The 288,358-nt window shown below is 38.6% G+C and overlaps 2 protein-coding genes and 2 pseudogenes across 2 annotated transcripts in view; all 4 read left to right on the top strand.

Annotated features, from left to right (window-relative positions):
- Positions 1–39,002: 39,002 nt before the first annotated feature.
- On the top strand, positions 39,003–234,931 carry LOC111543248 (histone-arginine methyltransferase CARM1-like). Its single transcript, XM_023213107.1, is given in 14 exon segments — positions 39,003–39,042; positions 81,928–81,963; positions 84,914–85,039; positions 122,508–122,614; positions 123,636–123,740; positions 143,296–143,406; positions 193,245–193,285; positions 193,287–193,420; positions 197,810–197,900; positions 218,199–218,280; positions 219,625–219,710; positions 222,140–222,229; positions 224,978–225,115; positions 234,838–234,931. Coding segments are annotated over 14 exon segments (1,281 nt in total).
- A 6,254-nt stretch (positions 234,932–241,185) lies between these two features.
- LOC111543249 lies at positions 241,186–241,668 on the top strand (annotated as a pseudogene).
- Positions 241,669–255,472: 13,804 nt separating this feature from the next.
- LOC111543250 lies at positions 255,473–257,707 on the top strand (annotated as a pseudogene).
- A 30,471-nt stretch (positions 257,708–288,178) lies between these two features.
- The window catches only part of PUM3 (pumilio RNA binding family member 3), a 40,892-nt gene continuing 40,712 nt past the window's right edge, over positions 288,179–288,358 (top strand). Inside the window, exon 1 of the mRNA XM_026453831.1 lies at positions 288,179–288,268. The gene's annotated coding sequence lies outside the window, so the exon portion shown is untranslated. The remainder of the gene's footprint in view (positions 288,269–288,358) is intronic.

Consider the following 288,358-nt stretch of genomic DNA (forward strand, 5'->3'; position numbering starts at 1 on the left):
ACTCTTTCCAATAGAAGTTTTAATGTTTTAAACATAGTTATTTGAAATTGTTTGGCTGACAGTTCTAATACCAGGGCCATCTCTGGGCCTGGTTTTACTGATGCTTTTATGTCTTGACGTGGGTCTTTTTTCTTGCTGTTGTCTTTCTGTGCCTCAGTTTTCATCTTGCTTTGCATGGCTGTGTCACAGATAGTGTTTCTTTGCATGATTGTTGCTTGTTATTCATTGAGGTGCTGTTAGCATAGTGTGAGGAGGGACAATTTCCCAGTACTTCCTCTTCAGTCTCAGTCTTAGGCAGACCCTGTGGGCCTGAGTTTTTGGAGCAGGACTTCCTGAGCATCACTTCTCTTCCTCCAGTGGTAGATAGTCTCCCCTTTCTATTCAGTCTATGCTTACGTCAGAAGCAAATTCCGTCTCTACCTTCATAGCAGCCTAACTCTGCCCTGTATTGGTGAGTGGTCTTTTGTGTGTGTGGGTTCCCCTTCAGGATCGGCAGAATTTTGCTTTATATCATTACAAGATTTGGGTATGAACAGGCATTCTGATCCTTTTTTAGTAGCATATGTCAATGTAGGGTGGGGAACAGGTTTTCTATCCCTCTCCTGGGACAGATATTCAAATAAGGGTCAACTTCTGAGATTCTTACTCCTTCCCCAGGGGCAGATGTCTTTTGGTCTACATCAGGGTAAAATTTAGGGTACACATGAGGTTGTACTTGCCTTCCAGATGCAGTCAATCACGGACTTCTTCTCATGCAGGGGCCCAAACACAAATGGGCTTCCCGGGGTCATCCTGCTCCTCTCATAACTCGTCAGGCTCTGAGTCCTGCGCCATCAGGGGTGAGATGGCACTCCTGGGTTTCCTGCCCTGCCTTCAATGTTTCTTATAAGCACCCAGCAGAGACTCACAGAAAAGAGTTGCTGAGTGGGTGAGGACTCCACTTGTGCTGGGCTCCCTGGGATTCTAAACTGCTGTGCTAGTCCACGTTTAGTCTTCACAAGTGCATTTGTCTTTCAGTTGTTCTTTTTCTTCCTGCTTTTAAGACTGTCACCTCCTTCTTTCATAGTCTGCTGAGAGTGAAGCAATCTGTGTCTCTTACCTCTCCTCAGAGGGCCGTGTCACCTTTTGAATTCATTTCATTTGGTTGTCTTGTACCCTCCACTCTTCAACCCTATATTTAATATTAGGGTTAGAGTAATGTTCTGTTGTGGCTGTTTACACATTCTAAACTCAGGTACTGTGGCTTATTCATCAATATATCCTGACAGCTAAGCACATGCATTTCTCTTACTAACATAATAATATGTTCTGTTCATTATTGGCATAAAGTAGACATGTTAAGTTACTTTAATATTGGAAGATTTTCTATTTTGTTTCTTCTTTTACAAAGGATCTCAATATTTACTCTTGGTTACTCCCTAGTGGTAGCATTTTTAAAACAACTAACAGTATTAGTAAATTGTCTGACAGTATTTCAGGAATGAAAGAATAGCAATGATACAGAAACCAGTACACAGAAGGACAGAAACAATTGCTTTTAGAAATAAATAAATATTGCTGTATTACCGAAAGATGAGGAAATAATCACCAAGCTTTTTCTGAACAGGATGCATGTCTGAGAAAAGATACTAAGCTCAGGTTTTCACCCCAGAGACTCGGGCCTTTTTTTGTGTTGTCAGAGTTCTTGTCTCTATTGAATGTTGAGTTTATGGAAAAGGAGAACACAAAAACAAATCAAACAGATGCCAAAGGAAATGCCTAGCCATGAGAATGACAAGTCCAGTCCTCTAAAACTGCTCACAGCCAGCACCGGTGTTGAAAGTAGTTGATTATTTTCTTCCCCTTTCTCTGCTTCTGTTGTAACTTTGTTTCTCTTGGTTTCTTATTTTTTCTTTATTTATGTTCCTATATTTGGAAAGCTTTGATTCTGATTTTGGTTCCTTTTGGTTCCTGTCCCCGCGTTGTTCTGTGCCTGGTATTTGCCCTCAGCTTCATGACTTACGTCGGTTCTTGCTTCTCAGAGTGGATCTGATAGCCACAAGCCTTTTCAGGCAAATACCTCTGATACCATCAAGCCCCACTCCATGGCCAACGTCCTGAAATAGATGAGGACATCTGCCTGTCTACTCTTTCTTCTGACATTTCACATCTCTTTCTGTTGTTGTTGTTTTTTTTTTTTTCTAATGTCTAATTGCATAGTTTTTGGAATTAGTTAACCTTAATCCAGGTCAATCTATATCTCATACTTCCTCGTTCCCTCAAACTGATATGTGTGTTAAGGTGCCTAAATTATGTGTATGTATTTTCATTTTTTCCCTGTGTTAGTAGAATCCATGTGTGTCTCTGGTGACTCATTAGTGGATTATTTTGGTATCTTTCTCTGTCCATTCTGTTTTCCTCAGGAGATTTTAAAATCAGCATAGGCAAGATTGAAATTTAGCCCATCTCTAAACTTTAGAACAAAGTTCAAGTTCATGCTTCTTGGGAGGATGCAATAAAGCTTCTGATGATTCTGATGACCTCATTGTAAGCTATAATTAATGTATACCCTTTAGAATTTGTTTGGAAATGCCTGCATCTGGATGTGCTAGGGATGATAATGGGTTTTGGAAGATAATGCACATAGCAAGCATACTGAATTAACTATTCGTTTTGTTGTTGTTGTTGTCGTTGTTTTGTTTTTTTGAGACAGAGTCTTGCTCTGTCGCTTAGGGTGGAAGGCAGTGGTGTGATCTCGGCCCACTGCAACCTCTGCTTCCCAGTCTCCTGAGTAGCTGGGACTACAGGCACCTGCCACCACACGTGGCTTTTTTTTGTATTTTGTAGAGACAGAGTTTCACCCTCTTGCCCAGGGTAGTCTTGAACTCCTGAGTGCAAGTCAGCCTTGGCCTCCTAAAGTGCTGGGATTACAAGGGTGAGCCACTGTGCCCAGCCCCTCTATTAACTATTCTTATCCTTATTATCCTTTGCTCAGTTTTCTTTTGGACTGAAAAAGCATGTCCTTGTTTAACCACTGAGGACTCAGATCATCACATCTATCACTGATAATACAAGTGACCAGAATTTTTTTTTTAATTTTGAATAGAACAAATTGTTGATAGTTGACAGACTTTCCAATATGCTACCCAATCCCCTTTAGTTCAGACAGACTATCTTCTGAGTGGATAATATTTCATTGGAACATGTATGATACCTCTATTTTACTTCTTCCTCTTTTTCTTTCCAAGTTTGATTTTTGCAATTTTTCTCTTTCCCTCAAATTTCTTGAATGACGAGCTTTACTTGGCTTTGCAAATGGCAGATGTTAGAGTTTGTACCAGCTAGATCCCGGGTTATGTGACATCACTGGCTCTATATAACAACTAGACTTCAAATATCTTTGAAGAAAAATTGCCTTAAAAATAAGTTTTGGTCAGCTAACACTAGGTGCATTTGTGTTGCATAATCTAATTTTTAAAATCCTGGTGTTTTGTTTCTCTCAGTCATGTCATATCAATTTATACTTTTAAAAGTTTTCTGTGTGAATTAAGAACAGTGTTATTTAGCAAAGGCAATTATTTGATTACCTCCCCTGTGCTAGTCGCAGCCTGGCATTTAATCTGGCTGAGGCCCACAGACCGCAATTTGAACAATCAGGGTAGTTTTCTGTAATTGCAATAAATCATATCATTAACCATGACAGACTTTTCCTCCCACAGATTTTTTTTTTCAGTAGCAGTTAACTCTGAACTCCTCATGAAGGCCAGACTTCACTGTAGTCTAGTGAATTTCATAGTCAGCTGGCACAATATAAAGACGGAGTTTGTGTTGGAAAAACAGTGATGTCCCAAGAGCAGAGCCCAAACAGGTCTTTCTAACTTTAAGAGATGTAAGGCTCAAATGAATATGCCACACACAGAGACCATCTGAAAGAATAATTTGTGAAAGGATTATCTGCTCTAAGACTGTTTAATTTTCTAACAAGGAAACAGATGGAGATCAAGATGTGAGGCATACTTATATTGTTACATTTTGGTCATTTATGTAAAATACACCTGCTACTGTATTGAGGCTTCCTGTGATTAAAAAAAAAAAAGTATGAAAAGAGAAAATATTTTAAAAGGAACATTTATTGCCACCTTATGTAAGATAATTTTACAATATGTCCATTTTAAATAGGAATTTTTTAAGTGGACTATGTTTAAGGCTCTTCCATCTTAAAAACATCACTTTTGCCTTTGCTGAAATCCAATGCCTGATGTGGAGCTACCTTTAAAAGTTTACAACTTCAAATGATATACTTTTCTTTGTTATGCAGTTTGGGTTCAAAATATTGGCTCTAGCTATGGAAGAATGAGAAGTGAGAGCATTTTAACTTTCAGCTTATTTCTTGCATCTATTGATTTTCTTAAGCACGTATTTTGTTTATGTTTTTGATGTTTTGACCATTTATACCTTGCTCCATAGCTGTTAGTATCCTTTGTTTTGTCTCTAAGTTCGATAACATACCTTACTGTTATGATGATCTAACTTATACTGAAAACAGAACCAAATATTGCTTAGGATTTATTTTTTAAAATTTAAAAAAAGATGTAATTTCACATCTCTAAGCCCTCACTAATCAAGGGAGAATGTCTCAATGTCAAGGTCTCCTTGTTTCTCTTTAATTTCTTTTGATCCTTCTTTCCACTTCTAAATCATTCTTACTGTCATTGTGTCTTGTACTAGGGATGTGGGAGGTAAATTCTTTGAATCTTGCATGATCCATGCTGTCTTTATTTTGCCCTGAAATTAATTTCTATCTGTGCTGGCTATCTAATTCTGGCTTCGAGATAATTTTCCCTGAGACACTTGAATGTGTTTCTCTGTAGTCTCCTAGTGTTTAGTGTTGTGTTGAGAAGTTTGTCCCCAGTTTGATATCATTTTTAATAGGTAATCATTTTTTCTCTTTAGTGGTTTTACTTTGTTTCTATACTTGGTATTCTGAAACCTCATAATGAGTCTGAATCTTTTGTTATTATTGTTTCAAAATTTTATCTTCACAAGCATTTGCTGGCCCTTTCATTCATTTGGTTTTTAGACTTTTTCATTGTAATAATCACACCATTTGATTTCAGAGTTTTATTTGTTTGTTTTGCATCCTCAGTTATAATACCTTATCCTTGTCTTTGTTTTTATAGAAGTAGTATCCTTTTGTCTGTTAACTTTTTAGAAATAAGCTTTATTTGGCCAGGTGCAGTGGCTCGTGCCTACAATCCCAGCTCTTTGGGAGGCCGAGGCAAGCGAATCACTTGAGGTCAGAAGTTCAAGACCAGCCTAGCCAACATGGCAAAACTCCGTCTCTACTAAAAATACAAAAAAAAAAAAAAAAAAAAAAATAGCCAGGCATAATGGTGGGTGCCTGTAATCCCAGTTACTCTGGAGGCTGAGGCAGGAGAATTGCTTAAACTCAGGAGGCAGGGGTTGCAATGAGCCGAGATCGTGCTATTGCATTCCAGCCTGGGTGACAGAGCAAGACTCCATCTCAATAAACAAACAAACAAACTTTATTTTTTTAGATCAGTTTTAGGTTCACAGGAAAATTGAGTAGAAGGTATGGAGACTTCCCATATGTTCCCATGCCTACACACGCATAGCTCCTCCTTATCAGCATTGCCCACAAGAAGGGGTCATTTGTCACAATTGATGAATATACACTGACACATCACTATCATCCGAAGTCCATAGTTTAAGTTAGGATTCACTCTTGGTGTTGGACATTGTGTAGGTTTGGACAAATTTGTAATGACATGAATCCAACATTATAGTAATACAGAGTAGTTTCACTGCCCTAAAAATCCTCTGTGCCCTGCGTATTCATCCTTCCCCTTCCCCTAACCCCTAACAACCACTGAACTTTTTACTGTCTCCAAAGTTTTGCCTTTTCTAGATCATTATATAGTTACAATCATACAGCATGTAGCCTTTTCAGATCGGCTTCTTTTCACTTAGTAATAATGCATTCAAGTTCCCTCTATGTCATTTCATGACTTGACAGCTCACTTCTTTTTAGTGCTGAATAATGTTTTATTGTCTGATGTACCAGCGTCTATTTTATCCATTGACCTACTGAAGAACACTTTGGTTTACTTAATGTTTTAACAATTTTGAATAAAGCTGCTATAAACATGTATGCATGTTTTTGTGTGGACTTAAGCTTTCAATTTCATTGGATGAACACCAAGAAGTATGACTCCTGGATTATATGGTGAGAGTATGTTTGGTTTTTATAAAAATCTGCCAGACCACTTTCCAAAGTGGTTGGGCTAGTTAGCATTCCCACCAAAAATGGATGAGAGTACCTGTTGCTCCCCATCCTCATCAGCATTTGGTGTTGTCAGTGTTCTGGATTTTGGTCATTTTTTGGTAGGCTTGTAGTGGTTTATCTCATTGTTATTCTCAGTCATGTTTCTCTAATGAGATGATGTTGGACATCTTTTCATATGCTTTTTTATTACCTGTATACTTTGGTGAGGTGTCTGTTAAAGTCTTTTAGTCATTTTTAAATTGGGTTGTTTTCCTATTGTTGAGTTTTAAGAGTTCTTTGTATATTTTGGATAACAATCCTTTATCAGACAAGATTTTTTGGCAAATATTTTCTCTCAGTCTGATTTATTTTTTCATTATCTTAGCAGTGTCTCTTAAAGAGCAGAAATACTTAATTTTAATGAAGTCCAGCTTATGAATTGCTTCATGGGTTGTGCTTTTAGCATGGCATCTAAAAAGTCATCAGCCAATGCAGGATCATCTCAATTTTCTCTTATGTTGTCTTTGAGGGGTTGTAGTTTTAGATATAGATCTGCAATTCATTCTGAGTTAATTTTGCAAAGGGTGTAAAGTCTATGTCTAGATCCTTTTTTTTCATATGGCTGTCCTATGATTCTAGTGCTGTTTTATGAAAAGAGTATCTTTTTTCCACTGTATTGACTTTACTCCTTTTCAAAGCTTAGTTGACCAAGCTTTGCATTTCTGGGCTCTGTATTCTGTTCCATTGATCTTTTGGCCTGTTCTTTTGCAAATACTACCCTCTTTTGATTATAGTAGCATTACACCTAACTTTTAAAAAACATTTGAACATAGAAAAATGTTGAATGGTGGGCATAGTGAACCCTATACCCACAAACTAGATTCAAACATTTGATGCAGTATCCATTTAAATCTCTCTATGGATATCAAAACTTTTAAAATAATCTTTCTTGTTTAGTAAATTATTTCTATTTTTTCTGATGTCAATGTCTGATCATTTCTCTTGGTTATTCTCTTTCATGTCATTGGTTTTCCTTGAAGAAATGATCCTTAGCAGATTATTTTAAAGACTAGATTGATATTGTACAGGGTTGACAGAAGTTTCTTATGCAATTGCATGGTGATTAATTCTATAAACTGGCCTGAGTTTCCACTAGCATTGCATTTGTATCTGCTTCCCTAACACGTTTTACTCTTCAATGAGAAGAAGCCTGATTTTAAGCTCTGTGTAAGAGGGCAGGGTGTGTTGGTTGTCAAGCTTCACTTGGATGTGGATATGGAGCAGTCAATCAGCTGAGACCTCTGCTCCAATTGTGTAAGATACAGACAACTTCAGTTGTCTGAGTGGAATGATGTTTCCTCTTTCTCCTCCTGCATCTCTGCTGTGTGATTCCAGAGTTACCTTAAACTTTGTTTGCTTTGTTAGACTTCTAAATATAGGACTGTTATTATTGAGTTAGAAAAACATACTTCTCTCTGTACAGATACAAAAGATTTGATAAACAAGAGCATGGCTTGGGTTTCAGATCCTGGTAAACCCCTTGCTGGGAACCTATGTGTGTAGTCAAACCTACACAGCTGTATGTGGAAGCCTTACCCACATTCAGGACCTAAGGTCCTCTCTCCCAGAGTGTAGTTCCTTTTAAATATTTGGAGAGCTCTGTCAGGGTGAGGGGAGATACATGGAAGGCTTCAGTGGCCTTTCTAGTACCTACCCCAGTTCCCACCTAAATATAATTTCTACATTGCTACCAGCAAGGTTCCTCTAATATACATAAATATAACTTTTTCACTTGCCCAGCAAGAGAGGAAGTGTGAGTTTGAGGCCTCAATCATGAATGAAATTATATTAATACATACAGAGAAGTCACGATGGGGAGCTACTGAATGGTCGGGACAAAGGGAGCCAAAAGCCAAGTTAAAATGCCCAGATGAAAGTAAAAACTGTGGGAATAAAACTGAGAAAGTGTGCGGGGTTAAACATGGTGTCTGCAGAATCAGCTCAATGGAGGGGATCCCTGAAGCCATGGAAGCTAAAGAAACCCAGAGGGTCCCAATGTAGAGATAACAAAGAGCCTTGGCAAATATGGCCAGGATGGCGAAGGCATGAAGAATCTATAAAGTTCAGATAAGAAACATTTAGGCATAGAATAATAATCTGTGCCGTTTTATATTAAGTGTGTCATACATTTATAATTAACTATTCAAACTTTTCTCATTGATCATACACGGAGTCAGGACTATTGTGCATGGTATAAAATTACCCCCAGATGTGGCCAATGCTTAGGCACCTCCTCTCCCACTCATTCCCAACTTTACCATACACTATTGCATTTCCAAACCCTCTGTGGTCACTTGAACACTGAGTTCTCCCATGTATCTATAACTTTGAACATAAGATTGTATCTAATTCTTTTCAGCCAGCCTGAAAAATACATTTGCCTCCTCCTAGACCTAGCTAGAGATCTGTTTGCCACTGGAAACATTCCTAACTAGCCCATGTTGAGTTGATGCTCCATCTTCTTCCCTCTGTATGTTGCCCTTAAATTATATTGCAATTGTTTAACTACTCATCACAAATTATTCCCTTCTAGAACTGTCCTTATCAATCTCTGTTTCTTGATACTCAACAGGAAGGTGCTTAGTGATTGTTAGCTAAACAGATGAATGAGGCCCATGGTCTATCCTTCTCTAACCTCTATTCTTTGATATATACCCTCTCCTTTTACTTCTCTTTTATGCATGAGCAATTTTTATTTTTCAAACTCAGAAAAACACATCTGAAAGATACACCTGCTCAGAGGCTATGATAGCAGTCTATTTATTATTTCCCCTTACAGTCATTCAGTACATACTATGTATGGGGCACTGGCAGAAACACTGGGGATGAACAGAAGTGGACCCAGTTCCTGCCATCATAGAGCTGATTGTTTAGTGGGGGAAAGTGATGTCAATCACATGGTTATACAGACAGGTATAATCATATTCTTTGAGGGAGGACTGTATGGTGCTTGCTGATGGTGCTGCCGGAAGCTGTAATCATGGCAGCAGGTAATTAGGGAGGTCAGGGAAGGCTGCTTCTGGGAAAGTGACAAAGAAGCTGAAATTGAATAGGAGCAAACAGAGTGATCCAGATAGAGTGCACAGTATGTTCAACGGCCCTGCAGCTGGCATAGGGAATAGGATAGACTAAAAGAAGTCCATGTGAGTAGGAGTGAAGAGCAAAGATGAGCATATTGAAGAAGTTGGAGAGTAGCAGGTATTAGCACATGCAGTGTTGTCTGGGCTATGCTAAGCAGCTCTTGCCTTTAAGTGTGCAGACCCTGGGACCAGACTGCCTGTGTTTATATCCTAACTCCAGCACTTACGTCCTTGGGAAAGTCTCTTTGCCTCCATTTTCTCATTTGCAAAATGAGGATCGTATTAGTACCTACCTGATGAGGATCATATGAGTTAGCAGAAAAGCATTTAGAACAGTTTCTAGCACATAGCAATATGGTAATTGTTAGCCATCATTATTATTCTAGAAAAAGTATGTACATATATATATTTGTGTGTGTGTGTATACATATATATATATGTATCCATGACTTAATTTTCATGACTTAGTGTAAATACTTCCTTGTATCTAATCTTGCCCATATTTACTTTGGTAATATCCCAGGAAAAACATTCTATATTGGAAAGGAGAGAGAGATGGGAAATTGAGAATATTTTTTCTCTAATTTTCTCTTTGAAACTATGATTTTGAGACTTATGAAGATTCTGATACAGTTTTAAAACCTCTGTGTATAAAGGACTATATTCTTTTTTCCATTTGTTACCCCTATGTAAGAGCATGAGGACCCAATAGGTAGCATTTTTCTGTAGGCTAAGAAGCAGTGTGCTTTGAGCACCTAAATGCATTTATTCAGCACCTCTTCTTGACCCCTTAAGTTGAGGTGGACGTGCAGTAGCAGAAATCTCGCTGATAAAACCTCCCCTTTTCAAGTCATTAACTACTAAGACATACATGCATAAAAGGTATAAAGGGATTTCATTTCAAGCATCATTGAGTTGTGAAGGTAAAAATTATGCATAATTTGTTCCATTGGAACTGTTATTTGAGAGGCCATATTGATTTCATTGGTGACCACATGTAACTTGTAACATTTCCTTAAATGATCATTTTGATTCTAATTGTGTTGAAATAGCATCCAAAGCACAAATGGGGGAAAAGAGAGATTTCATCTAGCACTGCTTTTTTATTGAGTGCCTCCTTGATGCTATTTAGTAAAAGTGGAGCCTGATGTGTGTATGTGTTTCACGAGTATTGCTGAACGCAGTGCCTCTTAGAAGATCCTACCTTCTAAGTACATTTGGACCATGAAACAATATTTCCTTTTATCTTCCTTTGTCATTGTTAATTAGGAAAAATTGCCAGATTTCCCAGTGGTAGCATGTCTAATTTAATAACCTGAGAGTCTGATGCTTGAAAATATAATGAAGTGTACTAAATACCATGGCAGTTTTAGAATTACTTATACAAAACATATTGTCACTAATCTTTACTGATTAGAAAAGACTGTTATAAAGCACAAAATGCAGTCAGATGAGAACTACAGCTATATTTGCATAATTCAATATAATTATTAATCATGAAATTTTCCTGAGTATTGGCCAATGGACCAGAATTTGTTTGAAGATGAGGAATATTGGTCAAAAAAAACCCTTCGAAATTATTTCTTAATTCTGTAAAAAAGATAAATAAATAAAACTAAATTAAAAAATAAATAAATTAATTAATTTAGTGGAAATTTCCCTCTCTCTTTTTCTTTGGAAATATTTTTATCATTTGGTTTGATTACCAGCCTAAGTGATCGCCCTAACAGGATTAGCTATTTTAATTAAAGTTTTGGTATCTTGGAAATACTGCCTGAGCCAATATTTCTATACATTTTAGAAAAGTCAGTCTCTTCCAATTTTTTTTTATTTTAAAATATTATATAGGCAGCACAATGGAATAGTGGGTCTTAACTTTTGTAAAATCCCAGTTTGAGTCTTCCTTAGTTGTGTGACCTCAGAGAAAGATAATATTTGGTAGATGACTTAACCTTGGAATCTCAGTTTCTTTATCTGAAAACACAGGAATCTTTATTATAAGGATTAACTAAAATTTTACTGTAAACCATACCACCTGTACATTGTAGGTATCAAAAAACCCATAAACCTTTTCCCCTTAGGAAAACGGCCACAATATGGGAGCAGTAACACATGAAGACCAAGTAATGTGTGACTTTGTAGCAATAATAGTATATAGTAGCTTATGTTTAAGTGCCTTTAATTTAGCTGAAAGAGTCTAGCCCTCTATGTGTGGGTAAATGTTGAGCATGGTGTTTTAGAGTGTGGATGCGTCAGACAGATCCAAGCTTAAATCTTGATTCTGCCACTTATGTGTTTTGTGACTCTGGGGAGATTACTTAATCTCTGGGAACCTTACTTTCCTGATCTGTTAAATGGAAACAATAATAGTATCACTTCTTGGGGATTAAATAGTGAAAGTTTAACAAATTGAAGCATGTGGAGACTTCATACAATAAGGGATCCGTGGGTGCTTTTCTGGGTCTTTATGTTTTAGGTGTGTCTCTTGTAATTCACATACCCTGATGAAGCCTTCTAATGTACTGTTATACTCCTTTTATCTGGTGTTGGTACCTGAAATTCCCTTAAGGTAAAATATGGGTTTTTATTTCATTTTTTGCAACTAGTTTGACTATGCTAACCTACTGCATCCTCATGCTTTTACATAGGGGTAATAAAAAAAAAAAAATCCTTTACACACAGAGGTTTTAAAACTGTACCAAAATCTTCATAGGGTTAGTATAATTATTTGGAATGGATTTGTTATTGGTGGTAGAATCAGATTTTTTCTTATTAATGATGATAGTAAAGAGGTTCAATAGCAGTTAGAAACTAATCATATGAGTTCTCCCAGAAAAGAAAACTGCCTCCACAAAGTTTTTCCAAAATTACCAATTTGGGGATAGTTTCAGGGAGTTGAAATGATGGAAGCACCAAAATTTTGCACAATTCAAAAATATTCTCCCTTTTTTCTTTAGCATAGACTAGACTCTCTGGTATATATCTTTGTTTTATTCATTTTATTGCTGAACATTAATTGAGCATTTAATAGGATACAAAGGCTCATCAAAATATGATATTCAAAATATGATATGAAATATAAATATTCATAGATGGGGTGGAGAGCAATGGGAACAGATGCATAAATGGATATTGCTAATAACCTTTATTAAGGACAGTGCCAAAGAAATGCAAAGGTGTTATGGGAACAGGACAAGGGGTACTTGGCCTGGCCTAGGGAAAAGCACGAAAGGAATAATGAACTAGGTGATGATTAGGGATTGGTTTTCAATCAGGGATGGTTCTATACTCCTAGCAGGTGTTTAGAATATATAGGGGCATTTTTGTTTGCCACAAAATGATTGGAGAGTGGCATTATTGGCCTTTGGCGAGTGGAGGCAGTGATGCTGAATGTCTTTTAATGTACAGGATAATCTACACGTGGCAAAAACTGTTCTTTCCCAAATGCCAACAGGAAACATTGAGTGAAGAGGGGAAATAAGGTATTCTAGGGAATAGAAATTATTATCTATGTTGTGTAAATACTATAGTATGAAAAGAATTTCATTGAGCTTGTAGTATATGTAAAAATAAAGGCAATTAGAAATTGAGAATACTCTTTTTCTGTCTATTGCTTTCAGCTGGAATGCCCTGAACTGGCTTTTCAAGCCCATGATTTTCCTGAAGCCTAAAGTAATGATACATGTTGGTTTTGAGTATGCATACTGGTGACGCCGGGCTTCTCAAGCCCCTGGAGAGTAAGTTCACTCAGATCACTGTCAGAATGATGAAATCCCAGGAAAGAACATTTCCATTTTTTTTCTTTCCAACAGACTGCCAAGTTAAGAAGGGGCCAACTGTAAAACAGTATTGACATTTTGAACCAGAAAATCTGTTTTTCTTTGCTTTGATATATTTTAGAATAAAATATATTTGCTCAGACATCCAAAACAGTTAAGAAAGTTATCCATGGCTATAGCCTAAACGCAGAGGAAACAGCAGGAGAAATAATTAAGTCACATATATGCAGGAGCAGGAGCAGGTGGAAAGGAAGAGGAATGGGGGATAGGAATCTAAGAGCCTCTGGCTCTAGGGATGTATCCAGTGAGCACAGAGGATAATCCCCAATAGTGATATAACCCAATAGTGAAGATACAGACAACGAGCTCCAGTATTTTAGCAGAAATGGTGGAATGGCCATGATGATATGCACAAAGGTTTTCAGAGTTCGGTCCATCAGATCCCAAGGTTTTGCAGAGGAGTTATCTATGACAGAATTGGGAAAGGGTTTGGGAGGGACAATAAGTGAGAAGAGGGGCAAGGAGAAGCTAGGTTAGCCAGTTCCTACTCTGGCTTTTAGCAGGCATCTCTGATTATTATTAGGTTGGTGCAACAGTAATTTCAGTTTTCACCTTTACTTTCAATGACAAAAACTGCAATTGTTTTTGCACCAACCAATATATGTGTTGGAGTTCTGTATAGGATTTTATTTTAAAATGATACAAATTTCTGCTTTAAAAGTTATTTGAAAACCACTAATATTCAAAAAGCATCAAAATGCTCATTGCTAGTATCACTTATTCATTTAGAAATTAATCTGCTGTGCAAGTTTGACCAAGTGCCTTTACCAGTCTGTGCTACTATATTTTAAAAAATTTAGGTAATGAGGGTTTCAGACTGAAAATTTTAAGGACCTTTTTAGCTCTAACATTCTGTGAATTTTCAAATGTATTAGTCAACTTACTGCTTTATTGTGAAGAGCGATGATTGGATGAGTATAGATTGATTCACGGGAACTAACAGATGAACCACACAGAAGACCTAGGAGAGTCTAGGTCTTTGATCTGAAAGTTACAAGAAGTGGGAAATTAAAATGAGGTTATTTATGGAAATTCACAGTTTCCAGCACTCACAGTTGCTACTGGTTTCATCAAGGCATAACGTCTTGGCAAACAAAAAACAGGAGCTCTAATTCATCAATTTACCTGATGTTCTAGTTACAAGTCTTTCACTGGGACTATTAGTGGACCAGGCTTCCACTGGGTAGAAGTGCTGGTTTTATGAAGTTACCAGAACCTTTTCAAGAGGATTGTCAGAAAAGAGGCCTTTCAACTCTTTAGTACACATTTTCAGTTAGTCAGACACAGCTGCATGAGGTATGAATTTACTTTTCTAAGAATCATTTGATAAAGCAATACCCTTGATATGGCTGTACTTCCCAGCAAGGATTTGGAAACATTATGCAGCCTGTCAAGTCTGACAATTTCACACATTCACTTCCCATTTTCCTATTAGCATTTAAGAAATTGTGTTACTCACTTGACCTCCATTCATTTTAAGCACATTATCCTGGCTGAATGTTCAAGCTGGTTGTTAAGGAGCGGCACCTCTGGGTTCTGCTATCATCTCTATTTGCCTGGGTTGGTCCCTTGGCCATTTGCTAGTAATTTAAAATGGTTTCGTGGGATTGCTGGATTTAGGCTTGCTCTCTGCTTGTTATGAAATATACTGGCTGGCATTGTAGTAGTTTGTTTAGAACATTTTCTGCATTAAAGAGAGAAATGAAATGCTCCACTAGAGGGTCACAGACCAGCACAAGTTTATGCAGTGATTACAAAACCACATATTGGTATGATGCTAAGAACTACATGTAGGTCATTTTATTTCATTTGAGCTGTACAACAACCTTATGAGGAAAGTGTCGTCATCATCATCATCATCATCATCATCATCATCATCATCATCATCTCATGATTAGAGTTGAGCAAATTGACGCTCACGGAGGTAATAACCAAAATCTCACAAGCTAATCGCTGTTGCTTAGTAAACTTATTTGGCTCACTTCTCCTTGGTGGTTGTTTGTAGTAATTACAAAGATGTCTGGCAATATGTTATTTAGGCAGAAGTGCACTGTCACAGTCTAACATACCCAATTTTTGTGCTAATTTAAATTATAATGAGAATATAAGACTTTTATTAGATTAATTCACACTCAGATCCAATTATATGTCATGGACACCAGGTAAAGTTTGACTATTATCTTGTTGGAGCTTTTGGTTGAGAGCTGGCACTGCATGTTTTATTGCTAGTACATTCATCTCCACAAAGTGGAGAGTGGCTTGGTTCATAGCCCCTTAACTACCAAATGCATGGCCACTGCTGTCTTTCAATTACATTTTGTGATTCTGCAGTAGAGAATACTCCAGTTACTTTCTTTGTTACACCTGAAAGCGGCTCGGAAGCCTGAAGTCTTTATTTCTTTCAGTGAGCGCTTACAGACAAACAGTGAAAGAAAAGGATTCATTAGACATTGTTTTTCAGCTCTTCTAACAAGGAAGTAAAATGAATAGGTGGCTCAAGTGATGTCAAGTATCAGTGCTGGTTTGATTTTATGGCTTAGCACAGTTACTGCTTTCAGAATACTGTCAGTATGTATTTAACATTGCTTTGATTCAGAACTCTATGCAGTTGTAAGAGTGACTGGTATGCACAGGGATATACTAAAATAGCACAATATTAAAGCATCGTGACCGATGTATGCCGAGTTCACCTGTACTCTCCAAGGAGATTTGTCAGAAGTTTTCCCTTTTTTGACCTCATCAAATCTTGTAAACAACCTGAAATCTTTATCAGAACTATGTAGGGATGTAAATAATAAATGAATAATTTCTAGTACTGTGTATTCTGCTGCATGTCTATGCTTAGGTGTATACTGATTTATTGTACTTTTTTTCCCCACATGTTTCTCAGTAATTATTTTTATTTAATTTACATATACACAAATTGTGTCAACATTTTTGAGAGCACTGAATTACATTCATTTCTCATCATAAAGTCATTTGGTTTTTTCTTGGTATTAGAAGCACTGCAGACTCATTGTGTAAAGGAAAATTGAAACTACAAAAAGTTGGAAGGCAGACAAAGCCAAAACCTTCCCCTAAGACAATCATCACTAATACTTTGTGTTTCTAAGTCTCTTTGTTTTAAGCATTTAAAAAATATTTTTTCAAATGTACATAAAATCTGTGATTTTAAAAAATTTATCATGTCATAGCACTTCTGTATGCTAAAACATAACTTCTCTAAATGCCATTCTAAATAACTGTGCGGCATTGTATCAAAAAATATTCGACCTACTTTTTTTCTGCTATTAAACTAGGGAGGAAAAGAATTCTTTCTTAATGTTTACAGCTACATACCTTCACCTAACAGCCTGTTTCCTTACTATGAAATCTGAGAAGCTTTAACCACTGTTAAGCACAGTGCAGGCACCATCAATCAGGATGGCCAGGAGCCTTTGTGCTGAAGCAGAGTTCTTTAAAGTTCCCTGCTGTGCCAGGCATTGACATTTTTGGTGGGAGTCTGGGGGCTTCTTGGGGATGTCAGGACAGTAGTTCTTCATTTGCCTGTAGGCATGCCAATAAACTGGCTGAAAATTAGTCCTGGCTTTTTCTTTGAGTCAGGACCAGGACAAAGACACCTGCTATAGACAATTACTATTCTGGAAAATTCTAACCAATTTAGTAACAATCATCAAAAATAAGAAAGAAGGGAAGAAATAAAATATATAGCTGATATGATTGTCTAGCCAGAAAAACTAAAGAGAATCAATTGAAAAAAAATGGAATTATTGAGAGTTTAGCTAACTGACCAGATTTTCAAAACAAATATACAAAAATCAATAACATGATCACAGATGAGCAAAAACATAATAGAACATGTAATGGAATAAGTTCTGTTTAAGTTGTTGCTGTAAATTTAAAATCTCTAGGAATAGCCTTCATAAGTGTCTAGGGATCTACATGAAGAAACTTTACAACTTTACAAAAATCCATGAAAAACTTGGATAAATGTAGAAACATATTCTGTTGCACATTGGAAAGATTCACTGTTGTTAATGCTGATAGTAAAATTTCCTCCAAAATACAATTAACAGAATCATCAGTGGAAGAGAATTGGTATCGCAGAAACAGACCTAAGAATTCAACTTCACATACCATGGATGTTATCGTGAGATATTGTGGGATGGTACTGTGTAAGGGAGTATATATGGAGTTTAAGATAAAACACTGTGGAATGAAACAATCATGAATTGAAACCCCAAATCTGCTAAGTTTTATGGCTTGCTGTTGTTTTTACCACTGTTGTAATAGTTCCCATCTCATGGGAGTGGACCAAGGATTTAAATAGGACGTGATATGCAATCAATACATGGTAGAGTTCATTAATATTATTTCATCCTCAAATATTTGGAAAATTAGGCATCCTGATTTTTTCCTAACATATCATACTTCAAATGTTTAAATGTATTCTTAAATCTGCGTTTACATAATTATTAAAGATAAAGAAAATATAATAACATTGGACTCCTATGAAATAAAAGGAAATTAATATAATATTTTCCTGTCCCCACACATCTCATCATTAATTATCATGAACTCTATCATTTTCACCTGGGTTCTAGAAGCACCTTAGAAATAAGTTAGATATTTCTATGATTCAATTCTCTGCAACGTTGAATCTATGATTTACTATGCTATTATAGGTAAGCAATCCTTGATTATAATAGTAATAATTGTCTGTTGTAGAAGGTATGAAAAACACAAAAAGGTGTCAAGAAGAAATTTGGAATGACCCAAAATTCCATTACTTGAAAAAATCATCATTAATATTCTTGTGTCTTTTATTTTGGATTCTTTTTTCATTTATGTGTTTCAGAATTAATATTCATTCTTGAGTTTCAGAATTAATAAATTTGCTTAATACAATTTCAGTAAAAATGTCAACTGAATTTGTTGGAAGTTTAATTCAATGAAATGATTTCAAGAATAATTTTAAAATATGTTTTTAAAAGGAGAAAATTTAGGGGAGACTTGTCTTTACCAGTTTTACTGTGTATAAAACTCTCCAAATTAAAATGGTTTTGTACTGGTGCAAATTTGAACAGTAAGTTTGTGATTCCATAAATAGTCCAGGAAGAGAATTTAGTGTTTAAAATATGTAGTATATGATAAAATTGCTGTGATTATCAGCGGGAGAAAATATTATATAGCAAAATTTTCAGGGATAAAAAAGTGAGATATTACTTTTTACCATATAGCAAAATAAATTTCAAAGTAATTTAAAGTTATACCAATTATAGTTTTTAATTACCATATTTGTAATTTTCATAAAGGTTAGCTTTATCTTAGCCTGTACTCCTCTTGTAATATTTTACCTTAAAAGGACAGTGTCTCCTTTTATCTTACTGAGAACTTGAAGTATACAATTAAAATTTATGTCTTGCCTTAAATTTGTTTTAGAAAGGTGATTTTTATTTCAGATCCTTACTATTACTTCATATGTTTTTCTTATGCTGCTGAATAATTTTGTAGGCCTAGCACAGTTGTTCTCTTCTTATCCTCACAGAGAGAAAGTAATGATTATTTTGTTGTAGCAGAGTAAGTTTGTCATGCTTTCTAGAGGGCTTCTCAGACCTTTTCATGGCACACACTCAGGTGCCCGTCCTGATTTATGTCTGATTTATTTTGTTTTCATTTTTCTTTGCTTTTTATACTGTAGGTGCTAAGTTCCTCTTACTTCATAGTTCAATTTATTTTGTAGAGAATTCTACTAAATTGCATTTCTGTGGCTCCCTCAAGTAGGATTTTGATTTGTAAAATTCATATAACTGTTTTATCAAATAATAACTGGAAATACATAAAAAGTTGCTGACACCCCTAGCATATTAATTGTTGAAGGTAGAGGGATCATCTCAACATTACCCAAGAATTATGTGGTTGAATAATTGCTCCTTTGGAATGTGCTATACATTTTATTTAATCGCACCGTGTAACTTGCCCATGATGGAGCAAATCCATCATGAACTTTGATATTTTTCTGATCACCTAAGAATTCTCATTTCTGGTTTGTGACATGCTGAATATATTCGGTGATTTCAGCAGTGTTAAAAAATTCTAGAAACAATTCCCAAGGTAAAATTAATTGTGACTTACTATGAATAGTGACTTACTATGAATAAGAATGTCAGATGGCTGCACAGTATTCCATGGTGTATATGTGCCACATTTTCTTTATCCAGTCTAACATTAATGGGCATTTGGGTTGGTTCCAAGTCTTTGCTATTGTGAATAGTACTGCAATAAACATATATGTGCATGTGTCTTTATAGCAGAATGATATATAATCCTTTGAGTAGGTAGCCAGTAATGGGATTGCTGGGTCAAATGATATTTCTGTTTCTAGATCCTTGAGGAATTGCCACACTGTCTTCCACAGTAAAGGATGAGTTCATGTCCTTTTCAGGGATATGGATGAAGCCGGAAACCATCATTCTCAGCAAACTAACACAGGAACAGAAAACCAAACACTGCATGTTCTCACTCATAAGTAGGAGTTGAACAATGAGAACACATGGACACAGGGAGGGGAACATCACACACAGCGGGCTGTTGGGGGATCAGGGGCTAGGGGAGGGATAACATTAGGAGAAATACCTAATGTGGATGACAGGTTGATGGGTGCAGCAAACCACCATGGCACGTGTATACCTATGTAACAAACCTGCACATTCTGCACATGTATCCCAGAACTTAAAGAATAATAATAAAAAAAGAAGAATGTCAAATGGCTTTAGGAGGATGATAGAGGAGATTGATGCAATTATTGTTTAAAAAAATAATAATTAGTGATCAGATAATAATCACTGATAATGAAGCCCAATATACTAAAATCCCAAGCTTTCGCTATTGAGCAAAAATGGTGTTTGTACTCCCTACTTAAAAAAATGGTTGCAATAAAATCATTGTTTTCTTTTCCTTTTCCTGCAATTGCTGAGTGGGTTCAGTTGCTAGTAATGTCTTTGTCTATTTTTAAACTGTGTGAGAATGTGCTTTGGAGACATGAGCTTTTTTTTCTTTTTCAAATATTCTTGTAATAATCTATATTGATGTACTAATATTCTGTTTGTCTGATTTTCCGACATTATAAAAATGGTTATATAACCAGCAATGTGCCATAGCAATAAGAGATATGCCATATCCCTTAAGGTTTTTCTAATTAGCTACTTAATGAGAAAATTTGGCAATTGTTTTGAGTTAAAGGAATAGGTGTATTTATTTGGACAACATTTGATTTTGAGTGAAGATTTTTTTTTTTTTTTTTTCTTTAGACGGAGCCTCGCTCTGTCACCCAGGCTGGAGTGCAGTGGCGCTATCTCGGCTCACTGCAAACTCCGCCTCCCGGATTTATGCCATTCTCCTGCCTCAGCCTTCCGAGTAGCTCGGACTACAGATGCCCGCCACCTCGCCCGGCTAGTTTTTTGTATTTTTAAGTAGAGACGGGGTTTCACCGTGTTAGCCAGAATGGTCTCGATCTCCTGACCTCGTGAACCGCCAGTCTCGGCCTCCCAAAGAGCTGGGATTACAGGCTTGAGCCACTGCGCCTGGCCGAAGATTTTTTAAGAGAATAAAATGCAACTATAGTATTGTATAACTAATGTGCACAGCTCACTGTTTTTTAAGATAACAATTTTAATCTATTAACAAAGATCTGATTTCAGAGTTTCATAATATTGAGGATTTATTTAGCTTGTAAAACCTATAGCAACCTATTCATATGTTCTGAGATAGAATATACATCAAGGAAGTTTTTGTCATGTATCCAGTAAAGAAGAATTAATTAAAGTAGTCAGTTTGTTAATCTGTAAGAATGTGTGAATTTCCATGTTTCGTGTTTCCAATTCCAAATTAGGGTAAGTGGGACTAGAATAATTTTAGTAAATATTCTCTTGAAATGAGGAGTTTTCAATGTGGCTCTCCAACGTTAATAAGTTTGTTGTGGCTATCAATATCTGAAATGGTCCATAAATTTATATTTGAAAAGCCACCATCAGGCAAAGTTTTCTGAAGTCTTTGACTTTCATATAACAGTATTGCTTGAGTATCTGTATGATTTCCTCCTGTAGCAGGTTTATGCAAATCCTATGAGGGGAGAAAGCACAACCGATATCCCTGCTTTTCAGAGAGAAAACTAGTTTTATGGAGAAATATCTTTGCCAGAGTACTCAGTCAAGTGGCAGAGCTAAAAGGAGAGTCTGTTTATATGATTAAGTGATACAAGTCATGCTTTATTTCTTCCTATCACTAATTCTTATCCCAGTCAGTCAGCTAATCTATGCAGTCAGTCTAACGTGGATGACATGGCTACAAATCCTAGCCTAACCTAGGATTTGGTGTTCTGTTGTTGGTGGTGGTGGTGGTGGTGGTGGTTTTTTTTTGTTTTTGTTTTTGTTTTTTTGTTTTGTTTTGCCTATGAACAGGATCTGGGAAATAGCATGTGGTACAAACGTCACAAATTGTGTCAAACATCACCATCCCCATGCCAGTTGTAGCTGATGATTCACCTGTGAAATAGAGCCACCAATAATAAGAACTTTCCAAATATAACCTCAAAAATTTTTGAATCACAGATTTTTCATTAAAAAAAAAAAAAAAATCAGAGTCAGGCAAAGAGAATACGGACACACGCATTTGAGCTGGTCTCAGTCCATTGGAGATTCTTAAATTCAGAGAACAGGCCCAGGGGATTGTGCTTGCCTCGTTTATGGAGTCGTTATAAGAAAATCTCTGTCTGCCTTTACTTATGTCTTTATCAAATGTTTTAACCTACATTCAGGCCTGTTTTTTCTCCCCACCTTGAGATGCTAATTAATAGAACTAGTCATCTAAAATGACCAACTGGAGAAGTGACATGATTGAGTACCTTGGTACCTATGGTGGTTAATTCTATCTACCACACACACAAATATCCATAGGAGTGAAACAAAAGAAAAAGAAAAAGGAATAAAAGCTGATATATCAAGCAAAAAATCATCAAAACACAGAGGAAGACAGCAAGAGAGGAAATGATTTTTAAAACCTACATGACTAACAGAAAGCAGTTAACGAAATGGTATTAGTAAATCTTGCTCTGTCAATAATTATTTTAAATATGAATGGATTAAACTCCCCAATAAAAAGATATCAAGTGGTTGAAAGAAAATAAGACTCAACTACTGTCTATAAGAAATTAACTTTAGATTTAAGAACACATATAGACTGTAAGTGAAGGGACAGAAAAAGATATTTTATACAAATGGCAGCAAAAAGAGAGCTGAAGCATCTACACTATATTGGAGAGAATAGACTTTGTCAAAAAGTATCACAGAGACCAGGAATTTTATAATGACTAAAGGTCAATCCATCAGGAAAACACAATCACAAATGTATATGTACCCAACATCAAAGCACCTAAATATATACTTACAAATGGACAGATCTGAAGGGAAAAATAGAAAGCAACAAAATAATAGTAGGGGACATTAACACCCTATTTTCAACAGTGAACAGAACATCCAAATCAGTAGGGAAACAAAGAAGTTGAATAACACCGTAAGCCAAATGGACCTAACAGACATTTACAGAACATTTCACCCAACAGCAGCAGAATACACATTCTTCTCAAGTGCATACCAATCTTCCTCCATTGTAGATCACATGTTAGGTCACAAGAACAAATCTTAACAAGTTTAAGAAGAATGATGTCATACAAAGATTTTCTGGCCACAATGGAATGAAGCTGGAAATCAATAGCAGAAGGAATAGTGTAAAATTCACAATGATGTGGAAACTCAACAATACACTCTTAACCACTTGGTCCAAAGAATAAATAAAAAAGGAAATTAGAAGATATCTTTAGAGAAAAAAAATGAAAACGGAACATACCAAAATTTATGGGATTCAGTGAAAGAAGTACTTATAGGGCAATTCATTGAGATAAATACTTACATTAAAAAGGAGAAAGATTTCAAATACAGAACCTAATTTTATTCTTCAAGGATACAGAAAAAGGACAAATTAAACTCAAAGTTAGCAGATGGAAGAAAATAACAAAATATTAAAGCAGAAATAAAGAAAAACAATAGAACAATCAGTGAAACTGAGAGATGTGGTTTTTTTTGACAACATAAACAAAGTTGAAAACCCCCTTAGTTGGATAACCTAAAAAAATTAAGAGATTAAAATAAAGTCAGAAATGAAAGAAGATTAATTACAAGGGATGCCACAAAAATAAAAAAGGAAAAGGAAAACTAGAGACTACTATGAATAATTATATGCCAAGAAACTATAACCTGGAAGAAATGAATAAATTTCTAGAAACATACAACCTACCAAGACTAAATCATGAAGATATCAAAAATCTCCCAACAAAGAAAAGCTAAGGATAAGATAGTTTTGTGGTGAATTCTCTCAAACATTTAAAGAAGAATTAATACTACTTTTTAAACTCTTCCAAAACATTGAAAGGGAGGAAACACTGCCAAATGCATTTTAAAAGGACAGCATTGAACTCATACAAAAACTAGATAAGGACATGCAAGGAAAAGAATTTCAAGCCAATAACCCCGATGAACATAAATGCAAAAATTCTTAACAAAATACTAGCAAACCAAATTCAACAGCACATTGAAAGGATCATATGCTACGACTAAGGGGGATTTATCCCTGGGATGCAAGAACGGTTCAAACATATCCTTGTCAATTAATGTGACATGCCACAACTAACAGAATAAAGGATAAAAAAACACACGATCATCTTAATACATGCAGAAAAGGCATTTGACAAAACTCAGCACCGTTTTATAATACAAAATTCTCAACAAACTAGAAATAGAAGGAAATTACCTCAACATAATAAAGGCCATATAAGAAAAGCCCATTGTTAACATTATACTCAATAGTGAAAAACTGGAAGGTTATCTTCTAAAATATGAAACAAGGCAAATGTATCTACTCTTCCTATTTCTATTCAACATAGTACTGGAAGTCCTAACCAGAGCAATTAGGCAACAGGAAGAATAAAACGCATCCAAATTGGAAAGGAAGAAGTAAAATTGTCCCTGTTTGCAGACAACATGATCTTAATATAAGAAAACTCTGAAGACTCCATTTAAAAAATGTTAGGATTAATAAACAAATTCAGTAAAGTTGCATGATACAAAAACCAACATACAAAAATCAATTGTGTTTCTATACAATAGCAATGAACTACATGAAACAGACATTAGGAAATGAATAAAGGAAAATCTCATTTACAATGGCACCAAAAAGAATAACACACCTAGGAATAAACTTAACTAAGGAGGTGAAAGACTTGTATACTGAAAACTATAAAACATTGATGAAAGAAATTAAACAAGACATAGACAAATGGAGAGACATCCTATGTTCCTGAATTGGAAAAATTAATATTGTTAAAATGTACATACCACCCAAAGAAATCCACAGATTCAGTGCAATCCCTATCCAAATTCCAATGACATTTTCACAGAAATAGATAAAACAATTCTAAAATTCTTATGGCATCACAAAAGACCCAAAATAGCCAAATTCATTTTGAGAAAGAAAAACTAAGAGGCAAAAAACTTCCTTGATATCAGAATATATGACAAAGCTACAGTAATCAAAACAGAATGGCACTGGCACAAAGACAGACATATTGACCAATGGGACAGAAATAGAGAGCCCAGAAATAAATTCACTCATATATTTTCAGCTGATCTTTGACAAGGGTTCCAAGAATACATAATGGAGAAAGCATAGCCTCTTAACAAATGGTGTTGGAAAAACTGGATATACACATACAAAAAAGTGAATTTGGACCCATATCTTATGCCATAAACATAAATCAAGTCAAAATGGGTTACAGGCATTTATGTAAGACTCAAAACTGTAAAAGTTCTAGTAAAAATGTAAGAGAAAGATCTTGGTAATGAATCATGGATATAACACAAAATGCACAGGCAACAAAAACAAAAGTAAACAAATTGAACTACCTCAAACTAAAAAACTCCTACACAACAAAGACAACATTCAACAAAAGGAAAAAGCAAACTGTGGAATGGAAGAAAATATTTGCAAACCATGTATCTGATAAGGGGTTAATATTCAAAATATATGAGGAACTCCTGCAACTCAATAGTAAAAGAAACCCTAACAACCCAAATAAAAATGGGCTAAGGACTTTGATCTTGAATAAATATTTCTTCAAAGAAAACATGCAAATGGCCAACAAGAATATGAAAAATTGTTCAATTTCACTAATCAGAGAAATGCAAATCAAGACCACAAAGTGATATCACCCTACCACATATTGGAATGGATATTATAAAAAACCAACAGATAAGTGTTAGCAAGGTTGTGGAGAAAAGAGAAGATTTGCACACTGTTGGTAAGAAGGCAAATTTGTTCTGTCCTATGGAAAGCAGTGTGGATGTTCCTCAATGAATTAAAAATGGAACTATCATAGGATACAGCATTCCTACTTCTGGGAATTTCTTCAGAAGAGTTGAAATCAGGATCTCAAGGAGATATTAGCACTCCTATGTTCATTGCTATGGCTATATTCAACATAGCCAAGATGTGGAAACAACTAAATGTCCACCAATGGATGAATGAATAAAGGAAATGTGGTATACACATATGATGGAATACTATTCAGCCCTTAAAAAGAAGGAAATTCTAACATGTGCTATAATGTGGATGAAGCTTCAGGACATTATGCTAGGTGAAATAAGCCAGACATATTTGTCACTCAAGCAAGATGAATAATATCTACAGATCTGCTTAATAAAATTGTATCCATAGTTAACAGTAATATAATGTACACTTAAAACTTTTTAAAGCGAGTATAAATCATGCTAAGTGTTTTTACTGTGATTAAATAAAATAAAATAATTAAATAAAAATTTTTAAAAAGCAAGTGCGCTTTAGGTAGAGCTAGCATAAAACAGGTTACTAATATACACTATAATTTTATGGAGAAATATATCAGGAACTATGTAATATTTTCCATATTTTTAAAATTATTATTTCCTCTGTTTTTTTACTCTGTGCACAAATGCCAGCTAACCTGCTTAATCTCAATAAAAACTTTGTCTACAGACGTTTACGTAGAGCTTCAAACCTAATACTCTTAGAAAATCGGAATAATCAGGGAATCTACACAGAAAGAAAGAATTCTTCATGCTATAAAGCTGGGATAAGTTTGGTCAATTCTTCTCTTATCTTAATTTGATTTGAAAGATGTCAAACAATTTTGAGACCATATCCCTTTAAAATAGACAAGAAAAATATAAGGGAACTGGTTTTATTACCACAAGTTAGGATTGAACTCAACTGACAGCTGGTCCTGCTAGATAATCTAATTATTGACAGAATCTACTACAGCCCACAATAAACTGTTTCTTAACCAAAGAAATTATTTTTAACAGATGTTCTGTGGTGTTTAATTGTTTTATATCATGTAACTATGTAATAGGTCAACTCAAGGACTTGCCTTGGGGTTAACTTTGTAAATAATTCATCTCAGAGGGTTCAACAGAAAGTTATATTTCTCACAATTGATAATGCCTAGTTTTCCAGGAAAAAAAAAAAATCACAATCCTGCTATCTTTAAAAGAAGCATGGAGTACCATCCTTTCCACCTCATTTGGGTAAAAACAAATCCAGAGCTGTTCCTCAATAGATGTTGGCTCTATCCACTGGTCCTCCATCATAGAGTCCACCCCCTGTGAAAGTAGGGTGGCTTATTCTTTGGGGAAGTATCTTACTTGGCCCTCCCAGTTTTCAATATCAAAACATGTAGGTCTGTCTGTCTGTCGGTTTTTTTTTTTTTTTTTTTTTTTTGACAGATCATGGGCATTCAAATTTCTTAAGAGAGAATGTAACACAACCATGTGCTGCCCAGAGTTTACAAACTCAACCATATAAGATAATACTATAGAGGTAGGTGTCTTAAACAATTCAGGCAATCCCCTCCTGTAGATAGATTAAGCTTTATCTTAGATAAAACTAGGCTATTTATGACTGGAGAGTGTTCTTTTGAGCTCTAGGAGCATAGCTTCTTATTTAATTACAGTTTGTCCTGAAATTCTCAACTTCAGTAGAATGACGTTAAGTAGAAGCAGTATGAAACTTACCTTGGTGTTTCTTGTAGATGTGTGGAAACCATTGTCCACCATTCTGTGTTTTCCTCATGATAATTCAGAGAGCAAATTTCTTTATGTATCCCTGCTTTCCATGAGTAACTAATACATATTTATCGTCTAGACACTGTGGGCCAGTAACTGATTATGTTTATTTTTCTGCATAACCAGGCTATCAACCAGATAGGAAGGTCTCAGATAAATTGATAGCTCATTTCCGGCAAATGTATAGGACCGTGGGATGTATGTCTGCGTACTTGTTCCACCTTTAAGCAGAGAGGTAGAGTAGGCTATTGATTAACAGGGTGGTCTCTGAGGCTGAAAACCTTGGGCTCAATTGCCAGTGTCCTCATTTACTAACTTTGCGACCTTGGGTAAGTTAATTTCTCAATGTTTTGTGTTTCAATTTTCTTATCTGTCAAAGGAAGATGACAGCAGAATCTTTCTCATTGATTTCTTGTAAGAATTAAATGAGTACCATACACAAAACAATTAGAACAGTGCACGTAATTCTTCATACATGATAGATAATGTTTTTGCTCTTCCACCAGTGTTCTCAATTCCCTTTTATTTTATCAAGTTATGTATGTATTTTTATTAGAATAACAACGTACTTCTGGGGATTGTTACAGGTGTCAGAAACACAACTTAAATTGCAATAAGTAAGAAAGAGTAATGTAACAAATTTCAAAGAATGAACTGATTTCAGGCATTTACCCAGGAGTTCAAATAATGTCATTGTTTCTCATATTTGGTTAGTCCTGGCCTTTTAAAAATGAAGTCAAAACTTACCTCCTGTCCTTTTATCACGTTTACTTCATCCTGTGGGCTTATAATGAGACAAATTGAGTTAAAACATCTTCTCTCCACCATCTTTGACCAGAAGTTCCTCATTAAAAACCACATACACACAAAATAAACAAAGCCTCTCGTGATGAAGACTTCTTCAGGACATTTAAGTCCTTTTGGGAATGAGGTAGAATATGTTACTAAATAAAATATGATACAGGTATCTTCAAATTTTGACTCTCTTTGTGAATATTACTTTCAATTCTATACAAATTTGTTTTGCTAAAAGTACAAGCATTATTTTGCCTCTACTATCAGAAAACTTAAAATTTACAAATTTCTTAGCAGCCCAACTTGTGTTTTCTTTATTTTATTTTATTTTTTTATTATACTTTAAGTTCTAGGGTACATGTGCATAGCGTGCAGGTTTGTTACATATGTATACTTGTGCCATGTTGGTGTGCTGCACCCATCAACTCGTCAGCACCCATCAATTCATCATTTATATCAGGTATAACTCCCAATGCAATCCCTCTCCCCTCCCCCCTCCCCATGATAGGCCCCGGTGTGTGATGTTCCCCTTCCCGAGTCCAAGTGATCTCATTGTTCAGTTCCCATCTATGAGTGAGAACATGCGGTGTTTGGTTTTCTGCTCTTGTGATAGTTTGCTAAGAATGATGGTTTCCAGCTGCATCCATGTCCCTACAAAGGACGCAAACTCATCCTTTTTTCCAACTTGTGTTTTCAAAGAGTGTCCACATTCAACAGAATTCAACTATGTGACCATCAAGGCATATTTGTAGTCAGCAGTAGCACGACTACTATGTCTATGACCTATAGACATACAGACAAGGGTCAAGATCACTACATTTCTTCTTTTATGTTGACTTTGACCAACTAGTAATGCCTGCTTGGCACTGTATTGAGAAGGATTCTGAGACTGCATTGGACTAGGTGGGAAGGAGTGCCCTGATGGATTAATATAGTCTGTATTGAATAAATGAGTTGCCATATGTTTATCGTCTCTGGTTTATGTTAGCAGTTCTGAAGTGCTACAGGTATATCTCAAGGAGCCACCTGTCATAAAGCATAAACAATTCTAAGATGTTCATAATTTGTGTTACATTTAAAAACCTGAAGTAGCAGAAATTTTGTAATCCTTCTTGGTAAAATTATTAGTAATTATAATTGCCACTTAGAAATTCTACTTTAACACAAATGTTGCTACTTAAGTTTATTTTCTTTGCTTCCCTATGTAATAAAAATAGTTGAATAAAGAGGATTGTTTTATTCAAAACAATTCAAAATAGAAAGCCATTAAGTTTCTCGGGTAATTAGAACTTGATACATACTGATATAAAATGTTTGAGGTAAATAGTTATCTATTTTGAAGATAATTATTCAAAACCAATTCATAGCTGGCTTTCAAAATACATCTTTCAAAATCATATTCTAGTGGTGGATACAGATTGGATATTCTGATGCAGTTTTGATTAAAATGTTATATAACATAAACATAGTTGTTTAAAAATATACATTTTAAGTAATATTCCAGATTTGTATGCTTTGATGATATAAATGATACAAAATAGTTATGGTGGCCACAGTTTCTCCATTTTAAAGATAATACCACTTTAAAATATTGTCATCTAAATTTTCATAAGTACTATTTTCTCCATTTAACATGAAAATTTTATATTGTGAGTAAACATTCACATACCCAATACACAGCTTCTACCATTAACATTTTCTTATGTTTTCTTTATCATGTACCTATAAATGCATTTTTCTATCCATTCATAAATCCACCTTTTTGTTTCTTACTGCATTTCAAAATAAGTTTTCGAGTATAGCCATTATGGAAAACACTCTGAAGTTCTCAAAAAAATTGAAAATAGAACTACCATATGATCCAATAATTCTACTGAAGGTTATATATCCAAAGGAAATGAAATCAATTTGTCAAAGACATATCTACATTCCCATGTTTATTGCAGCATTATTCTCAATAGCCAAAAATATGGAATCAATGTAAGTGTTTATCAGTGGATGAATTGATAAATAAAATGAGGTATATATACACAATAGAATACTATTCAGTCCCCCCAAAAGAAGGAAATCCTGTCTTTGCAGCAACATAGATGAACCTGGAGGACATTATATTAAGTGAATAGGCCAGGCACAGAAAGACAAATACTGTACGACATAACTCATGGGTGAAATCTAAAAACCTGATCTCATAGAAGCAGAGTAAAATGGTGATTGCCAGAGGGCTGGGAGAATGGTGGGGATTGGGCATATGTTGGTCAAAGGATACAAAGCTTCAGTTAGAAGAAACTAGTTAAAATCTGGTGACTATAGTTAATAACAATTGTATACTTGAACATTGCTGACAGTGGATTTTAAATGCTCTCGCTACAAAAAAATTGATAAGCATGTAATGCATAGATTGATTAACTTGATATAGTCATTCCACAATGTGTATGTATTTTAAGACATATCTTTGTATCTCATAAATATATACAATATTTGTCTATTTAAAATAATAATAATGAAGCACTTAAATTAGTGGACTTTGAGTAAAACAGATAATCCATCATAATGTGGATGGGCCTCATCCAATCTGTCCAAGGCCCTTAATAAGACAAAAATTTACGTCTCCCAAACAAGAGGGAATTCTGTCATGAGACTGCATTTGGAGTGACACTGCATCATTTTCCTGGGTTTCCAAGCAGTCTGAACTATGCAGCACATGCTGGACATGGACCTCCACAATCATTTCAGTTTCATTCTCTCACAAGTGTACGGTGGAGTTTTGCAGAGGCTACATGACATGTGATACAGTGACAGATTTAATACAGAAGCAAATATGACAATCCAGCTGTCTTTGAATGAGCCAGATATAAAAGGGCTTTCAAAAATTTAAACAGTGGTACACTTCCAATTTTTTTTACTGTTTAAAAAAATATAATGATTATAAAATACGCTACTTATATTAACATGTATTGACTTATTATTCTTATGATTAAATGAATAAATATGTTACAAAAAAGCCACAATAAAGCCAAAGTAAGTTGTAAGCATCAATACATTTCTCCCGAGACACGTCAACATGTATACCATAAAGTTCAGTATTTGTTTACTTTTTTCTTTTAAAGATATGAAATGAAATGTATAAATCTTACAAGTACCAGTTGAGGAGTTGTACACATGCTTCCACCCATGTCACCCCAGACCCTATCATGCAGGAGAACATTACTGTTGCCTAGAAACCTTCTCTGTCCTGGACCTATCCATTGCCCCAGAGGCAATCACTATTCCAGTATCTTTTTCTTGAGTTAGTTTTGCCTGTCTTCTATGTGAAATCATACACTATGTACTCTTTTGTATAATTCTTCTTTTACGTAACATAATATTTTTTCAGATTCATCCGTGCTGTGTTGAGAATCAGTAGTTTGTTCAGCTTTTATTGCTGGGTTGTATACCATTGTACTAATATACTGCAATTTTTAAATATATTTTTATCAATAGTCACCTGGGCTCTGTCTAATTTCTGGGAATTCTGAATAAATCTCCTATAAATATTCTTGTGCAAGTCCTTTTTTGACGTATATTTTTATTTGTCTGGGGAAAATACCTAGGATTGAAAATATTGGGTCACAGAGTGGGGAGATGTTGAGTTTTGTAAGAAACTGCTAGACCTTTTCTTGTGATTATATCATTTTACAGTCCTACGAACAATGCATAAAAGTTTTGGATGCTTCACATTCTCACCACTAGTGTTATCATTCTTTCTAATTTCGGTATTCTGGCAAGTATTCAGTAGTATTTCCTGATAATTTTAATTTAATTTAGTTTTTCTGAGTAATGAGTAATAATGTTGAATACTGTTTCAGATGCTTATGCCATGTGTTTTTATTTTCTTTTGTTTTTTTTTTTGTTTTTTTTTTTTTTTTGACGGAGTCTCACTCTGTCTTACAGGCTGAAGTGCAGTGGTGTGATCTCGGCTCACTGCAACCTCCACCTCCCGGGTTCAAGCGATTCTCCTGCCTCAGTCTCCCGAGAAGCTGGGACTACAGGTGTGTGCCACCACTCCCAGCTAATTTTTGTATTTTTAGTAGGGATAGGGTTTCACCATATTGGCCAGGATCTCTTGACCTCGTGATCCGCCCACTTCAGCCTCCCAAAGTGCTGGGATTACAGGCGTGAGCCACTGCTCCTGGCCTTTTTTTTTTTTAAAAACAACAATAACAACAACAACAAAAAACAAACAAACAAACAAAAAAATGGTGTCATCTTTTGCTCGTTTTGGGGGAAGTTTGTATTTTCTCATGACTGAGTTATGGGAGTATTTCATAAATCCTCAGTACCATTATATCGTCAAATATATTTTGAGAATGTTTTCTAGTCTGTGGCTTGCCTATTAACATTTTTAGACCATTAAGTATGATGTTTGTTGTTGTATTTTTTTTGTAAATGCCTTTTATCAGACTGAGAAAATTCTCTCTATTCCTAGTTTTCTGAGAGTTTTTACTTTCAGTGATTGTCGAATTATGTCATTCTTTTGTCTGTTTTTTGTCTGTTTTGTCATTTTTTTTGTCTGTTGAACTGATCATTCTTTAGACTGTTAATGTGCTGAATTACAGTGATTGATTTTTGAATGTTAAAGCAACCTTAAATTCCTGAAAAACCCTAATTGATCATGATGTATTGTCCTTTTTAATGTACTACTGTATTCAATTTGCTTTATTTTGCTAAGAAATTTTATTTGTTCATGAGGAAAATTTGTAATTTTTAATTTTTGTTACAGAATAGATTCTGGTATTACAGTTTTGCTAGGGAAACTCAAAAGTGACTTGGGAAGTTGATCCTTCTCTATATTCTGAAAGAGTTTATATGAGATTGGTGTTACTTTTTCTTTAAATATTTGGCATTGAATTCACCAACAAAACCATCTGAGTCTGTGAGGGTAAAATATTCTTTGTGGACAGGTTTTTGACAACAAATAAAAGTTATTTATTATATAGGGCTATTCAGATTATTTGTTTCCTTTTGTGTCGGTTCAGTAAGTTATATTTTTCAAGAAACTTGTCCATTTCATCTAAATGTTGAATTTTGAGTTTTTAAAAATAGATATATTCCTGTTATTGATTCTTATTTTAATTCTATGTTGTCAGAGAACATACTTAATATGATTTTACACCTTTTAGAATTTTTGAGACTTCATATATGGCTTACAATATGGTCTGTCTTGGTGTCAGCACATTGTATGCTTGAAAAGAATATGTATTCAACAGCTTTGGGGAGAGTATTCTACAAATATTAATTACATCAGGCTAGCTGATAGCATTGTTCACATTATGTATGTTTTTACTTTTTATTGGTCTTATTTCTGTCAATTTTTACTTCATGTATTTTGAAACTTTGGTACTAGAAACATATACCTTTATGATTGTCTTCCTGGTGAATTGACCCTATTATCATTATGAAATGATTATTTTTGTTTCTGGTAATACCTTTCTCATGAGATATATTTTATCTACTATACATACAACCACTCCAAACTTTTCCTTTTTGGGCTTACTAATTGCGCATATATATACACACACACACACACACACACACACACGTGTGTGTGTGTGTGTGTATTTATTCAACATATCAGTATCTTTGTATTTAAGTTACTATAGACAGCATATAATTGGATTTTGTTTTTTAATCCTGATAATCTCTGCCTTTTAATTAAAGTGTTTAGTCCGATAATATGATATAATATAATTATTTATATGGTTGGATTTAGGTCTGTCATTTAATATTTGCTTGCCCCCTCTGTGGTTTGTTTCTCTTTTCCTTCTTTCTTGCCTTATTTTGGATTATTTGAATATTTTAAAGAAATTCACTTAAACTTATTCATTAACTTTATAGCTATGCCTCCTTTAGGGATTGATTAAGGGATTATAACATACATCTTAATTTTTCACAGCCAGTTAGTTACTATTGTACCATTTTACGTAAAATGCAGAAAATTTGCACCTATATAGTTCTACTACTTTTCTATTGTTTATGTTATTTTGTGTATGTATGACATCTCCACATACTACGATCCTCAGAAGACAATGTTATTGTTTTAAACTATAATGTATGTTTGTTTTAAACTATTATGTATACAGAAATTAAGAAAAATATAATATTATACATTTACACATATATTTGCCATTTCTGATTTAAACAAATTTTTTCCTGATGCTTCAAGTTTCCATCTGGTATAATTTCCCTTCAGCCTGTATAACTTTCTCCCGATTTTTTGAAATATTGCAAGTCTGCTAGCAACAAATTTGTTTTCCATTATTTAAAAATGCCTTACTTTCGCTTTTATTCTTGAAGAATATTTTCTCTGAATATATAGAATATAAATTCTATATTCTCTGAATATAGAATTTTTGGTATACTATACCAGTAACGATTTTTTTTCCCCTTTCAGGACCTTAAAGAATGTTTTTTCATCCTCTATTAAACTCCATTGCTACAGACAAGAGTAATTCAAATTGCTGTTCCCCTATATGTTATATTATTTTTCTTTGGCTACTTTAAGATTTTATTTTTATATGTACTTTTCTTAAGATTAAACAGGCATGTTTTTTGACATTTTTCTGTCTTAGGATTTGCTGAACTTCTTGTATCTAACATTTTATGTCTGTGGCCAAATTTGGGAAACATCCAGTCAATATTTATTTAAATATTTTCTCTACTGTGTTCTTCTCTCTCTCTTTCTAAAATACAAATTATATTTTCCCACAGGCCAATGAGACTTTTTTCACAACTTGTAAAATATTTTTTTCTTCATATTGGATCATTTTGACCCATTACAAGTTCACTATGTAATTCCTTTCATCTCATTCTGTTATTATGCCCATTCTATAAATTATTTCAGTTTTTTTTTTTTTTTATGTCTTAGAATTTCCCTTTCTTTTTTGGATAGTTTGTATTTCTCTAAATATTCCTATCTTTTAATTCATTACAATTATATTCTCCTTTACATCATTGGGCATATGTAAATAACTGCTTTAAAATTTTGGTCTGCTCTTTCCGCGTCTGGATCATCTTAGAAGCATTTTCTGCTGGTTGTCTTTTCTTTGAGAGTGGGTTACATTTTTCTGTTTACTTATAAGTCAATTTTTTGTTGTTGTATCCTGAACATTGTGAATTTTACATTATGGAGATTTTGAATTTCTGTTTAATGCAGGGAAGTAACTTGGTTGGATTCAAACTCCAAATTCTATCTCTTGGTCAGAAGCCTAAATCTAATTCAGTTTATTTCACTTCAACTAAAGTGTTTAATGCTTGTCTCATACATGAATGGGTTACCTATCAAAAGGTGTTTGCATGGAGTTTATCTACAGAATTGGCTCCAGTTCTCTAACTCTCTTCTTTCTGGGGTTATTCCTTCACTACCTGGCAGCTGTGGTTACCCCAAATTATGCCTTCTTGTTTTTCAAACTAGAATTATTGCACATTTTCTTTCAAAGCTTTGCCCACCCTGCATGGTACAGACTGAAGCCTGCCCCAAGCTAAAAGCTCTAAAAATGGCACAACATACTAATTCTAATAGGGCATAGTCAATCATTATCAGGAATGCAACCTCATTTTTTTTTTTAGATTATATTATTGATGGGAAAATATCACCATTATATACAAGTACTGTTTCTATTCATTTAATTATTTTTATGAATCTTTACAAATTCAATCTAATTTATTTCATGCTTCTTTAAACAAAACTTGGACACCCAAATGGAAGTATTCTACTAATGATGGAAAAGCATAATGCTTACTCCCTGGATCTTCCTTATCATTCTCCTTGTAGAAATATATTATTTCTAGTATATGTCTCATTTGATAGGTCTTATTCCTAGAATTTTTCTGTAATACACAAACTTATTTTTCACATCTTATTTACCCTTAATCACACAGAGCTCTTTGTGCACCATTATATACATTTACATGGCAGTCAGCAAGAATTAAGGCCTATGATAATGGAAAAGAATGAGATAACCATCAGCTCATTGAGGCTTCAAATATATGACCTGCTTCTCATTAATATCATGTTGTAGACAACTGAGCTTGTCTGCTGTGGAAATCCCATTCTTACAACAAGGATTTCATCTGTAGCATGGTACTCATAATTAGAATAATCTTAATGGCAGCTAACATTACTGAGTGCTTACAATCTACCAGGCCTGTGCAAGGTCTTTATATTTATTATTTAACTTAATCCTCATAACTGTTGTCATTCACAGAGAAGTTAAGTGATGTACCAAGTGGCACTCAGAAAGGGGTAGAGTTAGGTTTGAACCCAGAAATTTTGCCTTCAAAGTCTGTGATCTTAATTATTTACTAATTTTAGTCAATTTGTGTTTTGCTGTGACCCTCTTCTTCATCTCCAATGCATTGTGTGTCTGTATGGTTTCATCTCCAATGCATTATGTGTCTGTATGGTTCATTATTGTAGCCCCCTACCCAAGGGCAACATCTTTGTCTTTTCTATTTTTGTCTCCCATTTAGGGCAGATAACAGTGTCTTGCACATGGTGAGTATTCAATAAATGTGAGTTGCTTGTGTACTGTTATTGTACTCTATCACATCTGCTGTTCTATTCTCTCACTGCACGTCAACTTTTCCAACTTCCTTCTATCGTGATGGAATATTATTCTTTCTTTCTTTATATGATTGTTTATTTTTCCAACTCTTCCATGTGTATTTTGTAAAGCACTTTGTCGCCAGTACTTAGTCCCATACCCTAAATACAGGACACAATCAATAAATGTATGTTGAATGAATAATTGCAGAGGATATAATACTATAGCATAGGATGATGCAAGATTGTGTCCTTAATAGAATTTAAATTATGTTTAGTGTTTTGTATAAGAAGGTCATTTATTGATTTCTTCATGTTAGAGTCTAAACCTTGTCCACTAGCATACCTATTTTATCTAGTGATGAACTTTTTCCAGAAAAATTTCATTAAGAGTTATTAAACTGGCAGGGTGTGGTGGCTCACCCCTTTAGTCCCAGTACTTTGGGAGGCCTAGGTGTGTGGATCACTTGAGCCCAGGATTTTGAGACTAGCTTGGGCAACGTGGCAAAACCCCGTCTCTAGAAAAAAATACAAAAAGTTAGCTGGATGTGGTGGCACGTACCTGTAGTCCCAGCTACTTGGGAGGCTGAGGTTGGAGAGACACCTAAATTTGGGAAGTAGAGGTTGTTGCAGTGAGCTGAGATTGCATCACTACCCCCCAGGCTGGGTGACAGAATGAGACCTTGTCTCATAAAAAGAAAAAATGAGTTATTGAACCCCCCAAAAAGTTTCAGTTCTTAGAAGGATCATTTACTTTCATAAAATGTTGATTTATATGGATCATATTTTTAGATATAAAAGTTAACACATTCAACATGCTGCATTGTTTATATGTTTTTTCATTTATCAACTCATTGAAAAATATTTTTGAGTTCTAATATGTGCCAGGCTTGTGCTAAATTCTGAAGATACAAATATGAAAAAAAGCAGATTCACTAACTGAAAAAGCAAGTTGCCTCCTAATTCATAATAGTGCTTGTAGACCATTTCTCTAATTTTGACTTTCATCTTGAATTCGGTACCCTTTGTCTAAGTTATTTTCTATTTTCTAAAAATTAAATCTAAAAAAAAACCCTGTTATTCTATTATCTCAAGTCATATATAAAAATCACTATCAAATCACAGTGCTCTATCTTTAAGCACGGTTCTCAGTGAATTTTGGTGAAAACACTTGCAATGTCCAGCTGGTGGTCCTCGGCACAACTCACTGAGCATCAAGAAACATTCTATAACTTTTGATTTTATTCTCAGACATTATGTGCATCAGCCCTACTGAGTCTTTACATGACAATAAGTTGTCTATTAACAGAGTGGGCTCTACCAGGAAAGAGTGCTTTAGCTGGCTGGGTTTTACGTGCCATACACACTGAATAGACCGATAATTTCTGTTTGTAGTCTGTCGATGGAATTTTAAAGAAGGGAGAATAAAAGACCTTGCTTAGTGAACACTATGCTGACTGTAGCTGTGTTTGTTTGGCACACACATTTAACCCATCTATTCCAAATAGGCCAACCTACATTTCTGCTGGCAAATGTTGAGTTTCTTTTTTAGGGAAGTGCTGGTAGGTCATGAATAGAGAATGAGCACAGAATGCCAATAAGAAAGGCTCTTTGGAAGAAAAAAAAGGAGTTTTGATAACACTCAAGAAGTGAAGCAAATTTAGCTAGAAAACTGGTAACTAGAGTTTCTATGAAAAATTTTCCAACAGTTAAACTGCATAGAAATGTGTATTAAAAACTTTTACTCACCAAATGACTCCATGAAAATATTGAGAAGTCCTAAGTTTGAGTTTTTTCAAATGCAGACCATGAGATAAAGATTAGGTGAAAGTAGTTTATTTGGGAAGTGATCTTATGTAAACGCAAAAACTACAACAACAAAGTAGGGAAATGAGACAGAAAATGAAGGAAACCCAATAAAGTTCATGGGGTAATTGTGGCTCAGTTCCAAAAATCCCCTGAGAAATTGTATTGGACAGGCCTCAGAATTGTTTCACTGAGAACTGAGAAAACAAGGTTATTTATCCACCATCTCCTGCCTGCCCCACATTTATGGAGAATTGTTCCTGAGGACATTCACTCCCCAGCGCTTCTAGCCTGCCTTGAGTATGGGCTGAGCCCATTTCTGAACCAGAAGCTTCCATGCAAAGAGGCACAGAAAAATACGCTAAAATGTCAGTGGCACAAATGGGAAGCATCCACCAAGCTGCAGGTAATTGCTGGGCATAGTTTGGGGGAGTGACAGCATGTGATACACAAAGTGTTAGAGTATATCTCCAGTAAAGTTCTTTTATCTGGAATAGGTGAAGAACTCCTATGAATCAATAAGAAAAAGGCAGAAACCTCAATTTAAAAATGGACAAAACTTCAATAGGTTGTTCACAAAGGTGAGTATCCACATGATAATAAATATGAGAAAAAAGACCTTAATCTCACTAGTTATTAGGGGAATGAAAAGTAAAGACATAATAATATATTATTACACACATACCACAGTAGATAAAATTTAAAAGCTGACATAAAATGGTGAGAATTGGAAGCAACTGGACCTCTCATATACTCCTGATGTGAGTGTAAATGGATACAACCACTTTGGAAAACTGGCAATTTAAACATACACATACCCCAATGGATATATGTGTAATTTATGCAAATTTATTGAGCTGGACACTTATGATTTGTTCATGCTTCTTTTCTAAGTTATATTTTGAATTTACTTAGAATATGATATGGTATGAGGAAATGCATTTTTGGAACTTTAATAGTGAAATAGTGAGTTTTTAAAACATTTTGGCTATAGAAAAGTATTTTACTGTTTCCCAGAAAACGTGCATGCTTTAATCTAGAAAAATCAAAGAAAGAAACAAGTATATAATGAAATTCTGATTAAATTTATTTCATATCATGAAAATTAATAATCTTTTAAATAATTTTGACTTAATTTTAAATAACTAATTTCTTTAAAATACCAAATTTCTTTAAAATCTAATAGGCAGACACTTAATTTGATCCAGTCAATAAAATAAACATGACCTTCTAATCCAGTCTTTCTCTCTGTCTCTTTTTCTTTCAAGTATGTTCTTTTAGGTGATTTCTGATTTTTTTAATTGGGTAGGTGAGGTTTTATTTTATTCATAGATTTTTAATGGATCTGTTGAAAGAAATTTTATGAAAATATATAGGTTAGACTGTGGTTCTAAAGATGTCATGATCATTCTTGGATGGAACAATACTCTTAATGAGTCATGGGGCCACAGATAACATTTGTAGCCTCCAGTAGCTTTCTTGAAAATGCTGAGTATTGGCCCCAAGACATAAGGGCAAGGATGTATATGCATCAATATAAATCCAGCATGACCATATCACACTGAGAACTGTAATAATATAAATATTATGTGAAGAAGAGTTCATGTTATGTAGTTAACCATAAAATGTTCCCATAGCTACATTTCCTAACTTTTTGATCTTACAGTTTTGAGTAGTTTTCAAGGGACTAACATTATTCATATATGTAGATCTCATTTAATGTGTATAATCTATAGAGATGCAAATTCAGTTAACTTAGAAGCAGACACTTAGCCAAGATGGGCACTTCACTTATAATGGTATTGCCTTTGAAATAAAATGTGTATTGCTATCCATTTGGTCTTTATAAATCTCAGCGTATTTTTGCGAGGCTTGCTAAAACATAATCTGCTTTGTGATCCCCCAGATCATTAATCATTAATTCCTTTTATTACTTCTGTTCTTAAATCCCTTCTTTGGTTTACATTATTTATTCATAATATGGTACCATCATTCATTCATTCAGTTACCCATTCATTCATTCATTTATTCATAGCTCATCAAATATTGATAGTTTATTTTGCTGGAAATACAGTTGTAGTTAGGTTATAATCTTGGGCCTCCAAGAACTCCCAATTCAGTAAGAAAGGCCAATAGATAAATGCATATTTGAAATGACGTGAGCTAAGTGCTCAAATACAAGACTCCACAAAGTAAAGTATAGTAAGACAAAGAGTTGTTCTGTTCAACTTTGCAGGCCGGGAAGGTTGGGTGGGATGAAGGGAGTAGGAAGACTGTATTTACTTATTTGCAGATGCTAGACGCTTGGTCTGGGTCTGGTGAAAGAATAATTCACCTGCTGTAAAAAGTAGACAAGGTTGGGAACGTAACATGGACTGTTTTTTTTTTTTTTTTTTTGAGACGGAGTCTCGCTCTATCACCCAGGCTGAGGCTGGAGTGCAGTGGCCGGATCTCAGCTCACTGCAAGCTCTGCCTCCCGGGTTTACACCATTCTCCTGCCTCAGCCTCCCGAGTAGCTGGGACTACAGGTGCCCGCCACCTCGCCCTGCTAGTTTTTTGTATTTTTTAGTAGAGACGGGGTTTCACGGTGTTAGCCAAGATGGTCTGGATCTCCTGACCTCGTGATCCACCCATCTCGGCCTCCCAAAGTGCTGGGATTACAGGCTTGAGCCACCGTGCCTGGCCAACATGGACTGTTTTAGGAATTATTTAATATAGAGGAAGCTACAGGTCACTCCAAATAGTTTGTTATGAACAGATCACAATTAATAAAGAAGGGAGTAAAGATTAATAACAATAGCTACTTTTGAAGGTTCTCACAAACTGTTCTTAATGTTGTGTGTATAAAAACTCTTTCTATCTTCTCAATAGCCTGTACAGTAGTTACTGTTACTGTCTTTTCACAGATGAGGAAACTGAGGTCCAAAAGAGTTAATTATTTGTCAACTGGCCAGTATATGTTACTTGGTGAAGCCAGAATTTACACTCCTAACTCCTATGCTGCACTGTCTCCTAAATAAGATAGAAGATTTGGAGAAAGAGACATTGGAGGCCCCAGGCTAATGAATTTGGAATCAGTACCATGTATGATGGAGGCCCTTCAAAGAGTTTTAAGGAGGGCAGTGCCATGATAAATCATGTGTATTAGAAATTTCACTCAACATCTATGGAGAGGGTGAATATTAGGGAGGAATTTCAAAGGCAGAAAGATCAGCTGTTTATATGTTATCTTTATATGTTCCCTATCTTGTTCCAAAATTTATTTAAGGAGACAAAGTTTTAAGTAAGACATAGTAAGAAAAATAAATTATAAATAGAAAAAAGAGAAAGAGAAAAAAAGGTAAAGCTATGAAATGGCACTAGTGTTATGTCAAAGACAGCAAACCTATGGTGCTGTGCTATATACTTGCTAAGGGTATACCACAAGTTTCACTTTAAGTTTTTTAGCTACCAGCATGAAAATTGAAAAACAATCAATTCGTGGTCTCTATAAAATATATGGAAGGAATGGTAAGCCAAAGGGGAGAGGTATAAGAGGAAGGATGGACATTTGATGTACATCTTTGTGATGATTTGGCTTAATATAGAAGGAGACATTAGAATGCTAAGACTGGAAGCCAGTTTTTCATAAATATTACTCTTACTTAGCCCAGGTTTTGATAGCTACTGGGCAGCAGAGTTCCAAATTATGTTTCTGGATAAGTTCCTTTTACACAGCCATTGATGTAGACAGTTGAGTAAGGAGTCATATCGTTTAACTATCAACTGAGCTGGGTATGCAATTACCCTTCTCATATGAAAATGGTGGTGAAGAAGGTCGCATGCCTGAGTAGAGCTAGTCCCCATGCCTTACCACCTTTCATACACTCACACACACACATATTTTGGTTGGAAGTGAACTGCAGGGTAGAGGTTGAGGCTAGAGACTTAAGGTAAGATCAATATTATCATAAGAAAAAAAATTTCCATCTATGCTAACATAGAGTCAATATGTGCAGACCAAGAGTTCTACTCCATATAACATGAAGTAAATTTTAATCTGGAGAAGTTATTAAAGCTAGTGCAACCAAATGTCTACCATATCCATAACTCATCAGAAGCATTCAGAGGCTAGATTTAAGCAGCATAACCTCCTGGTGTGTTCTCCAAGATTAATTATTTGTAAAATGTAAACCAAGGAGAGTGAGTAGATTATGAACTACATGGGATTATTTGATAGAAACCAATGAATGGTTCCTCTGAAGCTCTTTGTGGTGGCACTGTTTAGACAGTAGGACCAGTTTATTAAAGCCTGTCTTAATCATATTTAGTTAAAAAAAAAAATGTGTGTGTGTACATGCACATGTGCATGGGTCTCACTACTTCAAAAGTAGCATGGTTTTCAAAATTTAAAAAGAAACAAGTTAAAATAAATCTTTTTATTTATGAGCTAGTATTGACAGAGTTGATTCCTCAGAACTCTGATCCTCTTGGTAGCTAAATAATGGGTCTACATTGAGAGTAAATAACTTTTAATCAATAACAAATCCCTCCTTCTAGACTCAAAGGACAAGGACAAGAAAATGGCAACAGTCAGATATTCTTGCATTGATCATTTTAGACTTCTCTAGAAGTGCTACAGTATCATATGGATTTGAAGTGCAATAACCCTGCAGTTACCTCCTTGCCCACTTTTCCACCTTTTTTCTTGTTTTTGCTAATGCACTGGCCTAAGAAACCTGGGTTTACAAGTATGCCAAGCAAGAAGCCAGCATATATTAATAGTTCAGAAAATATGTCCTCAAATATAAGAAAGCATATAATTCGGAGGAATTTTTTAACACCATTTTTTACTGGACTCAGATAGTTAATTGGGAGAATTTTATTAAATCTTTAAATATCCTTAGATATTTCCAATGTTGTTAAAACTGTTACACAGTTGGAACATTTTGGTCAACTTCCTAAGGCATTGTATTCATTTTCATGAGGTTAACATGCCACTGATTGCCAAAATACGTGAAAAAGAGCAAAGCCACAATAGGCTAATCTTCCACAGAAGTAAAAATGTAAAAATATACCAAATAATCTGTGCAAAAAGAATTCTTGGTCTTTGTCTGCACATATTGATTCTATGCTAGAACAATAAAGTACAGAAGTTTAGTAAAATAATAACTAACAATAGCCATCAGTTTATCAAAGAAATGCAGGGATAATTTAACATAGAATGCCTATTAATAAAATCTAGCACTTAGTATGCATAAATACTAAAATAAAAAAATGGCAAAAAGTAATAAATTTAATCTTCATTGTGTTAAAATATTAGTTAATATTTTAAAACTCACATAGCATGTTAAAGAATTTATATCATGAATGTATAGCAAACATCACACTAGATGTTCAAACGATTGAGATATTAATCTAGTATTTAAAATGTGACATAGAGGTACTCTGCCCATTATTATTTCATAGGTGGTGCCATTGAAGTGTTTTGGTTTCTGCCATACTTAAGAACTGCATTTCAGGAAGGAGATGAATACTTTTATTATTATTATTATTATTATACTTTAAGTTCTAGGGTACATGTGCATAACGTGCAGGCTTGTTACATATGTATACTTGTGCCATGTTGGTGTGCTGCACCCATCAACTCGTCAGCACCCATCAATTCGTCATTTATATCAGGTATAACTCCCAATGCAATCCCTCCCCACTCTCCACCCCCATGATAAGCCCCGATGTGTGATGTTCCCCTTCCCGAGTCCAAGTGATGTCATTGTTCAGTTCCCACCTATGAGTGAGAACATGCGGTGTTTGGTTTTCTGTTCTTGTGACAGTTTGCTAAGAATGATGGTTTCCAGCTGCATCCATGTCCCTACAAAGGACGCAAACTCATCCTTAATAGTTACTGTCATACCCATGTTCCATAACTCGTTAAGATTACAGGCTTTTTCAAAAAAGAACAGATGCTGGGGAGGTTGTGGAGAAAAAAGAATGCTTATTTACTGTTGGTGGGAGTATAAATTAGTTCAGCCATGTGGAAGACACTGTGGTGATTCCTCAAAGACCTAAAAACGGAAATACCATTTGACGCAGGAATCCCGTTACTGGCTATTTACCCAAAGGAATTGTTCTGTTATATAAATTGTTCTGTTACATACATACATACACATGTATTTTCATTGCAGCGTATTCACAATAGCAAAGACATGGAATCAATGTAAATGCCCATCAATGATAGACTGGGTAAAGAAAATGTGGTACATATGCACCATGGAATAGTATGTAGCCACAAAAAAGAATGAGATCATGTCCTTTGGATGATAGACTGGATAAAGAAAATGTGGTACATATACACCATGGAATACTATGCAGTCACAAAAGAAGAACAAGATCATGTCCTTTGCAGGGACATGGATAGAGCTGGAGGATATTATCCTTAACAAAACTAACACAGGAATAGAAAACCAAATGCTGTTTGTTCTCACCTACAAGTGGGAGCAATATGATGAAAACACATGGACACATAGAGGGGAACACCACACACTGGGGCCTATCAGAGGGTGGAGGGTGGGAGGAGGCAGAGGTTCAGGAAAATAACTAATGGGTACTAGGCTTAATACCTGGGTGATGAAATAATCTGTACAACGAACCCCCATGACGCAAGTTTACCTATATAACAAACCTGCACGGGTACCCCTGAACTTAAAATTTAAATTAAAAACTTATAGATGTCTGATTTTCCTTTAAAGACTTTTTATGAGTAGTTTTACATTAAAGACAAAATTGAGAGGAAGGTACAGAGATTTCCCATATGCCACCTGCCCCCAACACATGCATATCCTGCCCCATTATCAACATCCCCACCAGAGTGATACATTTATTACAATCGGTGAACTTACATTGACACATCATTATCACCCAAAGTCCATACTTTACATTAGGATTCATTCTTGATGTTATACAGTCTATGAGTTTGGACAAATGTCAAACGTATAGTGATAGGTAGCCACCATTATAGTTCATATAAAGTATTTCCATTGCCTTAGAAATCCTCTGTGCTTTGTCTGTTTATCCCTTTTTACTGCCTCCACAGTTTTGCCTTTTAATGTAATTGGAATCATATGGCATGCAGCTTTTTCAGACTGGCTTATTTCAGTTAGTAGTATTCATTTAAGTTTACTCTGTGTCATTTTATGGCTTGATAGCTGATTTCTTTTTGGCACTAAATAATATTCATGTCTGATATGCCACCGTTTATTTATCCATTCACCTATTAAAGGGCATCTCGGTTACTTACAAGTTTTGGCCATTATGAATAAAGCTGCTGTAAACAGCCATGGAAAGGTTTCTGTGCAGATATAACTTTCCAACTCCTTTGGATAAATATAAAGGACTATGATTGCTGGATCAAATAAGAATATGTTTTGTTTTTTAAGAAACTGCCAAATGCCTTCCAAAGTGGCTGTACCATTTTGCATTCCCACCAGCAATGAGTGATAGTTCCTGTTGCTTCCCATGTTCATCAGCATTTGGTGTTGTCAGTGTTCTGGAATTTGGCCATTCTAATAGATACGTAGTTGTAGCTCATTTTATTTTAATTTGCATTTCCCTAATGACATATGATATGGAGCATCTTTTCATATGCTTACTTTCATCTGTTTATCTTCTCTGGTGAGGTGTCTGTTAAAGTTTTTTGCCCATTTTTAAAATGAGGTTGTTTTCTTATGGTTGAGTTTTAAGAGTTATTTGTAAATTGTGGGTAAGAGTCCTTTATCACATATGTCTTTTGCAAATATTTTCTGCTGTGGCTTGTCTTTACACTGTCTTCCCCCCTACCCCCTCGCATGAGTACAACCTAAGGACCTTTCCAAACATCACACTGTGATCGGCAGACAAGGCTCTGTGACTTCCAGGGAGAGGAGGAGCTCTGTGATACTCCTCAGAAAGGAGAAATGGATCTTGAGTTAGTCAAGGTCAAAAAGACTGTTTGAAATTTGTGCAAATAATGTACATTTTAAAATAATATAACCATATGCTTAGGCTCAATCATTTTCTTGGGATAGCTTCTTTCTACTGACGTTGTATTAGGGAGGAGCTGACTTTTTTCATTAATGGTCTGATAGTTGTTTTTCAAATCTGAATCTTCCCATGCAAAGAAGCATTTTTCTTCTAAGTCTGACCATTTACTCAACTATTACTTTACTAGAGCAATTCTGCAATAACAGGAAAGATTCTTTAGGAATTTAGACTTGATTAATTTCTGATTGGTAAATGACCGAATTCATCTATTAAAATGTCAGCCTGACTTTGTTGTAGTCATTAAAATTTTAGGCAATAAAATAATTTAAAAAATGAGTAGAAAGGAAAACACAAAGTTATTACCTTACAATGTTAGACTGTTTACTTAGAAAAGTTAAGAGAATCAACTGAAAAAAATAACAGGCATAATAATAAAGTTTAGTAAAGTGAGCACATAAAGGAAAAAGGGGCCCCAAATAAGTATGTTAATGGAGAGTTTCCAATATACGAACACATAAAAATGTCAGATAGTGATAAAGCTATGAGGAGACATAAAATAGTATTATGTGATAAGGAGTCACTGAGATGATTTAAGACAAAATGGTCAGGGAGGGCCTTTATTTGGGGGTGATGTTTAAACTGAAGTCTATGAATATATACTCCTAGATATATTCAAGAGAATTGAAAACATATGTTCAAGCAAAAACTTACACAAGAAAGTCCATAGCAGTGAAGTGGCATCATTGTCTGTAGTAAATACCCAAGGTTCATTATCTCACGTCAAGGAAATCAAGGATGCGACACACAAGAAGTGAGTTTAAGAGCAGGGGTTTGATAAGTGAGAGGAAACAGAAAAAGCAAAAAGCTCTCTCTCCTGCAGAGACAGAGGGGCTCCCGAGGGGGTCTTCCAGCTTGTGGTGAAGTGCAGGAGTTTTTATAGATGAGCTTGAGGAGGCTGTGTCTGATTTACATAGGGCACGAGAGGTTGGTCAGACCAGGTATGCCATTTGCATAGTGTGTGAAGAAACTGGCGGCCCCACCCTAATCTTTTATTATGCAGATGGATTATCTACCTGGCTGGCGCCATGATGCCTGTTCCTTTACCGTACACGTGGTTGACAAGGAAAAGGGAAGATGGAGCCTTCATGTTGAACCTCCCTGGCCCTTAGGTAGCCTTTTCCTGTTGGCACAGCTGGCGGCATTCACCCATGATCCTGCTTCGATCCTGCTTATCTATGTCTGCAGCTCGATTTTACAGACTGCTTTCTGTTGAAAAGAAATGATTTGGGGGCGGCTTTTTGTTAAAGAGAAGCCTTGCCGAGGACTCCTTTACCCTCACTAACTGCCTACATAATTTCTTTTTAGCTCCTGCATCTTTTCCCCTCTCAGGAGTGGTAACCCTATAACTGCTGTTAGTGGGTGTTAGACAATGACTCTTCCTGGCTACTTCCTGCTGAAAAGAGGTTTATTGTGGGAAACAGTAGCTAAGGCTCCTCCTGAGGTTGATTGATCAAAGTAAGGGTCCTTGAAAGAAAGATGTGTCCATGTATGGTTCAGCCTGCAGCACCGTTTGGAGTTTGATTTCTTCTAGGCGAGAGGAAATAATTCGAGTTAATAGTAGTGAGTATACAAGATTCAAATATTAATATAAGACATGTGATCAAGAGGGGGCTTAATAAAGTAGCTAACCAATTCCATAAGGAAGACTGGAGTTAATTAAAGAGAGATTGTAGCCACCTGGGGCTGGAGCCAGCATTTTTCTCTTAACCTGTCAATGATTCTAATTTGATTTTTAAGCACCTGTAGGTTTTCTTCTGCTTGACTGGAGGTGTTGATCCAGAAGCAGCATGTGTCATTTAAAATTGCACAGGTAGCCCCCATCTCGGCCATAAGGGCTTCTCCAAGGCCTGTCTATTTTGTGCTACTACATAGGCTAAAGAGTTTATGTATTGTTGTACTTCTGTGGCCCCTACTGTCGCCTTCCATCCTCATTACATCATAGTGGAAATATTAAGTACTGATCTGTCAAGGAGAGGAATACCAGCAAACCAGAATAGGCCTCTGACTATAGAATTCCCTATCCATGGTTTTTCTAAGATGGGAGTCATGTGCATGCCCCCACCCCAGTCTTCTCTTTCAGTTACATCTCCATATAAGGGCATGAAAATGATAGATCTCTTTGTCCAGCATATCCGAGATAGTGCACTCTTTATAAAAGAGCCTAGGTTAGGCCGGGCCCAGTGGCTCACACCTGTAATCCCAGCACTTTGGGAGGCCAAGGAAGGTAGATCACAAGGTCAGGAGTTCAAGACCAATCTGGCCAATATGGCGAAACCTTGTCTTTACTAAAAATACAAAAGTCAGCCAGGCATGGTCGTGGGTGCCTGTAGTCCCAGTTACTCAGGAGGCTGAGGAAGGAGAATTGCTTGAACCTGGGAGGCAGAGGTTGCAGTGAGCCAAGATTCTGCCACTGCACTCCAGCCTGGGTGACAGAGCGAAACTCCATCTCGAATAAATATATAAATAAATAAATAAATAGCCTAGGTTAGGTGTATCCTCAGATGATGCCGCCATGTCAGTGGATTTAAAAATAATAGGTTGAGGACCACTGCTACTATAGTGCAGGTTCCCTTCCAGTGCCTAGGGTGGATTAAGTGTAGCCAGGAGCCACAAAGGAAATACAGCCCTGTCCCTTGAAGGGATGGTTCTAAGTTTTGGCTTGTGAGGGACACAGGCAGATCTTTCTCATATCTTAGAAGCTTCCCCCCTTACAGATAATAGGAGCATCTTTGGGATAGGGATATCCATACTCAGGATAGTCATTCACAATGGCGCTTGGAACTTTACATGCTAAATGAGAAGGGTACACCTGACAAAGGGAGTTTTGAAAAATTAGGAACATAATATGTCCTGGCCAATATCTCAGATAATCCTTGCAGCAAGAGCTGTCGGTCCAGACATCTCCTGTTCACCCACAGATTTGTAGGTCACTACTATTAGCAAACATCATACAGGGGTCTGGAATTTCATGAGGGGGCATGTTAGAAGAAGCCCATGTGTTATTCTTTACATTATAGTACCATGTGTCAAGGTGGTTACTTAGGGCATGCCATTCCCATCAGGACTTCCAACCAGGAGGAGACACTAGATTTTGAAAGCCCCCCTGTAGAGCTTCCAATCCCTTTACTATACCTCTATTGCATTTTCCTTCCTCGATCTCTGAGTTATCAGCAATTACAAGTGTGATGTTATGATATATGAGATATCCCAGGTATGGTCCTTCCCCGCTGCTTTTAAAGCAGAGAGAGGCATTTGCTATGATTCGGTCTACTTTTCCCAGCCTGAGGGTATGAAGCGTATCATTGGGGAGAGTGTTTCCTGGTACAGAGGTCTGCGGGGAATGTTTTCCTGAGAGGAGTTAGTTATCCGATTGAATGTGCTCCCATACCATGTCCCAGTTATGCCTGATAAGCCTTTAAGGGTTAAAAGTAAAGCTAAAAAAGGGAACTTTAGGACAGTAAGTTCTGGGTCATTGAGAGGTTCCTTATGGTTATTGAACTGAGCAAACTGCTCAAGACAGACCCAGGAATTACTCTTGTTGTACAGAAGGGCCATGGCTTATATCATCATAGGAGCTAAAGGGTGTGACATATCACTAAATCCAATAAAAAATCCCAGCAGACTCAGTGATAGTAAAACCTTCATGTTCACTTCTTGTCAGTAACTATTATCCCTACTATAAGGATAATAATTAAGCAAAATCCAAGATACAGAATTTCCCTTTGGGAGTCTATGCAGTTACAAACGTAATCCCATGGATCATCTCCCTACAAATAGGTGTCAAAAAGAAGCTCCAATGTTTGCTGGTGAATCTCAAGAGGAAAAGTAGAAATGACTGAAAGTGTCTAGTAAGGTAAAGGTGAGACTGAGTAGGATGAGTAGCCCTTACTCATTTACTTGTGTTTTATGATTTTCAGTGTTAGATCGCCTATTTCTTTGCATTGATATCCGGGGTGTTCCTCTGGACTGTCAGGGGTTGCTCTCTCAGCTTTCCAGGCTGTATCCAAGAGTCAGTTCCTGAAACTTTACCACTGAAGGGGTGGAAAGGAGAATGGTGTAAGGCCCTTCCCAGCTTGGGGCTTAGGGAAGGAGAGAGAGAGAGAAGGGAGAGCTTTCACCAATACCAAATCTCCTGGGTTAAATAAAGGTGGCCCTATTTCTTGGAACTGGGCTTCTGCTAGTTGAATTAATTCCTGTTGAAAGTGAGCCGGGGGCCAGCCACGGTGGCTCATACCTGTAATCCCAGCACTTTGGGAGGCCGAGGGGGGCGGATCACAAGGTCAAACGGGATCAGGTCATTCTCACTTCTTTGTGTAGTAATTTTTTAAGCCTTAATTTAGAGTTCTCTCCTGCAAGTCTCCTGGAACCCCTGCCCTCTTCTCCAGATCTGGGCAGCAGCTCTGTTTCTGTGCACACTGTCACCGTAACGCTATTCATATTGCAACACTCGACTTGCAAGTTGAGGTTATGAACACCTCGCGGCACAACTTCTTCCTGCTCTGCGTTACCCTCTTAGTTATAATGGCATATTATAATGGCATATGTAATAATGGCATATTACAGGGCTCCATCAATGCTTGCAGAATTGCAGAATGGCATATTACAGGGCTCCATCAATGCTTGCAGAATTGAACTAATGCCTACTGGCATTCATTCCTACTAATATTTGTGTAACATTGTATAAGGACTAAAGATCAGCTTGAGAAAGTAAATTAAACTACCAGAATATACCTTAGAGAAAAGCGAATAAGCTGGGACTCTGTTAATAGGTCCATTATGGAGAACAAGTATTTCTTAATTTAAGTTACCCCTCTAGGGTAACTTAAGGGCTTGCAGAAATGAGAAATATCTTCCACAAAACTGCAAATATGGTAAAATTAGGGCATATCTTAATCTACTTATACAAAAAATAATGTCTAATAAATGAAGGGGATCTAAGTTTAAAAATTTGTGTGATTTGTTGATTAGCTGGTAAACACATCCAAAGTTACTATTAAGTTATTTTCTGTTTATCGCCAAATACTACTTTAAACCTATATTATAAGTATGTGTGGTATATTTTTATGACTCTAAATGTGTATGCATACATACATGTATTTTAGGACAGAGTATTTCAAAAGTTGAGGATCTACAGTCTGAAAAGCCTGGTCCTCACAGGATGTCACAGTGATAGAAACTAGGTTAGAGGTGTGACAGAGAAGAGAAAATAGGACAAAGAAAATTTTGGCCTCTGTGATTTCCGAAAGTGGCCTTAGTATGTAGGTAGCTGGACACCCAGTGTCCCTCATCTGTGTACAAGTCTCAAGTTCTGAATTTATTAGAACAATTTAACAGATGAAGACAGTTAAGGAAAAAGACCTCATGGAAACAGGATAAAATGGCAATTTTGTGAGGATAGGGGCTGGGAGAATTGGGAGATGTTGGTCAAAGGACACAAAATTTGTTAGGAGGAATGTTAAGAGACCTATTGTACATCATGGTGACCATAGTTAATGTATTCTATACTTGAAATTACTAAGAGAGGAAATTTTCAGTGTTCTCATCACACACACACACACACACACACACACACAAATAAGTATGTAAGGTAATGCATATATAAAATAGCTTGATTTAGCCATTCCACAATGTATACATGTATCAAAAAATTATGTTTTATACCATGTAGACAATTTTTACTCATCAATTAAAAAAAGAAAGATACTAATGGTTAAAGAGGCTATCAGATCCAGTAAATATAATGTGTCAAAAAGTCAATGAACATAAAATACGTACTAAGGGTAGTTTTCCTATAAAGAGTAAGATATGAATTTCAATGATGTAATAAATTCATCATCAGTTGTCCCCCTACAAAAAAATAGGAAAAGTAAAAAGAAGAAAAAAAGCAAGTGGTCAGGTCAGGAAAGCTCACAACTCAGAATACAGCATGGCAGTTTTAAATAAAAGTGAGTTGGGAAGATATGCAAATAGACTATACTATTTATGAACTTACACTCATGTTTTTGGGGAATCTGTGAATTTTTAGGGAAATGTGGGAAATTAAGAACACTCAGCCTTGATTTTCTCATTTTTGAGGATGCACTTACCGAATTCAGTGTCAAATACTTTCTAATAATTCCCTGGAGGGCAAAAATCGTAAGGCCTTATGCAAACATGAGATTCACTTTCTGTGACTTTCCATTTAAAATAGTACTAAGTTATTATTACCACTTCAAGGCATATGAGATATATGCTATATTTCTCTTTCTTTTTTGTAGAAATAACTTTTTTTGTCTTTTCTTACTAAAAAGCAATGCTTATTAATCACCAAAATAATTTTTATATGGAGACAAGCAAGAAGAAGATAAACCATAATTTTACCTATCAAGAAAGAAACCACACTTTTAAAGCTTTATTGGCATGCTTTCAAACACTTTTCTAAATGTATATATTTTTTCCTTATAAAGTTAGAGCTGTGTAAAACATTTTATTCTTTTGAAATACATGAGGAACAACTATCTGTGTTAACATTTTTGGCAATTTCATGGTGTTCCTTTATGTAGAAGAACGAAAATCTATTTAATTAATCCCCTATTGCTTGACATTTAAAATTTTCTAATTTTTCAAAAGTGCAAGCAGCACTGTGATGAGTAGAATTGCAATTAAATCTTTCCACACAATCTATATTGTATTCTGAGGATAAACTCACCAAACTGAAATTACTAGGTCAAAGGGCATGACTATTTAAAAGCTTTTTATATATATTACCAAATAACTCTTATAAAATATTATATCATTTACACCCTTATTGTATGAGAATGCTATTTCTCTGCATCTTCGCCTACCCTCACTAAAATACTGAAAAATACCTTTACAAATTTGGTAGACAAAAACAGTTATGTAACTCTTCATGGGTCTTTAAAGATATTATCCTTTTGTCATGTATTACAACCTATTTTCCAGCTTGCAATTTGTCTTAAGTTTGTGTGCTTTTTAAGAATATCTTGCCAAATGTATTTGGTTGGTTTTTCATGGCTATTACCCGTAGTATCACGCCTGGAAAATATATAGCTATTATACAGCCCAAGTTGATCTAGCCATTTACCTACATGTCATGTTTTTATGGTTTCATTTTTTTCTTCAAATGAATATTTAATCTACTGATACTTATTTTGGGGGAGAAGTAACAGGTAAATATGTAATTATTTTTATTTCTCAAAGGTTTATCCAATTGTCTCAACACAATAATTGAACAAATAATGCCATCCACATTTATTTGTGCTTTCTAAAGTTGAAAAGTAATTCAACTTGAAATTTTTCATTGTGTTTTATTAAAAACATACTGATCTAAATATTTAATCATCTTTTTGTGGCTGCAGTAAAAATGCAAGTGCTGTATTAGATCACATCCCATAATGCCTTTTATAAGGGGACTTTTGATTCCTTTCTAAACTGAAAACATAGAGCTAAATTATCATGTCACTGACAATGGGGACCCTCTGGGATAGTCATCGTGTCACTCTTTCTTTAAACCTAGGATTTCTTGAAAACTTGCAAGGAAAGATTTCCTGCATTAGAAGAGCACTAGAAAAACACTGCCTAGTTGCTCCCTAATTGTGAAAGAACATTGAAAATGTTCTACATTTTAAAATTCTAAATGGCTTATCTGTCTATTTAGTAACCACTTTGAAAAATGAAACATTAGCTGCTTTTGCACATCTTAAAAAAAACATTGCTATTAAGGAAACCTGGAAATGCCTCCAAAGTCATTGATTATTATGATAGCAAGTGGAACATAGAGCTGAACTCACTCAATAACTGATTAGATTGTTTCTTGTTTTGCCTTTATGCACACAAAAGAGCAAAAACATTAAATTATCTATTTCTCAAGGGTAATTGAAGCAGTCATTGAATTACGCCTAACTTAATGGTGTTAGAAATTACTTTTGAATGGGACAGAGATTTACTCAAATGTCTAATAGCTTTAATGGTATTTCCAAGTATATGTTCACTTCTTAGGGATTCTATTTTTCAAAAAGCAAAGGTGCTGAGAATATAGGCATATGTGTTATAAAGGAATGAATTAGCATAAAATAATAAGAAAAGAATTTATGTGGTATGGTGTAAAAAATAGGATAGACAACCCTCACTTTTGGATGGTTAGAACAGTTTTTTTTCAAGCTTTCTTACTCATGCACATCACCCTGGGATCTTGATATACATATTCTGAGTCAGTATCTGGGGTGGGCCTGAGAGTCTACCTTTCCAACAAGCTTCCATGTAATGTGATGCTAATAGTCATGGAGAACACTTTGAGCAAAGGTAAAGGAATTTGAACAAGGAATTCAAGTAGTTTTCAGCTCTATGATTCTAGATTTCATTAACTATAAGAGATTCTTCATTTACTTGGTAAAGAGATATCTTGGACCTAATGTTTCCAAATATATTTCTGTTTTAATTATCCATGCTAACATCTAGAACCTTGACCCTCAAACAAATTACCATCTGAAACTAATAAGGAAGGTGATTGTATGTTCTCAGATTTCTCCAGGCAGAAATGGGAAAGCTACAACATAGCCAACAGAACCTTGCTAGTGCTGAGCAATGAAAATGCAATTATAGCACATCTAAGGACAATGTGTGCAATCTCTTAGATTGTGTAGAAAATATCAGTCACTGTGGAGTATCTCTGCAGTAAGCTGCCTAAAGTACACATGAGCTGCTTCTGATTGACCAAGAGTTTCAAAAGGCCTGACCATTCTTTGGTTTGCTCTCTGATCTATGTTAATCACTATTGGCGTGTGACAGAGGGTTTGTGAAGGAAATCTGTGTGTATATAAATTGGTGAATGATTTTAGGTTTTTTTTGAATAAGTGTTTTAAGGCAAATGTAACCAACTAAAGAAAAATTTAACTTTGCAGATTTCCACTTGCAAGGAGTGGAAGACGTTAAAGTTCTAGCTCCAGATCTGCTGTGAACTAATGACACAGACAACTCACTTTACTCCCTGAGCTTCAGGTCCAAATTTTAAATGAGAAAGTTGAATGAAATGACCTCTAGTGTCTTATACAGCTTTAAAGTCAATGATTTCATGAAAAGAGCTTGGCATAAAACTTAAACTTGGGGCGGGGCGTGGTGGCTCACACCTGTAATCCCAGCACCTTGGGAGGCTGAGGTGGGCAGATCACCCTGATGTCAGGAGTTCAAGACCAGCCTGGCCAACATGGCAAAACCCCATCTTTACTAAAAATTACAAAAATTAGCCAGGCATGGTGGCATGCACCTGTAATCCCAGCTATTCGGGAGGCTGAGGCAGGAGAATTGCTTGAACCTGGGAGGCGGCCGTCACAGTGAGCTGAGATCATGCCACTGCACTCTAGCCTGTGCGACAGAGCAAGACTCCATCTCAAAAAAACAAAAACAAAAACAAAATGAAACAACTTAACTTTGGCCTTGAGCCTTTCGTTTTCATGAGGAATTAGTAGATTCCACGTTTTGTGACCATATAGTTTACTTTCCAAGTCAAAAGTGCTTTAAAAAATTTATGATTCTGAAAATTGTTTATGTAGGTACAGCTTCCTTTCTTTTGGCAATGCCAATATAATTTTGATTCTTTTATAATGGATTTGTTTTTAATTCTCTTACTGCTTTCTGATTTTACCTTTGATTGGATATACTGAAGTGTCGCTATAATGTATCTAAAGGTAGAATTTATTTTCCTTATCCTGATGACAACTCATGCTCCTAGTATATGATGATTCCTATTTTCCATTAGGTTTGGGAAGTTCTTATCTATTATATTTGTGAGGGTGACTCTTCTCCTATTGTCTCTATTCTCTCCTTATATAACTTAAATTAGATGTGTATTAAATCTTCTTGCTCTGACATCAGTCTTCTAACTGCTTTTATGGTTTCTGTCTCTTTCTTTCTCTCATGCATTCAAGAAGATTGCCTAAATTGTGTTTACAGCTCATTAATTCAGCTTAGTCTAATCTGTTTCCATATTCTTTTATGGGTTAGAGTGGTGCTAGACTTAAATTATCTAAGTCTTCTACCTGAGCCTAGAGAACAACGCTACAGAGCAAAGCCCCATGCACCATCATAAAAGAGTTGATAAGAGACATGCACAACAGTTTGAGAAGGTATAACCTACTGTGAATTGGAGTTCCAGAAGGAGAAAAGATGAAAAAATGAGCCAAGGGCTATATATGAAGAGATAAAGAGCTAATAATTTTCAGTAACTTCTGAAAAGTGAATCTTCAACTCAGTAGGCCCAGTGAATTCTAAGCAGAACAAATTAAAAAAAATAGACTCCAGCATATAATATAGCATAATCACAGAAACCAGAGATTAAAAGAAAGTAAAATAAGCCAGAGAGGAGAGAAAAGGTATGTGCTCTTATGCATGCATGCGCAATGTATGTAACATGATTTTCATTGCAGTTTTTTTTTTTTGTAATAGCAAGTGATATGAAAAAAACCTGATACAGTCATATGAGGGAATATCATACAGTCATTGGAAAGGATAAAACGCTTCTATATGTACTGACATGGAATAATTGCCAAGATATATTGTTACATTTTAAAAATTCAGGGTGCAGAATCCAGGATATACTTTCTAAGATGATATAAAACAAGACATAGTATAGAGTGAATGCTAAACCCAATGTCAATATAGCCAAACATGGATGGGTATGTGCATAAAGTATTTCTAGAAGGGTGCTCAACTGGTAACAGTGGTTACCTTTGGGGAGAGGAATTGGGGACAGGGGGTCAAAAGCAGGAGGGAGACTTACTTTCACTGCATATTCTTTTCTACCTTTTGAATTTTGTAAAGCATTTATATATTCATCCTCTTGAATGAATAAATGAATAACAAGCAAATAAGCAAATTCCCTAAGTTCCTTTTCCCCACAACAACCAAATCCTTCTCCTCTGCTGTACCTACTCATCCTTTTTTTCTTTTTAAAAGAGGCCATGTTACAGAGAGATATTATGGACCTTGGAGACTCATAACAGGGAAGGTGGGAGAGGATAGGGATAAAAACTACATACTGGGTACAATGTGCACTAGTTGGGTGATGGTTGCACTAAAATCTCAGATTTCACCACTATACAATTCATCATGTAACCAAAAACCACTTGTACCCCAAAGCTATTGAAATGAAAAAAAAAAAAAAAAAAAACAGTAATTTTTTAAAAAAGAGGTCATGCTGGAAATAAGAATGTAAAGGAACATCTCCTAAGAGGGCAGGGGTCTTTGTACTGAGGGAGAAGAAAGATTTCTTTATAGCTTTGCCTCCCCTTTTGAAAACGTTTTCTGAAAAGTGGGAGTATAAAGCATACCATATTGTTGTATCTTTATTTCTAATGAATGGTTCAATTCTTCCTGCCCCTGACAACTTTAGCTAGACAGTTCTCTTTTTCCAAGCACCGTTTTCAAATGGATGATTGTTTGTGTGCATTCAAATGTACATAGTTTTACTGAAGGAACCCATGGTAAGTCCAGCAGGTAATGACCAGCAGTTTTTTGTTGAACCCACCACCAGGTAAGACTGGCTCAGGCATGAAGTGAGTGAAGCTATCCACTCTGCCCAGAAGTAGATTTCCTCCATAGACTCTTCCTTGCTGCCCAAATTTCTAGTTCGTCTCTTCTTTGGGTTATTGAAATGGGTTAAGATATATTAACCAAGTGTCTTTGTCATTAAAATGAACAACTCGGTTGCGTATGGGTTTGTCTTTCTCTGGACTGCTTTGTTGCCCAGCTCAAGGTGGAACTATTTGCTGGAAGTTTGTAGGGATGGTGATTAATGAAGTTACAGAAAAACAGCCTACACAATCATAGGTAGTGGCCTTGTCTTATTTACTACATTGTGCATACCTTAGGGTCAGGACAAAGTCATATCCATCTTAACATCCTCATTATCTAGCGCAACCCTCATAGTAGATATCTAATAAATGTCAAAGTACAATGAATTATTATGAACTATAGTGTTGCGCACTTCAAACAGATGGAAGACAAAGTTGCGAGACAAAAGGAGCATGAGATCTGGGGTCAACTAGATTTGGAGATGAATCTTGATCCCATAATTTGTCAGTTGTAAACTTAAGCAAGTTGCTCTACCACTTTTAGTTCCACTTTTCTCATCTCTAAAGTAACAGCAACCTTGAAGGGTTATTATGAAAATTAATTAAATGAATATATGTAAAGTGCTCAGCACATATTAGGCACCCCATCAATGGAGACTTTTATTGCTGCTGACATTGCAATCACATTTTATTGTTGCTGACTGATGTGATTATTGTCATCATTATTTATATAATAAAATTGTAAGTGTCCGAATAGCATAGAGTGTTTTTACATAGACCTTAGGTGGTGGGGAAATTCTAAGTGTGGCTTTTCATTTGGACTGAACTTATCTACAGGCGTATCACAGTGATTATTGCGGATCTTTTTCCATCGTATCCTTATAATTTTTAGAATCTGTTGTATTTAAGCTTTATTTAAAATCTGTTCTATTTAAGCTTCTAGAACCTACTCAACTTTAGGGCAGGCTGCAGCTATTGCTTTAAAATGAGGAGATCCCATGGACAGAGAAGTTGTTAGGATATGGCTGAGACAGTACATGCACATGGAACAAGTACAGTCTTTGGGGTAGATGAAACAGCCAACTTCTAATACCAGCTTCTCTGCTTTGAGGAAAAGTATGAGCCTCATGAAGCTCAGTCCCCTAACTGTAATGTTGGAAGTGTTCCATGAATGTCTAGTTTTTTGGTGGTTATTAATTTATTCCTTGCTGCCTTTTAGTAAGGATTGAAAATGATTGCAAAGATGCATAAGGAGCAGTACAGGGAAAAAAAAAGGTGAAAAGGATTGCTATGTGCTAAATGTTTGTATCCTAAAATTCATATATTTGAAACCTAACCCCCAGTGTGGTGGTATGAGGAGGGAGGACCTTTGTGAAGTTATTAGGTCATGAGGATGGAGCCCTCATGAATGAGATTAGTACCCCATGAAAGAATCCAGAGAGTTCTCTCCTGCTTCTGCCACATGAAGATGTAGTGGAATGACAGCTGTCTGAATGAGGAGGCAGGCCTTCAACAAACACTGAGTCTGCCAATATCTTGATCTTGAACTTTCCAGCCTTCAGAACTCTGAGAAATAAATTTCTGTTGTTTATTGCCACCCAGTGTATGCTACTTTGTTAAAGTAGCCTGAACTGGCCAAGACAACATTGGAAGGATTATTATTTATTAACAATAGTAATTTCTTGTCATCCTTTTGCTCACCAAGTCCTTATTAAATGTAAAGTGTAATAGTTGGGTCTGAGGCATATAAGAACAAAATAGCCAAAAAGGCAAATTATAAAGACCTATCTAGCATTTCAAGCTAATCTAAATATTTGCCTTAATGGAAATATAAGCAGTTTGTCCTGATTTGAAATAAGAAAATTCCACAGCATGAGAGCTGGAAATAGAGTTTCAGAAGATGCAGAAGGCATGAATGCGTGAAGTGAGGGTGAGAGGGATAAAGGGAATCTCATAAGCCTGGACATGGATGTCGGAAGCACTGGTTTATTCTGGAGGTGGTACATAGTTGGATAGGGCCAAAATGTGAGTTGGAGGTTGGGAAGTCAGTCTGAGAAGGTAGGCTGCAGCCAGACCATGGAGGATCAACATGAACACCATTTTATAGATTAACATTTTCCCAAGGTCTTTATATAATTTTAGTCCTGAGGAATGTTTTCTAATAAAGGGATTTTGTGGCTAATAACTTGATCAAATATTGCACATCTGCCTCTTACAGAGACACATATGATGTTAGTGTTTCTAGGAAAGAAAACTATTTTCCTGGGCAATGGATTTGAAAATTCTGGGTTCAATAATGTTAAACAGGGTTATTGGCTGTTTTAGAACTTCTCAGAGTCTTGATAGTCTACAGTACATGGAAATACTATTCCAAGAAACTCAATATGGATAACATTTCTACAGGCAAAGAGGTGCCATACAAGGATACTGAGCACTATCCTACCAGTAGACGCTGTGCTGGTATTTTCCATTTTATCCTCAAATGATTCTCTCAGCCTCCATGAAGGATTAACAGACCTATTTTACTTCTGGGAAAACTGGAGCTCAGAGTGGTAGCATTTTTTACCAAGTCCACATGGCTAGTCAGTGATGGATTTAAGCCCAGTATTTGAGCTAATGATGCTGTGTCTCTAACCCTCACAATATTTGCTTCACTCACTATCTCTGGGGACAATGTGGAGGATGAATGGGGCACCAAAAAACTCAAGAAAGGAAAAATGAGAAAGGTAGGAGGATGCTTCAGCATGCGTCTTAGGAATAACGAGGGCTTGACCCAGGGCAGTGGCCATGGATGTGGTGAGAAGGGTGTGGCGAGAGTTGAGGAGTGATCCTGAGCTAGTGTGTGGGGCTCTCTCCTTTCTGTAACTGCTGTGTGGGGCACTGTAAAGTGGTCGCTAGAATTGCTGTCACTCCATCTTCGAGCTTTCACTCATTACGGCCTGGAATGGCCCTGCTTGAAGCTTTGCGGATCCTTGGCTTGATTAGTCAATGGCATATTCAACTTGATGTCCAGCACCACATGACCTGGCTGCATTAAGCATTGCCTGCATTGCTCACATTTGAGGTTCTGCTTATTTGTTTTCTCTTCCTTCTGTCCCTGAGTGTGGTTTTATTGTCATTCGTAATGAGAGCATGGAGAGTGCTCTTTGGATCTGACTCTGTGTACTGTAGTGAAGTGATTACCTTTTGGTTTAACTGCCTTGGAAGGATTCCTCTGGCAAATAATTTTCATCAGCGTGAACCAGGCTGTATCACTTATTTATATGCCAATCAGATTTAATTTGCTCTCTCCTGAGATACATGTGGGTCACAGATTCAGGAGTATCATGTGAATGCCTCCATTCTTACACACCAAAAGAGATTTCTCTTTAATGTGACTTAGTTTATTGTTCAAATAGATATCCTGCTTTTAGAATAACTTGTTGATTTGAAATTCTAGTTATTCCACTACATTCTAGCCTTCCCAATAAGATCACGTCAAATAAATGCTTTGAAGGACAAATGGAAACTCAATTCTTTTAAGCTTTTTTGAGGTATAATTAATATATGAAAAAATGCATGTCTTTAATGTATACATTTTGATGAGTTTGAACATATGCATGTACCCACAATACCATCACCACAATCAAGGTACTAAACATATCCATCATCTCCAAAAATTTCCTTATGTTACTGTGTGTATTTGTTTCATTTTGTTGTTTGGGTAAACACTTAACACGTGATCTATCCTCTTAACATATTTTCAAAAGCACACTGTCCTAATTTTAACTATAGGTACTGTGTTGTACAACAGATCTCTAGGACATGTTTATCTTGCATAACTGGAACTTTATGCCCATTGAGCAACAATTTGCCATTCCTGCCTCCCCTTAGCCCCTGGTAACCATCATTCTATTCTCTATTCACTGCTTCTGTGAGTTTGACTATTTTAGATACCTCATGTAAGTTGAGTCATTCAGTGTTTGTCCTTCTGTGACTAGCACATTTTACTTAACATAATGGTCTCTAAGTTCACTGATGATGTTGCAAATGCTAGAATGTTCTTCCTTTTGAAGGCTGAACAATATTCCACTATATGCATATATCATATTTTCTTTATCCATTCATTCATCACTGGACATTTGGGAATTCATCCATTCATCTATTGATGGACATTTGGAATCTCAAGTCTAAAGACGATTTTTACCCTATTCTGATTGTCAATGGAAATAATTTATAAAGCCAAGAACTATGATCCACTCTTATTCAATACAAAAGTTCCACCTGGGTCTGATGTTTTAAAGAATAGCCTTAGTGAAAAATATGGGGCTCTAATTTAAGATTAATAAATTACAATCTTGATTGAGATCATCAGCATTCATTCTTTTTCTGTTGCTTTTAAATTTTACTCAATTGCAAATTTAATGTATGTTAATGACGTAAAATTTTCAAGGTGCAGGAAAACTCCAAAAGGACGAACAAAACATCACTACATGGATATAATTACTTTTGATATTTTGTGTATATGCTACTGTAAAAAATACAAAAAGATTATCCTGCAAATATTTTGTCTTTTTTCTTTTATATTACAATATATTGTGAATATTTTCTCATGATGATTTTTTAACTAAATATTTCTAATGGTTGAATGATGTTGTTTCATGTGTGGACGGCCTTTACTTAATCAGTCCTCTCTTTGAACATTTAGTTTGCTTCACATTTGTACCGTTATACACTTTGTTACAGCAAAATGTTTTATCAGACACTGTCACACATTACTGTAATAATTTCTCTAGGACAAATTTCTATAGATTGAAATCAAATATTGTAAATACTATTAAGATTTTTGACAGATATTAATAAATTGCCCTATAGATCAAGTTATAATGATGATACTCCCACTAATATTGTACGAAGGTGCCAATTTCCTTGAAGGTTCACTAATTCTGTATATTAAACATGTTTAAAGGAGTTAAATTTATAAGAAGAAAACAACTCTATTAAAAAGTGGGCAAAGGACATGAACAGACACTTCTCAAAAGAAGACATTCATGCAGCCAACAAACATGAAAAAAATCTCATTATCACTGATCATTAGAGAAATGCAAATCAAAACCACAATGAGATACCATCTCACAACCAGTCAGAACAATGGTTATTAAAAAGTCAAGAAACAACAGATGCTGGTGAGGTTGTGGAAAATAGGAACACTTTTGCACTGTTTGTGGGAATGTAAATTAGTTTAACCATTGTGGAAGACTGTGTGGCAATTCCTTAAAGCTCTAGAACCAGAAATACCATTTAACCCAGCAATCTCATTACTGGATATATACTCAAAGGAATAGAAATAATTCTGTTACAAAGACACATACACGTGTATGTTCACTGCAGCACTATTCACGATAGCAAAGACATGGAATCAACCCCAATGCGCATCAATGACAGACTGGATAAAGAAAATGTGGTACATATACACCATGGTATACCATGCAGCCATAAAAAGGAACAAGATCATGTCCTTTGCAGGGACAGGATGGAGCTGGAAACCATTATCCCCACCAAACTAACACAGGGGCAGAAAACCAAACACAGCATGTTCTCACTTATATGTGGGAGCTGAACATAACAGCACATGGACACAGGGAGGGAAACAACACCCACTAGTATTTTTATATGTTTCACATGTTAACAGGCCAAATGTTATTCTTCCTTAGAAATTGCCTCATAATATTATTTATTCGGTTATTTGAGAGCTTTTTCTTGTTGATGTATATGAAACTTTTCATTTTTTAAGATAATTTTGAATACCTTTTATTTAACTATTTCCCAAGATGTACATTTTCCTGATTTTTATATTTTAAAAAGTTTAATTCTTTCATTGTCAATTTTTCTTTATAAATTTTGCTTTTGTATATTCACTTATGCCTTCTCTTTCCTAAGATGTGAGAAACATTTCGCTATAGTCTGGCTTATTTCTAAAATGTCTACTTACTCTTTAAAAAGGTAATGTTTATTTGGGTTTGAGCTGTTAGGTAAGAATTTGTATCAGGTAGGATTCAGCTCAATTGCATATGAGAGGAAACTCCCAGGTAAAATGTCTCTAAAAATATTGAAGTCCGGTTTTCTCTGACATAAAATAGGTTCAGTAGTTACCAGTCCAGTGTTGGCTTCAGGACATCTTTAAGTACTGAGCTATCCTTCAACTTGCTAGTCTACCATTCAGCTCCTACTCATATTAATGGCTACAGAATGGCTGATAGAGCTCCAGCCATCACATTTGTTTTTGAGACAGCAGAGTTGGAGAAAGGGGGAAAGAAGGGTGGATTTCTTCCACTTAAAGGAAGTTTCCCCTCTGCCATGAGATTAAATTTGTTTATTATTTGTTTAAAAATCAATTCATCCTATATTGACTTGAAATGCCATTCTTATAAAATACTAACTTATTCAATACATTTATTTCTGTTTTTATTTTCCCACTGTTACATTCATCTGTCTGTCCATGAATGTACTGATAGAACACAACTTTTAGTTATAATTCATGATATTGTATCTGGCTTTTTATTCATTTCACTCCTATCCTCCAAAAAAAGAAATCCATAGGTTTTTTTTTTTTTTCATCTTTTTACTTTCTTGAACAAAATTTAAAATCATAGGAAAATTTCCTCACAAAAACATTGAACTTCTTGTTGGAATTATAGGTAACTTCTAGACTTTGCATTTATCTATCTTTTACGCATTGCAGATTTTGTAGTTCTTTTCTGTTTATATGGTCTGGTCCTTCACATATCTTGCTAAGTTTATTTCTATTTGTTTTATAATTGTGCTGCTATTTAAAATAGAATTATTTGAATTAGACTTTTTATAACTTTGGGTTTTTTGCAGACATATAGAACTGTTGAGTAATTTTATTTTTCACCCTGTTGCCCTTACCAGCGTGAATAAGTTTTAAGTTGATTTTTTTGATACTTTCAGATCCATGATCATACCATCTCCTTTACAATGCTTAGACCTTGTTATTGTTTGGATTTTTGTCCCCTCTAAATCTCATGTTAAAATTTGATCCCCATTGTTAAAGATGGGGCCTGGTAGAAGGGATTTAGGTCATGGGGGCAGGTCCCTCATGAATGACTTGAAGTCATTCTCACAGGATTGAATTCTTGCTCTTACTTCCCTTGAGATCCGATTGTTAAAAAGCATGGCAACTCCTCCCCTCTCTTTCACTTTCTGCCATGTGATTTATGTACACTGGCTCCCCTTAGTCTTCTGCCACGAGCAGAAGGCACCTGAAACCTTCACCAGAAACAGATGCTGGTGCTATGCTTGTACAGCCTGCAGAACTGTAAGCCAGATAAACCTCTTCTTAATATAAATTACGCAACCTCAGGTATTGCTTTATAGCAATGCAAATGGGCTAAGACAGACTTCTTGTTTATTTTCATGCCTTATTACATTGGCTGCAATGCTCAGGATAATGATCATTAGAAATTCTAAGAACAATGTAAATTAATAGAAATTTCTGCGTACTAATTGGTCTCGTTTGTGACTTTAAATGAATTTCAAAGTTAAGTCCAATATTGATCTAGGTTTCAATACAAATTTTTTTTAATAAAGATGTACCCTAAATTGCTTAAAGTTTATTTTTCAACAAAAAGCTGTTTTCTTCTTGTTCTTTTATTTTTCTGCATTGATAAAATATAGCACATATTTTCCTTTGCCATGTTAATATGACACTAATATTAATGACTAGAGATGCTGCTAAGGGTATGAGACCTGGAGCCAGTCTGCCTAGGTTCAAATCCTGACTCAACTTAGTTTGGGCCACTATAACAAAATACTAGGAAGTTTGTAAACAAGAGAAATTTATTTCTCACAGTTCTGGAGGCTGGAAGGTGCTGGCAGATTCAGTGTCTGGTGAGGGCTGGTTCCCCACACACAACGCCTTCTCACTGCATGCTCACATAGCAGAAAGGGAAAACAAGCTCCCTTGTGCGTATTTTATAACGGAAGTAATCCCATCTGTGAGGGCTTTGCCCTGATACTAGAGTTACTTCCCAAAGGTCCCACCTCTTAATCCCATCAAATTGCGGGTTGTAATTTCAATATACAGATTTTGGAGAGACACAGACATTCAGACCGCAGTACTATCATTTACAAGTTATATAACTGTGGTACTTCTCTTCATGCTGTCACAGGTACTTCACTTGCAAAATGGGGATTAGAGTAATACCTACCTCAGGGTTGTTGAGAAGATTAGGTATTCATGCATATAAAGGTCTTAGAACAGTGCCAGACAAATAATAAATGTGAGCATCATCATCATCATGACTACTTTTGTTGAACCTGGAGTAGCCCTATATTGTCATACCATACTATTATTTTATTTATCTTATCATTAGTAAAACCATAGTTATGAAAAAGTTAAATCATACTACCAAGGAGATAAAGCGAGTAAGTGCTCTAACCCAGATGCAAAGCTGTGTTGTCTCCATTTTGCCTCAATAATCCTAATGGGATTTAAGTTTTATTTTGGGAGTATCTTTGTCAAGTTTTATCATTGCATTATATTGCCTTTGTAAATGATTTAGGATACATTCCATCTTTTTCTTTGCTCTGAAGCAGTTTAAATAGCAGAGAAACTACCTCTTCCTCAAATGTTTGATAAAATATTGTTTGTGAAACCATCTGGCTTCAAAATTTTCTTGGAGAAAATTCTATAGAGTGTTTCAATTTTTTCCTCAGAACCGGGCCAAAGAGTCCTAATTTATACTCAGGGAACCGACATGTAGGGAATGTGTGTTGTATGTAAGGCATTGAGGTGGGGGCTGCTGGCAAAAGGCCATGAATAAGGCATCTGAAGGAGCTTATCAACTAAGAGGGTGATAAGACTGGTTCAGAAAGAGAAGATCAACAATGTATGGCAAGAAATGAATGTAATGAAGGCTATGTTTAATTCCTGTGAGGTGATACTCACGGACCAGAGTGATTCTCTACCCTTCAAGGTAGGGCTTAAAATGGGCTTTTAAGAGTAGCTAAGATTAAATAGAAAAGGGGATGTTTATACCTACTTATAAACAAAACACCACTTTGAAAACAGGATCCTAGAACTCATATGCTGAGAAATTTGAAGTCCCTTTCTTTGTCCTCCTCCTCCACTGACCTTTTTTTTTTTTTTTTTTTTAACTTATCAAGCGAGGAGATACATAACGCAGAGCAATGGGAACAGACTTTGAAGCAACACAGACTGGGGTGAGCTGATACAGATACTTAATAACCTAGGGTCCTAGGTTTCTATTTGTAGAATGGGCATAAGAAATGCCACCTCATGATGTAGCTGTGAGGCCCAAATGAGGTAAAGCATTTGAAAACACTCAACACAGGCAGTTAGCTGCTCAGTTCTCCTAGATTTCTTCATGTTACTATGAGCAATTGTTGTCAATCAAAAGAAACATTAACTGTGGTAAATCAAAATCTTTTAAAATCCCTGCTCCAATCTCCCTACGCAGGCCGATGTTTTAAAACTCATGACTCCATCTGCAAACCATACAGAACCACTTATTCCTGGATCTGTCACATTCATTTGTGATACATTTATTCACTAGCCTATTATATAGACTGTTTCCCCATCTTCCTTGTATTTCCTTTCTACTTGGCAAGCTCTTACATTTCTTCCAAGGCTCAGATTCAATGTAATGTCTCCTATGAGGACTCTTCCAGGCAAAATTCATTGCTTGTTTTTCTGAGGTACTACAGCATTTTGAACACATCTCTTCTCTTTGCACTGTGTACTCTCTCAAGGCTGTGGCTACAGTTTATTTATTTTTGCACTTTTCCTTAGTGCCAATCGACAGTGTCTGGCTTATATCAGATGCTCATAAATGTTAGTTGCACGTGCATATAAGAGTGAATCCCCAAATCAAGGATTGCAGACGTCTGCTTTCACCATATCTACTGCAGGGCAAAAACCAAAATGAATTTCCAGAACAGCTCTTGAAAGTGAAGTTATTTTATGTCTTTTCATTGGCAACCCCCACTTTTTTGTTAGTATAGCTGGTGAATCCACATCAGAGCAACTCTCCTTGAGTGGGTGACTACAAGATGATAGTTAATTTCTAGAACCAAAAGGAGAAATCTGTTGATTTGACAAAACCTTTACTCAGACAAGATATAGACTATACAATACTTGGTTATCTTAAAGAGACTTTCACAATGAAACTACATTTACATTTGAGAGAGGCAGCATTTCAGGTAAAGTAGAAAGAATTTTACACTCCTATGGCAAAATACACTTTTTCTAGATATATTATTATAATGGGGAAAACATTTTTTTTATACACCAATAGATCCAAACCACTCGCCAGTGTTAAAAAAAAGTCAATGAAAAATACCAAGTTTTTGATATTTTGTTATCTGTAATGCTCTTTTATTCTTTTTGTTTCTAATGTGGTTTAGGAAGCTAACAAGGCTTCAGTGACTGTGTTGATTCACTTGTTTAATTCAATGAGCATTTAAAAATTATAATCTATGTGCTCAAAACAGTAGATATGTATTTGATAAGAAAGAATTGGGATTGTAAAAAGAAAAAGATCTAATCCTTTTCCTGGAAGTTCTAGAAACAACGGACTCTCTGACACCTCATTGCTTTTCTTTTTCTTTTTTTTCTTTTTTATCATACTTTAAGTTCTAGGGTACATGTGCACAATGTGCAGGTTCGTAACATATGTATACATGTGCCATGTATGCATCCATGTCCCTACAAAGGACATGGTGTGCTGCACCCATTAACTCATCATTTACATTAGGTGTATTGCCTAAAGCTATCCCTCCCCCCTCCCCCCACCCCACAACAGGCCCCAGTGTGTGATGTTCCCCTTCCTGTGTCCAAGTGATCTCATTGTTCAATTCCCACCTATGAGTGAGAAAATGCAGTGTTGGGTTTTCTGTTCTTGTGATAGTTTGCTGAGAATGATGGTTTCCAGCTTCGTCCATGTCCCTACAAAGGACATGAACTCATCCTTTTTTATGGCTGCATAGTATTCCATGGTGTATATGTGTCACATTTTCTTAATCCAGTCTGTCATTGATGGACATTTGGGTTGGTTCCAAGTCTTTGCTATTGTGAATAGTGCCACAATAAACATACGTGTGCATGTGTCTTTACAGCAGCATGATTTATAATCCTTTGGGTATATACCCAGTAATGGGATGGCTGGGTCAAATGGTATTTCTAGTTCTAGATCCTTGATGAATTGCCAAACTGTCTTCCACAATGGTTGAACTAGTTTCCAGTCCCACCAACAGTTTAAAAGTGTTCCTATTTCTCCACATCCTCTCCAGTACCTGTTGTTTCTTGACTTTTTAATGATCGCCGTTCTAACTGGTGTGAGATGGTATCTCATTGTGGTTTTGATTTGCATTTCTCTGATGGCTAGTGATGAGCATTTTTTCATGTATCTGTTTGTTGCATAAATGTCTTCTTTTCAGAAGTGTCTGTTCATATCCTTTGCCCACTTTTTGATGGGGCTGTTTGTTTTTTTCTTGTAAATTTGTTTGAGTTCTTTGTAGATTCTGGATATTAGCCCTTTGTCAGATGAGTAGATTGCAAAAATTTTCTCCCATTCTGTAGGTTGCCTGTTCACTCTGATGGTAGTTTCTTTTGCTGTGAAGAAGCTCTTTAGTTTAATTAGATCCCATTTGTCAATTTTGGCTTCCTTTGCCATTGCTTTTGGTGTTTTAGACATGAAGTCCTTACCCATGTATATTTAGAAAACCCCATCGTCTCAGCCCAAAATCTCCTTAAGCGGATAAGCAACTTCAGCAAAGTCTCAGGATACAAAATCAATGTGCAAAAGTCACTAGCATTCTTATACACCAATAACAGACAAACAGAGAGCCAAATCATGAGTGAACTCCCATTCACAATTGCTTCAAAGAGAATAAAACACCTAGGAATCCAACTTACAAGAGATGTGAAGGACCTCTTCAAGGAGAACTACAAACCATTGCTCAATGAAATAAAAGAGGACACAAACGAATGGAAAAACATTCCATGCTCGTGGATAGGAAGAATCAATATCATGAAAATGGCCATACTGCCCAAGGTAATTTATAGATTCAATGCCATCCCCATTAAGCTACCAATGACTTTCTTCACAGAATTGGAAAAAACTACTTTAAAGTTCATATGGAACCAAAAAAGAGCCTGCATTGCCAAGATAGTCCTAAGCCAAAAGAACAAAGCTGGAGGCATCATGCTACCTGACTTCAAACTATATTACAAGACTACAGTAACCAAAACAGCATGGTACTGGTACCAAAACAGAGATACAGACCAAAGGAACAGAACAGAGCCCTCAGAAATAATACCACACATCTACAACCATCTGATCTTTGACAAACCTGATGAAAACAAGAAATGGGGAAAGGATTCCCAATTTAATAAATGGTGCTGGGAAAACTGGCTAGCCATAAGTAGAAAGCTGAAACTGGATCCCTTGCTTACACCTTATACAAAAATTAATTCAAGATGGATTAGAGTCTTAAATGTTAGACCTAAAACCATATAAACCCTAGAAGAAAACCTAGGCAATACCACCTCATTGCTTCTCTGCCTTGAATTGCAGGGGAGCTGAAGAATTGCCAAGATGGGAGTCGTAAGTAAATTCGAGGGAGCAGTAGGCTTCTAGAGAAGTTGTTAGAGGCATGGCACACTATTGCACTCAAGATAGAATGAAAAGTTACTTACTTCTGATTTGAAAATATTGCTCATAGAGGTGTTTAAAATTTCAGTGTGAACAGGGCAACCAAAGTCAATAATACTTTAAATGTACATTTAAAAATAACTCAAAGAGTATAACTGGATTGTTTGTAACACAAAGAATAAATGCTTCAGGTAATGGATTCTCCATTTTCCATAATGTGATTATTGCTTGTTGCATGCCTGTATCAAAGTATCTTATGTATACCATAAATGTGTACACCTACCTTGAACCCATAAAAATTTTTGAAAATTAAAAAATGAAAAACAAATGAACAACATTTGGCAGGAGTCAATGCCTTTTTCAGACCCAGGCATCAAAGCCCTGTAAAAAATAAATAAATAAAATAAAATTTCAGTGTGGTGTCAGCTTCAGCGTTTATTTCTTTTTCTTCTTTCTGCTTTGGTTATGTGTAGAGGGAAGGATGTGGAAGAAAGGAGGAAATGGTTAGGAAAAATCTTAAGGCTGGCCTGGAGGCTAGAAAAATGAGCATAGTTTGCCTTTTTATTTTGTTTTATACGGTGAATAGACCATGTGCATCTGAACTGGAGTGATGCTGATGTGGTTCCAGTCAAATAAACAATTCTGGGTCCTTTTTGTGTACCAGGTCCTGCAGGGGAATCAAAGATGAGGAGGACACAATTCCTGCCGTTGGGCAGACTGACATCTTGCAAAATGTGTAAGACTGGGGTACAAATGGGAGAATGAAATAAGTGTGGTAAGAGAGGTGCAATGTGCTGTTAGTTTAGTGGAGTGAGAGAGAGAACACATGCCAGTTGGGGGCAATCAAGAACAGTTCCATGGAGATGGTGGCATTTTAAATGGGTATTGATAAGTTAGGTAGAATTTTCAGTGGCAGAAAGGGAGTTTTATGTATCACTTCAGAGGTCCATTCTTCCCAGTTCACATCCCTGCCACTACCATAATTATAAGTGCTTCTTGGAAAGCAGCTAGTAGTTTTTGTGTCCAGAATATGGCATATTAAGGGAAAAGGGAGTTGGCTGGGCAGAAGCAGAAAAAGTGGCAGGTGGGGTGCATGGGTTACAATTCTAGGCAGGAGAGATTGTACTTTAGTATTCGGTGGGGACCTTTGAAGGTTTGAGGACAGCATTTCTGTGAGTGTACCTGTGCTACATTAATTACAGTCTGGCAGTTTGGGGTAGGATGAATTCATTTTCAATGGCAGGAGCAGATAGCAGTGGAGAGACTATCATTGTTGTCCAGTTGAGGTGCAATGAGACCATAGAATGGACAACGTCAAGGGATTCAAGCAAAATGTTCTTAGACTTGGCATCAAAAGCACAATCCATAAAAGGAAAAATTGTTAAGTTGAACCTTATCAAAATTAAAAACTTTGGATCTGTAAAAGATTTTGTTAAAAGGGATGAAAAGATAAGGTACAGAATGAGTGAAAACATTTGCAAGCCACATACCAGACAAAGGGCTAGTATCTAGGCTATGTGAAGAACTCTTAAAACTCAACAGTAAAAAAACAATCAAATTTGAAAATGGGTAAAAGATATGAACAGGCATTCACCAAAGAGGATATACAGATGACAAATAGTCATATGAAAAGATGTTCAGCATCATAAGTCGTCAGGGAAATGCAAATTAAACCCACAATGGGATATCACTATACAACTATCAAGATGTCTAAAATAAAAAATAGCGACAACACCAAATGTTTCTGAGAATATGGAGAAATTGGGTCATTCCTCTATTGCTGATGGGAATGTTATGTGGCACAGTCACAATGGAAAACAATTTGGCAGTTTCTTATAAAACTGTAAGTGCGGTTACCACACAACCCAGCAATTGCACCATTGGGCTTTTATCGCAAGAAAATGAAAACTTATGTTCACACAAACTTGTACATAAATATTCATAGTAATTTTACTAGTATTAGCCCAAAACAAAAATGACCCAGATAAATGGTTCAGCATTTGAATGATTCCACAAACTGTGATAAATCCACATCATGGAATACTACTCAGAAATAAAAAGGAATGAAATATTGATGCATGCAACAACTTGGTTGAATCTCCAGGGAATTTTGATATGTGGGAAAAAAAGCCAAATACTAAAAGGTTATTTACTATATAACTCCATTTACATAATATTTTTGAAATGATCAATTTTTAGAAATAGAGAATAGATTAGTGGTTGACAGAGGTTAGAGAAGTAGGGTGGGGTGGGAAGGAGGTGGTGTAGTTATAAAAGCACAACATAAAGAATACTTGTGAGTGTCTTGACTGTTGTAGTGAATGTACAATTTACACATGTGATAAAATACACACATACACATAGAGGCATGAATATATGATTACAAGTAAAACTGAAGACATTTGAATAAGATTAGTGGATTGTATCAATGTCAATAACCTGGTTGTGATAGTATACTAAATGTTACCATTGCGAAATGCTAAATATTACCATTGCAAAATATTATCATTTGAGGAAACTAGGTGATATGTACATGGTAACTTTATATTTATTTTGTACAACTGCATATGAACTTACTGATCTCAATAACATTTTCAATTAAAGTGGAAATGCAAATGGACTAAGGTTTTGATAGAATATTTTTTCCTCCAAATAGTAGAGGCTTTCATATAACGCCTGGATTGGATTTGGTCATAGTCTAGATCTAGTAAATGTTAAAGGGAAGACATCATTCTGCGTGACAAATGAACTGAAGTGGCCCTGAGATAGAGACTAGCAATGGCTGACCCTCATTCTAGTCCTGCAATGCATGGGTGTTAACAATACGTGGGTATTAACCAAGGGAAGTAACTACATCTTTGAGGCTCAGTTTCTCCATTTGTAAAATTGGGCTAGGTTATCTGTAAAGGTCAAGTAGAGCTTTGACATTCTAGGATGGTAGGGCATATCCAGGACATCTTTTCTCTGCACCATACTCCAGCCAGCATCTGCCTGGGCGGCTTTTGTCTTTTTTTAGCCATTTCACCAGCACCCTTGCTCTGTTCTCAAGCACTCTTCTTCCTTTTAACAAGTAACCTCATACTTTTCTTCCCTGTTACCCATCAGCCTTCTTCCCTTGCATAATGTATTAAGGCATTAACCTACTAGAAAGGAACTTATGTTTTAGATACAAAAGTTTCTTAAAGAGTGGAAAGTCCTAAAAAATAAATTTTAAATGGTGGAATTTTCAGGTAGAATTTCAGAGTCCAGTTGAGAATAATCATTTGGGCAGGGGATGTCTTCCCAGCTGCACCTATCTTTTGTGATCTTAGACAAGTTATACAAATGTGTGTGAGCCTCAGTTTCTTTATCTGTGACATGGAGATATTATGACCTACCTTCCATGAACTGTTTACATTATGTTCCCTTTATAGTATCTGTGACACAGAGGCATGCCAAAAACAAACAAACAAACAAACAAACAAACAAACAAACAAAAACGCTTGCAATTCCTTCTACTTCTCTCTCAAATGACTCTCAAATAATAGAGAGTCTGACAAGATTAGCTTCGCTAACTTGATGTTCAGTTATAATGACATCACTTTTATTTTTCCACTTAATCATTTTGAGGCTCTTTTTAACCACATGAAGTGAACATTTTCCTCAATGTCTCTCTCACTTTTCATCTAAGAACTTCAAGGTTTTACTTATCATGAGGGACCAACCCTACTTTGGCCAATCCTACTTTCAAGCATGCGAGAACCAAAGGGCCTGACTCGAAATTGGTCATTCGCCAATTTTGACTGTCATTGCTACCAGTACTAGTGCTGTTGCTTTTGAAAACTGATAGCCCACAGTCTTGCCTGCCTACATCCAATTGTTACGGTTACCTGCAGTGGCAGATGGACTACCACGCTGTTTTGTGCAGATGTTGAGACTGACAACCCCACATACACCAGGAGGCTATGCAAAAGTTTATTGCTTATGTAATTTTGATCTCTAGCAAGAGCAAGGCAGACCTCTCAAGCAGTTCTGAATGGCTTGAAAGCAAGGAAAGGACACTGGCCTAGGTTTTTATTGTGGTCAGGAGGTGGGACCAGGGTGGAAGTTCCTGCACATGGGCAAGGGATTGCCTGTTTGAATCAGGAGGGATAATCTAGGCTTTCTTATCAGTTTACCTAGATGTGGGGCACAAGAGGCAGATGGAGGGGTGGGGTTTAGAAACTGTCCGCTGACAAATATAAAAAACCGAAGACCCCTCATTTCCGCATTTCTATGCAAGGAATCTCTGTATGTGCACACTCAAGGTGATAACTCATTGGCTCGCACTCAGCTGCTCAATACTATGCCTGGGTAGCAGACATAAAGAAGCTTCCAGATTCAGCCAGAACCAGAATACTCGCAGATCCCACAATCTACCATTGAACACATGCCCCTGGTCCAGACTCTCCCTTTCCTCATGGTGAATTTCTCATTGGGGAATTCACTGGCTTTTCCTGTCAAAGAAATCTGCCCACGTTGGTCCAGCAAATCATTATGGTAATATAGCATTTCAAAAAAGAATAGAGTCTAGGGGTTCAGGGCTTTTCTATTCAAAATGCATCTTGATCTCTATGCAAATGCATCCACTTAGTTCTCTACCTTCTCTCCCTACTCCTGTTAAGAATGTGGCCTCTGGAATGAAGTTTCCTGGGTTTAAATCATAGATCCACTAGGAACTGTGTAATCCCAGGCTGGGAGCTTAATCTCTGGATACTTAAGATCCGCAGTCTAAAAAAAACGGAGTAACATTTCCCATGTCAGAGGGTTTTCAGGATTACATGAGATTATGTATATGAAGTGTCTTGCACTGTGTTTAGCATAAAGTAAGCACTAAGTAGATATTATTTATTATTAATTCAAATTGTTTTTTCAAAATAACACATACATGTAATTAAAATTCAAATAGGACTTTAGAGCTTATAATGAAAAATGAAAGATCCTTGAACCATCACTTCTCCTGAGTCCACTCCCTAGAGGCAAATTTTTAGCTAAACTAGCTGTTTTCCTTTTTTTTTCTAGTGTTGACTCCATTTTCTAAAGAATATGTTTTTGATGATATTTGTTGATTTATCAATGTTGGACATTCCCTAATGACTCTGGTGGGTGAAAATTCAACACCCTCATAGTATCCTCATAGCCTCACTTCTCTTCCTGCCCCTTTCCAGTATGGTTGTATTGTAATATTCGTGCACTTATGCAGATATTCTTCATTGCAGTTGCGAAATTTCCTATCTTGCAAACATTTTTTTTGTTTAAAGCTTCCACCTGTGACATGACTGTCATCATGATACTTTCCATTACTCATCCCTCATACTGGATATTAGAGAAAAGCCTTCTCTGTTTTTTCCAGTTACTTCTCTGTATTGGTTATTATTACTGGGATGTTCTCCAGTAGTTTCCTAATAAAAAGTTGTTGGAAGATAAGCCATTTGAATTATTTTATGCCTGGAAATGTATTATCCTACCTTTGCATGATTGATTGGCTGATTAGGTATAGAAAATTATTTTACCCTATGATTGTAAAGAAATTCTTCAATTTACCTCAAGCCTCTAGGGTCACTATAGAAGTCTGCCGTCACTCTATTTCACTTCTTTCATCTGTGCCCTATTTTCTTTTTTCTTTCTCTGGAGGCTTTTAGGATTTTAATTTTATCCCTATGCTCTGAACTTCACAACAATTTGCGTTGCTGTATATAATTTTTCATTCACTGATCTAGATATTTGAGGAGTCTTTATCACCTGGAGACACGTGTCCTTGATTTCTGAAAATTCCTGGTTTCTTTGCTAAATTCTTCCCCTCTGCTTTCTCTATTCATTCACTCATTCTGAATGAATGAACTTCTATTGGCTGAACAGTGGAACATCAGAAGTAATTATTTAATATTCTTCTCTTTTCTCTCATCTTTTCTTTGTCATTTTTCTTCTTGTTCTATTATTTTTAGGTGATTTTCTTGACTTACCATTTAATTCTTTTATTGAATGTTTTATTTCAGCTACATTAAAAAATTTACTGTTTTTCTTTGCTTTGTTTCTTTTTCATAGCATTCTGTTGGTAGTTTATTAACACAATATTTTTTCCTGATGTCTTAGCTTCTAAAATGCTACCTGACACTTACAGGTGCTTAATAAACAACTGTTGAATGAAAAAGTCTTCTATATCAATTATATTAAATTTTTTCTACCGTTTTCTGTTTGATCTCTGTCTCCTTGAAGTTCTATTTCTGTTTTTGCTTTTCTTTTCATTTTGGAGGCTTTCCTCAAATAGCTAGTATACTTTGGCTGATCATTCATTTTGATGTGAGGTTCTAAGAAGCAGTTTTGAAGTTTTGATTATTGGTATGACTTCTAGGCTTCATATAGGGTAATCTGGTGACTAGCTGCCTATACTAGATTTGTATTGCTGCTTAACAAACTACCCCAATCTTAGTGGCTTAAAACAATAACCCAATATTAGCTCACAGTTTCAGTAGGTTAGAAGTCCAGCAAAATGTAGCTGAATTCTCTGTAGGGTTTCAGAAGGCTGAAATCAAAGTACTGGCTGGATTGAACTCTAGTCTGGAGGATCTGAGAAAAAAAAAATCTGCTTCCTAGCTCATCTTGTGGTTAGCTGAATTCAGTTCCTTGTGGTTGTAAGACTGAAGTTCCATTTCCTTTCTGGGTGTCATCTGGGGTTGCTCTCACCATCTAGAGGCCACCCACATTCCTTGTTCCCTCCATCTTCAAGCCTGCAACAACGTGCTGAATTCTTGTCATACTTGAAATCTCTGACTTCCTGTATTTAACCTATAGACTCAGATTTAAAGGATTCATGAGTTTACCTCAGACTCACCTAAATAATCTCCCAAACCAAACCTACAACAAAACCAAACAACGGTTTCAGTACTCATAATTGGTGGCGATATTATTAGTATCTGTATTTTGAGTTTGACATATGCTCTTTAAAAGTCGTCTTTCCATCTCTTGTGGTAATCTCATATTTGGTTGAACCTCTTGTCTTAACTCTAAAGCCTCTTCCAAATCTTTTGTTTCTAGTTTATTTTTCCATTTTCTTCATTTCTCCTCTGCTATTAACTTTGGCCCCTTTCAACCTGAATCAATCCTTTTCAGTTTTTCTTCACTATCATCACTTCAGAAAAAAAAAAAAAAAAAGAAAACTAAAGTCTAATCTTAGAAACAAAATTCTCCTTACTAGGTAGAGAAGTGAGAGAAGCTGTGAATATGCAATTTATTACTGTTTTTGTGACATCTCATAAAAAACTGTGTAATATGATTAGTATTGTTAGCTGATTTTATTTTATTATTATTATTTTTTGAGATGGAGTCTTGCTCTGTTGCCCAAACTGGAGTACAGTGGCTGGATCTCAGCTCACTGCAAGCTCCACCTTTTGGGTTCACGCAATTCTCCTGCCTCAGCCTCCCGAGTGACTGGGACTACAGGCTCCCGCCACCTCGCCCGGCTAGTTTTTTGTATTTTTTAGTAGAGACGGGGTTTCACCGGGTTAGCCAGGATGATCTTGATCTCCTGACCTTGTGATCCGCCCGTCTCGGCCTCCCAAAGTGCTGGGATTACAGGCTTGAGCCACCGCGCCCGGCCAGCTAATTTTAATATTAGTTTTTTTGGGAGTTCCAGAATCATGTATTATGGAAGTTTCTTTCTTTTTGGATTATGGAACAAATCTTTCTTTTCATTCATTCTCTGTGGTTGTTTATTAAAAATAATAACTGCACAGTTATCTACATACTTTATTCCATCTGTATAGGTACTGCCTAGGTAACTATTTTTAGTTACCGATTTCTGGGAAATACAGTCCTTAGGTAGACTAACTTCCTATTTCTAGATAGGGAAATATTAAGAGGGTCACTTAGCATAGAGTTTGCATCTGTACTATATTATTAGATAATGAGTTATGTTCTGTTTAGTATAATTTATGAATAAAAATATTTTGTAGAACCCCTGTTCTAGACTTTGCCTGATATCTAATATTCTTGGTCAACTAGTGTTGTAGTTTTCCTATGAAGATTGGACTTTTGCATTTGTATAGGCTGAAAGGAAAGGGGTATATATTTAAAAAGTAGAGAAATGTTGGTTAAGAGAAGCAAGGACAATCCTCTTGACTTTACCCTGTGGCATTTTCTGTGGTTACTCATCTGCACTTGTAAAATGAGTGAATCCTGGATTTCTTGGTGTGCCTTTGGAAGTTTTGTCAGAAGAGGCTGAGGGAGTGGGTAGAGTAAGGGTCTGGAGTCACCATCGTCATAATTTTCTTTGAAAGACCTCTGGGCAAATGTGATTTTTCATCAAGGCTTGGGCTTTCCTCAAGCTGACTTAGTTCTGTGGATATGAACTTTTTCTCCTTATTCGTTTGCTGTTCCTTGCTGCTCAGGCCTTGCCCTTTGAAGAAGTAGCAGAGTGCTGCTGATGGAAGCAAAGTTCAAAAGTAAAATGATAGTAAATATACAGAGGCAGTCAACCAACTGGGCCACTGAAAAGATGAAATGAGATGATTGTGAAAGGGAGTCAGAGTGTTCTGCAAATGTAGTTATTTATAGTTATTCATAGTAGTAGCAGCAGCAATAATAAAGTCACAGAAAGGTAACTGCTCTGAGCCTCGGCCTAACGCACCTGGGAGAGAGTCCCCACCACTTCATTCTCCATCAGGGTTGTGGCGTTTCTTGTTGTTAGAGTTATGTGTGTTCTGCAATAATTTTTAAATAATATTTCATTTTTCTAATGTAAATTTTTATACTAAAAAAATACATTTCTCACTTGATAATATATTTTCCCCTAAAATAGCTGCAATTTAATCTTGATTCCATTAGTTAACAGAAATCATTTAGAATGTTTGTTTTATGTATTAACCTGGTTAGTACAGGACAGGAAAATATACAACACAAGAAGTTATACGATTAGCAAAAAGACATGGGAAGATGTTCATTCTCATGGATGATTAAAAATGGGAATTAGGCCGAGCATGGTGGCTCACACCTGTATTCCTAGTACTTTGAGAGGTTGGGGTAGGTAGATCACTTGAACCCAGGAATTGGAGAGCAGCCCAGGCAACGTGGTGAAACCCCATCTCTGCCCAAAAAATAAATAAATAAATACAAAAACAATTAGCCGGGCAGGGCGGTGTGTGCCTGGGACTACAGGTCCCAGCTACTCAGGAGGCTGAGGTGGGAAGATGGCTTCAGCACAGGAAGGGGAGGTGCAGTGAGCTGTGATCCCACTACCACATTTTAGAATAATAGTAATACTGGATGCAGTAATTCCTTAATAAATATGTTTAAGTGAAATACCAATGAATAATCTAATAAAAGAAAAAGTTAAAAGAATGAGGCTGGTGAAATACACTAATGGTAGTTTGTTTTTTGTTTGATTGCTTTTTACCAAATGAAAATAGTTTTCTTGTTTTTGTTTGTTTGTTTGTTTTTGTTTGTTTCTGATTGTAAAAATAAGTAGTCACCTAGAAATGTCAAACAAGGCAGAACTGTATAGAGGGAAAAATTAAAATGACCCCAAATCTTCCCATCAAGAGGGAACCACTGTTGACATTTTGGTCAGTATGTTTTTATTATTATTATTATTACTACTATACTTTAAGTTCTGGGGTACATGTGCAGAACGTGCAGGTTTGTTACACAGGCAAACAGGTGCCACGGTGGTTTGCTACACCCATCAACCCGTCATCTACATTAGGTATTTCTCCTAATGATATCCCTCCGCTAGTCCTCCGCCCCCTGACAGGCCCGGGTGTGTGATGTTCCCCTCCCTGTATCCATGTGTTTTCACTGTTCAAGTCCCACTTTGGTGAGTATCTTTTTAAACAGCTTTCTTTTCTTTTCTTTTTTTCCTTTTCGAGATGGAGTCTCACTCTGTCACTCAGGCTGGAGTTCAATCAATGGCGCGATCTCGGCTCACTGCAACTTCCGCCTCCCGTATTCAGGCGATTTCCTGCCTCAGCCTCCCGAGTAGCTGGGATTACAGGCACCCACCATCATGTCCGGCTAATTTTTGTATTTTTATAGAGACAGGGTTTTGCCATGTTGGCCAGCTGGTCTTGAACTCCTGACCTCAGGTGATCCGCCTGCCTCGGCCTCCCAAAATGCTGGGATTACAGGTGTGAGCCACAGTGCCAGGCCTTAAACAGCTTTCTATGAAGATAAAAACAAAATTAAATTGCTACTAAGATAGATACATGCTGTCTGCAACCTGAACATGGAGGTATACTGTATTTGATTTAACCAACTGTGTTAGGTGATAGACTCAGCTTCTTTGAATTTTCTAGCTATAGTAAACAACTCGTAAGAACATCCTTGAATATGCATCCATCCACACTTGAAAAAGTACAGCCTGGAAGAAATAATGATAAGTAGAATGTCTAGCAAAGAATACATAAATTTTAGATTTTGATTCATAAGGGCAGAATACATTCCAGAAATACAGAAATGTACAGTTCCAATAATAGTCATTCACTATTTTCTTATATTCTCTCCAACATTTGATATTATCAATATATTTTTTAAATTTTAATGAGATAAAGACTTCATTTTTTAAATTTATTATTACTGAGATTGTTTTTTCACTTTTTTTGCTATTAGCATTTTTCTAGTTGCTAATGCCTCTTACTAACTTTTATTCTATTTTTATTTTTATTTTTTTGAGACAGAGTTTCACTCTGTTGCCCAGGCTGGAGGGCAGTGGCCCAATCACAGCTCACTGCAGCCTCGGCCTCCCAAGGCTCAGGTGATCTTCTCACCTCAGCCCCCATGGGCCACCACACTTGGCTATTTTTTGTATTTTTAGTAGAGATGGGGTTTCAATGTGTTGCCCAGGCTGGTCTTGAACTCCTGGGCTCAAAAGATCCAACGGCCTTAGTCTCCCAAAGTGCTGGGATTACAGGAGTGAGCCACTGCACCCAGCCTCTTACTGACTTTTCAATAGGGATGCTTGCTTCTTATTTTTTAGAGCTAATTGTATATTGGGAATATTAAGTCTTTATGCATGTTGAAAATATTTTCTCAGCTTATCACTGTTTTTCAATTTTGTTTAAAGTGTTTAAAATTGTTTTACATCAGTATATTTTAAATTTTTGAGTAGTTACTTGTACTTTCTGGATTTTATGATATGCTTAAAAATACCTTCTCCACCCATATTTTAACAGAGGATAGGGATAGGTGAAGAAAGAGAATAATATATAGACAGACATTTTGCAATTTATAAAAATAGGGAAAAACTCAATTTATATTGTAATCAAATCACAACAAAATGAACAACTACAAAACAGAAATTCTGAGCCTTTCTGAATAAAGAAAATTGAACCAGATAAATTTTGAAGGTTTTTATCTCTTCTGGGATGGTACCAATACATGGAGAAATACTTTTACTGATTCAACAAATATCTATTAAGTATCAGGCACTGTGCTTTAGTTTTGACTGAGAAAAAAAAGGCATTGATTCTGAAAATAAAGTAAAATTACTACTGCCAGCAAAGAGCTTATAGACTACAATAGTCATGTATGTACCAGAAACAGTAGGAGCCTACTTTATCTTATTCTACTTCTAAACCATAGGAGGAACAGTTGGCAAAATACTAAAAATTCTAATTTCTTGAAAAACATTTCTTATGATTTCAAGATAGCATACTTAGAAGAGCCCCAGCGTCCCTTCTTCTGCATCTGCATCCATGGTTACTTCCCTGAAAGAAGGCACTGATGCCTTTGAGACACTGACTGGACTGTAATACGTAAACCTGTAATCATGTTTGATGCCAGGAAAGTGTTTTCAAAACATCTGTACTATTTAACCAGCCAAGACATTTTGTGAAAAATATTTGTGAATGCTTTCATCAAAAGATACTCATTCACTTGAAGTAACAGATGAAAACATTTGAAAATATTTGGTCATCTTAACTCTGTGTATGTGAGTGTGTGTGTGCGTTGAATGTGTGTGCATGAAGGTGCATATGCTCATGTGTAACAGTAGAATTTTACATATAATTATATCTTGAAGTTAATACACTTTCTGTATTTGATTTTATAAGAAAGAATGAAAGACCATAAGAATCTATCTTGGCGGCCAGGCGTGGTGGCTCACGCCTGTAATCCCAGCACTTTGGGAGGCCAAGGTGGGTGGATCACCTGAGGTCAGGAGTTTGAGACCAGCCTGGCCAACATGGAGAAACACTGTCTCTACTAAAAATACAAAACAATTAGCTGGGCGTAGTGGTGCATGCCTGTAATCCCAGCTACTTGGGAGACTGAGGCAGGAGAATCACTTGAACCTGGGAGGTGGAGGTTGTGGTGAGCCAAGATCATGCCACCACACTCCAGCCTGGGCCACAAGAGCAAAACTCTGTCTCAAAATAAATAAATAAATAAATCTGTCTTAAAAATGGATGAAACAATAATAATCCCTTATTATTTTCATAGTAGTTGAGAAATTATTTTACCTTTATTATTCAGTCTTCACCAAAGCCTATGAAATAAGCACCAATATTTTAATTTTACATGATTGATTAAAAAATATGACTCAGTGTGATTAGGTAATTGAAGTTCCTGTTGGCTTTCAAAGATAAAAGTAAAACCCCAAGTTCATTGCTCTTTCCACCATACTGCATCACACTGTGCTAAAGACCTGTCTAACCTGTAAAAGGAGGTTTAGCAAGTAAGTTCTTAACTATTTAAGCTCTGTCTTTATCATGATTTTGTCAGCACATTGTGGTAGAAGGAACATGAGCTTTGGAGTCAAATACTGTTTAGTTTAGCCTAAAGCTACCTCCTTGTAAATTCAGCCTAAAGGTTTCTCTGGACATAGCGAACATAGTAACATAATGGAATGTGTGAACAGACTATAATTTACTCTTGTACCAGTCACCAAGTTTCAGCCAATCACAGGCAACCAACTATTCAGATAAGACCAAAGCCAAGCTCGAATCAATCCAGCTGTTGCTGCACCTCACTTCGTTCCTTTTTCTGTACATCACTTTGCTGTTTTCTGTCAGTAAATCCTCCCAGACCACATTGCAGAGTCACAGTGGCTCTGAACCTTTTCTAGTTTGGGAGTTGTCTGATTCATGAAGGATTCTTTGCTTAATTAAACACTGTTGGATTTAATTTGTTTAAAGTTTTTCTTTTCTTTTTTTTTTTTGAGATGGAGTCTCACTCTGTCACCCAGGCTGGAGTGCAGTGACTCGGTCTTGGCTCACTGCATGCTCTGCCTTCCAGGTTCACACCATTCTCCTGCCTCAGCCTCCCGAGTAGCTGGGACTACAGGTGCCCGCCACCAGGCCCGGTTAATTTTTTTTGTATTTTTTAGTAGAGACGGGGTTTCACCATGTTAGCCAGGATGGTCTTGATCTCCTGACCTCGTGATCTGCCCGCCTCGGCCTCCCAAAGTGCTGGGATTACAGGCGTGAGCCACCGCGCCCGGCCTAAAGTTTTTCTTTTAACAACACCTAGGTTTGAATTCCAGTTCTGCCACTTATTAGCTGTGCATATTTGGGCCTAAATGCTCTGTCTTGCCTTCACTAGGAACCTTGACAATGATAACACAATGGAGATTTGTTGTGATAGTTCTGGCAAATAACAGGCGATCGAGAATGTCTTCGAGACACTGACTTAACTCTCCTGGGATGCTGTCAGGAGACACACAGTTGACTTGGGCACTGTAAGAATTGTGGGCAATGGGCCCCTGGACATAGAGGCAAGAGCCAATAAATAGGAGTCAGTGTTGAGCTCTGCTTTAATCCACATGGAGAGAATTGGTATTTGGCCATGATTAGATTCTTCTCATCTCTGATTCTCATATTCACATATGTCTAGGAGGCATTATATCAAGAAGACAGAAGTGGAACCTTGGGAACATGAGAGAAAAGTAGGAATGACACTTGTCAATACTTTTTACAAAGGCCAAAGTGAGTTTATCTAATCCCTTTTATCTTTTTACTCTATATAGACGATGACGTTTGTGTCTTTAAATGCGTACTCAATAGCGACACGGAATGTTGCCGTGTAGGGAAGGAGTCCATCTTGATTACTCTGGGGTACAGCAGTGCTTTGCTGAAGTTTGAGTCTCATGCTGGTAAGTTTTGTGCCTATCCAGACCTGCCGTCTTATTCAAAGAAGAATCTCCTGATTGGCTCACTTTTAGTGGTTACTGATTAGTTGGCTTTCAAAGCATGTTTCCTGATACAAGTCAATTCTCATGCATTGATGAAATGATTTTAAACTGGTCTTGGTACTTACTTGATACCATAGCTAGAGAACAATCAATCTTTTCCTAGAGTATGAGAATGTTTTTATTCTTAGCCCTCCTTTTGGTCTTCCTTCATCCAAAGCTGCAGGAGAGACCACCAAAGGTTGTCCAGATCTTCACCACTGTTGTCAATGCTCCTTGAAAATGAGGTTGTTTGCAGAAATGTGACTTTCAGTTTAAGTGTTGGTCAGAATGATTTCATCCTGTTTTTGTCTTTGAATCATTTATTGAGCATTTTTAGACTCTGGACAACAAAAATCAAACAACAGAGAAGTAAGTGAAAGTGTAACTAGAAGTATTTTAAGAAAGTACTGAACCACCCTCTGAAAGATTTCCGGTCTGATAAAGAAAATTAGAACCAACAATGCCTTGGGTCAACTTTGGATGGTTGAGTGTCATTTCTTTAACTTAGATATAAGTTGTTCCATCTCACATATGGTGTTAATCCACATCCAGTGTAAAATGCCAGCAGTGGTATGGATTCTTCTCTGGTTAGATAAAATATCCAAAGCTCTTTTATTATTAACTACCTTGTGATAAAGAAGTTAAACTGATTTCTAAACTGAATCTGGAGTCAGCCAGAGTGAGGAACTTTCTTTATCATATATCTATCCATATATCTATCTCTCTATTTATCCATCAATCTACTTTAATCACGAATTTCAGAGTAAATTTTAATAGTCAGCATATTTCACCTCCATATATTTCAACTTGTGTATCATTAATTAGAATTCAAAATTTGTTGATGATTTTTATTTGTTTCTATTGAGGTTAAATTTCTAAACTGTCCATTGAAATACACAAATCTTAAGATGCTATCATTCCTGAAAATTACCTCATGCCCTTTCCCAGTCATTCCCCACTGCCATTCTGCCAGGGGTAATCATCACTGTTCTGATATTTTTCCCACCATAGAGTAGCTTTGTCTTTTCTAGAACTTCCTATAAATGAAATAATTCAATATATACTCTCTTCATTAAGGTCACTCAGCATAGTGTTTTCAGGCTTGTCTATGTTGTTACAAGTATTAGTATTGTTCATTTTTATTGCTAAGTGATAGCCACAATTTGTTTATTCTCATTTTGATGGATATTGAGGCTGTTTCCAGGTTTTGGCTATTATAAATATGGCTACTATAAATATTCTCATTCCAATATATTTCTATACATAGTTCTTTTCATTTCTCTTGAGTCAAAAATCTAAGAGTAAAATTCCTGGGTCATAGAGTGAGCACATGATGAGTTTTATAGGAAATAGCCAGAATTTTTTTCGAAAGTGATTTTAGCATTTTACACTCCCAGCAACAAATAATGAATGACAGTTCTGGTTGTTCCACATTCTTGCTAACATTTGATCTTTCATGAGATACGAGTTATATCTCATTACAGTTTCAATTTCCATTTTCCTGATGTCTAATGATGTTAAGCACTTTTTCATGTGCTTATGAATTCAAACTGTTTTCCTGTTACTAATTGGTTGTGTGTCCATAGAGTAGTTGTTGTGTATATATCCAGGATACCAGGCTTGTATCAGATATGTAATTTACGGATGTTTTGTAGTTGCTTATTAATTTCCATAATGTTGTCTTATGTTGAGCAGAAGTTTTAAAATTGGAAGTCTAATTAATCATTCTTCTTCTTTGTTTATTGCTCTCTGTGTCCTAAGAGCCCTTTGCTACTTTCAATACTGAATGATTTATCCTCTATTTCCTTCTAGAAGTTTCATAGCTTTAGCTTTTATATTTTAGGTATGTAATTCATCTTAATTATTTTTCATATGGTATTAGGTATGAGGCCAAGAATTAGTTTTAGTTCATATGGATATTCCACTATTCTAATAATGTTTATTGAAAAGACATTTTCAAGTCAAATGACCAAATGGAAGTCTTGAACACTTTATTCTGTTCCTTTGATTATCCTTATACCAATATCATATTGTCTGGATTACCTGTAAAGTAACTCTTGAGGTCTCATAGTTTATATCGTTCAACTTAGTTCTTCTTTGTCATGATTGTTCTGGATCTTTTGGTCCTTTGCATTTCTGTATGCGTTTAGAATTAAGTTGTCAATTTCTACAAAAATGCTTGATCCAATTATAATTGAGATTGATCAATTTGGTGAGAATTGTACTTTTAACAATTTATTGAATATATTGAACAATTTATTGAATAGGCAAAAGAGAGCAACTGTCCTTGAGAGTTTCCCAATTGTACATAAAAGTCCAATATGCTACCATAAAGTATAATATTTGTTGCATTTTTTTGTGGATGATCTTTCTCAGATTCAGGAAATTCCCTTCTATGCTTAGTTTGCAGAAAATTTTATCATTGTTGGGCATTGGATTTTGTCGAACTTTTTAAAAACTATTGATATGATCATATTCTATAATTTTGGTTAATTTCTTTGAATGATGTGCTTTGTGTACAATTGACATTATTTGTTAAATGTTTGATAGAATTCACCTGTGAATTTATTGAAGCTTGAAATTTTATTCATGGTAATATTCATGGTAATTCTTTAATAGATATGGGGCTTTTCAGATTTTCTTCTTGTTTCAATTTGATATTTTATATCCTTTCATGGAATTTTCCATTTCATCAGAGATGTCAGATTCATTGTTCATAATTTGCTTGTTATCCTTTTAATTTTGTAAGATTTGTAATAATTTCTACTATTTCTTTTCTGATGGTTGTTATTAATGTTTCCTCTCCCTTTTTTTGATCAGGTAGGGGTTTATCAGTTTTTCAACAAATCAAATTTGGCTGTATTAGTTTCTCTATAGTTTTTCTATTTTTTTATTTCATTGATCTCTAGTCTTATTTTTATTATTTTCTTCATTTTGCATTCTTTGGGCTTACTTTGCTCTTTTGTTACAGCTTCTTATAGTGCAAACTTAGGTCACTAACTTCATTCTTTTATTCTTTTCTAATATAATTTCTTAAAACCATTAGGTTTCCACTAAGCATGGATTATCTATGCAACCAAATTTTGGTACGTTGCATCATCATTATTATTCAGTTTAAAATATATGCTACTTTCTATTGTAATTACTTATTTGATCCCTGGGATAATGAGAAGTGGTTTAATTTCCATGTACTTGGGAATTTTTCATATATCTTTCAGTTATTGAAGCTGGACATTCTAAATGTTGTGCTGTCAAGTGTCTGGATTTTGTAACCTTCCTTTAAGGAAAATTGAGGTTTGCTCAGATAGACAGATTAGCTAGTATAGATCAGCTTGATTCTTCTGAGGCTTATTTTTAGCTTTGCTATGGCTAAGAAATCTTTATTCCAGGTCTAGTTTAGATATGCTACTAAAGTATGACCAAACTGAGTTTTCTGATGTATGTCTGAGGTGTTCAACAAAGTATTTTCACTCTGACTGGTTGAAACTATAAACTTTCTCCATGTTGTATTATCTCTGGGAATTGTTCAGCTTACAACAATTAGAGCTCTTTAAAGTTGTTCTTTTCCCATAGAGGTTTTTGTCCACTTGTGGAAACTTACCCTATACATGTGCTGCTTAGAATTTATCAAGCTAGAGACTCAAGGGGAGCCTTTTGCAGATATTTTGAGCTCCCTCTTGATATAACTTTCTGTTTGATAATCCACTGTGGAAATTCCAGCAGCAGCGTCAGCCTCCCTGAATACCATTCTTTGTATTTTCAACTCAGTAAGACCACTTTGCTCTATTTTGCTTCCCACTCCCTACACTGAAGTCTGGATAGTGCCTCAAGGCAGAAAACCAACTTAATCATAGCACTGTCCTTATTGGTTTACCTTCTTTCAAGGATCACAGTTTGGCATGGACTGTTCGCCATTGTGTGACAACTATTGTTTCACACATTTTGCTTAGTTTTCTTATGCCAATGGGTGGGAAGGTATGGTAGCACTTAATGTCATGATTATGAGCAGAGAAGTCCTCCATATTTCTTTGAAGAAAAAGAAATTCATACACTCAGAACCCTTTAGATTTGGATGAAAAGCCAGACTCAATCAACATTTCCATTCCTCTGTATTCTCATTCTAACACACTTCCTTGCCCATTCATGCAATTGAACAGAGTCAGAACCTTCTGCTCTCAAAGCCAGGCAAAACAGACTTCAACTCATAAAATATTTGCAAATGCTTCCTTCCAATCAATGGTAGCCTTTTAGACTTCAATATTCCTATAATGTATGCAAATAACATGTTTCTATTATTTCAGGAATCTTCCTGTGATCTTAAAGTGTGTCTCCAAAATACTGACCACTGACACACAGGGCTACCATTACAGACCATATTAAAAAGCCATTTTTTTTAAATCAAGAATCGTGAAGAATCTGAGATTTTATCCTATTTGCAAGGTAACAAGTTACAATGTCACTGTTTCATGGATGCTGACAAAGGACATAGGAATCCTGGGTCAGAGATAAAAGACTTTATTACTCAGAGAAAGAGCAGTAGCCAGAGGGTCAGCAAATTGTCAGTTCTGTGAGCCCCAGTTCCCACAGGCAGATGCAGAGGCCAGGTGGTTACCTATAGATGCAGTCAGTTGCATTATAGGAGAGGATCACTGAGCTTGGAGAACCTGCTATTTTATAGCAAGAAGTAAGAAAGCCTGCCTTTATTCCAGAGGAAGATGTCACTTCATCCCTTGAGGTTGCTTGCTGCATACATAACTCTGAGAAATAGCCCAGGCAAAGAGTGGTCAAAGTCTTGCTTTCTTGGCATACTCAGCAAGATGGGTACGAACCCCAGTATGAGACCGATGGAGGAATGTCTCCCAATACTTTTGCTCCATGTGGAGGAGTGAAAAGATACTCCTATGTATAGACACACAAACACTGAGAGAATGTTAGTATAGGAAGCTTAATTCATAGATCTGATCAAACCAGACACACACACATGCATGAACAATCTTTGTAGGAAAAACAGACATGGATGAGGGAATTTAGAATTTCTTCTACAGCTAAGATAAAATGATATTTGTAGTATAAGATATTCCATAGTGTACCTTTTCTTAATAATTCAACTGTGACAAGCCTCACATCTTGAAAAATTGTGCCCCCACCAACCCGATTGTAGAGAGGGAGATGCTTCAGTCATTCAAGATATCCTGAAAACTATAGAGAAACAACACTGAATGAGGATAAATACCAACCTTAGGGCTGTTCACTTATTTGAGGGGACCAGATATCCATTAGATAAAAATAATTTAAGGAGACTTGAAACAGAAATACAACCAGATATCCAGATAGCAATAAACCAGAAATAATTTAGAAACGGATTCAGTAAGAGCAAAATCACTCTGTCAGCACAGTTAGATGCAACCAGAAGCCAAGGAAGACAGGCATGGGTATAAGGGGTTTGTAAGTTATACTTCGTGGGCAGTACAGCTTGGTAAGCCCTGGTGGATCAGTCCATGTGGACATCTTGGTGAGTCCTTTATGTTAAAAGTGAAAAAAAAAAAAACCAAACCAGTTTTTGAATACTGAGTTTTATCTGCAGCAATAAAACATATATGAAGGAATTCTGCCTTCACAACAACTGGCTGCCAGATAAAGACAGCCATGTTAACTTATATTTATAGGTCAAATATAATATCTTACAATCCTGATTGGAGTACATTTGGATCAGTTTTAATAAAAACAAGAAATTCCTATCTTCAGTAATGAAAATCAGGATAAGCTTTAACTCAGGATGTGCCTTGGAAGGTCCCAGATGGCCCAGATCCCAGGTGGCAGTGGATCTTGATTGTCGTTTGTCAGCCTGGGTGTTGACAGAAGGCTGTCTACTTATATCACTGCCTATCGGATACAATCGCTGAGTATTCAAGATGTGTGCTGATTTCCTGGAATAAGAGGATATGGAGTTTGAAATGCAAGGCTTTTATTTTATATTTAGAAGTGAGTGAACAGCTGCCAAGTGTCTGTTACTTGGGTAAGAAAAAAATCCACCTTTACTGGGGAGTTGACCTGTATTGATAATTAGGAGGCACCACTAGGAAAGAAATGATCAAATATATAAATATGACAGTGTGAGGACTATTTCGTCCCTCTCTTCCTTCTTCAGAATTGTGACTCAGTGATTTCCAAGCCTGATTTAGTCATATGTCAGATAATCTCCAGTAATCTCAAATACTAGTATGAAATCCTAAAAATAAAATATATTTTAATTCATTGTATTTTGGAAGCAGTGGGAATGTTTAATGAGTGCCTTTCTTTTCTTTTTTTTTTTTTTTTTAAACAGAGTCTCGCTCTGTCACCCAGGCTGGAATGCAATGACACAGTCTTGGCTCAGTGCAACCTCTGCCTCCCAGGTTCAAGTGATTCTCATGCCTCAGTCTCCTGAGTAGCTGGGATTACAGGCACGTGCCACCACACCTGGCTAATTTTTGTATTTTTAGTAGAGACGGGGTTTTATCGTGTAGTCCAGGCTGGTCTTGAACTCCTGATCTCAGGTGATCCACTTGCCTCGGCCTCCCAAAGTGCTGGGATTATAGGCGTGAGCCGCTGAGCCTGGCAAAGTATCAAAAATTTAAAAAAATTTTTTTTTAAGTTTATTTAATGGACTTATGGTGATACCTGTGAAACACTGGCTATATACTTACAAGATATCAGCAAGGTTAATTCCTGTTCATCTATCCATTCATCCATTCATTCAACAAATATTTATTGAGAATCACTTATGTGCCAAGTACTTCTTTATGTGCTGAAGATAGAGCACTGAATAAATAGAAGCTCTTACAGTTACAAAGCTGACATTTTAAGGAAGGGACACAGACAATAAACAAATAAACATATAGTGAGTTGTGTGTGATAAGTGCAGAAAAGACAAACCAGAATAAGAAACAAAATGACTGGGGATTAAATGCATGTACTGTATATAGGTAATTTTGGAGGGGGGTAGCCTCATAGTAAGATGACATCTGAGTAGAAAATTTCAATGGGGATGGGGAGAAGCCATGTGCATCTGCGCTAAGGGTGGTCCAGACAGAGGGAGCAGAACTACAAAGCCCCTGAGGCAGGATGTGTTCAAAGGATGGAGAAGTCAGGAGACAGGATCAGATTGCTAGAGGCCTGGTCAGGTGAGACACTGGGGACCATAATGAGGACTTTAGCTATGTTCTGAGGGAGATAAGAAGCTTTGAAGAACTTGTAGCAGGGGCTTGACATGGTCTGGGAATTATATCTTTTTATATACTTTTTAAAAGTATGCATTTATACCCTCTCTTATTGTAATTCTCATAGCAGACCCATGAGGTTGGTATATTTTATTATTCACATTTTTCAGCAAAGACACTAAGGCTCACAAATATTAAGGAAATTGCCTAGGTGACAAAAAATAAAATGCAAGGCCCCTTCTCTTTCTATGTCCTCCAGACTTCCCCTTTGCCTTTCATTGCATTGGCTGCTGCCATCTAACGTAGAAAACTCATGTCATTATATGGGATGATATCAAGAACATGGGAAAACCAACTTTTATCAACATTTCACTAACTGAAAAAAACAAATAAAGACACTGGCAGACTTTATTCTGGGGATTTATGAGTCATGGAAGTTTTCTTCAGGAATTAGAAAAATTTTCAAACTTACAGAACAGTTACATAAACATAACAGAGAACTTATGGATACCCTTTAAATAGATTCATTAATGTATAATATTTTGTCACATTGGGTTTATCACTTTCTCTGTATGAGTGTGTGCATATATATAATCACATAATTTTATTTCTGAACCTTTTGAGAGTAATTTACATATGACACATTCCTTTACCCTTTGTATTTCATTGGGCATTGCTATGAATAAGAATATTCTCTTACATAACCACAGTAGAGTTATCAAATTCAGGAATTTAACATTTATACAATATTTGTTTGATCTATAGCCCATAGTCCAATTTCATAAATGGTCCCAATTTATGCCTTTAAACCATATTTTCCCCTCTCCATTACTGGATCTGGCCCAGGATCAAGTCTTGCATTTAGTTGTCATGTTTCTTTAGTCTCCTTTAATTTGAAACAGTTCTTCAGCCTTTTCTTTCTTTCATGACATTGAGATATTCAAAGAATATGGACCAGTTATGTTATAGAATATTCCCCATTTGTGTTTCTTTTCTGATTTCCTCATGAAAAGATTAGTTTACACATCCCCAGGCAGAAAACTACTCAATTTCTATTGTGTCCTTCTCAGGATATCACATCAGGGAGCACCAAAGCCTATCTACCCCTCATTGGATTTGGTCACCAGGTCAGGGTTTTTTCCAGTTTCTCCACTGCAAAGTTACTCTTCTTTCCCTGTTAGCCATAACTCATAAGCAATCTGTGCGCACTTTGAGATCCCACAAATATCCTGTTCCTCATCATACAGCCTCTCACCTCAAATTTAGTATCCAATAGTTATCCATGGCTTTGGAAAGACAGTTGATCTTTTTCTGTGTTAGCCTTGTATCCTGCAACCTTGCTAAGTCACTTAGTTCTTAAAAGATTTTTTTGGATAGATTCCTAGAATGTTCTACATTAAGTGGTTATATCAGCTGTGATTAGAGACAGTTTTACTTTCTTCTTATCCTGTCTGTATGTCTTGCCTTCCTTCCTCTTTTTTTTTTTTTTTTTCTTTTTTTGCCTTATTGTACCAGCTAGGACCTCTAGTACAATGTACAGTGTTGTATAGAGGAGAGTGAGCATCCTTGCCTCTTTCATGAACTCAGGAACATTTAGTTTTCCTCATGTTAGCTGTAGATTTTTAAAAAAATAGATGCCCTTTATTAAGCTGAGAAAGGTCCATTCTATTTCTAATTTGCTAAGAGTTTCTACTTTGAATGTATGCTTCATGAAATGCTTTTTCTGAATCTACAGAGATGATTATATAATTTTTATTTTAGTCTGTTAATATATTGATTTTTCAATGTTAAAACAACCTTGAATTTCCAAGTTAAACCTCATTGTCATGATGTATGACCCTTTTAATATATTGCTAGATTAACTTTGCTAGAATTTTATAAATAATTTGTGTGTCTGTGTTCATTTGGTATTGCTTTGTAGTTTTCTTAATGCCTTTGTGGGGCTTTGGTATCAGAGTAATATTGGCCTTATAAAATGAGTTGGGACATGCTCCCTAATCTTTGGGGAACTGTATAGAATTGGTGTCATTTCTTCAAATATCTCATGTTTTATATTGATAATAGGTCTTGTCTTTTTATTTTCTTGACTAACCTAACAAGAGGCTTATCAACTTTATTGATCTTTTCAATGAAACAGCTTTTGGTTTCATTCATTTTTCTCTGTTTTATCCATTTTCTATCTTAATTGATTCTTTCTCTCGTCTTTGTTATTTTCTTTCCTCTGATTACTTTGTTTCTCTGATTACCCTTCTCCAACTTAAGCTTAGATTGTTAAATTCTTTCCTTTGTTGTATGGACTCCTTTAATGCTGAACATTTCTTTCTACCCTGTGCTCTAGCAACATCTCATAAATTTGAGTATGTTGTGGTTTCCTTCTATACAGTTCAATATATTTTCTAATTTTTATTGTTATTTGCTCTTTGACCTATGGATTTATTTTTTGATCCATGGATAATTTGGGCATGTTTAATTTCCAATCATTTGGGGATTTTCCAGATATCTTTTTGTTATGATTTCTAGTTGAATTCTTTCATGATCTGGGAAAATGCTCTGTATGATATGAATGGTTTCACATTTGTTGGAGTCTGTTTTATGGCCCACAATATGGTCCGTGTTGGTGAATGTTCCATGCATACTTAAAAAGAATGTATGTTTTGTTCTTGTTGGGTGGAGTTTTCTCTAAATATCAGTTGGGTCAAGTTGGTTGATCCCTAAGGGTTCTTGGTCTACTTGTCCTATTAATTATTGAGGGGGGATCATTGGAATTACAAACTGTGTTTATGTTTTATATCCCTTTCCTGTATCATAGATGATATTTCATTGAGTATATGTGAAGTTATGCTTCAAACAATTACATAAGAAGGCAAAAAGTAAAGACTCCAAGTTTCTACCGGCTGTTTTTCCATTTTTTTTCTAGCAGCTGTTTTTCAATTTTCTCTCTTATAGGGAAAACTCATACTTCACTTAAACCCAGCTGGAGCATGACTGCTCCATGCCTCTCTGCTCTCAGTATTTATTATAGACCATATTCTCTGGTCCCTGTTTCCTGCTGAGCATGTGCACAAAATATGCATTCTACTGAAAGATTTATGGGTAAAATAACATGATGTTGGAATTTGCTTTAAAATGTACAGCCAAAAAACAAAAACAAAAAAACCCCCAAAAGTCATGGCAGTACAGATGAATTAAGATGACAAAATCTTAACAAATGTTAAATCTTGGGAATAGGATTCTCTATATCAATCTATCTATGTACATTTGAAATTTTTCATAATAAAAGTTGAAAAAACTCATAATGTTTGAAAAGTCTACAAAAACATTATTTAGGGTATGAGGAGCTACAAAGGAACAATGTTACTCATCTACAAGTTGATTAATCTGCTGGCCATCTAAGGTGTATTGATCAAGAGTTTTGGAGCTGCCTTGAAATGCTCTCTTAACAATTACAGTAGCAATAGCAGGAGGATGGGGTGGCTTACTAATGGAACTTGAGAATCTTTATTGTTTGGAATTTGCTGCATTTGACTATTAGCTTCTGGGTGAAGTAGAACATAGTTATTTGTTATAGGACACACTGTGCTCAGCATTAACATTTGTATCCGCCTCTTTCTTCTTCAAAATGCTTTCAAATGTCTTAGTTTTCCTAGGAACATGAAAGAAATATGTATCATTTAATAAGTTAACACAAAAGAAAATGTTCTGGCAGGGTGCAGTGGCTCACGCCTGTGATCCCAGCACTTTGAGAGGCCAAGATAGGAGAATTGCTTGAAGCTAGGGGTTTGAGACCAGCCTCGGCAACACAGGCAGACCTTGACTCTACAAAAAAAAAAAAAAAAAAAAATGAGCCAGGCATAGTGGTATTCCCCTGTTACATATATATGTATGTATGTATGTATGTATTTGTATATATATGTATATATATGTATTCAATATATGTGTATATATGTATACAGCAATATATATGTGTGTGTATATATATGCATATATATATATACAGAGAGAGAGAGACAGAGAGAGAGAGACAGAGAGTCTTACTCTGTTGTCCAGGCTGGAGTGCAATAGTGTGATCTCATCTCACTGCAACCTCCACCTCCCGGGCACAAGCAATTCTCCTGCCTCAGCCTCCAGAGTAGCTGGGATTACAGGCACCTGCCACCACACCTGGCTAATTTTTGTATACTTAGTAGAAACGGGGGCTTTACCATGTTCGCCAGGCTGGTCTCGAACTCCTGACCTAAGTGATTCGCCCACCTCAGCCTCCCAAAGTGTTGGGATTACAGGCATGAGCCACTGCACCTGGATGGCAATATATTTTAAAATAATAAAAAAAAAAAATGTCTTTTGATCTAACTTCTAGGAATTTAACCTAAATATATTCATAAATGAGGAAAATGAAATTTAAGAAACTATTAACATTAAATCATTATTTGTAATAGCAACATACTGAAAACAACAAACAAAACAAAACTGTTCATCTTCAGTCGATGGGTGGTTTGGAATACCATACAGCTATTTAAATTTTTTACTTATGAAAATAACTTTTAGTTCAATTGAAATTTTCTGTTCTTGGCTAAAATTAAAGCAAGTTTATTAAGAAAGTAAAGGAATAAAAAAATGTCTACTCCATAGGCAGAGCAGCAGCATGAGCTGCTTGACTGAGTATACTTGTAGTTATTTCTTGACTACATGCTAAATAGGGGGTGGATTATTCATGAGTTTTCTGGGAAAGGGGTGGATATTTCCTGGAACTAAGGGTCCTTCTCTTTTTTAGACTTAACTAGGGAACACTATTTATACTGTCCGTTACTCAGTTTAAGAATTATTTATTCAGTGTTTAGAACTCCCAGTCCTTCGGGTACTGCGCTGGGTGCTAAGGATGTAATATTTTATTTTATTGATTTTCTATTTTTTGAGCACTTTGTCGCCAGATAAGTGCCTCCCACAAACCTCTCAACTTCTCTTTGTAAGAGAAACCTCCCTGTGCTTCCCAGATAAGGTGATACCCCCAAACCAGTTTGATTCATGTACTCTCAGGAGATTATATTGCATCCTATGGACCCACTGACCATGTATGAAGAGGCGGTGTGCTATATTAAACTCACCTCAGGAAAGGAAACTCTTTATTAAGAATTTATTGATGAGACAATATGTTGTCAGTCCACTTATAGAATTTCCATATTGGGAAATTTCCATATTGTGCCCTCCAATGTAGCTTTTTACAACCCTCCCTACCTTCTAAAGGCCTTCTTCACCTATTATGGCACCTGTGTGGCTGTGAAGGACTTGAGTATGCCACCCCTTTCTAGGGTAGGCCATGGAGGAGCAGGCAAGGGCTAGTTTGTGTGCTCAAGGACTATCATAGTCCACATGGCACCTTGTCCAAACTGGGAAGAAAAAAAAACAACCTTCCTTAAGACAGTTTTTTTCTTTCATCTGTCAGAAAGTTATCATGATATACTGATTTTGTTAGAAAAATGAATTCACTGCCATTTGCTAAAGAATTTATAATAAATAAATCCATGATGCTTTTGATTAAAAAAAAATATCGTCCCAGGGTTGTGCAACACACATCTTGCACAACTGTACATGGCTGTCTTGTATACTTAAATTAAGTAAGGTCTGTATTTCATAAGGAAACTTATGGAAAACCTATAGGCTTTCCTGAACATTCCATTATGCTGGAAAAGTGATCTGAGTTTGGAGCAGATCATTAAAAGAACAAGGAAGATCACAGAGTGACAGCAAGATCACCCTTATTTAATTTTCTCTTTCATTAAGAGAAAATACTTTGTTCTTTCTAACAAGCAGCTGTTCCAGCTCAAACTCTGTTCTGGACCAGTCTTGGGGGTAGGAGGAGCAAAATCCAGGGAGGGATGGTTGAATGGGAGAAGGAAAAAAAGTAGAGGAGATTTCTGAGAGGTAACGTGAAGGAGGAAAAGACTTTTTTTCATTTGGTTTGTGGTTGCTAGACCTTCTTGCCCACACAGAACTGATCCTGGGAAGCTGTTTTTCTGGGCCTGAAAACGACTTCTCTCATTAGTGATTATTGTTACCTATTCAGGGTTCTTCAGAGAGACGGCCCTTTCATTTTCGTGTTCTCAGCTCAACATTCATTTATTCCTTTTCTATTTTTCTTTATTCATCTTTTTCCATTTATTTATACAATAACTGTTTTTGAGCACCCGAGAAAGGCACTATTACAGATCCCTGTTCTCATTGACAGACCATGTTCTAAATAGAGCTTCTGCACAAGCAGGTGCTTCAGAGAACCCCTCTCAACTGGAGATACGTTGTAGTTTGTTCAGATTCCATGTTAAAATTTATTTTTCATTATTGTATTTGAGATAAAAATAAGGTTAATATATCACTATTACCATTTTGGTTTAATTATTTTCAGCATTTTTGTTTTGTATTCATTTTTGAATAGTTGTGATCATTATTTAAATGTTATATTCACTGTCTTCATTTAACGCTGTATAATAAGCATATTTTCATCTTTGTTTGACTTTATATCTTCAAAAATATATAAATAATATTCCACACAAGAATTCCTGTAATTTGCTTAACCAATCACCTAGAGTAGAACATTTAAATAGTTTCTGCTTTTTCTGTCATAAACAATATTTTTTCTATTATAATTGGTAATAGCAACTTTGAAAATTATAAATAAATAGACGTCTTTGGGTGGGTAGGTTTTGGATGATTTCATTCAGATCAATCCTAAGAGGCTGGACAACTCTGCCAAAGTGTATGAACTTTTGTTTTTTGCTCTGCTACGTGCTGCCAAATTGCTTCCCAAAACACATGTTCTGTTTTGTGATTTATGATGATTACAGCAGTGTTTGAATGTATCATTTCATTGAAACCTCACAAAATTGGACATTGGAGGTTTTTAAATACTGCCTAATTCAGTTGTTCTAAAAAAAAAAAAAAAGCACATCCTTTAAATTTGTATTTCTTTACATTGTATTGATGTGAAACTGAGGAGGATTTTGTTAACATACCAGAATTTGATCTTGGGACACTGGGTGGCATCATCTCTCTGCCATCGAGAAACCATCTACTCAGGCAGTGGCGGTCATCAGAGCTGTTCATGGGCATTCATTCTTGTCTCCTTCTTCCAGTCGCATGATGAGATTATACTTCCCTACTCCCTCGAAGTTAGGTGTGGACATATGGCTTGCTTTGTCCAATGAGTGTGAGTGAGAGCAATGTGTCACTTCTGACTGAAGGTTTTACACATCATTGTGAGAATCATCATGTCCCTGTTTTCTTGCATCCATGATCCCAGGCACTTTCTAGCCTGGGGTTTTGGATAAGGATAACATGCAGCAAAGGCCCTACAGTGGTCTGTGATGGACATGCAGAATAACTGAGAAGTAAATTTGTTATAGGGCACTGAGATTTGAAGATTGTGTGTTACAAAGCACAGCCAACTGTCCTGACTGATTTGGTCAATGTGAACAGTTCAGTTGCCTGCACTGCTGTGCCACAGCACTAGGGTGCCAGGCCATTGCAACACCGCAGAGCACTGCAGCAGATCTTGGAGTCAGGTGCTTTTCAAAACAAGGAAAGAGTTCAGTGGTATTTATGTATAATCCATTCAATTCCAAGCAACAAAGTGGGTGACAACACTATGCCATCTGCCAGCTCAAATTATTTTTGTCATCTCAGATTAAAAATTCTCTTTTAATATTCAGCAGGGAAATGACTTAATGCTGGTTGGCTTTGGGCAAATTTTTAAAAATTGCTTTTCTTTTACAACAGGCCCATAAAAGCTAATGAAAAGAGCCAACATGTATTGATCATTCATTATGCTTCAGAGGCCATGCCAAGCATCCTACCAACATAATCCCCTTCATTTCTTTTCAAAAGGTGCTATAATCATTGCTAGTTTACAAAGAAGGAGGCTCAGAGTCAATATCTCTTGTCAAGGTCATTTGCTGGTTAATAGGAGTGCCAGGATTTGAACCAAGCCCCATGTAATTCCAGGGGCTGGGTAGCAGCCACTGCACAATAGGGGACACACTGGTTCTTCTGAAGCTTTCTCAAGGCCCTTCGTGTGGCCCATTTGATTCTGTCAGGTCGTTGTCCTTTACTGCTATCTTCTTTCCCTATTTCCTGCCTTTGCTACATTGGCACCAAGGCTTTTATCCTATGCATGATTTCATCCATCTAACACTCACCAAACGGACACCATACAGATGCTAGAGACACAAAAATCAATAGAACCTAGTTCCTGCCCTCTAGGAGCTTACACTCCAACAAATAGAAGTACAATATAAGCCATAAATGCAAGCCTCAGATGTACATGTTAAAATAACCAAAAGAAACAGATGACCTTCATTTAACTAATATATTTCATTTAACCCAGTATCTCTAAAGTGTTATCATTTAAATATGAAAGCAGTATAGAAAATTATTAATGAGACATTTTACATTGGTTTTCTTTTTACTATGTTTTTGAAATCTAGTACATTTTATTTTGTACTTAACAGCACATGTGAATTTTGACTAGCCCCATTTCAAGGGCTCCATCACCTCCTGTGATTAATGGCTATTGTATTGCCCAGAGCAGGTCTTGAGGGAAAGATAAAGGCACCAATGGTTATTTCAAAGTAATGGGGAGAGTGATAGGACAGAAGTCCAGCAGGCGTCGTGAGACCACAGCAAAGGGAGACTTAGCCCAACCTGGAACTCCAGAGAAGCTTCCAGAGGAAGACACCTGTGCTGAGTAAAGGCAGAATGAGGCTCAGTCATGAAGGGCCTTGTAGGAGAAGCCAAGGAGTATGATTTTCTGTGCATGACCCTCTTCAGCTTTACAATGTTCTTCCACGTACACTAGAACATTTGGGAAGAGCAGCAGCTCTCAAAGTAGGCATTTGTGGTGATCAAGACTGCTAGTTGTCTCCCCATTCTATTCGCTCCTTCTTCCACAGTAACAGAAGTCCTATATTTTTAGGTGTGGCAATGGGTGTAGTTAAAAATCTGCACCTCCCAGTGAGCCTTGCAAGTAAAGATAGTAACTGAAGTCAGGTAGGGTTTATGCAAAATTTCCTTAACACAGGCAAACTCAGAGAAAAGGCATGTCATTTCCTCATTGCTTCTTCCTATTTCTCGCTGCCAGGAGTGTAGACATGATTTCCAGAGCTGCAGCAGTCACTTTGTGACCTCAGGGCACTGTAAGGATGGAAAGTGTGCCCTAAGCGCATCAGAGAAGGATGCCTTTGCCTTGTCCTTCCCTGTGTCTGCATCTGTGGAACTGCTGAACCATCTAATTCTGGACTTCTGTTATGAGAGAGAAAAATAAATTACTAATTCATTTAATCTAATTTGGGGGAGTTTTTTTGTTTTTATATACATACAAATCTAATCTTGACTGATACAAAATACATAACTCACCAATGAGCTAATATTAGCTATATTAGCTCATTTTACAGGGAAGTTCCTAATATTAACTATATTAGCTCATTTTGCAGAGAAGTTCGCCAAAAATCTGAAAAATTAAGTGACCAAACAATCATCATACAAGGAGTAGTAGTGTCAGAGGTAAAACTGAAGCCTGGGGATTCTGGCCCCCAAAGCCTGTGCTTTACTTATTGTACCATTTTGTTTTCCGAGGATGTGGTTTTCTGCTACTCTCTTCCCTCTATTTCTGCACATTTTCAGGATAGCTGTGCAGAACAGTGGCTGTAGAGTACCAGGTCACAATGAATCACATCCTGTATGGAGCATCTGGTATGAACTAGTATAGTGGCCACTTTGTCCTAGCCCCTACTGTGACACGGGTGGCCTTTGCCTTGACCATCTGGCAGGAGGTCCATAAAATATCTGGGCAATCATGCGACCATCTCTTCCCCTTTCCTAAGTCCCCAGTCCCAGGGCTAGTTTCTGGCCCTCAGGGTTCCCTCCTGCTTCCACTGAGTTCTCTTGGCTGAGCAGAGAGAAGATTCAACTGAGCCTTTCTCATCCTGCAGGTACTGGATTGTGCAGGCACCTGGCTTGCACATCTCTGTCTTCCTGCTGTCTGCCCCCTGGCTATGGCATTACTCAATTACCATCCCTAGCACATGGTGGTAATACTCAAATCTGTCAATTCTGCAACTTGTCGGCTGCTCTACAGAAGGCTCAGTGGGAAAGGAGGTTGCCGACTCAAAGCTAAACGTAATTTTATACCACTTGCAGAACTCAGTCAACCACAAGACCCATATTGCTTGCAAGTTGGCCAAATCAATCAATGGTTTATTGAACATCTTCACTGACCTCCAGAACTACCATTAGCTCTATCCTCACTGCCAAGAAATGGCCTGAGCCAACTGCCTGGTGTTGCCTGCCTCACTGGTTTCAGGTGTGGTCAGGCTGTAGCCATGGCCTTTGGGATAGGATATAAGTAAGCTGACCTAGCACTCATCACTCCAGGATTTCTCTAGCCTTACATGTCAGTCTGTCTTCACTTTTGGAAAGAGGAGCATGTCTGCCTCTTAGTGCATCTGGACCCAGAGCAGGGATGAAAATTTTTTTTCTGTGAAGGGTCAGATAGTAAATACTTTAGGCTCCATGGGCCATGGGCTTTGTTGCAGTCACTCAGCTCTGTCACTGTAGCATGAAAGCAGCCATAGACAATATGTGTACAAATGAATGTGGCTGTGCTACCGTAACACTTTATTTATGGACACTGAAATTTGAATTTCATATGATTTTCATTTGTCACAAAATATTATTCTTTCTTTGATTTTTTAAACCATGTGAAAAACATGAAGACTATTCTTGGCTGATATGCTATATAGAAAGAGACAAAGGGCTGGATTCGGCCTGTGGGCTGTAATTTGCCAACCTCTGATCTAGAAGGAGAGGAATATGGTGGTTAAAAGCATGACCTTTTGCAAAACCTGTGGATGTTAGCAACCAGATGTGTAACTTAACGTCTGCTGCTTCATCTTTCTAATCTTCAGTGTCCTCATTTATGAGATGGGGATAGTTCCAATACATACTACAGAGGACTACTGGTTGACTAAATGAGATAATCCAGCTACTCTGGAGGATCTCCTGAGCCCAGGAGTTCAAGGCTGAAGTGAGCTATTATTGTGCCACTGCACTGCAGCCTCGGTGACAGAGCAAGACCCTGTCTCAAAGAAAAAAAAAAAAAAAGAAAGAAAGGAAAAAGAAAAAGATGTATATCATTCAGGATACTGTGAGGCTCCACTATGGGTCCAGTGGTGAGCTAGGCACTCTAGGAGATCAAAACATAAACCAGATACAGCTGCACACTCCCCAGGAACATGGAGTCCAGCAGGGAGGTGGCCATGTGCCCCAATAATTGTCACGTGTGGCAGAGTGATTTTGTCTGCAAGAGAGGCACAGCAGTGACAATTTGTCATCTCACTGTGTGCAGTACTGCTTCTTAGGGTTTTGGAATGCTCAGGGTGTCTGCTCAAAGAGACAGCAGACCCACCTGGGACTGCCACACAAAGTCAGTCCTTGCATTTCTGCTAATCTCCTGCAGCCCACAACTGTGCTGCAACATTTTAAATCCAGCATCACCATTGACTTTGCCAGTACCCCTTGCCCTTTCATCTGCTCACGGTCCCTTGGGAACCACAGGGGTAGAACTTCCATTTTCCATCATTTGTAATGTAGTCCAGTTCACCTTGTCACTGGTGAATTTCTATTAAATAGAAGGTATTCTAATAAAATGTATTCAGTTTTTTGATAAGTCATTTACAAGTGAGGTGAGAAATATGGTAATCTATGTTTTTATGTGTTAGCATTATTTTAACTTCTACTTAGAAATGAACCATACCCTTACCTCTTTTTGTAAGATAACTGATTTCACCCAATCTGGCCACCAACCAGAATCCTAACTGGGCTATCACCTGGGGACCACCTAGACTATGTTCCTGTCTTTAGTTATAGAATTTTTAAGCTCAGCCCTTAAAGACAAAAATAACAAAGTGACTTCTTGTAAATTACTGGAATCTCCATATGGTTTTAACAGCATACGGTTCTCCAAATTGTTTTCTGTTATATTATGTATAAATCATAGGACATACTTCTGAGACTAGAATAATAAAAAGTGATGTTCAGATGCTAACAGCTAATCTCGCTTCCAGAAAGAATTGATAAATCCCATAATAACAGTCCTGATAAATTCATTTTGTCTCCTGAAGTCTTCCTGGATCAACATTACCCACGAGTTCTTCTGTGTGCTGTCTGCTCATGTCCTGTGCTGTTCCATGCCCCATTCGTCTCTCAGGATCTTGAATCAGGGATTTTATAACAATTGCAGAGCTTTTTTATGTTTCTTTGACTGTTATGACTCAAGTCCATGCTTCTCAAGTAGTGATCTCTCCCTTCTGCCTTTTTGCAAACCCTTTAGGAGAGTTCTTTTCTTCCAATGTACTTTAAAAATGCTGCTGCAGCTACCAGTTACCTTGGGAATTACTTCTCTCATTTTTGCACTGTTATAGTTTCTTTCTGCTCTGTCCACTCTTTGATCTGCCTTCTGCTGTGATGGCAGGAAGGGTTTCTGAGGTTATTCTAAAATTTTGAAGTATGAAAGGAGTTTCCAAGTTGGGTATGACATGGAAAGCTTGTCTGCATAGGGCTGCTGTGTAACATAATTCCAAGGAACACCGTTCTCTTCATAGCCTATGTGCAAATTGGAGTTGTGCAGTGCACAATCTGCATGGTGCCAGCTGCCCTGGGGTCCCAGGGGACAGGACTCATTTGAGACGATGATGAGTACTCTGTATTCTGTTGCCTTTCTCGTGAAGAAAAACGAGGAAGAGGAGGAGGATGCAGATAAAGAGGAGAAAAGAAGAACAGTACTTTGATGGAGCTTCTTTTGTGCTAGGCAGTCTGCCAAGCACTTTATATATATGTGATGGCTGATATTGAGCGTCAACTTGATTGGATTGAAGTATGCAAAGTATTGTTTCTGGGTGTGTCTATGACGCTGTTGCCAAAGAAGATTAACATTTGAGTCAGTGGACTGGGAGAGGCAGACCCACTGTCAGTCTGGGCGGGCACCATCCAATCAGCTGCCAGCATAAAAGCAGGCATGGAAAGAGCAGACTTGCTGAGTCTTCAGGCCTGCATCCTTCTCCCATGCTGAATGCGTCCTGCCTTCAAACATCGCACTCCAAGTTCTTCAGTTTTTGGACTCTTGGGGTTACACCAGTGATTTGCCAGGGGCTCTTGGACCTTTGACCACAGACTGAAGGCTGCACTGTCAGCTTCCCTACTTTTGAGGTTTTGGGATTCAGACAGGCTTCCTTGCCCCTCAGCTTGCAGACGGCCTATTGTGAGACTTCACCTTGTGATTGTGCGAGCCAATAAACTCCCCTTCATATATACATCTATCCTATTAGTGCTGTCCCTCTACAGAACCTTTACTAACACAATACATTAAATTGTAATTACTTAATAGGCAGCTGGTTGCGGTGGCTCACACCTGTATTCCAGCCCTTTGGGAGGCTGAGGTGGGAGAATCACTTCAGCTCAGGAGTTTGAGATCAGCCTGGGCAACATAGTGAGACCTCATCTCTACTAAAAAATAAAAATAATTAGCCGGGCATGATGGCACATGCCTGTAATCCCAGCTACTCTGGAGGCTGAGGCAGGAGGATTGCTTGAGCACAGGAGGCCAAGGTTGCAATGAGCCCTGATGGTGCCACTGCACTCCAGCCTGGATGATTGAATGAGACCCCTGTCTCAATAAATAAATAAATTAAATAATTAATAGAAGATTTTTTTCTTATTCATCATAGAAATGATTGGTTTTTGCAGTGCACCAGTTACTGACCTGGATAATGCTGAACAAGCCAGAAGCGGGCTTCCTTTCCTCATGTAGGTTGCAACCTAATGAATTTTGATCATAAAGTCAGCTATGCTATTCATAGCAGGACCAAAGTTCAACACAAAGAAAACTGCTAAAATTGCCATCAGACCCTTCTCAAAAACCCACACAGGCTACCAATTGCATAAAATGACAAATCCAACCTTACATTTAACATTGCATCACCAAATGAACTTTCTGTTTAGCCTTTATTTTTTTCTGTAACTCCATATCTCAGTTCTTTCACACTGGAAAAATCAGGCTACACCTTTACCTGCATAGTGACTCCAACTTTCTCCACTGGAAGCTTTGCCTCAAGCCCTTACCCTCCATCCTCCTTTCTGCCTATCCAAATGTCTCCTTCTTCTTTTGGCTCACAGTTCACCTCTTCTAAGCAGCCTTCCATGATGGAATGCACAGAGTTCTGTTTCCCTGGATCTTTGAATACAAATTATTCTAAAACCATTTTGTGTGTAACAATGTATTGCTTTGCAGTAGTTCTCATGTGTGTCAGTTTCTTCTGTCTCTCTCTCTCTCTCTCTCTCTCTCTCTCTCTCTCCTCATCACATATTCTTTGATGGGGGAAGTCTCATTTCTAATTTTGTTTGTAGCCCCCCTCTATCTCCCCCACTCCTGTGCCTAGCACACAGCAGGTGATCAATAAATCTTTTTAATAAGGAGCTGACTCACCGCCAGCACTCTGGCCCCCTTGGCTCAGGTTGTTCTGAGGCATGCAGCCTTCCAAGAAAAGCTGGCTTTCTTGGCTTCCTTCCATAGTGCTGGTATGAATTTCAGTGCTAGACCTTCAAAGAAAAAACTCAGAAAGGGCCATCCTACCCTGGGGTAATTGTGAAAGAAACAGATCCCCAATGGAGAGGAGACCTAGGGGCCACTTGGAAAAAATTCACACCTATGTCCATTTTCCTTTATCAAAATGAAACAGAATCTCCAACCTAAACTAACACTCATTTAAGTGCTTACTATATGATATCTATATGGGTGTGTGTATGCGCACATGCACACCTGCACTCATGTGTATAAATAGGTATTAACATATAACACATGTACATATAATATGTATGCATGTGGATTTTATCTGTCTACCTAGCAAGCGAGAAAGAGGGAGAGTCGGAGCTCTCTGCCTCTGCACTGAATCCTTCTATACTATACCTCTTAGAATTAATTCATGTTTGTGTGTGTGTTATGTGTGTGTGTACATGTGTATGTGTACCTGTGTATAGACAACACAGGAAATAATTTAAGTGCAGTATTATATAAACTTGGTGTTCTTGTTGCTTTACTGTAATAAATCACGCATTGTATAATTGATAGATACCTGCTTTATAAGTACAGGAGGAGTTCAGCTAGAGTATTTTTCATAAAGTTCTGGCAACACTTTGCCAGTCCAGAATAATAGATAACTAGTTTTCAAATAATTATCTCCAAAGAAACAACATCTGCAGTTACACAGAGAAATTTTCAGTCTTGATTTTGTAAAATTTGGGATCAAAAAACTTCTCCCTATCTAGCCAATCTTTCTGGTTGGAGCTGAAGCCATTTCCCTGTTAGTTATGTTACATGAATATGTTACATCTTAATTTTGTGTGTGTCTTTTCTTCTCAGTCATCATCAACTGATAAACAGTTTATTCTGAGGTAGAACATGCCCCTCAGGGGAGTCCTGGGTTTCAGAATTTCCCACTTTCTGGAATGCAGATATTGGTGCTGGAATGAACAGTGGCCTGGCTGATTTGTCTCTGAGCAAACTGTGTCTGTATCTCTCTTCCATCTGTATGATGGAGATCATAATACCTCTTGGCAATGGGGATTGGATTAAGTGACACCATGAATGTGAAAATGGTACTAAATGGAGCACTTCTTGAGTGCGTGTTTGCTTTTGACCCTGACTGAGACTGGCAGCCGGAAGTATCTCCTCTCCACTCCCGATTGTTCTTTTGTGTTTCTCTCCCCTTGTGCTCCTTTCCCCCAGCCTCCTCCTCTTCACTTTGGTTCCTGGGCAGCTGCTACTGTGAAGACAGTGCAGCTCCCATCTGCTTTCAGCATATGGGACCAAGGCTGTTGCTTCCAAAGTCCTCGTGTTTGCTGTTCAGAGCAGGGTGGGTTATTGTGTGGAAAGTGAGGCAGAAAAATCGCAGCATAATTTAATCAGTCTCTGTTAAATCTTCGTGTAGTTTTGATGGGATTAATTGATCAGTCTTTCTACCTATCTGTTCATCCATCCATCCATTCATCCATCTATCCATCCATGTATCCATCTCCTAATTTTTACCACAGAGTTTGGGTTTCCTCGCACATCTCTATAGTAAAATATAAAGTTCAAAATTAGAGAACATATACAAAGCACAGAAGTCTGAGGCCAAGAGGAAATTGAAACACAAATCTGCATATTAGAGGACTCGTAAGTATAACTGCCAACCCATGTTTTTTACTCTGGGCATCTTGGCATTCAAGCAAAAGGGGAAACACTGTGAATTTACATGATCTCCAGAGTCCATAAAAGATAGAGTAGTGGCAGGAGCGCAGAATATGTCAAACAAAGCTTCTTTCGGCATTTGGATCTGAAGAAATTTTTTTATGTGGGTTCCCAATAGGACTTGGAGTATGCCTTCATACCGTAGTGTCAAGGATTCTAGACTCAACGGTCACTGAATAGCTGCATTCTCAATAAGATTTAGAATATCCCTTTTTATCAAATAATTGTAGATTTGACACTCATTCTAGAGCTCGATTGCAGTTAAAGCTACAGGTAAGCCACATATATAAAAAGATCTGCTGGTTGTGGTTATAAAAATGTTGAATGATAACCAATATCCCTGGATTGAATCCTCCTGACTTTCGGTCCATGTTATCCCCTCTTCTATGTAAGGAAAGTGCAGATGGATGTCAACCAGAAAGCACTAATTTAACTATTGCTGTATCTATCAGTTGCTTGTCATAGAGTAGATGGTTGATCACTTTGTTAGGGAAGGATAAGGCAGTGGGTGCCATGAGCATCCTCTCTGAGTGGAATCACTCTTCAATATAGATGCCATACTGCAGGATCCCATGGATCATTAGTAACTATACAGGAAGGTTGGGGAGATGAATAGTTTGAGAAAAACTCACTTTCATAGCTGAAATCAGTCAACAGTACTATATTCACATAAAAATATGTTGTTTGGGAATGATAGTCACTGACTTACTAGAACTTATCTGATAGCTCTAGACTTTGAGTTTGAACCTGCCCTAATGAGTGTCTGCACAAAATGACCAAATAAGGTCATTGCCAAGAAGCACAACTGCTTCTCTTACACATTTAAAACAAAATCGTCAATTGATTGAAACAAGCATACAATAATATGTTTGGCTATCATTTTTCTTAGCTTTTATGATTTCGTGGTGCTCAAAAATAGAAGGGAAGTACCTGATATTTTAAGTTGCAGACTTGTTGTCCATGAAGTTTTATAATGGGTCCTTGATTATATGGGAGGCACAGACTCAAATGCCTATACAGCCCAAGCAAGTCATGGAAATGCATGAAGTGGGCTAGTTGCAAAGAAGGGACAATGGGGCAACTATGGCAACTGGAGATCTCATACCCATTCAAAAGGTTGCAGTAGCTACTTCCCTCATGTTGGTTGTTGCTACACAGTAATTCAGACCCTAGTGTGCCCTGTCATACTATTTTAGGTAGAAATTCATGTTTCCTGTGACATTCTTCTGAGTTTTAAAACATATCATGGCCAAGTTAAATATTCCTATAGACCAGATTTAGCCTCTGCTCATTTTATACCCAGTTGACTATCAATATAAATATGAAAGAGAAAACAAGATAAAAGCAAAGAGATTGAGCTAAGAAGACAGATGCACATCACGCTTTTAGCCAATTATCATAGATTCACTTCACTGAGAACTACAGTGGGTACATTTTGCTCTCTAAAACAATGAATACAACATGAATTTATTGAATAGGATTAGGTAGTACAACCATGTAGAATTACTGTTAAATGCATGTTTGAATGGGAAGAGAGCTAGATCTTAAAACTCGCATCGCAAAACTAACAAAGCAGTTACTTGTCATTCCAAACTGGTCTTTTTATTTGATTTGAAATCTCAACTCTTCCAGGTACAAAATACTTTCTTTCCTCTGTCTTGTAACAGCTATAGCATTTCTCAACTGAGTTTGTAGTTGTTTTTGTCTCATTCATTTATGGATAATATGTAAAGGGAAAGCCCAGAGAGATTTTGAAGTCTACCTATTATGCAAAGTTTTCTCTTGGCAAAATAAAGTGCCCCAAGCATTACGTAGTGAAGATACAGACTGCTATTTCAATTTTTTAAATACTATATAGGATTCCACTAATGCTTCTCCAAAGTTATTTGTTAGGGGAATGGAGGGATTACGGCATAAGCAAGCATGAAAATGTTTATTTCACTTGTCAAGTGTCATTTTTTAAACAGTGTAAATCTAATCAAATTGGAAATGTGCCTTTATGCCACCTGTTTGGTGTTTACCTGTGCTGCTTTTCTTGCTGGGAGGCATGCAGAGGCCTCAGGAAGCTATGAGAACTAATTGAATAATAGCTTATGCTGCAACATAAATAAATTAGTCCCTCTGTGAATACCTGTTAAATGCTCCAGAAGGTACATTCTGGCCTTACTTAGTGAATGAAGGTACCATTTGTCTTTCTACAAGTCTGGTGACCTTCAAATGACTAGGAGATTGTTTGAAATTCCATCTTCATCCCAAGTAATCTTAATATGGGGTGGTCTTCAGTGGACTGGTTAAAGCACCGTGGTAGAAATAGGCCTAATTGCAAATAGACTGGTTCACTTCCAGGGTTCAGGAAAGCATGGCGCAGATTTTAAAAGCACTTGAAATGAGTAAGACATTAAAACATATAAAATTTTTAGTAAAAACAAACAAAAGTAATACACTCTCAGCAAACTCTAGTGTCTGGCAATGACCCAGGAAAAAATTATTTTAAATTCCTCCATTATTTTAAATTGGAGGAATTTCTGTTTTAATCAAAGCTACCTATACAAAGTAGCTCAAGTCAAAAATAATAAGTTATTGAAGTGGAATGTCTCCTGGAATTTAAGGCATTTCAGGCCCAGACAGTGTCCTGGTACCATGGTGGGGAAGCAGATATATCATCTCCAGCTTTTAGGTGTTGCCTTGTCTCCCCATAATCATCTTTCTGTCTCCCCATCTCTCTCAGTTGTGAGTGGCTACCTCCCCCAAAATTACATGAACTTATAGGCAGGATGATTCAATCATTTATCATCCAAATCAGGAATCTTTTGAGGGTGAAAGGCAGTGGGATCAATCGTTTTTCCAGGACAGCAGGTAAAAACTGAGATGTTCCAGATGAACCAAGACAGGATTACCTGACTACCACCAACAACATGAGAGCTTCAGAATCTGTCCCTCTTTTGATTACAGTGCCTTAGTCTTTTGATTCAGGCTGAGTTACCCTCTGGTCAACAGCTCATTCTTAATCTACTGGTTGGCTATGGGGTCCAGTGGTGTAAACAGAACATATGAAGCTTGGAACAGTGCCAGCTGTTCTTAATGAGTGTGGACAGAGAAACAGTGTTGGCAACTGTGGCAGTGTCAGAGACTCAACATGTTCTGGAACCAGAAATTTTCCACCAATTGACTTGTAGTAGCCTGTCACAACAACCACCTGCTGCTGGAAGCAAAATCTGGGCTTAAGCTAATGCAAGTTCCAAGATTTCAGAAGTTGATGAGCAAAGTGGGTGTTTTCCATGACTCACCTTCCTCCCATTTGCCCCCAAAGTATGGATATTTTCTCAGTCCTGTTTCTTTTAGCTTAGTCTATAATGTTTCTACTTCTTTTTCAGTAGTAGTTAGCTGTGATTTTGCTTATCTTTAATATACTCTCCTTTCTTCTGATAATGGAAGCCCAGTCTTCCTTTTGGGTTAGAAAAGGCTGACTCAAGGCTAGTCCATTGGCATTGATCCCCTGGCCACAGAAATGGATTCAGAGATGGGTCTTTAATTTAACGTGGTTCAACAAAACTCAATATTGGGCTTTTGTTGGAACATTTTGGAAGGACAGAGGTTGCTGAGCTTGTAGCATTGTTGTTTTACAGTTGCTGGTAATCATCTTGTTCTATGAGGGTGAAGCCTGCCCAATGGGGAAGCGAAAACAGAGAAATGCAGAGCAAGAAAACAAGAAAAAAAGAAAGAGAGCAAAAGAGTGAGAGCACACACACGTGAGAGAGCAAGTCCTAACAACAGCAATGGAGAACTTGAAAATAGCTATTCTTGAAAACTGAACTTTAATCCTGTATTTTTGGGTTTTGTGAGCCATGAAGCTCCTATTCAAGTTATACGTAGTTGAGTTTTCCACCACTTGTTAATAAAAGAGTTTTCACAGAAATACCTTAGAATCTTGGTTCTGTTCCAGTTCGGTCAGTTATTCCTCTATTTAAGGTTGACCTCCTGTTCCATCTGTTTATTGGAGACCACGCAGTTCTTACATCTTGGGCTTTCTTTGTTGATGGGTAGAGCATCAGGGCAAGTCTACCAGGATTCTACAAGGATTAGGGATCTCATTCAATGTTCAAACAAATGAACAAACCATCCTTGCCTTTATAAATGCTTAACATTACTATTTTACTAATGTTTAGGTCACTACTTGTCATCTCAATAAGTGTTCATTGGTTTTGAAGATATGCATGAAGATCATCTCTGATTTGAAAAAACATGATCTCAATTGTTTTGCCGTAAGATTCTTGACAGTTAAAGATTTGACAAATACACAAAATACTCCCAATAGTCCTACCCAGTGCTTTGCACCAATCTTTTGGTTGGACAAAAATAGTGTTAGGTTAGTGTTACACAACTTATGAACTGTAGGTTTAGTTGCTAATTGTAAGGCTTTGAGTGAAGAGGAAACCCAAATAATATATTCAGTTTCTTAGAACTTATAAGTAACTTTGTTTTAAGAGAGTTTGATTTGATGGCTGCTTTCAAGAAATACTGGCAAGTTCTTTTCAAAGAGGAGACAAAAGCACTAAAAGGGAGAAATTAGCTTGAAGTTTGATGAAGCTGTGCATTTTTATAGTTTTTTCATATATGTGATAGGAACATACAGTGTCTTATAATAATGCTATTTATGTTGGGCACTCAGAGAATCTGCTTTATATCGCTTTTTGCTGCTTTGCTAAGTAAACAAATCATTGTATGAGGTGTAAGAAGGGCCACCCTTATGTTGAATTTCACTAAGCAGCAGAGTCCCCTGTCTATATACATGTTTGGAATGTATTCATTTTCCTATTCTACTTCAACTCTCACCACCTGAGATATCTGTGCCTTTTTCTGGAAAAACACACACAGTATATCTGTATAGGAAAATTCCTAAAATTTGGTTTATGTTTATCTAACTTTGGGAGTTGGGATGAAGACGGTGTGGGAACTGTCTTATGCAAATATGTTGCTATCCACTGAAAAAAAGAGAAGCAAAAGTATATTGTCATGTTTAGGAGTTTAGATAATAAATGGATTTTGACTTAAATTATATGATTGATCAGATAATTTAGTTTTGCCACTGAGACATTAACTCAAAGAACTTTATGATTAGACTTTTTAAGTAAATAGATGGAGCCCAGATAGTTGAGTCTACACACCTATGATTAGGGAAGAAATAAGTCAACAAGAAAATAAACTCCTTATTCTGAGGTAATTGCTTTAGAAGACATGAACCAGTCGAAAGGTAGAAGTGGAAATGGATTAAAAAAGGAGAAAGAGGACAAGGAGGAAAAATAAAGAAAAATACGAATAAAAATGGAGGAGGAGAAGGAGGAAAAGAAGAAAAAGAAGAAGGAGTAGGAAGAAGAAGGAAAGAAGAGATGAGGAAGAAGAGGTAGAAGAAGGAGAGGAGGAGGAGCAGGAGGAGAAAAGGAAGAAGGAGAAGGAATGGGAAGGAAGAAAAACAAAGAATGCCTTCATTAATTCATTTACTTATGCATTAAATGACATTTATTGCATACTTACTATGTGCCAGGTATCATACTTTGCTCTTGGATTTGATGGTGAATAAATCTTTGCACTTGCTAAATCTTTTAAGCTTACATTCTATGGAGCAAGATAGAAAAAACTAAGCAACTAGACAAAGTAGTAATTATTATCCTATATGTTATACAAAGAACTAATAAGAGACAGACACAGAGAAGACCAGTATTCCAGCTGTAGATATCACATCCATCCTGTTGAATGATGTTCTGAGTGTAATCCCACTTCTCCCAGCACTGACCAGGTCAGGAGATTGAGACCATCCTGGTTTACACGGTGAAACCCCGTCTCTACTAAAAATACAAAAACAAAATTAGCCGAGCATATTGGTGGGCGCCTGTAGTCCCAGCTACTTGGGAGGCTGAGGTGGGAGAACAGCATGAACCCAGGAGGCGGAGCTTGCAGTAAGCTGAGATCGCACCACCGCACTCCAGCCTGGGTGACAGAGCAAGACTTCGTCTCAAAAAAAAAAAAAAAAAAAAAAAAAAAAGAATATGGGGAATCTACCCTAAGACAGTCTACCTGTCTACCTTAAACCACATCCATCTCAAGGGAGAAATGCTCAGACCATGAAACTGGTAGAAGAAGAATTAAATGAAGCGAGTGGTTAGTGTTGTTCTCTTCTTTGTACACTGATTAAAATGGTATCTTTTTCTTCCTTGAGTGTCCAGTAAAGAGAGCTTAATTGGGTAAGCTCAAGCTGATGGACTAGAGTGAATTGAAATGAGCTGTCTGCAAATTCTTCAAGATAGCCCAGAATCAGTTTTGCAGCAGTGTCTAGAGTTTGACATTATTTTATAAAAATCCACACCATGACTATTATATTGACAGTTGTATATTTTCTGGTATAATGTTGAGACATGTGGCTGGAACAGCTGAGGTAGTCAGACAGGTATTACCCTTTCCTGGCACAGAAAGACGCTAGTGTCTTGGTAAATAAACTCTTCGTATGGAAAGCACCACAGACAGTGTGACTTGTAAATAGCAGCTATTTAAGAAAAGCAAGCAAACAAAAACAGATCCCTTCAATCTGGTCTTTTAGGAGTAGCAGAACAGAAAGAAAATGGTACATCTGAGTAGTCTGTATTGATTCATGAGTAGAAATACATACTAAAATTGAAAAGTAATGGTTTGTCATGAAGAAGCCTAAATCAAGCCTGAGAACGGAAGGAAAATAATTGGAATCATGGCTGTAGCATGGAGCAGCTATGTCCTTGGTAAAACATCTACACGATAGAGAAAATGACATTTGTGTATTTGTGACCAAAAAAATTGCAAGACACAATGGTTTACAGCCTGACAGTTTATAATCGTAGTTCCACCAGGTCATTCCTTTTAGAAACAGTGTGGGTAGATGTGTCCTTTGAAAGGATGTGTGCTCTAGTCAGAGGAACTGGGCTTTTACAAATAACTGAGGGCAGTTCTCCATCCTTACATACCCAGCCCACTGCCCTAGGCTTCTAGACAATATCCCCATAAGGACCTCTTTATTCCAGAGCAGCAATTCTAATCCATATCCTCTCACCTCTCTACCCTGAGCAGCTGAAGGAGCCACTGTTCTAATGTGGACATCCATTTTGACTTTCTTATTTTCTAAACCAGCTGGCCTTTCTTCCCTCTCCTCGTAACCATTCTGGCTCTACAGAATTAACAGCGTCCTTCAAACAAATCGAACCTGCAGATCAAACGACTCCTCCACAAAAAAAAAAAAAAAAAAAAAAAAAAAAAAAGAGCACTCCTTCCCAAAATCTTCTCCAAAAGCAAAATTACCTGCTGGATTTAAAGAGCCCTTCACTTCTCTTACCCCAAATTCTGTCCCTCAGTTTGGAGAACTGAGGATGAGGAGGAGGAGGATAGGCTATTACTGCTCCCTTCCTTTTGGGTTCTCCAAAGTAGCTGAGGAGAGGGGAGAAATCAACAATTAAGTTTCTTTTCCTTTTTACAGAGGTTTTTATTTATTTATTTATTTATTTATTTATTTATTTATTTGACTCTTTATACACCATGTGGAAACATAGACGCTTTTTAAAATTTATACACATTTATTTCACCATTAAAATAAAAGTGAGGGTAAATTGTGAAAACAAACAAACAAACAACAACAACAAAAACATTCTTTTGACAGAATTCCCCGCAGGAAGGAATTAATTGATGATGATTCCTGGACTTGTCAGGATATTCCTGATTTTCTAAATCCCATCAATCCCATAAATACATCTTAAACTTGTCAAACAAGAGGTTGTGATTTTTGCTTTGTTAAATGTGGCCCCTGTATTAGGATTATAAATAGCTGTGACTATAGTGTCTACGATGGACTGAATTGTGTCCCGTCCAGATTCACAGCTTGAAATCCTAACCCCAGTATGGCTGTATTTGGAGTGACGAAGCAATTTAAGTTTAAATGAGGTCATGGGTGGAGCCTTGGTTCTGCAGAATTCATGTCCTTATAAAAAGAGACATCAGAGAGTCAATAGCTTGCTGTCTCTGCCATGTGAGGATGCAGTGGAAAAGGCAGAAAACTACAAGCAAGCAAGGGAACCCTTGCCAGGAACCTAACCGTATGGCACCTTGACCTTGGACTTACCAGTCTCCAAAACGTTGAGAAAATAAATTTCTGTTGTTTAAGCCACCCAATCTGTGGCATTTTATTATGGCAGCCTAAGCAGACTAACACTGTTAATAATATAATAAAATTGGATTTTTAAAATATCAAACGGTGGAACTGACACATCTAGCTTAGTACTTATTTTGTAGGCTATTTACGTATTGCATGGATGCTGGTGTAACACAAAACTTTATCGAAGCTTCTCTTTTACATTTTCTTTTTGGAGATAATTGGCGAGCTATACAAGAAGACCAGCTGTGTAACTTTATAGTCAAAATCTTGTTTTTTAACCAAAAATGTATTTTTCAACTTGCCATATATCCTATTAACTTTATTGGGAATCCATTATTTTGGGTTGTATTAAGGGCTCAAATTTCCCCCAAAGGATAGAGACTTGCAACTGTTGAGAATATTCAAAAGATTATTTGTTGAACAAATTAATTTACCATAGGCTTTGAAAGTCCAAACAACAGAGACTCAAAGAACTCACAGATGGGTGACAAAAACCACTGCTGGCAATCTCTGAGAACTCAGAGAGAACTGAAGAGCTGCCAGGGAACTAGAGCTGGGTAAATATTGTCCAATATCTTTTTAAAAGAGAAAAACGCAAATATAGGAAATTGTAGCTTAACAGACTTGATATTTTTGACTCCCAATCAAATTTTATAAGCAAACAGTTGAGTCCAGAATTTAAGGGAATATAGTCAAAAAACATTGTTGAAATTAAGAGAAATTAAGATCTACTTAGTCTCTGATGTTGCCTCTGAGAACAAACTGGAGAAATGAGCAAAATGACATGACAATTAAGGAGCTTTGTAGCTTTATGTGTAGTTGAGTGAGTCTCTATGAAAAGTGTTGACACAGAAAAAAGCTAACAGTATATTGCTAGTAGTGAAAAAGCAGGTCATAAACCAATAGAGTACAATAGTATTGTTATATATAATATAGAGATAGATATAAAATTGTAAATAAAAATTCCTGGGAAAGTCCCAAAATGTTATCAGTGATTATCTCTGGGAATTATTTTTCCTTTTTGGCTTTTCTGCATTTCTAAATTTTATATGGTTAAGTAAGAGACAATTTTTTTTAATTGCAAAAGAAAATGGTTAAGGCCAGGTGTGGTGGCTCACACTTGTAATTCCAGCACTTTGGGAGGCTGAGAAGGGTAGATCATTTGAGGTCAGGAGTTCAAGACCAGCCTGGCCAACATGGTGAAACCCTATCTCTATTAAAAATACAAAAATTAGCCAGGCAGTAGTGGCTCACACCAATAATCCCAGCTACTTGAGAGGCTGAAGCAGGAGAATTGCTTGAACCTAGGAGGCGGAGGTTGTGGTGAGCTGAGATCGTGCCACTGAACTCCAGTCTAGGGGACAGAGTGAGACCCTATCTCAAAAAAAAAAAAAAAAAAAAGAGAAAACGAAAGAAAAAGGAAAGGTCAAAAAAAATCATAGGAGAACAGAAATGTCAACCAATACATTGATTTTTATGTGTAGGAAGATACTATGAATAAATGGCATTGCTTTTACTGCAATAGGATATTCTTACTATGTGAATGTTGCCATACTTTATTGGCTGAAACTTTCTTGTTACCAGAATCACCAGGAATACAGATTCTGGGTTTTATCATTCTGATACAGTAGACTTGGAGTGAGGCTTGGAAATTCAGCCACAGGGAGTTGGTCAAATTATGGCACATTATTGAGCTGAAATCATATATCCATTAGCAATAAGGTGGAGAAGACTACTTAATGGCCTAGGACATTATTCATAGCATCTTAAATAAAAATTGCTGGTTATAAAATAATACAATGTAATTTTATAAGTAAGAGGAATTTTTACACACACACAAACATACCCGAAATGTTAAGCATAATTAGTCACTTGTATAATGGAATTGTTCTTTTTATTTTATTCTTTTTTGATTTGTTGCATTTTTCTAAATTTTTTATACTTTTCATTTGTTGGTTTTGTAGTTATTTTTAAACCATCATTTGCATCCTTTCCTTTGTAGGGGTATAATTGCAAAAGATAGAGTTGACAGACATTGTATAATGAAGAGACATTTTTAATCAAAGAATCCTTCTGTTTTCATTTTTAAAAATCCACATGGAAATATTAGTGAGGTGAGGTTAATTACTTGGTATGATCCCTTACAAATTGGTGAAATAGTGATTGTTCAGGGTATACTGTAAATCTAATCCTGATCTACATTTCCACCAAGAACTCCTCCCATTATCCTTCTCAAGGTCCTTTGGAGGAGATGGCATTCCCTTGTGCAGGAGAGGCAGTGGTTACACGTGTTTGCATGTTTATTTTCCTACAAGATCTTTTCTCGAACTATGTCTCCACATGGGACGGCCCCAGGGCCTCACAGCGCTGCTTCTCAAATTAAATAGTTTCACCAAGTTCATTGGTCATTTCCCCAAATGTATTGAATTTACATTTCAGACTTATTTATTAGGTTGGCTACTACATTAGCACCATGTTCTAGAGATTAGCGATAAATGAGGCTTAAACTTCTGCTGTGGTTTAAGTGTCACCTACAAAACTTATATTAAAATTTAATTGCCATTGTGACAGTATTAATAAGTGTGACTTTGGCTAGGCATGGTGGCTCACACCCATAATCCCAGCACTTTGGGAGACCGAGGTGGGTGGATCACCTGAGGTCAGGAGTTCAAGACCAGCCTGGCCAATATGGTGAAGCCCATCTCTACTAAAAACACAAAAATTAGCTGGGCATGGTGGCAGGCGCTTGTAATCCCAGCTACTTGGGAGGCTGAGGCAGGAGAATCGCTTGAAACCAGAAGGTGGAGGTTGCAGTGAGCTGAGATCGTGCCATTGCACTCCACCCTGAGTGACAAGAGTGAACTTCAACTCAAAACAAAAAACAAAAGAGAAGTATGACTTTTAAGAAGTGAGTAATATCGGGAGAACCCGCTCCTGATGGTTACGTGGGTTCTTTTCTATTTCCTAGGTGTCTCGGCCGGTTTGAGAAATAAACGGAAAGAGCACAAGAGAGAGAAATTTAAAGCTGGGTGTCCAGGGGAGACATCACGTGTCGGCAGGATCCATGATGTTCCCCGAGTCGTAAAACCAGCAAGTTTTTATTAACAATTTTCAAAAGGGGAGGGAGTACACGAATAGGGTGCGGGTCACAGGGATCACATACTTCACAAGGTAATAAAATATCACAAAGCAAATGGAGGCAGGGCGAGATCACAGGACCACCGGATGGGGCGAAATTAAAATTGCTAATGAAGTTTTGGGCATGCATTGTAATTGATAACATCTTATCAGGAAACAGGGTTTGAGAGCAGACAACCTGTCTGACCAAAATTTATTAGGCGGGAATTTCCTCATCCTAATAAGCCTGGGAGCGATGCGGGAGACCAGGGCTTATTTCATCCTTTTGGCTTGGACCATAAAAGATGACACACTTCTAAGGGGGCCATTCATAGGCCTACCCTCAGGGCGCATTCTCTTTCTCAGGGATGTTCCTTGCTGAGAAAAAGAATTCAGCAATATTTCTCCTATTTGCTTTTGAAAGAGGAGAAATATGGCTCTGTTCCATCTGGCTCACTGGTGGCCAGTTCAAAGTTACCTCCCTTGTTCCCTGAACATCAATGTTATCCTGTTCTTTTTTCAAGATGCCCAGATTTCATATTGTTCAAACACACATGCTCTACAAACAATTTGTGCAGTTGACACAACCATCACAGGGTCCTGAGGTGACATTCATCCTCCTCAGTTTACGAAGAAGATGATGGGATTAAGAGATGAAAGTAAAGACAGGCATAGGAAATCACAAGGGTATTGATTGAGGAAGTGATAAATGTCCATGAAATCTTCACAATTTATGTTCAGAGATTACAGTAAAGACAGTCATAAGAAATTATAAAAGTATAAATTTGGGGAACTAATAAATGTCCTTGAAATCTTCACAATTTATGTTCTTCTGCCACAGCTTCAGCTAGTCACTCCATTCAGGGTCCCTGACTTCCCGCAACAGAGTAAGCCATGAGAGCTCCACTTTCATGTAATGGTTAATGTCAATAGAGTGGGTTGTTATAAGGGGGACCCTCTCTGTCTCTTGCTCTTGCTCTTGCACAGAGAAAGCCGTCTGCCTTCTGCCATAGTAAGGCACAGCAAGAAGGTCCTCACCAGATATTGTCCCTCAACCTTGGACTTCCCAGACTCCAGAACTGTAAGAAATTAATTACTGTTCTTTATAAACTACCCAGTCTGTGGTATTCTGATATAGTAATACAAAATGGACTAAGACACCCCCTAAACAGTTTCCCAAAAACTTGATTTAGGTAGAGAGATGGTGATTTTTTAAAATCTGTAAGTTCAGTATAGCGTGAATGATGATGGTAAGCTTAGAACATGAGATTGGAAAGATGTTTGTCATCCTTGGCTACACAGGAGAATTTACTCTGGAGGCTTTTTTGAAAATAGAGATGCCTTGTCCCTACCACTAGAACATTTAATTACTAGATGTAGGGTGAGGGTCCAGTATCCGTAGGTTAAAAAATCTTCCCAAGTAATTCGGATCTAGAGCTGAGTTTGAGATCCACTCTATTACAGCAACTAATTCTGTCTATGATGTTTCAGAATACAGCAGTGAAGAAATGCTAGTTGAATAGAATCTGGGAGGATGAATAGAATTTGACGTCAAAGGATAATCTAACAGAAAAAACATAGAGGGATTCAAAGTCAAAATTCCTGGCCAGGACTGGGTTGATGTGGGAATTTGTAAGTGTTCAGCATGGTGGAAGCATGGAGGTCATAGGGCAGGCCTCATGTGTGCAGGAAGACAGCACAGAGAGGGTTCTGGAAAGTGCATACAGGTTACTGGACAGGATCATCTAGAACATCTAGGTTGGGTCTAGAATGTGAGGGGCCAGAGAACTTACCATGAACCAAGAGTGTGTGGGCATTAGGGATCCAGCCAAGGCTATAGTATAAGGGAGAGACCTGGTCACAGTGCCTGTGGTGGAATGGAAAGAGGCCACAGACAGTAGAGACTACTGGGCAGTATTCACGAGACATCTCTGAGGCAGAAGTCACAGGAATTGGCCACTGTGAACTCTGTGTTATCTATTAGCAATATCACTTCTGGAATTTTTTGAGCTTTCACTTCAATATTCTTTCCTCAAATGACAAAGCATTTCTTTGTATTCAAATATCCCCAGTTATTTTACCTTTTCTCTATACATCTAGGTAATACTAAATGAGAGAGAAAAAATGGTCATGACAATAGAATGAGGTTATATGAAGTGTCTATAAAAATATACGTGTGTATATGTATGTATACATTCTATTTTTTGTATTCACATATATATATTTTTTCTTATTATCAACAATCACCTTCCCTAGAGCACTTTCTGAGTATAAATCTATGAGCTTTGTAAGCGCAGCACCGGGAGCATTTCTGGAGCCCAGTCTCTGCCTGTGTTTCTTTGTGCTCTCTCACTTGACATTTCTGAATGCAAATATGTCTGACAAGTGTAAATAAGGGTGTCACAGCTCGGAATAGTACCCATTTCCGCCTTGCCATCTCTTATCATGTATGTGTTCAGGGATGAATATGCCATTTTCATCTTCTAATATTTTCACAGTTGGAATTTTTTACAGAGTGCAATGGTGAGCGCTATGGTTTCCAAGGTGAAGAAATGGATCTGCTTTTTATCCTTGCAGAATTCAGTGCATTTGCAAATACTTTGAAAATATGCCGAAATCAGAAAAAGGAATACTCGGTGTTCAGCCAGTGGACAGAAGAAGCCTCTGCTGCACAGTACTTCCAGGTCAGCAGGGTTATCCTTTGTGGAATAAGTTGATTTGTTTCAAGGTGTGCCTCTGAACACATCTGGGCAGAGTGGGTGGAGAGGAGATAATTGATATTGCAGTGGTTCTCAAAATGTGGTCACCAGACCAGCAGCATCAGCATTACATAGATTTAAATCCCCATTCTGCCACTTATTACATTGTCAGGACTTGGGCAAGTTGCTGGATCTTTCTGAGCCTCAGCTTCCTCATCTGAGAAACATAATTCACCTGATTGTCATGATGCTTTAATTTAATTAGATGAGACTGTAAAGCACTTAGCATGGTACCTGGCCCATAGAAAGGCCTTAAATGGTGGCAATTACAACAATAATATTTCTTACCAGTATTCAGGGATTTATGTACACTGTATCACCCAACTGGCTTGCCTCTGTTTCCATCGGGATTACCATGATTACTACCTTCTGCCCGCTTCCACCTCCACCAGGATTTCTATCCAAGTTCTGTTTTCCTGTCGAGGCTAATGGGGCTCATCAGGGCAGGCCATCCCTTTTGGCCCTGGATCCTTTCTCTCTTGACTCTTTTTTTTTTGACAGGGTCTCACTCTATTGCCTAGGCTGGAGCACACTGGTGTGATTATAGCTCACTGCAGCTTCCAACTCTTGGGCTCAAGGGATCCTCTTACTTTAACCTCCCAAAGTTCTGAGATTGCAGGTGTCAACCATCCCAACTTGTCTGTTACTCTTGATTTGTGTTCTCTCATAACCTCTGATTTAGGAAGGGATCTTGAGTACTTATCTCATCAATATCTAGGCCCAAATCTATTGAATCTATGTAGTCAGAAGTCTGGGATCTACTTAGAATTCTATGCTTTACATATAGGGCCAACATGGCCAAGTCACTGTGTCTCTCAGAGCCTCAGCTTCTCTGTTTGTGAAAGATCATGTCTTCCTTGACCAAAGTGGCTGTCAGAATCAGATGCTCATGATCCTGCTGACTTTGTGGATTATTTATTCCCCCTCTTTTCTCCTTCCCTTGTAGTTTTATGGCTGCATTTCTCAACAGCAGAACATGATGCAAGATTTTGTGAGGACAGCCACTTACCACAGAGCCATCCTCCAGAATCACATTGACTTTAGAGACAAGGTAATGCCGGCAGCAGGTTATGAATCTCATGTATTTCAGAAACCTTTTCAAGACCAGAATCAAAATGAAACTTTAGTAGAATTACCATATGACCCAGCAATTCCCCTCCTAGTTATACACCTAAAAGAATTGAAACAGGCATTCAAACAAATACTTGTATGCAAACGTTCATAACAGCATTATTCAAAATAGCCAGAAAGTGGAAACAGTCCAAATGCCCATCAACTGAAGAATATATAAGCAAAATGTGGCATATTTACACATGGAATATTATGACGATTATTCACATTTGTATTATTCATAAGAAGGGATGCAATGCTGAGACATGCATCACCATGGATGAACCCCAAAAACATGCTAAGTGAAAGAAGCCAGTCACAGAAGATCATGTGGTTCCATTTATGTGAAGCATCAGAATAGATAAATTTATCGAGATAGAAAGTGCACTAGTGGTTGCCAGGGATGAGGGAGAAAGGGAAATAGGAAGCGACTGCTTAATGGGGACAGAGTTTCCTTTGGGGGTGATAAAAATATCTTATAACTAGATAAAGGTAATGGTCACCCAATGTAATGAATGCATTAAATGCCACTATACTGTACACTTTAAAATAGTTAATGGCTAATTTGATGTTATGTGAATTTATCTCACTAAAATTATTAACCTTTGAGTGTCAGGAACTCGAGAGACTGAATATACTGTTTTGGTGCATCAAACAGTTTAGGAGCTTTATTGCTACATAATAAATAGCTCTTCGTGAGACACTCTACTTCAGTTTTTTCATAGACTCCACAAGTACATGCATTTATTTCCCTCATGAAATGGATATGAATGATGAATGGTTGCCAGCACATTATACAACTGTTGTCTAGGGTTCTTCTACCTGTTAAAGAGAAAAACTGTTCAAAACACTCAACAGCTTATCTCTGAGGCAACAGTGCTAGTCCAAGGACTCGGCAGTATGGGATCTAGTTTCATATTTTCTCCTTAACTAGCTATGTGATCTTAGGCAAAATGCTGAACTTCTCTAAGCCTCACAGTCTAGTCTACTGACATAATAATTGTAGAGATCCATGGTCTTTGAGTTTTGCAGCATTACGTCCCAGGAAGGTTGTGGTAGGATATTGAAATAATTATCCCAATAATCATGCCTCCCTGTATCCACATATACATAGTCATGTAGCTGCTTCTCTCATCAAGAGGCATTCTAATATTTTGCCCCTTATCTCTGTGCTGACTTTGTGACTGCTTTGACCAATAGAATATGACAGTGGTGATGTTGTTTGAGTTCCAGAGCCTAGGCCCTAAGGAGCCTCATAGCTTTTGCTCTCAATTTCTTGGAACCCAGTGATTACCATACTGTGAAGGAGTCTAGCCTGCTAGAGTTCAGAGGTCACATGGAGAACTGAGGCACCTCAGCCAACAGCTGCCAGACCTGTGAGCGAGGCCATCTTTGGTCTTCCAGTCCAACCAACCCTCCTGCTGGATGCAGAAGAATGAACAAATCCAAGCAAGACCAGGAGAGAAACTGCCCAGCCCTCCCACAGAATTGAGAAAATTCATAAATTGTTTCTGGTTTAAGTCACTTAAGTATTCTTGCATCTTTACCTCTGTTTTCACTAACTATTGTTGCATAACAGTAGTTATAGTTGTATACAATACAATTATACAGCTGCATATAAGTATATACAACTGTATGGTATTGTTATACAACAATGTTTAATGAAAACAGAGGGAAAGATGAATGAAAGGTAGTGATACATAGGCCCCCAGCTAGAAGTTGGTTTGCACATGGCTTTCTATTCTTTGTCGTCTCCATTCTGCTATTGAGCCCATCAGTGAAGTTTTTATTTTGGTTGTCATATTTTTCAATGCCAAAATTTCCATTTGGCACTTTGTTCTGTCATCTGTGTCTTGGCTGACACTTTCTATTTTCCATTGGTTTTAGCGGTGTTCATGATTGCCGCTTGCAAGTTTTTTAATAATAACTGCTTTAAAAGTCTTTGTCAGATTGTTCTGACCTCTATGTCATGGCAGTGTTAGTTTCAGCTGATTATCTTTTCCCATAAGAATTGAGGTTTTCCCAGTTCTTCTTGGTTGGATTTGGACTGCAAGTTCCCTCCCCATAGTTGATCTTCTGAGGGCTATGTTTCATATGTCAATTCATTTTTCAAAGCCTTGGCGGTGCTATTTGGATCTGTCCGCTGTGTATGTCACCCAGTGGTCAGCCTGGCACCCGGGCAGAGTTCTCAAAGTTTGGTATGCTAATTAGTACCAGATCCATGCATGCACAAGCTGAGGATGACCCCAGGAATGTATAAATGAAAGTGTATGGAGATGCTTTGCCAAGCTCCTTCCTTTCCATGATACTTTTTGGTTTCCTGTGATCACTTTTCAGTCTCTTGCCAACAAGTTTACTCTGCCATGTACTTCTATGACTTTGCCTGCATATTGGCCAAGCAGAGAGAGACTGAGAGAGAAAAAAAAGCACTGGGGGTCAGCCCAGCCTTGGGAATGACAGCTCCACTGAATGGGGAGGAAGGTTTCCTTCCCTTATAGTTTTGTCCAATTCAGGCTGATGTTGCTAATATCACAAGATTCTTGGGGATAAGAGTGTGGAAGAAGGGAGGAAAAGGAGGGAAACAGAGGGAAGAGAGGAGGGGGAGAAAAGAGAAACACAGAGAATTTTCACACCCTGACTATTAGGAATTTACTTTCCTGCTGCTAAAACCAGAACTACAGGGTGTCTCAGGAGGTCTCTTTGTACCCTGGTGCCCATTTCTGGTGTGTCAACTTTAGGCCAGGGTTTACTGGAGGAAAAAAGGAGTAAATGCACTGTTGGTTGAGTAGTATTTCAAATCCCAGTCTTATCTCCTGATATGGTTTGGCTCTGTGTCCCCACCCAAATCTCATCTTGAATTGTAGTTCCCATAATCCTCACATGTCCTGGAAGGGACCTGGTGGGAGGTAATTTAATCATGGGTTGGTTACCCTCATGCTGTTCTTGGGATAATGAGTGAATTCTCATGAGATGTGGTGGTTTTATAAAAGGCTTTTCCCCCTTTTGCTTGGCACTTCTCCTTCCTGCCATCATGTAAAGAAGGGTGTGTTTGCTTCCTCTTCTGCCATGATTACAAATTTCCTAAGGCCTCCCTAGCCATGTTGAATTGTGAGTCAATTAAATCTCTTTCCTTTATAAATTACCCAGTCTCAGGTATGTCTTTATTAGTAGCGTGACAATGGACTAATACATTTCCTAATCCGCCTGACATTCTTAACTCTTCAGAGTCCTAAAGTAGTTGTTCTAGGCATTCTGTCCCGGTGTTACAGCTGTATTCAGTGAGAAAGAGAGAGAGAGAGAGGGTGAAGTGGGCCTCCTCCAACCCACCCAGGACTGGACACTATCTAAAAGCCACTTCTATGTGCTCTGATGGGTGAAAGTAATGGGTAAGAGGCAAAGGTGAGACCAGAAATGGTGGGGTTTAGCCAAAGAGTCTTATATGTCATATGCCTTGAGGTGCCCAGCAAACAACCTTACTTTGCCAGTGGGACATGCCTGGTTAACAATTATGAAGTAAACATTCCCAATGAAGAGGATCTGCTAGGATAGATGGGCAGGATGGAGACAAAGGAGAAAAACTAGTTCATTTTTGAGCTTATCTGGTCTTCAAGGTTGTCAGTAAGCAATCTTGTCAACCCAAGGTAGGTTTTTTCCAATTAAAATAAAGTTTAACTCTGAACTGCTGATTTCTTCTTTATGGTTTGAGCATGTTTCCTGGAGGTATTTGTTTTATTTAGGGAATATTCTCTCTCTGTATAGGGACTTAGTTTTAATCTGTAATCTGTTTTCTATGTTATCTATGATCTATTTTAAATTCTGGTTACAACTTTAAAAACCACTCCCTAAATTACCAATGACACTAATAACTTACATTACAAAAGTCTTTCACAGACTTTTCACATGGATTGTATCACTTGGCCATTTCATTTTTGTATCTTTTCATCTATAACAATGAAGATATTGGACTAGATTATCTTTAAGGTCACTCCCAGCTCTTACTTCATTTGATTTTACAAAATACCCTTTCCCTGCCTTCCTGAAATAGGTTCCTCTGCCAATGAAATGAAACAGGCATCCATCTGTTAGGGGTTATGAAGGTGATAATTAATCACATGGTTGATAATTAATTATATCTCTTTTCTTCTTTGAGTTCTGAACCAATTTAGAAATAGACACAGATGTCAGGAAGAAATCACAGTATCAATGTTATTGTTGCTGTTTGCAGAACAGGGTTCAGACCTATGGCCAAATGCAGTTTCCTAAATCTTCTGCTCCCAAACCGAACTTTTGCACTCACTTACATGCCAAACAACCAGTCTCCCAAACAAGTCTGGAGTCTGCCCCATAAGGTTCTCACATGGAGAACTCAAGGACACACACTTGGTTGGGAGTGGGCAGGCTGACCCCTCCCAAGTGCGTGTGCTATGCTTGCTCCATCCTATTTCCCAGTGTCATCATCAAGGTGAATCATTCCTGCTAAGGGGAAAAAAAGAGGGAGGGGAAATGACCACTCTTAATTCCATTACTGCCCTCTCCTGGGAGTAAATATTTCCTCCCTTCTGAAAATTGAAGGAAAAAACTGACCCTACTTTAGTTTCCCAGGAATCCCCTGGTTCCAAACAAACCAGGATGGTTGGGACCCCTCACTCCATCTTTTCTAGTCCTTTTTTTGTTTGCTTACATCATAGTGAAGAGCATTCTGGAATGATGCCTGGGAGTCTGTGGAGGATGCTCCTTTTTCACTAAATCCTTGTATTCTTTTTCATTGAAGTTGACTATTTAAAAGGGCATTGAAATTGATTGCCTAAAAGCACAGGGTTTTAGAATGATCAATAACAATGGCTATTATTTATTGAGCAGCTTAGTATGGGCAAGCACCATGCTAAGGGCTTTCCACACACCGTTTCTTTTAATCTTCATCACAACTTTATGAGATAAATACTAATATTATTGCTCTTTTAGAGATGAGAGAATAAAGGCCCAGGAAGGTTGATAATTTACCTGGTTTTATACAACTAGAAATAAAAAGGCCAGAATAAGACCCACTTAGTCTAACTTTGGAGCCTGCACACATAATCCCTGAAAGGCATTGCCCATGGGAAGGTTGGCTAAAATTGCTGAGGGAGATTTTTGTTTCTCCAGCCTAAGGATGGGATAAAAACATTTTGGTTACTTAAACATCCCCATGAATACAATGAGGTTGCCTTGAACAATGGTTACATTCATGAATTCTGGAACCAGAGAACTGAGTTGAAACTCCTGCTTGACCACTTACCATATACCTGCCGTAGACCTTTGTCCTGTTTGTCTTGAGATCTTGGGCAGGTTGTCTACAGTCCCTGGGCTTTGGCTTCCTTATCTATAAAAGTAGGAAAATGATAAGAGTAGTAGCTATTTTCTAGATCTTTTACAAGTTCAAGATGATACAGTGTATATGAACTCTGTATTAGCAAGGATTATTATTATTGATGGTCATGGGGGTTTCCATCTCTGCTATTACTTTAAAGCTTCCACATCTTGATTTTTCATTCTGCCTCCTCCATGCAGTTTTAATGAAAATCCTTTCTTGGCCAGAGCACGCTGCTGGCTGAGAACTCCATCTGGAATCCTTCCAGGGAACTGACCCCACTAGAATCCAACCCGTCTCCCCTTCTTGGAGTTTCTGTTAATTGCCATCTGGCTATTTTTAGTTTCTTCAAGTGTGCACTGGGCACAAGCAGGGAAAGTCCATCCTGCTGAGGGTATGGGGCTGTGTGAGCTGTGGGGTTTTAATTTGGAAATGTTTTGACTTCATTTGTCAGGGCACCAGTTGCTGGAAACTTGTGAGAGTGAGCAGGAGCTGAGAGCTTATTATTTTTTTAAATCAGTGTTTTCACAGAGGAGAGAATCCCCAGTTGCAACAGCTGCTTAGTGCATCCAAATGTGAGTTTGGCTTAGGCAGAAGGGATTTAGGGATTTGAAAGCTTAAAAGAAAACATAAATAACAACAAACATGGAAAGCAACCTGTTCAGACCATCAGCTGATATTCAGATTGCAGAGCCTGAGCTTTGGTTCTTCTGATATGAGTTTTCTTTGGTGTGGGCTTATCATCAGTTTGGTCAAAGGCCTTTGAGTCCATTTCTAGTCCTGTTCTGAAATTCTCCCTCACTTTAAAACACTGCACACATTAATGAGGCCTGACCTTCATCATTGACCGGAATAAAGGCTACAGCCTAGATCTGCCACATAGTGCTGTCTGTAAGTGCTTGCTTCCTTCCATTTCTACTGACTCTCTACTTCTTGACCAGCATAGATGTTAACCCTGTGGTGGCAGAATCCTTGTTCAGAGCCTGTGGGTGGGAGTAGAAAGAAAAAGAAATTACTTATGATTTCTGTTAGGGGCTTCACATATCCTATATAATTTAATCTTTGTGTGTTAGTCAAGGTTCTTAGTTGCCAGCATCAGAAATTAATACAGTGAAAGAATTTCCTTAAAGGTTACAGGAACTTCAGATAATGAGTCTTAGAAGCTACATATCTGGAATAATTTTCAAAATCATGTTGCAGAATTGATCTCAGAAAGACTGCAGTGCAGCCAGACATAGATACTGCAATATACACAGCTTTCACTAAATAGCAATCTTGAGTGTTGTCCTAAGAACTTTCCCTCTGATTCTCCGGGATCTGGAGGTAACTGATCCCACCATATGACCTCACCATAGTGGATTCCATGTAGTCCCTACATCTTCACACTCTGAGCTCCCATGCAAAGCACATCTTCCTGGCAGAGCCTGGGTCATGCTTGTGCTTTAGCTGATACCTTCACTTCCCTAGCAAGAGGCTGGTGCTGCCTTGGAATGTGGGGCATTCCCCAAACATAGGAAGGGAGTTCTGATGCTGAGAGGCACCAAAGAATGGCAAATGCCCTCTGTGTTGTACAAGAAACAAATGCAATACCTATTGTTAGGCTAATAGTATAGATAAAGGGATTGGAGCTACAGAAAGTTAACTAACTTGCTTTAGCATAAACAACTGCTATGTGGCAGAGCTACATGCAAACTCAGGTCTGTCTGTATGCAAAGCCTGTACTGCAGGATGATTTTAGGGGTGACAGAAAGTCATTTGTTTTATGCTCTAGGTTGATAAATTGACATTTTGCTCTGTGATTTTTGGAATGTGAGGGGAGCAGGATGTGATGGTGAAAAACAGTATCTGCATATATATATGTATATATATGCTTTTCTATAGCTTGGGCTTTGAAGTGTGATTCAGTTTTCCAGGGCTGCCATAACAAATTACCACAAAGTTAGTAGCTAAGTGCAGCTGAAATTTGTTCTGTCATTGTTCTGGAGGCTAGAAGTCTGAAATCAAGATGTCTGCAGGGCCATGCTCCCTCTGACGGCTTTAAGGGAGAATCCTTCCTTACCTCTTCCTGGCTTCTGCTGGTTGCTGGCAGTCCTTAGTGCTCCTTGGCTTATAGATGCATCGTTCTAATTGCAGCCTCTGTTGTTACATGGCATTCTCCCAGTACGTGTTTCTGTGTAAATTTCTCTCCTTTCATAGTGACACCAGCCATATGGGATTTAGGACCCACCCTAATTCATTATAACCTTATCTTAACTAGATTACTGTTAAATAGGTCTGTAAAGGCCCTATTTCCAAATAAGGTCACATTCCCAGGTTCTGGATAGACATGAACTTTGGGGAGGTAGACACTCTTCAATGCAGTATAGTATAGAGACTAGTTTCATTAAGTTGCATATCACAGTAACTCATTCCTGAGACTGATTCTCTGTAATAAAGGCAAAGAGAAAGTGATAGAAAATGAGTCTGGGTTTAACTGATCTCTTTGGTCCTTTAAGCCCAAAGGGGACCCACTGAACAGATCTTTTGCCTGTGAGTAAAGCAGGAGTATATCTGTGCCAGCATCTTGAGCTTGAGTAGACTTACTTCCTGAAAGGTTACTGGAGAAAGATGCCAGAGCCAACAAAAGGAAATGCTTTCATTTGGTATGAAAGCAAAGTGCAGCTCCCCAGGAAAGTCAAGAAGACTACGAATAAGCATTGGTCACAGACTGATTTTTAGAGTAACTGGGGAAAAGGAAGCTGAGGGCTTTAGGGTACAATGCAATAGGTGGCTTTCTAACCAAGATATTTGTGCTCAAAGCACATCTCTGCCCCTTTCAAGATGGCGACATGTGACCTTGATCTTTTTGAAGTTAATTTTACATTGTGGTAAGAACACTTAACCACCTGGTGGCTGTAAAAATTTAGTAAGCAACTTCTTGGAGAGTCTCAGCACAGCTCTGGAATGCTGCACACATGACTGGGGAATCAGAATCAGAAATCATCGGACCCTCAAAGATACAGCTTATCCAGGCTTGTGAGTCAGGGCTATACTGCTGTAACAATCAACTCCTAAATGTCAGTGGCTTAATCCAACAGAGTTTTATTTCTCTACTTTGTATCATTCTCACTCCAGGACCCAGGCTGATGGAACAGCCTCCATGAAAAGCATTACTATTTCCTGTTGTAGAGAAAAGGAGGACCTAGCAAATCACACAGCTAGTTCTTAAATCTTCCACCTGAAAGTGGCCAGTGTTACTTCTAACCATATTACGTTGGCCAAAGCAAGTCATATGGTCACTCCTAATTTCAACAAAGCAGGGAAATGCAAATCTACGTCTGCCCATAAGGAGAACCAGAGATATTTGGTAAGTGGCACTCTATATTACTTTTGCAAACTCTTTAAGTTAGGGAGATAAGGTTGATAAGGTGATATTCTCAGTGCACCAGCTGTGCATGGGAGGGGGTTAGAAAACGAGGGACTTGATGGATTAATACTTCACTTACAGGATTTCATTGAAATTAACTTCTGCTGGTGGATTGCCTAGCCACTGAATGCAAAGCATTTTAGAAAGTTCCTAGAGTTGAACTTCCAACCTTTTCACTCTTCCTCTAAGACAGTGCCATGAAGGGCCAATTTGGGGCAACTACTGACTTTCCAAAGGCTTATATAGAAGGCTCTGTATGACATAGTGATATCTAAAACAGATGACTTTGTTTTAATGTCTGCTTACAGGCTAAGAATATAAGTAAATAAAGAGGATAAGATCATTAAAAAGCAGTTAAATTGGATGAAGCAACCAACCAATAAGCTCTTCAAAATATTGTATTTTCATCCCTTGGTATCTGTGGGAGGTTGGTTTCAGGACACACACATACCCCCCAAATTAAAATTTGTGGGTTCTCAAGTTTCTTGTATAAAATGGCGTGACATTTTCATATAATCTATGCACATCCTCCTGTATGCTTTAAATAATCTCTAGATTAATAGCTAATGCAGTGTAAATGCTATATGAATAATTTTTATATTGTATTTTTATTTATATTTTTAAATTGTTATATTGTTATTTTATGGGGTGTTTTGTTTTTAATAAGAAATGAAGTTTGCATAGCAAAAAAAATATTTAATATTTTTGATTTATTGGTTGAATGCTTGGATGCAGAACTCACAGATACTGAGGGCTAACTGTACTAGACCCTGGTCTTTTCTGACACTGAACCAGAAAAATTCTGATGAATTTAGAGCTTCTGCCTAAATTCTCTTTTCACTTAATTTCCTGAGTCTGTAGTATTGGCATGTCCACTTTAACCTCAGAGTGGTGGCTTAGGTTTAGAATTGAGAAGTTCCAGAAACCCAGAAAAGACAGAGTCACAGGGAAATTTCAATAAACATGTTGATATTCCTGTAACTATCACCAATTTCTCAGTCTAGATTCCCTAAATTGCAGAGCATGAGGCAAAGGCTTCTGGGCTGGCACTTTATCAGGGAGTATTAATCTCAGGAAAACAGGAGTAGGAGAAAGGAGGGAGAGCAAGTAGAAGGCAGTACATTACTGAGCTGGCCACAGCTTTATGAAAAACTGATTGCTTTGTGTCATAGGACATCTTCAAAGGGGCAATATGAAGCTACTTCATCCTCAAATAGTTCCTCTAAGGGGAGAGATGGAGAATGATGTATTCATTAGCTGCCATCTCCCATTGGTCAAAGTATTCCCTCACTGGGTATTAACTCCCTTACACTTCAAGGGTACATGCTCATGAGCGTCAAGTAAGTGCTGCAGTGCTTTCTCCTGCCTCAATAGAAACAAGGAAATTCCACTATAGGAAGCACATGGCACAAATGAAGTGTGTACTGTTTGTTGTGCTAATGAATGATATGAGGACCTAGAAGAAATCATTGCAATAGGTTCCTCAGGCAGTAGTGAATATAGCAGCAACAGCAGCAGCAGCAACATCAGCAATAAAATCTAGCTCCAGGATTCAAAGATCAGTGTAAGCAATTTCTAGGACACCTCTGCTAGATAGCAAGGCAAGCGTTCTCTTCTGGCTTGAGGCAAAATCAGAATGCATTATAACCAGCACTCAAACCAGGAACCTAGGAGTCAATCTATACTTTTTATTCTCCTTTCAAGTCTAAATCCCTTAGATTCAATGGTCTCAGCATTTCTGCAATCTTTTCACTTCTCATGTCCCACAGAAAGTCCCCAGTTCTCATTCTTATTGTTTCTTTCCTGGAATATTGCAAAAGTTTTGCAACTACTCTTCCTGCTTGTACCAGTTAAGATACCTTTGACTCGGAATAGGAAAAATCCCTACTCAAATTGGCTAAAACAGTCAAAGGTAATGCAACTTTATGGTGTTTTAATCTATGAAGTCACATTACCTTTGACTGTTTTAGCCAATTACTTTGAGCATCACATCCAAATTTAACCACATTCAGGAAATAGGAGGGATCTTTTCTGTGTGTCTCTTTAGGAGGGAGGAAATCTTTCCCAAGTAGTCTTTCTCAGTAGACTCATGAAGAAAATCATATCACATGCCCAAGCCTAAACCCATCATTGGCAAGAGGAATAGAACCACTTTTGATTGCCCTAGACCAATCAAGATCCCCTCTCTGGATCTGTGGATGGTTAACCACATAGAAGAGGGTAAATACTCAACAAAACTGAAGTTCTGATTGGAAGGAGGAAGGGAGAGGGGACTGACACTGGTTAGGATTACTAGGTTCTGTTACCCTTGATGTTGTGGCCCTCCAATCCATGCCACTAGTATGATGTTGCTGAAATGCAACTATGACATAATCCTATGAAATAATCCTTCTATTTAAAACTTTCTGATGATTCTTCTTTGCTGAAGAATCAAGCCAAGTCTTGCACAAAAGACTATTTATGATCAAGCATCTGCCAGTTTCTCTAGATTTTGCTCTTGCCATGTTCATGTCTTAACCATGCCCCACTTCTACCTCTAATACTCACATCATGCTCCTGATGCAACTTACTGCCTCCCGTATGCAACTGGCTCTATCATTCTTAGATGCCTTTGTCCATACTTCCCAGAGCTCCTGCATCTTCCGTCATTTAAATGGCACAATATTGACTCACTTTTCAATTTCCACTACCCAGGTCACCTCAATGAAATCTTTCCAGACCCCGTGGTAAAGTAGGCTCTTTTTCCTTCTTCTCACACTGTGTCCTTATATAATTCTATTTTTGCCACTGTAGCACATGATTGTACTTCTTTATTAATGCCTATCTCTCCTCCCAGACAGCCCTACTCTATTCATCTTTGTATTCTCAGCACCTGGCAGTGCTTGCACATTGGTGAATGAATGAAAGAGTGTTTAAGGGTCTAGAGCTGAGTGATCACGCCCAGGTCTAAAGCAGGGTTAGTTGTGAGGAGATAAACTAAGCATAATCACATGTTTTGAATATTCCCTAATTAGAAAGGAAAATAGTTATAGAACTGATAGAAGGGTGGTTAAAAGGTTGGTAATAAGTTTATCCGTCTTCTTCCAGAAGACTAAACAGAATGTGCTCATAAGCATTAATTCTGCATTATTTAAACACAGGCAACCCTCTGGATGCAAGCAAGTTTCACTACACAGATGTAGAGTTCTGTCTTAGGAGGAGCTATCACTGCAGAATTTTCCTGCCATAATGAAAGTGCTAAGTATCTGAATAAGATTTAAGTCCAAGCTGAAAAGGCCATAAGAGGATGTCTTCTGTAGTCCCTGAGATGCTTTGGACATTTTCTTCTCTGATAAAAGCTGGAGTAGGAGATGCGATAGACTGCAAAAGTCTGTGCAGCTTCCTCTTTCTGTTACTGCCCAGGAGCTGCTCAGTCTACCTGTCAGTCCATAGTTTGGATATTGGAGGATTCGGATACTAGATGCAGTTTATGGGGGTCGGCAACCTGTGGCAGCCAACAGTGATGATGAAGCACATGACACGGAGCACAAGCTTGAGCCACATGTGGCTTTGGGCTGTCTAGTGAGTTGACTATAGATGGAATAAAATGAGGGCAGGAAGGAGTGATGTCTGTGGAAGTAGGACACAGAACATAGGAATATAAGGCATACAACAATAACAGGCATTGCAATTCAGAGCAGCCACTGAGGAGCTCAAAAAATAAAGAAGAATTAGTACATAATAACTGATATCACTTGAGGAGCTAATTGTGGGATAATCAAAACCTTCATATTTGAAGACTATTATAAAAAGCTGGAGTGAATAATAAGTCTAAATGTGGCCAGTATTACTCTAGTCTGAATAGAACAAATAATAATTTAGAATTGAAGTTGAGAGAGTAGCTGATAGTATAGGATTCAACTTAGATAATTTTTAAAATCTCATCTCTGACTCTAGCCTCCTTATCAACAAAATGGAGAAAATAATATCATCACAAGTTAAAAAGGTAATTCCTAGACAGTACTAAACAGGCATAGCATATAGTAAGTATACAAGAAGTAGTAGATACAATAGTTCCTTCATATTCCTGTGCTGTTTCTGTGGGTTCTACATCATGGATAAAACCAACTGTGGAAGAAAATATTTGGAAAAAAGATGAGTGGTTGTATCTGTACTGAAAATGTATGGACACTTTTTTCTTGTCATTATTCCCTAAACAATATAGTACAACAACTATTTACATAGCACTTACATTGTACTAGGTATTATAAGTAATCTAGAGACTGCTTAAGGTATTCAGGAGGATGTGCATGTGTCATATGCAAATACCACACTAGTTTATATAAGGGATTTGAGCATCCAAGGATTTGGGTATCCAAGGGGATTCCTGGAACCAGTCCCCAATGTATACCAACAGATGACTGTATTTATTTTTACTCTTTTATTCAAGAGTAATTTTGTTTCATACTTTCATAAGGATCTATATATTCCTTGTTAATTTTAACCTACTAAATCCAAATGAATAGTTTTGAATCCACTTGGAGCTATGTAAGCCCTGTCCAAGCATTTTGCAGGATTTCTTTGCCCAGGAAACTACAAGAACATGTAATTAAAATAATCTGTAAAGCAAAATGATAACCCTTTCTTTCTAATATTTTTAAAACTTTTCTTACCAATAAATCCCCTGGACATTTGGTCACGATTACATGGACCAGTTGTTGACTTTTCCCAGTTAGTCCTGCCAGGGATTTCATACCATTTTCAGGCACCACTATGTATAAGCCAAAAAATAGCCGTATCTACAGTCACTGCCTGTGTATCCAACAGGCAACTGAGGATGAATTCCCTCTCTAGAAGGTGATTGTCCACAAGACCTAACTGGATGGTAATGTAGGGAGAATATGGCAAGGTCAAAAGAAAGTAATCCTTTGAAAGATTCTTAATTTCACTAGGTTGGTGAGGATTTATGTTGGTATAAGGTGGCTTCTCAGCAAGGTGACAGATTTGTACCATATTTTCTGGATCATGAATCTGTCCTCTCTTTGTGGCCGTGAGAGACCTTTTCATTCCTTCAGTTTGTTCAGCAAAGATTTAGTGAGTGTCTCCACTGTGCACCAGACCCTGTACTACATGTCAGATTCAGTAGTGAGAAACAGATGGGGTCTCTCCTTTAATGAAGATTACTATCCAGGGGAGAGAGCAGATATTAATCAAATAATCATTCATTACATGAAAAATTAAAATTCTGGTGAATGTTATGAAGAAAGAGTATGAAGAGATGCTGATAAGAAAGTATACAACAAGAGGACTTAGCATGGTAGGAGAGCAAAGACCAGGGGAGATGTTTGGGACTTAGCCAAGACTACATTTCCCCACCCCCTTGCACCTACATGCATGGCCAATGGAATATAAGAGGAAGTGATGTGTCACTTCTGGGCCAAGATGGTTAATGGTCCAGCATACCTTCCCTACACTGAAGATTAAAAGGTGGAGATGTCTGTGACCTTAAGGATGAGTTGGTTTAACAGCCAGGGCCCCTGCAGGAGAGAGATGGCACACATGACAGGGTGTGTTAGTCAGGGTTCTCTTAGAGGGACAGAGCTAATTGGAGATATAGCCATATCTATATCTATAATCTATCTATCTATCTATCTATCTATCTATCTATCTATCTATCTAAAAGGGAGTTTATTAAGTATTAACTTATGTGATCACAAGGTCCCACAATAGGCTGTCTGCAAGCTGAGGAGCAAGGAGAGCCAGCCCAAGTCCCAAAACTGAAGAACTTGGAGTCCAATGTCCAAGGGCAGGAAGCATCCAGCACAGGAGAAAAATGTAGGCTGGGGGGCTAGGCCAGTCTCTCCTTTTCAAGTTTTTTTGGCTGCTTTATATTTGCTGGAAGCTGATTAGATTGTGCCCACCAGATTAAGGGTGGATCCACCTTCCCCAGACCACTGACTCAAATGTTAGTCTCTTTTGGCAACACCCACACAGACACACCCAGGATCAATACTTCGTATCCTTCATTCCAATCAAGTTCACACTCAGTATTAACCATCATACAGGGTGTTTAATGAGAGTTAAAGATAACGTGACTATTTACAAAGATGTAGGCAGAGTTAGGGGAACAAAGAAGGGATAGCGAAGCACTCTGTTACCAGCAAGAATGTGAACCTGTTATTCTACCTGGACCTAAAGGTAGCTACTGGAAATGTGACATAATATCAGAGCTGTAAGAGATGGGAGTCTGGCAAGAACCGTGAAGACACAGAAAAAAGGAAGCCAAAAGAATAAATAATCTGACCTCACCATCCTCACTCCCTCTGATCTCCTATTGTCATTTCCCTTGACTTATCCCAACTAGAATCCAGTGGCAAGAAAGCCCATTGTTACAGTCGATATAGGTCAGGCTCCTGCCAAAGACCAAGATGAGAAGAGTGGAGGATAGATCTGGAGGAACAAATAGAAAATATCCAGCACAATAGTCACTGAGTAAGTGAAAGAATATGACCACAGACTGAAAGCAGATTGTGTGTAATGGAGAACATAGCAAGCAAAAGGAACAGAATATACTAAGGCCTGTGGCAGGAATGAGCATAAAGTCTCCTAAGAATGCCTGTTTTCAGGCAGAAGGACCTGGCGGAAGGCTACCTCAGCTAGTCAGAAGGGTGATCGTGTTCCAATCATAGTCAAGGAGGAAGAGTAGAGGTCATGAAGATCAAGAGTGAAAAGTGTCAGATGTGTGGGGTGACATGGAGGCCAAGAAATAAGAAAGAGGCCCGAATGCAGAAGACAAGGAAGGTTGAGTGAAACACTACAGGCTATGAATCTTGAATAAGGCAAGGGCATCCTGAGCTCATCCTCTTTGGGTGCCGCCTTGTGATGCAAGAGCATTTCCAGAGTCCAAATGGCAGACAAAAGTCTTAGGCCTTTCCTGAAGATATTTTAAAGTGATGTTGAAATTAAAAGACTGCTATCTTGGGCCATCCTATTCAGTCATTTAGACAACAAATATTTATTAATGGTTTTTATGTTTCCTACTGTGCTCACTAGGTTCTGAGAGATGATGTGATTCCTGTCTTTGGTAAGCTCACAGGCTAAGCAGGAAAGACAACCATGTAAATAACTGCCTGTCATATCCTGTGATAAGTGCTGTTAGAGAGTGACATGGAAGGTGCCAGAGAACCCAGCCTACCCTGACTGGGGAATCAGGGAATGCATCCCTGAGATATGAGATTTGAGCTAGGTCTTGAAGGATGTTTCCCAGGTAGAAAAATGAGAGGAGGGAATGTTATCTAGGGGGAATGTATTGATCAGTGGATGCCAACTACTACTAAAACGATCTCTAAATCTCAGCTGTTTATCATAATAAAATTTATTTCTTGCTTATGCCATGTCCAGTGTGTTCTGAGTGGCTCTTCCCAAAGTGGTGATCCAGAGATTCAGGCTGTTTTCATCTTCAATGCAGGGAAGGTGTGCTGGACCTTTAACCACCTTGGCCCAGAAGTGACACTCATCACTTTGCCTCACATTCCACTGGCCATGCATGTAGATGCAAGGGGGTGGAGAGATGTAGTCTTGGGTAGGCAGCTGCTTCCTAGCAGCTGCATTCTGAGAGAGCGTGAACATTTGGTATGGGGTGATGGCTTCCACTGCCACAGGGAATTGCACATGAGGGAGCACAGAATGAAGTAAAGGGACATGATTCCTAGCCTAGGGTGTGTGTGGAAGAAAGGAGAGGAGTACAGAAGAAGAGACCAAAAAGGTCAGTCATTACTGGATGGCTCAGGACTAAGGACAACATACCAGAGAGACCTTCTCCTTCTCCTCCGGATGTGTGGAACTATTAGAAGTGTGATACGGCCAGATTTGCATGTCTTCACAGTACACTCATTTCTCTTTTTTTTTTTTTCTGTACAAAAAGAGAGCGAGAGTTGTGCCGAGAGTGAAACACTGGATTTTCATCCTAACTCTGCCAACTGCTGCTTACCAACCTTGCTACCTACTTGGGCTGGCTACTTAGTATCTCTGAGCCTCAGCGTATCAATAAAATGGGCACAAAACTATATGTACTCTCTATTCCAGAGAGGCATGAGGATCAAATAGATAATGTCAGGCAAACATCCTTTGGCAACTGTAAACTGCTCTACATATACAAGGGGATTTAGTTACTCTATTTTGCCTCTGCCTGAGGAGAGATATTTTTTCCCAGAGCATGAAAGTATAACTCAATGACTGCTAAGTTCCTGAAATATATCCACTTCTGTGATGATCTACCAATGGTAGAATAAGAAATGAGCTCAATATTACCTCTATAAGAACAAATAAATACAATTAAAGGCAGTTCCAATGCTTCCTAAGGTGCTATGTAAAAAAGCATAATGGAATTACCTGTGTTAATGACTTTTCTTCTTCCACAGTCTTGGAAACCACAGATGGAAAGGGCTGAGGTAGTGTATTTCCATTAGAGCCTAAGTATTTGCTTTGACTCTTAGGGTTTTTTTTTTTTTTTCCCACAGAATTTATCCTTGGTCCTCCAAGGCTTTGTTTTCCAAAGTTGCATGGCTTACGTAGAGAAAGGGAAATGTCCCTCTACCTCCTCACTGTGTCTTCCCATTGCATGACTGAAAATTTACTTGTTAAGATTTTTTAATATCCACATAAGTGGGCAGCAGATGGACTTATCTGGACAGTGCTAGCAAAAGATTGGATTCTTTTTCAAGGCTTAACTCTGTTTTGAAATAGCCAAATGATTAAAGTTACTTTGGCTTGCATTTTTAGAAAATTTTCTCAGCTTATAATTTGTCACTACTTCTCTAGATATGTATGGCCTGGGTCTGTTAAAGTATCTTTTTACCAAAGGGACCAATTTTCCAAAAGCCCAACCGCATAAGGCTCCCTCCCATCTCTGTCTCTTTTACTTTCTCCCAATTTCCTTTCCCCCATCTCTCTGCTAATGGTGAGATGTTCCTTTAGTTTTTAGTCTGCAGCATCATGAGAACTGGAAAACACTGCTCTAAGATGTGCTTCATGCCATCTTAATAAATTAGATAAAGAACTTCATTTACACATTTCCAGGGCACCTGTTCCCAGAGCATCCAGGTGCAATTTCCATTGTCTCTTAATTTTGCATCCATACCCTGGGCTGAACTTGAAATTTAGAGTGTTGTATTTTTAATCGAAGAAAGTTCTAGAAAGGTTCTTCTGAATGTAGTGCATTTTTCTTTGGGACAGTGGATTGCATTCTCCAACTTAACAGCCTCCATTTCTTAAATGGCAGTTGTGAGTGTTCTTACAACAGACCATGGTCACATGAAGATGATGTATTTCCTGGGGAGGATGAGGAAAAGAGAATACTGTTATTTCTAAAAGTATAGACAGCCTGATAGCCAATTTTGGAGCCTGGGTGACATTTTAAATTGGTAATGCTCCTAATTACCCAAACCCTAGGAAACCGTATGGAATACAGCCACAGCCCTAGATTAATATAAGTGAGCACTGTGAACCCATTACTAACAGCATGTTCTCTTGGAATAATGGCACAGTATCTGTGTCATCACAGTGTGACATTGCAGTTAAAATGCACACACACACATCTTAATAATTCTTGTTTTTTGGCAAATTTTTCCTGCTATAATTTTTTAACTTTTCTAATTTTTCCAACAAACATACTGCTTTGTTTCCTTGTCAACCATTGTCTGTTGGTATTGCCGTGTTGAAATGTCAGTTTTGTAGAAGACGAATGTCAGCAAGCAATGTATGATAATAAAAAACATGAGCGTGAAGGCAGATATGTTGAGTCAACTCTTAGCCTCCCTATTTATTGCCAGCTGAACTTGAGTAGTTGTTCAGTGTCTCTGATTTTCAGGGATTTTTTTTAAACCTATTACATGGGCATAAAAATGTTGTCTACTCATATTGTTATTGTGAGGAGGTAAAGCCAAGTAAAATGTCTTGTTCAAAGTTAGTGCCAAAAGATGCTGAGACTAAAAGGCATCAATGAGACAGAAATACAGTAACTCGAAATTTCAATGATCAGGCTGAGATTCGAGCCTTAGCTTCAGCAGTGCTTGGAGAAAGGGGCTGACCACATACCATCCACCCCTTGCATGCAGGGTTCAGTGTTGACCTTTTTGTGCCAGTAAATGGCAGTTTTCTTGACCTAAGATCCAGATCTGAACACAGAGTGTGGAAGAAAAATTTAATCACTCCACTACCTTCATCTGCTCCTACCCTCCAGAGAAACCTCCCCAACTCTATGGAGGGGGCCTGGTATAAAAGCACACACCTCACTTTTGAATTTTTCAAGACTATCTTCAGTGATTTCTAAACTTAGATATATCATTCCAAAAATTACTGGCCACAGTTTTCGTTTGTTTATGCTGATAGAATTAGTGGAGCAAGCTCATTTGTGACACTACTTCTCTTGGCCCTAAGCATCCTTAAAGCAGTCCATGTTACAAAGAAACTATCATAATAGCAATAATTTGTGAAACATCAATTATATGCCAAGTGCTTTGCATGCTTTCATATTATTTAATCTCTACATCCAATTCTAAGAGTGTTTGTTATTAACCCCATTTAACATGTAAGAAAAACAAGGCTCATGGAGATTCATAACCTTGCCAAGGTAAGGCCACTAGAAATGTCAAAGCTAGTATTTTAATAAGTCTGACCTCAACACCCAAATCTGGCTTTGTGCCAGTAGCCAAGCACTTGTTTGTGTTTTCACACTTTTTTTTTTTTTGTCTTCTTTCCTTTCAGGTGGTTCTAGATGTTGGTTGTAGATCGGGAATCCTGTCATTTTTTGCCATACAGGCTGGAGCTAGGAGAGCTTATGCAGTTGAAGCCAGTTCAGTGGCACAGTATGCTGAGGTAAGTGATTGTAGTTTTAAGGCAGTTAATAAGTGGGTCTTTAGTATACTTCAGGGTACCCAGTGATGGAGTCTTCCAGGTAGGTCATTTAGAATAATTTTTTTTTAACCAGTGATATGGTTTGGCTGTGTCTCCACCCCAGTCTCATCTTGAATTGTAGTTCCCTTTATTGCTAGTGTTGTGGGAGGGAGCCGGTGGTAGAAAATTGAATCATGGGAGCAGTTTCCCCATACTGTTCCATGGTAGTGAATAATTCTCACAAGATCTGATGATTTTATAAGGGAAAACCCCTTTTTGCTTGGCTCTCATTCTCTCTTGTCAGCCATGATGTAAGACATGCCTTTCACCTTCTACCATGATTGTGAGGCCTCCCTAGCTACATGGAACTGTGAGTCCATTCAACCTCTTTTTCTTTATAAATTACTCAGTATTAGGTATGTCTTTATCAGCAGTGTGAAAATGGACTAATAAAACCAGTCTCTAATTTTTGCTGTATTGGAATGTTACCGCCAATCAAGCCTGATTTCCCTGTAGTGATTGATATGAAAAAATTAGTTTTTTAATTGTCATGACACTGAAATTGTAGCAAAATCTTCTCCCTTCCCATCCGCTGGGAGGCAGATGGAGCTGGGGCAGAGGAAGCGAGACGTGGATGTTTTCCTTTAATTATCCGGGTGAGGAGTAATGTTTCACTGCAGCTAGATTTATTTTTTTCTTTTTAAGTGTTGTAATGACAATAACTACACCATTCTAAATTTTACTTTTGGTTTAAGGGGCTGTTGCTACATGGTTGTAGTAAGAGGAAGAGACAGGTTTCTGTGTTTCAAGGAGCTTTTTAAGATTTCAGGTTCTGATTGGAGGAGAGGGAGAAGATTTGTTTTAAATGTAGTGCTCTATTATCATTATGAAATGTGTACAAATATTATAAAATAAATCAAAGTCAAGATTCAGGTAATAATGGCTTTCAGGAACATTTGGATGTAATAATAACCCAATCAAACTGCAGAACTGGATATGTGTGCACCCGTGTGAACAGGGTAATGCGCTTGTCATTCATACCTGGGGGAGGCCTGAATTTTAATGAGGGGTAGGATGACAGATAGAGAGAAAAGCTTGGCTGCTGCTTCAGATGAGCATCATGACACCCTCCTCCAGTCCGGACAACTGGTACCTCTGAGTGATAGTTGGTTTTGGCGTAAGTGAGCAAAGAGGAACCCAGAGACAAGTAAACAACTCTGGCATGTTTGGAGGGAAAGATGGTCAGAGTTTAATAATGGCTTGGTATGTTGTTGTATTTTCTTTTCTTTTTCCAGCAAGTCCTGAAGAAAATATTTTCAGTCATTTTTTTCTTTACCAATTCTTAAATGTCATTTTTATTGAATATTGACTACACGCCAAATAATATTTGTGGATATATATATATATATATAGTGTAAAGAATAACAATACAATGAATGTGTGCCTACTTCCCCTTTTAAGAAATAGACTATTAGCATTTTCTTTAAAGGCCCATGTACCTTGTCCTGATCACATTCCTTTTTTTTTTTTTTTTTTTTTGGAGAAGGAGTCTTGCTCTGTCGCCCAGGCTGGAGCACAGTGGCACGATCTCGGCTCACTGCAAGCTCCACCTCCCAGGTTCACGCCATTCTCTTGCCTCAGCCTCCCAAGTAGCTTGGACTACAGGTGCCCGCCACCATGCCTGGCTAATGTTTTGTATTTTTTTTAGTAGAGACGGGGTTTCACCGTGTCAGCCAGGATGGTCTTGATCTCCTGACCTCGTGATTCACCCTCCTTGGCCTCCCAAAGTGCTGGGATTACAGGCGTGAGCCACTGCACCTGGCCCACATTACTTTTTTGCCCTGAACAGAGGTAGTCACTACTGTGAATTTTTGTTTATCATTCTCTTATTCTTTATACTTTTACCACATATATTTCTATTCCTAAAAACATATCACTTATGAACTTTCCATGAATGGGCTCATAAGTATGCATTCTCCTGCAATTTGCTTTTTTTCACCCAACATCGTGTTCCTGAGGGCCATCTTTGTTGATGCATACAGCTGTTGTTTATACATTTCAATGCTGTAGAGTGTCTCGTGATATGACATGCCTCAAGTTACTGGTCTTGTTGGCAGACTTTGGATGGCTTCCATTATGAAAGTATTATTATGAATAGTTTTGCACACAGTCTCCACTGCGTCTTTGCTGAAGTTTCTCAGGCATACACGGGAGTGGAAATGTTGAGTCATAGGGTGTGCATACCTTCGACTTTGCTATGTAATGCCAAATTGTTTTCCAAAGTGGCTGTGCCAATTTTTATTCCCTCCAGGAGTATACGCGTGCCATTGTTCTATGTCTTTGTCAGCACCTTGGTATTGTCAGACTTTGAAATTTTTGCCAATCTAGTGGTTATGACAGGATCTTTGTGGTTTTAATTTGTTTTTTCCACTTACTGATGACTTTGAACATATTTGCAAGTATTTTGGCCATTTGTGCTTTCTCTTCAGTAAAATGCCTATTCAGGTTTTTGACAATTTTTCTTTTGAATTATCTAATTCTAATTTATTTGTAGGAATGAAATTTATTTTCTAGATATTAATCCTATATCAGTAATGTATGTAGCAAATATCTTCTCCGCATTGGTGCCTTACATTTTCTCTTTCCTAATGGCCCTAGTCAGCTTTAGATACAGAGGTCTGAAAAAGAATAGAGAAAAGGAGGATAAAAATATGTAGAGAGAACTCCATAGATAAAAATGCCTTTGCTTAGATATTGGTAGATTTTAAAATGAATTCTCAAGGTGAGGGGTTGAGTTTAGAACTTTGTTTTAGGTGCTGCTTATTCATTTATTTATCTGTTTACTCAATTGCACTCTACAATTCTGTTGTCGGGCAATACAGGAGAAACAGTAACAATCAAGGTCTCTTCCTATATTCAAAGAGCTTTGATTTTTCATAAGGTATTGATCCTGTTGTATCTTATACAAGAGACCAAAAAATAAAATAAAAAAGTGGCATAAATAATTTGGGAGTTTTCTTTTCTTCATATAGTTTGTTTTTTCATATATTTTAAAGTGGTTTGAGATACTTTAGCTACTTTTAAAACCTTAAACATCTAATATCCTTGGATATAGTACTTTAAGGAAAAAGAGGAAGAAATTAGCTAGAGATATTCTCACCTTCCTGAGCCATAATCCTGTCTCCAGCCATAGCAGGTGCAAGTACACTGTGATTGTGCCTGTGAATAGCCACTGTACTCCAACCTTGGCAACATAGCAAATCCCTATCTCTCATAAGCAAATAAGTAAATAAAAAGAGCTCAAAGACTACTCAAATTCCCTTTCCCTAGATTCACCTATTGTTTACATTTCACCCTGTTTGCTTTATCATTTGTTCTAGCTTGCCTTCCCACCACATACAAACATACATTAATATTAATATGTATACACATATGTATATGAACACACATATGTATATGATCACACACATTTATGAACATATACACACATTTATATGAACATGAATGTATATATGAAAAATACACATACGTATATGAAAACTATGAGTGTACATGTATGTATATGAACACACATGTGAGTATATGAACACATATACGTGTATGTATATGAACACATATATATATGTCCAGAGATATAGAGACACATACTTTTTCTATGGGTCAGTTATATATATCATAGCCATAGCCCTTTATCATTAAGCATTTCAGTGTGTATTTCCTAAAAACAAGACTTTTTTTTTTTTTGAGACGGAGTCTCACTCTGTCACCCAGGCTGGAACGCAGTGGCCGGATCTCAGCTCACTGCAAGCTCTGCCTCCCGGGTTTACGCCATTCTCCTGCCTCAGCCTCCCGAGTAGCTGGGACTACAGGCGCCCGCCACCTCACCCGGCTAGTTTTTTGTGTTTTTTAGTAGAGATGGGGTTTCACCGTGTTAGCCAGGATGGTCTTGATCTCCTGACCTCGTGATCCGCCCGTCTCAGCCTCCCAAAGTGCTGGGATTACAGGCTTGAGCCACCACACCCGGCCAAAAACAAGACTTTTATATAACCAAAAGAGAACTTGATTTAAAGCTGAAGAATAAGCTATATGATGACTTTCTCATGCAGTCTTTCAGTGTTGATGGTAACAGGTGTTTGCAGTGGTCCCAGCATGAGCAGGGAGACTGTCACCATGGTGCTGAGGTGAGAGGAGTCTATACTTAACTGCCTCTTCCCTTCCCTTGCATAGTATTTCTAGGAAGGCTTGATTTTTGCGGTGGTGGCAGCGGGGGGCTGGGTCTTGCTCTTTCACCCAGGCTGGAGTGCAGTGGTACGGTCTTGGCTCACTGCCCACTCTGCCTCCCGGGTTCAAGCGATTCTCCTGCCTCAGTCTCTTGGAGGCTTGATTTTGAAAACATTAGAACCAAAGTTCTAAGGAATTCCAAAGCACCATAGTTTATCTTTGGTTTTAGCTTCTGTAGAGGATTTGTGTGTTACAGTAATCTTTCTTTTCTATGTACAACTGGGGCAGGATGGGGACAGGGGTGTCTTTCCAAATGCTGTCAGGGACTGCTGGGAGCCCTTGAAATCCTTGCTTGCAAGTCTGTTTTGCTCCTGAGGCTTCCCCTGCATGTGGTCCTAAGAACAGGCTGGTTAAAAATGTATTCAGCGCCAAGGATGATTAGAATCTTCTCAAAGTGTGGATTTAACAACAGACTGGTCCCTCCTGAAATCCATGGCCTCTGCTCTGCCCATAGCTCCTGCGTGGGTGTCATGAGATGCTCCCCAGGGACCAAGGCCCTTTCACCTTGTGGAGGATGATCTGTACCAGCACGTGGTTTTTGCTTCTCACACCAACACTCATCTGTACAGTTTGTGGGTGGCAAAATGCGACTGTGAACAGCACGGAAAAGAATTTTACTCTAAGAATAGGCTGAACTAGCAGCTCAGCACACAGTGCATGGTGCTCCTTTCGACCTTTTCATTACTTGGTAATTGAACCAGCAGACATTTAATTCTTTTCTCTGGAGTCTTCATTAAATTTCTCGGCAAAGATAAAATTGCAACAAGAAAGAAAAATGTACAAATTTAACAACCATCTCCTGTCCCTGGATTCTTCTTCACACACCAGGCTTCTAGGCTTTAAGTAAACAGAATATTTTCAAATTGCATTGAATTCAATTTCAGTTTCTCTTAGTAGAACAGCCTGATTTTGTAAGGGTTGGTCCTTGGTAGACAGGCTGATGGCAATGACTTCTTATCTGTATGGCATGCATGTACATGTTTTTGCAGGAGTGGTCACAAGCTTGGCAAGGTGTGGCTACATGCTCTCACTGTGGGTCCCATGTGACATTTCTGGGTCAGTAATAAGATATCATTCCTGTTTAAGGAACAGGGCAGGACTAAAGATCTCTCATGGGTCTCTAAGCTGTGAACCTTCCCACCTCAAGCTGGAAGCTATCTCTTGCTCTTTTTTTCCTTTTCTTATATACGAAACATAAAGCAAAGTCCCTGAGATTATATAGACCAAATGGAAAAGAAGTAAGCATTCATGAAATCTATACAAGTATAAAATCGAGAGAAGGGAATTCCTTAATTTCAATTTATACACAGATAGATGTTATATCTCTCTACCTAAATGAGAAACTCCTTAAAGGGTCACCAGAATAAAAGACTATTAAAGTGAGTGATTATGACTAGATTTCTGTGCTATAATCAACTTAAACTTACAACAAAGTTCTCTGGCACTCAGATTTAACAATGTTCAGAGTCATTATTGGGCCACTTTATAATTAGACATCACTAGTACACAGTTCCTAGATATGCCTCATCAGAATGATTTTTAAGGGTCAGACCAAGTGTTTTCCAGATCATGGAGTGGTGGAAGTAAAGGCATGTGGAACTGGAACTGTTGTGACATGCCTCTGTAAAGCAGCTCATCATCTTGAGCTGCTCTGTGCAATATGGTAGCCATCACACATGTGGCTATTTAAATATAAATTAATTAATAAAATTTAAATTCCTTGCTAGGTGTAATGGCTCACGCCTGTAATCCCAGCACTTTGGGAGGCTAAGATGGGTGGATCACTTGAGGTCAGGCATTTGAGACCAGCCTGGCCAACATGGCAAAACCTTGTCTCTACTACAAATACAAAAAATCAGGCGGATTGCCTGAGGTCAGGAGGTCAAGACCAGTCTGGTCAACATGGTAAAACCCTGTCTCTACTAAAAATAGAAATAATTAGCTGGACGTGGTGGCATGTGCTTGTAATCCCAGCTACTCGGGAGGCTGAGGCAGGGGAATTGCTTGAACCAGGGAGGTGGAGGTTGCAGTGAGCCGAGATCGTGCCACTGCACTCCAGCCTGGGCACAGAGTGAGACTCCACTTCAAAAAAAAAAAAGAAAGAAAGAAAGAAAAGAAAAGAAATTAGTCATGTATGGTGACAAGCACTTGTAGTCCTAGCTACTCGGGAGACTGAGGCATGAGAATTACTTGAACCCAGGAGGCAGGGGTTGCAGTGAGCCAAGATCACACCACTGCCCTCTGGTCTGGGCAACAAAGTGAGACTAAAATAAAATAAAAGTAAAAGTAAAAAATTAAACTCCTTAGTCACCATAGCATTTCTAGTGCTCAGTAGCCACAAGTGGCTATTGGTTATTGCATTGGACAGGAAAGATGTAGAATACATTCCCATTGGCACAGAAAGTTCTACTGAAGAGCAATGACAGAGACCACAAATAGCCAAACTTCACCTTTCTGGCATGTTATGGCCAGAATAATGGCTGTGTTCACTGCCAGGAATTGGTAGCTGTGGCCGGATTGGTCTGGCTTGACTTAAGGTGAGACAGGCCTCCATCAATCCTCTTTGCTGTGGACACTGTTTGTCCTCTTATTTATACAAAAGGTCTGTCATAGAGCAGCTTCTCTAGGAAACATCCTCTTATGTGGAAGTTTGTAAGCAGGAAGTATATTGGGAAGAGCTCTCAGGAGCCTCACTTCTGAGGAAGTGAAGGAAGCAGGACAGATTGGCCCAGGGGGGAGTTAAGCTGCAATATAGTCATATTAAAGGACTCAGCCAATTGCACAGGGAGTTCTTGAGCTGGGGTGGCCCTTCAGAGTTGAACCACCTTGAGGCAGGGAACTTTATGTTCCACATATTTTTATGCACACACGCTGAGGAAGTGTGACCTTGGGTAAGATGGCTCTCCTGGGCAGCACTTAGAATATGACTCACCTGAGAGCCATCATCTGCCAGTATTCCCAGCAGTTGGGGGAATGGGTACCTTGGTCCAGAAGCAAGGATTGGTCTGGTATGTCACAGCATGTACTTCAAGATCCAGGATTCTGACTTTGGGCTACCAACAGGAAGCTGATGTAGGATAATGAAAAGATGACAGTAAATCAAAGGAAGATAGTTAGAGTGAGGGAGCAAGCAGGATAATACCAAAAGCCTAGGAAAAGCCATAAGGCGATACGGTATGAGTCCTTTAGTTGTAAGCAAAAGTTTTCTAGAAATTGAATACATCACCTGATCTGATGTAGTCTATGTTATTCTAAGACCTGGAAGGATATAGAGCACATAACTTAAAATCCAGTTGGTTTTCAAACAAATAAAATTCCTGACACACAGTGAATGCCAAGTGCCTATGAATGGCAGAGATGAAACATGCCATGTCTACACAAGGAACCATTCCCATGAGCTGGGGTGGTTAGGGAAGCCTTCAGAAAAGATATGTGACTTCAATTGGATCCTGAAGGATGAGAAGAACTTAAATGGTCCTCTTTTCATTTTTCATGTCTTACTGCTAGCAATGAGATTTTTGAAAACACATGGGGTCCCCCATCTTAAATCTGTTGATAATGTCTTCATAAATGCTTTGAAGGCCAATTATTGGAAAGGTACTTCTCATTTTCAACCTTGAACAATAGAAAAAGCATATACTTTGAAGTTTTTCTGTATGAATTTATCCTGATTTCAACTCTTTGAGCTAGGGTTTTTCTCCAATTTCTTAAGTGTCTCCAATTGCTAACTTCTCCTTCCTCCTCACTCTCCCACAGACACCAAATGCCTGAGTCACAAGATTCCATCCAGCCTGTCAACACTTTTTATTTTTGCACTGACAATGAAGTTAAAAGGTGGCAATAAGGAATCTGTTAAGGAAACAATAATAAGCATTTGGCAGAGCTGAAGTTTTTGAGTTTTGAAAGCATTTCCACATCTATAAACTCATAGATCTTCAGGAAGAGTCTGTGTGGTGCTTGGAGCAAACAATACCATCCCCACATTACAGTTAAGAAAGAACCTCCGAGAAGGTAGTCATGAAAGTGGGACATGACTTGTGAAAACAATTCCTTGCTGCTTCCTTCTAGAATGTCCAGGTAAGCAGGAACTGGTTGTTCCCTTGAAAGTGAAGAAGTGAATGTGTTTGACTAGCACCTACCCGTGTAGATAGTTCATTCAGGAAGCAAGAGAAAAACCATTCACTTACCAAGCAACCTGTTATGAAGTCCTTAAACACGGAGACAGTTCTGCCATCCAAAGAGGAACCCTGCTCCATTGGCAAATTCAGCAAGTAGTACATTTAGAGGAAGAGTTTAAAGTAGTCCATGTGGAATGTCCCACTGTTTGCCACAAAGCCTCATCCAAGAAATAAAGAGCCTTCTCATAGTTACACTGGTGATTGATGAGGACAGAAGACAACTTGGGAGAGAGTATCCATGTGTCTTCATCTCGCTTGACATTCTCATCCCTGTAGGGTAGATCCTAAATACCTTTGCAAGGATTCAAATTGAGGGTGGGTTCTGGAATCAGATAGTGTAACATTGTATCCCTGCCCCTATGACCTAATGGCTGTGTGACCTTGACAAATGTATTACGTTTCCTATTGCTGCTGTAAAAAATTAATGCAAACAGTAGCTAAACAAAAAATACAGTTGTATTATCTTACAACTCTGGAGGTCAGAAGTCAGAAATGGGTCTCATGGGGCTAAAATGAAGGTGTTGCAGAAATCTGTTCTTTCTGGACACTCTAGAGGAGAATCAGCTTCTTGCCTTTTCCAGCCTTTAGAGGTTGCCCATGTTACTTGAATCGTGGCTACATCACTCTGACTTCTGCTTCCATTATCATATCTCCTTCTCTGATTCTGACCCTCCTGCCTTCCTCTTATGAGGACTTTGGTGACCACTTTGGACTCTTCTAGATAATCTAAGATAATCTCCCATTTTTAATATCTCCAAAGTCCCTTTGATATATAATATGACACATTAACAGTTTTCAGGAATCAGGATATGGACATCTTTGGGAAGCCATTATTTTGCCTACCACGCAAGTTACTTGACCTTTCCCGACCTCATTTTTTAAACTATAAAATTATGGATAACAATAGTCCCTCATAAAGATATTATAAGGATTGAATAAGAAAACCGATGTAAAATTAGCATAGTGCCTGCCATTCTCTAGCTACTGCTATTATTGTCATCATGGTTATCATTGACATTATTATGGGGCCTCATTTCATCCATATCTCTGTATAAATTAACCAAACAAATATCATGGAAGGGGGATCACTAGGCAACAGTGGGGAGGACAGGGCCAGGCAGAGCACATTTTTTCAAGAGCATGTTGTTTCAATTGCATGTTGAAATGTCCTTTGTCACTGCTTTTTAAAACCCAAACATTACAGATGCTGAGGATGTACTTGTTTCCCAGCTCTTCTCAAAGGATCTAAAGACTTGGCAGGGCAGTATCTTGAGCAGCTCTCTGGTATCTGATTCTTAGGAGAAATTCACAGCTGTTCGTAAGTTCTTTCCCCACTTGCTTCTTTCCTTGCTTACCCCAGTCTACTCAGTTCTCCTTGAATGGTCTCAGTATTGGCAACTGTTCAGAAGGAACACAACTCTTTAGCATTGGGGAGCAAAACAATGGCTCTCAAAGAGGTGCACTAGAATCCCCTGAAGGACTTTTAAAACACAGATTGCTAGGGCCCATCGTCAGTGTCTGATTCAGTAAGAATGGGGAGTCGCTTGAAAATCTGCATGTCTAATAATGATGCTTCTGGGATCACACTTTGAGAACCACTAGGATTATATAACACTGCAACTGAAACAACCCCTAAAAATGATTTACCACAGTGCTATTGAAAGATGCACCAAGAAGTTCCTTCCAGGACTAAGTTAGAGAGGTAAGGGAGCTTGAACTTCAACAGCAAGCCTACCTCACCAAAAACCTCTACCATGAGAACAACATCCCTTCTATCAGTTTTACTTATTGGGCTTCTGGATTAACTTTTGCTTGCAGAAGGAGATCAAGAAAAACTTTAGAAACTGAGATCCAATTTCCTTAATTAACAGAGGGAGCCTAGAGAAGTTAAGTGGTTTGTCCAAATCCCCAGTTGCTTTTCCTTTTGCTATGGTATCAGTGCCCACAATATTCACTATTGAAACTTAGTCTCCATTATGATGGTATTAAGAAGTGGGGAAGACCTTTTAGGAAGTGATTAAGTCATGAGGGTTCTGCCTTTATGAATGTATTTACACCCTAGAAAAGGGCTGGGGATAACTAATTTAGGGTGTTCCCTATGCTCTTTCATTTCTTTGATGCATGAGGACACTGTTCATCCCCTTTTGCCCTTATCCATCCCTTCCACCATATGAGGACACCTAGACAGATCTATCTTTGTAAAACGGACCTTCACCAGATGCCAAACCTGCAGCACCTGGATCTTGGACTACCCAGACTCCAGAACTGGGAGCAATAAGTTTCTTTATACTCAGTTTCGGGTATTTTGTATGAGCAGCACAAACAGACTAAGACACCTCTGCCATGGGAAATTGTTCTTGTTTCCAACATTGACATGTCTGTCATTTCAGTATTTAAACCACAATTCAAGCAACTTCCTTAGCTCACTTTGCAGCTTCTGAAATCTACTTTTCTTAAGCCAAAGTCTTTCTCTCAGCCACCTACCTTCCTCTTTTAGTTCTCTGCTTACCCATCTGCTCCTAGAAGCCACTATTGTGCATTGCTGTCATGGGCCCCTATTTAAGGACCCATTTGATTCTGGGCATTGCAGGAGAGAAGCAGCATGTTTAGAGAAAATGCTTGTTGATCTAAAGCATTTTTCTACTGCAGCAGCCACACATTCTAGGGGGATTGTAATTAGGCTGCATGTTTTCTTGGCAAGAAAAGAAGGAACATTGGGATGGACTATAATTTAAGTACACTAAATAATTGATATGGCTTCAGTGACTGGAGGAATACCAGGGTCCTTGGTCTCATGCCAATTTAGATAAAACAACATAAATACACATGGAGTGGTTTTAAGGAGCAGAGAGTTTATTAGGCGAGAAGAAGGAAGGAAGAAAAAAACAGCTCCCCTGTACAGAGACAGAGGGAGGGGATACTCAAATAAAGAGAAATCTCCTGTGCGGTGAAAAGTGATTGCTTATATTGGGATGCTGTAGGAGGCGGTGTTTGGTTTGCATAGGGCCCAGGGGATTGGTTTTGATGAGGTGTGTCATTTAGGTAGCCCGGGAAAAACCGGGCCCTCCTACCTTACCTCTTTAGTATGCAAATATGGGTCGCCATGATGTTCTGAACACATGGTGTTACTTGGAGGCAGCCATGACTCTTGGCACACCTGGTGACAAGAAGAAGGCAGCAATCGCCATATTGGGTGGACCGTTTCTAATGGCCAGCAGTTGCATATCAAATCTTGCCGACCTGGCCCTTCAAGCCATTTTCTGTTAGAAAATAAATGGTTCAGGGGTTGCTTTTATTAAAAGAAAAAGCCTTTCCAAGAACTCCTTTTGCCCTTTCTATCTGCCTAAAAATTATTTCCTAATAACTTCTGCATTATAATGAAACTAAAAAGCATTCAGATGGTTGATTACTAATCATTGCTAACAATGTCTTGGAACTCCTTTAACCCTAGTAAGGAATTGGCCTCACGTCCCCCCAACTTTTCCTTTTCCAGCTGGGTACCTCAAGAGTTTTATCCTGTATGTACAAGGTGCTGCAAGAGAGAGGAAGATAGGATCAGTGAGTTTGGGTGTGTGAGACTTTTCAAGACTAGATCAACATCTGAAAAAGCAAAATCAGTCAAATCAACAGGTTGGTGCCTGCGCAATGCCAAGTAATCACTTTGACTCCATATTTTCCATGGAAGTGATGAACCCTGTTTTGCTCTGGGCTGATGGTTTTGCCATCATGTAGCCACAGATTGGTGTCCAATCTTGCTCTTTTATCTACTGTAGCTGAGAAAATGATAACTGGTTTTGCCACCTGGGTTACTTTTTAATGATCTGAAAGACCACAAGGAGCCAGCATTTCTTTTGTGCAGTTCCTCATTCAACAACCTAATAGCTATCTGAAAAGCGCTTTCTTGAAAAGAAAAAAAAAAGTCTCCTCTCAGGCAGAAGCAATAATACCGCATGATTCTCTGATTAAACTATCACACTGTGCATATTATGGGACATCTGACCTGCTTGAAACTGACTCACTGCTGAGGTTTCTTGGTATTTGCACTGTTGTTTTTCTGCCAACAAGCCGTGAAATGACGGATGAGCGTCCCTAAACTTTAGTGTGAATGGCAACTAAAGTGCCCAAGAAACTGCTGGGGCCCAGCTGCCTTCTGGGCAATGCTGGAAGGGGAAATGTGTTTTTCTTTAGGGGCACCCTCTGTGCAAATGAACTTCAACCACAGGTGAAACCACAGCTGTCACTACAGGGTACAACACTGGAGCGAAAACACGCTGCATAGTCTCCTCACTACCCCGGTGGATAGGCAGCCTCTGCCAGCACCTACCAAAGTTAGAAGTAAAAGCAAGAAAATCATTCTTTCTCCTCTTTAAACTCCTTAAAAATATAACATTTTAAACTCTAAAACCTTCATACTGTAGTATCTGAAAAAACAAATTTGTTGTAAGTACTGTGGTAGCTAGCACTTAAGGCAGTGACCTGGACATTACTGTGTATGTCTCCAAGGGTTTGGCTGTGTATCATGACCAGTGAACATTTGGGGCGATCCTGCCAATATATACATAGTGATTTACTTTGGAAGCTATACGTGTATACTGTATTCATACTTTATGTATGTTAGAAACATTCTCCAAAGTTAAAATGATGAGATGTCACTGTATACCCACGAATAGCTAAAATTTAAAAGAATGACAATAAGCAAGTAGACAAGGATGAGGGACCAGTGGAAGCCTCATATATTGCTGGTAGAAGTAGAAAATGACACACTTTCAAAAATAACTGGGCAGTTTCTCACATAATTAAACATCCACTCCCCTATGACCCAGCAATCCTATTCTTTTGTGTTTCCCCAAGAGAAATGAAAATTTATGTCCACACAAAGATTTGTACTTGAAAACCTGGAAACAACCCAAATGCCTACTAACAAATGAAAGAATAAACCAATTGTGGTGAATCTAAACAATGGAATATTGTTAAGCCACAAAAGTGAACTATCCATGCACATAACAACATAGACAAATCTTAAAAACATTATGCCAATCGAAAGACGTGTATACTGTATGAATCATTCGTATGAAATTCTAAAACAGGGAAAACGAATCTACAGTGACAGAAAGCAGATCAGTGGTGGCTGAGGGATGGTGGATGTTAAAGGGGGGTAGAATGAACTGTGAACTGTGAAGAGGCATGTAGGAAGTTTGATGGGGATGGGTATTTTCTATATCTTGATTGTGGTGGTGGTTACATGGATATATATATTTATTAAAACTATACATTTAAAATTAGTGTTTCATTATATGTAAATCATACCTCGAAAACAAAAGTAAACTTCTGGTCAACATGTACTTCTAGTAATCCATGTTGTAGCCTGTGTGAGTATTAGTGCGATAATATAAAAAATAAGAGGGAGAAAATATAAGAATGAAATAAACAATATTTAAAAAATCTATAGATTTCACTAATGGCACACAAAAACCTATAGTGTTATGTAATTTAACATATTGATTGACTGTTTGGTGATATTGTGATTTAAAGATCTGTTTGCATGTTAAGTTTATTTTGATATTTGCTTATAAGGGCTATTGCAGCTGTTAAAAAACAAACATCAGATATACACATTCAAACGGAAGAAAAGTAAAATGGTTTGAGCTAAGTAAATAATATTCACTTTTCAACCCATTCACCATTATGCAAAGCATGTGAAATTCATTTAATGCATTTCTCTTTGTCCTAATGTCAATCAGAAGCTCTCTTAGAAATGAATCAGGATGTGTGGCTTTTTTACATTTTAAGAAACAAATTTAAAATTATTTAAATTATTCTTTTGGAAGATTGTTTTTAAGTTTTAAAATTATATTGCCAAGTTTTTAAAATTTGCAGATATAAGGTTTTTATATCATTTTGAGCAATAAAACCATATAACAATGAAATGTTCCAGTGAGCCACTTTCAAAATGTTCTTTCCATAGCGTGAGTTTCTTTTGAAAAATAGTTCTTCTTGCATTCATTACTAAAAAATCATCATTTCAGAATGGCAAAATAAGTTTATTTTTTCAAAAATACTTCCTGGATGGGATAATTTTGACAGCTACTTGTCATTACAGAAAGTTTCAACTCTTGTCTTTAACAAGAAAATTCCATGATTGATTTGTAAGTGGAGCAACTCTCCTAAATACTTTGCTATTAAACAACCAGTAAAGGCCCATTCCTGAAAAGATTTTCAAGGACATCTATATGTTATTCCAAAGTACTATAAACAGTCTACTATCTCTTAAAGGTCATTTTTTTAACATTCTTGTTGTGATAAAGCACACACACCATAACATTTGCCATCTTAACCATTTTTAAGTGTACAGTTCACTGATAATAACTACATTCATATTGTTGTGCAACCATCACCACCATCCATCCACAGAACTTTCTTCATCTCACAAAATGAAACCTTTATGTCCATTAAACAGTAAGTCACTATTCCTCCTCCTCTCAGCCCCCAGTAACCACTGTTGCTATAATTTTGACTACTGTAGATACTTCATATATGTGGTATCATACAGTATTTTTCTTTTTGTGATTAATTTATTTCACTTAGGATAATGTTCTGAAAGTTCATCCATGTTGTAGGATGTGTCAGAATTTCCTTGCTTTTTAAGGCTATATAATTTTTCATTTTATGTGTATGCCATGTTTTACCTATTCATGCATCTACTGATGAACACTTAGATTGTGTCTGAGTTCATTTTATGCTGTTGAGGTACTTTCTGCTCAACATACTGAGATTAGGTAATTTATAAGGGACAAATTTATTTCTCACAGGTCTGGAGCCTGGGAAGTCCAAGATAAAGGTGCCAGTATGTTTGGTTGTCTGGTGAAGACTACATCCTCGGGAGGGGAGAAACACTGTGTCCTCATATGGTGGAAGGCAGGTGGAAGGACAAATGAGCTGAATACTGCGTGAAATGTCTTTTATAAAGGCCTTAATCCCATTCACAGGGAAAGGTCCTCATGGCCTAATCACCTTGTAAAGGGCCTGCCTGTTAATACCATCCCAACTGAATTATAGAGGGCACACATTCAAGTCATAGCAGGTTGTTTCACTGTTTCACTTATATGAGTAATAATGCTATGAACATGGGGGTACAAATATATCTTCAAGATTCTGCTTTCAGTTCTTTTGGGTATATACTCAGATATGAAATTGCTGGATCATATGGTAATTCTACATTTAATTTTTTGAGGAACTGCCATATTGCTTTCAACAACAGCTGTATCATTCCCACCAACAGTACACAAGGGTTCCAATTTTCCCACATCTGCACCAACACTTGTTATTTTCTTTTTTATATATATCCATTCTAATTGTGGTTTTGATTTGAATTTCTCTAATGACTAGTGATGTTGAGCATCTTTTTATATGCTTAGCGGCCATTCATATATCTTCTTGGGAGAAATGTCTATTCAAGTCCCTTGCCTTTGCTGAATATGTTCATTAGTTTTAACAGGTTTTTATAGAATACTTAAGATTTCTACATATAAAGTCATATTTTCTGTTAACAGAGATCATTTTACTTTTTCATTTCCAATTTGAATGTCTTTTGTTTCTTTTTATTGCCAAATTACTTGTTAGGACTTCTAGTCCTATATTGAATAGAAGTGATGAAAATGGGCATCCTTGCTCTCTTCCTTGTATTAGAAGAAAACCTTTCAGTCTTTCACCATTGAGTATGATGTTTGCTATGGGATGTTGATATACGGCTTCCATTACGCTGAGGCACTTTCCTTCTATTCCTGTTTCTTGAGCGTTTTTATCATAAAAGAGTGTTGAATTTTGTCAAATATTGTTTCTGCATCATTTGAGATGATCACTTGAGTTTTCTCCCTTTTATTCTGTTATAATAATATGGTGAATTATTATACATTGATCAGTTTTCATATGTTGAACCATCCTTCCATTCAAGGAATAAATCTCACTCGGTTGTGGTGTATCACACTTTTAATATGCTGGTGAATTTTGTTTGCTAGTATTTTGTGTTGTTGTATCAGACCAGGATCGATGTTCATAATACTGGTCTATAGTTTTATTTTCTTGTAGTTTCTTTGTCAGGCTTTGACATTCAGATAATAGTAGCTTCATAAACTGTGTTATGAAGCATTTCCTCCTCTTCAATGTTTTGGAAAACTTTGAGAAAGATTGCTGTTAGTTCACCAGTGAAGCCATCTGGACCAGGGCATATTTTTGTTCAATGATTTTTTTTATTGCTAATTCAATCTCCTAACTAGTTACAGGTCTACTCAGATTTTCTATTCCTTCATGATTCTGTCTTTGTAGGTTTTATGTTTGTAGGAATTTGTCTATCTCATCTAGGTTATCCAATTTGTTGCCATATGATTGCTTGTAGTATTCTCTTATAATACTTTATATTTCTATAAATTCAGTAGTAATATACCAATTTCATTTCTGATTATAATAACGAGGTTTCTTCTTTTCTTTTTCTTAGTCAGTGTGATGGTTAATATTGAGTGTCAACTTGATTGGATTGAAGGAGGCAAAGTATTGTTCCTGGGTGTGTCTGTGAGGGTGTTGCCAACAGAGATTAACATTTGAGTCGGTGTGCTGGGAAAGGTAGACTCACCCTCAAATTTAGGTGGGCACCATCTAATCAGCTGCCAGCATGGCTAGAATAAAGCAGGCAGAAGAAGTTGGAAAGAGCAGACTTCCTGAGTCTTCTGGCCTTCACCTGTCTCCCATGCTGGATGCTTCCTGCCCTTGAACATTGGACTCCAAGTTCTTCAGCTTTTGGACTCTTAGACTTACACCAATTGTTTGCCAGGGGCTCTCAGGCCTTTTGCCACTGAAGGCTGTACTGTTGGCATCCATACTTTTGAGGTTTGGGGACTCAGACTGGCTTCCTTGACAGCCTATTGTGGGACTTCACCTTGTGATTATGTGAGTCAATATTCCTTAATAAACTCCCCATCATATACACATCTATCCCATTAGTCCTCTCCCTAACAGGATAGATGCTATTGCTCTCCAGACTGGGTGACAGAGTGAGACCCTGTCTTAAAAATAATTCTCTCTTTGTCTTTGATTTTCCACAGCTACATTATAATGTGTCTCAGTGTGGGTCTCTTTGAGTTCATCTTATTTGGAGAAGAACCCTGACTAATACAGTCAGTCTAGATAAGTTTGTCAATTTTGTTGATCTTTTTAAAGAATCAAATTTTTTATTTTGTTGATTGTCCTCTATTGTTTTTCTATTATCTATTTCATTTATCTCTGCTATAATCTTTATTGTTATTTTATTTTTATTTTTTGCTAGCTTGAAGGCTAGTCCTTCTTATTCTAGTTCCTCGTCATTAAGGTAGGTTGTTGATTTGAGATTTTGATTGTTTTTTAATGTAAGAATATACAGCTATAAATTTTCCTGTATTGGTTTCACTGTATTTCATACATTTTGGTATGTTGTGTTTTCATTTTCTTTCATCTCTGAGTGTTTTCTGCTTTTCCTTCTGATATATTTTTTAAATCCATTGGTTGTTTAAGATGCTGTTCTTCAATTTGTTCAAATTTCTGATTTTCTTGTTTTCCTTTGATTATTGATTTCTAACTTCATATCATTGTGGTTGGAGAAGCTTTGTATAATATCTCTATTTTTAAATCTTTGAGACTTAATTTGTGACATAACATCTGGTGTATACTGGAGAATGTCTCATCTGCACTAAAGAATAATATGCATTCTGTTGGTGGGTAGAATGTTCTGTGTATGTATGTTAGATCTAGTTGGATTATTGTGTTGTTCAAATCCTTTGTTTCCAGCTTTGCCTCCACTCCTTTTAATTCACTGATGTCACTAAATTATATCCTTGTTATATTAATTTGCTTGATTATGACAATAACTCACAGTGTCTATACAGATTAAGCCATCATGTATACATTAAATATCTGCAATTTTTATTTGTCAATCATACCTCAATAAAGCTGAAGGGGACGATTACATCCCCTTCCCATTTAATGTAATTGTAATGATTATGATTACATTATTGTGCATCCAAAAACATAAACTAGGCCAGGCGTGGTGGCTCATGCCTATAACCCAGCACTTTGGGAGGCCAACATTGGCAGATTGCTTCAGCTCAGGAGTTCAAGACCAGGCTGACCAATGTGGTGAAACCCTGTCTCTACTAAAAATACAAAAATTAGCCAGGCACAATGGCAGGCACCAGTAATCTCAGCTTCTTGGGAGGCTGAGGCAGGAGAATCACTTGAGCCTGGGATGTGGAGGCTGCAGTGAACCAAGATCATGCCACCGCATTCCAGGCTGGGTGACAGAGCAAGACTCCATCTTAAAAAACAACAACAACAAAACATAAACTAGAAATTTTTTAAAAAGTTAATTATCCTCTTAAATCATGTAGAAAATGAAAAGTAGAGTTACAAGCCATTGTTAAAACAGTGCTAGCTTTTATAAATGTCCGTGTATTTACCTACATTGATATATTTTTCTTCACACAACTTTGTGCCCCTGTCTAATATCTTACCTTTTTTTTTTTTTTTTTTTTAAGATGGAGTCTCACTCTGTAGCCTAGGCTGAATTGGTATAGTGGCGCGATCTCCACTCACTGCAAGCTCTACCTCTTGGGTTCACACCATTCTCCTGCCTCAGCCTTGCAAGTAGCTGGGACTACAGGCGCTCACCACCATGCCCAGCTAATTGTTTCTATTTTTTAGTAGAGACGGGGTTTCACTGTGTTAGCCAGGATGGTCTCAATCTCTTGACCTCGTGATCTGCCCGCCTTGGCCTCCCAAAGTGCTGGAACTACAGGCGTGAGCCACTGCACCCAGCCATACCTTTTCATTTTAACCTGCAAGACCCCCTTTGGATTTCTTGTAGGACATGTCTAGGGGTAACAAATTCCCTCAGCTTTTGTTTATCTGAGAATGTCTTAATTTCTCCCTGATACTTGAAGGACAGATTTTTTTGGGTATAAAATTCTTGGTTGACAGTTTTTTTTATTTTTAATTTTAGCACATTAAATTTACCCACCAATGCCTTCTGGCCTGCAAAGTTTCTGATGAGAAATCTACTGTAATCATATTGAGGATCTATTGTGTGTAATGAGTCACTTCTCGCTGCTTTCTTTTCTTTTTGTTTGTTTACTTGTTTGTTTATTTGAGACAGAGTCTTGCTCTGTTACCCAGGCTAGAGTGCAGTGGTGCTATCTTGGCTCACTGCAACCTCCACCTCCCGGGTTCAAGCAAATCTCCTGCCTCAGCCTCCCAAGACTGAGATTACAGGCAGGTACCCCCATGCTTGGCTAATTTTTGTATGTTTAGTAGAGATGGAGTTTCACCACGCTGGCCAGGCTGGTTTCAAACTCCTGGCCTCAAGTGATCCACCCACGTTGACTTCCCAAAGTGCTGGGATTACAGGTATGCCTGTACCCTCTTGCTGCTTTCAAGACTTTCTCTTGGAGACTGGGTGCAGTGGCTTACATCTGTAATGCCAGCAGTTTGGGAAGCTGAGGTGACTGGATCACCTGAGGCTGGGAGTTCAAAACCAGCCTGAGCAACATAGTGAGACCTGGTCTCTACAAAAAATACAATAACTAGGCATATGTGGTGGCACATGTCTGTAGTCCCAGCTACTTGAAAGGCTGAGGTGGGAGGATTGACTGAGCCTGGGAGTTCAAGGCTGCAGTTAGCTGTGATCATGCCATTGCCCTCCAGCCTGGGTGACAGAGTGAGACCCTGTCTTTAAAAAAATCTCTCTTTGTCTTTGATTTTCCACAGTTTGATTGTAATGTGTCTCAGTGTGAGTCTCATTGAGTTCATCTTATTTGGAGTTTATTGAGCTTCTTGGATATTTACATTCATATCTTTCATCAAATTTGGGAAGTTTTCTATGATTTTTTTCAGATAATCTCTCCATCCATTTCTGTTTCTCTTTCTGAACTCCATCAGTGCACATGTCGGTCTGCTTGAGGGTGCTCTATAGGTCCCTTAGGCTTTATTTTTGTTCAGTCTTTTTCCATTTTGTTCTTTAAACTTGATAATTTCAATTGTCCTATCTTCAAGTTTGCTGATTCTTTCTTCTGCTTGCTTCAGTCTGCTTTGAATCCCTCTAATAAATTTTTTATTTCGGTTGTTGTGCTGTTGAATTCTAAATTTTTTTTTTGGTTTCTTCTTGGTTTCCCTATCATTTTACTGATATCTCAGTTTTGTTCATACATTGTTTTTTTTTACTTTCTCCATTTCTTCTTTAGTTTTTTGAGCATCTTTAAGACATCTTTAAGACAATTTCTGTCCCCAAGAAACTGAACATTTGAATGTATTAGTGTGGTAGTAGGAAACCGGATTCTTCTCTTTCCCCAGGGTTTGCTGTTTTTAAAATTTGTGTTTTTTATTATTTTAATCTGTCTCCATACCAAGAATCAACCTGAAGTATAAACTTTTACTGGGCATGTGCAGTAACTTACTAATTTCCCCTATGTATGCAGATGCTTTTGAATGCCCTAGTCTTTAATGTCTGACTCCCAAAAGAGGAAAATAGAAAAATGATGGAAATCATGGTACCAACCTTTGAAATCTCCTGCAAGTTTTGGAGAGAGAAGCTTATAAAAATTGGAGGGAAGGGGCCACAATGACTGCCTGCCTCTGTGTCTGCACCTTCATAACCAGAAGCAAAAATCAATGAACAGAACACAGAACCCTGATATTTGGAGGACAGAGTTTCTATTGTTCACCCGTGCTCCCACAGGCTGCATAAGAGCTTCTTCAGTAACACTTGCACAGCTGCCTGCTACTAGGCTGGAGGTAGGGAATGGGTAGCTGTTGCTGAGCTAAAAGTTGCAACTGACCAAAATTAACCACAATTTACCATCTAAGCCTTGTCCTGGAAATTGCAAGGGTTCAATTTACAGCAGAATTTCAATACAGTTACATAAAGCAGATTTTGCCTGTGCAATTATTGTCTAGGTGGGGACATTGGATTCATGGTGCTTCCTACTTCTTCATCTTTCAAAAATTCTCTTGAATATAAAACTAACCACACCACACAGTCCCCTATGGACTTGTAACCTTAACTTCTTGTCTCTAGTAACATGATGCTGTGAATAAATATCACATGTAGAGCTATCTCTACAACTTTCTCTTTGTGTGAGATTTTCAAGATTTCCATCAAAGTCATTGCTCTATCAGTAGTTATGGTTATACAGTTTTTCCATGAAACACTGAGTTTATTAAAGATCATGAGATCTTCTTCCAGAACTCCTTCATTTAGTTGATTACCAAAAAAGCAGTTGATCTGATATTTGTTATTGAAATGCATTTTTCTTAAGAAGATCTATACTTAATACAAATATCTAGCAAACTGTTCATATAACATATTTCTGAATTTTTCTAAAATCATCAATAATGTTTTCTCTGCATCATCAATAATATTTGCTGACAAATGAATTTATTTCTGTTTTTTGCCACATTGATTCCATGTATTATTTTAGCCATTTTTACCACTACAGGGAAAACAAGTATTTCTCATTGATATTTGGCTTGTTATCTTTTTTTCTTACATAAGGAACATCATAACTGGCTTATAAAGTTTGGGGAAATTTTATGAAGAACTGAACTGAGTAATACAAAACTTTCAACATTGCTTTAAAATCGTAAAAGTTTGTCTTCATATCTCAGAAGATAAGTTGTTTAAATGTCTTGCAAATTCTGATGATTTTTAGTGGCACAGTACATACCCTTATGGTAAGATTTGTTAATGATATTTAGTGTAAATATGTATTTCAAATAAGTTTTTTGTAATGTAGAATATTTTCAACTGTATTCTTGTGACAGATATCCATGATCTTTTTATCAAAATGGGCCTAAGGGCCAATAATGAAAAGGTCCAACTCTGCCGTTTTCTTATTGTTGCTTACTTTTGTATTATGACAATATAGGTATGTCTTAGATGTCTTTGAGCCAGAAAGAGTGTGAATAAAGTGCTATGTAGGAAGAAAATGGTGCCTAGAACGCCTCAATTGGCTTTGTTTTCCCACCTAGGCTGCCAGCTTTTTACTGGTAATATAATATAGAAATGAAGAGTATAAGCTCTGAAATAAGTGTCTGGGTTTCATTTACTAGCTATGTGGTCCTGCAAAACTGCTTAAACTCTTTGTACTTTGGTTTCCTCATCTGTGAAATGAGGACAATAATAGTGTAGCCTTATCATCAACTCCTTTTCCTCTTTCTCCATATTCAACACATCAAATCTAGTAAACTCTACCTTTAAAACGTACCCAGAATTCAGCCACTTCTCAAGTCCTCTACCATTCCCCTTCAGGCTAAGCCGTCTCCTACCTAAAATACTAGAGGAGCCTCCTGACTAGTCTTCTTGCTTCATCCCTTGTTCCTCTTATTCTGTATTCCACAAAACAGTCATATAAATGTTTTTAAAGTGTTAGTCAGGACCTGACACTTTTGTTCTGGAACTTTCTGGTGGTTTCCCATTCCAACCTGGATAAAATCCAGAGTCCTTGCTGTAGCCTGCAAAGCCATTCATGGTTGACCATCCATTCCTTCTGTTTACTCTCACGCTTCTGTCACTCACTCTGCTCCAGCATTTCTGGCCTTATTGCTCTTCTCAAACACAGCAAGGACACTTCTACCACATGGATCTTGCTCTAACTGTTCCCTTTTCTAGAAAAATTCTTCCCCCAGGTAGCCACAAGACTAGCATTTACTCCATTCAGTTCCCTTCAAATGTTCACTTAGAAGGTCTTCTCTGATTGCTCTATGTAAAGAAGAATCTCCCTTTGGATCATTTTCTTTTCCTTTATCCTGGTTTATTTTTATTAACGGCACTTTTATATCAAATACATTTCAAATCAATAGTCTGCTTTTCTGTCTCCTGCCACTAGCCCACTGGTTCTGAATTTTGGATGACTTTGCCTCCTGGAAGACATTTGGTAATGTCTGGAAACATTTTTCTTTGTCACACTGAGGGAAGGAGTAGAGGCACCCTAAAATGCTCAGAGAAGTTCCCTACAGAAAAAAAAAAAAAAAAATTATCTGGTCCAAAATATCAATATTGAGAAGGCCAGCTGTAGGGTTCAGCAGCATGAGATCGTGGTCTATGGTGTCCCTGGTGTTTACAACCTGGCACATAGGAGGTCCACAATACATTTCTGTGAAGTAACTAAATCAGATGAGAATATGGTGAAGAATTTAGTACAAAATCTGGCAAATACTAAGTGTTTCTTTTAACACTGAACAAATATTTGTTGAACTTTACAGTGTGCCAGATGCTATACTAACTTCTTAGGACAAAACATTAAGCAAAACATCCTAGGCCCCTGTTCTCATAAAGGTTGCCTTTTACTGGATGTTAATATTAGTTGTTATTATCGGTGTTATCACTTTAATTTACATCAGTCATCCTAGCTCTACCCAGGATTTGCCATGAGACCAGGATTTTATTTTGTTTTATATTGCTTTGTGTTTTGATAGGATTCTTATTTTTCAGAGATGCACTGGAAGACTTGGAGAGTAGGTTTGCCAGAAGCAGCTTGGTATGGTGTAAATAAGAACTGTAGAATTTGGAATCAAATAAGCTAGGTTGATATTGGGGTAGCCCTTAGTATAGATGTTATCAGTCAGGATAGGCAAGGTCTGCTACATATCAAAGGACTTCAACTTCTTAGGCCTAAAGCCCAGTTTTTGCTCACATACATGTCCATGGCTATGGTTTATTTTACTGACTAAAGCAAGTCTTGTGTCTCAGGCTGATGTGGATGGGGCAAGAACGTATGATTTTACCTGGGGGAAGGGAAGAGGATATTTTTAGACAATGGGAAAACTGTCTAGTTTTTTCATCTTCAAAAATCTGTCTGATTTTCTAAAATCTATTAGCTAGGTATTTGGTTGCAAATCACAGAAAGCTAACTCATATTGGCTTAGAAAAAAGAAAATTTACTTGGTCATGTAACCAGGCAGTCTAGAGAGGGAGTGGTTAGCAACATCTGTAACAACTTAAGCAATGGTTAACTGGTTTGAGCTGGTCCTGTGGTTACAACCTTAGCTCTGTTTCCTTCTCTGTTGGATTCATTCTTTTACTATAGACAGTCCATCTACATGTGGAGGAGATGACTGACAATCACTGAATAACATCCTTTCAGATCCATGACTCAGAAAAGAAGTCATCTCCTCCACAGCTACATTGAAAAATATCTGGGGAAGGATTTTGATTAGCCTGGCTGCCTACCCTCCCAGTCATTATTGTGGGAGGTATGGGAGTACGGTGATTGCCTGGACCTGAATCACGTGCCCATTTCTGTGGCCAGGGTAAGGGAAGTTGTCTGTAATTAGCAGCCTCCCCAGCCTCATATGATCTGAATAGGGGAGAAAGAATTTACCAGAATTTACCAGTGGAAGAACAGATCCTGTACAGGTGAAGTTGGTGGGAACACTGAACATATACCTACCCTACTCTAAATACAATGAAGCATGTAAAAGCCTTTTTTTTTAAGCTTTAAAGCATTGTCCCAATGCTAATTGCTGTTATTATTCCTTTCAGGTGGAATAAAAAGCCACATTATTTACTAGGGTAAATTAATGTTGGTGGCAGGCAACTATTGTTCTATACACTTAGTTAGTTCGAAGTAAAGTTGTAATAAATAGGCAAGAGGTTACCAGCAAATGGAGTAAGTCAATGACAAAAGCTGTTACGTATTAAACCTAGAAGTGGTGCTTATTACTTAGGAATGACACTACATCTGCAAGACATACATAATACAGCCATAATATGAAAAATTCTGTGGTATGTATTTTCTGAGTGCTATTATGTTTCTGGCTTGGTGCTAGGGGATATTCTAGAAGAGTAATACGAAGCCCCTCTCTTGGAGAAATATTCCACTCCAACCGGACCCCAATAGCTCCGAATATGCAGATTATGTCAAGGAAGGATCAGGACAAATTGACTGAATTTTTCACTTTTCCTCCTGATGTCTTGACAGCCTGTTTCTCATACTTACTGAATGATGTTTAATTTAATTCATGTGCTCGAGGCGGCACGCTCTGCATCGCAGCTGTGCACAGTTTGTTTGAAAGGGCTTTCAAGGCAAGGCCAAAGGCAGGAAGCACACTGCCGTGATGCCTTGATGAATAGACCCCTTGGGAAAGAAGCGCCTTTATAATGAAGTCACAAAAGAAATCTTCATAAATCCTCAGAAGCCCAGCGGCTTGCATGTGTGAGTGCAACTAAAATACTTCCAAAACGACCCTGCCAAAGGTAAATAAGGCCAATAGTGGGCAGAATTTGTATAAATCTGACTGCTGTGTCTCCAGGCACCATTCCTATAGTTATTTCTCTGTACACAGCCACACATGCACGCACACAGACACGCACAAACACATATGTGCATGCACACACTCTGTATCCATCACTGTTATGAACCCTGCTCCCATTTCTAGCTTCCAATGCCTCCTGCTTTTCCAATCAAAACAGAGAAAAAGAAATAATTGTCACTCTCCCTTGTTGATTGATCAACTGGGTTACTCTTATGTTAATGAATTTGACCTTCTCAATCAGTGTTGCAATTTTAGGCCTTGAACTCTAACTGTGATAGATGACAGACTCTGAGAAAAGGAGAGAGGCGGGGTGATGGGAATCATACTTCACAGTATCATGACAACAGCCCTGAAGGTGAAACTGATTCAGTCTTTTTAGCAAGAGTAGGAGACAGTGATATGGGATCCATCTCTCTGTGAGCACATATCACTTAGATACATTCCTTCTAGATGCCAGTTCCAGGAAAATGTCCCCAGTCTTACTTAGTTGGAGTCCTCAGGTGCTAACATTTAGACTCATTAGCTGGGGGCTATTTCCTGGAACCGGCATCAAAAGGGCCCTGTCTCTTGATCTTCATTCCAGGAACGGGAGCTGCCTCAGAGGTAGTGAGACTTCACTGGTGAACAGCTTCCTTTCCTGTCCTTTGTCACTGTGGGATAGTTTGCTGGGCCTGCCATAGCCAAGTACCACAGACTGGTGGCTTAGACAACAGAAATTTATTTTCTCTCAGTTCTGGAGGCTGGGAGTCCAAGCTGAAGGCATAAGCAGGGTTTGTTTCTTCAGAGGCCTCTCTCCTTGGCTTGAAGATTGCCTTCTCTGTGTCTTCCCACTCCCACAGTCTGTGCTCTGTAGCTGCCTGTGTCCTAATCTCCTCTTCTCATAAGGACACCCGTCATATTGAAATGGGGCCCACTCTAATGACTTTATTTTAACTTAATCTCTTTAAAGACCCAGTCACTAAATTCAGTCACATTCTGAGCTACCAGGGGTTAGGACTTCAGCATACGAATTTGGGGAACCGCAATTCAACCCGTACTGACCTGCCACTCTCCCCTTACCCTGACGGGCAGCCTGGTCCCTTCACCTGCCCTAACTGCCTCATGCAGGGCAGGCTTGGCTGACCCAGGCTCCGTGTAACCAAAGGGAAGAAAAGCCGAGGGACAAAGCCAAGAAGCCTTCCAAAGCAGGAGGTAAGAAACTTCGCAAGCTGGAGAGGGTCCTCAGGTTCTAATACTTAGCTGGAAAGAGTCAGGCTGCCAGAGGGAGGAAGAGGGAGAAGGTTAAACCCAGATGACAAAAGAGGGTGGTCTGGGTCAGTGCCAGAGCTGGCAGGCTCCGGTCCCTGGCTGCTTTCTAGATGTCTGTGGCAGCGAAACACTAAGATCACATGGACACAAAGGAGGAAACAGCAGACACCAAAGCCTATGTGAGGGTGGAGGCTGGGAGAAGGGAGAAGATCAAAAACTGCTATTGGATACTATGTTCATTTCCTGGGTGATGAAATAATCTGTACATCAAACTCCCACGACACACAGTTTACCTATGTAACAAGCCTGCACATGTACCCTGAACCTAAAATAAACGTTTTTGTAAAAAGAGAACCTGAGAGAGAATAGGCATTAACCCAGCCTTACACAATTTATACAAAATCTGGACATTCCCATCCTTTCCTTGCTGTCTCTAGCTTGTGATTCTGTAACGTTACACACTTTGCTTTCTCTGTTCAAACCTTTCTCCCCATAGTTATCTGGTGAGCTCATCATCCTTCCAGATTTTACTAACACGTCACTTCTGGTGTAAAGGTTTCTTGACTCCGTATATTTTAGTTGTTCAGAGATCCAACTAAATTTTCATGAGAATAGAGACATGTCTTTGCACTTTGAGTCCCCACACTTGTAAATTCTCAGCAAATGTTTATTCAGTGAATGTTTTCAACTGGGAAGATTAAAATCTTTGAACTCAGTTTACGTGCTCCTTCCTGTGTCTCCCGTCTTCTGCTTTATATGTAGGGAAGTGCTTGGTATAATACATAGGTCAATGCCTTCAGCAGTGTGAGCAGTTTAATGATTGTGAAGGCAGACTCTGGCACCTCATTGCTTGAACTTGAATATTGACTTCACTGTTTCTTGGCTTGGTGACCATTTAAGTTTGTTAGGGCTGCCGTAACAAAGTAGGACAGACTGAGTGGCTTACAGAGAAATTTATTGTCTCACAGTTCAGGGGGTGAGAAGTCTGAGACGAAGGGGTCAGCAGGTTGGTTCCCCCTGAGGACTGTAATGGAGAATCCATTCCAGGCCTCTCTCCCAGCTACTGGGAGATTGCTGGAATCTTTGGCTTTCCTCGGCTTCTGCTGTATCACACTGAACCCTGCCTTCATCTTCACATAACGCGCTCGCCATGTGTGTAGCTATCTCCAAATTTCCGCTTTTTGTAAAGACAAGAGGTATATTGTATTAGGGACCCACCAGACCCCAGTGCAACTTAACATTACATATACAACAACTCTATTTTCATGTAAGGTCACATTCTGCAGTCCTGGGGGTTAGGACTTCAACATAGGAATTTTGAGGGAACACAATTCATCCCAGTAACGGTGACCTTTGACACACTGCCTAGTTTTAGTTCCCATATCAATACAATAGAATAATAATATATCCTACCTTATGAGTTTGTTGAGCAATTAAGTGAATTAATATATAGAAAGCGCTTAAGATAGTACAAGGCACACGTAAGCCCTGCTTGGTATTAGCTGCTATTTTTGGTGTGTATATATCTGTCTCTTCCACTAACCTATTGTAGGTAGAGACTATACTTGGTCCTTTGTACAACGGTATTTCATCACATATAGTACAGCACATAGCAGAGCACTTTGTGCCTGATACACAATCTTTGATTAAATGTAAGGCAGAGATAGTTCAGAGTGATACTGGGGCAGGAACTGAAAGTCTGTCTGCATGTGTGAGATAGTATATTTGGTATATTAGGCTTTGTCATCCCATTTATATAGTTAGATCCCAAAGGCTTCCCCTAGGAGGAATTTGAAACCATTCCTCTTTCTTGGTCTCTCCCTGAGGTTTCCTTGCTTTCTTAAAAATGTGTAGGGATTTGGTATTACGTACACAAATGCTGTTTTGTCTTCGGGTGTGGAGAGAGGATTCAGCTCGAGCATCTACCTTTAGTTATTGGCGTAATTGAATGTGGCAGTTATGTGGTTCTTTCTCAATTGTGTTATTATCAGTGCAAGGCAGGATAAAGAAGGGAAGAGCAATGTGATACTTCTTCCTCAGAGACCTGGGTGGGCCATCTGGCAATCTTTAAATCTGGGTGCCAGATTGAATAACATGTTTTGGGTGACTTTTTAAATGCATTGTTCAAGGGAGATGTTGTTTTAACCTCTGCACTTCACACAAGTTTCTAGCTGATGGAAATCTTTTCTCCCCTTTGCTTGGAAATTACATGGAACACAGCCCAGTAGAGACTAATAAATCATCAGGAGGATTCCTCAGCTGGTCTGAATAGTACCTAATGATGGAAAAGGTGGTTGAATCAATCTACATAAAGCAAGGGCAAGGAAACGATGTGCAATTGTTCATTCCCCAAATATATGAGACACAGTCTGGTTCCTGATTTGGCAACTCCTCTTGTTCCAAAAATAGGGGAGGTCATCTCCACGTGGGAGTCCAAGTGGTGGAATGAGAAGCTGCACAGGACATAGTGAGTTTGGCTTTTAGCCTTGACCGGTTTGCTCATTGGTTTCTTGAAATCAGTAAGATATATCACTTCTCTGGGTGTCAGTTTCCCTTTTTGTACAATGCAATTGTTGAACTATGACTGCAATCTTTGAGGTCCTGCCTCTGCTTTTACTTCCTCTATAACACTGTGCAAACCTATAGATTCTCAGTCTTCTGTCTCCAGGATAAATACTTTTACTCTAGTTTCTGACAGCCCACCATTTAATTACTCTCTTGAAGCTCAGTGCCAATATCTGTGTTTTCTATATTTTATTGTCTCAAACTGAACTCGAGGTTTGAATGAGACCCTGATCTTGCTTTACAAGTAAATCAAATGAAACAAAGGACAGGTGAGGTCAACCCTATTTCTTAATTCTGAGAAATTGTCTTAATGACTCAGGAAAGAAGTATTTCCACATGAAAGAGAAGACTATTCATCATCATTATGCATGTGTGTTTTTTGTGAGGTCTTGGCATGAAACAGAAATTGATAGAAGGAAACATAAAACGTGAAAAGCATGCCTGGACCTTCCCTTTAACTGAAGGCATTCTAGCCAGAAGACAAAGGTCACTGGTAACTGACTGAAACAGAAGGGACTGTCAGAAGTATATCAGCTGTTCACTTTTCAACCAGATCTTGTTTAAATACTTTGAGGTGGTAACAAGTCAGTTAAGGGACTAACTGGCTAGTGATGAAATGATCTTTGGCACACTTAACCAAGGCAATGTGTTTTGATTATCTTGGAAGAAAGATGCTTTGTAAGGGTGCAGTGATCTGGGTCACTTTACCCAAATCATCACCAGATATATCTCTGAAGCAAGAGGGGAGATGGATGTGGAGGAAATTCCGAAACCTCCAGTCTTGCTGAACAATCCCTGTAACACAAGTGGGGTGGCATGGAGAAAGGAGGACTCGCACATGCCAAGATCCAGATTCTAAGAGCCCATGATGTTTGAGACTTGTAGTAAGTGTATTTTCATTCAGACCTAGTTTCTTATTAGAGCCTTGCTGCCTTAGTGTGCTTATTCTATTAATCCTAATGACACTTACTTCATAATGGAGTTCCACGTGAGTTAACCCTTCCTTAGATGGGTTTTCTCTTGTCATGAATATTTCCATCTACTCAGAGCACTGCTTGATCATTCAGAAAAATGATTTTTTCAATTTCTTGTACTAGGTAGTTTTTTTCTTAAGAAGCACCTAGAGAAAAGAAAATTCAGAATGCCTTAGTTATGTTTTTGTGGTGTGTGCATTTTATCAGCCCTTACTATAGAGGAGCAATTCCATTTATTTAGCTGTGGTCTCCTCAGAGCTCCACGGAACTGGTTGCAGGTTGGACTTCTAGATATTCACATCACTGGTGGCCATTAAAGCCAGGGATGGGCTAATTAGCTGAATTGTACATTTGAGGAGAAATCATTTAAGAAGATGAAATATGTGAGGTTTGATAAAAACCAAAGTTTTTATACTTACATAACATTTGATGGAAAATAAAATCCGGATAACCCCAATTTCTTCATATTTAAATTGTCGAAACATTGCTTTGTCAGAATTGTTTCATAGACATATATATTTTTTTCCCCCAACAAAGCTCCTCACTTTGTTTGGTCCTATCACCGGTTTACTTCATTGTTTGTATAAGTTTGAAAACAGCAGGGTTAAACATATAATTTAGCAGTAGTTTATATTATCAAAAGCTCTAACTTCAACTAGTCCTTTGGTAAAAATTTTATATTCACATTAGCTATAAAAAAAAACCCAGTTCAGTCAAAAGCTTTGTAAAGTGACCCATTACTATAAATAAACTGAGTAACCTTAATAGAATTGATTTGAATTTCAGTTTTCCTATCTAAAAAATGAAGATAATAATAATGCATCTCCCATAGTGTTGTGAGATAGACATGAGATAATTAAGGGAACACATTTTGTGTTGGGAGGCTGAGGCAGGAAGATGGCTTCAGCCCAGCTCCGGGAGGTCAAGGCTGCAGTGAGCTGTGACTGTGCCACTGCACTCCACCCTGGCTGACAGAGTGAGACCATGTCTCCCCCCCCCCCAAAAAAAGTCATTCTGAGTTCTCAAACCATATGGTTCTGTTATGACCATCATGACTCCATTGGTTCAGCTGTATCTAACAGAAAACCCAAATTAACACTGGCTTAAATGCATAAGGACTTTTTTTTTTTAATCTCTTGTAAAAGAAGTCTGAAGGAGGGAGCCTAAAGCAATGTGGCAGCCCCACAAAATTCATAGAGCCCCAGCTTCCTGTTATGTCATGCTGGCATACAGTATATGACTTATCTGAAGGTCAGTCACCTCAGGATTCAAGATAGCTCTTGGAACTTTAGTCAACAAATTCATGTTCTGGAAAATAGGATAAAGAAAGGGAGGACCCAAAAATATCTTCCCCTAGCTGTTGTTCCTCCTTTTAAGTAACCTTCGTGGAAGTCCCTCCCAACAATGTATGCTATCTTGAAGGCCAGGACTGACTAAATAGACATACTTAGCTGCAGACGAGGCTAGGAATGTAGTATTTTAGTTAGTTCATTGTTGTTCCCAGTAATATAGGCATTTTATTAATAAGATAAAAGGCAAGAATGGGTGTTGGATGGGCAATTAGTAGCAGCTGCCACACCAGGTATAAATTATTTTGGACTCTGGGTAAAGTGTAGAAAGGAGAACCTATGGTCTAGGAGAATTGCTGCCAGTGACTTAACCAACAGTCTACGTCCACATGCCCATTTCTGCTGGGAACTGATCACTAATAATCTGGCTCACCTACCACAGGAAAAAAGAAAGGATAATAGCTCATATCTATTGTGTACTTATTATTTGATAAGTAATGTGTAATCATTTTGCATGCATTATTTCATTAAAGCCTCAGAGTAAGTCATAAAGTGGGTGCCAGTACTATTCCTATTTTACATGTATGGGAACTGAGGCTCTGTGGTTAATTAACTTGACCAAGATTGCTAGGAAGTGTGGAAGTAGAGACTTGAACTCAGGTTCTTTAGTCTCAGAAGCAAGTGCTCTACCACTGCACTGTGCTATGTCACACACACACACACACACACACACACACACAAAAGAAGGGAAAAGGAAGAAAAAAGAGTCATAAAGAGGTAACAGAATAAATTAAATCCCTGAACTAAAATGAAACATTGTATATTAAAATGCTAAAAGTTAATTTTTAAAGAGGTAAAATGATGACTCTTATATAAACATAAAATTAACATGTGTCAAATATTTTAATTAACTGAGTGAACCACTAGGATGCCAAATATGTTCAAAGGAGAATTCAATGAAATGCAGATATATGGGCAATGAGGAATGCTGGAAGGAATTTTCAAATAGATACACAACTGGTCTATTCATTCTGCAGTAATCAATTGCATTCCACCAGGCACAATTTCTTTCCATTTGTAGGGACGAGAATGACTTCCTATTATCGGTTTTACATACAGAGTAAAGGAACCAAAAGATAAAAATAGCCTGGAAAGGTGTGCTAGAAAGGACACTCAGTAACTTTTTGTCTAGTTCAAAGTTTTTCATAATTTAAAAGTTTTTTCTAGCATATCTAGATTATCCTCTCCTCATTGCCTGATATACTAGTGTTTAGGGGGTTGTAAGGAGTATATCAGAGATTGCTTTTTCCTACCTACCCTCCAATTTATCCACTACCAGAGGTCCAGCAGAGAGAGAGATAAGGTCAAAGAATGATCATTTCTCTTTGAACTGTCCTAGTGTGTTGGTAATAACTTTCCAAACTAAGATGGAAAATTGGATTCCAAAGGCTGTCGTGTCATTTTTCATGAAGTAATTAACAAATGTGTGTTGGATGCGTTCAATATGCCAGAGACTCTGCTAGATGGACAAAGTAGGCATGGGTCCTGCTGTCAGATACTTACAGTATACAGGGAAAACTTACCTTCCAATAGAGGGCAAATATGCTGTTCAATATAACGTACAAATGTGCACTCCACCCAACCCTGTGAATTGCTTCTATGCACATTATGTATTTTTTAGGGCTTACATTATAACCTGTTCAAAACATCCTTTCCAAGCATGGACAGCTTGTCTGCCTCCTTGCTCTTCTTCCCCAATTGTTGAGCAGTTTGTAGCATCATCAGATGAAAAACACGATTGCATTAAAATTGGCAGTGTGGTTTTGTGCTGACGGCCAAACTATGGATTTGGCAGCATTTCCCTCCTAAAAGCTTCACATGACTTCCTTCTGTCACCTTTAGAGTTTCTGCAGTGATAAAGGGGCATCAACTTGCTCGGTACAGGGAAGCCTTCTGGACTCCTCAAACTTTGCCCTTAAATCGGCTGAAAGACAAACAGGGAGGGATGTTTCTGTCTTTGCCTCTCTTCCCCTCCTTTTCACTCTCTCATCTATCATCCTCTGTGTGTCGTCCTCATTGTCCTGCCTACTTAGTTCTCATTTGCAAAGTTTTTTTTTTTTTTTTTACACTCAGATCTCAGGCTGCTTCCTCCAGGGATCCATTTACTCTTTCTTGGCAGCAGATTTCGGAGGTCCCCGCCTTCTGCATACTGATAATTAAGAATCAGTGGGCCAAGAGGCATCTTGTGCAGTGCTGAGCATTTCCCCCTGAATTCCAGGCAGGAGGCAGGTGTATACTGAGGGAGGGAAAGGAAAGAGAGAGACGGGGAGCACGACCGCATCTGTTTCTTCCTTTGACCTTTCTCAGAAAGGAGCCAAGCCATAATGCTACTGTTGCCGATTGATAGTCATGAGCTCAACTGATTTAAACACTGATGATAAATATAGTCACTTTCCTTCAAGTCAGCCACTGCCGCTAGTATTTCCTTGTTTTGAACACTGACCTCTCTAGGACTCAGTTTCCTGATTTATACAATGACAACATCATAACAGGTAGTTAGCAAAGCACTTCAGCTTAAGCATTCAGTTTAAAATAAAGCTGTTGAGTTTTTTTTTAACAGTAAAGTTAATGTTGCTTTTTATAAATGTTTAAGCAGATGTTCAGAATTGCCTATTAAGCAGTAGGATTTCAAAGGAGAGAATAAAAGGATTGGTTAGGTATTCTGTTGTTTGGGGAGCTTCTGACTTTTTTCTTTTAAATGAAAGTAAATACCTATATTTACTTTCAAGAGAAGCGAACAACATAGAAAGGTCTAAAATTAAAAAAAAAAAAAAGTCCCCCACCTACCCACTCCTGCCTGTCTACATTCTCCAGTGTTAACCATTCTGAGTTTATGTCTTTTTAGTTCTTCCATTGATTACTATGACTTTATGGCATAATGTATGTATTTCTGTTTTCTGAATTACCAACTTTAGATATATTGTTGACTCCCAAAAGAGAAACTTCCCTCTTCTGGTGTGACTCCCAATTTTGTTTGGTTATATTATTTCTAGGTTGTTAAGATATGGAATATATCATTGTCTTTGATGCTTTGTCTGTAGATTGCTTCTGAAAATCTAAGTCCCTAAAAAGTCATTTTAAGTATAATGATTACATAAATCTCTTCACTATGGAGCCAAGTTGATTCCTTGGACCCATAGAAAAGGAAATGTGATCCTTTTGTTACTGAACTCTTGCCACTCCAAGAGGAATGTTCTAGAGCTGGGCGCCGTGGCTCACGCCTGTAATCCCAACACTTTGGGAGGCTGAAGCAAACTGATCTTGAGGTCAGGAGTTCAAGACCAGCCTGGCCAACAAGCTGAAACCCCATCTCTACGAAAAATATAAAAATTAGCTGGGTATAGTGATGCACGCCTGTAGTCCCAACTACTCAGAGGCCGAGGCAGGAGAATTGCTTGAAAACAGGAGGCGGAGGCTGCAGTAAGCCAAGATTGTGCCACTGCACTCCAGCCTGGGGTGACAGAGCGGGACTCTGTCTCAAAAAAGAAAAAAAAAAAAAAGAAAAAGAAAAAAGTTCTGCATATCAAAAACAGATAAACCTTTTTCCTCTCAGATTGCATCCCTTCTTTCCCTTCATAGTCTGGTTACCACTGTTTCTTTTATATTTCTCTTTTCCTTATATGTTTCCTTGTATGTTGTCATTTGTCATATATGATTTTAAAATCTTTGAGGTTTTTCATGTGTGAAAATGTTTTATATTCCTTTATGATTTACAAATTTTTGACTGGGTATAGAATTCAAACCTCAAAATCATTTTCCTTCAGAAGTTGCTTCATTATCTGCTAATATCCTGAGATGCTGATGAGCTTTCTGGATCAGTGCGGTTTTTGTTCACCCAAAGCTAGTGTAACTTTTTTTAACCGTGAAAGATTTGAAGACTTTTCTTCTGATCTCCAGGGTTGTCCAGTTTTGCCATGATATATTTAGATGTGGACTAAGGAGCTTTATCCTTTCTGCTTCATATTTAGTGGGCCCTTTCCATCTAAAGACTAGTATCTTTCTTGATTTCTGGGAATTGTTTTTTAATATTATTTATCTATCATGTACATGTCAACTTGACTGTTTCTTTTATGGTTTCGGTTGCTACATTCTCAGATTTTCTCAAATTTACCTTCTCTATTGCTATCTTAGCCTTAAGCTTTGACAATTCACCAAATAAGAGTTTTGTTCACAGGACTGAAACTTTAGGTGGTGCTGTTCGATAGTTTTCTTCTCTCAGAGTCTGAAGCTAGACTCTAAAGTTATCCCAAGCTTTACTCTGTTAACGTTTCTGGCTTCAGTATCCTAAGATCTTTTCTGAGGCATTTCATCAAAAAACAGTGTCAAGAGCTTTAGCCAGGGGACAAAACCCGGCGATATTAACCTCTCATACTCCAAAGACCCACGGTGAGGGAAGTGGAACATGCCAGCCTCAGTGATAGCCCTGAGGGCTTCTTCTGTTCCTGGAATTTGATGATTCAAAATTTCCATTTTACTCCCAAACTCCTTTACAGGGAATCTTTCTTAGCTCTGATATGTAGGGGTTAAGAATAATATGTTCTGGTGTTTTCCATCAATCCAATTCAGTCTGCTTTCTGTCTTTTAGAGTTCCCTCAAAATTTATCTTCCTATGCTAGCTTTATAAATATACATGCGTATTAAGGTTTTCTTCTGATTTATAACATTTCCTACATTGCTGTGCAATATAAGAAAAGAGAGGAAGTAGATACATTTGCTTAGACCTCTGCTTTTACTAATATTTTTTAAAGAAAAATAATTTTGCTATTTTCATAAAATAATATTATAAAGAAAGTAAGCAATTCAGAAATTTAATAAAGAAAAATGTACACCATAATCATTATTAATATGTGTGAACAGTATTGCAGACATTTCTAATGCAAACATAGAGAAGAACAGATAGAGAAAAGTACTTATAGGAAATTTAACAGAAGGAAAGCAAACCGAGATAAAAGAAGAGAAATTGCTAAACTTTAAATAAATGCTTCTTCACTATAAGTGAAATCACTTTCTAAAGCATTCCTCTAAAGTTATGGAAAACATTAGGAAATTTGAATTTTTTTCTCTCTTTATGATAAAAATGTTCTTTTCTATGAAAGAGATGAAGTCATGAACACTCATATCTTTCCCTTCTTCCTCTCGCCTTTGTTAGCTCTATATTATTTTTATATTGTCAAAGTGTAAGGTAATTCCCATTGAAATGTGACCAAATATAACAAAACTCCATGTAATTGTTTAGTATTTGTTCTATAATTTGATGGGTTAATTTATAACCATTGGTTTTTAAATTATAGCTTCTTTAATACTAATTTCTTTAGATTCATCTCTATTTATGCAGATTTTTTTGCCACTTTGGTTCAGCATTTTTTAAATTTATTTTTTATTATTATACTTTAAGTTCTAGGGTACATGTGCATAATGTGCAGGTGTGTTACATATGTATACTTGTGCCATGTTGGTGTGCTGCACCCATCAACTCATCAGCACCCATCAATTCGTCATTTATATCAGGTATAACTCCCAATGCAATCCCTCCCCCCTCCCCTCTCCCCATGATAGGCCCCGATGTGTGATGTACCCCTTCCCGAGTCCAAGTGATGTCATTGTTAAGTTCCCGCCTATGAGTGAGAACATGCGGTGTTTGGTTTTCTCTTCTTGTGATAGTTTGCTAAGAATGATGGTTTCCAGCTGCATCCATGTCCCTACAAAGGACGCAAACTCATCCTTTTTTATGGCTGCATAATATTCCATGGTGTATATGTGCCACATCTTCTTAATCCAGTCTGTCACAGATGGACATTTGGGTTGATTCCAAGACTTTGCTATTGTGAATAGTGCCGCAATAAACATACATGTGCATGTGTCTTTATAGCAGCATGATTTATAATCCTTTGGGTATATACCCAGTAGTGGGATGGCTGGGTCATATGGTACATCTAGATCTAGATCCTTGAGGAATCTCCATACTGTTTTCCATAATGGTTGAACTAGTTTACAATCCCACCAACAGTGTAAAAGTGTTCCTATTTCCCCACATCCTCTCCAGCACCTGTTGTTTCCTGACTTTTTAATTATTGCCATTCTAACTGGTGTGAGATGGTATCTCATTGTGGTTTTGATTTGCATTTCTCTGATGGTCAGTGATGATGAGCATTTTTTCATGTGTCTGTTGGCTGTATGAATGTCTTCTTTTGAGAAATGTCTGTTCATATCCTTTGCCCACTTTTTGATGGGGTTGTTTGTTTTTTTCTTGTAAATTTGTTTGAGTTCATTGTAGGTTCTGGATATTAGCCCTTTGTCATATGAGTAGATTGCAAAAATTTTCTCCCATTCTGTAGGTTGCCTGTTCACTCTGATGGTAGTTTCTCTTGCTGTGCAGAAGCTCTTTAGTTTAATCATATCCCATTTGTCAATTTTGGCTTTTGCTGATGTTGCTTTTGGTGTTTCAGACATGAAGTCCTTGCCCATGCCTATGTCCTGAATGGTACTACCTAGGTTTTCTTCTAGGGTTTTTATGGTATTAGGTCTAACATTTAAGTCTCTAATCCATCTTGAATTAATTTTCGTATAAGGAGTAAGGAAAGGATCCAGTTTCAGCTTTCTACTTATGGCTAGCCAATTTTCCTAGCACCATTTATTGAATAGGGAGTCCTTTCCCCATTTCTTGTTTCTCTCAGGTTTGTCAAAGATCAGATGGCTGTAGATGTGTGGTATTATTTCTGAGGACTCTGTTCTGTTCCATTGGTCTATATCTCTGTTTTGGTACCAGTACCATGCTGTTTTGGTTACTGTAGCCTTGTAGTATAGTTTGAAGTCAGGTAGCGTGACGCCTCCAGCTTTTGTTCTTTTGACTTAGGATTGTCTTGGCAATGTGGGCTCTTTTTTGGTTCCATATGAACTTTAAAGCCGTTTTTTCCAATTCTGTGAAGAAACTCATTGGTAGCTTGATGGGGATGGCATTGAATCTATAAATAACTTTGGGCAGTATGGCCATTTTCACAATATTGATTCTTCCTATCCATGAGCATGGTATGTTCTTCCATTTGTTAGTGTCCTCTTTTATTTGACTGAGCAGTGGTTTGTAGCTCTCCTTGAAGAGGTCCTTTACATCCCTTGTAAGTTGGATTCCTAGGTATTTTATTCTCTCTGAAGCAATTGTGAATGGAAGTTCATTCCTGATTTGGCTCTCTGTTTGTCTGTTACTGGTGTATAAGAATGCTTGTGATTTTTGCACATTAATTTTGTATCCTGAGACTTTGCTGAAGTTGTTTATCAGCTTAAGGAGATTTTGGGCTGAGACAATGGGGTTTTCTAAATATACAATCATGTCATCTGCAAACAGGGACAATTTGACTTCTTCTTTTCCTAACTGGATACCCTTGATTTCTTTCTCTTGCCTGATTGCCCTAGCCAGAACTTCCAACACTGTGTTGAATAGGAGTGGTGAGAGAGGGCATCCCTGTCTTGTGCCAGTTTTCAAAGGGAATTTTTCCAGTTTTTGCCCATTCAGTATGATATTGGCTGTGGGTTTGTCATAAATAGCTCTTATTATTTTGAGGTACGTTCCATCAATACCGAATTTATTGAGCGTTTTTAGCATGAAGGGCTGTTGAATTTTGTCAAAAGCCTTTTCTGCATCTATTGAGATAATCATGTGGTTCTTGTCTTTGGTTCTGTTTATATGCTGGATTACGTTTATTGATTTGTGAATGTTGAACCAGCCTTGCATCCCAGGGATGAAGCCCACTTGATCATGGTGGATAAGCTTTTTGATGTGCTGCTGAATCTGGTTTGCCACTATTTTATTGAGGATTTTTGCGTCGATGTTCATCCGGGATATTGGTCTAAAATTTTCTTTTTTTGTTGTGTCTCTGCCAGGCTTTGGTATCAGGATGATGTTGGCCTCATAAAATGAGTTAGGGAGGATTCCCTCTTTTTCTATTGATTGGAATAGTTTCAGAAGGAATGGTACCAGCTCCTCTTTGTACCTCTGGTAGAATTCAGCTCTGAATCCATCTGGTCCTGGACTTTTTTTGGTTGGTAGGCTATTAATTATTGCCTCAATTTCAGAGCCTGCTATTGGTCTATTCAGGGATTCAACTTCTTCCTGGTTTAGTCTTGGAAGAGTGTAAGTGTCCAGGAAATTATCCATTTCTTCTAGATTTTCTAGTTTATTTGCTTAGAGGTGTTTATAGTATTCTCTGATGGTAGTTTGTATTTCTGTGGGGTCGGTGGTGATATCCCCTTTATCATTTTTAATTGCGTCTATTTGATTCTTCTCTCTTTTCTTCTTTATTAGTCTTGCTAGCGGTCTGTCAATTTTGTTGATCTTTTCAAAAAACCAATTTCTGGATTCATTGATTTTTTGGAGGGTTTTTTGTGTCTCTATCTCCTTCAATTCTGCTCTGATCTTAGTTATTTCTTGCCTTCTGCTAGCTTTTGAATGTGTTTGCTCTTGCCTCTCTAGTTCTTTTAATTGTGATGTTAGAGTGTCAATTTTAGATCTTTCCAGCTTTCTCTTGTGGGCATTTAGTGCTATAAATTTCCCTCTACACACTGCTTTAAATGTGTCCCAGAGTTTCTGGTATGTTGTATCCTTGTTCTCATTGGTTTCAAAGAACATCTTTATTTCTGCCTTCATTTCATTATGTACCCAGTAGTCATTCAGGAGCAGGTTGTTCAGTTTCCATGTAGTTGAGCGGTTTTGATTGAGTTTCTTAGTCCTGAGTTCTAGTTTGATTGCACTGTGGTCTGAGAGACAGTTTGTTATAATTTCTGTTCTTTTACATTTGCTGAGGAGTGCTTTACTTCCAATTATGTGGTCAATTTTGGAATAAGTGCGATGTGGTGCTGAGAAGAATGTATATTCTGTTGATTTGGGGTGGAGAGTTCAATAGATGTCTATTAGATCCGCTTGGTGCAGAGATGAGTTCAATTCCTGGATATCCTTGTTAACTTTCTGTCTCGTTGATCTGTCTAATGTTGACAGTGGAGTGTTGAAGTCTCCCATTATTATTGTATGGGAGTCTAAGTCTCTTTGTAAGTCTCTAAGGACTTGCTTTATGAATCTGGGTGTTCCTGTATTGGGTGCATATATATTTAGGATAGTTAGCTCTTCCTGTTGAATTGATCCCTTTACCATTATGTAATGGCCTTCTTTGTCTCTTTTGATCTTTGTTGGTTTAAAGTCTATTTTATCAGAGACTAGTATTGCAACCCCTGCTTTTTTGTTCTCCATTTGCTTGGTAGATATTCCTCCATCCCTTTATTTTGAGCCTATGTATGTCTCTGCATGTGAGATGGGTCTCCTGAAGACAGCAGACTGATGGGTCTTGACTCTTTATCCAGTTTGCCAGTCTGTGTCTTTTAATTGGAGCATTTAGTCCATTAACATTTAAGGTTAATATTGTTATGTGTGAACTTGATCCTGCCATTATGATATTAACTGGTTATTTTGCTCGTTAGTTGATGCAGTTTCTTCCTAGCCTCGATGGTCTTTACATTTTGGCATGTTTTTGCAATGGCTGGTACTGGTTGTTCATTTCCATGTTTAGGGCTTCCTTCAGGGTCTCTTGTAAGGCAGGCCTCGTGGTGACAAAATCTCTAAACATTTGCTTATCTGTAAAGGATTTTATTTCTCCTTCACTGATGAAATTCTGGGTTTAAAATTCTTTTCTTTAAGAATGTTGAATATTGGCCCCCACTCTCTTCTGGCTTGTAGAGTTTCTGCCGAGAGGTCTGCTGTTAGTCTGATGGGCTTCCCTTTGTGGGTAACCTGACCTTTCTCTCTGGCTGCCCTTAAGATGTTTTCCTTCATTTCAACTTTGGTGAATCTGGCAATTATGTGTCTTGGAGTTGCTCTTCTTGAGGAGTATCTTTGTGGCGTTCTCTGTATTTCCTGAATTTGAATGTTGGCCTGCCTTGCTAGGTTGGGGAAGTTCTCCTGGATGATATCCTGAAGAGTGTTTTCCAACTTGGTTCCATTTTCCCTCTCACTTTCAGGCACCCCAATCAGACGTAGATTTGGTCTTTTTACATAATCCCATACTTCTTGCAGGCTTTGTTCATTTCTTTTTCTTCTTTTTTCTTTTGGTTTCTCTTCTCACTTCATTTCATTCATTTGATCCTCAATCGCTGATACTCTTTCTTCCAGTTGATCAAGTCGGTTACTGAAGCTTGTGGATTTGTCACATATTTCTCATGTCATGGTTTTCATCTCTGTCATTTCATTTATGACCTTCTCTGCATTAATTATTCCAGCTATCAATTCTTCCACTCTTTTTTCAAGATTTTTAGTTTCTTTGCGCTGGGTACATAATTCCTCCTTTAGCTCTGAGAGGTTTGATGGACTGAAGCCTTCTTCTCTCATCTCATCAAAGTCATTCTCTGACCAGCTTTGATCCGTTGCTGGCGATGAGCTGCGCTCCTTTGCAGGGGGAGATGCGCTCTTATTTTTTGAATTTCCAGCTTTTCTGCCCTGCTTCTTCCCCATCTTTGTGGTTTTATCTGCTTCTGGTCTTTGATGATGGTGACATACTGATGGTGTTTTGGTATAGGTGTTCTTCCTGTTTGATAGTTTTCCTTCTAATAGTCAGGACTCTCAGCTGTAGGTCTGTTGGAGATTGCTTGAGGTCCACTCCAGACCCTGTTTGCCTGGGTATCAGCAGCAGAGGTTGCAGAAGATACAATATTGCTGAACAGCGAGTGTACCTGTGTGATTCTTACTTTGGAGCTTCCTGCGAGGTGTGGGGTGTCAGACTGCCCCTAGTGGGGGATGTCTCCCAGTTAGGCTACTCAGGGGTCAGGGACCCACTTGAGCAGGCAGTCTGTCCGTTCTCAGATCTCAACCTCCGTGTTGGGAGATCCACTGCTCTTTTCAAAGCTGTCAGACATAGTTGTTCCTGTCTGCACAGGCCTCTGCTGCTTCCCCTGTTGTTTTTTCAGCTGTGCCCTGTCCCCAGAGGTGGAGTCTACAGAGACAGGCAGGTTTCCTTGAGCTGCTGTGAGCTCCACCCAGTTTGAGCTTCCCAGCGGTTTTGTTTACCTACTTAAGCCTCAGCAATGGCGGGCACCCCTCCCCCAGCCTCACTGCTGCCTTGTGGTTAGATCACAGACTGCTGTGCTAGCAATGAGGGAGACTCCTTGGCCGTGGGACCCTCCTGGCCAGGTGTGGGTATAGTCTCCTGGTGTGCCCATTTCCTTAAAGCGCAGTTTTGGGATGGGAATTACCCGATTTTCCAGGTGTTGTGTGTCTCAGTTCGCCTGGCTAGGAAAAGGGACTCCCTTCCCCCTTGCGCTTCCCAGGTGAGGCAATGCCTCGCCCTGCTTCAGCTCTCGCTGGTCGGGCTGCAGCAGCTGACCAGCACCAATTGTCCGGCACTCCCCAGTGAGATGACCCCAGTACCTCCATTGAAAATGCAGAAATCACTGGTCTTCTATGTCGCTCGCGCGGGGAGTTGGAGACTGGAGCTGTTCCTATTCGGCCATCTTGCTCCACCCCCTGGTTCAGCATTTTTTAAAGGAGGTCTCATGTGTGCCACATGTCCTGAGTTCTTTCATGTTGACAATGTCCATTTATTATCTTTATAGGTGAATAACACCTTCTCTGGATTTAATCTTTTGGCCACACTTGTTTTTTCTAAGTATTGTAAACATTGTTTTATTGCTTTCATAGAAGAGGTTAATGACAGCCTGATTTTTATTTTTTCAGTTTTTAGGTGATTTGTTTTTCTGCCTGGGTGCTCAAGGAATTCATTCTTTATTCCTTAAACCCAAAATCTTTAGCAGAATATATTTTTGCATATTTTGTATGTTTTGTAATGCATAGGAACATTACTGTCTGAAATGTTCCTATGACCCGTACGTGTTTTTTCTATCAGCAAATTGCTTTTTTATTTTAGTAAAACTTTCTTTTAATATACTGAGTTAGTTTTCTATTCTATTTTTCTGTCATTCTGAGACATTATGCTACCTCATTTTAATCTACATTTTTGTCGGTTAATTTCTTGTTACAGAAATCAGTTTGCTTTTTTAAAATCTGCACTTCTTAGGATTATCTCAAACTTTTCTATTAACAGCATAGTTTAAAATGTTCAAATATTCATACACCGAGGAAATGAGTCTAAATATAAGGAACAAAGAATAATAACTAAATGAATTCTCATATCTCTACAACCCAGCCTAAGAACTAGAATAATATTACTATATATTAAAATTCCTATATATGAATACCTCTCCTAGATTCCATGCTCCTCTGTTCATTACCCAAAGTTACTAACATCTTAAGTTTTATCTTTAGCATAAGAGTTTTAAAAAATTATACCGTAATGAATACAGTTTACTATTGAATACGTTTGACCATTTTTATAAAAGAAATCATACTATATATTCTTTAGCAACCTTTTTTCTCCTTAAAATTCTGTTTGTGAAATTTATTTATATTAATATATGTGCCTTTAGTTATTTCTTTATCACTGTTAAATAATATTCATAGACAGGGTGTGTGGCTCATGCCTGTAATCCCAATACTTTGGGAGGCTGAGGTGAGAGGATTATTTGAGTCCAGGAGTTCAAGACTAGCCTGAGCAACATAGCAAGACCCCATCTCTAATTTTCAAAAAATAAGTTAAAAATAATATTCATAGGATGGATACAGTACCATTTATGCATTCATTTCCCTGTTAATGACTTCTAGTTTGTTTCAACATTTTATTTTATTACTATCAATATTATATATATTTTAGTGTATATTATCTAGTACACATGTTCAAATTTTTTTTAGAATGTATGCTTCTGAGGGGTGATATTTCCAAATCATAAGTATATCTTTAACTTTGCTGAATAATACCAAATGATTTTCTAAAATAGTTACATATATTTGAACGTAATATATTCTCTACCTGGTTGATGGCTATTCTGTAATTATGTCACTTTGCTTCTCAATTTGTTTCCTTGAGTCAAATCTTCCTTTTAATCTGAGTTCTATTGCTTTATCATCTTTTCTTTAAATTCTTGTTTTATTTCATCTATATTCTTTGACTTATATATTCCTTTGCACTTTCTCATTTGATTTGATCCTTGAAATAGCACTGAAGAATAGGTACTATTATGATTCCCATTTTATAGGTAAAGAAATGTACTCCCAGGAAATTATGCATCTTGGCCACAGGTCACAGCTAGTAAATGGAGGATCCAAACTAGCAACCGAGGCCTTCACCTCCAAAATGCTTGCTTTTTTCATGCTTTGAGACAGACTATAATTAGGTGCTATATTGTATAGTACAGCCTCTAAGACTAATTCAGCTTCTAAACTGAACAGGAATAAATAAACAACACATCTACAGTACATGTAAGTTATTGAAAACCCTCCTAAATGAGACAAGAACAGCAGCATACCAGGTGGGATTACTGCCCTGATCTCTCTTGGCACTTACCCTGGTACCTAAAAGGATGAATTCTGCTGCTACCACCTAAAGTGTGTATGTGTATGTGTACGTGCTTGTGTATGCATATGTGTATGTATATGTGTATGTTTTAAGCAGCTAATACAAGTGATAGGACTATTGACATAGATTTTAGAAACCCAATTTAATAACAAGGAAACAGTATTAAAACAAGAATATGATGTGGGTTTGCTTGGGCCTCGATGATGTCTGAGAAGAGCCTTTATTTGGAATATCCCTCCATCCTGAGCTCTTAGAAAAGGACCAGGTCACACAGGGTAAACCTGTGCAGCAATTAATGTGGTGGATTGTAGAACCTTGCCCTGTGTTAGCGGACTTTTCTAGCACTTGGAGGGGCATCGTGAAGTTCAGTTATTCCTAGAAAGGATATCTGTCCTGAGTTACAGTTTTAGAAGAATGGCAATGAAATGACAGGCTACCCAACAATAATCTATACTGAGAATGTTGTAAACCGAAAATGAGGGGAGGCAGCAAGACTGACTCAAAGAACAGTCATGCATCTAGACTTAGCTGCCCTTCTGTATTAGAGCGATTGCTGGTTGAATTTATGTCCTATTTTCCAATATCTTTATCAAGGAATTGTAATGAAACCTAGGATAATCAAATAATTATTTTCATTGTTTCCTAAAGATTGATCTAGGGACATGCATATAGATCCAGTGGTGAAAAAAACCTGCAAAGTATTCTAATAAGTTTGGATGTCTTTAATTTAACCAAGCCAAGAGTTTTCTTTTCTGTAGAATTCCTCAAAGCTATTAATATGGTGATGCACTCTGAATTTGTAAGAGGGATATGTATTACAAAGAAGTTCTAAGTTATTTGATCAGGAAGCCCTTGTATTCATGGACTCCTGGAACATATTTCAAGCAATTTTGCTTTCTTCTAATCATAAAATATTCAAACTAGAAGATGCCTCAAAACAACTCCAGTTTTAAACTCTAATTTTACAAGAAGGGAAACTAAAATTTAGAGACTTTAAGTGACTTCCCCAAGGTCACATAGCTCTTTGGTGATAAAGGTAGAACTAGAATTTTTATCTTCAGATTCCTGATCTTGTGCGAAACTGATCAAAAATAGATTAAATCACAAGATACAATGACCTGAAGGCAGGCCTATTTGCTCCCTTCCAGGCATGTGATATGTCCTTCTTTGCCAGTGAAAATAATGAGACCTAAAATTATTTCCTGTGGACCCAAAATTGCACTTCTGACAGCTCATGAAATCCTCTCTCTGAAACCTTATTACTTCTCTGCTCTCCCTAAAGATTCAAGAGTCTAGGGGTATCCTCTCTAAATTCTGCATATAAGGCCTACCTCACAGGTATTCACCTGAGTATCTTACTATATTGTGCCCTTCACCAACACTTAGAGAACAGCTCCCCTTCCAGCAACCTGTTGCAAGTTGAGGAGTCTATGGAAAGAGGCAATTTTATATACTGAGGTTACCTGGACACAACCTCATAAGCAGAATTTAGAGAGGGCTTGAAACTTAGAAAAAGGACCACCTTTCTGGTAAACAGTGGGGCAGTGTATATCAAAAACCCTTACCAGCTTCATACCCTTTAACTTTGAAGGAAATAGCAGAAAGTATATTTTCAGATTTAATTGCATTAGTATTTGTCAATGTACTATTTTAATAGAAATTTGAAATAACCTGAGTATCCAATAATAGGAGATATCAAATAAATCAATACATCTATTAAATACTATATAGCCAATAAATTTATGTTATAGAACCATTCATGGAAAGATGTCTAGAACAGAGCTTCCCAACCAGTTTACTGGGTATTGAGATTTTGATGTCCTTTGCCCTCATGGCAGGTAGTCAGGGTCTAGCGTGGCCAGAGTCCCTACTCAAATGTCTCAAAATGCGAGCAGGCTCTTCTTTCACCCAAGTGTACCATAAAATTACTTGATTTTTAAAAATGTGTGCCATGATGTAAAAATGTTCAGAAAACTGATCTAAAACATATTGCTGGGAAAAAATTATGAAGTATTATTACATTGAGATTTGAGATATACTCCAATGTCTGATTGAAAACATACCTTGCCTATATCTGGAATACTAGTAATTTTCATGTTTTCGTTTATTTGCATTTCTCTTTTTTAAAAAAGTTGTTTGTTTTGTTTTGTTTGACAGAGTCTCACTCTGTCACCTAGGCTGGAGTGCAGTGGCACGGTCTCAGCTTACTACCTCCCTCCCCTGAGTTCAAGGGATCCTCCCACCTCAGCCTCCTCAGTAGCTGATTACAGGCATGCTCCACCACGTCCGACTAACTTTTTAAACTTATTTTGTATGTGTAGTAGAAATGAGTTTTACCATGTTAGCCAGGCTGCTCTCAAACTCCTGACCTCAAGTGATCTGCCCACCTCAGCTTCCCAAAGTGCTGGGATTACAGGCATGAACCACCACACCTGGCCCAAAGTATTATTTAATAAGAATAATATAGTAATTTTAATGCTTACATAGCTCTTAATATATTTTATTTGGTTTGATCCTCAAACAAACTTATGAAGTAGTTACTGCCATCAATGTTTTCATTATATAAATATCATTTTTTAAGTCCATGTTTGAAGCTAGTAGGAACTGGACAAGTTGGTGCTGGCAGAAGAAGGTCGAAATAAAATATATCTGAAAGGTAGAGATAAGAAAATGTAATAACTAATTACCTGTGGGAACTAAGTACACCTCCAGGACATTGGGAATTGTGGTATTGATGACCAAAACAGCATCATAGAAATGCAATATTTTACAAAGATTTTAAAGACAAACTCAGGGAATGATTCATGTTCAAGAAGCAGCTGAGTTTTACTGTTTACTTGTTATTTAGGAGGTGCAAAATTCACTGGTGAAAATGTCCAAGTTATTGTTGAAACTCAGCTGAGAGGACAAAACCAAAGATGTAGTTTGGATAGTCATTCACAATGGAGCCACAGTCAAAGCTGTGCAGGAGAATTGATTCTCCTGGAAAGAATGTAGAGAGAAAAGCAGGACACCAAAAGCTCGAACCTTTAGTCATTGTCTCTGTGGAACTCCCAGGGACTTGACTTCTATGTGTGGAATGATGACAGAATAGCATTCCAAGAGTCGTTGGCAATGGATGAATATTGACAATGGATGACATGTTCAAACAGTTTTCTTTATTATTCCTCCATAGATTAGAGATTACTTGATTTTAAAAAACGAAGACATTTTGAATGCTCACAGAGCATGTGTTGGTGAGCAGCACCCTAGAAGACAGGATTAATGTGAAAGGTATCCTAGCCATCTGAAGAAGTGATCAGAAATTAAGAAGGTGCCACTGAATTATAACAAGTGCATAATACGTTGCACTTAAGATGGGCAAAGGGATTAAGCTACAAAAATACAAAATGGAAGGACTCTGACAGGCTGTACATACAATGAGCAAAAATCTACAAGTCTCAGAGAGGAACAACTTGGAAAGGAATGTGCTGTATGTATTTATGCTGGCAAATATAAAATGTTTATTAGAAAATATGTTTTCAGGCAGTAGAAAGACATAATAATTCAATCACCTTGTCATATTTGGCATTCAGAAGAAATACATTAGAAACATAGTAAATGTATTTCTCTTCAGGGTGCCTCTTTTGAAAGAGTTTAAGTTTATTAAATAAAATATAAAGGACATCAAAGAAAATTAATACATGACTGTAAAAACGTACTCCTAAAGAAAGGTCAGTAATCATGGTATTTATTTTTGACATCAAAAGACCAAGGAAAAATTTAATAAGGATCAAGATTATTGGCCTGTGTGCAGTGGCTCACACCTGTAATCCTAGCAATTTGGGAGGCTGAGGTGGCAGGATCACTGGAGCCCAGGAGGTCAAGGCTGCAGTGAGCCATGATCACACCACTGCACTCCACTCTGGGCTACAAACTGAGACCCTATCTCAAAACTAAGCAAAACAAAAAAGATAATTAATCTGTGGAAGATCATTGTACGGAGTTGTTTGGCATCTCTATTGCAAGTAGAACAATAGGAAATAAACTGAAGCCATGAATTTTAAAAAATCCCCCTATATATATATATATAAATATATATATAAATGTATAAATATATATATAAATATATTTACACACACATACACAGACCACACATACTGGCATACATACACATATATGTGTATATTTGTGTAGAGTCTAGAAGAGAATGCATCAATATATTAATAGTTATTATTAGGATTGTAGGTGTTTTGTTTGTTTTATATCTGGATCTTTTCTAAAATTATATATATTAAACATGCAATTTTTGTGTAGTAAGACAAATGAGTTATTTTTCTTTAAAAGTGTTTCTAGAAACAAATGTTACTTCTTTCTCCTTCCTGTCACATTCTCAGCCCTTAATGGATAAAACTCATTTTTCATAAGATCCTGAATAACAACAGTTCTGGCACCCCATTTTATCTTTTTCAGATGCTAGTGAAAAACAATGACCTTTCAGACAAAATCATTGTTTCCAGGAAAAATTGAAGACATCTCACTTCCTGAGGCTGTAGATGTGATCATTTCTGAACCAATGGGATACATGCTGTTCAATGAACGGATGCTAGAGAGTTATCTTCTTTCCAAAAAATGGCTAAAATCAAATGGTAAGTTGGCCCATTCTTGGTTTAAAAAACAGTCTGACTTCTCTGTAAAAGCACTTCTATTATACTCAATTATTTGTTTTTCTCATCTCATTCTTCCGTAACAAATTAACTAGTCTCCAATCATAAGAACACAGGTATGCTGCACAGTATTCAACATGGTATAGAGAGCCAAGTCTGAGTTTTGTGTTTTTTGTCCTAGTTTAATCCCTTCGTTCCTTAATGAACTTGGGCTAACACTTGACCATTTGGCTTTGGTTTCCTCATCTGTAAAATGATATTATTACACATAATCTCTAATGTCCTTTCAAGTGTTGGCCTTCTATAATGTGAGGAACTCTCTGGGGTCTGCTTGTTCTTTTTGACAATTTTTTTCCCTACTGTATTTCTCTCTCTGTCTGTGATCACTACATATAGTCAAGATAATATTAAATTCAATATGCTTTTTGTGCTTTCCAAGCGACTGCATGTGCTAAGCAATTTGAATAAGTTATTTTATAAAATCCTTATAAAGTCTGAATGGTGAAGGTTTTCAATTTATTTGGGGGTTAGCCTCGAAGCTAATTTTGCAACCTTCCCCAGGGACATTTGACAATGTCTGGAGACACTGGTTGTCACAATGGCAGCAGGGGCTGGGCTACGGGCATCTAGTGAATAGGGGCAAAGATACTGTGAAGCATCCTTTGATGCACAGGACAGTCCCCTACATCAAAGAATTATCAGCCCAAAATGTCAATAGTGTATGATTGAGACCTGGGTTAGCGGAGGGCAATGTTATGATCCCATTTTATAAAGAGAAAACTGAGACTCAATGAGGAAAAGTAACTTGGCAAGAACAAACATCTAACAATTGGCAGGCCAAGAATTTGAGCCTACGTCCATCTGACCGTGAAGCCTACACTCATGACTTTGGCACACACACTGGCTTTCCACTCTTCACCAGAGAAAGTAGATGCATTCCAACAGCAGGTGTTGCCAATTAAGACATGGGTGATAACTGGCCAATTTTACGCTGCATCTTATGAGAATTTCAGCTCCTTACCCCAGTTGTATTTATCTAAATTACCAATGTTGTAGCTCCCTATCTAGATGTTCAATGAAAACAAAATAGTGAACAACCGTGCAACTCATACATACCAACATGCATTTAAGTGAAGTTTGAAGTTTATAATTTCCTACATGCTTCAAAATTCAGAAATAGGCACTGAAAGAAAATTCATGTATAAATAAATAAATAAGCTCAGGCAAAGTATACCTGATGTCAAGAATTTCATTAGCAATCTTGCTGTAAAACAGCTCAGGATGCTCTTGGAAGCCTTGTGTGTATGCGATAAAATTGAACTGTGGGAGATGAAAGTGAAGGTACAAAGTGGCTTGGATTTCCTCCTCAATGCCCCCAGGAAGAATTTGTATGGTTTTTTTTCTTGGACTTTTTCAGATGGTTAGGTGCTTCTATATGATGAGATTTATTATGTAGTTAATTAACATGTATCACCTGAGCCCCTCTTAAGCTCAGTATTTAGATAATATCTAGGTATCTTCCCTGGATATTTGAAATGAATATGACATTTTATACTGGGCTATATATCTTTAACTAGGCAAGTAGAAATGAATACTGATTTTATTGGCTTTCTAGGCTATGTCTTCCTCAGGGAAGGGTGATTGATTTTTTTTCTAATTATTTATATATTCCATCAAAATAACACATAGTTTAAAACATCAATTAATAATAAAAAGGCTTTTAATGAAAAATAGTAGCCTTCTGCCGCACCTCTATCGTCAGACTGCTCCCCAAAGCCAAACGCTCTCAACTCTATCTGTTGTTTCTTCCATTATTTACCTACATATTCCTATCTAAGATGATTACATTGCTATTCTCGTCACTCTCTGCTTGAGAATTCAGCTTTCCTGAATAGTAGCTCCTTCCTTCCTGATGCACCTACCCCACCCCCATCCTCTCAATGTATTTAGATAGGTCCTCAGTTCCTTTATCCCAACGCTTAGGGCCAGATATGTTTCAGAATTCAGAATCTGAAGGACTTTTGAAAGTTAATATGATCACATACCATGTACTACTTAATTCTCCCAGTGGGATCTGAGGCAACACTCTGTAATGAAACACATTATATTCCTGCAACAAAACATAAGAATATTGATACCAAGTGGAATAAATAAAGACTACAAATAAACTCTCGTGTTAGTTCAGGTCAGGTTTTGCCATCAAATGATGCTGCCGCAAACTTATAAAATTCTGTTGCTTTTCAGATCTCAGAATTTAGCATAAAGAAATATAGGCCTAGATCATTATTTGGTTAAATCAAGAATCAACGTTTACAGTGTTATGATGTAATGTAACTATTGTTGAATACTGAGTCAGATGGTAGAGTAGAGGCTGTATACTTATGTATGTTTTCTCATATAATCTTTTGTTTTTCCCGGAGTTAATTGTCTTGGTTTCTTTTATTAGCTTAGCTTTTATATATTCATGGTTAAGTGTTTCTACGCTCCAATAGATCTGACAGATGCCATCAATATGTGTTCCTCTGTTCTTCTCCTCTATTCAGTAGTCCTCTGGCCTTCTCTAGCAACATGAACTGAGTGTTCTCCAGCCCCACTGCATGACAGCCATACTTTGACTTGCCATCATCATCCTTTTGTCTTCCTCTTTGTTGATTTACGACGTCATTTCAGCGAAGGATATTCTCTACCAGCTTCTGCAGAAAAGGAGCTTGAGGAGTTACTTTTTATCAAGTCCTTGTGCTATTATTTGGTCAAGAATTTAACTTAAAAACAATTTTTAATCAATATTTTTAAAGCTTGTGTTTTGGTTTTTGTGTTTGGTTTCTGTCCGCAAATCTTGCTATTGAGAAGTCAGTGCCATTCTGACTCCTGCTCCTTTAGAATAACAACGTTTTCCCCTCTAGATGCTTTTAGTATCTTCTCTTTATTTTAGTGTTCTAGTGAGAATCTTTTTTAAGTTCCTGTGCTGGAGATTCAGTGAATATGTTTAATCAGGAGGCTGATTTTCTTCTGTTCTTGGAATTTTCAAAATATTTTACATTTAATTTTCTCCCCTCCATTTTATCAGACATTCTTGGAATTCCTATTAGGTTGAGGCTCATAACATCATCCTCTAATCTTCCCAAGTTTACACAAGCAGTGATACATATTACTTCTCTGAGGTTATTTAATATCCTTCTATCGTCTCAAAATTGAAAAACCACCAAGCAATCATTATTGTTTTGATACCAATGCCTGAGATTTAGATGGGGACATATGAATTAGGTTATGATCATGCTTTGCCCCTGACCACTTCTGAAAATACTCCAAATAAAATAACCTGTTTTAACAGATATGGAAAGCCACATAGTTTAAGGATGGGGCACTGACTATCAGATGAGATTCCACTCCCGGGATTTTGCTCTGCTATTTGTTAACTCTGTGATACCAAGTAACTTAAATTTCTCTGTTTTCCTGTTTATAAAATGGACATAATAATAGAACCCACTTTATCTTGGTATGAGAATTATATAAATTAATGCATGGGAAACCCTTGGAAAAGTACATGACAGGGTCATCATAACTGAGAAATTTTAGCTATTGTTGTTGTTTTTATGACAGTGTCTCTGGTGTCTTAAGTCAGCCTTATTTCTGAAATATAGTTAATAGTCCCTCTTTCTTTCATGTGCAATTTAATAAATGGCTATAAAAAGATTTTCCCTAAAATTGCAAGAGTAACAATGCTGATCATCAGGTCTGCCTACTCAGAAAGGCCCAACTTCAGGCATGCCAATCTAGGTGCTCATTTGCCCACTGAAGAATCTACCTTTCCTGTAGTGATTGTGGATGCCAAGAAATAGCACAAATGTGTATTTCCCAGCGTGAAGATTGGCGAGCATCCATATAAATGTAAATCCCAAAAGCACCTAAGAAGACAGGTGGTCCATCTGATTCTACATGGACAAAGTCCGAGAATGAGAATAATAATGTGATGGGAGGATGGGATTTTGATTGTTTTTAAAGCTAAATTATTGCTACAATAAATAAGAGAATCAGTCAATCAATCAATCAATCCAGAATTCACAGGACAAACACAAAGGGGGAAAAAAGCCAGTAACTGAGAAGGCACCTGCCAGGTTGAAAGGCTTGCCGAAGTCTCTGCAAGCTTTTATCATTGTATTGCTTTGTGACTTGCTTTGATACTCTTTTCTATAGCCCCTCTACTCTTCTGCCTAATTTTGTATACTTGCATTGAGACAAAATTATATTTTGTCCTGTCATGTCATAACTGAAGCAAAAGAATGGAATTGGTCTCAGGTGGCAGATGAGTATAGCCTTCAATCAGAAAGCAATAGAAGCTGACTTCTGGGTCTGTTGTGTTTTGCTTATTAGGAATGATGTTCCCGACATTCAGCGACATCCACTTGGCCCCTTTTTCTGATGAACAGCTCTATGTGGAACACTTCTCCAGAGCCAATTTTTGGTAATGTTCTTTTTTCCTCCCTTCCTTTCCCTTCAAAGGAAACCAGAGTTTTTAAAACTATTGCTATTTGGGGTCATATGTGTGTTGTTGGGTGGGGGGAGGCGGGGCGGCAGCAGTGAGGCACCTATCCTGTACACTGTAGAATGTTTAGCAGCATCCCTGGTCTCTACCTACTAGATGTTAGTCACATCTTCCCCCCAGAGTTGTGACAACCACAAATGCCCTCCAGACATTGCCAAATGTCCCCTTGCAGGATCACCACCAGTTGAGACCACTACTCCTAAATCAGAGACAGGTGAATCAAGGAGCTGTTCATGCAATATCAAACATCCAAACAGCTATCCTACTGCTAAAACAACATCCTCCCCTGCCTGCTGCCATTCTCTTCCCATTTTCACCATCCACTTCTTTGACTCTTGGCAATGGTTTCTGTTAGGACTTGACTTTGACAGAGAACATATCAGTCAGTACACCTGATAAATGAGTTGATCAAACCTTTAAGGAGTTTTAATTGGCAGTTGGCTTTGGGGCCCACTTCACCCCTCTGAGATTGAGTTTCTTTATGTGCAAAATGGGAACTGATACAAAAGCTCCTGCCAGTTTTAAACCACCATTGCTTCTGGGATTCCTTTCTGAGAACTGGTTTTTACAAGAAGAAGGAAGGAAGGAGAATGGGAGGGAGAAAGAGAGCAGATATCATCTGTGTCGGAATGTTACATGTGTGAGAGCACAGGCATGTCCTGCATGAGGTTCAGGATCCTCAAATTTAAGGTTTGACTTTGGTCTGAGGTATACAGGGCCTTATGATACAAAGAGGTCCAAAGTTGATTTCTGGGCTTTTCTCTTTGTAATCACAGAGAAGGGACAGCAAATAAGAGGTACTTTGGTTTCCAGGGCTACTAAGCTCTTTGAGGAGTGGGGTCAAATGGCTGATTTTTCTTTCTATTTTTTTTCTATTTTTCTAGGAAAGCAAAATAGGCTTTCCTAGCACAGATTCAGAGCATTTTGTGGTTTTGTTGAATCTGCAATTCTGAGATTCTAAGCCACAAGCTTTCTCATGGGGGTGAATGGCTTCTTGGTGTATATATGTGTCGGGTGGGGCAGGGGAATGGTGGGGGAGCTTTTACCTTAATAATCATTGCTCTGTGAGATTATGCTGACCCTAAATGATTACATTTTTATTATGATCTCCTGAGGAAATGCAGAGATGAAAGGGTTACGAATTTTAAGCAGCAGAATAGACCAGACCAACGAACTAGAGGTTTGTCGTCCAGGCAGTCCTTGTGTGACCTTCCAATCATACTATCTGCTGCCATCTTACTAACTTGAGTATATTAATGATCATAGCGGTTTGGCTCAGTTTTCCACCACATACCAACATGCTGCTATTTGTTGCATCTAAAAATGAAAAACAAACAAAAATGAAAGCATCATCTTCTCTAGATGTCGCTTTCCCAGTCAGCCATGGCCAACTCTCTAAGCCCCTTTCAGCAAAATTCCTCAGAAGGGTTGTCTATACTCAGTGTCCAACTCCCCCCTTCTATTTCTCACTGGAGTCATTTCTCCAAAACCACTCTTTTTGAGGTCACCAGTGCCCTGACCTCCACATTGCTAATTCCAGTGATCAGCTCTCACTTCTCAACTTATCTAATTTACTGGCATCATTTGAAACACTCTTTTTGCTTCATGATCTTTTGATTTTTCTCCTCCCTTGCTGACACTTTCTCAACCAGCTATCATTGTTACTTGTCTTCATAAGCCCCTGATGTTGGAGTGCCCCAGGATGCAGTGTTGGGACCTCTTCTCTGTGCAGGCTCCCTTGGTGAGCTCACCCATTCTCGTAACTACAAATACCATCCATAGGCTAATGGTTCCCAAGTGTCCCTCTCCAGTGCAGACGTATCTTCCAAACATGGTATTTTCCTAGTGAACTTCCTCCTGGATGTTCCCCCCTTGCAGAAAGTTACCACGTGCAAAATTCAACTTCTGATCTCCCAATTTCTACCCAAAACCTGCTGTACTGGTAGTTTTTCTGTCTCAATTGATAACTTTATCCTCTCCATCATTCAAGCCAAGAACTTTGAAGGCCTCTCTTTATCTCCTGAATCCAAACCATCAAGTAATTATATTGGTTCTACTTTCAAAATCTATCCAGAATCACACCAATTTTTATTATATTCACTGTTTCCTCTTTTTCTCAACACCATCATCTCTCATCTAGATTACTGCAATAGCTTCTTACCTATCTATTCTCAGCAGAGCCAAAGCCTCGGAGGAGCTTCTCCATAGTCTGGCTCCCAGTTACTCTCTAGCCTCATTTCCTACTGCCATGTTCATTTGGGTCCTGCTTCACAGGCCTGTGTGCTGATTCTCAGACACATCAGGCATGCTCCTAAGTTAGGGCCTTTGCGTTTGCAGGGTTTTTTTGTTTTGTTTTGTTTTTTCCTTTGAATACTTTTTCCTCAATGTTCACATGTTCAATTCCTTTAACTCTATAAAGTCTTTGTCAAATGCCACCTTCTCAATGAGATTTACCCTGACCATCTATTTTAAATTGCACCTATGCCATGCCCAACCCTTCTTTTTCAATTCTATGTTTTTTCTCTAACAGTTACAGCATCCTAAAAGATATATAACCTGTTCCTATTATTATCTATGGTCTGTATCCCTCTTGATAAAATGTAAGCACTGGAAGGTCAGCAATGCTGTCAGTTTCCACTGGATGTATCCCAAGCACCCAGAACATTGCCTGCCACAGGGTAGGCTCTCAGTAAATGTCTCTGAATGAATAAAAACTTCGATATGCCCAAACATGCATGAAAATAATTATTAAGATTTTAGGTGATATAGTTCCAGTTTTTCTATCCTTTCTTTACAAAAACAGAATCATAAGTACCATATTATAGCTTGTTTTTTGGTTTTTGTTTTTTTTACTTTCACAATACTTTGTTGACATGTTCTCACATCGTCTACATACATTTGACTGAAGAGTATGTCTTTTGTGACTCATAATTTATTAACTCAGTTTTCAATGTTGAATATTAAATTATTTTAATTGCCATTTTAGTCCTATAGATTCTATAACAAACCACACCAAGGTTTCAATATTCTATAAGAATATAGAATCCTATAGAATTATATATCCTAAATTCTATAAGACACAACACTAAAGTGAACATCCTTTCGTATAAATTTTGGTGTACATTCTGATTATTTCCATATGATAAATTGCTAAAAGCAGAATTACTGGACCAAAAAATGTGAAGAAGGAACTTATAAAAAATTATTCTTATATATTGCCAAATTGCCCTCTAGAAAAGTTTTACCAATTAACACTTCCACCAGTGGTATTTGGGAATGTCTGCTAAGTCTTGCCCATACGGGGTATGCTTTTTAAAATGCCAATTTGATTTGCAAAAAAAATGGTGGCCAGTTTATTTTTAATCTGTATTTCTTTGATAGCTGGTGCATTTGAACGATTATTTTTAGTCAACAAACACAAAAATATTTTTAAAAATATATAGTTATCAAAATTCACAGCCTTTGCTTTCCGTCTAATTCCTCTCCCTTTGTAAGGTTTCTGCATTAGTCAACTGGCATTTGGGTCTCTTGTTGCTTTGATCCAGGAAACAGGTGGTGAATGCTTGCATGATTTCTGTCAGAAGAAGCAAAGAAGTGGATATGTACGCTGGGGAGTGGTGCAAAAAATAAGTTTGGGTGAGATCTCTCAGCTGAGAGATGAAGGAACAACTAATTGGCTAAACAAGATCATCAGATGCAGTCAGTTTTCAGTCCTCACCTGATTTTCTTATTATCTGCACTTGACACAGTTGACTATCTCTTTGCTCCACTTCTCAAGCCTGAACCTGGTTTTTCTCCTACCTTTCTGGCCCCTACTTCTCAGTCTCCTTTGCTGATTCTTCCTCATGGCCCAAATCTTTAACATTGGAGTGACTCCAGGTTTCTTTCTTACATGTCTTCCCCTTTCTGTCAACACTCACTGTCTTACTTGATCTCATTCTGTCTCTTGGCTATAAATACCGTCTTTCTGTCTACAACTCACATAGTTAGAACTCCAGCCCAGACCTCTGCCCAGAACCACAGACTTGGATGTCCAACTGCCTGTTGACAACTACACTTGGATGTCTATTGGGCATCTCAAAATTAACATGTTTAAATGTAAGCTACTGATCCTCACCATCTCCGCACTGCCCACCTTTGCAAAACAAAACACCCCTGTGTCTACTACAGTCTTGGCAATAGCCTTCTAACTTAAATCCTCTTTTTAAACCACAACCATGCTCTTGATGAAACATAATTCAGATTATATTATTTCACTGCATAAAGTCTTTTAGTGGCTTCCCTGTTTCTGCATAGTGAAAGCCAAAGTTCTCATAATAGTTGGGAAGACCGTATATGATCTAGATCCTACCCTGCTACCCCTCTGACTCTGTCTCCTGCTGCTTCCTCTCTTACTCTCTCTCCCTTCTGGCCTCACTGGCTGGCCTCCTTGCTTCCCCTGGAACAAACCAGGCATGCTCCTGCCTCCCTGACATTCGCTCTGCCCAAGACAGACAATCCAGTGGCTTTTCTCACCTCCTGCAGGTCTTTGCTCACATGCCACCGTCCCAGAGAAACCTTCTATTAATTACAAACTGCAATCTCTTTCCTCCTGCAAGCCTGTACCACACTTCTCAATTCATTTTTCTCTATAGCACTTATCACCATATACCATGTTGTATGTTTTTACTTATTTATTGTCTAGCTCCCCCACGAGACTGCAAGTTCCCTAGGTGTGGCTGCTTCGTTTACTTCTATAGCCCTGTCATCTAACCTGGCTAACGGTAGTTGCTGAAGACATTTTTGATGATTAGAAGATGAATGCATTGATTTGTAAAAATTCTGTCTATATTAAGGACATTAAGATTGTCGTATTTTCTTCAGAATTTCCAGCTTGCCTTGTAATTTTATTTGTGATAGTTTTGACCACAAAACAACTTAAACTTTTTATGTAGCTGGATCTACCAATAATTATCTTTTATTGTTTCTTTATTTTCCTTTGTAATTTTTAGTTCCCCCTCCCTCTCCCCCATGAATTTGGTATTAACTTCCTTTTTTAAAGTTTTTACTTTTCCATGTGACATTTTTTAAATTTTGCATTTAACTCTGAAATTCGTCTTAGTGTACAGTCTGCAATAACCATATAACTTTATCCTTTCCAAATAACCAATTATGAGACTCTCTCTTAGTAGACCAAATTACTACATTCTGATGCTAGTAAGCAGTCACCTATAAAATTAATAATTTTCTTTTATATGATGATTCCTTGGGCCCCATGAATTAAGGTGATGGGAAGTATCTCCTGAGAGTAAGGCTCATCATAAAGAATCATCATTCCCAGCTGTAGTTCTTCTTAATGTGATGGGTACCTCTGGCACTATTGAAAATAATTAGCTCAGGGGTTTTGTGCCAAAGCCTATAGATACAATTTTAAATGGATTCTCATATGAAGAAAAACATATACATAGGATCAATTAAGAGGTGTAGCCAAATATTGTCAAGAAGCTTGAGACTAAACTAGACTGTTTTATTACATTTATTACAGTTATAGAACATAAAAGCATAAACAAAATAGGTAGTAGTTAAAAGCCAGATGACTCAGACTCTAGATCCAGATGGAACTATGTTTAATTCTTGGTTCTGGCAATTACCAACTGTAAAGCCTTAGCCAAGTTAATTTAATCTCTCTGAGATTAATTTCAACCCATAAATTGAAGAAGATAATTTTACCTACCTGAAGATGATGAAATTTCAGGGATGGATCCTCTACTTGTACTTTTCTACCATAGTAGCCCTTTCTTCATGGGCCAGGTTACGCATGGTATAGAGTTCTTCCAGATGCTGAATATATCTATCCCAATTACATATTCAGGGACCAGGAAAATAATCATAAGGTTTGCATGAAACAAGTGGATACACTGTGAGATGGACTTGGTCCAAAACTCCACTTACTACCTATCCTCCATAGCCTTCACTAACCAGAGGCATTTTAGATTTTTTTTGTATCAATATAAGCTCAAACTCCTTATCTAACATTTCTCAAAAAATCGAGGTATCCTTCCTTTGCCATGGTTACTTTGTCATAGAAACCCAGGTCTCTCTGGAGAAGGAGTGAGGAATGTTTACTGTGTGTGCTTGTGGTGGCAGTGAGAGTCCTTCCTCAAGAGGACTGGGACTCTACTTAAGTCTGGACCACTTGGATCTGGAATTTGGGTGAGGGACTTAATATTTCCATTGTGACAGCTGACATCATCCTGCTCATGAGCTAGCCATTTTTTGTTATACAAATTGAGCACTATCCTAGCTGACTTTCCATCTGTTTTACTTCTCTAGTAACACTAGGATCTATTAACACCAAAGGTTCTTGTAGGTCAAGGTGCCCGATTCCTACTCTACCCTAGCTTGTTACACAGTAATTATGCTATTCTTGCCTAGGCCAGATAATTACTGCTTTCCTGCTCTGACATTCTGAAATGTCATTCAAATTGTGTTCATTCAGAGCACAATTTAATGGCTACATCACCTACCACCATCTTTCATCTACCAAGGACAGCTACTCTAAGGCTCTCAAAGATGCCACTGTTATCTAACCAGTTTTTCCCTATTACCTTGTAAAAGGAAAGTTTCCTGTGCTCTGACAAAATAGTCAGGTTGAATGTTCTTACGTATTCCATAGTCAATCCATCTAGCATTTCCATGTTCCTGAGCCTTCTGACCCCTTCCTCAATGCAGCAGAAGTTCTGAAATCTCAACCTCATTGACTGCAGGCCATCATGATGACCAAGTTTCAAAGTGACATCCAGTGGACTTTTAGGACTTCTGGTGTCTTGTTAGAACACTGAATCTTTGAGTGCCCCATTTCAATGAGTTACACTCTCTCCTCATTTACATTCTGCCCTCTGTATGGACTGAAAATCTACTCTAATACAATATTTTCTAGTTCTTAGCAGAAAATACTATTTGGCTTCTGCAGTTTTTTAGGTATGTAAATTATCTCCTTCTGGAATAGGAATTGTGTTTACTGCTCTGGCTGTGCTTGAGTTTTTGGCCGGACAGCAATGAGAAACTATTAGCCTGAAGGCAATGAGTGATCATGAGGCAGATCTCGAAGAGAATAAAATCATCTTTCAAGGCAAAGGCTCTTGGAGAAGTTGTTGCATAGTCTTTAAGCAAGGCTGTTTTCCTCTGGTAAAAGGGAAAAGAATTCTGCCTCTGCTGGCTTGAAAGATTCAGGAGAACTGGAAAGATTTCAGGCTTCTCTGCTTTCCTTTCCCCACCCAATCATCCCAACCGCCGGTCTCAGGGCCCTACCATTTCCCTGTCAAGGCCACAATTTTAATACATGAGACCTGTCAAGAGCGTATGTCCAATCTCCTCTGCGGCTCTTCTACTATTACCATTTTACTATCTTGTTTGGAGTAGGGGGATGGGGCAGTTACAGTTCCAAAGATGTGGCTTCTACTTGTCAAATTCTATACATGATTTTCAGCACAGCAGGTCTTGGATCACTGAAGAGATAGGAATTTCTTTAAATCTGCTAGAAAGCCCCTCTGGATTTCACAGTGTGTCTTAAGTTGGGAGTTGCTGCTCTGAGATTAAAATTTTCTTTTTGCAAAGCTTGCAATGCTGTCAATAGAGGCTTGCCTGCTCCTCAATTCATGTAATAATCATTGCTGCAAAACTTCAAGCACACAGTTGCCATAAAGCCCAATGTTTCACCTTCTACCTTACTGCATCCTAATTAACCATCAGCAAGACCATTAGAAATTGTGATGAAAGGCTCGGCGCAATGGCTCACGCCTGTAATCCCAGCACTTTGGGAGGCCAAGGTGGGTGGATCACCTGAGGTCTGGAGTTTGAGACCAGGCTACCCAATGTGATGAAACCCCATCTCTACTAACAAAAATTAGCTGGGTGTGGTGGCAGGCACCTCTAATCCCAGCTACTTGGGAGGCTGAGGCAGAGAGAATCACTTGAAACTGGGAGGCGGAGGTTGAAGTGAGCCGAGATTGTACCATTGCACTCCAGCCTGGGCAACAGAGTATATAGGTGAAGCTTATATACTACAACTTTATTAAGAAGTGTATTTCCAGTGAAACAAGAATTGGGAGAAAGAAGAATGAGGCAGGGAATGAGGAGAGTGCTGGTGCAAAAGTGCATTACCATTACGAGATCCTTGGAGTGTTGCTTCACTAGCCAGAAACCTCTGTGGCCAGTGGCACCTTTGACTGAGTTTTGCTTTGTTCTGCTTACTCAGTCTTGCAGGCTGCGCTCAGCTCACACTACCAGCCTGGATCCCAGGATGCCAAGGGCAAGCCAGGTGCGGAGTAGCAAGGGGTGTGTGAGCTAGCATGGGGTCCGGTCTTTGCGCATAGCCAGGCATGCCAGCTGCTGCTGCAGGACAGACAGCTCCAGCTGCCAGCAGCGGCACTGGCTCCCTGAAAGGCCACAGCTGGACAAGGCACACTACAAGCAGCTTCCACAGCTGGCACTGGGGAACACAGTAGTGCCCAAAAGCTTAGAGCCTTCCAGGAACTGCAGGGCTCCAAAGAGGGAGCCACAGACTCGGCTCAAGGAGCTCCCAGGTCTGGGCTCCCCAAAGGGCTGCAGCCCTTCTCTCCTTCTTTTTGCTTGCAACATGGAGAGCAAAGGGTGTGTCTCAGCCATGTTTGTGTCACAGCTCTTTTAGCCCCGAACGGCGAGTACTGAGTTCTTGTCCTGCATACAGGAAGAATGAGGCATTCAGACAAGTGGAGGGTGAGCAAAACGAAGAGGAGCTTTATTGAGAAAAACAACAGTTCAGAGGAGACCCACAGTGGGTAGCTCCTCTCTGTAGCCAGGGTGTCTGGAGGAGGGTTCAGCTCTCTTAGCAGAGAGGGTAGCTCCTCTCTGCAGCTGTTTCACCAGTTGTCTCACCATGATCCCTTCTAGTCTGGCTGAATTCCAGGTTTTTATGGGACTCAGAGGGGAGGAAGTGCGTGCTGATTGATCCACAGGTGGCTATGGGCCCGCCCAGGGAAAAGCACTGCAAGTTCCCCTCAGGTCAGGGTGACTGGCCACCCAGCCCTCAGGTTTCAGACCCTCCCTGACTTGAAGATGAGGCTTCACTGGGAACCCAACCCCTTCTGCCCAGGAGCCTGTCTGCCTCCCGCCACTGTTCATGCCTTCATGCCAAGGGGCGCCTGCCGGCCAGTGCCAGGCTGTCCTCAGCCACCCCTAAGCCTCCCTTTCATGTTTGTCAGAGCCCAAAGTCTGCAGGAGGTCGAGGGGCAGGGGGCCGGTGTGTCAGCACTGCCGCAATCATGTGCACACCTGGCCAGACTGCAACAGCGCCTGGACTCGGCCCCAACTTAAGTCGAAAATCGAAGTGGACACCAAAAGCGGGGAGAAGCCAAGCAGCAGCAGCAGCAGGCACTTCCTAGCCTACAGGGGGCAAGGGGATCCTCCTAGGCCCCCAAGAATGCAGAGATGTCTGGGTCTGCAGCCACCCTACAGCAGCTGCAGCTGCACCTGCACCCTAGAAGTTCTTGCTCCAACTTGGAAGGGCGGGGCTCTGGCCTGTCTCCAGGTCCCACCAGTTCCATGGAACATGCAGGCCCGGTGGTGCTTCCTTGCAGCCTGGGGCGGGGGCTTCATGTCCTCACTGGGCCCAGGCCTGCGTCTGGAGCAGAGGTAATGTCACGAGTTCTCCCTGTGGCCCCAGTGCTCAGGGGCGGCCCCGGGACTCCCCCTCGTCCTGCTTGCTAACTCCTGACCCTTTGAACGGTGTGTCTGGTTCACCCACTGGGCTGACACTCTCCAATGAACAGGACACGCCCCCTGCCTCAGCACAGCCTGGCCGGCTCACGGCCATGCCTGGGGTTAGGGGGCGCCTCCAGGAGCAGATGGCAGGCGCGAGGCCTGACCATCAGGATTGTCTGGCTTGGTGGTCACCTTAATGTGGGGCACGTCCTGGAGATACGGTCTCAGGCGGCCCCATACAGAGCCTTTTCCTGAGGCGCACGAAGTTGGCGCCATCGGCGGGTTGGGTGCAGTGGCCATGTCACTGGGCAGGTCCTCGAAGTGAGTGTCACTCCCACTTCTTGCCCTGGGCCCCTGAAGCAGGGCCCCAGCTCCACGTCTCGGGCCCGGGCCCCAAGCTCGCATGCAAGCGCGGCACCGCCCTGGGCCCAGCTCTGCCTCGGGGACCTTCTCTGCCCATTTTTCTCTGCCTGACTCGCTGCTCTCCCTCCAGCGGGTGGCTCGGCCCGGCCTCATTCCCGGGTTCCCAGGGGTGGGTTCTCAGGGCAGCAGGTTCCGGGGGCGCTCCCAGGGGCAGGCTCCAGGGGCTGCCCACCTCAGCATCTGTACCTGAGGGCCCACGACCTACTCCTGTACCCCACTGCAGCCGGCGTCGGGGTAGCGGCTGCTTCACACAGTCTGCTGCTGCTATTATCACCATGCTGACCACCACCTAGTATTAAACAAGAGATTGCTGGCTCTCTCAGGACCATCTTCAAAAGATCAAATGAACTACATCTCAGGATAGTTTATACAGGGAGATAAATGAATTTATACACTGGCCTTTATCTCCTCATTTATCAAATACTCATCCTGCCAACATTAACTAGCCTTCTGGGTCTTATGGCATCTCATACCCAAAGTTAACAGGGATGCCCCAGGGCAGGAGGAGAGAGGCACATTGTGCGGGCCTGGGGTGAGACATTGTTGCACTGTGCCGATGGAAGATCAGAGGAGCCCACCCGTTGGCACGGTTGGTGCAGAACACATGGCTGAGGTTTCCAGAGACAGGTAAGAAAGATCTGGGATGGCACTTATAAGGTGATATACCACTTAAGGCACCAAACGACATTTTCCAGTTCCCTTTTCAGAGTATTATGCATGGAATCTGTCATACTTGACCAGAGCAAAGCCAATTGAGTGAAATCAGGGATCCCAGCGTTGAATGGCCTGTAGTTAGTTGTTTTTTACAGAAATTGGAGGTCTGTGTTTGCAAAGGATGAGGGAAGATAAATGTATGTAGAATATTGCCACAGGCAATGAGAGCTCCCTTTTTGTTCCTTTCTACTCTGAGTCTACTAAATACCTTGTTGGCCATGGTACTACTGAGAAACATTATTTTTAAAGAAATCCATTCTACTGAGTGGACAAGCTGCTGAAGTCTACTGTGAAGGTAATGAACGATTTGTTCGTAGCCTAATTATACATCAACCTAAATTTCCCACTAAAGTTTCTTTTGCATAGTTAGAGTTTTAGGCCTTCTGGTCATTCCCAAAAGTATATTTGACCCTGATGGTCGCTAGTTCATAGAAATACTATGAAGATCAAATAAAAATATTTCAAATTAGCATACGAGATAACCAAATTTTTTTCAGAAGTCAAGTAAACAGCACAAAATGTCACAGAGAAAGAACTTTTGTAGGAATATTACCGTAACTAAAAAATCATGTCAGTATTTTCAAGTGCCCCCGTCCTTATCCCATTCATATTTCAGCGATTTCTTGGTCTCTAATCCTCTTTCAATTGCCTAGTACTCATTCTTGATATGTCCTCTGCATCTCTGTTTATATCTGTAGCTCTTGAACTCATCTGGCTTTTGCTCTTAGGATAAGCCTTGATTTCTGTATTTATCTTGTTTCATAATGTTTGTCAAACTTATGGCTCTTTTATAATATTCTGCCTCAATCAAGTTCATGCCTTTTTTATACATCCTGACTTGTGTTGTCAGGGATATGCAGTATTCCCATCCCCTGGCCCAATTATGGGTTGTAACAATTTAGTTCAGTCCTGGTAGAACTAGGACTTCACTGAACCAGGCAAAGCTATTCTCTCAGAATTATATGTACATAGTACGGTACATAAAGACCCATTAATTTTTTTCAATTAAGACACTTTTTGTTTTAAGTGGCCAAAAGTCACACAAGAAGTCACTTAAGAAAAAAGTATTTCTGACTAACGTATCTGAAAAGCCTAAGGATAGATTCAGCTTCTCAGACATAAATGGATTTCAAGGCACTTATATTGGATCCTGGTCTCTCTCTCTCACTCAGCTTGGCTCCATTCTTAGGTAACTTTCCCCTCATGGCAGCAATGTGTTTTCTAGAGAATCTAGATTTATAGACTCATAGCTCCATCACCACTTCTCCTTTGCCACAGTTTAAACAAAAGTCATAGGCTTGACTCTCGTTGGGTCACATGCTTAACCCTAAGTCTATCACCAAGGCTGGGGTGATAAGACACTGTGACTGGCCGAGACTGAGCCACATGTTGAAAGCATAGTCAAGACCACCTAAACCACAAGAATTGTGAGTAAGAAAGAGATGCCTAACAGAAAAAATTCTGGTGCTGTTACTGCAAGGGCAGCCATTCGCCAGGTAGAACAGACCTGAGATAACCGTGACAGTTGCCTTGACTGATTCATTCTTCCTTCCAATATGGCTTTCATAGGTCCAATTCTTAGGCCAACCACTATAATATCTAGATTTAGCTTGACACACCTGAGAATGCTCCACAGATTGCTTTACAGAATCACAGACTTTCCCTTACTTTTTACCAGAGAGCCATGATCTGAAATGCACCTGTTTTCCCCTCTCATTTATACTAAAAAAAAAAAGATTACAAATACAAAAAAGTATCTAACCATAGCATATGGGAAATACAAGCCACACTGCTTTGCTGGTGTTTAAACCAGTAAAATCAGAGACATAATGAGCACACATCTTTGCACAGATACCACTTTCCACAGTGGTTGATATGCCTGCAGTTGGCTGGGGTGGAAAATTGTATCAAATTGAAATCACAGTGAGAGATCACCTCACACCCTTCAGGATGGCTATTATTGAAAAAAATAAGACAAGTGTTGGTGAGTATGTGGAGAAAGTGGAACCCTCGTGCATTGTTAACGGGAATGAAAAATTGTACAGCTGCTATGAAAAAATATATGTAGGTTATTCAAAAATTTAAAAATAAAACTACCATATGATTCAGCAATCCCACTTTCGGGTATTTATCCAAAAGAATTGAAATCAGGATCTTTAAGAGATGTTAGTACTCCTATATTCATTGCAGCACTGTTCACAATCGCCAAGATATGGAAACAGCCTAAGTGTCCATCAACAGATGAATGGATTTTTAAAATGTGGTATATACATACAGTAGAATATATTTTGCCTTAAAAAGAAGGCAGATGCAGCCATGAAAAAGAATGAGGTCATGTGTTTTGTGGGAATGTGGATGGAGCTAGAGGCTATTATCCTTAGTAAACTAATGCAGGAACAGAAAACCAAATACTGCATATTCTCACTGATAAGTGGGAGCTAAATGATGAGAACTTATGAACACAAAGAAGGAAACAACGGACACTGAGATCTGCTTGAGGGTGGAGGGTTGTGGGGAGAGGAACAGAAAAGATAACTATTGGTTACTGCACTTAATTCACAAGTGATGAAATAACCCGTACAACAAACACTCATGACATGAGTTTACCTGTGTAATGAACATTCACATGTACCTCCAAACCTAAAATGAAAGTTTAAAAAAAATCATACAGGAAACATTGTCAAATATTAAAAACAGAAGGCAGAACATGGCAACGTGTCTGTAATATGTGACAATATAGATGAACCTTGAGGACATTATGCTAAATGAAATAAGCCAGTAACGGAAAGACAAATACTGCTTGATCCCGTGTGTATGAGGTATTTAAAATAGTCAAGTTTATAGACTCAAAGAGTGGAATGGTGATTACCAGCAGCTGGAGGAAACATGGAGCATTACTAATCAATGAGCATGAAGTTTTAGTCAAGCATGATAAAAATAAGTAGAGCTCTGCTGTACAACGTTGTACCTATAGTCAAAAATAATGTATCCTAACTCAAAGATTTGGTAAGAGAGTAGATCTTACAAGTGTTTTTGCCACAATTAACACATAAAATAACCATATAGAATTTAATTTTAGAAGAAGTTTGTCAAAAACAACCAAGTCTCAAGTCCTGCTGTATACAAGGAACGTATAAGAAATCAAATAAAGATGCAATTTATTCCTAGACACACACCCTTCTCCTACTAGGAACTCTCAACCATATTCCTATGCCACATTTTCAACATTCTTTGTGGCTGTAGTGACATTTTTGAATCTTTGCTTTTGTTTCCTAGTTCTTGGGGTTACATACGTCTCCCATCAGGTTAGTGTACACTTGGTTGTTAATTCTGGTAGAGCACAGCACATTAAGACACAAAAGTTGCTTAACTGTCAAACAGCACAACCTGGATTCCCCTCCCCCAACACCATCCCACTTCTGTCTCTCTCTCATTTATCTTCTACCTTCCTTCTTCTTTTTTCACAAAGGAAGAAAACTTCTTAATGGGGATGAGCAGCTTTTTTGTCAGAATAGAATAAAGACAAGATTCTTCTTAAAGTGTCTGATTAATATGAACTGTATTTTTAGGCATTTCCAGATGTTGCATGCATTATGGTTGTGGTGTTGGTAAATGTGAAGGATTTCCCACATGAAGAATTATAGGAATTGGGAACGTGAACTCAGGAGAAAAAAACACCCAGACTCTCTCTCTTATATGCTCATAAAGACACCCTAAATTAACTTAGAAAATAGAAGCCACAGCTGATGTAAACAATGGAAACTATCCCTAGCTCCCCATTCAACAGATGAGTTGCCTGATCAATCTCCCTGACCCCCTGACACACACGATGTAGCTCAGGAGACCAAAAGAGATGCCAGATTTTATCTGCTTTAATTATTTTATGATGCATTGCAGAAGGATATTTAAAATTTCTAAGAATTAGAAATATGAAATATGGTCCAGCCAGAATTTTTTTAAAAACCCAGGCAGTGGGCTCTTTGCCCACAGCTTTCCATCTGCCCCAGAAATGGTGCCCATCTGCACCACACTGTTTGTGGCTTATGGGTTTTAATTGGTACTGAACATGCAAAGCAAATGGCACAGACGCATCATCCTCTTTGAGAGCTGAGGTGGTATTCAGTGGATAGACGAAAGTTTTCAATTCAGTCATGCCATGTGGAGGACTGTCTTTGCCCTTGGAGTTTTCTTTTTGGCCAATAATCTTTTTGGCCAAGAATCTACCTGATCAAGAATCTAGAACAACTAACTTAGTACCCAACCCTGGTTGTACTTCAGAATCACCTGTTTAGCTGTGGAAATGAACAGGCACTAGGGCTGTCCCTAGATCAAATGTATCACAGTTCAGAGGCATCAGTACTTTTAAAAATTTTCCAATACAGTCTAAAAACCGTAGTTTTCTAAGGTATTAAAAATTTTTCTTTCTGTCTCTCCCTCCTTCTCCCCCTCCCTCTCCTTCTCTCATTCTTTCCCTCATCTCTTTTTCTTCCTCCCTCCTTCAAATATAAGTTTGGTGCAAAAGTAATGGCAAAACCTGCAACTCCTTTTGTATCAACCTAGTAATAGGCTGTTGTGACATGGTTATTTCCCCAAGAACACTCCCATTGTCATTCTAACTGTTAAAGCCATTTAAATCTACAGTGTTCTATTTCCAGACATTTTCTAGGATTATAGGAGGCTTGTTTTCAATATATGTGTTTATAAAATGATGTGAAGCGCTATTTGGCTTTACCAATGGGCCAGCTTGGCTCTGGCCCTTGGTAGAAGCAGATTAGGAACTGAGTGATGAAGCTGAAGAAACTTGGACAAATGACTTTCCCCATTTCCTCTTCATTGTCATTGATGCCTGTACCCACATATAGGGCCATTTAGAGTACCAAGCCCTCCAGTTCATTCCAGTTCATTCACTGATTAATTTATTCATTAAATAAATAAATGTGGACAGATCTTTTCCACCCTAACAATATTCCTGGCCCCATGCTAAGTGTTACGTGTACTCTGATGAATAAGAAAATTCTTCTGCTTTTAAGTGAATGAAGCATAGATACTTAATCGTAACACAACGTTTTGCATTCTTAAATGGAAATATTTGAGCACAGTCTTTTTTTATTATTATACTTTGTGTTCTGGGGTACATGTGCAGAACATGCAGGTTTGTTACATAAGTATACATGTGCCATGGTGATTTGCCACACCCATCAACCCCCGTCATCTACATTAGATATTTCTCCTAATGCTATCCCTCCCCATACCTCCCACTCCCTGACAGGCTCCTGTGTGTGATATTCCCCTCCCTGTGTCCATGTGTTCTCACTGCCCAAATCGCACTTATGAGAACATGTGGTGTTTGGTTTTCTGTTCTTGTGTTAGTTTGCTGAGAATGATGGTTTCCAGCTTCATCCACATCCCTGCAAAGGACATGAACTCATCCTTTTTTATGGATGCATAGTATTCCATGGTGTATATGTGCTACATTTTCTTTATTCAGTCTATCATTGATGGGCGTTTGGGTTGGTTCCAAGTCTTTGCTATTGTGAACAGTGCCACAGTAAACATGCATGTGCATATGTCTTTATAGTAGAATGGTTTATTAATCCTTTGGGTGTATACCCAGTAATGGGATTGCTGGGTCAAATGGTATTTCTAGTTCTAGATCCTTGAGGAATCACCACACTGTCTTCCACAATGTTTGAACCAATTTACACTCCCACCAACAGTGTAAAAGCATTTCTGTTTCTCCACATCCTCTCCATCATCTGTTGTTTCCTGACTTTTTAATGATCACCATTCTAACTGGCATGAGATGGTATCTCATTGTGGTCTTGATTTGCATTTCTCTAATGACCAGTGATGATGAGCTTTTTTTCATAAGTTTGCTGGCTGATAAATGTCTTCTTTTGAGAAGTGTCTGTTCATATCCTTTGCCCACTTTTCCATGGGGTTGTTTTTTTCTTGTAAATTTGTTTAAGTTCTTTGTAGATTCTGGATATTAACCCTTTGTCAGATGGATAGATTGCAAAATTTTCTCTCATTCTGTAGGTTGCCTGTTCACTCTGATGATAGTTTCATTTGCTGTGCGGAAGTTCTTTAGTTTAATTAGATCCCATTTGTCAATTTTGGCTTTTGTTGCTATTGCTTTTGGTGTTTTAGTCATGAGGTCTTTGCTCATGCCTATGTCCTGAATGGTACTGCCTAGGTTTTCTTCTAGGGTTTTTATGGTTTTAGGTCTTACATTTAAGCCTTTCATCCATTTTGAGTTAATTTTTGTATAAGGTATAAGGAAGGGATCCAGTTTCAGCTTTCTGCATATGGCTAGCCAGTTTTCCCAATGTTTATTAAACAGGGAATCCTTTCCCCATTGCTTGTTTTTGTCAGATTTGTCAAAGACCAGATAGCTGTAGATGTGCGGTGTTATTTCTGAGGCCTCTGTTCTGTTCCATTGGTCTATATATCTGTTTTGGTGCCAGTACCATGCTCTTTTGGTTACTGTAGCCTTGTAATAAAGTTTGAAGTCAAGTAGCATGATGCCTCCAGCTTTGTTCTTTTTGCTTAGGATTGTACTGGCTATGTGGGCTCCTTTTTTGTTCCATGTGAAATTTAAAGTAGTTTTTTCCAATTCTGTGAAGAAAGTCAATGGTAGTTTGATGGGGATAGCATTGAGTCTGTAAATTACTTTCAGCACCGTGGCCATTTTAATGATATTGACTTTTCCTATCCATGAGCATAGAATGTTTTTCCATTTGTTTGTGTCCTCTCTTATTTCCTTGAGTAGAGTTTTGTTGTTCTCCTTGAAGAGATCCTTCACATCCCTTGTAAGTTGTTTTCCTAGGTATTTTATTCTCTTTGTAGCAATTGTGAATGGGAGTTTGACAAAATTCAACAGCCCCTCCTGCTAAAAACTCTCAATAAACTAGGTATTCATAGAACATATCTCAAAATAATAAGAGCTATTTATGACAAACCCACAGCCAATATCATACTGAATGGGCAAAAGCTGGGAACATTCTCTTTGAAAACCGGCACAAGACAAGGATGCCCTCTCTCACCGCTCCTATTCAACATAGTATTAGAAGTTCTGGCCAGGCCAATCAGGCAAGAGAAAGAAATAAAGGGTATTCAATTAGGAAAAGAGGAAGTCAAATTGTCTCTGTTTGCAGATGACATGATTGTATATTTAGAAAACTCCATCGTTTCAGCCCAAAATCTCCTTAAGCTGATACGCAACTTCAGCAAAGTCTCAGGAACAAGATCAACTTGCAAAAATCACAAACATTCCTATACACCAATAACAGTGAGCCGAGTCTTAAAGACTAAATAGGAATTAACAGGGCAAAAAAGGAAAAGGGGCATTCTGGGTACAGGGGAAAACAACCAAAAGCTCAGAGGTGAGAAATTGTACAATCCCTGTAAGAATGTGTGAGTGTTCAATGGGGCTCAAGTTTGGCTTGCATGTTGAGGACTGGCTGCTGACTAATAGCATCAGGCTGCTCTCCTCAGTGCTGCCTGTGAGCACATTTGAGGCTTTCACATTTGATATAGAGCCTCACTTTGGATAATCCTTTCAACAAAATCTAACTGCACCCTAATTTTTTATGTTTATTCCATGTTTCTGTGTTTTTTTTTTTTTTTTTTTCTTTCTTCCCTACAGACTGGTGGGTATTGGGTTTGGGGAGGGTGAGGACTGATGAATTGAGTTCCCATTTGATTCACAGACTATACAGCACACATAAAACACACCCTTATTAGGGAATCTTAATGAGGGATACAGGCTTTCAACCTCTAGTGATAAGGTTGCCAAGCCTTTCCGGAGCTTGGGCGTGGGAATCTGAATTCTTAACAGGCTTCCCAAAGTAAACCCTTAGCACAGTCAGATTGGACAGCACTTCCCTAGTGCCCAGTGTTGATCTGAGAAGGTACATTTAGGGCATAGTAGCTAACACTTATCTAGTAGTAACAAATGCCAGGAATCATTCAAAGTGCTTTTTAAAAATTAACTCAACCCTCATAAGAACCCTATAAGGCAAGCTTGTAACTATGTCCATTTTAGAGATAAGGAAACTGGTACACAGAGTTCAAATGATTTGTCTGAATTACACAGCTAGTCAGGGGCAGAACTGGAATCAAAGCTACTCTGATTTCATACCCTAGATTGCTTTCCTAAATTTTCAAGGCCATTAGCCAAGCTGATACGAAATACCTGCTATGCTCCAGGCACAGTCTATATTGCAGCAGATACATAAAAGTATTAGGTTGGTGCAAAAGTAATTGGGGTTTTTGCTATTACTTTTAATGGCAAAAACCACAATCACTTTTGCACCGACCCAATACAACAGAGCCAGTGGTGTGCTGGTGAACACGTTATATCTGGTTCTCTGGGTGGGGGGAGGGGTGGAGACATGATATGTAATGTTTGTCAGTTTCTATGGTTCAGATGTCACTGACCATGGAATTGGGAAGAAATGTGCACAGTGGGCTCTGATAAGCTGTTATGAGCTGGCTCCAGATCACCACATGATACATCCCCTGCTCACTTGTGACTTGCTGCCTGGTGTCAGCTATCACAACAAATGCCATTATGAAGGTACCAGCCAGTGGCTAGGGAAGAACAGAGAAGGAAAATCTATTTTCTCAAACAGCAGGAGTGTCAAGCGGCTTTGGAGAGCTAAAATCGTGCTCTTGGTTGGGATAGTGGGAGGACCAAGGAAACTGCATTTCAGCACTTGAACAGCACAGCACCGAGCCGGGAGCCACCCATTGGGGGAGATCAAGGGTAGGAGCTCAAAGGCCTTCCTGGCCCCAAATATCCTTCTTGATAATCTCCTTACAAATTTATTTACTTGTTTAGAGACACAGTCTCACTCTGTCACCCATGCTGGGGTGCAGTGGCATGATCTTGGCTCACTACAACCTCCGCCTCCCAGGTTCAAGCAATTCTCCTGCCTCAGCCTCCCAAGTAGCTGGGACTATAGGTGCCTGCCACCACGCATGGCTGATTTTTGTAATTTTAGTAGAGATGAGGTTTCACCATGTTGCCCAGGCTTGTCTCGAACTCCTGAGCTCAAGTGATCCTCCCACCTCAGCCTCCCAAAGTGCTGGGATTACAGGGATGAGCCCAATTTATTTCAACTCGTTTTCCCCTTCTTTCTCTCCCAACCCCATGTCAAATACAGGTCTGCAAATTTTCTAGGGAGAATTTCCTGCCACACCCTATAGACCAGCTGCCCTTCACATGTGCAAATATTCTCCCCAGGGCTAACGCAGAGGACCCACGAGGCAGCCTCATAGCACATAACAGCTATGGGGGGCCTGGGGACTCAGCTGACAGACAAGATGCATGGTGAATTTTTTGTGATATTTTAGGTACCAGCAATGTTTCTACGGGGTCAATCTGTCCAGTCTCCGGGGTGCAGCAGTGGATGAATACTTCAGGCAGCCAATAGTAGTAAGTGTGCTCTCTTTTCAGGGTTTCTCCCATGTTTATGTATTGATTCATTCACTCACTCATTCATTCACTGGCGTGCACTGCGCTGCCAGGTTCTGTGCTAAGCCATCACAGAATAGGAGAAAGAGTTCCCTAGAGCACTGTGTGTTCAAGTCTTCCAGCTCTAATCTCCTCCATCAATTAAGAAAATCATCAGAGAATGATACTATTGAAAGCGAGGAAATTTTTAAACTACCTTTCAGTAAGTAACTTCTAGTTCCCCACTGCCCTGACCCACCCCATACACAACTCAGCCCTTAACATTTGTTCAATAATTCACATCCTCCCATTCATTCTAGTGGCCCAAAACATAGTAGAAGAGCAAGCATTATATAACAGCTTAGAGCAGGAGCTTTGCCATTAATCAGATTTAAATTTCAGCCATGGCCCCATTTTGCTGTATAACCCTGGAAAACTTTAAGTTTGCATCATCTGAAATTCTTTCAGTTGTAAGGAGAAGAAAAATCAAATTGGCTTAAGTTAAAATTGAATGACTGTCTTTCAAAAATTACAAAGCCTAGAGACAGAGTTTGCTTCTGGGACGTGTTGCAGGAGCTCCAGAAATGTCACCAGGATGTGATTTTTCTATCCTTATCAATTATCTCCACTTCCTCTGATTTAACACTTTTCCTAGACAGGCTTTCCGTTCATGGTAACAAGATGGCTACAGAAACTCAAGCCTCTGATTTTTACGACTCTAAATTCCACAGGAGAGCCTGCCTTTTCCTAATAACTTAAGCCAAAAGCTCCAGATTTAGTTTAGGTAGTTTAGTTAGATTATCCTACCTTGGATTATGTGCTCATCTATGAACCAATCACTGCCTTCAGGGGAAAAGTAGTGCTCTGACTTCCCTATCTGGGGTCATATGCCACATGTTTTACCGAGGGTATACTAAGTTCACATGGAACTTTTTGGACAGAATGTGGAGAAGAGATAAACCTGCACTGCTAAATAAATGCTGGATAGTCAGAAACACACACACACCGACACACACACACACACACACACACACACACACACACACACACACCCCCCAAATGCCTGCTCCAGAGATTTTTAAAGAGTAAATGATACATCCTAGTAAAGCCCTTAGCACTTAGTAAAGCATGAAAAGCACTCAGTGCTTAACATAGTAGGTACTCATTTTTTATTGTTTTTATTGTTAACATTTTTCTCATTAAGCTCATGCTTTCTAAATTCTAACTCCTGATGACTTAAAATTACAGAAGAAAAGCTAGACTGCAAATTTCCTTAGCTCAGTTTATCTTGGCAGAAAGGCAACATCTTTGATTTTTTCCCCCAAGGACACATTCGATGTTAGGATTTTGATGGCTCAAACAGTCAAATACACGGTAAACTTTATGGATGCAGAAGAGGAAGATCTACACAGGTTTTGTGCAAATCAGTGTTGCTCTTGATGTTTAAAATCTTCTCTCTACATCTCCCACCCACAAAACTTCATTGCAGACTTTTGCTTCTCACACAGGGGAGAGATTTTAGATATTGGTCACATATGGGAATGATGTGTCAGTATTAGTTTTATTTATTGCTAAATAAAGATAATGATGTTTCCTTCCTAGGATATTATCCCCATTTTATAGACGACACATAGGAGGCAAAGTGGAATGATAGGTTGCATGAAGTCACAGAGTTAAAAATTATATTAATTGGAACTAGGATTTGAACCTTTCAGAAGGCTCCAAAGTCTGGGCTTTTAGCCACTCTGCTTTGTGCCTCTAAAGTGACAGCATATATGTGAATGCACTTAGGCCAGTGAATGTGTTAAGGACAAGCAAAGAGCTACAACTTGTTAGGTGCTTTCTCCATACTAGGTACCGTGCTAAGTGTTTTAGAGGCACCAGCTGATTTTTAAAGAGGGCACTCAATAAATGTTCATTTCTGTCCTCTTCCCCTCTACTTGAAAAGACTCTGAAATGAGGATTCCTACCTTGACTTGGCTCTGTTTTTTTAGATGGTGGTGTGAATCCTTTTGGGGTGACCTTTCACTAATATTTTATCTTTTTCTCCCTTAGAAAATTAATAGTCATATTTGTTTTCTGGACAAGAAAGTTAAGACTTAGCCAGGTGGTTGTTTACCTGGAGCTACTGGGGAAGCAAGGGTGAGAATTTAGAAGGTGCATCTGGCTAATGAAAAAATCATCCATCTTGATATCATGATGCACAAAGGGTATGCTGGATGTTAGGATAGGCCAGAACATGTTGCAGTAACAAAAAGAAACCTCAGTGGCTTCTAATAACACAGGTGTCTTGTTTTCTACACAATGTATCCATCATGCACCAGCTTTAGCTCTACCATGCATTACCCACACCAGTAATTGGGCCAGTACAGCAGCTTCTATCTGAAATGATGCTGGTCACTCAGGAGAAAGAATGAGTATGTTAAAGTATGAAAGGACAATGAAAGCTTCTGCCTGGAAACGGCACAAGTCACTTCTGTTCACATTTGATCAGTCGAAGCAAATCACGTGGCAGTACCTGAGCTCAAGTGGGTGGAAAACTGCAATCCTACCATATGCTCAGAGCAAGAGAAATGGCATTTGCAGATGACTCTAATAATTACCAAAGATCCAGAAAAAATTGACTCTGATTAGCTTTATTTATTGCTCTGAACTACCTCCTGAATCCTAGGGAATATTTTAAAAATTATGTCTATGTGGGTTTTCCACCAATGTCATTCATTCATTTGTGCATCAATTCAGCAAATGTTTATTGAGATTGTACTATGTGCCAGGTACTGTGGTGGTGCTAGCACATGTATGGAAAGTAATTTTTAAAGTCTCTATTCTTCAGGAGCTCATACTTTATCTAGGGAGATACAAAACATGAAAAGAAATAATAACAGTCAAGACCGATAAATTCAATGTGCCAAGTACAATGGAAAACTCTAGAAATATTTTATTTTCAGCAAGTGAAGGAAGGTAAGTCTCTGGGGACACCATGAATACAGAGAACATACAACCTCCTTTGTAAACTTCTAAAGCACTTCAGAAAATCCAACTCCTTGGAGTGATACAGCCCCAGCAATGAACCAATAATTATGAATTACTCTAAAATTTGCAAAGAACTCTTATATACATGTTTTTTCATTTAACATGCAGAAGAATCTTATGAGGAAAGTAGGAGAGTGATTTTGTCACCCTTCAGCAAATGCAGGTACCAAGTTTCAGGGCATTTAAATGACCTTCCAAGGTTCCACCGCTAAAATAGGTCCAGCATCTAGATTGCATTGTATCTTTCCCAATATTCTTTTTATTCCTGCTTATTCTGCATTTGGCATAAACCATAGCCACTTCTGCATGACTCTTGTTGTAGCCTAGTGGAAGTTAAATTGCCTCCCACAAAAATCAATTAACTATGAGGATGACCTTCTGAGTTCGATGTTTCCTTTGTGCTCCACTCCATTTTTAGAGGTCGGAACAACCTTTCCCTTTGAGCAGCTGTGGAGGGGAACTCTCCCTGCCCATGCATTGGCTTCTTGAAGGATGGCTGCCCTCTGTGTCCTGAATCATCCTCCTCTTCTCTAGTCAAACCTAGCTCCAGATGTTACATTCGCCCTATGCAGTTCCAGGTCATTGCAGCAGAGTAGCGTAGTTCTTGAAGGGTTTTGTCAAGAAGTAAGCTTCTCAAATGTGCAGCACCACCCAAGCATTAATCACACACTGAGAGAACTTGGCTGCCAAGGCAAAAGTGCCCAAGAGAGAAAGAAAATATTCCTACTGATCTCACAAATATATCTAGTACATCTGTCAACAACAACAAAATAATTCCAAGTCTTTTATCTTTTTTGTTTCCTTACAGAGTAGAAATTCCCTTTGTGTTTCAGATGGCACAGTCTGGGCTCATCCATGGCCTGGCGTTCTGGTTTGATGTGGCATTTGTTGGATCTCTGTGTGTATACCCCCCACCAACATTTTCTCAGTCTGCTCTACCCCATGCTATCTACTATTTGTAATCACAATTTTAAAGTGTTTAATAATTGATTTCAATGACACTAATTCTTGTTTCTCCAATTTTCAAGGAAATAAACACAGATGTTAATGTTAATTTTAGATTTTAGGAAAAAGTGAAAATGAGATGCTTTTCCATGTGTCATATCAACTCTAACTAAACTATGCAAAGCCTCTTAAGCCAAATGGATTGAGCTTTGGAGGAGTGAGAGAGGGTTTGTGCTTTTTGCACCTCTTTGGTCTTTAATAGAATCGACAGGGTGGTACCCCAAGCCTTTGCTTTTGTTTCTGACACACCTGCTTATACAATCTCTTGTATCCTGATACCTTGAATTATACTTTTCCCGGTTTTGGTTTATACTCTGGAGTCCTTTGACGATCAGGCAGATGTGTATTACTAATGCTAGTTGCAACATTAGGAAACTTTGCTATCTGTGCACCTTCCTATTGCACAGGTTTGAAAGTTGCAGGGGAAAGAGGGGAAAGACTACCTACACGTTGGCTGTCACTGTTTGGTGTTCCTTGTGTGGGCCGCACCAGTCCGTGGCCCCCAAATCTCTATTCTCTTCCTGACTGCTGTACTCTCTTCCCAGGCTTTCTTTCTTTTTTTTTTTTTTTTTTTTTGAGATGGAGTCTTGCTCTGTCACCCAGGCTGGAGTGCTGTGGCTGGATCTCAGCTCACTGCAAGCTCCGCCTCCCGGGTTCACGCCATTCTCCTGCCTCAGCCTCCCGGGTAGCTGGGACTACAGGCGCCGCCACCTCGCCCGGCTAGTTTTTTGTAGTTTTTAGTAGAGACGGGGTTTCACCGTGTTAGCCAGGATGGTCTCGATCTCCTGACCTCGTGATCCACCCGTCTCGGCCTCCCAAAGTGCTGGGATTACAGGCTTGAGCCACCGCACCCGGCCTTCCCAGGCTTTCTAGTATGTTCCAATTAGCAAAGAGATCTGGTCTGGGTCACATGCCCAGATAGAGGAAAATGTTTACCATGTGCTCTCCTTCATTCCTTGTGAGAATGCCCAGGCTTATCATTGTACCTGCTTAGAAAGAAATGCCCATGGGGCTGTAATACAGCTTGGGGGTCTGGAGGAAGACTCAAGAGAGGGGACCCCTGGAAACCTTGTCAGAGCTGACAATCTGAGAAGAAGAAAATGAGGCACAAATAACCTTGACTCCATATGAACATGTTTGTTCAAAGAATACATACATTTGCTCCTCTCTGTAATAACCCATGTAAATGAATTTGGTCCTGCAAGGGTGAGAGAGACAAGCGTGAAGTAGCCTACCTTAAGGGGGAAGTGTCTTTGAAATTAAATGCTTTGTCTTTTTTAAAAAAAAATATATATATAGAAAATTTGTGGACCAGCTTGGGCAACATAGCGAGACCTTATCTCACAAAAGGTTTTTTTAAAAATTAGTTGGGCGTGGTGGTGAATGCCCGTAGTCCCAGCTACTCGGGAGACTGAGGTGGGAGGATCACTTGAGCTCTGGGCAACAGAAAAACAGGCCTTGAAGCAGGGTTTCTACCCTGTTTCAAAAAAAAAAAAACAGAAGAAGAAGGGGAAGGAAGATTTGCATTCTATTGTATATTACATCTGAGTATATTTTGATATAAAAGTCATTTATATTACTTAGGCAGCTAAATTGCATACAATGTTTCCCCAAATCTTCTAGTCAAAATTAACCCTCTAGGAATTTGCCCCATGCTTAATGTGCCCCTTGCTCCCCTTCAGCCAACAACCACTGCCCAACCCCTGGACAGGTGACCTTGGTGTAGAAGCACAGCAAGACTTTCTCACTTTTTCATATGAAATGAGGAAACTCAATTTAACACTCAGGCAGACACACACAGGATTTCTGAACTGGAAGCATGGCAGATGCCATATGCTCTGGTAGTTTTTCTTGCTTCCAGAAGCACCTTCAAGACCCCTGAACAGGTTGACAGGAGTCAGTAAGAGGCCAGACTCCAGACATCTCCCTTTGCTGCACTATTCAAGCAAATCGGCTTCTGATTTAACCTTGTTACTTATTGGGCCTCTAATGAGCTTTGATTCAGAAATACAGGTTGCCATGGTGGCCAAGTCTATGAGTTTGAAGCATGGCTCCCCAGTTGTCCTGTGTGATGTTGGGCAAATTGTTTAACCTCTCTGGGCATACTTCACAGGATGATTGTATAGATTTACTAAAATTATATACATAAACTCTTAATTCAGTACTCAGCATGTGGTACTTACGCCATAATTTTTTTTTTTTTTTTTTTTTTTTTGAGACAGGGTCTTGCTCTGTCGCCCAGGCTGGAGTGCAGTGGTATGATCTCACTCACTGCAACCTCTGCCTCCCAAGTTCAAGCTATTCTCCTGCCTCAGCCTCCCGAGTAGCTGGGACTACAGAGGCCCGCCACTACGTCTGTCTAATTTTTGTGTTTTTAGTAGAGATGGGGTTTCACCATATTGGCCAGGCTAAACTCGATCTCCTGACCTCATGATCCGCCCGCCTTGGCCTCCCAAAGTGCTGGGATTATACAGCCATGAGCCACCACGCCTGACCTGCTCCATAAATTGAGCTATCCTTCTCATCAAAGGGCTCTATGACTCAAAAGAACGAAAACCACTATCAACCTTAGTCTGCAGTCCAACCCATTAATGTGGGTCTGACATGTGATTGGCTTTTATCTCTTTTTCTTGCCCTACAGGGTAACGGTTTGGCTGTCAACAGCCCCAACTAAGCCTCTGACTCATTGGTACCAGGTGCGGTGCCTCCTGCAGACTCCTCTCTTTGCCAAGGAAGGGGAGATGCTGTCAGGGAAAGTGCTGTTTGTAGCCAATAAACGGTAAGCAGGAAAGTACAGATGTGTTTTCACCTCTTTTTCCTGAGCATTGAGGTCTGGAAGCAGGAAGAAGCTGGTGGGCCCCTGAGACTCCAGCACCTACAAATGGACAGCAAGCTTTCCAGAGGCCTGCCTGAGCAATGTGTGTGGTAAGGAAGAGGAGCTTCACATAACTCAAAGGCAGTGTTCTCCACCTGACCGTGGAGGAAGGAAGGAAATCCAGCAGCTCACAGGAGTACTTGCCAAGGCTTGAATGGTCAAGTGTTTAAACCTTGTGTCAGCTTCCTGGACTGACTGACATTGGTCGGTCTGGCCACATACCCCCAAATTTAGTACAGTAAAATTGATCTGTATACAGGGGAGAAAAGCATTCCAGAGGCAGTATATAGTGTCAGGAAGGACTCTGTGGAAATGGATTTCATGAGTTATCTGCAAGATTTACCTCAATTTATCTCTCATTTTTTCAATGTCCTATTTCACCTTGTTGGAACTCCGCTGTGTGAGTTAGAGGATGGAAGAGTAGAGGAGTGGTTCCAAGACCTTCAGGGTATCAAGGGTACTCAGAGGTCATCTTATTCAACTTTCTTTCCTCGCTACCTCCCAGTCTTCCTTCTATTTTATCTTTTGCAGATGTAATAGTCAAATTTTTATTTCAAAACTATTAAGCAGAAAAAGGCCTGTGCTTGAATACTCCTGTGACAAAGAGCTCGCTACCTCACAAACTAACTCTTTCATTTTTGAAGTCTTTCTTTCTTTAATTACAAAAACCTAACATACATATAACTGAAAACTACAGAAGTGTATAGAGTCCTTCTCCACGCCCACACCTCACCCCACACCTCTGATGTGACAGTTTTGATTTGTATACTTTCAGGTGATTTTTCCGTGATGTGCCGGTAAAGAACATCATGGTGGGGCTTGTTTATACAAGTTAACACTAGAAGTCTGCAACTTAATTTTTACTTAGTAATAAGTCCTGAATCTGCACAGATAGACCTTTTATGTTCTTTTTAATACATGCATAATAGTCCAGAGCATGGATATACTATAATTTTTTTAAAAAAAATCTCTGATCGACTGATTCAGTTTGCTTTCAATTATTTTGGCATTGCAACAAATTCTGCACTAAACATCTTGGAACACACAGTGTGTACGGTGACATGAGTGTTTTCAAATGAGATGCCTAGAAATGGAAATGCTGAATCACAGAGTGTGTACATGTTATGCTCTGGTAGATACTACTTTTCTCAATGGTTGCACCAATTTCCCCTTGCACCAGCAATAAATAAGCATGTTCATTTCTCTACATCTTTTCCTAAACTTCATATTATCCATCTGTATGATTTGTGTCAGTCTGATAGACCCAAAAATATTTTTTTACAGTAGCGTCTTGTTTGGTTTGTATCTACGTTTTGGTAAGGTCAGGTTACTCTTCATATGGTCCTTGGCTATTAATGTCTCCCATTTTCAACATCTCCAATTATTAAAAAATTATCCTTACTGTTGATTCTATATCTTACTTTCTATAAATTCCACTTACTGATCTTAGTTGTGTTTCTGAACTCGAACAAAGTAGGTTGGCTCTAACCTCTAAATGGCAATTGTTCAAATATTTGGAGAGTTTTAACAAATGTCCTTCTAGCCTACCTGTCTTTAAGCTAACATCCTCAACTCCTCCCTCCCATAAGAGTGATTTTGAAATAGTTTGAAATTCTAAGTTCTCCCCCTCTGAAATACCCTGGTTATCAGTGTCTCCTTTTAAAACATTTCTTCAGCACTAATTACAGGACGACAGCGTATGTGTTCTGATAAATGCTGGGATCAGAGCAATAGTAACTCTTTCTGTTTTGAATCATAAAAATATATTTTTAAGTTTGGGATCCATTTTACTTGAGTGTATAGTCAATTAAACACAAGAAGTGTATTTTTGCATGATTGACTTTTAAATCACATTTCTCCCTTTTCCTAGTATGCAGCTAGCTGGTCTTTTTCAACTTCAGTACAGGTTTTTGTATTTATTCCACTCATTCAATTATCTACTGTTTTTGGATCTTTACTAGAGCCAGTGGATTATTTCTTTTAATTTTTTTAGCATATTAGTGATTCCTACCATTTTATCTTTTGCAGATTTAATAGGCAAATTTAGATTTAAAAAATATTAAGTAGAAAAAAGCCAAGGATGTAATCTTCCTTCAAAGTTTGCATGTATCCAGCTTTCTTCACACCTTTTGGCTTTGGTCATGGAAGTAGCTCAAAATCCATTCACCTGTATTCATTCCCAGGCCACATTTCTCCAGCTAGGTCAGAAAGAAATATAATATGACCTTTTTGGAATATGATATCTAAATAACCTTAATTTCTGACTTCACTCTCATAGCCCAGTCCAATAACTCTGCCAATAAAAAGAAAATGAAACTAATTGAACATCGCTTTTATTATAGTGAAACTGAGCTAGGTCTCTAATTATCATGACTTTCTATCTCCTTAACCTCATTTGGGCCCCTTCTCTCCCCCCGTCATGTAGCCTCGGTTATTATTTCTTGCATATCCTCTCAGAGTTTCATTTTAGATATAAAATTACAAAACACTGTAAAGGTAAGAATCTACTTTCTTATTTATTTCCTCTCATTGCTTTTATACCTAAATAGTAATATTCTGTATCTCTTTTCTACGTCCTTTTTCACTGAGCAATACATCTCAAAGACATTTCCATATCTGCACATCAAGATCCTTCTTGTTCTCTTCCGTCTGCATCATGATCTTCCTTCATGAAAGTTATTGCTTCCTCCATACAGGTGAAGGCTTCATTATGTTTCAAAAATCATGACAAAATATTTGCTCACCTTTTTTATATGTGCCATGGCATCATTTTACTGATACACGTTTTTCATGTGTTTGTAAATTTTACTACTTTTTTCTACTTTTTTTCGTGATCACCTCTCTCGCACTTGTTGTTTTGATGTTATTGTTCATCAAATTATAGGACTTTTCTGGGCAGTTATTTACAGGAGGAAGTTTGTGTGGCAGAAAAAGATGTGACAGTTTTCATGCTATCGGTTTTCCCTAACTCAAACTTTTTCTTCTTCTAGGTTGCCACAGAATCACACTGCTTCCCGCAACAATGGCTCCTCTTGTATTCTTTAGGTAGTTCCACCATGCTCCAGTTCCAGGAGCATTTTTGCCCAAAGCTCTGCTCACCCCAGTTCCTGCACAAGATGTTACAAACAAGGAATATACCTTTTGCATTTCAGAAAAATGCTTCTCATTTTCAGGTGCTAAGACGTACTGCCCCCGGGCTCTTTTGTCCCTCTTTGCACTTCTTTTGTACCTTTTCCCACATGACTAATAACCAATCTTGACTGCTTTTACAGCCCTTACGCATATGTCTAAGACTGCAGATTATCTCCTTCTCCTAGTTTTACAGAAAATGAGGTTTGCCATCTGCAGAATATTTCGATTCTCCTTGTTTTTGGATAGCTTCCAGAAGGAAAAGTGGAAAATGCTGACTTATGCCATGTTCATCCTGAAAGTTACTACTTTCTTTCTGAATCCTTATCAACCATCTGTTTAATGACCAGTTCTGGGGAAAAAAAAAAAAAAAAAAAAGGAAAGCACAAAGGAGCAATAGCCAACATCTGCCTGGAATTTTGGACTTTGTCTTTTCTGCTTTTTGCAAATCAGGATGACATTATTTTTCTTTCAGATATTTATATTTTTACAATTTCTTAGTGTATAATTTTGTGAGTGAATTTAAATCATCTTATTCTTCTATTACTTTTTTTCTGACATACCTTGTGTCTCATCCTCATGGGTAATATTTTTTCTACCCTTCTTAAAAGGTAAAAAGGAGGCAAACCATCTACTTCACACTCCTGCCCACAGCTCCTACAGCCCTGTATTTACCTCTGTTAGAGCACCCATTTATTGCTGTAATTTCCTATATGCGAGCTGCTTGAGAAGAGAGACTGAGTCTTATTCTATGCTGTATCCCTCTTTACCTAATATATTTCAGACACCCAGAAATATCGTGGAGTTACTAACTGAGTGAAGTCGTCATCAGCTGATACCATCTCTCATTAAGAACTTAGTCGAGCACAATTGAAAGAAGCAGCTAAAATATGGCCATGTAATGCTTTGCAAAGGAAGAAAGGAAGGGAGGAAGTTTTTAATCTTAGTAGGTTAGCACCCTTATGTAGTAAAGAGACCACGGTTTGGAGTCTGCTATGTGCTGGTTCTGTTCAGTCTCTTCTATATACTGGTTAGTACTGGAGTGATCTTGGTCAGGTTAATGAATCTAACATCCCAGTTTCCTCACCTCATCCATCACCTATAAAGTAGTATTTATAGTCCTGGTCTCGTCAGACTTTTACAAATATTAAAAGAGAGAAGATAGTATTTGTGATTAACACACAGTAAGCCCACAGTAAATCTTCATTCCAGTTCCTCTTCCTTTATTCTCATCCTTATTTTTAATATCTCTCTTCAGATATTTTGGGTTTGAGATCCTTGTTTTCCTTGGTATTTTCTAAAAGCCTCTGCACTTCATGAATGTCGGTGTTTTCATTCTTTTTCAGTAAGGTGCTGTCCCTTTGTACTGCTTTGGATAGAATCTCCCCCTCCCTTATTGTCAAATATTCTTTTAAACTCTGAACTCCTAGGAGAGTTCCCTATGCAACCTCACAGGTATGACAATAACTGCCCTTTTCTTCCCCATCAGGTCCATTTATGATTGTACTATTAACATTTTATTTTTGACACTCTCCCATCATTCTGGAGCTGTCATTCATTTTATTGCTCCAGCAGTAAAATAGAACCTAGTGTTTTCATTAACTTTATGAAATTTATATCCTGAAAGTTCATAGAAATGGTCTTTAAAGTTTTTTGATCATCTGCACCTATGAATAAAAACACTTTATGTATGTCTTCCCAAAGTATACCAATATTTATCTTTTGGGTTTTTTTTTGTTGTTGTTTTTTGTTGTTGTTGTTGTTGTTGAGACGGAGTCTCCCTCTGTCACCCAGGCTGGAGTGTGGTGGTGCGATCTCGGCTCACTGCAAGCTCCGCCTGCCGGGTTCACGCAATTCTCCTGCCTCAGCCTCCCAAGTAGCTCGGACTACAGGTGCCCACCACCACGCCTGGCTACTTTTTTAATATTCTTTTAGCGGAGATGGGGTTTCACCATGTTAGCCAGGATGGTTTTGATCTCCTGACTTCGTGATCCACCTGCCTTGGCCTCCCAAAGTGCTGGGATTACAGGCTTGAGCCACCGCACCTAGCCCAATACTCTTTTAATTATGTGCATGTACTATAGTAATAATAATAGAAAGCCCAGAACTAAATAGTTTCTCTCTAACTACACACACACACACACACACACACACACACACGTGTATACAGACATGCTATATATACCTATCCACATATATATATACACACATGCATAGACAGATCTATGTGTACATATGCATATATAGAAACTCGTATATTTTGTAAGACATACAAAAATAGAAATCAAAGGATGCATTGAAAAATAAATATAGGCTGATTGTTGGATCTAGCTCAGCCACTTGTAGAGAAATATTTTAAAACATTATTTAAAATTTTTGGATCCCTGTGAAGGCCTGCCCAGATTTGCCAAGGGATTTGGTTTGGAGAGTTTGATGAGCTTTATAGCTTATAAACCTAGAAGAAATGCTGATCAAAGAATTAAAGCATAGGAAGCATCACTGCAATCATTGCTATTTCTATTTATGGTCACTGTTAAACTGCTTTACCTTGGACATCGCATAAAACAAAACCTCTCCATAGTTATATATGTGGTCATCTGCATCAGAAGGAATTATGGAAGAAACTGGTGTGCATTACTCAGCACAGTGAAGTAATAGAATGTGCTAGTGCAGCTTTAGATGACATTTTTTTGTTCTACAATGTTACTCATATTCTTCTAGCTCTGACCCATGTGCCTATCACATGGCTGGTATTTAACTCACTAATGTTGCACCATATTAGTTAAAATATGATTAGAGTCTTATTGAATCTAACCATAATGATAATAGATTCTTTCAGCTATTATATTTTCTTCTATTTTTTTCCGTGTACTTACAGATGTAAATGTTTAACAAAATGATGCTTAAGTATTGCTTCATATATTCCTTCTTTTATTTGACATAAGCAAGTGTCTATCCTATATCATAATTCTTGAAAATGTAGTTTTCAATGGCATTATATGAATATATAGCACTATTTAATAATTTCCCATTGTTGAATATTCATAGTTTTATAATGTATTATTACTTATAATAATACACACTGAATTTTTGACAGAAATACTGTAAAGTGTCAGCAGGGCCACATTTCCTTTGAAAGCTGAAAGGAAGAACCCTTTGCTTTTTAGCTTCTTATGGTGCCTTGCAGTCCCTGGGATTCCTTGGAGCTGCATGGCTCAAGTCTCTGCTTCTGTCTTCACATGGCTGTCTTTCCTGCATGTATCTCTGTGTCCTCTCTTCTCTTATGTGGACAGCCATGGAATTTAGAATCTCCTCAAATTCAGTATGGCCTCTTGTGAACTTGGTTACAGGTGCAAAACCCTATTTCCAAACAAGGTAGCATTCATAGCTACTGGTAGTTAGGCTTCACGCATATGTTTTGGAAGGACACAATTCAATCCATCATAACTAATAAAAAAAAATTTTAAATAATAGTTCAGCATTTTCTTCCACATTCCAATGTGTCATCCCACGTCGTCTCTGGGGGAAAACTCAACCCCTTTGAAGAACACTGGTCTAGAGTCCATGCCTGCAGAGGCTTTCATTTCTTTATGTATCAGTGAATCCTCGGTGACTTGGGTAATTTTTTCCCAAGCTTCCTGCCACGTATTTCTCCATCCCATTATTCTTTGATGGTCAGAACTAAGCCTATCCCACTATTTCATCTTCTGTTTTCTGTAAGAGGAAATTATCATGAATTACCATACTCTCTGGAAAGACATGTTCTGCATATGTTGTTCCCAAGTTTCCAATTTATTCTTGGATATTGCAAAAGAAATGCTGGTATACAAAGCGATGGTTTTGTATTCAATCCTTGAACTAAGATATGTTCCCACTTAACCCACCTGCTCTGTCTCTATACAGTTTAAAATAACTAAGTGTGGCAGGGAACTAGGGTTTTAAAAAATGCACATTGCCAAATAACTGGTTCAAAAGAACTAATAGTTATTAAAAGTTCTGTAGACACAGTTTTAGATTATTAATTATTGGTTGCTTTAGAAACATTCCATAAACATTACACTTTAATTGATACCTAAATACCTTCTGGGTATCTTGGCCTTAGCATGGCACTGCTATTAAAGTGTAATATTTTCCTGAAGTTTTAAATGAGGACACATTCTCCTTGGTCAGGTGAATCACTATCAAATCAGTGAACCTGACTATTCTTTCACTGCACTCCCAATCTCCCCCTCCACACACTAAAGGGCTTTAACCACAAATCTCAGCTTTTCACTGCCCAGACTGACCCCAAACTGCTCCCTCTTTTCCTTCCATCAGAGAATATAGGATTTTGATAGTGTGCAAAGAGGAGTGGGTTGTAAAAAGTGAGTGTGAAGTAGCTACATTATCATACATCCTGTTCTGAACAAAAAGCCTTGCCGAAGACCCCATAACAAAAATCTATTGACTGTTCATCCCAACCACAACAAGAACCATGCAGTTCTTGTGACTAACCTGGTTCATATGTGTGTCCATAAATACACACATCCACTCATATGTCAGAGTACTCAATTCCTACTTGGAGTTCTACTTTAATTACTTCAGACATTATTAAGATGTCTTTCATTTGGCAAAAATTGTAGGTATGTCTCTCCCTGACTTATTTACCAGGCTGATATCTCAGTCTTTCTATGATTCCAGCAAGGTTTGAACCTCTTCTAAGGAGCTCATTGTCACAATATCTAGTTCCCCTTGAATCTACCTTCAGGTATCACAAATGTAGTGAAGTGTTGGATGTAGTAATCATGGAAGAAAAATTTTAAAACAATGTTCTGAGCCAATTAGCTGAGTTAAAAAAGATCAAAGGATATAATCTTGATTTTTAAACAGGTTGTAGCTATGTTTTCCTTCTAGTTTGCCTGGTCCCAATAAAATCCAGAACTTGAATTACTGGTTTTACAGGATATGACATTATATTTAAGGCTACTCAGGCTTCTATTGGCAATGACAGTGTGGAAGTGGGGATAGAGGACTTTATATCACTCATTAATTTCTGAAATTTAACAAAGATGCTTAATAAAGGATATTAAAAATCCATAATATTTTAACTCCAAATATTTAAATATTAAGGATTTGGAAGATGTGATAACATTAGCACTTTCACATTGGGCATGGTGACTCACACCTGTAGTCCCAATGTTTTGGGGAACCTAGGCAAGAAGATTGCTCGAGGCCAGGAGTTCAAAACCAGCCTGGGCAACATGGATAGCTATTGGGCAGGTGAGGTGGGAAGATCATGTGATCCCAGGAGTTTGAGACTGCAGTGAGCTGTGATCATGCCACTGCACTCCAGCCTGAGCAAGAGTGACAGCTGTCTCTTAAAAAAATAGCACTTACATGCTTTGCAGGTAGGAAGTAATTTGGTACACTTTCTGGAAGATATTTTAGCGATTAGTTTTGGGAATTTTAAATACATTGATATGCTTTAGCCTGGTGAGTCAACCTCTAATTTATTCCAGTAAATAATTGTAGGTAGGACATAAAGATATATTGCAAGAATGTCCTTTACCACATTTCTGTAAAGAATTCAGTGTTTGTTATTATAAGTAATAATGTATTATAAAAATATAAATATTCAGTAATGGGAAATTATTAAATAGAGCTATAGATTCATATAATTCATATAATTGAAAAATACATTTTCAAGAATTATATAGTATAAACACTTGCTTATGTCAAATAAAAGAAGGAATATATAAAGCAGTACTTAAGCATCGTTTTATTAAACATTTACATCTATAAGTATACAGAGGGAAAAATAGAAGGAAAATATACTAGCTGAAGGAATCTATTATTACGGATTATTGTGTTTTCCTTATATTTTCTCTATTTTTCAGTTTTTCTACAGTGAATATGTAGCATTTTTATAATCAGCAAAAATATATATATATTATTAAGAATGACTAATAAAATCCTACAAACATAACTCCTTCAGATTAGTCACCAAGAATGTTATTTATTCTTAACAGCCAATTCCTCTCACTATAATTGCATGAGCCTTCATCTGAGGCCTCTTAAAATCAATCACATCTGTTTGCTGGTAGGCTGTTTTATATCAGTTTGAAATTTTAGCTCACCCAGTCCTTCCATGATTGAGATTGTTTTGGAACTTCAATGATGACATATAAAGCATCTCTGTTACTTAAAGCCATTTTTTGTCATTGATGTTGATAAAGCTTCTCTACTCCACCCCTTCCCAAAAATGTGCTTTGATCAACCATTACCTTTGTAATTTTGAGATCAAGAAATTATAGCTATCAAATTCTTCTAATGAATAAACAAGACTTTGAATTGCCTCTACAAATATTAATGGCTTCAAAATAAATGCACATGTACATACATAAGATGCCAAACACCTACTCTCAAAACCCTTATGAAGTAGGCATATATGAAAGATGCCTTATATGTACATGAGTAGCTAACCAGTCTTGTGACATGTGTTTTTCTCTGTAATGCAGACAGAGCTATGACCCTCAGATCGTGGCACTGGCGAACCAAACAGGCTTCAGATCTGAGAACATCCTCAACTTAAAGAATCCTTTCTTTAGGTAAGAAATCTTCCCATGCATTTTACACCTATGTTTATAAAAATCTTAATCACTCCATGACCAGGTAAAGAGGAACAGGATAACTCTATCTTTCCTAAGAGGACAAGAAAGTATATACTAGTTATCTTCCTCTCTGAGGAGACTTGGCGCCTGTATGGAGTTGAATGTTTCATGATCCCTTAAACAGAATTCAATACATAACAATCTGATACTGAAACAAAGTCACTAGAGAGTCCTACAAAGTGAGCTATAATGGCCTCCAGTTCCAAGTGAGCTCAGTCCTCCAGCTGAGCTATAATGAGCTGTGTGACCTCAGGCAAAGCAAGTTTCTTTCCCTGGCATTTGGTTTTCTCATCTGTAAAATGTGGGATTCAAAGATAGTCTGACTTTAATTCACTTTATGTAGCAGTTATTTCAATACACCTAAAACATGAATTCATTTAAGTTATATATTTTTTGAGACTCATTGGATGTGTAGCTCACATAAGTCAGGACATTCCTCTCTTTAAGAGCTATGCAGATTTCATCTGATACAAGGAACTTGCCCCAGTGAGATGAATACAACAAATGTTTCCAGAAAAAAACTCCCCATCCTTAGACACCTGTTCAAATATGAGCCAATTAAAAATCCACACATGAAATCAACCACACAAATAAAACCACTGGACACTGTTTACTCTTGACTTCCTTATTAAAAAGAGACTTTTTCCTCATAATGTCTCCCAAAGGCTATTAGTCAAAGAATATCTCTGTAGTATTGAAAAACTTGAAGCAAAGAGGAAACTCAGGAAACCAAACCAATAATTCTTTAGCAGAGATAAGAAAATGAGAGATTTTGACCTTGAAGCAGGAGAGGGGAAAAAAAAAGGGCATTTGTAGCTACAATGTAATATATTGTATTACCAGTTGTCACATACAGTGTGAATCTTTGAAACTCATTGCCCATTAGAGATACAGATCATGTCTTTAATTCTGAGGCAAGGGAGATGTCCTTGCTTTCATCCATCCTTAACACAATCATGCCATGTAAAGCAAAGGGCACAGGTTTGGGCCTCAGAGAGAACAAGCTGACTACTCACTAACATGCAGACCAATTTGAGGCAAATTATGTAACCTATGTAGGCCTCAGTGTTTTTATCTGTATAATGAGATAAAAGGCATATACCTCACTAGGATTGCAAGAATTTACATAACATGCTTAAGTACCTAACAGTTCACAGAATTAGTGCTCAATAAACGCTAATTTTCTTTCTTCCTCCCTTTTCTTCCTATTCTCTGCTTTCCAACTCTCTCAATATGGTAAATAGATGATGATTTGTAGTTTATTCCAGACAGAATCATTTGGGATTTGCAAAAGAATGTGACTACTTAGAAGGTTTTAGAAAACTCGCCTTTTGAATACAAGAACCATGTAAACTATTAACTCTTGAGTCCCACCTCTGCTTTATCTTACAAGAACAAGGCTTTTACCAAAAAACCACCCAGAGAGATCCTGGCCAGGGCCAACACCTCCCTTGTGTGAAGGCACAAACAGTGACCATAAGGTCGTAGTGAGAGATTGTAAGGTCTGAGGATAATTCAAGATGGCCACAGCTCAATCAAAACAGACTGGCTGTTGAATGAAGGGCACATGACTTTCCTTTTCCCTTGCCTGTTACTCAGCTGACAGAAGCAGAGGAAGGTGCTTAATTCCCTGAGAATTCCAGATCTTGACTATATTTCTTCACCATCCCTTTCCTGATGTCTAGACCTCAGCATCGTCAGTGGAGATAGGGACTAAATGACAGAATTTTAGAAAAGTGCTTAGCATACAATAGGTGCTCAGTTAAGTGTTCAACAATGGTAATGCCCTTCTCCAGACCACTCCCACCGCTAGTTCAATGCCAGTTTGCTATTATAGCATCTGAGAGGAAGCATGTGTGTGTGTTGGGAAGAACTGAAATAAATGGTGTTACCCAGAGAAATTGTTGGTAATTTAGCACCAAAATAACTTTTTCTCCATTTGTTTTTTGTTCTACCATTTTTAAGGCACTGTAAACACTACCGATATGCAAGAGCATACCATCTGGGCATCATTTACATACTAGAAACATCTCAAGATCAGCAAATTTATTACTAAAGGCACAAACGTCCACCATTGCATATAATGTGAAAGTTTCTATTTTTCCTTGGTGGGGTGGAAACCTTTATTTTGAAAATTAATTATTTTAAAGTAATTTGAAAATAAAAGAAAAGCTAACAGTTGTTCCTAAAACTGAGCAAGAGGACAAAAACACTTCATCAGAGAGGACAAGCTCTCAGGTAACCTGGCAGATTTTACAAGAGCTTTGAGACTAGCGCTTCATCATTCAGGCTCTGCACAAGACCTGGCTGGGCCATTCACTATGTCAGGCAGCAGAAATGCAGCAGATTGGGACAGATTCAATCTCTGCCTCCAGGAAACTCATATTGTAGTGGGAGGGAAGTAGGTATCAAATAGCTTGATGCATAATTAATTATCATAATTGCAATAAGTGATATGAAGGAGAAGGAAAGGGTGCTAAGGGAGCTTTTACTGGGAGACCTAGAGCAGAGTTTCAGAGTTAATCTGTAAAACAACCACCCCCAGTGACCCAAATCCAGAAACAGCTGGTGGTCCTTTAGAATACAAGAAGAAACCTGTGGTACATTGTTACAGAGTGACCCATTTGAAGGGAAGGTGGGGCTCAAAGTTTCCTATTGAAACTTGAAAACTTCATCAAGCATGGCCTCTTCTGCAAAGCTTTTCCCAAGGCTGAGTTAGATGCCTCTCCCACATCACTCAAAGACCCCTGCACAAACATCACTTTTATGGCATCTGGGTGAGGTTGGTCTCAGTTACTATTTAACTTGTCTGGGACCCCTAATACTTTGAGACAAGACCTTGTCATTGCCCTTTGTAACACAGTGTTACACAAAGCTGCTGGATAAATGTCTGATGAATGAGTGAATGAATGTGGCCCCAAAGAGCTCCTCATGGGTCCCCAAAGAAGTAAGCTTATGATCACAATATCATGGCCAAAAGAGCATTTAATCTTCCAGGCTAGCACCACAGCAAACCTCTATTATTACATTAATAGCCCTCACAAAATAATTTGATCCTTCCTTTTCCAAAATATTAAGTTCCCTTAATTTCTTCAACTTAAGTATTTCTTAACTTCCCTTCTTTCTTTCAACCAATTTATTAAACAATTATAGTGTGTCAGGTACTGTTCTTGGTGCTGAAGTAGAACAGAGAATGAGATAGGAACAAACTCCCTGGTCCCATGGTTCTAGAGAGTCTCATGGTTTGATGTCTCCCAACAGAATTTTTTTTTAAAAGTAGGTTGGGCAAGGTGGCTGATGTCTGTAATCCTAGCATTTTGGGATGCCAAGGTGGGAGAATCGCTTGATTTCAGGAGTTTGAGACCAGCCTGGGCAACATGGCAAGACCCCATCTCTACCAAAACAAAAAAACAAACAAACAAAACCCAGCCAGGCATGGTGGTGCACACTTGTAGTCCTAGCTACTCAGGAGGCTGAGGTAGGAAAATCACTTAAGCCTAGGAGATTGAGGCTGCAGTGAGCCCTGATCATACCACTGCACTCCAGCCTGGGTGGCAGAGCAAGTCCCTATCTCAAAAAGGAATTTAAAAAGCTAAGCACATGGGATAATTTCAGATGGTGATAAGTTTTCTGAAAAGGATGAAGGGTAATATCTACCTGATTTCATTACTTGCTATAAAACTACAGTAATTGAGGCTGTGCAGTACTCATGAAAGGGTAGATGTATAGGTCAGTAGGATGGATTAGATCAAAAACAGACCCTAACATACATGGTCAATTGGTTTTTGGGAGTTGCAGATAATTCAATGGAGAAGAGTTAGTCTTTCAAAACTGTTGGAATCATTGGATATCAGTATGTGATTTTAAAAAATAAACTTTAATCCATATCTCATAGCATCTACAAAAATTAAAATAAATCATAGGTTAAAATATAAAACCTAAAAGCATAAAATTTGTAGGAAAAAAAACAAGGAAAATCTTTGTGGCCTCGAGTTAGACAAAAATTTCTTACATATGATCTCAAAACCTCAGAGAAAAATGATAATACTTCAAAATTAAGAACTCATAACCTTGGAAAGACACACTAAGAAAATGAAAAGACAAGTCACACACTGGGTGCAACTATCTGGAAATCACAAACCTGAAAAAAAATCTAGAATATTAAAAGAACTTGTGATATAATTCTGCCTGAAGGCCCAGTAATAAGAAAACTCAATTTAAAAAGTAATAATAAAGGCAAAAGATTTGAACAACTACTTTACCAGAAAAAAAAAGTTCCATATAATAGCAAATAAGCACATGAAAAGATGTGTGGCATCATTAGTCATTAGGGAAATTTAAATTAAAACCATGATGAGATACCACTACACAACTATTAGGTGGCTAAAATGTAAGAATCCGACAATACTAAGTGCTGACAAACATGTAGAACTACTGGAATTCTCATTTATTGCTGGTGGGAATACAATATGGCACTATCACTTAGGAAAACCATTTCATAGCTTCTGATATAGTTAAGCATTCACTTACCATGTGACCTGGCAATCTCACTCCTTGATATTTACCTTAGTGAAATGAAAACTTGCATTAACAGTGAAAACTATATTTGAATGTTTATTGCAGCTTTATTTGTAGTCACCAAACCTGGAAACAACTAAAATGTCTCTTAAATAGAGAATAAACAAACAAACTGTAGTTCATTCATATAATGGAATAATGATAATAATAAAGAATGGAGTACTGATATGTCTAACAATATCACTACATTATACTCAGTGAAAGAAGCCAGATACAAAAGGCTACATACTATTAGATTCTATTTATATGCCACTGTGGAAAAAGCAACATTATAGATAAGAAAACAGATCAGAGCTACATGGCAAAACCCCATCTCTACAAAAAATATAAAAATTAGCCGGGCTTGCCGGTCTGCAACTGTAGTCCCAACTACTTGAGGTACTGAGGCTGGAGGATCACTTGAGCCTGGGAGGGAGAGGTTGCAATGAGCAGAGATTGTGCCACTGCACTGCAGCCTGAGTGACAGAGCAAGAGCCTGTCTCAAAAACAAACAAAAATAGAACAGAGGTGGGGTTCTTGGGAGGATTGGTTCTAAAGAGGTATGGGAAAATTTTAGGGGTGAGCGATGGAGCTTTTCCATATCGTGATTGTAGAGGTGGCAACACATAGCTATATGCTTTGTCAAAACCCAAAGAACTATACATTAAAAAGGGTGAATTTTACTGTGTGTAAATTTTTTAAATTACATAAAAACTTATTTAAAAATGATTACATAAAGGAATTATAGGAAAGTGAAAAAGGAATAAGCTAGAAAGTGTCAAGGCCAGGATTGATGGATTGGAGGATTGGTGGAGGAGGTCTGTTCCAAGAGGTGACACCTGATAGAGGCCTAAATGTCAAAAAAGGAGCCAGCATGGGCAGATGCACAAGCAGAGCCTTACCAGGAGACAGAAGTAAGGGCAAAGGCCACAGGCAAGATAAGCCTATTGAGTAGCAGAAAAATAAATCAGTGCTTAGGCTTTGCTATAAATCTACAGAAAAGAAAAAAAGTTCTTTTGATGAACAAAAATCTGGATCATCGTCTTGGATCTGAATTCAGGCTGTGCATAATCAAACATACTAAATATAGTGGGTAAATATGGATTTAGGGCTGACCCTAAAAACTCCAGGGAAAGGCATGGGAGTGAGAATAGGAAAGGGGAAAGGAGGAGAAGGAGAGGACATGAAAACAAAACTTTCTTGCTTATAGCTTTGGGTCTGGCTAGAACTTAACCACTTCAGTGTCACAGAATCACTTTCTTTGTTTTAGGGTTGCTTAGAAGACAGTAACAAGCCAAGCAATAAGTAAAATGAAGGTCTGTGAAGTTTATCAGCATCCCAGTTCATACTTCGTGATCTATGCATTCTAAACTTTACAAGGGTGTTTCAGTTTATTTAATTTTTTTTCTAACTCTAAAATTTGCATACTAACTTTACTGAAAAGTCGATTTCTTGGTGCTTCTTAGACTAGCTCTTTATAATTTTCTTCATGTGCCTGAAGATTAAATTTCTTTTAATTGTGGGTTTCTCTTTATTACTATTATAGCAAAACAAACAGCATTACTTTAATTTTAGAAGTATTTTTAAAAAATTTAGCCTGTGGACTGTGGGCAGCCAGGGTTGGTGAAGGATCCCAAGATGGTTGGGTGAAAACTTGCTCTAAAAACCACTGACTGGGTAGCTTTTGCAGAGATCATACCCCAGAACCAAAAGGCCATTGCTAATTCCCTGAAATCCTGGAATGAGACCCTCACTTCCAGGTTGGCCACTTTACCTGAGAATCCACCAGCTATCGACCGGGCTTACTACAAGGACCAGGTAGCCAAGGCAGGCTTGGTGGATGACTTTGAGAAGAAGTTTAATGCCCTGAAGGTTCCTGTGCCAGAGGATAAATATACCACCCAGGTGTATGCTAAAGAAAAAGAAGATGTGAAATCTTATGCTGAGTGGGTGTCTCTCTCAAAGGCCACGATTGGAGAATATGAGAAACAGAAGGAGAAGAAGAACTTAATTCCATTTGATCAGATGACCATTGAGGACTTGAACAAAGCTTTCCCAGAAACCAAATTAGACAAGAAAAAGTATCCCTAATGACCTCACCAACCAATCAAGAATTTTTAAAATTGAGTCCAGGAGGAAGATCTGGCCCTTATATTACACATTCTGGACATTGAAAATAAAAATACAGTTAAAAAAAGAAATTTAACAAAACCCTACCTCATGTTTATACGTATGCAATATATATGACTGAGATAAGAGCATGTTAGGAGTGATCCTCTATTTGCAGTTTCAATCTGTTTTTGCAAACATTTTCAACAAATCAGCAGCGACTTTCTAGCTCAGCAATGTGTTAAGAAATTTTTGCCTTATTCATGTTACTGAATATAATATGATGTCAGGAATGTTCTTCACTGGCAGCAATAGTTGATGAGTCTGTATGTAGTTAAGAGAATAAAGATGGTGCCTTTGTCAGTTTCTTTTAGGTTTACAATAAAAATGTACAGTGTGAGACGGCAGTGAGGCCTCTCCTTTTTTTAAAGACATTTGTTATATGTCACAGGTCATGAAAGATGATCTCTCTAAAGAGCAGGTTTTCCCCTGGCCCAAACAACTCTTACAAAAGTGGATGTCACATCAGCACACCAGTCTAATGAAGCCCACCAGGCAACCTGTTCATTCTGTAGGGAGAACTGGAATAAATAGCAGCTACATATTCTCATCAGTCAGGCAGTCATCCAGAGCTTAAAACTTTCCACTCTGGTGCTTTTGCTCATTCTGACCACTCAGTCTGAAATAGTCTTCCCCTTCTATCCACATGAACAATCTTACATCACTACAAGACTCACTTCTAATACACCCTCCCCAGTATGCCTTGCTGACTCCTTCCACACTCACTAAAGATACTTTTTCCACCTTTGACATATCCTCCAGTCCCTCCCCTTATCTAGTCCTATCTTGCAGCATTTTATCATGCACACATCTTTCTCTTCTATCAGACTTAAGTTCTTTACCGGTTGGATCTGGGTCCAATTCATCTTTTTATTACCCATGTTGCCTAACAATATGCCTCATACATTGAAGGTACTCAATAAATGTACATTGATTAAATAAATAAATTGATGCTAAGAGTAACTAGAATTATAGAATCAGACATGACAATGTTCTAATTGCCGTTCAAGCATGGTAGGCAAAAAATATAAACCCTAGATTGCAGAAATACATACATAATGGCTTCTGCCTCTGCTCCACCCACATTAAGGGCAGACATTCATAATCTGTCCTAGCACTCTTTCCTCCTGAGACTGGATGAGGTCTTGCCATCCTTCTCAGCCCCATATTCTAGGAAGCCATTATCAATATATAAAAGCGGGCATAAGAGATGAAACTTCTGACTTTTAAAGATTCACAAATTGGTATTATTTCCTATCTTTGAACACTCCTGAAGATCTGTGAGGTTTATGAATTTCTAATTTTGCTGAAGCAAAAATTTGGTACAGATATATGCTACAAGGTAGGTGTGGGGAAATAACTGACTTTTTATAGATCACTCAGAGGATGCACCTCCATGCAAGCAACAACTCCCCTCATATTAAAAATTTCTATTCATCATCTTCACCTTAGTTTTGAAAATATAAGTAAGTGCTTAAGTAAATGTTACTATAAAAATGATGTAGTGTAGGGTTGTGTTTATTCCAGTCAAGGAATTTTGTAACTTTACTAATTATTCCAACCTGTAGCTACAGAATTATTACAGAATGAAAGGAGCTTATTTATTAAAGTGTTCATTTATTGCATTTTATGGGGGAAATTAGGTAACTTTAGTATTTGTAAATTAGAAAGGACCTCAAAGCATGTCCTTCATTGAGATGGTTAATTTTATGTGTCAGCTTGACCGTACTAGGGGTGTCCAGAGTAAACTTTATTTCTGGATGTGTCTACAAGGGTATTTCCAGATGGTATTAGCATTTGAATCAGTTGAATTTAATAAAGTAAATTGCCCTCCCCAATGTGGGTGGGAATAATCCAATCTGTTGAGAGCTTGAAAGAACAAAAAGGTAGAGGAAGAAGGAACTTCTTGCCTGCCTGCTTGAACTGGGACATGGTCTTCTCCTGCCCTTGGCCTGGGATTTATACCATCAGCTCCCCTGGTTCTCAAGCCTTGGGAGTTGAACTTGAATCACACCACTGGCTTTCCTGGGCCTCCAGCTTGCAGACAGTAGGTTGAGGGGCTTCTCAGCCTCCATGATTGTGTGTGCCATTTTCTCATAATCTCTTTATGTGTGTGTGTGTGTATAGTTTTGAAAATTTAAGTATATGTAAAATATATATATCTTTATAAAAAATGAATTGGACACAGATCCAACCATATATATATACACACATATATATACACACACACACATACACACACATACTGTTGGTTCTGTTTCTCTAAAGAATCCTGACTAACACACTTGTGAATATCAAGAGTAGCTTTAGCTTTGGACTTAAGGACACCTTGGAAATCTCAGTCTTTCATGAACCAGTCATAATTAAGATAAGGCCAAAACTATGAAGAATTGTAGTAGGAACTGATGATGACTGATGTGAGGAACTATTCTGAGGCAGCTCACATCTTGGGGTATGCCGCTGGGACAAGGATGGGAGGACGTGGAAAACACATGGGCTGAGGAACTCCAGGACACACACCAGTAAATTGCTATGGAAGTTAAATTGTGCCTTTGCCAAGAACACAAGACCCTGACTGAAAATACTTTAAACAAAGAAATTTATCATATCGTATTGCAGGAAGTCCAAGGTACAGTGGGCTCTAGGATTGATGACTCAGTGACTCTGTGATTTCATCAAGGACCGAGGTTCTTTCCTTTTTTTGCTCTGCATCCAGCCCCCATTATAGGCACAAGGTGACCATGAAAGTTCCAGGGGTCACGTCCAGACACCATAACACTCAGAGTCATAAAGAGACTATCACTTTTGCTGATTGTCTCTTAGAATTTTCTCTTAAAATTATGATAATGACATTTAACACTTCTTACGTGCCTGGCACTATTCTAAATGTTTTATAAATATAACTTTTTTTTACCATAATTAGTTCATTTAATTTTTGTCAGGACATGAAAATGCAAAGCTTCAGTAAGAAGAATCATTATGCAAAGCAAAGCTATGACCCTCTATTAAGCGTTTGGCAAAGAAATATAATTTGGCCAGACATGGTGGCTCACACCTATAATCCCAACACTTTGGGAGGCTGAGACGGGATGATCTCTTGAGGACCGGATTTCAAAGAGAGACCCTATCTCTACAAAAAATTTTAAAAATAGCCAGGTGTAGCGGCACAAGCCTGTGTTCTCAGCTACTGGGGAGACTGAGGTAGGAGGATCCTTTGAGCCCAGGAGGTAGAGGCTGCAGAGAACCATGATTGTGTCACTGCACCAGCCTGGGTGACAGAGTGAGACCCTGCCTCAAAAAAAGAAAAAGCACTTTTATTATTATTTTATAATTTCAATTTTTATTTTAGATTCAGGGATCCATGTGCAGATTTCTAACGTAAGTATATTGCCTGACGCTGAGGTTTGGGGTACAGATCCCATCACTAAGGTAATGAGCGTAATTCCCAATTAAGTAGTTTTTCAACCCACAGCCCCCTTCCTCCCTCCCTACTCTAATAGTCCATAGTGTCTATTGTTCCCATCTTTATGTTCATGTGTACTCAATGTTTAGTGTCCACTTATAAGTGAGGACATAAGGTATTTGGTTTTCTGTTCCTGCATTAATTCTCATAGGATTATGGCCTCCAGCTGCATCCATGTTGCTACAAAGGACATGATTTCATTTTTTATGGCTGGGTAGTAGTCCATGGTGTATTTGTACCATATTTTCTTTATCCAGTTTTCTTTTCCCCACAGCCTCACCAGCAGCTGTTGTTTTTTGAATTTTTAATAACAGCCATTCTGACTGGTATGAGATGGTATCCCATTGTGGTTTTGATTTGCATTTCTCTGATGATTAGTGATGTGCATTTTTCATGTTTGTTGAAAACGTGTATGTCATCTTTTAAGAAGTGTCTGCTCAAGTCCTTTGCCCACTTTTATTTATTTTTTTATTTTATTTTTTTTTTTTTGAGACGGAGTCTTGCTCTGTCGCCCAGGCTAGAGTGCAGTGGCCGGATCTCAGCTCACCGCAACCTCTGCCTCCTGGGTTCACGCCATTCTCCTGCCTCAGCCTCCCGAGTGGCTGGGACCACAGGCGCCCACCACCTCGCCCGGCTAATTTTTTGTATTTTTAGTAGAGACGGGGTTTCACCGTGTTAGCCAGGATGGTCTCGATCTCCTGACCTCGTGATCCGCCCATCTCGGCCTCCCAAAGTGCTGGGATTACAGGCTTGAGCCACCGCGCCCGGCCGCCCACTTTTTAATGAGTTTGTTTTTTGTGTATTTGTATAAGTTTCTTATAGATTCTGGTTATTAGACCTCTGTCAAATGCATAGCTTGTAAATATTTTCCCCCATTCTGGAGGTTGTCTGATTATAGATAATTTCTTTTGCTGGGCAGAAGCCCTTCAATTTAATGAGGTCCTAATTGTCAATTTTTGTTTTTGTTGCAACTGCTTTTGGGACTTAGCAAAATAATTCTTGGCAAGACCAATTTTGAGAAGGGTATTTCCTAAGTTTTCTTCTAGTATTTTTATAATTTGGTCTTATATTTAAATCTTTAATCCATCTTGAGTTATTTTTTGTATATGGTGAAATGGGGTCCAGTTTCATTCTTCTACAATGACTACTCAGTTATCCCAGCACTATTTATTGAATAGGGAGTCCTTTCCTCATTGCTTATTATTGTTGATTTTGTCAAAGATCAGATGGTTGTAGGTGTGCAGCTTTATTTCTGGGTTCTATTCTATGTGTTTGTTTTTGTACCAGTACCATGTTGTTTTGGTTACTGCAGCCTTATAGTATAGTTGGAAGTTGGGTAGTGTAATGCCTCTGGCTTTGTTCTTGGCTAGGATTGCTTTAGCTATTCAGGCTCCTTTTTTGATTCCATATGAATTCTATAATAGTTTTTTTTTCTAATTCTGTGAAAAATTACACTGACAGATTGACAGGAACAGTGCTGAATCTGTAAATTGCTTTGGGCAATATGGTCATTTAAACAATAGCGACTCTTCTAATCCACAAGCAAGGAATGTGTTTTCATTTACTTGTGTCATCTCTGATTTTTTTCACCAGTATTTCATAGTTCTCCTTATAGAGCTCTTTCAACTTCTTGGTATATGACTATTGTAAATTGGATCTTGTTCTTGATTTGACTCTCAGCTTGAACATTATTGATGTATAGAAATTCTACTGATCTTTGTACCTTGATTTTGTATCCTGAAACTGTACTAAAGTCATTTATCAGTTCTAGAGGCATTTTGGCAGAGTCCTTAGGGTTTTCTAGGTGTAGAATCATATCATCAGTGAAGATAGATAGTTTGACTTCTTATTCTCCTATTTGGATGCCTTTTATTTCTTTCTTCTGCCTGATTGCTCTGGCTAGGATTTCCAGCCCTATGTTGAATAGGAATGGTGACAGTGGGGATCCTTGTCTTGTTCCAGTTCTCAAGAAGAATGGTTTCAGCTTTTTCCCATTCAGTACGATGTTAGCTGTGGGTTTGCCATAGATTGCTCTTATTATTTTGAATTATTTTCTTTTAATGCCTAGTTTGTTGAGGGGCTTTATCATGAAGGATGTTGGATTTTACCAGAAGCTTTTTCTACATCTATTGAGATAATCAGAGGGCTTTGCTTTTCATTCTGTTTATGAGGTGAATGACATTTATTGATTTGCATATGTTGAACCAGCCCTGCATCTCAGGAATAAAGCCCACTTGATCATGGTGTTTTAATTTTTCGATGTGCTACTGGATTCAGTTTGGTAATATTTAGTTAAGAATTTTTGCATTTATGTTCACCAGAAATGTTGGCCTGCAGTTTTCTTGTTGTTGTTATTGTGTCTCTGCCAGATTTTAGTATCAGGCTGATGCTGGTTTTATAGAATGAGTTAAGAAGCCCTCCCCGTTGATTTTTTGGAATAGGTTCAGTATGACTGATAACAGTTCTTTGTCTGGTAGAATTTGACTGAGAATCTGTCTGGTCTAGGGTTTTGTTTTTTTTTTTTTTTTTTTTTTTCCCTATGGTTGTTATGTCTTTTATTACTGATGCAAGTTTGGAACTTGTTACTGGTCTGTTCAAGTTTTCACTTCCTTCCTGGTTTAATCTTTGGAGGTTGTGTGTTTCCAAGAATTTATCCATTTCCTCTAGATTTTTCAACTTGTGTGCATAGGGTTGTTCATAATAATCTCTGAGGATCTTTTGTGTTTCTGTGGGATTAGTTGTAATGTCATCTTTGTCATTTCTGATGGTATTTTTCTGAATCTTCTCTTTTATTCTTTGTTAATCTAGCTAGGAGTCTATCAATCTTGTTTATTCTTTCTAAAAATCAACTCTTGGTTTCATTGAGCTTTTGGTTCTTCTATAATTTTAGTTATTTCTTTTCTTCTGCTAGCTTTGGGGTTGGTTTATTCTTTATTTTCGAGTTCCTCTAGGTACAAAGTTATATTGTTAATTTGAGATTTTTTCTAACTTCTTGATGAAGATGTTTAGCACTATAAACTTTGCTCTTAACACTGCTTTAGCTGTATCCCAGAGATTTTGGTAAGTCTTGTTTCTATCTTTGTTAATTTCAAATTTTTCCATTTCTGCTTTGATTTCATTGTTCACCCAGAGTTATTCAGGAGTAAGTTGTTTGCTTTCTATGTATTTGTGCTGTTTTGAGAGATTTTCTTGATACTGATTTCTGTTTTGTTGAACTGTTGTCCAAGATTGTGCTTGGTATGATTTTGATTTCTTTGAATTTATTGAGACTTTCTTTATGACTAAGCACATTGCCAATCTTAGAATATATTCCAGTGTGGATGAGAAGAATGTATATTGTGTGGTAGGGGTCTATTAGGTTCAATTGGTCAAGCATTGAGTTTTATTCCAGAATTTCTTTGTTAGTTTTCCACCTTGATAATCTGTCTAATGTTGTCAATGTGGTGTTACATTCTCCCACTATTATTGTGTGCTAAGTATTTTCCTAGGTCAAGAAGAACCTGTTTTATGAATCTGGGTGTTCCAATGTTGGGTATGTATATACTTAGAATAGGTAAATATTCTTGTTGAATTGTGATCCCCTTATCATTATGGGATGTTTTTCTCTGTCCTTATTGTTGTTGGTTTAAACTCTGTTTTGTCTGATATAAAAATAGTGACTCCTGCTTTTTTTGTTGTTTTCTATTTGCATGGGATCTTTCTCCATCCCTTTACTTTGAGCTGGTGAGTCTCATTGAATGTGAGATGGGTCTCTTGAAGACAGAAGACAATTGAGTCTTTCCTTTCTATCCAGCTTGCTGCTCTGTCTTTTAAGTGGAGGCATTTAGCCCCTTTCATACTGATATGTGAGATTTTGATCCTGTTTTTGTTAACTGGTTGCTTTCTAGACTTGATTGTATAGTTCCTTTATGGTTGTCTGTGGGTTACATGTCTTTAAGTGTGTTTTTGTGATAACAGGTGTCATCATTTTGTTTCCAGATTTATCACTCCCTCTAGGGGCTCTTGTAAGACTGGTCTAGTTATAATGAATTTCTTCAGCATTTGCTTGTGTGAGAAGGATTTTACTTTTCCTTTGCTTATGAAGCTTGGTGTGCCAGGAAATGAAATTCTTGGTTGGAGTTTCTTTTCTTTAAGGATGCTGAAAATAGATCCCCAATCTCTTCTAGCTTGTAAAGTTTCTGCTGAGAGGTATGCCGCTAGCCTGATGGGGTTCCCTTTGTATGTAACCCAACCCTTCTCTGTAGCTGCCTTTAAGATTTTTTCCTTTACCTTGACCTTGGTGAATCTGATGACTATGTGCTTTGGGGATGATCATCTTGTACAGTATCTAGTAGGGGACCTCTGTATTTCTCAAATTTTCATGTCATCTTCTCTAGTGAGATTAGGGAAATTTTCAAAGACTGTGTCCTCAAATATATTTTCCAAGTTGCTTACTCTTTCTCCTTCTCTCTCAGGAATGCCAATGAGTTGTAGGCTTGGTCTATTTACAAAATATTCACTAATTTGATACAACAACCCCATTAGGTACATATTAACCCCATTTAACAGATGAGAAAGTGGAGGCAGAAACATTAAGTGACTTATAATGACACAGAGCTAGTAAGCAGTGGACCCAGGATTATAAACCAGGTGGTTCACTTCAGAATCTGTACTCTTAACTGTTAAACTCTTTCTACTACAAGAAAACCTTTCCAAAAGGAACCCAGAGATTTGACTTTATATTTCATTGACCAGAACTGAGTCACAGGCCCACCTCTTAACTTATCACTACAAGAGGCATGGAATTATCATGAAAAGCATAAAGCTATCAAGATTTGTCACTGAGCTGGAGATGGACTCCTCTTTTCCAATGAAGAGGCCCTAAAAAATAGGAGTAGGGTTTTAGTCTCATAGAAAGGGAATGAACATATGGCAAGGAACCAGCCATGCCTGCTATGGGGGGCTACCTACAAAAAGTTCAGCTTACCTAACTCCATTTCCTCTGCTTTCATAAGTTAAGATAGCATGCGATACCATGATCATCTGTGCATGTATCTGTGCCTCCTTCAATTTGCTTGCAAGTATCCCAAAGATAGGAAAAAAATCTCATAGATCTCCATATTCTCCACAAGGCCTGGCATAGGGCCTCACACATGGAAAATGTTCAAGAAACATTTGTTCATTGTAATTGAATTTTCATTCTCAACTCTACTTAATTGGAGAGGTCAACAGTTGGCCATGCTCAAGGCAGGCAGATAATGCATTTTCACATTGATCTTGCAATCAAATGAATTCTGAAAAACTTCCCTTGCCATGCAAAATAGCAAGAGATCACGTATTAACATAGGTCATGCAAAAGCCCAAACTTATTAAATTGTTAGTGCCTTGCACTTGGCACCCTTAGAGGTAACATTAATGTCACAATTTTATTATGACTTGACATTTCTATATTCAAGAGGCATTATATTCAAAGAGACACATTAGAAAGCCATAGACAGAATAGGCTACATAAATTGCAGGGTTTAGTTCAAAAAGAAGATATGAAGCCCCAGCTGGGGTGGAGTGGGTCAATCTCCCATTTTCATGGGTCTAATGCTGCCACCCACAGTGGACAGGTGACAACCCCCAAGAGATTGTAACCTCTAAATACCTGGATTGGAGTTGGCCAAGAGGGCCCCACAGAGTTGTCCACTGAACACATTGTGATACTACCAGCCTCAATCTCCTGACCTCGTGATCTGCCTGCCTCTGCCTCCCAAAGTGCTGGGATTACAGGCATAAGCCAAAAGGAAGAGTAACACCATTCAGTTTATATCATAGATGGACCTCTTTGGTGGCAGCATGAAGGAGGGATTCAAGGAAGTAGCGCTTTTAGGCATGCAAAGCAACTCAATTCTAGATCAACTATTACTGAAAATGGCATTGTAGCATGGTGGTTAAAGATGTGGGCTCTTTACTTAGATATACGTCCATTCAAATTCTACTTCTGCCATTTATGCAGTGTATAAACTTGAGCCAGTCACTTGCCTTCTATAAGTTTCAGTTTCTTATCTACTAAAACAAAGTAATTTCATCAGGGTTCTTATGAAGTTTGATTGCAAAGAAATACATGAAGCACTTACCACACTGCCTGACTTATTAGCTATTATTATTATTATCATATGGAATGGGTTATTTGTTTCCCTTCCCAGCTCCATCCTTATGCCCTTTCTAAAAACCACTGTGCTTCCAACACAGGGAAAGAGGGACACGTGTGTGACTACCCCTATCAATCGGCCTCTCTCCTTCTGCAAGCCACATTCTTTAAGAGCAGAAGGAATGGCTACTTATTCCTTCCCCTACTTTATAATCTTATTCTTCTACCTAAAGGCAGCAGCCTTGTGATCTAGCTGTCAGATATGGAGTGGCAGCTTACCCACTTGACAGAAGAAACTTCTGACTGAGTCCAGAATATGTGAAAACAATTCAGAAAAATCCACTTTCTGTCCATAGCTTAATTTTAAATGTATTGTCTTGCTAAAGAAATAATCTCAGTCATTTATTCATCCCTTCATTCTTTCATCCTCTATTACCCTGGGTCAAAAATCCTATATAAAGGAAGAACTATTTAAGGAGAAATAAAAACACATTCTTTTAATATTTGTAGTATATTGTCCTTAATGAAAAGTTAATTTGTCATTGTTACAATAATGTAATAAGGAACAAAATTTTTGGACATCTCACTTATGGATTACTTATTAGGTTATAAGTGATTTTGGGGGAACAACAGAAACACTTATATATTGGAAGCACCAAAAGTGGCTGGTGCCATTTTCCAGATATTTGGAAATACCTAGAAATTAGAATAAAAGAAAGTATTCATTAAGACGGAAGCTCCAAAACCACGTTCTTCCACAATGGAAGGGTTAAGACTATGAACTTTGAGTCAGACACACCAGATTTGCATGTATGTAAAGAGTGGGAGAGTTGGGGATCGAATTGATAACACCTGTAGAAGGCTCTTCTGCGCACCTGGAATTGCACTGCCAGGCCCATTGAGTGATGGATGGTCAAATGAGGAGCAGGTGCAATGCTCCATGGCCTCCTTGGCCCCTAACAGTCAGTCAGAGAAGTTGGTGCTGGGCTAGCGCAGGAGATAGAGATGCAGGTGGTCTCTAGAGTGCTACTCTTCAAACTTAAATGTACATATGAATCACCTAGAGATCTTGTTAAACTGCAGAGTCTGGTTCAGTAGTCTGGAGTATGGCTTGAGATTCTGTACTTCTAATAAACTCCCTGGTGATGCCAACATTGCTGGTCATGGGTCACACTTTGAGTAGCAAGGAGATGTGCTCTGTTGAACTCTCCTGTTGTGACTGCCATTACAACCTCTCCACCTTCTTCTTTTGAAGCTGCTCCCTTGTTCTCTTTCCTTTTCCTCAAAGCACTGCCATATTCTTAATCCTGAGCACCAGTACTGTAACTTCAGAAAAAAATAGGCACACATTTTTATCAGGTTTGACATATCATTGTATCCATTAGCACATCACTGGGTGCTCAGTGCTTTGCACTTGTCCAAGCCCTGGGAGCACACAGAAGACTTGGCCCCTATCCTCAAACGAATAAAAAATCCATCAGTAACTATTCACCAGTAATCATTTATTGAGTGCCCTCTATTGATATTCTTAGAATGAGAGAACTCACAGGCAAGACCAAAACCATTGAAACCTTGTTAACCTTTCTAAGTCTCAGTTTTCTCAGATGTGGAATATGGATACTAACACATATCTCAAAGATTTACTTCATGGTGAAATGAAATAAATTTAAAGTCCCTAGTAATCACTAGTTGGTGAATAGTTGTAATCCTTTCCTTTTAGTTCTATTAGGTTGTGGTACAGACACAGATAAATGAACAGAGTTTCAAAAGGGAAAATCTTAAAATCTTAGTCTATGGTCTGAGGCCATGGCTATTCTGACAAAGGAAAGCACTCAGAATAAGGTTTTTCAGGGACTTTCAGGAAGCTAAATGACTAAGAGACACCTGGTTCTTGTGGAGCTACACCCGTCTGTAAATCACGGTCTCATATTAGCAGACCTGCCTGGTGGACTTGGGTTCTTTAGCAAAGCAGAGTCCCTTCTCTCATTTCCAGTGAATTCTCAGTGGAAATAAGTCTTATTCCCCCAAGCATTCTTTTTTTTCTGTTCTGCCTCTGAAACCTGCTCTATTCCTAGTTAGGGAGTATCAGGAGCCCTAGTCCAATGCACGTGGTGACTCTGCACCGACTTAGCCTTGCTGCTTGCCCTGCTCTCACCTGGTGTTCCATTTTTCATAAACTTCTGCATTGTGCATGAAATCCAGATCTCCATTTTGTATCCGTATCTAAGAACTGGGTCTCTTTCTTTCCCATTCCATTTATAATAAATATTTATGGAGTACTTACTCTCTGCTAGGCATTGTGGTAGGTGTAAGTGCTACCTGCCAGTATTCCCAGTTTTCTTCTCTTTCCAGGAACATGTGAGGATTTTATTTCCTAGGCCCCTTGAAATGAGACAAGGCCTTATGACTTCCATGACCCATCCACTGTGAGCAGAAGTGATGTGTGTCACCTCCATGTGGGAGCATTTGAGAGATGGCGTGAGATTCTTTGTACCTCTTCTTCCTCCTTCCTCAGTAATTTTAGGAGTCCTGTTGTGTTGACAGTGTCATGACATGGTATGGCCTCCTTTAGCCTGAGCCTCTGAATATATGTGAGGTGAGAATCTCTCCTGTCAGCCTATGTTATACATGTAGTTTGAGCAAAAATAAACCTCTGTTGTTTAAAACCACTGAGGATTGAGAGTCTTATTGCAGAATGACTAAGCCTAACCCAGCTAATACAGCATCATCCCAAGCACCGCCCTTTTACATTTTATAGGAGGAATATGTGCAATAAACATATAAGCAAACAAATATGTAAAATATTAGAAAATGATGAGTGCCATGAAGAAAAGTATACTGGGGAACTGGATGCAGAGTGACTTGGAGGCTGCTACTTGCGCAGCAGTGCTCAGAGACTCCTTACAGAAGCGCTAGTAGTTGAGCTGATGAGGCGTAGCCACATAAAGATTTAGAGAAAGGAACTCTGGCAGACGGAACAGAAGTCTGAAGGTTTGAAGCAGATTGGATTGATCGTGTGTACTGTTCACTCCAGTTACTTTTGATAAGCAGACTGTATGTGAGCAAGAAAGGAAGCAAGAAAATCAGTCAGGAGGCTATTGTGATAGAACAAATGAGAGATGGGGCATTAAGACTAGGCTTTTAGTAGTGAAGTTGCTGAAAAGTGACCTGACTCAGGATCTATTCTGGAGACAGCAGTAACAAAACTTGCTAACAGATTGGCTGTCGGTAGCAGAGAGAAAGAAGAATCAAAGGTCATCTCCCAGGTTTTTGGTCTGAGCAACTCAGTGCCATTTAGTAAAATGGTAAAGGGGAGGTCAGGAGCAGGTTTGGCAGGGAAAATCGAGAGTTTGGTTGTGAGCATATTAGGTTTGAGATGGCCACTTGCAGTCGAGTGGAGCTATTGGGCTGGCAGTTAGACACATGCATCTGGAACTCAGGAGAAGCCTCATTTGGAGACAGGGTTGGGAAAATCAGGGAGCATGCAAATGATAAAGCATAGGACCATTTGAAGATAGCATAGAGAAAAGAGGCAAGAGCAGAGAACTTCACCATTTAATAGTTGGACAGGGAAGAAAGGGTCATCAACCAGACTGAGAGCTTTACCCAATAAGGTAGGAGGCATGCAGTAACATGAAAACGTTGCTTCAAGAAGGAAAGATGACAATTTGTGTCAAATGCGGCTGTAAGTTCAAATATGATGAAAAGAGACATTTGGCCATTAGAATACCTAGCATGGAAGTTATCAGTGACCCTGATAAGAGCCATTTCAGGAGTAAAGACCGAAGGGGATGTGACCAAGTAGAGAATCTAGACAACTTTTCCCAGGAGTTTCAATGGGAAGAACAGCAGAAAATAATGGAGTAGGAGTAGGGTCCCTGTATCTGAACGTCTGCCTTGACAACGTGTATAACATCTCATGCCCTCCAATTTTGGTTAGACTTGGGCCCCTATCTTGGTATGTGTAGACTCCATATGGGCTTGAGTCTTCTCCTGAATCCTATCCCCAAGACTGGGAATGTACACCTGCCAGACCACTCCAAGAACAAATTTCTCCCTGCCAGAATCTCCATATAAAGTAATAGTAAACCACATGCTCAGAAGAGACATGAACAAAAAGAGAAAGAATACATAAATAAATCTGTTCTTCACAAACTCAGAAAGGGTCTATGCACATGATGGCAGCCAATGATAATGTTGGATCCCCCAAAAACATGGCCATCAAGATGAGTGTGATGGTGAGAAAGTCACAGCTCTCACCTCATTAGCCATCAAGGTGACAGATGATCACAATGCTGGGGATTATTTAAATTTAACTTTTGAATTGTTAAATACAATAAATTCAAATAAATACAATAGATTCAGACTGTTCAAACTTCAAAATGTAAAAAGGATGCACAGTGATGTCTCCATCTGATCAGTGTTTCCTACCTTCCAGCTCACTTCCCTCAAAGAAACTAATGTTATTACTTTCTTGTCATTCTTCCATACACACATGTGCATTCTTCCCACCCTCCACCTTGGACACAAGTGGCATTTTACCCACATGCTATTCTGCATCTACAGAGCCAGAAATCTGCCAACGTGGAGAGAAGTAGGATTTTGCAAATCCACTAACAGCTTATGAATTCATGGTAATTTTTTTTTTTTTTTTTTTAGAAAAGCAGTTATTCCTTAGGTAGTAAGCACAGTAAGTAGAGTCTAAATTGAGTTCCCATGTGTCTGGAGTGTCTGTTGAATACGGCTGACCTATGAGGAGGCAGAAGAGACCTGGGAGAATAAATATAGGAGATGTGACATTTGTGCCTAAGCATTCTGACACAAGTTCTCAGGGATGTCATGGAACCTTGCCATCACTGATGTATCTGCCTGCCATCATTCCCTTCTTTCCAGAACTTCTGGGAAACCCCTGCCCTCCTGCCAGCACACCCTTGGCTGGCTCAGGTCCTTGGCTGCCTCTCTCTGAAGTTAATCAGCTGCCAGGATCACCACCTGTCCCCTGTCAAAATTGGCCTTGTACTGCAAAACGCCTCCCTCTTGGCTGGCCATTCTTGCAATGCTTCCATCAGGATTTACCATGGAACCAGGTCCCCATGATCCTAATTTGATGTCCCACTCCCCACTGCTCGCCTGAGGCCCTCTCAAAGCAGGGGGCATGTGCCTTTTAAATATGAACCAATTCCAATATATAAAAACATAGAGCCTGGTTTTTAAAATGACCACCTGACACGCCAAGTGAAGAGAAGGTCATTTTCAAATGATTCCCGGCTGTTATAATAGCATTGTGGGACTCCGGAAGGATACGGCCCAGCCGCCGGATGTGACGTAGGGGCCAGGGCGCGACGGGGACACGGAGAGAACGCCGAGAAGGCGGTGCCTGTCTAAGGTCCGGACACAGCCGGGCGCCCAAGGCCCGAGCGCCCAAGGCAGCACCATACCCGCACTCTTGGAGCGCCCCAGGCTTTCCAATGCCATGGCCAGAGCACTGCACCAAGCACATTGTGATGGAGCGGGAGCGCAAGCGGCAGGAGGAAAAAGAGGTGGACAAGATGACGGAACGGAAGATGAAGGAAGAACAAGAGAGAAGGAAGAAAAAGGAGATGGAAGAGAGTCACTAGAGGAGACTAAGGAACAAATTCTGAAGTTGCAGGAGAAGCTTTTGGCCCTACAGGGAGAGAAACACCAGCTTTTCCTGCAGCTCAAGAAAGTTTTACATGAGGAAGAAAAACGGAGGCTAAAGGAACAGAGTGACCTGACCACCCTGTCATCAGCTGCCTACCAGCAAAGCCTGACTGTTCACACAGGAACATTACTCCTCAGCATGCAGGGGATCCCTGGAGGACACAACCGCCCAGGCACCCTCATGGCAGCTGACAGCGCCAAACAAATGTTTGACCCCAAGTGCTTACGACCCAGCACTACATGGGCCCAGCAGTTGCTTTTGCAGGGACACCAGAGGATGGACAATTTCAAGGCAGTCCTGGTGGTGCCTATGGGACTACTCAGCCCCCACCTCGCTATGGGCCCACACAGCCAGTTTATAGTCCTAGTCGGCAGCTCAGAGCTCCTTCATCCTTCCCTGCAGTGCAGTACCTATCTTAGCCACAGTCACAGTCCTGTGTCCTGCACGGCCACTTTCAGCCCACTCAGACAGGTTTCCTCCGGCCTGGTGGTGCCCTATCCTTGCAAAAGCAGATGGAACATGCTAACCAGCAGACTGGCTTCTCCGACTCATCCTCTTTGCGCCCCATGCACCCCCAGGCTCCGCATCCAGCCCCGGACTCCTTGCTTTCTTGCAGCTCCCTGTGCAGATGCAACCAGCAGGAAAGTAGGGCTTTGCAGCTACCAGCCAACCTGGCCCTTGGCTCCCATTCATCCAACACAGCCAGAACCTGCGATTCTACCACAAGTGACCATCAGATTATATCTTCTGATGCCCTCCCAACCCCACCATGGATGAGGGTACAATAGTGTTGTGCCTGAATGGTTCAGTCATCACAGAAGCAAGGAGGGCAGTTTTATTTTATGTTTGACCTAGTAACAGAGATTGCGATTGGAAGTCAACCTGAGATACTTACAACAGCTGCTTATAATCTCGTCAATTAACATTTGTGTATTGCTTTACCCTTTATGAAGCACTTTTATGTACACTGTCATAATACATTAGGGGGTGATGGTGGCTCCAAGCAGAGAAAAAAACTGTATTATTTTACTGCCTAATCTTGGAAACAGGGAGGAAACAGACAGGTTCTTAGAAAGGAGAATATCAAAGCAAACCACAGAGCTAAGCACAAAAGAAGAAGCATTATCAATGCCAAACTCAGGCTGAAATGAAAATATTCCAATTCAAGAATTTGAGAGAGACACATCGTGGGAAGAGGGTCAAACCCAAATGAGGACCTATCACAAAATGTTCAAGATTGAGGACTAGTGAACAACTGTGTGGCCAGAGTAGGTTTTTAGTTCTTTTATTTACAGTATAGTTGATACATAGCTTTGTATTAAAATATAGCAACTGCAGCTAAACCAAAAGAAAATAAGCAGTATATTTTAGGCTTCTCTGCCCAGTATCTTTCATGGCCACAATCTTGGGGAGAGTTGCCTGAAGTTTGTCTGCACTGATATCCCAATTTGTTGCTTCTTTCCTTTTTTTCCTGAAAAAAAAAAAAAAAATGCTTACTGGTTTCCTGTCTGGTCTGCTCCTTCCTCCAGCAGTTTGGGAATAAAATTTTCCTGGCTGTTGGTGACTCAGTAATGGACTTGACTGATGGTAACTGCCTTTCCTGTAGAGTCAGTATTCATAGTTTTCTCTTATCTCAAAGGCAACAATATATCCATGTAAATTGTGAAAGAATCTGGCTTGATTAATGGGGTGGTAATGAATGCCAAGAACAGTCATAATCCATCACATCTGCTGATTCTAAATCGCCAATCTCAAATGAATATTTTGCTTTTGGTGCTTTCCCTGAAGAGTCTTAAGGGACTGACTTGCACACATCTTCAGGTGTCCACCTCCACTCTCACTGCATTTGCCTATTAGGTTTCCTTGCATGCAGTAGGTACTCAATACATGTTTTCTGACTGAAAGTTCTCTTTCTTAGAGGATAGTTGAGCCTCCAGTTTTGAACTGGCTGATTCATTCAGCTTTATCTTGCATGAACTAATCCAGTATGAAACCGTGTCCTGAGGGGAGAGAGCTGAATTGTTGAAGATAATTCTTCCCTTTGAGAGTAAATATGTGGGAATGTGTGAGGGTTCATGGCATAGTTAAAATGTGATGAATCTCATTGTGTGTTGGGGTGTGTGTGTGTGTACGCGCGCACGTGGGCGCGCATGGGCATTATATATTCCAGGACTACAGGACGTTCCCAGTGTATGCCGCTTGGGATTCTTTCTTCTCTGACAGTTCTTGTCTCAAGACTCCCCATCCTCCAGAATTCTTATCTATTTTATGACAGTTATGCCCAAATGCCTCAAGAGAAAATTGATCTCAATCTTAGAGAAAAGCAGACTCATGCCAACCTGGGAGGGACACAAGTGGGAAATGATCTTTCTGGAATGAAGATCGGGAGGAATAAAGGAAATGAAACAAGGGCAGGAAAGTAGCCAAGGAAATTAATACTGGCCTAGCACTTCTGGAACATGGTTGAGGGACTCTCTCTGGAAAGTTCTAATAGTGTTAAGCCTGCAGTCAGCCCAAACCCCATCTTGGCCCAGAGATGAGGTGAGAAACAGGGACGGAAGCACGAGAGGAAGATGAGTGCAAAGAGAAACTGAATTAGAGGAAGAAAAGAAGAGAGGGAAATTCTAAGTAGAAATCAATCGATGGTAACAGTAAAGATTTATCAATAGCCCTTTTCCTAGGTGGCTGTAAAGAGTGCCTACCTATCTACCCACTCACCCATTTATTCATCTACCCTGCCTTTTTCCAAAAGGATTTAAGCTCGTTCCATAAAGTATATGTAATGATATAGTATAAACTATAATTAGGCAAAATTACACAGAAACACAAGGATGGGGACAAAATGAAGCCAGGAATGGGGCTGGCCACACACGCTTACTATGGCTGGATCATATGCCTGTCTAAGGAACTGCCTGTGACAGTGAGAAACAGTGATAGACATAACTAGAGTAAGAATCTTGCTGAACCTGTGGTCTTGGCCTGTGGCATGTGTCTTCCTCTCCAGATCTGCCTCTGTGATTATGTCTTGCTTAGACTCAGTCACACTCAGTTGGGCTTTGTGTGTGGTCTCTATATGCAGTGGGTAGCAATGGGGGGAATTTGGGCTAAATGGGTGTGTTTGTGAGTATCGTATACGTTAAAACCCAAATACAAAAATTGCTTCATTTGTATAAGGCAAATTAACAGAAAGAACCTGTCCAACTGTAGAATAAAACCTTGTCAGAGGTTATAAAACAGCAACATTAATTTTTTTCACAGCTCAAAAAATAGCAGATTTTAAAACCTTTTTTTTTTTTTTTTTTCCCCCTTAAATCCACGATTGAAAAGTATGTTGACAGAGCCTGTGAGGTTCTTTTCTTATCTGACATCTCCCTCTACTGACAGTACCTTCTCTCACTTTTCCCTTGCAACACAGCAGGGAAGTCCTTTGAAAGTGACATGCCTGTGAAGTGCCTTTGAGTTCTGGTTCACACATTGGAGAAGGACCAGTTTTTGTGGGGGAAGATCATAGCTTCCTTTTGGGTCTTGGGGAATTGGAGCCTTCTAAATTCAATCAGCAATAGGATTCATGTGTCTGGAGCTCAGAAGAGAAACCTCAGACAAAGATAGAAGTGAGAGAGTGGCCAGTAGGAGCAGATGAAAGAAAAGAGGAGGAGGAGGAGGATGCCCTGACCTTGCGAGTCTCTCATACATAAAGGCCAGGCAGATGGGGAGGAGCAAAACAACGTAAATTCAGTCTTTCATTCCTGTGAATGCCTTTGTTCCTATTAAGGGCCATCCATCTTTGACTTATATAATCGCAGTGTTGGAAAACTCACTCTTTCATTGCTGTTTGACAATTCTTATTGTTAGAGGGTTGTTACTTCTGATGAGCTGGAAGAATCTGGTTCCCCACCATTTCCATCCCTTTTTCTCATTCTGCTGTTCAGTGTGATAAAGATAGAATCTGTCATCTCACACATTTACCCAACAAATCCTTCCCCATGAAAATCCCGTGAGACAAATATGCGTAACTGTTTAAACTGCCCAGTTCAAGGCCTTTTCCCTGCCCTCTCCCACCCCATTATAAGCCCTTGAGAGCAAAGACTGTGTCTTATTCCCCTCCCTGCCAGCCTCTAGTCTATCAGACATTTCAGTGAATATTTCTATGTAATAAGTGCTTCTTGAGCATAATCTATTTAGACATTGCATCAATTGAATGAGTAACAAACTATTATCATCCCCATTTGCAGATAAGAAAACAGGTTTAGAGAGATATATAACTTGTACAATGCCTTATAGCAACTGGTAGAGCTTGGCTTGGACACCATGTCTCTCTGATATTGAGGTTTGGGGCCGTTAAATCAATGTGATCTCATCCCTTTTGCTAACTAGACACCATGAGGCACAGAAAAAGCCCACAATAGTGTTCACCAGATTGAATTAATTTGTGATAATACCTACTTGGAAGTTGGTAAAGTGGCATCAAAAGCATATAGGTGAAACCGGTAAGATTATCTCTACACCCAAGCTTCTCCTCCATTGAAGTGACTGATTTCCTTATCTCAGCATCAGCTCCCATAAAGCAGACCCCATCCCAGCTTGTTCCAGCAGCCTCAGTTGGTTCTGACTAGAACTCTTCTATCTGACTCCATCTATGACCCAGTCTCCCTCTAGCCCTCATACCAAGCCCTCCATCCATCCAGGATTTCTATTGCTCTAACGGTTTGGTCAGTACTTACAGCTTCCATTATTCTAGATTCCCTCAGAGGGCAATGGATTCCTGCTGGTTATATTTTGGATGTAATGGGCTTGGGCTCCCCACTAACAAGCTCTGTAACCTTGAGTAAGTTACTTACCTCCTTTGAGCCTTGAGTTTATTGTCTTTAAAGTAATGAGCCAGGCATGGTGGCTCACGCCTGTAATCCCAGCACTTTGGGAGGCTGAGGTGGGAGGATCACTTAAGGCCAGGAGTTCATGAGGCCAGCCTGAGCAACATAGTGAAACCCCATCTCTACAAAAAATTTTAAAACAAAAATATTAGCCAGGCCTAGTGGTGTGTGCCTTGTAGTCCCAGCTACCCGAGAGGCTGAGACAAGAGGAAGTTACAGGAGATCAAAGATGCAGTGAGCTATGATCTTGCCACGGCACTCCAGCCTGGGCGACAGAGCGAGACCCTGTCTCTATTTTTAAAATAAATAAAATAAAATAGGAATAAGAACTATTACTTGATGGCATGCTGTGACTTTAACTGAAAATGTAAGTTAAATGTGCAGTAGAGTGCTTGCCCCACCGCCTATCTACTCTATGAGTCTGTAGATGGAAATTGAAAACTTTGTGATTGCTCTTTCAACTTGGAGAAGTTGAATAATGAGAGGAAGTAGAGACAGCAAAGAAAGAGAGAAATTACAGGACTAAGAGAGCAAATAAAATGCAGTATCGTGGAAGCCATAGGGAGAGTGTGACCCTTAGTTCCTGTTTCCGACTAGATGGTCAAGAATTTCTGTCTTGCATTTGGTAAAGAGATACAAGGGACTTTCAAGGCTTATTTCTATAGAGACGTGGAGATAGAGACAGATGGCAGAGAAATAAAGATAGCAAGGTCTCAGGAAAGGAAGGCAGTTATTGATGACTATGTGTAAATTTTGGCAGGAAAAGAAAGTAGACGAGAGGGCAGCAATCCCGGGGAAATGGGTTTATGACAAGTAGATGACGGATAAATGCTCACTGAGTCAATGGCTGAGCGAGCAACTGAGTGAGTGAGCAAAGATACTTGGGGTTTCATGAAATGCTTTTGATAACATTGGTGACATTCTTGGGTCTGTGGCATTTCTAAGCCTTGTTAGTATTAGTAGTGGGAGAAACATTGGAAGAACTATACAATGTTCTTGGCTCACACAAAAGCACATCCAAGGGCCAAGAACATAAGGTAAAAATCCTTTCACCTGCTACCATCTGTTGCTCTCTAAACTGCCAAACTTTTCCTCAGTGCCCTCCAATAATATCAGACCCCAAATAAGGTGTTAAAGATGACCTAAGAAACCCAGTTTTTGATTGGAAGCTGATCATGAAAGATTTGGAGACGTACGATGGGCAAACCTGAGTATATAAATCCATTCAGAAGCATATCCTGAGATTCTTACACTCAGTTGAAGTTGACTAAAAGCTGGACAAAAATCCATTTGTCTATCTTTTTCCCTCAGTCTCTTCCCTGGATCCAGACCTCCATTCCCTCAGTGCTGTAGGATAGGCAGAAAGAGTACAAGCTCTCCAGGGGTGGGATGGTGAGTATCAGGCTAGCCATTTAGTGTTGGTCAAGGCTTCTGACATTTTAGTATTCAGGAAAATCCTCAGGGGATCTTGGCCAAACGCAGTCTCTCGCTAACATAATGTAGGACGGGGCCTGCACTCTCTACTTTTAGCCATCTCCCAGCTGATGCAGCTGCTGTGGCTGCCACGCATGAGTGTGATGGGCCGTCCTTGAGTGGCAAGGCTACTAGCATATATATAGTAGCATATATGCTACTATATAGCATATCTAACTAACACTGATTTGCCCACACCTGTCCTTGTGACATTTGGTGGATAACTGAGACACTTCTGTGTCAGTTCAGCTTTAGGACTGATTTTCTCCCTCTCCCACTCACCTATCCCGTCCATCAACGCTGCTCCGGAAAATGCAATGAAAAAATAATAATAATAGTAGCATCTGATTAGAATCCTGAAGTCACAGCTTAAAGCTATTTTTCCCCAGTTTTCTAGGGGAACAAATAATGGTTGTTTTTCTTCTTTTTTGGATCCCAGAAGCCTTGTTTTTTTGACCTTCATGGCTTGGCATGGATCCACTTTTGTTGATTTGGTGTTTCTTCTGTGGATAAACTTTCTGGCTTTGGAAAAGGCCTCCTTCTTTTATGAGGCACTTTTAACCTGCAGGATCTCCATTTAGCTTAATTGGCATATTTATGTATTGAGATGGGTGCCTAGAGGGCTTGGGCCACAGCATCTTTTGTATAAATCGAAAAAAATGAAATGAGCTGTTCTCACAGTTGTGTGCCCTTCAGTCATGGAGTGCGCTAAAAGGCTCATCATTTACAGGCTGCGAAAGCTCAGAAAGATCAATAGACATAATGCAACCCAGAGCTGTTCGGCAAAGCAAAACTCAGGGTTTTCAAAGCCCAGTGACTTTGGAAGCTTGGACATTACTAATTCCCTTTTCAATCTTTCCTGGACCTTCATTTCTTGTCCATGTTAAGGAATGGTCTTCTCAACTCCTGATGAATCATCCTCCTAAGGTTATGCCAAGAGCCTTCTCCTGAGGGTCAATTTGTAAACTCTGAGGAGCTGACTGCTCCAGGCCAGGCCCCTCTGATCACAGCCCAGATGTAGACTGTCACTTTTCAGATCACTTCTGAAGCCCAGCATGCTTTGAAAGCAAGTGTGGGAATTGATTCTTATTAGTTTAATATAGCTATGGTTAATGGCTTATAGATTTTTATATAGTCTGGCCCTGCTAGGCTTGTCTATTAAGTCTCTATTATGGTTGACAGAGGAGAGAGAAGGTCAAAGGGCCTGGAACAAATGCATGGCTTTCCTCCAAGCCAGACTGAGAAATGTCTTCTTAATAAGAGTTCTTATGACCTCCTGGAAACTCAAGAGAGAAAGAAGGCCCTTTTGGTGGATTCTAGGGGAATTTGGCTCCAGAGCTCAGGAATGCACGTCTCGCTAGAGACAAAGGTAGTATATCAGGTAACACAAAGGCCCTGCTGGGATGAATTAATGAAAGCAAATACAGGTGAACCAGCTGCCCTTGGAATTTTCAGCTCAACAACAGTGGATTCAATAGCCGCCCCCAAAAAGCTATGTCTAACACAGGAACAGAAAACCAAATACTGCATGTTCTCACTTAAAAATGGGAGGTAAACACTGAGTATACATGGACTCAAAGAAGGAAACAACAGACATGAGGGCTTATGTGAGGATAGAGGGTGGGAGGAGGATGAGGATCGAAAAACTACCTATGCGGTACTGTGCTTACTGTCTGGGTAACAAAATAATATGTACACCAAAACCCTGCAACATTGCAATTTACCTACATAACAAACCTGCACATGTACCCCTGAACCTAAAATAAAAGTTAGGCCGGGCATGGTGGCTCACACCTGTAATCCCAGCACTTTGTGAGGCAGAGGCGGGCAGATCACGAGGTCAGGAGATCGAGACCATCCTAGCCAACATGGTGAAACTCCATCTGTACTAAAAAATACAAAAAATTAGCCAGGTATAGTGGTATGTGTCTGTAGTCCCAGCTAGTTGGGAGGCTGAGGCAGGGGAATTGCTTGAACCTGGCAGGCGGAGGTTGCAGTGAGCTGAGATCTTGTTACTGCACTCCAGCCTGGTGACAGAGCGAGACTCTGTCTCAAAAAAAAAAAAAAAAAAAAAAAAAAATTAAAATTAAATAAATAAATAAATAAATAAGGGGAGGGGGAAAGCTATGCCCACCAGAAACTGTAAAGGTGAACTTATTTGGAAAAAGAATCTTTGCAGATGTATAAGTTAAGGACCTCAAGATGAGATCATCTTGGATTATCTGGGTGGGCCATAAATCCAAAAACAACTGTCCTTATATGAAGAGAAGACATAGACACAAGGGAAGAGGCAATGTGAAGATGGAAGCAGAGATTGGAGCAATGCATCTGCAAGCCAAGGAGCACCAAAGATTGCCAGAAAACACCAGAAATGAGGCAAAGGCATGGAACAGATTCTCCCTTAGAACCCCTAGAAGGAACCAATCCTGCCAACACCTGGATTTTGGACTTCTGGCCTCTCGGAGTGTAAGAGAATACAATTCTGTTGTGAACCCACTCAGTTTGTGGCAATTTCCTAGCAGCCCTAGGAAACTAATAAAATGACCAACTACCCAGGCTGCTGTCTCTTTCCTCCAAAATCAACCCTGGAGAAACCCCAGAACCAAGAGGAAACAAGAACTCTAGAAACTAGTGATGGAAAAAATGCAAGGTGTCCCTAAATTGACAAGGTTGTCTTGTTTTATGCTAGGATAGAAGGGTGGCTACAGCTGAGAGGAAGGCAATAGTGAAAAGAGGAGTTGCAGAAAAGCTGATTAAATTCTACACAGGCCTCTTCCCTAGGTTACTTGAGGCAACCACCAATTGACTCTTTTTCTTTTTATATTTTATTTGTTCTTTTTTCTATCATCTTTTCACTTTAAAAAGAACTATGTGTCCATTAATGTTTAATGTAAATTAGACACTGTGTGAGAGCAACTGACTCTTTACTGCAAAAAATCCTGCAATTGTCCACACTTCCTCTGCCAGTGTCCACAGGATGGCTTGGATACAGGCCCTAAGCCTTGTAGGAACAGGACATTGAATGAAAAGACACACAGGCTGAGCAATCTTCTGTTCTCCTTCAATCTGAGAGCTATTGCTGACAACCAAGAGGGGAGTCTCCCTCCCCGCAGGGTCCCTTCTTCCTATGTTTTTAATGGTGCAACCCTGGCCAGAGGAGCTGCATAGTGAGTTGGCAGCAAATGGCAAAGATCAACAGTGGTTCTGTGGGTACACAGGGCTCCACCTGGGGCTCATCCCTCCCCTCTCCTCCGAATCACCTGAACTCACACAGATGTGCCCTTCCTATTTCATCTAAAGCAGAATTGTGGAAATAAGAATAAAAAATGAATGTTAAAAAAAAGTTTGGCCGGGTGTGATAACTCATTCCTATAATTCCAGCACTTTGGGAGGCCGAGGTGGGTGGATCATGAGGTCAGGAATTTGAGACCAGCCTGGCCACCATAGTGAAACTCCATCTCACGGGGTTTCAAAAAATACAAACAAACAAACAAACAAAAAATAGCCAGGCATCCTGGTGGGGGCCTGTAATCCCAGGTACTTGGGAGGCTGAGATAGGAGAATTGCTTGAACCTGGGAGGCAGAGGTTGCAGTGAGCTGAGATGGTGCCATTGCCCTCTAGCCCAGGGGACAGTGTGAGAACCCATCTCAAAAAAAAAAAAAAAGAAAGAAAAAGGAAAAAGAAAAAAAAGTTTAAGATTAGAGAAGATACTAGATATATGAAACAACAGCAAGAAATCAAAAAGGAAGCAAGTGAAAGCTATACAATTCTAAATAGGGAACACAAGAGATGGAATAAACAATAGGATGAATATAACTGACGAATGAATCAGTGAGTTGGAAGATCAGTGTGTAACAAATATGGTAGACAATGGACTGATATCTTTAACACATGAAGAGCCTGCATAAATTGGAAATAAAACCCTAACACTACAAATTTTAAATATGCAAAGGATATGGGCAAGAATTTCCAGCAGAAATGCAAAAGTCCAATAAACATTTTTAAAATCCACTTACTAGTAATACATTAAAATAAAATAAAGCAATGAAATATTGTTTTTAATCCCAAACTGGAAAAGAGCAATTACAACGGTCAATTTTGGATGTCTTCGACAACTGTTGAAATACAAATACCATTAAAAGAGTTACAGTTTTTATCAGTGATCAGCTTTTAGTATAATACCTGAAACTGAGGCATGATAGAAAACAGGAGAGAAGGCATGAGTGCGTGAGGTACATGGGGAGATGAGGGCAAACATCACCAAGGAGCGGCAGTGAGATAGACACTCTCATGGACACCTGGTGTACAACCTCCCTGGAGAGCAATTTTAAAATATGAATCAAGATCCTTTGATCCACTCATCATCCAGAAATCTGCACAGAAATGTGCACAAAAGTATGTGGCATCCATTGACTTCCAACCTCTTCTCTTTCAGGGGAAATATTCCTTAACTATTCTCTCTTGTTGCCCTCAAAGGCAAAGCCTCTCCATCCTCCCACTCTGGAACTCACTGTAGCTGTTCACATTGTTCAGGCTTTGCTAAACTGCAAGAAGAGTGGCTGCCTTCTGGATGGTGAGGCAGAAAAGAGGAAGATGTCTGCATTCCTGATGGCAGTGGTCGCCATACAAGCCTTATCCTCTCCACCGGTTTTTTTTTTTTCTTTTTAATATCAAAACATATACCCCTTATCTGTTTAAGCCTCTCAGATCAGGTCTCTGGTTACCAGCAGTCAGATACAATTCAAAGCTAAAAATTGTTAATAAAGCTTCTGAGTTTAGTTAGCTCTATTCACTAGCACACTGGCCATGAATTTATTGGTTTTAAGGTCTGACAACCATTTCCTGAAATACTATGAAACTTTTCTTAATCATTGAGTACTTAATTTTCTAGTTAAATTTCTAAAATCCAGTTGTTCACCAACTCTGGAGCAGGTGGATGATGATGCATAGAGAGGTGTTATACAAGTAACACACAAGAGTGAGTAGATGTGGGCTTTAACAGTTAAAATGGAAAGACCATCTGTAAAATATATTTTCTCCAGTTTTCCAAATGAAACTCAACCTCCTCTTAATGAAATGTATTGACCTCCAAATTTATGGAAGGACCTGGTAAAATATGGACCAGACCAGCATCAGTGGCCAAACACATGGGTTACCTAAACAGAAGGGGTAAGGCAGAGAGGCCGTCAGAAGCAGGGTGTATAGGGTATGGCTTCTGCAATACCAGGAAGAATCTTGCTTCCTCTAGGCCATCTCAAGCTGGTGCCTAGGCTTCCTTCCATGAATCTTTATCATTTTATTTAGATCTTTGTTAGGAAGGAGCTAGAGGGAAAAAGTTCCAATTGATAAGGATACCCAAGGTGATTCAGTTCATTACTAGAACCCACTACTATATACTACGATTTATATTTAAAGTTTCTTTACCACTTGGCCTGGTGTGGTTTCTTATGTTTAAGAGATTTCTGTCTTGTCTTTGAGACACTGTTTGAGAGAATAAAATGCATTCAATCTCCATATTCTTCGTGCCTATCAAGATTTCCTTGGGGATGCTCAGCTTGTATATTTCGGTGTAGCATTCCTAAAGGTTGACTCATGGGATAGGTCTCTCTTCTGCAAAACGTACCCCATTTTTCTTAATGGTAAGTTATGTCAATATTTTTAAATAAAGCCTGCATTTAGATACTGTTTAGAGCTTACAAAATTCTATTGGATGTTTTTGATACTTATTTAAATGCAAATATCATTGGGAGAGTTGTGGGTCTTATCATTGATACAGATTTTAGTGTAATATCTGAAATGGGGACTTGGTAGAAAACTTAGAAGAAAAGGAATGAGTATACTTGGTATATACAGAAAAGAGGCCAAATATTACCAAACAGGGGAGGAAAGTTTGGGAGGAGAGAAGGAGGATGTGACCAGTACCAATAATGAGACTGGCATAGCTGTGATAAAGCTGAAGGTATGGTGGCACTCTGGTGCTCTGCTGGTTTAGTCATCTTGTTTAAATTCACATGACATGCAAACTTACTTTGAATGATCCTTTGAGTTCATTTATTCTCCATTCTCTTTTCTACCCTATTAAATATGTAGAAAAAAAACCATTTTTGCTGAAAAAATTTGAGAGTAATTTTTTTTATAATAGCAGATTTTTTGAGCCTGAAAGAAAGTAACAGGAATTATGTAAGCAAGTATGCTGTTATAAAATAAATTTAGATAAAAAGACTTCCTAGTAGCAAGCAGTTAGGGGGAAGAGGAAGGAAGAAAAGAATGAAGCCAGATAAATCTGTGTTTAATTGTTGAAGATTCAATACGAAAGTAAGGGCAAAGAACAGCCAGGAGACTCCTGTGGGGACTTTTAGGGTGCTGAAAATATTGTTTATTTCTTGACATGAGCAGTAATTACTCAGATGGTCACCTTACACTAATTCAGTAAGCTGTATTTTTTTTATCTTTTTTGTATATGTTAGTCATTTTCCAAATAAGAATTAAAAGAAAAAACAACTGAACCCTAAAAACAAAAGACAGAGACAGAGAGAGAGAGAGAGCGATCCAATTCAGGCAGACATATCTGAAGTAGGGGGAAAATCAGCAAATTGACCACTTCATATTTCAAACAATATACTTGATACTTTTGGGTATGTGTTCCCTGGTTTCGTGAATAAGCTGAAAGAATTTCAGTCATAGGTCCCTTTTGGGCAATAAGGATTGGGTCAGTGGTTGTGCATGGAAAGGATACTTGATTTTCACAAAGATTATATTTAATATAAAATATTCTCCTTGCATCAGTTCTCTAATCTGCATGAGGAGATATGAATAAGAATGTTGGAGAAGCATTGTTCAAAATAGCCAAAAGTAAAAAAGATGTCCATCAAAGTAAAATTGATAAATGTGCTATATTCTGGCTATATTCAGCCACATAATAAAAGCTGTCCACAACAATCCAGATCGATCTTCTTTTTCAAGTGTTGGGCAGAAGAGAACAGAAACAAAAGGACACGTTTTCTATGATTTTGTTTTTATAAAGGCCAAATACATGCAAAGCATAAGTGATAGTATTTAGGGGTACACACTTATGTGGTAAAAGTGTGAAGAGAAGCCAGACAGTGGCGAGCATAGAAGGAGTGAGCAAGGAAGGCATGGCCTAACATGTGCCAGCCTCACTCCAGGCTGACTGGGAAGACAAATCAAATGGAAGAGACTGTCGCTCCTTAAGGATGCTGAGTAATTAGTGTCTAGAATCACAGCACCTCAGGACTGAAAGGAGCCTAAAGATCACTAAAATAAGTGACCTTTAAATTTTTTACATTTCAATGTTTACTATTATATTTCAATAAAAATTAGGGAGTTCAATGGAGGATTTCCAAATTTTATTCCAACAGATAGGGTATATTTACAAACATACTACAATCTATCATTGACAATTATTTCATACAAAGAAAAGCCTTGTCACCCTCACAAAGTAAGAAGTAAATAATTTTAGAATAAATGATAGCCCTTTACATTGAATAAATTCAGATTTATGAACCATGCTGCCTATTTCTTTCCAGGAACTTAGTAAAAAAACAAACAAACAAAAAAAGTTTGGTGTTTTTTTTTTTTTTTTTGAGATGGAGTTTTGCTGTTGTCACCCAGGATGGAGTGCAATGGTGCGATCTTGGCTCACTGCAACCTCCACCTCCCAGGTTCAAGTGATTCTCTTGCCTCAGCCTCCCGAGTAGCTGGCATTGCAGGCACCCGCCACCACACCCAGCTAATATTTTGTATTTTTAGTAGAGACGGGGTTTCACCATGTTGGTCAGGCTGGTCTTGAACTACTGACCTCAGGTGATCCACCCACCTTGCCCTCCCAAATTGCTGGGATTACAGGCGTGAGCCACCGTGCCCAGCCAGTAAAAATTTTTAAATAAACTACCATCAATCCCTAGACTAGTTGGTGTATGAGAAACTTTGACCTTACCTACCACTCATCCAATACTGGAATCTTCTTCCCCAAATCCATAAAATTATTTCCATTTGGAGCTTGCCTATGCTTGCATACTTCTGGTGAATTAGAACTCACTACTAGAGATGCTGACATATTTTCTTTCCTCTTAGAACATTTGTGACTAAATGCTCTTCTGCTGTTGAACCTATTTCCCCTTCATTTGTGGTCTTAGACTAGTGACTGCACTTACTGCCTAGACTGTACCGTCTTCTATGTGTCAGCCTCAACCTATGAGCAACACGTTTTATCCCCCTCCCTGTCATGACGCCTGTCACTTCTCATGTTGAAACATCTCAAATCCTCTGTACTATTTCCTATACATATCCCAAATCGTCAGCATCCTTACCTCTCTGCCTGAGGTGTTCCAATTTGTCTGTATCTAATTTTAAAATGTGATTTTTCCAAACAGAGTACAACTTTCCAGGTTGGTTTGCCTCACCCAAAAGAAAGTAAATGCATCATCTCTTTTATTCAAGACATTCAACTTCTTCCCTCAATGTAGCCTCAAATTTCCTAAATCAACTCTCCCATTCCTATTAACTCATTTGATGAAAACAAGTTCATATGCCAGTGTGAGTCTAGAGGACTGGTTTCCCACAGAAAAAAGGAGAGGATGGCAGATCTTTCAAACTTGTTAGATACGAGAATGGCTGATTATTTATTTTTAAATGCTCTGAATTCACCTAATTTGTGCTTAGCATACATCTCTTCACTTGTGAGAAAGTTAGCAAGATCCTCAGACACCTTTCAGAGGACTCACACATCCTCTTAATACGACACTCCAGTCTAGTAAACTCCAGAAAAAAAGAGTGGAGTGACTGTGCTGGGATTTGTCCTCGGTGACTGCTTGCTGGCGCCACCTACTGGGATCAGCATCTCTTAACAGTTTCTCCAGGTTCGTACACTCGGGAACGAAGACTGAGTTCCCCAGTCTGCAGTTTGTAGAGTTTATTTTCTTGCCATCTTAGAAACTGTAAAGGATGTGAAGTTCTTGCTTGCAGTCTCTTGTTACCCATGAGGTTAAAAAAGTCCCACTAGCAGCAGTTCCATGATCTCATTTGCATATTATCTCAGTAAACTACAACTTTGATTTGCCTGGGCCGTGACACACAAAGGTAAAATGAGTTGTTCATGATAGGAAAGTAAGACTATTTACAAAGAAATTAATAACAAAATTACTTCCATTTGTACTATTGAAAGTTAACACGTATTCTTCTCTTCCTCATATGCTTATATTCACAGTTTATCCCAGCCTCTAGAGTATTTAGCTATATATATATATATACATATTTAGCTACATATATATACAAATATATGTATTCTATTTGATAGCAATAGAAATTTGCTCATGACCCACATCGAATATTTTGTGGAGAGACAGTATAAAATAGCATTATTCAAAATAGCCAAAAGTAAAAAAGGTGTCCGTCAAAGTAAAATTGATAAATGTGCTATATTCTGGCTATATTCAGCCACATAATAAAAGCTGTCCACAACAATCCAGATCGATCTTCTTTTTTCAAGTGTTGGGCAGAAGAGAACAGAAACAAAAGGACACGTTTTCTATGATTTTGTTTTTATAAAGGCCAAATACACGCAAAGCATAAGTGATAGTATTTAGGGGTACACACTTATGTGGTAAAAGTGTGAAGAGAAGCCAGACAGTGGCGAGCATAGAAGGAGTGAGCAAGGAAGGCATGGCCTAACATGTGCCAGCCTCACTCCAGGCTGACTGGGAAGACAAATCAAATGCAGTGGTGTGATCATGGCTCACTGTAACCTCGATCTCCTGGACTTAAGCAACCTTTGTGCCTCAGCCCCTCCAGTAGCTGGATACAGGCACAAGCCACCACACCAGGCTAATTTTTTAATATTTTGTAGAAACAGGGTCTCCCTATATTGCCTAGGCTGCTCTCAAGCTCCTGGCCTCAAGTGATCCTCCCACCTTAGCCTCCCAAAGTACTGGAATTACAGGTGTGGGCCACTGCACCTGACCTTTTTTATTAAAAAAAAAAAAAAAAAAAGTAACTTAAAAAAAAAAGATCTCTTTAATTAACTCATTTCTTCTTTGAGTGTGGCCAGCTTGAGGGAAACTTTACTTTCTTCAGTTGGCAAAAATGTGTGATACAGTCATTAAAAAGGCATTGAACCAAAGGTTATTAACATTGGGTCTTCCAATATTCAGAGATTCATGGACAGAAATCAAGAGGTTCATGGACACAGTTTTTAAATATATATATTAAAATATATATATATAATTTTTTGTTTTTTGTTTTTTGGGTTTTTTTTTTTTTTTTTTTTTTTTTTGAGATGGAGTCTCGTGCAGTGGCGCCATCTCGGCTCACTGCAAGCTCCACCTCCTGGGTTCACGCCATTCTCCTGCCTCAGCCTCCCAAGTAGCTGAGATTTCAGGTACCCACCACTGCACCTGGCTAATTTTTTGTATTTTTAGTAGAGACGGGGTTTCACCATGTTGGCCAGGCTGGTTTCAAACTCCTGACCTCAGGTGACCCGCCCACCTCGGCCTCCCAAAGTGCTGGGACTATAGGCGTGAGTCACCGTGCCTGGCCAGTAAAAATAATTTTTAAAGGAACAAAAGAAGGGAGGAAGGGGAAGAGAAAGAGAGAAGGGAAAAGAAAATACACCTTTATTTTTTACTAACTTTTAAGTAAAATTATAGTTTATAAAATATGATTGTAAGCCACAACATGACATTATAATTGTTGCAGATATTTTGAAATACTGTTTTTGCTTATTGTTATTTTACAATTACAATGGATAGGAGGCCTGCCTCTGGCTTTTATTATTTACTGCATTAATAAAGAAGCACATATATTACTATGTCTTGCATTTGCTTAAATATTCCAGTAGCTGCATTTCAATATAACTGCCTTCCGTTGCAATCCTATGTATCCCATTTTTGCTTTTAAAATCACAATGCTGAGAAGGAGTTCAGAAGTCTCACCAGACTGCTGTAGGGATTAAGAGCTCCTGCATTAAACTCTTTCGAGAGCTTTGTTGGGAAAAACAGAATCCTTCAGGCCATCGCGTGCCAGGGGAACCGAATTGCCTCAGAACAGACAGAAGCTTTGCCTCTGTGGTTCTAGGCCCTGACTTTAGAAGAGATGTTAATAATAATGAAAGACTCTCCTTTGTAGCCTGGAGAGTATTCCAGAATCCTGGAGAGTATGCCATCCTGGTGATTTTGGGTACCGCTGGGTATTTCAGGGAAATAGTGCCATCTGGTGGCTGATGCTCCTCCTCCGATGCACACTTCTGTTTGTCTTGCAATCGGAAACATTCATGGCGAAACACAGTGGCATTTAAAAGTATCATCACATAGCTCTTCCCCATTTCCGTCCACTGCATGTGTTTAGTTTTGTCAATTCACAAATCTCACAGATTCAGTGAATGATAATGCTCGGTGTTCTGCGGAATCACATTTTTGTCTCCTTTTTAGAAATGTTTAAGCAGGAGACAGTGATTGACAATATTTGAATTCCAATTCTCAAGCCTTCATAATGGTAAAGGTCCCTCTTCCCTCAAAATAGCATTTTCATTTTTTATAATGCCTAGATCATTTCAAATGCAAGGTGTACAAAGAGATATTAGGGCTGCAGGGTTGTGAGTGGGGTGTGCTATCTGCAGGCTTCAGGTGATGTTGATGTTAGTGGATACGCAGGGTTTCTGACACACTGACCCTGGGTTTTCTTTCATATTTTGGTCACGTTGCCCTTGAATCAGCAGTTATGATTCTGATTCTGGCTCTGAATGCAGGCTGTGCTACTTTTCCCTACCTTCTTTACTGCTTTTTACAACTTCCACTGCCCCCTTCTTGGTCCAAGCTACCAGTCCCTTTTCTCAGATTATTGAAAGAGTCTCCTAACTGGTCTACCTTCTTCCACATTTTCCCCGCTAAGTTCATTCTGCACATGGCAGCCAGAATGATCCTGTAAAACCACAAGTTAGATCATGCTCACTCCTCTGCTCACAATCCCTTTCCTTCAGAGAAAAAAATAGAAGTCTTCTCAATATCCAAAACACTGTAATCAGGCTCGCAGATAACTACCTAAACGCATCTCCTGCTCCTCTTACCCTCACCAACAATACTGCCCTTCTTGCTGTTCTTCAAACAAAGCATGGCTCTGCCTCAGGACATCTGCACTTGCTGTTCCCTCTGCCTAAAACACTGTTCCTCCAGTTACTAACATGGTGCATTCTGCATTCTCTTCTTTCAAGGTCCCAGAGACTCTGTGGCCCTTCCTTTATTTTTCTCCATAGTCCTTATCACTATCTAAATTTTTATGTGCTATACTTATTAATTTCTGTTGTTTTCTTCCTCTTGTTAGAACATAATCTCCATGAGCATAGAGATTGTCATCTTTGTTTCTTATTATAGTATCCATAGTGTCTAAAAAAATGCCAGTCATGGAGCAATCAAATGCTTGTTAAAAGACTCATATTTCCTGCCATGATGAGATCCCAATCTACCTGTTAGGTGGACTTTATTTTACTGTGCCTGCTGTGAGATCTGTCCCACCTGGACTCTCCTGGCCTGTGATGGTCACTGGATGATTCTCAGGTATGTTCTGAGCTATGGCAGGTTTCTCTGCTGCTTATAGCATCGAAGAATCATTCCTGAGTTATAAACCTTAATGTTGAATGTCCTTCCTGAAAATAGCATATGATGACTCAAAAAGTGGCTCTATTGATAAAAGATATTTCTATGAAAAATGAATATACAAAGTTTACTAAATGAAATGTCAAAGTAAGAACAAGCAATATTTATAAATTTGTATGTTATTTTTAAAGTGATTTTAAATGTGTCTGTGTCACTACATACATTAATATTCTAAGGAGAAATTTGGCTAGTTCAAGTATGTCTATAAAAATTTAGTTAACCAAGTTGGCCCAAAGATACTTTTGCGGCTTCTTCAACTAATGGAAGAGAGGAACTCTGTATATTTAAGCATATATAGTATTTGCTAAGCCTCTCTCCCTCCCTTCCTTCCTCCCTTCCTTCCTTCTCCCTTCCCTTCCCCTTTCCTCCCCTCCTTTCCTTTCTTTCTTTGAGACAGGGTCTTGCTCTGTCACCCAGGCTGGAATGGAGTAGCACAATTATAGCTTAATGTAGCCTCAAACTGGGCTCGAGTGATCCTCCTGCCCCAGCCTCCCAAGTATCTGTGACTACTGGCATGCAACACCACACCTAGATAACTTTAAAAAAATTTTTTTGTAGAGATGGGTGGGGTCTCACTGTGTTGCCCAGGCTGGTCTTGAACTCCTGGCCTCAAGTGATTCTTCAACCTCAGCCTCCTGAAGTGCTGGGATTACAGGCATGAGCCACAGCACCTGACCTAGCTTCTCTTTCCTCTCTTCTTCCTCTGCCTTTTTACTCTTCCCCTTTTTCTCCACTTCCCTTTTCCACTCTTCTCATCCTCCTTTTCTGTTTTGTCTTCTTGACCTTTTTGTTTTGCTTTCTCTTCATCCTTTCTCATTATTTTAAAATATGTACCTTTAAAAGATCTCCATTTTCCTTGGTCATATATACCCATTCTTGTTCACATGTCAATTTCTAGAGGATAGAAAATAGTTCAGAAGACTGGGGAAAACCAAATCCTCTTAGGTTGCTGAGAATGTCTAGGCACCTACACTGATGGACAAGGTCTGAGAATAGTCATGGAGAGGATGGTTCCAGCCACAAACCTGGCAAAATATCACTCTTCACCCTCCCAGGTGTGGTGCTTCTCAGTACATAATTGCAAAAAAGTGTTTTGTTTTGTTTTTTTTTAAGTATAGGGTATGTCTTAGTTATTCCTTCTGTTGCAGGTATGAATTTGCTGCAAGAATTGACTTTTGTTTTTGTAAATCAAAAAGATTTGGCTAAGCTGTCACCCACTAGAGGTGGTGGAATATTTTCAGTGGTGTCTCTAGAAGTTTCTCCCTCTCTCATGCATCATGAAGAGTCCCACAGGGCTTTAGCTGTCAGAAAAAAAAAAAAAAATCAAGGAACAGAGTCTTTAATCTTTGGTTCACTGTGATTGTCAAAGAAATGCTCATTCCCCAAGCCCTTTGGACCCTCTGAGGCATTCTCTTCTGTTCCACCTTGTGTTTCCCCCACATTGTGGGAGTCCTGCCCCCGCCCCCCGCTTCCACCTCCACTGCAGTCCCATCACCACCTGCGCTGCTCCCTGACACCTGGAATGCTTTCTCTTTTGGACATCTCAGGTCCATTCTTCAAGGAGCCCAGCTTTCCTTTATCTTTCTTTTATATTCTTTTCTTTTAAATTCTGTTCTGTCTTGCTGAGGAGCCAAGGGGTGAGGAAAAGGGAAAACACCTCTCATTCTTTTTGTTACAGCCATGAGAATGAGACTGTATTAATGCCTCAGTATATTATTCATCCATGCTGCTATTTTTTCATTATCAGACTTGGGGGAGGTTTTCTCAAAAGCTCCTGCTGGAAATATTTGAACAAACTGTTAGAATGTACTTAAAATTTTTTTTCATTTATTCCTAGATAACATTTCTTGATTTCCATTATTTCTTATTTTTTGTTTCAACTCTATGAAAAGGACAGAATGGCTAAAATGAGCAAGTCTGGAGTTTGAGGTACAGTTGTGTGTCACTTAAAGACAAGGCTACATTCTGAGAAATGTGTTGTTAGAAATGTGTTTCATCATTTATAACATCATTGTGTGGACATCACAGGGTGCAATTACATAAACCTACATGGTACAGCTACTATACACCTAAGCTATATGGTACGGCCTGTTGCTCCTGGGCTACACACCTGTACAACATGTTACTATAATACATAACTGTAGACAGTTGTATCACAATGGTCAGTGTATGTGTATTTAAACATATGTAAACAGAAAAGGTACAGTAAAACTATGATACAAAAGATAACAAATCGTACTCCTGCCTAGGGCACTTACCATGAATTGAGTGCAAGACCGGAAATTGCTGTGGGTGAGTTACTGAGTGAGTGATGAGTGAATGGAAAGGCCTAGGACACTACAGTATACTACTGTACACTTTATAAACACTGTACACTTAGGCTACATTACTTTTTTAAGTAATTGTGCTATGACATTATGACTTCAATGACATCACTAGGTGATAGGAATTTTTAGCTCCATTATAATCTTGTAGAACCACTATTGTCTATGTGGATGGCTGTTGATTAAAACGGCATTATATGGCCCATGACTGTACATTACACTACTATTCCATTAGTGTGTTTTTTCCACCTTTCCCCAGATCCTTTTTTAAAAAACATTGATCTTATGAATACTTATTTTCCCTACTGTATTAAGAATCATGCATGTGGGACCAGGATCACATTTCTTTCTAGGCTAACTCCAAAGTCATTAAATGGCCAAAATCCCTGGTTGCCTTATAAGACAAGGATTTTTAAGACCAATCCCTGCAAATATTCCTTTATACAAGCTCATAAAATCTGTTCTATCTTTTCACTCCCTTCTATCAGCACATTAGTCTGGGTCCAAGTGACTTTCTGCTGAGGAAACTGAAATAATCCACTGTTAATAATCCTGTAGTGGATCCTGCCAGTAGACTGTCCGAATCCCCACCCTTGCCTCTTCAGTGCACATTGTCCGGCCTTCCATTGCCAGCAGATGGATCTTTTTATGAAAGTTTCTCTGATGCCACCAGATGCCACGTTGATGCTCATATAGCAGACCAGAAATATTAGGGAAATACTAGCCCCACACCCACCCTCAGAAGCAGTCATCAACTAATGACTGATGGGAGTTCATGTATGAATGTCCCAGCTTCTGAACCCCTTGGGTGGGCTATCTCTGAGGTATATGTACTCCGTTGGCTCCCAAAGTGCCCCAACAAGATGGCTGTTCAGTTACCCACAATGGTAAGTTGTTTGACAATGAATCTTGTTGGTTATCTTCTGTTCCTTGCCTCACTCCCCATTCCCATACAGACATTCCCAGACTAAGCCATTTGCACTTGAATCTTTGGTTTAGGGCCTTATTAAGATCTAACTTCCCTCCTGCAGAAAGACAACACAGAAGTCTCTTTCTGAAAAACAACATGTGCCCTCTTCCCCCACCCAGAGCTGCCCCAGATGCCTCTCCCAACTGCCAGGCCAATAACTGAGGTCAAATCCCAGAGAAATACCGGGCCTGATGAGGATAAAGAGAGATTGTATCCTAAAGGACCTGCAACAATTACCTACAGCATTTACTTTCAAGAGCTGGGGAGTTCTCAGGGGCAGGACTATGAGAGTTCTTGACCAAAGGGCTGGAACACAAAAGTGAACAAGCAAGAGTGCATTGACTTGGAGTCACTTTCTCAGGACACAGTTTTTAGCACCCTGGTAAGGCCCTAGGGATGGGACAAACACACTGCTATGTGGCTTTCCAAAGCCTAGTAAAAGCAGTGCCCAGTTGCTGAGCAAAGGTGAAATGCCTGAGTTTCCACAGCAGATGGTAAAAAGGATGGAAAAAAATAGATGGAAAATAAGATCAGAAACAGTTCACATTCCTTGGAATGAACAACGATACTCATTTACAGTTTTGCACCAGGGCTATGTTAGCTCGCCCACCCTCTGTCTTAATATAGTCCAAAGAGATCTGGACCATCTGGACATCCTGTAGAATATCACATTTGATCCATTACATCAATAAAATGAAGACATGGCTGCTATGCAAGGAATCTTGGTAAGAAACATGTGTTCCAGAGGGCAGGAGAGAAATCTTACAAAGATTCAGGCACAGGCCACTTTGGTGAAGCTTCCAGGAAGTCAGATGAGAATGTACACAAAGTATAAACATTTTCACATGCTAATACCCATCAGAAAGCATCCACTAAAGGAGAAACATTGAACAATTAAGTAGACAGAATATCGCAGCCAGTTGACATTGGTCAGTCTTCAGCATTGGGCATGATGGACACATGAATAGAGTGAACACAATGGCGGAGGTGAGGGCTGCACATGTACCCAACAGCATAAACTTATACACACCAAGGCCAATCTAACTGCTGCTTCCTCTAAATGTAGAGTCTTCCAGCAACAAGAACAAATGCAGCACTCCTGATATGGCCCTGTTTCCCAAAGAGACCAACAAGCTACTCAGTGGCAACTTGACAACATTTGGGCTCCTTTTATTCTGGAAGGACCAACAGTTTCCCCTCAGTGGGATAGTCTTATTCCAAATATGAATTTCCCTTTCCCATCCACAGAGCCTCAGCCAGCATCAATATCCAGATGTTTATGCAGTGCCTGATCCATAAGCATGTTATCCTATGTACCATAGCATCTAAACGGGGGCACAAATCACAGCAAAGTGGGCGCGGGAGTGAGCCCATGGTCACGTGATTCCCAGATCACATCACAGATGCTCCATCAAGAGGCAACCAACCCACAATAGAACACTGCAGTGACCTATCAAAGGCACAGCTGGAGCACCAATTTACAGGCAATAGTCGACAAAAAGGAGGTGCTATCCTCCAGAATGCAGAATAAATAAATCAGAGATCTCTATAGAGTGCTATGCTCCTAATAAGAATACATGGGTCGAGGAACCAAGGGAAAGAAGCAGGAATCATCATTCTTCCCATTATTCTCTATGGCCCTATGGGGAAATGCACGTTTCCTGTCCCCTTAACTCTGGGCTCAGCAGGTTTAGAAGTTGTCTTCAAAGGAGACACACTCTTGCCAGGGGACAGAGCAAGAGTTTCATTGAACTACAGATGTCTCCTGGACATTTTGGACTCCTTGTGTCCAAGATCAACAGGTAAGAAGGGGTGTCTCCATCCGGGCAATTGTGATTAACTCCAATAACTAAAGGAGATAGGATTGCTTTTGGTCAACTGAGACATGGAGGAATACATATAGAACCCAGGTGATCCAGGGGCGTCTCCATCTGGACAAGTGTGATTAACTCCGATAACTAGAGGAGATAGGACTGCTTTTGGTCAATGGAGACATGGAGAAATACATATAGAACCCAGGCAATCCACTTAGGTACCTCTCAGTTCTCCTTAGCCCCCACTGTAATGGTAAATGAACATAGGAAGCAACCCTTGGCTTAGAGGCTATGATCACTAGAGTCTCAGACCCTGTAAAACCAGTGGTTTGAGCCACATGACCAGGTTAGTCATCAAGACTTGCCAAGCTAATAGCCAAGGATGAGGTGAATTTAGAATGGATAGTGCTGCAGTGAGATGATGAGTACTTGCTGCAGCCCCCAGGAGACTATACTTTGTCCCCCTGGTCTCCCTCTTCTAACTTTCCCCTCCTGAGCAGAGGGCCATAGGAACAATGGAGAAGCCGCTCCCTAAACACACATGGAGAAATAGCCCTGTGCTGTGTGAGGGGTAGACCCTGGCAGCCATGGAGTGAACTGCTCCAATCTCCTTTCAAGAGAGAACCGGCTGCGAGGTGTAGTTAGCTGATGCCTCCAGCTGCCACAGCTTCAGCATCCACCGCAGCATTCATGCTGAGGCCATGCGCTCCCTGAGTTGCTCCCAGCCAATGACTGAGTACAGCAGGGGTACCTGAACTGGGCCTTTCCTACTGAAATTCGGTTTCCTTTAAGGAGAAATCTTTGCTCTGCAGTGCCATGCTGGCCTCGCTGAGGCTTTCTCAGAGCTTTACTACACCCTGAAGACTTTCTACCACATCCTCCTTCCTTCTGCCTCTCTCTCGACACACGTCAGATCTGTATCATGGTATCAGGCACTCCCTATTTACTGCTATTTCCTCTCGCCTCATCTTATTGTGAAGTTTTTCTCACAACATGTTTCTCACAACATGTCTCACAACATGCCTCCTAATTCTATCTTGGCATCTGCTTCCTGGAGAATTTAAACTGACATAATAGGTTTGAGCAAGTGGGTTAATTTTTTTCTTCATCTTAAAAGGAAGAGGTAGGCTGGGCACAGGTGCTCATGCCCATTAATCCCAGCACTTTGGAAGACCGAGGTGAGAGGATCACTTGAGGTCAGGAGTTCAAGACCAGTCTGGGCAACATAGCAAAACCTATGTCTCTCCAAAAAGAAAAAAAAAAAAAAAAAAAAAGGAAGAGAGGCATATTGGGTAGGTAAGTAGAGCTATATCATTATTCTAAGTACCAACTTGAAATTTCTATACTTTTTAAAAGTAAAGTGGGAGGAATAATTAAAAATTCTTTTTTCTATTTTTAACTTTTTTATTATACTTTAAGTTCTAGGGTACATGTGCACAACATGCAGGTTTGTTACATATGGATACATGTGCCATGTTGGTGTGCTGCACCCATTAATTCATCATTTACATTAGGTATATCTCCTAATGCTATCCCTCCCCCTCCCCCCACCCCATGACAGGCCCTGGTGTGTGATGTTCCCCACCCTGTGTCCAAGTGTTCTCATTGTTCAATTCCCACCTGTGAATGAGAACATGTGGTGTTTGGTTTTCTGTCCTTGTGATAGTTTGCTCGGAGTGATGGTTTCCAGCTTCATCCATGTCCCTACAAAGGACATGAACTCATCCTTTTTTATGGCTGCATAGTATTCCATGGTGTATATGTGCCTCATTTCCTTAATCCAGTCTATCATTGATGGGCATTTCGGTTGGTTCCAAGTCTTTGCTATTGTGAATAGTGCTGCAATAAACATACGTGTGCATGTGTCTTTATAGCAGCATGATTTATAATCCTTTGGGTATATGCCCAGTAATGGGATGGGATGGCTGGGTCAAACAGTATTTCTAGTTCTAGATCCTTGAGGAATCGCCACACTGTCTTCCACAATGGTTGAACTAGTTTACAGTCCCACCAACGGTGTAAAAGCGTTCCTATTTCTCCACATCCTCCCCAGCACCTCCTGTTTCCTGACTTTTAAATGATCGCCATTCTAACTGGTGTGAGATGGTATCTCATTGTGGTTTTGATTTGCAAGAAAATTATTCTTCATTCATATTTGAAACAAGTTTCTTATTTGTTCACCTAATACAATAGACGCTTGGTTATCAAGTCTTTATTGCTCACAAATTAGGGAAATCACAAGAAAAAACTAATGGATACTTTCCAAAGGAAATAACTTTTATGAAGGCTGACAGCAGAATTTTAAAAACTTAAAATGCCAGCATATTAATTTTTCTTATCCTAGACAAAAAACTGAAGCTAGTATGTGTTGCTTGAGGAGTTTTGTTTAACAAAACCATAGTGCATTATAAATGCCACTGTGTATAAGTGACAATTAAGTGATATTACCTACTTTTTATTTCATTTCTCCATCATGTGCTGACACAATCTTTTATTAAGGTGAGACTGCTACAATCAGATAAACTTACATCTTGGCCATATAATTTTCTGCTGCTCCAAAGTATGTCATCAAAGAAAGCAAAATACTACAAGGTTAATACTGTGTTTACTAGACAGCAACTACAGCATTATGAATGCTCAATTAATGTTTAGACTACATTAGTGCACTTCATAGGAAATGTATGATATTGGAAAACATAATGCACACTATTCAGAAGCAGTTCTTTTTCACTAAAAGAAAAATGTGTTGGCAACTGCTCCGTTTCCATGGATTTATGATTCTAATAGGTCCTGAAAATATAGCCCAATCCTTGCCAAAATCTCACTTGTGCTTTATATCAGTAACATGCCCTCTATTCCTGCTTATGCATTTGAGAAACAGAAAAACAACACAATTTGTTAAAAATCCACTAATTAGAACTCCAGAGAACTGATTTTGGGGAGGGGAAGATGTACGGGAGCTGACACCTATTTTATTTTTATGGAAAAAAGAAAATTGCACAAAATTATGTGAAATTGAAAAAAGAAGCAAACATTTTCCAGAATATGTTTGAAAGTGTATAGTTCAAATTTAAACCGTTTTTTAACATTTAATGGTATTAAATCACTTCAGGAGAACTCAATCAGCAAGAAGGATACAATTCTCTCCAATGTTCTACTTACAGAGAGAAGCATATTGTACATTTAATTCTTAAATTCTGGTACCTGCAATACAAAGAGGAACTGGGAGATTTAACCCCTAGTTAACTAAAAAATCAAATCAACAGACCCGGGGCAGTGACTCACACCTGTAATCCCAGCACTTCGGGAGGCCAAGGCAGATGGATTACCTGAGGTCAGGAGTCCGAGACCATCCTGACCAACATGGTGAAACCCTGTCTCTACTAAAAATATGAAAATTAACCAGGCCTGGTGATGCACGCCTGTAGTTCCAGCTACTTGGGAGTCTGAGGCAAGAGAATTGCCTGAACTCGGGAGGCGGAGGCTGCAGTGAGCTGAGATCGTACCACTGCACTCCAGCCTGGACAACAGAGCAAGATTCTGTCTCAAAAACAATCATCAACTTGAATCCCATTCCTTAAATAACTGGGTCTTAACCTTAGCTGCATGTTAGCATGATCTAGGCACCAAATTCTCAATGCTCAGGTCCTACTCCAGACCAATTAAATCAGAAATACTGCTATGTAAAGAAAGAAAAACGAAAACTCCACAGGTGATTCAATGTGCTGCCTAGATTTCTATCCACCACCTGGGATACTATAGTTATTTTAAGTTTTAAACCAGATTAGCTTAAGTCACAAATTAAATCTCTACTGTTGGATAAAAGCATATTTGCTAAGTGACCTTTAATTTTACCAGAGTACTAGAAAAAGAATGAAATCCAAATGCCTGGTTAATATTATATCTGATGGTCTTTCAATTCTGGGGTGGCCGTGTAATCCAGTTCTTGGCACTGAAATAGAAGAGACTCCTGCTGGGTCTTTTCCTTCTGGGATAAAAGGACAGAGCCCCACTGGGAGGAAAAAGCGGATTTCATTTCTTTCTCCACTTTCACTAGCCCTGAACTCTCAGATAAATACTGAAACTAAGGAGTACATCTTGCAATCAAAAAGCAGTGAGAGAATAGAAAGTCAACATGTTGAGGATGGTGGTAGGACGAAGACTGGAAGAGCTTGGGTCTTTGATGACATTGTTGTGTCATTGAACCACAACAACCAACTACCTTCCACATTTTTATGTTAAGAAAATGATTGCTTAAGCCACCATTAGCTGAGTTTTCCATTACATGAAGTCAAATGTATTTTTCTTTTCTTTTCTCCTTCCTTCCTCCCTTCCTTCCTTCCTTCCTTCCTTCCTTCCTTCCTTCCTTCCTTCCTTCCTTCCTTCCTTCCTTCCTCCTTTCTTTCCTTTCTTTCCTTTCTTTCTTTCCTTTCTTTCCTTTCTTTTCTTTCTTTCTTTCTTTCTTTGACAGAGTCTCCCTCTGTTACCCAGGCTGGAGTACAGTGGCACAGTCTCCACTCACTGCACCTCCGCCTCTCCAGTTCAAGCGATTCTCTGTGCTTCAGCCTCCGGAGTAGCAGGGAGTACAGGCATGCACTACCACACCCGGCTAATTTTTGTATTTTTGTAGAGATGGGTTTTCGCCATGTTAGCCAGGCTAGCCTTGAATTCCTGGCCTCAGGTGATCCACCTGCCTCGGCCTCCCAAAGTGCTGGGATTGCAGGTGTGAGCCACAGCACCCGGCCCTAAAGTATTTCCAGTGGGTACACCTTAGTTCTCTCTTAAGCTACGAATCACTCAACATTTACTATTGGCTAAGAACTTTAAGATATTATCACTTTTAAGCCTCACAGCAACTCCAGAAACAAGTGTTGTTATTCCCATTTTACATATGCAGAAACTGAGGCCCATACAAGTTAACTATCTTGTCCTTGGCCATACAGAATTTAGACTTTAAGCCAGGTTCCTTTGATTCCAATCTCAGTGCTCTTCATTGCATTGCTATAGTACTGTTATTAACCTCTTGGATGTGTGCAAGTCTAGTTGCTCTGATTAAATTGTGTATCATGCAAGAAGAGCATGTTAGGCTTGTAGGAGTACACCTAATGGTCTACATTTAGGTCAATAGATATTTGAAGAATTAATGGGTTTGCTTGACAAACAAAAAATTACAGGATAAACTTTTTTGTGCTGTTCTGCAAAACTACACGACGCTTTAAATTCACTCCACCAAAAAAAAAAAAAAATCAAAATCAATCCACTTTCACAGAAGACTTGATAAAAACGTTTTTAATAATAATCAAGGGCTTTGGTATGTGATAACTCTTTTTTTCCCTCCCTGGTGAAAAGGCAAATAAATAGTAGGGTTTTGGTGTAGATGCTTAAGGCAACTATATGGACCTATCTTCAAGGATATGGGGTGCTGCTATCTGTTGAGTTGAAAAGACAAACGTACCCCTTCCCAGGGTTGTGTGATAGGGTATATTTTGTGATTTTTTTTTTTTCTTTTTGGCCAGCATTTACTCTTCAGGTGTTTCAAGGTGTCTAATATCCCCACTACTATGCTATTTGCCCAAAAGGCACTGCTGATGGGCCTCCTGCAATTCCTGTTCCGTATTCTCTTAGCATTTACTGAATTATTGAAAGCAGTACAGAGGCAGCCACGTTGAGTTTAGAGTCAGGCTCACTGGACCAAAGCTACTATGTTTTGTCTTTCTCTGTGAAATGAGAAAAGACCTATTTAAAACTGTTCTTATGAGACTTAAGTGAGCTGAAATGTAAACAAACTAGTAACAGTTAAGGTAGACAACAAGAAATTATCAAATATCTATGTGCTGAATAGTGAGATAAATGCCTGGAAAGTAATGATGGCCCCTGTCATCAAGAAGCATACAGTCTACTAAATTGCCAGTTTCAACTCTAACTCCTTAGTGGCCAGAAAACGGAGTAAGTTGGAAGATAGTAAAATCTGAAGTCTGGCACCTGGGATCAAGTGCCAGTTCTCAACTTTCCCGATGTAGTGGGTTGAATAATCTCCAAAAGTATGTCTATGTCCTAACTCCCAGGACATGTGAAAGTCACCTTATTTGGGAAAAGGGCCTTTGCAGATGTGATTAAATTAAGGACCTCCAGATGAGATAATCTTGGATTATCCCCGTGGACTCTAAATTCAATGTTCAGTGTCCTAAAAACACAGAGAGGTGACACAGGCACAGGAGAAGGCCATTAGAAGACAGGCAGAGATTGGAGTCATGCAACAACAAGCCACGGACCGCCTGAAACCATTAGAAGCTGAAGAAGCAAAGGATTCTCCCCTAGAGCCTTGAAAAGGTGCAGGGCTCTGCCAACAGCTTGATTTTGGAATTCTTGCCTCTAGAACTGTTACAGAATAAAATCCTGTTGTTTGACACGACCAAGTTTGTCGTGTCAGTTTCTTCATCTGGAAAATGGGGCATATATCCTAACTACAATCTTATTTCCTGAAGTATAAAGTGGAATAACAGCACTTTCCAGGCACGAGCAGACATTAAAAATAGCAAACATTTATTGAGAGCGTCCCATGCTAAGCGCTTTGCACGTGTAACTTAATTATTTCTATTTTATTGATCAGGAAGCCAAGGCTCAGAAAAATTTTGTAATTTTCCCAGAGCCACACAGCTAGCAAGTGAAAAAAACGGGATTACAATTCAAACCGATTCACGAGATACCCCTTTTATCCTTCACGCTGGACTGCTCAGGAAGTATGCATATTAACACACTTTAGAAACTTTAGCTATTTCAATATTTGTTCAGGCTATGGTATTCAGGCCTCCTATTAACCGCGCCGGCCAAGTCTCTCCTTCAGCAGCCTGTTCGACCTCGCAAGACATCTCCCTTTCTTTCCAGCACGGAAGCGACAGGGTTAACGACGTCATTTTCCCGTGACCGTTGTCGCGTCCTCTGCCCGACGGATCCTTTCAAGGGCCAAAATCCTCGCTCCTCAAGAGGAGGCATAACAGCAGCGGACCAATAGAAACTCCGAATTTTTGTATTGTCTGGTAAGCTCCACTTCTTAGTCACTGATCCGCCGCGGAAGATGAAAAAAAGCGGCCCGGGGGCGGAGCAAGGCAGGGAAGCGGAAGCGGAGCCGCGGTCGGTATCCGCTGCGCGAGCTGCCTCTGTCCCACGTGTGCGGTGAGTGTGGCAGGCTCAGCGGTCGCTCCTAGGAGGGGTTCGCACCCTGCCGGGCGCTGGAAGTCGGAAAGGTCTCTCGGGGCTGTTGTC

The sequence above is a fragment of the Piliocolobus tephrosceles genome, chromosome 14 (assembly GCF_002776525.5).
Source record: "Piliocolobus tephrosceles isolate RC106 chromosome 14, ASM277652v3, whole genome shotgun sequence".
NCBI classification, from domain to species: domain Eukaryota; kingdom Metazoa; phylum Chordata; class Mammalia; order Primates; family Cercopithecidae; genus Piliocolobus; species Piliocolobus tephrosceles.